Below are 288,358 nucleotides of genomic sequence, written 5' to 3'. Positions count from 1 at the left end.
GCCAGACCCAGGGTCCAAATTTATGTATAAAACAGCCCTTTTCATTTTACATTCAGCAGAACATTCCAATCTATTCTAGAGGCCACTAAGGGGCAGGGATTCTGGCGCTGCCCCTTCCCACCAGCTTGCCCCTCTTGGGGTTCTCTCACTAAAGAGGGGCTTCACAGTGACCCTTAGGCATCCAGGTGGCAGTTCCCTCCCTGTGGAAGAAGAGCCTTTTCCCCTGGACATCCTGCCCCCCGCCCCTTTCCCACACAGCCCTTCCTTTGGTCCCTTTCTTCTGCTGGGCTGTGCATTGTTCATTTCCACCTTGCTATTTAATGGCTTCAGGACCTGGGGAGTGGGAGATGGAAAAAGGGAGAAGCCTTCTGTCTTGTCTGCCCTCAGGATGTGTTGTGTATAAGGTAATCAGAACTTTCATACTGCTTGATTAACAATGCAGTGGCTGGACAATGCCGTGGCTGTGTCCTGTGATGTTATGCTAAAGGAGTCTTCCACTGTCCCAGGATATAGGACATGGTGGGGGGAGGGGCAGTCTTGCTGTTGCACAGTAATGGGTCAGTGTGCTGCTCAGCTTCCTGGTAATGCTGCCTTATGCCCCAAAGGGTAGGTTTAATGCTGGGAATCTCTGCTGTTAGTAGCTGAGATGATTTCAGACAGGGATTTTTGTTACCCTCAGACTGCACCAGGTAGGCAGCAATTACCCTTACCTATGCCTGGAGGTGGCACACACATGGGACATATTAACCCTGATTAATAAATTCCCTAGCAGTGGTTTCCCAACCTGGCTGTCATCAGAATCACCTGGGAGACTTTTTTTAAAATGTACAGTATTCTAAAAAAATATATACAACACAGAAAGCAAGAATGTACTTGTTTTCTTAATATATAAAGAGCTCTTACAAATCAATAAGAAAAATATTGATAACCCAATAGAAAAGAAAGGACAAAAGGTATGAATAGGCCATTTATACACATATAAAAGTTCTAAATACTTATCAACATATGAAAATACAATTGATATCACTCATAATTAAAGTCATGAACATTTAAACTTTGGATATCATTTTCAACTATCAGATTGGCAAATTTAATAGTATACTGTGTCAATAACGTGGAGAAAAGGCATTCTCACATGTTGTTGGCGGGACTGTATGTTGCAATAACCTTTTTTGAATTGCAGTTTGTCAGTATCTATCAAAATGTTACAGGCATATACCTTTGACGCATTGATTTCACTGCTATGAGTTTAGCATAGTGATGTCTTAAGATATGTATGAAAAAGTATGTACAGGAAGTTCATAGTAGCATTGCTTGTAATGGCGAAACTCAGAGACACCCTAAACGTTTATCAATAAACAGTGGGTAAATAAGTTATGTCGTGGCTATACACGGAAGCTCTCTGCCATTTCGAAAAGGATGATGTCAATCTGTGTTCATGTAACAATCTCCAAGATGTGTTGTTAAGTGAAAACAGCAAGGGGCAAGAGTGTTGTAGTGTACTATCATTTCTGTAAAAATATGAGTGATATATACATATGTACATATATGCATATTCAGAAATATGTATAGATTAGTTTTGAAAGGGTTTATAAGAAACTGGTAATAGGTTGCCTTTGGGCAGGAAGACTGAGAGACCCTCACTTTTAATATGTATATATATATCCCCTTTGCATTGTTTGAATTTGTTTTTACAATGAGTATGTTCTATTTCATTAATTTTTTTTTTTTTTTAACCATGCTGCAAGGCTTGCAGGATCTCAGTGTCCCTACCAGGGATTAAACCTGGGCCACAGCAGTGAAAGTGCTGGATCCTAGCCACTAGACCACTAGGGAGCTCCCAGTTTCATCTAATTAAAAAAAAAAAAACATTCTTGGGCTCCCTCTCTAGGCCAACTGGATTTACGTCTCCAAGGTTGGGAGGCAGAAATTCATGTTTTAGAAAGAGAACTCTACTGGGAGAAATGCCTGGTTCTAGTCTGGGATGGGGAATACACAAGATGGGCTTGGAGCATCTTGTAGTGTCTAAAGTAAAAAAGTAGGGCATGTCAAAGGGACCCAGGAGCCAATCTGAAAAAGCTTCCAATGGCCAAAGCTGGAAAACTCAAGCAATAAAATAAATAACATAGCATTGGATTATAACCCAGAGTGTACGTATCCATGAGCCCATATTGGTATACATAAATGATTAAATAAATAAATGGGCAAAAAGAAGCCCATCTCCCTTACAGAAGAATTCCAGGGATTCCAAATAATTTATGTAGATAGTCTCCACTACAGGAAGGGAAGCTTAATTTCCACCTCTTCCTTTGGGTTATGCTTTGGGGGACTCTCTTCCAAAGAGTATAGTGTTGGGGTAGGGGAGTAATTTACAGTGAAGAAAACTGGCAAACACTACCTCCAGGCCAACTAATCAAGATTAGCGTCAATAGTGATAAATCTTGCCGAGAGTATGTACCTTTGATAAGGTGCGATAAGAATGGTACTTCACCTCTGTAGTATTCTCCCCTAAAACCTGTAACCTTAGTCTAACCATGAGAAAACCATCAGACAAACTCAAATTGAGGAACATTCTACAGGATAACCCGGCCAGCGTTCTTCAAAGATATCAAGGTCATAAAAAAAAGGACATGCTAATAAACAGACACAGACCAGAGAAGACTAAAGAGACATGATGATTAGACGTAATGTGGTATCCTGGATAGGATCCTGGAACAGGAAAAGGATATTAGTGGAAAAACTAGTGAAATCCAAATAAGTATAGAGTTAATAATTAAAAACAAAAACAGAATTCTACATGGTTCTTATGTAGCCAGCTTGGCTCCAGGCTGCCATTATATACCTGAGAGTCACTTCAATCAGATGGAAGTTCTCAAACTTTAGAGTGCAGTAGAATTACCCAGGGAGTTTGTTAGCCCTGTAGATCCCACCAATTCTGATTCAGTAGGTCCATGGTGGGCTTGGGGATATGCATTTTTTAAAAACAAAAGCCAAGTTTTTTATTCATATTTTTGCATTTGAAGTACTCTCTGATGACGTCCTTGGGATTCTTTGCATAGTCCTTTACTAAAACCACCCATCTGCAACCAACCTTTCTACAGGGTTTCCCCCATCTGTCAGTATTCCAGAGGCCTACTCGTTCCGCTAGTTTCTAATTGTCATGAACCTCAATGAGGTTGAGTTTTGTCAGCACAAATGGCCTCCACCTACTTGACATACATAGGCTCATCACAGTTGGATGTGATGCACTCAAAGATGGGCTTGGCACTAAGACATTGGCACCTTCACAAATTGCATGTGCTAGGTCATCGTGGAAGAAGGCAGCCTTCAGTGCCTCTTGTAAAGCAGTGCTAACATCCATTACACCTCCAGCAGCAATACTATGGTGGTAGGTTATGGAGACAAATCTTGAATGCCCCTGAGGCCCTGCCTCTGCCCAGGGGATGGCAGGAAAATGGGATATGCATTTTAATTATTTTTTATTTTTTTATTGAACTATAGTTGATTTACAATATTGTGTTAGTTTCAGGTGTACAGCAAAGTGATTCAGTTTTACGTATATATATATATTTTCAGCTTCTTTTCCATTATAGGTTATTACAAGATATTGAATATAGTTCCCTGTGTTATACAGTAAATCCTTGTTGCTTTTCTATTTCATGTATAGTAGTTTGTTAATTTCATACTCCTAATTTATTCCTTTTCCCCTCCCTTTCCCCTTTGGTAAACATAAGTTTGTTTTCTATGTCAGTTAGTCTATTTCTGTTTTGTATATAGATTCATTTATATTATCTTTTAGATTCTACATATAAGTGATATCATATAACATTTGTCTTTCTCTGTCTGACTTATTTCACTTAGTATGATATTCTCTAGGTCCATCCATGTTGCTGCAAATGGCAATGTTTCATTCTTTTTTACTGCTGAGTAATATTCCTTTGTATATATATATACCACATCTTGTTAAACCAGTTATCTGTTGATGGGCACTTGGGTTGTTTCCATGTCTTAGTTATTGTAAATAGTGCTGCTCTGAACATTGGGGTGCATGAATCTTTTCAAATTAGAGTTTTCATCTTTTCCAGATAAATACCCCAGAGTGGGATTACTAGATCATATGGTAGATCTATTTTCAGTTTTTAAAGGAACCCCCATACTGTTCTCCATAGTGGCTGCACAAATTTACATTCCCACCAGCAGTGTAGGAGGGTTCCCTTTTCTCCACACCCTCTCCAGCATTTATTATTCATAGATTTTTTGATGATAGCCATTCTGACCAGTATGAGGTAATACCTCATTGTGGTTTTGATTTGCATTTCTCTAATAATTAGTGATGTTGAGCATCTTTTCATGTGTTTCTTGGCCATCTGTATGTCTTCTTTGTAGAAATGTCTATTTAGGTTTTCTGCCCATTTTATGATTGGGTTGTTTGATTTTTTTTTGATATTGACTTGTATGAGCTGTTTGTGTATTTTGGATATTAACCCCTTGTCAGTTGCATTGTTTGCAAATATCTTCTCCCAGTCTGTAGATTGCCTTTTCATTTTGTGGATGGTTTTCTTTGCTGTGCAAAAACTTTTAAGTTTGATTAGGTCCCATTTGTTTATTTTTGCTTTTATTTCTTTTGCCTTGGGAGACTGATCTAAGAAAATATTGCTTAGATTATGTCCGAGAATGTTTTGCCTTGTTTTCTTCTAGGATTTATGGTGTTATGTCTTATATTTAGGTCTTTAAACCATTTTGAGTTTATTTTTATATATGGTATGAGGGGTATGAGGGGGTGTTCTAATTTTATTGATTTACATGTAGCTGTCCAGCTTTCCCAACACCACCTGTTGAAGAGACTATCTTTTCTCCATTGTATATTCTTGCCTCCTTTGTTGTAGATTAATTGACCATAGATGTATGGGTTTATTTCTGGGCTAGGGATATGCATTTTAATAAGTGCTGCAAGGGCTTCTCAAATGCCCCATTTTGGACACACTGTACTGGAAACCAAAAATCTGATATTCTATTCATAATTGCTATGTCTATCAAAAAGTTGTGAGTTCAGTTGGAACAAAACTCTGAAGATAGAAAGATCACGAACTTCCATTCATTATGTAACATCTCAGTCTATTTGGGGCACTCAATGAGTTTCCTAATAGAATTCTTACTGCCATTTGACATGTGATAAGTGTTAAATGAACAAATAATGAAAATAAGGAATTAATAGGAAACCTCCTGACACATCATCCCTTCTGGTCATCCTGACCTATTATAACCAGAAGAGTCTATTTCCTATGGCACTTAAGTCACATTTAAGGCATATTCTTTTCATTTTTGTTGCAGGCACAATGTCAACCATGAATTTGTTTGCAGAATTAGAGCTTGATGAATATCTTATACTTCTTCCAAAGGCATCCTGTGCACTCTTTCTTCAGGTTCTCCCTGCCCATAGTTTCCTCTCCTTGAGACTGTTCCTTGTTCCAAACCAATCCACAGCTCTCTCCAACCTCCCCGTCCCCTGCCAACACATTCCTAGTTAATTCCTGCTCAAGTCTTAGCTTAAAGATCATTTCCTCATCCAGCCTCCTGCACTGGTAAGGACCCCTCCAACGTGCTCCCAGAGCACATAGTCTTTCCAGCAGTACCACCGTTACTTAAAAGGAAAGTAAGCCTAGAATTCCTTTCTTAGTGCTTTGTTATTCTTTTTTAATCTATTGCTTGAGTTTTCGTGAGTTAGTGCCAATGCTGTCCAATAGAACTTTCTGTGATAGTGGAAATGTTCTTTATTTGTGCTCGTGCTTCAATCCAAGAAATCTGTGCCTCTTGACACCGAATAATTCATTGCTTCATTATAACTTACCTTTTCTGTTAGGTTGTGTATTTCCTCATATTTCCATCCATCTGGCTAAGGGAGCAGGAAAGGCTAGAGGAAACACACAGGAGGTGATATTGGAGAAAGTCGAGAGCAGTGAAGAAGGGTTTCCCTGCAGAACAACAGAGACAGGTCCCGCAGGCAGATGGAACACCATGGACAAAAGTTCAGAAGCATGAAACAGCAGGGCAAAGTCTAGGAGGTCTCACAGTCAAAGACAGTTAATGTCTAAGGAGGACATAAAGGGAACCCAACACAAACATTTCATATAAGATATGGAAAAAATTGATTAGAATTTGATCTTGGAAAGTGAAAAGAAAAATTATAAAATTAATCTATATTGTTATTTATATGTAACAAAAGTTAGGTAATAATTGTAAGTCTTCCCTAATTTTTGGAATAGAAAACAAAGTTAGTGTTGATTTAGGGTTTGGGAATCTACTTTTAAAAAAATGTGTCTGGTAGCACATTTGACAAATAGGTTGAAGTCCTTCATTCTTCTCAGCCGCCCCCCTTAATCTATAATTTTCAAATATTCTTCTTTTGAAGATCCTATTAATGTCCATTTTTCCCTCTTTAATTGTTAACTTGTCTAATTTTGCAAGACTTTATCAGTGTTTGCCTGTGATTCTAACATTTCTTCAACATCATCTCCATCAGTTACATGAAACCCTGCATTAGTTAGGGTTATTCATATTATGATGATTTTTGTGTCCCAAACTAACCAGACACATTTGGATAATGATTACCAGGTTAAGAAGAACCTCCTATAGTTCAGTATGGCTGGAGTGTTGGGTATGGGTCAGGGAGCAGTGGGAAAACCCTGACATTTACCAGCTTCAGCAAGTAAGTCTGACTTTCTGACCTTCAGATTTCTTACTTACCTTGAGGCAGCTGTTGCAAGAGTTCAGTAAGACAGCACAAATGGAAACACCAAACACTGTGCCAGGAGCATGACTGTCCCTCAGCAAATACTCATGGTCTTCCTCTGCAATGCTTTGGATATCCCATATTACATTTGATTGATTGATTGATTGATTTGTGCACGGATCAGATTTCTGTCTTGTCACTCTGTCAGATGAGCACAAAACCTGATAGATGAACTTGTGTGCTGCAGAGGGGCAAGAAAACGTTTGTCAATTTTTAAGACAGGGCTTCCCTAAAAGCTAGTTTTCCACTGAATAGAAAGATAAAGCAGAACAGGAATGTGAGATATTACATATGCTGAGGATGATATCTCTGAGACTATACAGAGCTCACATTTGCAAGACATGCAAAGATTTTTTATTCTAGGGCCGAGGGATTCTGGAATCCAGCCCTTCCTACTTGTCATTCATTCTAGAGAAATAAATAAATTAGGCAGTGAAACAGGAGAATCAGCGTGCCTCAGTGCAATCTTAAAATTGAATTTATAAGTAAAAATTAGAAGATGGAGCACATCCTGGGCTCTTCTGAGGAATTATTGACAAATGTGGGACTCTCCTGACAGCTAATCTGAAATGCAGTTTTTCTGTCTATTCTTAAAATAATTTTTTTGTTTTTTATGGTACGCGGGCCTTTCACTGTTGTGGCCTCTCCCTTTGCGGAGCACAGGCTCCGGACGCGCAGGCTCAGCGGCCATGGCTCACGGGCGCAGCCGCTCTGCGGCATGTGGGATCTTCCCGGACTGGGGCATGAACCCGTGTCCCCTGCATCGGCAGGCGGACTCTCAACCACTGCGCCACCAGGGAAGCCCTTAAAATAATTTTTGAATTCATATTTTAATGTATTTGTTTTAGAATGTTTTATTTCCCTCAAGAACAAAGGGATTCTTTGGAAAGAATTATATGCAAAAATTAGCCGAGTGGTTTGCAACCATTTACAGTGGAAATTTATATGCAGTGGTGGTGGTCTAAACTGTAATCTTTACTTTATCATACGATTCCCATTACTTTGGAGATACCTCAGAGGCTAAATCTCATGGGACAGTTAAAGAGCAAGGCTCTGATTTTCTAATGAGAAACTGAAAACAATAATGAGATTTGTTATCAGATTAGAATTGTAAACTCACCAACAGAGAAAGAAACAAATTTGAGATTTTAATCTTTGTGTTCCACGTTCCAACCACATTATAATAGTATCTCAAGGGAAATTTCTTCTCATTCCTTAGAGGTAATATTTGCAGCTATTTTCCTGGTGTGGGTTAATTTCATGGAAACAGATCTCAAGGATGAATGATCATGTCTAAAGGAAAAAAATGCTGATAGGCTGTGTCTTAATCATACACATCTTTCTTGGGAAATGTTTAACCAAGAATTGAACATGTAAGCATTAAAGGAAATTTAAGGGAACTATTGATTTAAGAAAATTTGTTTTGGAAGGGCAAGGCTAGATACAGGGCACAGAGAAAATCTAAGCTTCCCAACACAAATGTCAGAAAAGATCTACTTATCCTCTGTTGCTAGCCATTTCTAATTTCCCCTACGGAAGAGTGTTCTTTTAGGTTAATTTTCTTAATATATAAATAAACTTGAATAAATCAGTAGGAGAAAGCTCAACCACCCAACAGAGGACATGAATAGGCAGTTCATAACGAAAGAAACATAAATGGCTTTTAAACATGAAAAATGCTTTAGGCAATTGTTAAGTCAAATTAAAAATAGAAAGTTATATAAAAAATGCAGTCTTAGTTCACAACTTGGCTCAGCAACAAATAACATTTACGTAGAAATAATAACCTAAATGTTGAACTTAATATACCTGTAAGTAGCTTATTGAACAAGAGGAACTTGGAAGGTTCCAGCTGCAAAACTCTGTTATCTCACTTTTTCAACCCCATGGCTGAACTATCAGACAATTTCTATCATGTTTCTAAGTACTTTTAGGTTATTAATGAATAGTCTCCATTTTTTTTCAGGTTATCCAAAGCTCTTATATCAGAACACCAAGCTCGTATCCCACAGCTCTCCCACAGCTTGGGCCTGACACAGGCTTAAAGTTTTCAGTGGGCAAGAAGTATGGGCAGGGTTGCCAAACAAAATACAGAACGCCCAGCTAAATGTCAGTTCCAGAAAGCAACAAATGCTTTTCGTAGAATTTCGTCCCAAATAGTGCATAGGAGGTACTTACACTAAAGAAAAGCATTTTTATCTAAAATTCAAACTTAACTGGGCTTCCTGTACTTTTATTTGCTAAATCTGGCAACCCTAAGTAGAAGGTCAATGTCACTTTATTTCTTCTTGCTCACTATGCTGCCTCTGGCTCCCCTAGGGTCAGATGAAGACACAGAAAAGGTAGAATGAAGAGGAAGAAAAGCTCTTGGCCTGCAGAGTTGTCATCTGCCATGAGTGCCCTCTTTGTATGTATCAGTAATATGTCCAAGGTTGATTCATGAGAGACCCTTCATCACTGGGATGTTTTTGCTGTACTTTCCTTGACCTAGAAGATGCCTCATTTGGCTGGCCACTGACAGCTGTCCACTCAGCACCTGGCTCCTGCCTGTCCAGTCGTTACTGGGGTCATTTTTCATCCTTCCAGATGATACTGTTGTGTTGGGAACTTTTGAAAGCAACCTATTGGCACCTCTCTTCCACAGAATCCAGCCTGGCCCACAGAAAACCAGATCTTTGCCCCACCAATCCCTGGAAATGCTGGCCAACCTTGACTTTTTGTCCTGCTAGCAGGCAGGCTGCTCCAGCCAGCTTCTGGCTTCAGACTTTTTTTCCAGGTGTTAGTCAGTCACCAAGTATGTGACTGTCCCTGCAAACTATCAGTCTCTCTGAGGATCCCCTTGAAGTCCCCCTCACTCAATTCAGGATGAGTGTAAGGCGTCTTCCTCCCCTCTAGCACTAGGGATGGGGTGGGAAACACAACACTCTGCTAACTCTCTCCAAAGCAATGCCCAATACAGGCCCCTTCAGCTCCCTGGCTAATTCTGGAGACTGGAGGTAGTTAGTAGCGAAGGCTGGAAGAATCACTTTGGGGCCACCTGATTCGCAAGCCCTGCATGGATTTCTAGAATCTCTATTTACAATGTGGGGTTGCTTTGTACCTATTGTTCTTAGCTTTGGAGACTCAATTGGATTTCAGAGACTTAAGACATCTATTTTAACAATCTATTATACAACTAAAAATGGTTATATAATTAAATTGTGAAGATGAGAGGGAAAGTCTGTGTGTGTATGTGTGTGTGTGTGTGTGTGTGTGTGTGTGTGTGTGTGTGTAGTGGGCAAGGGGTTGTCATAAACCAAAATCCTCATTGATTATAACAGGAAGGCAGACAAATGTGTCTAAAACTGATAGACCAAAAAGTAACAGTATAAGCACACTGCTTAGAAATATGGAGATAAATACCAGAGAGAAGATCCAAGTAATTGAAAATGCTTGCCTTTGCGGAGGGGGACTGGGGGTTTGAAAATAAGTGGAGACAAAATACTGCTATTTTTCATTATATGCCTTTTAGTACTATTTTTTTTTAATTTTAAAGAAAAATTTATTTATTTATTTTTTGTCTGCATTGGGTCTTCGTTGCTGTGCGCGGGCTTTCTCTAGTTGCAGAGAGCGGGGGCTACTCTTCGTTGCAGTGTGCGGTCTTCTCATTGTGGTGGCTTCTCTCGTTGTGGAGCACGGGCTCTAGGCACATGGGCTTCAGTAGTTGTGGCACATGGGCTCAGTAGTTGTGGCTCGCGGGCTGTAGAGCGCAGGCTTGGTAGTTGTGGCACACGGGCTTAGTTGTTCCGTGCCATGTGAGATCTTCCCGGACCAGGGCTCGAACCCGTGTCCTCTGCATTGGCAGGTGGATTCTTAACCACTGCGCCACGAGGGAAGTCCCAGTACTCTTTTTTTAAACAAATGTATTACTTTGATAATAAGAAGAAATATTGAAAAAATAATTTTGCATAAACCACAAAAATTACACAGTCATCAAAAAGAATGAGGCAGACCTACATGATAATGCTAGCTAACACTTATATAGTATTTGAGGAGTATTGGACATAGTCTAAATTCTGGGTGTATGTGTATTTGTTTGCTAGAGCTGCTGTAACAAAGTACCACAAACTAGGTAGCTTAGAACAACAGATATTGTCTGCAGGTCAGTCAGAAGTCAGAAGTCAAGGTGTTGGCAGGTCCATGTTCCCACTGAAACCTGTAGAGAAGGATGCCTCCTTGCCTCTTCCAGCTTTTGGTAGTCCCAGATGTTCCTTGGCTTCTGGCAGTATAACTTCCTTCTTCACATGGTATTCTCCCTATGTGCATGTCTGTGTCTGTGTCCAAATTTCCCCTTTTTATAAAAACACTAGTCAGATTAGGGTCCATCCTAATGACCTCAATTTAATTTGATTACCTCTGTAAATACCCTATTTCCAAGTAAGGTCACTGGATACTGGGGGGTAGGACTTCAACTATCTTTTGGGGGGAACACAATTCAACCCATAACACCATGTAAGGACCCGGTGAGGTGGGGACCATTATTAGTACCACTTTGCAGATGAGGAAACCAGAGCACAGAGAGATTAGGTAATTTGGTCAAGAATACATGGCTAATTAATGGTGGTACTGGAATTTAAACCCAGGAGACCTGGCATCCAAATCCTGTGCCTTTAGCCACTAGACCACACTCTCTCTCTTACACTAGGTGTACAAAGCAAGGTGAGAGTAAAGCATAGAGTATGCTGTCATTTGTGTGACACACTTGTGTGAAAAAAAATTGGAGATGACTATTACATACATGCTTACAAATACACAGTACACTTTTGAAAGAATGCCCAGGAAACTGACAATAGTGTCACCTCTGGGGAGGAGAATTTGGGGACAGGGAAGTGAATCTTTAATATGTGTTCTTTTAAAACTTTGAAGTTTTCTGGGACTTATTTGTTTGTTTACCATATGTAGGAATTAATTTAAAATATTTCAATTAATGCACCCAATATGGGAACACCCAAATACATAAAACAAATACTAACGGACATAAAGGGAGAAATTGATTGGAATACAATAATAGTAGGAGACTTTAACACCCCACTCACAGTAGTGGACAGATTTTCCAGACATAAAATCAATAAGGCAACAGAGATCCTAAATGATACATAGAGCAGTTAGACTTAATTGATATTTTTAGGATGTTACATCCAAAAAAACAGAATACACATTCTTTTTAAGCAGACATGGAGCATTCTCTAGGATTGACCACATACTGGGACACAAAACAAGCCCCAACAAATTTAAGAGGATAGAAATTATTTCAAATATCTTTTCTGACCACAGTGGCATGAAACTAGAAATCAACCACAGAAAGAGAAATGAGAAAAAAAAATTACATGGAGACTAAAAAACATGCTACTAAAAAACCAATAGGTCAATGACAAAATCAAAGAGGAAATTTAAAAATACCTTGAGAAAAATGACAATGAAAACACAAACAAAAATCTATGGGATGCAGCAAAAGCGGTCTTTAAAGGGATGTTTTTAGTGATAAAATATTTTAATTAAAAATGAAAACGGGCTTCCCTGGTGGTGCAGTGGTTGAGAGTCAGCCTGCCAATGCAGGGGACACGGGTTCGTGCCCTGGTCTGGGAAGATCCCACATGCTGCAGAGCGGCTGGGCCCATGAGCCATGGCTGCTGAGCCTGTGCGTCCAGAGCCTGTGCTCTGCAACAGGAGAGGCCACAACAGTGAAAGGCCCGCGTACCACAAAAAAAAAAGAAAAGAAAAAGAAAAAAGAAAGCAAGAGGAATGTCCTTTCACTAATGCCATCCCCCCAGGTTACAGGAGCTCCTTGGATAATATGCTATGGAAATGTGTAAGGGATCTTTTTTGGGGAAAATGTTCTAAGCGTTGGTTCCCAGACAGCTTCTTTAAGAAAGACAATTGCTTTGAAAGACTTTTTTGGTGGCTATATAACTTTGGGTAGAACTTTAGATAGTGGAATATTATGTAGCCATAACACTTTACATTTTCATGTAGAATTTAATGATCATGGGAAATATAGTTATAAAATATTAAGTGAACTTGTGTAGATAGATATTTGTCTCTCTTTAAAAGCAATGCTGAATAGAAAAAGCTAGAAGGAAATAGACCTAAATATTAACAATGATTATTTTGTGTGAGAGTGAAAGAATTATGGGTGATGTTTATTTTCTTTTTTGCACTTTTTCTTATTTCATTTATGTTCTAAGATAGAATTTAAAACATTTCTTAAAATGTGCTAGAAGTGTTTCCAATAAGCTAGATCCATTCCCACATGGACTGACACTGCTTCCCCTGAAGAGATTCCAATGACAAGATGAGTGTGTGTGCCCTAGAGGTTTCTCTCCTTCACAGTCAGCCTGGGAATCCATTTTCACATGTAAGCACTCCTACCCTTAAACTACCACTTTCCTAACTTGATTCCCCAGCAAGATTTTTTTAAAGGAGAATGAGAGGTATGCGGGTGGTCTGCAAGGTATCAGCTGTCATCCTTGGAACTCTATTAGGATTGTTCCCTTTCAACTGCCTGCAGGATGTAACTTTGTCCTGCCGGCCCAGCCTCCTGCAGGCCCAGCTGACCAACAGCAGCTGTCACTTAAGGCTATTCGCGTTGTACACTGTACAACTCAAGGGTGTCATTCACATGGATTGATGTGAGTAGTGTCTCCTAGTGAGGTGTGTGGGAACAGCCCTCATCATAAGACTTATCTGGTTTCCTGGAGAGGTTTGGACTTCTTCCCTCCCTAGCCCATCACTTATCAGCAGACTGCTATAATAACAACCCAGTGACAGCTCTCAGCTCAGCTTCCCCACTGAGGTTCTGTGTCTGCACGTTGGGCTTTCCTCGTGCCAGCTGGCACATGACTCAGACATCATTAAACCATCCTCAGCCCAGAGTCCAGCTAATTCTCTGGAGAGCTGGGGGTCAGGCCTTCAGGTCCAAGTCAGTGGCCAGCAGTACTTTTTGGCTTGTGTACTAGAAAGGACTTTTGTGGCATTCTCAAGGATGACTACGTTAAACATCAGACGAAAATAAAACCTGCTATGAAGTAAGGCAAGAGTCCTTCAGGGACTGGAAACTCTCTGATCTCAAGTGCTTTCTTCTGATTGGGCTGGGAGGCTCCCCTCAGCCCTGATCATTCTAATAACCAGAGAGATTTACGTAGCACTTAGACGTCTACAAAGGGCTGCTGACGTCTAGGTCACATAATGGAGTGGAAAAAGTGAATTACAGAAAAGTATTGTGTGCTTGATCCCATTTATGTTATGATAATCATAAATCAATATGATCCTAACTAGATAAAGAGATATTTAGAGGAAGTTCACTTAAAAATGGTCAGTGGTCATCTCTAGGTAGCAGAATTTGGTGTCGTTTTTTACTTTTTAAATTGTAATTCTCAGTCTTATAAGAACTTTTTTTTTTTAAACCGTAAGCATACATCATTTTTATAGACTAAAACCAGAAAAATCATTTTTCTAAAGAGCAGTTACACACATCTCTTTCGACATGAGTATAACCTTAGGCAAATTAGCTAGCTTCTCTGTGCCGCAGTTTCCTTCATTATAAAATGGAGATAATGATAGTTCTTACCTCATGAGACTGTGAAGATGGAGTGTGTTAATATATGAAAGTACTTAGAAAACTGCTCAAAACATTGAAATGCTCAGTGTTATTATTTTGGTGATAGGGGTGGTTGGTGTTCATTTTATTATTATTACTCCACATTATGCAATGACATCAGCAGGATGGGAATTACCCAGAACAAAAAGCCAAATTATTTTTACAAGGCTATGAGACAGATTAGTGATAGTTGAAAAGAAAGACATCATTGTACTGACACATTTCCACTGAGAGCCGAATGGTTTGTACAACTGACAATTAGTTTGCTAGTAAAACTGTCAGGGAGTAAAAAGGCTTCAGTCAGGTAACCTTCTAGGAGACAACTTTCCAGGAAAAAATGTAGTGATTTTTAGGCTGATGAACTTCAAAGAAATGTATGAAGGTCATAATGAGACAGGAACTTCTGTATGAAATGCCTTTACAACATAGGCTACCTGCAGCTACTCAATCTGTTTCATCAACACAGAACCTTCAGTAAGAATCTGGGAAGGATGGTGAAGTGATGCTGTGTATAGTAACCCCTTGGGTTTTTATTTGCAGTGGTGGGGGGGCTGTCTCTGCCTGGCATGTGTATGTTATGAAAGGCCCAGGAAGTTATGGTTTGTAAATGTGCACAGGTCAGGGCACCAGGTTCTCTACGTGGTTGAATGCCTGGAGCCTAACCCTGAAATACTTGCTGTGAAGCTCTCCCTAAGTCAGTTCCTGGCTCAGATGCCTCTGGCTTTAGCCTTCTGGTGATGGGGACACCCAGACTTGAATCCCTTATCCAGGCTCTTTCATCTGATGACAACTGATAGAGGATGTGGCAGCAAAGGTATGTCATCATTCAAGCTCATCTGAACCAGGAACCCAGGTGAAGAAACCAGTGTGTGTCCTAATCATCGCCAATAATAAACCAAACAAAGCTGCCTGCCAATTAAGGATATACCACAACAGAAATCCATTATCATTCCACTTAGAGGAATCCTGTGCTTAAAATTCCACAGTAAATGTAAGCACTTTTTACTAGCCGTGTCACAGCTGAAAAGAGGAATTCTTGTGAGGAGCATAAATAGATAATGTTTATGAACCCAGCCACAGAAGGGCGTTCATACATCTTTCTGGTAGATGAATTGCTTTGTCACCCAATGTCACCCCATGACAAAAGTAAGACATCAGAACCACCGGTAGAAAACAGACAAATACAGACTCTTCAAAAGGGGGGATACAAAATTATCTTTGTATGCATATGTTAGTTCTTATAAAACAGAAACTAAATACAAATATTTTGAAGTAGCACTTAGCTTAGTGACCTGCATGTGTGTTAGTTTGTTTATTTACAACATACTGAGGATAGAAGTGATTACTTAGAAAATAATTTGGAGCCTGGTCTAATAGAGACCATGGCAAAAAGCCCCAAGCCTCCACCCCCATAGCAGTACAGAAATTATTTTGACCTTGAAGGGTTTTAGAGCAGTTATACCAATGACCACCTGGGTCAATAAAAGAAAAACCTTTATTGATTTGAGCCATACAGCTTCTTGGAGTGGATTCCAAGATGAACAATTTGCAAATATTTGCTTGTCAGTAGTTGTAGGCTACTGAGCTGAATCCCAAGGGTTTGGAATAAGATGGTCCTCTGAGAGCTAAACTATAATATCAAAGCATAATGGGTTGAAGTAGAAATATTCAAAATCACCTTAAAGAAAGAGAATGCTACCCAGGCCGGGCTTTGCTACCATAGAAAAAGCATAGAGGGAAATGCAAACAGTGTCCAGCCAAAGGGTACTGCCTAGGGGTACAGAAATCTTAGCCAACAGGTTTTGAATCATGACTTTTTTTTTTTTTTTGCCTGGAAAGGACATTCCCCTGTAGGGATAGAAGCAGAAGATTATCACCGAGTATAAATGTTCAGATTCCTAGATCAAAACCTCCCTAATGTGAGCAGGATGTATTATGCTACGTGTGCCTAATAGCATGAAACATTCTTTTTTTAAATTAATTAATTAATTAATTTTTGGCTGCATTGGGTCTTTGTTGCTGCACACAGGCTTCCTCTAGTTGCGGCGAGTGGGAACTGCTCTTCATTGCGGTGCGCGGGCTTCTCATTGGGGTGGCTTCTCTTGCGGAGCATGGGCTTCAGGCGCGTGGGCCTTAGTAGTTGTGGCTTGCAGGGTCTAGAGCGAAGGCTCAGCAGCTGTGGCTCATGGGCTCGGCTGCTCCGCGGCATGTGGAATCTTCCCGGGCCAGGGCTCGAACCCGGGTCCCCTGCACTGGCAGGCGGATTCTCAACCACTGCGCCACCAGGGAAGCCCCTCCTCTTGTTCTTATTGCATGTTTATAATCAATCTCTTGCTTACTCTGGCTTCCGAGGTCAGTGTCTCTACGAAGAAATTTTGTATGGAGAATGTGGATGTCATGTATTCCCATGATGACAATTATTTTTGATATTGTGAGTGAATTTACTTGCTATTCAGTTTATGATTTGGCTTCCCGCACAAGTTGACTACAGGGAGAAAATGGGCTGCCCATGCCCACTTAAGTGTTCCAGTCTACAGTCTCCACCATGTTTTGATTTTGTAGCTTAAGTCACACTGGGCACCTTCATTTCCTGGTTCTTAGAGAATAGCATCTTCGTAGCCTCGAAACATTGATGAAAGCACGTTTGGAACATGCTTTTTAGTTAATCAGCACATTGGTGTTTTGGTTTTATATCTAATCTCATATACCTGGTTAAGGTGAGTGTAACTGACAAACCTAGGTTTCCAAGCCCGTAAGACCAAGGACCACCCAGCAGACCATGGAAAATTGCCAAAGGTAACAGGTGTCACTTGAGGCCTCCTGAGAAAGAGTCTGATTGCCTTCCCTGGAAGGGCACACCTACTTGTTTCTGGTGGGGGGAGGGAGGAGGGCAGATCATGCCTGTCATTTTTTTCCTGTGTAATCTTGGTCCTTATATAAATGAGCTTACTGGTCTTATGGGATTACTTGAGACAAACTAGTAAAGAGTTGAGAGATATCTACTCAAAACAGTGAATTTGGCTTTGAATAATTGATCTGAAACTGTTCTTTTTGGCAGTAATTAGCCATTAGGACTAAATGCCTGTTAAGGCCACTCTTGGATCATGATAAGTCCACATGTGTAGTCTGCATATAAGAGAATGTGTGTTTTTCTTTCTGCATAACAGGAAGTTATGCATCCAGCTGACCCAAAAGGAGTAAACATATTATTATCTAAGTCTAAAGGAGGAGAGGCCAAAACAAATCTCAGTTTTATCCTATCAGAGATTATTAACTGATCTTTCAACTTAGTCTGGACACAACTGAGGTCCATAAAGTCACAGCCCAAGGAAAAGCCTATAACCACCATTTATATTGTTATGGACAGATTTCTCTTCAAGGTAGCAAAGAATCTAATAGTGGCTTATAGTGGAATAGTTACACCTAAACCCATGGCACCTCACGTAATGTACTGGCCTGAAAAACCCAGACTTACATTTTATAAAGTAAAAACTGGTCACCTTTTGCCTGGAACATCTAACAAATTAATAGATCTGTAATCAAGCAAAGAAAAGAATTTTCCATTAAAAAAATTTATTTATTTATTTATTTTATTTTATTTTTTTGGCTGCATCGGGTCTTAGTTGCCACACACGAGATCTTTGTTGCAGCATGCGGGATCTTTCATTGCGGCACGCAGGCTCTTCATTGCGGTGTGCAGTCTTCTCTAGTTGTGGTTGTTTGGGCTCTTGCTGTGAGAGAGCCAGAGAGTGCGGGATCAGTAGTTTGCACGCGCCATCTTAGTTGCCCCACGGCATGTGAGATCTTAGTTCCCTGACTAGGGATCGAACCCGCGTACCCTGCATTGAAAGGCCGATTCTTAACCACTGGACCACCAGGGAAGTCTTGAGTTTTCCATTTAAAAAAAAATTAAACTATTTGTTTTGAGCCAGCTGTAGATTTATATGCAGTTTTAAGAAATAATATAGAGAGATCCTGTGTCCCTTTCCCCAGTTTCTTCCAACAGTAATGTGTTGTAAAAGTATAGTGAAAGATCACAACCTGGATATTGACATTGATAAGTCAAGAAGCCCTTTCATAGCCACACCCACTTCCCTCCCACTCCCATCACTCCTTAATTCCTGGCAATCAGTAATCTGTTCTTCATTTCTGTAATTTTGTTATTTCAGAAATGTTATGTAAATGGAGTCATACAGTATGTAACCTTTGGGGACTGGCTTTTTTCACTCAACGTAATCCTCTGGAGAGTCATCCAAGTTGTTGCATCTATCAATTGTTGGTTCCTTTTTATTGCTGAGTAGTACTCCATGGTATGGATATATGGATGTATCGCACTTTGCTGAACTATTTACCCGTTCAAGAGCAAATGGGTTGGGACTTCCCTGGTGGCGCAGTGGTTAAGAATCCACCTGCTAATGCAGGGGACATGGGTTTGATCCCTGCTCCGGGAAGATCCCACATGCCGTGGAGCAACTAAGCCCGTGTGCCATAACTGAGCCTGTGTTCTAGAGCCCTCATGCCACACAACTGAGCCCGCATGCCACAATTACTGAAGTCCTCACGCCTAGAGCCCGTGCTCTACAACAAAGAGAAAGAGAAGCCACCACAATGAGAAGCCCGCACACCACAACGAAGAGTAGCCCCCGCTCGCTGCAACTAGAGAAAGCCCACATGCAGCAACAAGGACCCAACACAGCCAAAAATAAATAAAATAAAATAAATAAATTTATTAAGAGAAAGGAAAAAGGACAAATGGGCTGTTTCCAATTTTGTACTGTTACGAATAAAGCTGGTAAAAATATTTGTTTGTAGGGTTTTGTATGAACATAAGTTTTCATTTCTCTTGGGTAGATGCCCAGGAGTGCAATTGCTGGGTCATATGGTAGTTGCATGTTTAGTTTTGTAATAAACTGCCAAACCGTTTTGTAGAGTGGCTGTACCATTTTGCATTCCCAACAGCAATGACCTAGTTTCTTCACATCTTTGCCAACATTTGGTATAGTCACTATTTCTTATTAGACATTTTGATAGGTATTAGTGATATGTCTTTGTGGTTTTAATTTGCATTTCCCTGATGGATAATGATGTTGAACATCTTTTCAGATAATTTTTTGCCATTTGTATATCCTTGTGAATGAAATGTCTCTTCATATCTTTAGCCCTTTTGGTTTGTTCGGTTTTCTTTACTATTGTGTTTTGAGAATTCTTTATATGTTCTACATCCTGGTCCTTTGTCAGATATGTGGTTTGCAAATATTTTACCCTAGTCTGTAGCTTATCTTTTCATCCTCTTATTATTTCACAGAGCAAAATGTTTAATTTTTATAAAATCCAATTATTAATTTTCCCTTGTATGGATCTTGGTTTTGGTGTCAAGACTGAATACTCTTATCTAGTTTTAGATTCTGAAGATTATCTCATATTTTCATTCTAAAAGTTTTATAGTTTTACATTTTATGTTTAAGTCTGTGATCCATTTTGAGTAATTTTCTTGTATAAGGTGTGACATTTAAGTTGAGGCCTATTTTTTGGCCTATGATGTCCAGTCAGTCTAGTACCATTTGCTTAAAATCTTTCTTCCATCGAATTCCTTTTCCATCTTTGTCAAAATCAGTTGGGCATATTTGAGTGGTACTATTTGTTGGTTCTCTAGACTGTCCCATTGATCTAAATCCATTCCTCCACAGGCCACACAGTTTTGATTACTGTTGTTATACAGTAAGTCTTAAAGTTGGGTAGACTGATTTTCCCACTTGATGCTTCTTTATCAAAATTACTTTAGCTATTTTAGTTCCTCTGTCTTTCTACATAAGTTTTATAATAATGTAATAAAATCTATAAAATCTATCTGGGATTTTTATTGGAATTGCATTAAACCTATATGTCAATTTGCTGGGAATTGATATCTTTAATAAATTGAGTCTTCTAATCCATGAACACAGAATGTCTCCATTTATTAGATCTTCTTTGATTTCTTTCATTAGCATTTTTAGTTTTCAAATCCTGTACATGTTTTATCTGATTTATACCTAAGAATTTCATGTTTTGAGTGATTTTAAATGGTATTATATTTTTAAATTTTGGTGTTCACAAGTTCATTGCTGGTATATAGAAATACAGTTGTTTTTAAATATTTATTTATTTTATTTTTGGCTGTGTTGGGTCTTTGTTGCTGCAGGCGGGCTTTTTCTAGTTGCGGCGAGCAGGGGCAACTCTTTGTTGCAGTGTGTGGGCTTCTCATTGTGGGGGCTTCTCTTGTTGTGGAGCACGGGCTCTAGGCACGCGGGCTTCAGTAGTTGTGGCTTGTGGGCTCAGTAGTTGTGACTCATGGGCTCTAGAGTGCAGGCTCAGTAGTTGTGGCACACGGGCTTAGTTGCTCCATGGCACGTGGGATCTTCCCGGACCAGGGCTTGAACCTGTGTCCCCTGCATTGGCAGGCGGACTCCTAACCACTGTGCCACCAGGGAAGCCCACAGTTGATTTTTATATGTTTATTTTGTGTCTGGCAATCTTGATGCACTCATTATTTCTAGGAGTTTTTTTGGGGTGCAGGGATGAATCCCTCAGGATTTTCTGTGTAGATGATTATGTTATCTCCAGATAGTTTTGTTTCTTCCTTTCAATCTGTATGCCTTTTATTTCCTTTGCATTATCACACTGGCTAGAACTTCCAGCATTATGTTAAATAAAAGTGGTGAAATTAGGTATCTTTGCCTTGTTCCTTATCTTAAGGCGAAAGCATTCAGTCTTTTACCATTAAGTATGTTAGCTGTAGGTATTTTGTTGATGCTTTTGTAAGTTTGAGAAAGTTCCCCTCTATTCCTACTTTTCGTTTTTTCTGAGAGCTTTCACTATAAAGGATATTGAATTTTGTCAGATGCTTTTTTTGCATGAGTTTGTATGATCATGTGATTTTTCCTCTTTAGCCCATTGACTTGGTGGATTACATTGACTGATTTTTGAATATTGAAACAGCCCTGCTTTCCTTGTATAACCCCATTTGATCATGGTATATAAATATTTTTATACATAGCTGGATTCTCTTTGCTAATATTTTGTTAAGGACTTTTGTGTCTATATTCATGACGAATACTAAATTGTAGTTTTCTCCCTTTTTTGTACTGTCTTTGTCTAGTTTTGTACTGTTATATAAATGAGTCAGATGGCCTCTGTGTATTGGCCTCCTAGGTTGTTTTTTTCTTTACAGCAGGCTGAGACCCATTAGCTCAAAAGCCCACTGGCACCAAACTCAAATTTTTACACATCCAACATCCAGTTATCTTAAAATTAGTCCCAACAAGCAAATATTTAGCCATTTAGGACTCCCTGCTTTGCACATCCCATGAAACCTCATCTAGTATTTGCTGACTCTTGATAAGATATAAGACCCCAAGCTGCTGCCGTTCAGACTTCTCTGACCCAGAGGCTCCCCACCATGCTGCTGAGTGACATCACGTAGACATGTAAGCCCCTCTCTGATCACCCTTTCTTCTGGGGGTTCCCTTGCTCCCCTCCTCTTCTGGATGGTGGCCCTCTTGCCATAAGCCTCTGGTTAGTCACGTACTGAGAGGAACTTTCCCTCACATGCAACCCTGTCCAAGCACAGCCCAATAAAGCTTGCATGTTACTTCCTTTGTGGTTATATCTTTTTTTTTGATCATCCCCCAAATCCCTCAAATCCCCTACAGACATCAGGGTAATACTAGCTTCATAAACTGAATTGGGAAGTGTTCTGTATTCTGGAAGAGATCATGTAGAATTGATGCGAATTTTTCCTTCAGTGTTTGGTAGAATTCTCCAGTGAAACTCTATCTGTGCCTGGAGATTTCTTTGGGGGATCTTTTAATTAAAAATTCAATTTCATTGATGGTTATAAGGTTATTCAGATGATCTGTTTCATACTGGGTATGGTAAGGTTGCTTTTGTTTATCAAAAAATCCAGTACTTTTTCAGTGCTGTCCTCTTTTTCCTTTCCTTCTAGGAATCTGACAGTACAAATGTTAGATCCTTTGTTATAGTCCCATAGGTCCCTGAGGCTTAGTTCCTTTTTTTTCCTCCAGCCTATTTTCTCCCTGTAGTTCAAATTGGGTCATTCCTGTTTTTCTATCTTCAAGTTCGCAGATTTGTTCCTTTGTCCCCCATCCACTGAGTTTTTAATTTCTGTTTTTGTATTTTTCAATTCTAAAGTTTCTGTTTGGTTCTTCTGTATATCTTCAATTTTTTTGAAAAGACTTTTTCTTTGCTGAGTCTATTTTGTTTTGTTTTATTTCAAGACTGTTCTTCATTGCTTACTGAAGCATTTTTATATGGCTGCTGTAACATCCTTGTCAGATCATTCTGACATCTCTGTCACCTGGATGTTCGTATCTATTGATTGTCCTTTTCCATTCAATTTCTGATCTTCATGTGTTTTGGTATGATGAGTGATTTTTTTAAATTTAAACCTGGTATGTTTGGGTATTATGAGACTTTGGATCTTATGAAAACCTTCTGTTTTAGCTGGCTTTCTCTGACATTGTTCTGTCAGGGGCAGTGAGGGTGCTGCCTCATTACAGCCAAGTAGGGGTAGAAATCCAGATTTCTCACTCAGCTCTGTTGACACCCGATGCGGGGAGGTGTTCCTCATTTCTGCTGGGTAGGGGTAGGAGTTCCAGCTTTCCACCAGGCCTGCACTGGTACCTCTCTTGCTTGGAGAGGTAGGGGTACCTCAGTACTGCCCCACATGTGGCCCCCACTGACACCACAGGGTGGCAAGTGGCCGTGTTACAGCTGGGCAGTAATGAAAGTCCTGACTCTCCTCCAGGCCTTTCCTTCCTGGGAAGGAAAGGGGTGCTGCATTACTGTGGGTAAGGGTGTAAGTCCAGGCTCCCCACATGGTCTCCACTGATCACATGAAGGGATCTGCCCCCTATTCTGCCCTCTCTCACATCACCTTAGCAGTGACTTTTAAATTTTACATTCACAGTTTACATTACAGCCTCATGAGGGTGGACATCTAGTCTCCCTGTTTAACCTTTGTTACCATTGGTAAGGGTGGGGACATAGTTCTTTCTATGATGTTTGGCCACAGTACAGCAGTTTTCAACTAAAAGTTTTCTCTTCTTGCCAGGCTGCCTCTTTTCTGGTTCTTTGGCTGAAGAGAGCAGGCTTTTTTTTTTTTTTTCCTCAGCTTGTTGGCATTTCTATGTTGCTGGCTTCTTTAGCTCCAAGTCTGAGATATACGAGGCTAAGAGAAGCTCAGGGAACTCACCACTGTGCTGCTCTTTGGGGCTCAGTGTCCCTAACTGGTCTGTCTTCTACTCTCCATCTCTCAGTCTTCTTATGATTGTTTTGCATATAATGTTCAGAGTTTTTCCTTGTACTTAGTGGGAAGAATAGGAAAAAGTACATCTATTCCATTTTCCCAGCAGCTGAAGTCCCTCATTCGCCATTTTGAAAAATGGACAAAACCCACACTCTGGGTCAAGCCAGACAGCATTATTCCCATGGAATTCATAAAGGTGACTAGGTTGATAATCATCTGAGTCAGCTGTTCTAGGTGGTCCTCCAAGTAACTCTGGAGGCTGGGAATCTCCTCTAAGCATTTATTCAGCTTGAAAATTTTGACCAACTATTTAAAATGAGCCACAAATACCAGGTTGCAGTCAGAGAAGGATCTGAGCAGTTGACCTTGTTTTGTAAATCGGTAGGAGTCACCCACGTCTCAAGTGGGAGCTTTGCCTTCACCACCTCAGTCACCAAGTTTATGTCTTTGCTAACTGTCCCCAGAATCTACCCTCATCACTGTCTCTGACAGCTAGATTCACAACCTCCCACTGGGATTTATAATTCCTACTTTTTTTAGGTGTTGAGAAATTTATAATAAGCTTCAAATCTGATGATATTTTAATCATGTCTATATCCTCAGCCTTTGTCATTGTAAGTATTTGGAGAGTGTCTGCCATCTTTACCAGAACACTCTGCCAGTAGAACTGGTTTTGGCTATCAGCAATTCGTTGATAATTGGTAAGAGAAGAAATTTCACCTTCAAAGGCAGAATTTTAAGTAGATCTCAGCCATAGGTCACCAATGGTGTTGAAAGTCCTTGGGTCTACCCTCCCCATTCCAAATTCACATGCATCCAGACTCTGCATTAGAAAGAGAGAAAAGATCCCTTTCCGCTTGATCCGGAATATTCATTCTAAAGATGGAGACTTTATCAGGATTAGACTCAGCTGCGAGTGACAGAAAAATCACAGTGACAGTAGCTTAAACAAGATAGTAATTTATTTCTCTCTTACATGAAAGCCTGGAAGGGCAGTCCAGCACAGGCATGGTGGCTCTGCACTGAGCAGGGACCTGCGTTCCTTTCATCTTCTTGCTTTTCCATTCTCAACATACGGCTTTCACGTTATGGTTCGGAGAGAAGTAGGACGTATCCTTTCCCTATAATGGGACTTTCTTGAAATCGTGACTACCCTTTCTCACTGGTCAGATCTAAGTCACAGGGCTACTGTTAGTTGCAAGAAAGGCTCGGTAAGGTAGTGCTTATTCTGAGTGGCCAAGTGCCCATCTGTTCTGTTAACATTACTAAGAAAGAAAGGGAAAATGAAAAAAATCTATAATGATCTATAGATCGAAAAATCTATAATCTGTCACGGACCCATAATTAGCATTATAGATTCTTTTCACTGTTAGCCCCAGTGACAGAAATTGTTATTGGCCCCGAATATTCATTTTCCCTTTCTTTCTCAGTAATATTAACAGAACAGATGGGCACTTGGCCACTCAGAATAAGCACTACCTTATCCACAAACCTTCAATTTGCCAGAGAGCCAGGCCAAAACTGTAGGAGGTTCCAGTCTCTCTGAAGCCAGCAGAGATTCAAGGGCCCAAGCCACCCTGCTCTTAATTTCCCCCCAAAACATGGAGAGATAAATCCATGAATATGATGAGATTCATTCTGAAATCTGACTCAGTTGTAAGCATATAGGGTGAAAACCCACCTGCAAAGCCAGTGTTACAGGTTTTATAATTTTAGAGTACCCACTTGCTGTGGCCCCAAGGACTCAGAACTAAGTGACAATATCTGAAATTTACCAAAATCAAAAATCATCTGCTGATCTTGGGACTTCCCTGGTGGCGCAGTGGTTAAGAATCTGCCTGCCAATGCAGGGGACATGGGTTCTCCATGGGAAGATCCCACATGCCACAGAGCAACTAAGCCTGCGCGCCACAACTACTGAAGCCCGCGCGCCTAGAGCCCGTGCTCTGCAACAAGAGAAGCCACCGCAATGAGAAGCCTGTGCACCAGAAGGAAGAGTAGCCCCCGCTCACCGTAACTATAGAAAGCCTGCGCGCAGCAATGAAGACCCAACGCAGCCAAAAATAAATAAATATATATTTTTAAAGTATAAAAAAAAATTCTCAACAAAATCTTAGCAAATCGGGCTTCCCTGGTAGCGCAGTGGTTGAGAGTCCGCCTGCTGATGCAGGGGACACGGGTTCGTGCCCCGGTTCGGGAAGATCCCACATGCCGTGGAGCGGCTGGGCCCGTGAGCCATGGCCGCTGAGCCTGCACGTCCGGAGCCTGTGCTCCGCCAACGGGAAAGGCCACAACAGTGAGAGGCCCGCGTACTGCAAAAAACAAACAACAACAAAAAAAACCCCACAATACCACTTGCATTAGCACCCTGCAAATTAAATACTTAAGTATAAATCTAACAAAATATGTACAGGATCTGTATGAGGAAAACTACAAAGCTCTGATGAAGAAATTCAAAGAGAACTAAATAAATGGAGAGATATTCCATGTTTATGCATAGGAAGATTCAATATTGTCAAGATGTGAGTTCTTCCCAACTTGATCTGTAGATTCAATGCAATCCTAGCAAGTTATTCTATGGATATCAACAAACTGATTCTAAAGTTCATATGGAGAGGCAAAAGACCCAGAATAACCAACACAATATTGAAGAAGAACAAAGTTGAAGGACTTAACGCTACCAGACTTCAAGACTCACTATAAAGCTACAGTCATCAAGACAGTGTACTGTTGGCAGGGGGTGGGAGGAGGAGGGATTTGGATGAAGACAGTCAAAAGATACAAACTTCCAGTTATAAAATAAATACTAGGGATGTAATGTACATGATAAATGTAATTAACACTGCTGTGTGTTACATATGAAAGTTGAGTAAATCCTGAGTTCTCATCACAAGGAAAAAATATTTTTTCTATTTCTTTTGTATCTATGTGAGATGTTGGATGTTTCACTAAATTTATTGTGATAATCATTTCATGATGTATGTAAGTCAAATCATTATACTGTACACCTTAAGCTTATACCGGGATGAATGTCAATTATATCTTAATAAAACTGGAAGAAAAAAAAGCATACTGTTGGTGAAAGAATAGACAGATAGATCAATAGAAGAGTAGAGGCACAGAAATAAACCCCCATAAATATAGACAACTGATTTTTGACAAAGGAGCAAAGATAGTCTCTTCAACAAGTGGTGCTGGAACAACTGGACATCCACATGCAAAAACTTAATCTAGACAGAGACCTTACACCCTTCACAAATATTAACTGAAAATGGATCTTAGACCTAACTGTAAAATGCAAAACCATAAAATTTCTAGAAGGTAACATAGGAGAAATCTAGATGGCCTGGGATATGGCAATGGCTTTTTAGATATAACACCAAAGGCACCATCCATGAAAGAAATAATTGATAAGCTATACTTCATTAAAATTAAAACTTCTGATCTGTGAAAGACACTGTCAAGAGAATAAAAAGACCAGCCACAGACTTGTAAGAAAATATTTGCAAAAGATATATCTGATAAAAGGACTGTTATCCAAAATATAAAAAGAATTCTTAAAACTCAAAAATAAGAAAACAAACAACCGAATTTAAAAATTACCTGATCAGACAAATCAAGATATAAAGTTGGCAAATAAGCCTGTGAAAAGATGTTCCACATCATGTCACCAGGGAAGTGCAAATTGAAACAACAAGATGACACTACACACCTATTAAAATGGGTAAAATCTGGAAGACTGACAACACTAAATGCTGGTGAGGATGTGAAGCAACAAGAACGATCATACACTGCTGGTGGGGATGCAAAATGGTACAGCCACTTTGGAAGATAGTTTTGTGGTTTGGTAGTTTCTTACAAAACTAAACTTGCTCTTACCATACAACCCAGCAATCACACTCCTTGGTATTTACCCAAAAGAGTTGAAGACTTATATATACACAAAAGCCTGCACACAGTTGTTTATAACAGCTTTATTCATAATTGCCAAAACTTGGAAGCAACCAAGATATCCTTCAGTAGGTAAGCGGATAAACTGTAGTACATCCAAACAATGGAATATTATTTAGTACTAAAAAGAAATCAGCTATCAAGCCAGGAAAAGATGTGGAGAAACCTTAAACATATATTACTAAGTGAAAGAAGCCAATCTGGAAAGGCTACATACTGTGTGATTCCAACTGTATGACATTCTAGGAAAGGCAAAACTATGGAGACAGGGGCTAGAGAGGAGGGAGGCATGATTAGATGGAGCACAGAGGATTTTTAGGACAATGAAATATCCTGTATGGCATTATAATAATGGCTATACGTCATTATGCCTTTCTCCAAACCCATAGGCTGTACAACACCAAGAGAAAGCCCTAATGTAAACTGTGGACTTTGATGGTGATTTGTCCATGTAACTTCATCCTTGGTAACAAATGTACACACTGGTGAGTGATATTGATAATGGGGGAGGCCATGCATGTGTATGGAAGATGGTATTTGAAAAATCTCTTTACCTTCCTCTTAACTTTGTTGTGAACCCATAAACTGCTCTAAAAAATAAAGTCTTTAAAAAAAATCTACATTGTTGAGAGTGATACATCTGTGAAATGCAACATTGTTAAAAGTGTTGTCTGGGACAGTTGGCTAAGGAAACTAAGAGGAGGGGGTATATGTATACATATGGCTGATTCACTTCATTGTACAGCAGAAACTAACACAACATTGTAAAGCAACTATACCCCAATAAAACAATTTTTTAAAGAAAATTTTAAAAAAGGAGAATTAAGAAAATTTAAATCTTGTTATTGTCACAAATAGTAGTTTCAAATTTGTTGTCTCAGTTGAGCAGGGCTATGAAATTGAGGCTGTGATCATGGAAGAATCTTCTTGTGGGCCAGTTGGTTTTCCTGTTCCAAGCATAGATAAATCTTGCCTGTACAGACCATGGACTGATAGCTGTTGATTGATCAACATTAAATGGTCTCTCTTCTATTAAAATAATACCTCAAAGCACATCTACTGTTGATGGTTTGTGGTAGTGGTGCCCTCATATATAAAAGACTGTTTTACAGAATAAAATTTTTTCAGTGAACAGTAGATAAATCACAGAAGTAATTTTTTATTGAACTTGCTTCAATAATATCTAAGTGGGAAGTTCTTGGTTATTGTATAAGAAATGTACCTTACAAATACTTCTTTGGAAGTCTTTATCTCCATCTCTCTCATTAAAATTATATCAGAAAATGAATAGAGCTGGATATCTTACATGTCTTTTGTTTTCATTTAAAAATTATCCTTAATACTACTCACTCCTTTAAATAACAAAAGATGAAAGAAACCTAAGATCATCTAAACAAAATTGGCCTACATTCCCCAACCACTGATGAAAACTAAAACCAAACATTAAAATCCAGTTGCTAGGAGGGGAAACGGAGTATGGTTTGGAGTTGGGAAAAGTAGGTGTGTATGGGTGCAAATGTGTTCCCACTCAAAGGATCCAAGGAAATCAATCTTGATTCTTACTTAGATTTTGAAAACTGGGATGTGATTTTTAGTTATGTCTATGGTTTGAAACATTTTTTGAGTCATGGACCACTCTGAGAATCTAATGAGAGTGACGGACTTCACTCCCAGAAAAATGCATGTAAACAAATACATAAGGCTTTGCGTATAATTAACCTTATTGCCTTGAAAATGCTTTTCTTTCCCTTAGAGAATTACAAAAAAAAGTTAAGTTTTTTTCTTTATTTTTGAATTTTATTTTATTTTTTTATACAGCAGGTCCTTATTAGTCATAAATTTTATACACATCAGTGTATACATGTCAATCCCAATCGCCCAATTCATCACACCACCACCACCCCACCCCTCCACCACTTTCCCCCCTTGGTGTCCATATGTTTGTTCTCTACATCTGTGTCTCAATTTCTGTCCTGCAAACCGGTTCACCTGTACCATTTTTCTAGGTTCCACATATATGCGCTAACATATGATATTTGTTTTTCTCTTTCTAACTTGCTTCACTCTGTATGACAGTATCTAGATCCATCCATGTCTCTACAAATGACCCAATTTCATTCTTTTTTATGGCTGAGTAATATTCCATTATATATATGTACCACATCTTCTTTATCCATTCGTCTGTCGATGGGCATTTAGGTTGCTTCCATGACCTAGCTATTGTAAATAGTGCTTCGGTGAACATTGGTGAGCATGTGTCTTTTTGAATTATGGTTTTCTCTGAGTATATGCCCAGTAGTGGGATTGCTGTATCATATAGTAATTCAATTTTTTGTTTTTTAAGAAACCTACATGCTGTTCTCCATAGTGGCTGTATCAATTTACATTCCCACCAACAGTGCAAGAGGGTTCCCTTTTCTCCACACCCTCTCCAGTATTTGTTTTTTGTAGATTTTCTGATGATGCCCATTCTAACTGGTGTGAGGTGATACCTCATTGTAGTTTTGATTTGCATTTCTCTAATAATTAGTGATGTTGAGCAGCTTTTCATGTGCTTCTTGGCCATCTCTATGTCTTCGTTGGAGAAATGTCTATTTAGGTCTTCTGCCCATTTTTGGATTGGCTTGTTTGTTTTTTTAATATTGAGCTGCATGAGCTGTTTATATATTTTGGAGATTAATCCTTTGTCTGTTGCTTCATTTGCAAATATTTTCTCCCATTCTGAGGATTGTCTTTTCATCTTGTTTCTGGTTTCCTTTACTGTGCAAAAGCTTTGAAGTTTCATTAGGCCCCATGTGTTTATTTTTGTTTGTATTTCCATTACTCTAGGAGGTGGATCAAAAAAGATCTTGCTGTGATTTATATCAAAGAGTGTTCTTCCTATGTTTTCCTCCAAGAGTTTTATAGTGTCCCATCTTACATTTAGGTCTCTAATCCATTTTGAGTTTATTTTTGTGTATGGTGTTAGGGAGTGTTCTAATTTCATTCTTTTACATGTAGCTGTCCAGTTTTCCCAGCACCACTTACTGAAGAGACTTTCTTTTCTCCATTGCACATCCTTGCCTCCTTCGTCATAGATTAGTTGACCATAGGTGCGTGGGTTTATCTCTGGGCTTTCTATCTTGTTCAGTTGATCTAGGTTTCTCTTTTTGTGCCACTACCATATTGTCTTGATTACTGTAGCCTTGTAGTATAGTCTGAAGTCAGGGAGTCTGATTCCTCCAGCTCCGTTTTTTTCCCTCAAGACTGCTTTGGCTATTCGGGGTCTTTTGTGTCTCCAAACAAATTTTAAGATTTTTTGTTCTAGTTCCGTTAAAAAATGCCATTGGTAATTTGATAGGGATTGCATTGAATCTGTAGATTGCTTTGGGTAGTATAGTCATTTTCACAATATTGATTCTTCCAATCCAAGAACATGGTATATCTCTCCATCTGTTTGTATCATCTTTAATTTCTTTCATCAGTGTCTTATAGTTTCCTGCATACAGGTCTTTTGTCTCCCTAGGTAGGTTTATTCCTAGGTATTTTATTATTTTTGTTGCAATGGTAAATGGGAGTGTTTCCTTAATTTCTCTTTCAGATTTTTCATCATTAGTGTATAGGAATGCAAGAGATTTCTGTGCATTAATTTTGTATCCTGCAACTTTACCAAATTCATTGATTAGCTCTAGTAGTTTTCTGGTGGCATCTTTAGGATTCTCTATGTATAGTATGATGTCATCTGCAGTGACAGTTTTACTTCTTCTTTAACAATTTGTATTCCTTTTATTTCTTTTTCTTCTCTGATTGCCGTGGCTAGGACTTCCAAAACTATGTTGAATTGATAGTGGTGAGAGTGGACATCCTTGTCTTGTTCCTGATCTTAGAGGAAATGCTTTCAGTTTTTCACCATTGAGAATGATGTTTGCTGTGGGTTTGTCGTATATGGCCTTTATTATGTTAAGGTAGGTTCCCTCTATGCCCACTTTCTGGAGAGTTTTTATCATAAATGGGTATTGAATTTTGTCAAAAGCTTTTTCTGCATCTATTGGGATGATCATATGGTTTTTATTCTTCAGTTTGTTAATATGGTGTATCACATTGATTGATTTATGTATATTAAAGAATCCTTGCATCCCTGGGATAAATCCCACTTGATCGTGGTGTATGATCCTTTTAATGTGTTATTGGATTCTGTTTGCTAGTATTTTGTTGAGGATTTTTGCATCTATATTCATCAGTGATATTGGTCTGTAATTTTCTTTTTTTGTAGTATCTTTGTCTGGTTTTGGTATCAGGGTGATGGTGGCCTCATAGAATGAGTTTGGAAGTGTTCCTTCCTCCGCAATTTTTTGGAAGAGTTTGAGAAGGATGGGTGTTAGCTCTTCTCTAAATGTTTGAGAGAATTCACCTGTGAAGCCATCTGGTCCTGGACTTTTGTTTGTTGGAAGATTTTTAATCACAGTTTCAATTTCATTACTTGTGATTGGTCTGTTCATATTTTCTGTTTCTTCCTGGTTCAGTCTTGGAAGGTTATACCTTTCTAGGAATTTTTCTATTTCTTCCAGGTTGTCCATTTTATTGGCATAGAGTTGCTTGTAGTAGTCTCTTAGGATGCTTTGTATTTCTGCGGTATCTGTTGTAACTTCTCCTTTTTCATTTCTAATTTTATTGATTTGAGTCCTCTCCCTCTTTTTCTTGATGAGTCTGGCTAATGGTTTATCGATTTTGTTTATCTTCTCAAAGAACCAGCTTTTAGTTTTATTGATCCTTGCTATTGTTTTCTTTGTTTTCTATTTCATTTATTTCTGCTCTGATCTTTATGATTTCTTTCCTTCTGCTAACTTTGGGTTTTGTTTGTTCTTCTTTCTCTAGTTCCTTTAGGTGTAAGGTTAGATTGTTTATTTGAGATTTTTCTTGTTTCTTGAGGTAGGCTTGTATAGCTATAAACTTCCCTCTTAGAACTGCTTTTGCTGCATCCCATAGGTTTTGGATTGTCGTGTTTTCATTGTCATTTGTCTCCAGGTATTTTTTTATTTCCTCTTTGATTTCTTCAGTGATCTCTTGGTTATTTAGTAACTTATTGTTTAGCCTCCATGTGTTTGTGTTTTTTACATTTTTTCCCTGTAATTGATTTCTAATCTCATAGCGTTGTGGTCAGAAAAGATGCTTGATATGATTCCAATTTTCTTAAATTTACTGTACCTTGATTTGTGACCCAAGATGTGATCTATCCTGGAGAATGTTCCGTGTGCACTTGAGAAGAAAGTGTAATCTGCTGTTTCTGGATGGAATGTCCTATAAATATCAATTAAATCTATCTGGTCTGTTGTATCATTTAAAGCTTCTGTTTCCTTATTTATTTTCATTTTGGATGATCTGTCCATTGGTGTAAGTGAGGTGTTAAAGTCCCCCAGTATTATTGTGTTACTGTCGACTTCCTCTTTTATAGCTGTTAGCAGTTGCCTTATGTATTGAGGTGCTCCTATGTTGGGTGCATATATATTTATAATTGTTACATCTTCTTCTTGGATTGATCCCTTGATCATTATATAGTGTCCTTCCTGTCTCTTGTAACATTCTTTATTTTAAAGTCTATTTTATCTGATATGAGTATTGCTACTCCAGGTTTCTTTTATTTCCATTGGCATGGAATATCTTTTTCCATCTCCTCACTTTCAGTCTGTATTTGTCCCTAGGTCTGAAGTGGATCTCTTGTAAACAGCATATAGATGGGTCTCGTTTTTGTATCCATTCAGCAAGTCTGTGTCCTCTGGTTGGAACATTTAATCCATTCCCGTTTAAGGTAATTATCAATATGTATGTTCCTATGACCATTTTCTTAATTGTTTTGGATTTGATTTTGTAGGTCATTTTCTTCTCTTGTGTTTCCCACTTAGAGAAGTTCGTTTAGCATTTATTGTAGAGCTGGTTTGGTGGTGCTGAATTCTCTTAGCTTTTACTTGTCTTATAAAGCTTTTGATTTCTCCATCGAATCTGAATGAGATCCTTGCTGGGTAGAGTAATCTTGGTTGTAGGTTCTTCCCTTCCATCACTTTAAGTATATCATGCCACTCCTTTCTGGCTTGTAGAGTTTCTGCTGAGAAATCAGATGTTAACCTTATGGGAGTTCCCTTGTATGCTGTCATTTTTCCCTTGCTGCTTTCAATAATTTTTCTTTGTCTTTAATTTTTGCCAGTTTGATTACTATGTGTCTTGGCATGTTTCTCCTTGGGTTTATCCTGTATGGGACTCTCTGCGCTTCCTGGACTTGGGTGGCTATTTCCTTTCCTGTGTAAGGGCAGTTTTCCACTATAATCTCTTCAGGTATTTTCTTGGGTCCTTTGTCTCTCTCTTCTCCTTCTGGGACCCCTATAATGTGAATGTTGTTGCATTTAATGTTGTCTCAGAGGTCTCTTAGACTGTCTTCGTTTCTTTTCATTCTTTTTTCTTTATTCTGTTCCGCAGCAGTGAATTCCACCATTCTGTCTTCCAGGTCACTTATTCGTTCTTCTGCCTCAGGTATTCTGCTATTGATTCCTTCTAGTGTAGTTTTCATTTCAGTTATTGTATTGCTCATCTCTGTTTGTTCTTTAATTTTTCGAGGTCTTTGTTAAACATTTCTCGCATCTTCTCGATCTTTGCCTTCATTCTTTTTCTGAGGTCCTGGATCATCTTCACTATCATTATTCTGAATTCTTTTTCTGGAAGGTTGCCTATCTCCACTTCATTTAGTTGTTTTTCTGGGGTTTTATCTTGTTCCTTCATCTGGTACCTAGCCCTCTGCCTTTTCATCTTGTCTATCTTTCTGTGAATGTGGTTTTTGTTCCACAGGCTGCAGGATTGTAGTTCTTCTTGCTTCTGCTGTCTGCCCTCTGGTCTCTTTTTTGTTTTTACATTACAATTGTCTGATAGGTCTCTGAAGTCTTCTTTTTAATGTATTAATTTAATTTATTTTATTTATTTATTAATTTTGCTGCACCTGGTCTTAGTTGCGGCATGTAGGTTCTTTGCTGTGGCAGACGAACTTCTCTTTAATTGTGGCATGCATGCTCCAGGGCCCATGGGCTCCAGAGTGCATGGACTCTGTAGTTTGCGGCACGCGGGCTTAGTTGCCCTGCAGCATGTAGGATCTTAGTTCCCCGACCAGGGATCGAACCCGCATCCCCTGCACTGGAAGGTGGATTCTTTACCACTGGACCAGTAGGGAAGTCCCAAGCTTTTCTAATTTGGGTTTTCAAGTAAACTTAATGCCCTCTTCTTGAAAAAAATTACAATAAATAAAAGTTGTGCACATATAGAATAAAAAATAAGTTTATTCTGTTTGAAAGTAATTGTAATAAGATGCTGCTCCTTTGGTTTATTTTGTTCTTTGTTTTTCCAAAAAAACAGCCCCCATTTATTATTTCAAGGTTTCTGTCGGTCAGCAGTCTGGGCACAGTAAAGCTGAGAATGCTGCAGTTGTCATCTAAGGCTTGGGGTACCCTTCAAGGCCCATTCACATTGTTGACAGAATTCCATTATAGGATTGAGGTCGCTGTTTTCTGGATAACTGTTGACCAGAGACCATTCTCAGCTCCTGGGTGCTGCCTGCAGTTCCTTGCTACATGGTCTTTATAGGCAGTTCTTGGCACAGTTGTTTGCTTGCTTCCAGATTAGCAGGAGCATGTGTCTCTGACATTCTAAAGGGCTCAGTCATTTTTAAAGACTCACCTGATAAGGTCTGACCCAGCTGGATCATCTCCCTTTGGATTAACTCAAAAACAACTGATAAGAAACCTAGTCATGGGAATGATATCCCATCACAGTCACTCCCCTGCACTCAAGGGGAGGAGATTATACAAACTGTGTACACACCAGGGGCTGGAATACTTGGGGGTCATCTTAGAATTCTGCCTACCACAGCTACTTTCCCACCACTGCTTCTAGGGAGGCTTCTTTGGTTTAATAAGAAGTTGTGTGGTTTTTAAAAAGATGAGACAAACAGTATCATACAGTTGACATTAACTTTTGCTTTGATAGACAGGAAGGTTGAAACCCTGATTCACTCAAGTCTATGGTAGCAAATAGAATCGTGGCCAGTTAAGGATGAGCTGGGATCTCGAACACCAGATTTTCTACCACTCTTCATGTTGAATTCATGTTACTTCATTTCCTTTGTTCCCAAGTCATTGAAGTCATCTTTGGCAAAGCATACTTCCCTACTGCCATCTGTCAACAAGGAAAGGATTACAGATTTACTTTCCACTTGAAGATAATTTGAGCAGAAGTAACATTCAAAAGTATTCTGAGGGCTTTCAGGTCACTACAGTTTTCTGACTGAAGCTTTCGAAAAAGCTTCTCCTTTGTCACTCTCAATGCCAGCCTGTAGAAGCATTTGCTTCAGTTTTATATTATATATATATAACTGAAAGTCTGAAGCTTCATCCCTCCAAGTTATTCTTCTAAGTGTATAGGCTTGGCCAAAAGACCTTGTAGTTTTTGTTTTGTTTTTCAGAAGAATGAGGTTGGTGACTCCAGGACCTTGAACGGAAGGATCTACATCATTCACTGTATTTACCAAAACTATCTGCCTAATGAACCAAATTGTGAGCAAACTCCTCCCAGTAGAATTGCTTGGAGAACTTGCTTTCCTTTTATCTTTCTCTTAAGTGCACACACAACTTCTGCTTCAAGTTCAATAAGCACTTCATGACCTGTCTTATTCTATATGGTCGATAATATTCTATTATTATTTGACAAAATCTCTTGAAAAGATGGTGATTCAAGGCCCTGGTTTGGAGGAAGATGAAGCTATTCAGAGCTTAGGCAAGGCTGTTTGCAGGGTCTTTGGCATTGATGCCAAACTACTGGCCAACATGCAGAGCTGCTTTCTTCTAAAAGGCAGTGTGACCAAATGGGCAGCTGAGCTTCCCGAGGTACTTCCTAGAACCTGAGATGGGAGTCTTCTTTTCATCCAAGTTTGCTTGGCAAAGTCTTTTCACAGTTTAAAAGGAGTTAGTGGTAACTATATTTTCAAACATGAGCTCAGAAAACATGTTTTTTTCCTCTGAAGGCACTGGTCAGTAATAATGAACAAAACCCAGAAGGTCACAGAGAAATGTTTGTGGTTCATTCTTTTCCATGCCAAAGAGAAATGTTATTACTTTCAATTATTCAAAGATCTGCTTCAAAATACAAAAAAGGAATATTACACATTTTGGAGTGTGGTCATCAACTGACATATTCCACCTCAGCTTCAAGCCCCCTGATGACCAATTTCAGGGCATGTGGCTTTACCAAGGTCTCTCCAGTCCCACAGGGATTCTTTGGTTTGGCATGAGCAATAGCTTTGGATGAGCGATCTTGCAGGATACTTGAAAATAAGGCTCCTGATTTGAGATGAATCCATTTGATAAGATTCTGGTATTTCCAAAACAGGATTCTTCTCATGAATCCACACTATCTGAGATATATTTTAGGATGTAGAAGTGTCAGGTGCTCCGTCAGCTTCGCTGGCCTAAGGTTTACATTGGCAGAATCCTGCCTCATCCAGAGCACCAAGACTTGATATCTGATTGCATTCAGCAATAAAGTAAACCCAAAAAGCACAAATATTTGTTCGTACTGTGATTTATTTCTTTCAACATTTCCAATTTAAGCTAGGCATAACAAAAGCAAAGGCCGATATTTTTATTCAAAATGATAGATTATGTTTTATTTAATTCTCATCAGTGGTAAACAATTTTAGAAATCCTAGAATGGCAACAGTGACAATGGTATGTTACCCAACCACACACTCACTTAGCGTGCGATAAGACAGTTTAATAAGCAAGCGGAAGGAAAAATTTGGAAATTTATACCAGCAAACTGCTCCATTCGCTAATTACTTGTGTAATCAAAGAGGCAATTGCAAAAGCTTTTTGCATCTTCCAGAAATCTCCGGAAATTCCTCACTACTGATAATGAACGATGATATGCAGTTCTACAGGTTTAAAAAGAATCACATAGCTTCCTATGTGTTACACTTTCCGCTGCATATGTGTCTTTTTATATTGCCAGTATTTTCACAGATACATGAGTAGTAAAAAACAAAGAAGAATCAACAGGATTCAGAAAATTGTGACGTTCTTTCATTTCCCTCCAGACTCATATGAGTAATCTAGAGGATGAGCATGGCACAGGCACATGGGGAAGTGACCTTGGCTTTTCTTACTTACACTTCACTGCAATTCTCTGTTAACTTTCCATTCGGTTAAACTTCCATGTACAGTATCGTAGGCATACTCTTGCATTCTATTCATACTGACACTGATTTACTGCAAATAACTTGATAACCATGGAGCGCTAGTCTTGGCCATGTCTTTATCGTGAATGAAACTCTTTAAATGTAGATGTTTCCTGTGATCACCTTGCATAAATCAATAGCTGTTTTCTATTTCCACCATCAGTCTTCTTGTAAAATAGAATTGGAACAAGCTGAGTAAAATGATCTTTTTATCATGTCTTGCAACTATCCTATCTTTATCATTCCAATGATTGTGAATTTGTACACTTATAGAAATCAACTCATGAGTGCTAAAAAATTGCTTTTATATACAGACAAAATAAGCTCCTAAAAGTAAGTGCGATTTTCCAAGAAAAATAAAATATTTTTACTTGAGAGTGTCAGGTACATTACACTCTTTTCAACTTGTCTTGAATGAGTGAAGGTAATCTATTATCAATGGTTTTACCACAAAAATCAATATTCACTCTTGAGTTGCAATGTCTTCAAATTTTTTCAACTTTTTCATGCTTTCTGAAATTTTTCAGTGCATCCTAAAATTTTTCAAAGCTATTTTCCATCTGAAATTCTTTGTGACTGATTTTTTAAAGTGAGATCAATAACTATAAGTAACAGAATACTGCATTCTTTGTAACAGCATATTCCAACCATTGAACAATTTTCTTAAAGCTTTGCAGTTGACCTGGAATGTTTTGTAATCTTAAGGTAAATTTGTGTTGATACTGCCAATCATGTAATTTCATGAACTTCAAACTATATGCAGGGTCCCAAGTGGAAGCTGACTCATTCTCTGGCCAGTAGATGAACTCTGATTAATTATTGGTGACGATAAAGCCCTCTATTGCATGTTGCTGTCTTTGGTGTCGTTCTTCAATTTACAATGGAATATTAGCACATGTTGTAAATGAATATAACAGACTTTTGTTCTGACAATGTTTTAAAATAACCACAGTTCCAAAACAAACAAAACTCACACAGGCATACACACAACTGACCACAGATGAAACAATCACACTGCTAAAGAAGAATAACAACAACAAAATGTGTGTACCAAGCCTTGCAGAATGTACAGTGCTGACAGGAACAAATAAGTCCACATGAGGACACAGGCAAAACATCAACTGAGAATGATGCCAGGTCTCATCATCATTTGAGGTGAGATTCTCAATAGTGCCATCTGAGTCCATTCAGGCTACTATAACAAAAATAACATAGATGGCTATAAACAACAGAAATTTATTTATCACAATTCTGAAGGCTGAAAGTCCAAGATCAAGGTACCATTCGATTCAGTGTCTGGTGAGAACACACTTCTTGGTGCATTGATGGCCAATTTCTCATGGTATCCTCACTTGACAGAGAGCTGAGAGGGGAAGCAGACTCTCTTGTGACTTGTATAAGGGCACTAATGCCATTCATGAGGTCTTCACCCTTATGATCCCATCTAACCCGAATTACCTCCCAAAGGCCCGACCTCCTAATACTATCACATTGGGAGGTAGAGTTTCAACATGTTAATTTTGGGTGGACACAAACATTCAGTCCATAAGGTGTCCCTAGTTTTCCTTTGATTTTTTTTTTTCTGTCTACATGAAAAGTTGGATATTTTTACATTTTCACAAGACAAATAGGACCATGACTTACATTTTACAATTTACATAGCTGGTTTGAGAGGTATAATTATTGTTCCCTCTGGAATGCTGGGTAGGCCCATGCTCACTGCACCCCCATCTCTGCCACTGCCCCACCCTTGCCCTACATTATATTTACACAGTTCTTCCAGAAACCGAATGATACCCACTTAGGCATAAATCTGGGTTTTAGTGTATGAGTTTTTTATAAAAGCTTATGTATTTTATTATTCAGTAGTTAGAAGGGGAGTTCGTGGTTTTCTCCTTTGAGGAGACAGTAGATTTTAAAGTATGTTTTCAAATGCATTTGGCAATGATTTCAGAGAAGAAATGACAAGATTACAAAAGGAGCTAGAAAGAAAGAAAGTAAAACTTAGTAGCAAAATATCAAGTGTCCTTATTTGCCACAGATCCACAAATAAATGGCAGGGACATCACAGGGGTCCAGAGAATGGTTTCACAAGCAATTATAGAGTTAAGAACTTTCAGAGATGAGCTTGAGACAACATGAACTATTTCACGTGCAAATCAAAATCTCAAAGCCAATGAAATTGATAGTGTATTACCCTTACAGAAACACTGAGGAGGGATGGCAATGTAACCACCTTAAATGGCCACTGTTGTCTGCTAGTGACACCTCTTAGTGAGGACTGGGAACACAGCAATATCCACTAGGCTTATGGTGCCAGGTTCCAAGGAAGAGCTCCCTGACAGGTGTTATTCCTTGCTTCATAAAGTCTCAATGTCCTTTTGGGCCTGGACGCCCATTTCTTGCACAACAGTTGTACTCTGAGTCTAACCAATAGCTGATGTACATGGTAACCAAAGTGAAAAGCAGATATCTCAAATATAGACTAAGAATTCATGTTAGAACACAAAGATGAATAACACAAACTTTATTTTTTTATACTTCATGCTAATTTTATTTATTTTAATTTATTTTTTATTGAAGTATAGTTGATTTACAATGTTATGTTAATTTCTGCTGTACAACAAAGTGACTCAGTTATACACATATATACATTCTTTTTTATATTCTTTTTCATTATGGTTTATCCCAGGATATTGAATATAGTTCCCTGTGCTATACAGTAGGACCTTGTTGTTTATCGATTCTATATGTAATAGTTTGCATCTACTAACCCCAAACTCTCAGTCCATCCCTTCCCCACCCCCTGCCCCCTTGGCAACCACAAGTCTGTTCTCTATGTCTGTGAGTCTGTTTATGTTTCATAGATAGGTTCATTTGTGCCATACTTTAGATTCTACATATAAGTGATACCATATGGTATTTGTCTTTCTCTTTCTGACTTACTTCACTTAGTATGATCATCTCTAGTTCCATCCATGTTGCTGCAAATGGCATTAGTTCGTTCTTTTTTATGGATGAGTAATATTCCATTGTATATATGTACCGCATCTTCTTTGCCCATTTATCTGTTAATGGATATTTAGGTCGCTTCCATGTCTTGGCTATTGTGAATAGAGCTGCTATGAACATAGGGGTGCATGTATCTTTCTGAATTATAGTTTTGTCTGGATATATGCCCAGGAGTGGGATTGCTGGATGATATGGCAACTCTATTTTTAGTTTTCTGAGGAACCTCCATACTGTTTTCCATAGTGCCTACACCAACTTACATTCCCACCAACAATGTAGTAGGGTTCCCTTTTCTCTACACCCTCTTCCAGCATTTGCTATTTGTAGACTTTTTAATGATGGCCATTCTGACCAGTGTGAAGTGGTAGCTCATTTTTGTTTTGATTTGCATTTCTCTAATAATTAGCAATATTGAGCATTTTTTTACGTACCTATTGGCCATCTGTATGTCTTCTTTGGAGAAACGTCTATTTAGGTCTTCTGCCCTTTTTTGATTGGGTTGTATATAAAACAGACTTTTATTTATTTTTTATTTCTTTTGCGGTACGCAGGCCTCTCACTGTTGTGGCCTCTCCTGTTGTGGAGCACAGGCTCCAGATGCGCAGGCTCAGCGGCCATGGCTCACCGGCCTAGCTGCTCCGCGGCACGTGGGATCTTCCCGGACTGGGGCACGAACCCGTGTCACCTGCATCGGCAGGTGGACTCTCAACCACTGCGCCACCAGGGAAGCCCTAGAACAAACTTTTTATAAGATGCGAAATAGAAAAAGAAGCAAGGTATTCTGTGAAACATAATTAAAGGCAATAAAAAACAATTAAAATACAATTTTAAATGGATTTTAAATGTTCATCGATTGTTACGGTTGTTTTTTGTTTGTCGCTATAGCACTTAGAAACACTGAAAAATATTCAAATCGTTTTTAGAACTTACCCAAATAAAATTCTTTGCCTCAAAAGTACACCCTGTGAAGTCAGAATAGTGGTTATCCTTAAGGGTGGCAGTGCCCAGAAAGGGCAGGAGAGGCCTTTTGGGGTATTAGTAAGGTCTTTTGCCCCTGGGACTGGTTGTGTGGGTGTGTTCCAGCCATGTGCTGGAGTCTGTGCAAATCATCTCTGAAAGCCGAGTTCTTATTTCCAGGAATTTGTGAGCTAGTTGTTAAACACAGCCATCAATAAAAATTACATTATGGAAACTTAAGATTAAATAAATTATATAAAACTTCCTAATTATTTTACTATATTTAACTGTTATCCATGCTCTTGAGGTTATTTATGCACATTGTATCTGTGTGACGGAAATATATAACATATACAGATATATATGTGTATATATATATATATATATATTACTACATGTCTCTCCCCAACTCTGCATTCAGTGACATCATGTTGGTAGTTTGAAATGGGCCGTGGTGGCTGATTTCATTTGCATCACAGAAATGGACAAACGTTAGAAGTCAGGGCTTAAGTTTTATTGATTTTTCTAGACTTAGGAAAGTAATGGAGAAAACATTAATAATTCAGATTGAACTTAAAAGTACATCACGTCTGTAGCCATTACATTGTAAATAGAACAGAAAAATGAGGAAATAGTCTTTCAATATTTGAAAACTATTATCCAGTTCAGCGAAGTTGCTCACATCATTGACAAATAAGTTCAGACATACCTCTTCATTATTTCACTTTTATCTTACTCATTAATACAAAGAAAAATATTAACCAACATTCATGTTGAAATTACAGTCATTAGCTGCAAACTTAGATTGTCCACTGGTATAAGAAATAAGGAAAAATCAATTTTTTTCTCATAATTTCTTCATTTCTACTCCTTTGTTTCTGTTTTCTTTTTCTGTAATTCTAATTAATTATATTAATTTAATGCAAGGCCTCATTACTCTCGTATTTTCCACCTCTCTGTTTATTTGTTATACTTTCTGGGAGATTTCTTCAACTTTATCTTCCTTCTGTTGAATTTTTAAAATTTAACAATCATTTTAAATTTCCAAGACTTCTTTCTTATTCTCTAATTCTACCATATTTACAACAATCCTTTTCTTGTTTTAGAGGTGGAATTTTAATTTTTCAGATATTTCTGAATATACAAAAGGGTATTTTAAAAAATATTTATTTATTTATTTTGGGCTGTGTTGGGTCCCTGTTGCTGCACACGGGCTTTCTCTAGTTTCAGCAAGCGGGGGCTACTCTTCGTTGTGGTGAGAGGGCTTCTCATCGCAATGGCCCCTCCTGAAGTGGAGCATGGGCCCCAGGCCCGCGGGCTCCAGACCTCAGGCTCAGCAGCTGTGGCACACGGGCCTAGCTGCTCGGCGGCACGTGGGATCCTCCCAGACCAGGGCTCGAACCCACGTCCCCTGCATTGGCAAGTGGACTCCCAACTGCTGCCGCCACCAGGGAAGCCCAAAATGGTATTTTTTAAAGTTGTCCATGATCCTCTGAATTATTTGTCTCTTGTAGGATTGATTCCTCTGTTTAATTTGGTCCTTCTTTTTTCTTGTTACAGTCTTTTCTCCAATGTCTAGTGATTCTTGGTTGCTCATTTATATTTAAAAATGAGGCAATAGTAAAGCCTGTTCCTTGGAGCTTGACTGTATGTTTGGGCTTGTTGAATGACAGCCTTTGTCTTCAGGTGAGCAGTTGGAGATCAGCCAATTTGCTTGGGGACATTAAAATGCAGGGCTCCTGCATTGTTATCTTGTTGTCTCCTGGCAGGTTGGTCAATTTCCTCAGAGAAGTCCCTCCCTATTTACGTTAACCTTGGGAGTAAACAGTAGGCAGCCTGTGACCAAGGGCAGGTAAGGTGACTCTTCCATATACAGACTCCTGTTTTCTGCCACACTTCATTTCTGCCCTCTGTACTACCTGCTTTTGTTGAGACTTTGAGTCCTGAACCTCTCTGAGTTTCTATAGGCAAATCAGCTCCCTGCTCTTTGCAGGCCACTTCTTAGGAATGTCAAGAAACAGTTTCCTACACCCTGCTTCATCAGTTACCACCCCATTTCCTGGTTTTTGTCTTGAAAAAGTTTTAGAAATTCTCATCATTGTTCACTATTTTGAAACAGAAAGCTCAACTCATTTTTAACTGTTTGAGACTTCATATATAGGGCTGTTTCCTTTGGGTGGGGTAAGAAGAGTTATGGGTATGGGGGTGTTGTCATAATGTTTTAAAGACCTGAGCTAATATTTCTGTAATTATTGGTTCATGTAAGCCCTCTGTCTTGTTTTCTTAAATGTATTTATCCCCATTCCTCACTCCTCCCCCTCTCTTTCCACTGGGCAACCATTTTACTGTATGGGATGATGTATATATCCTTCTATTTGTATGTATCCCAGTAAAATAATGTATCATTATTCTCTGTGAACTTATTTTTTAATTTATACAAATGATATTGTGCTAAATATCTCATTCTACTTTTTTCGGTCAGCTCAAGCTTATTAATTATATTTTCAGAAATTCCCGCATCTCTCTTATTTGTTATCTGCTTGATCTGTCAGTTAAAATCTCCAACTATAATTAATGTATCTATTTCTGTCAGTTGTGATTTAATATATATTTGTTTTATTAAGTGCTTATGTGTACATGGTTATATCATTTTGTATTTCATTTTGTATTTTTGTATTTGTATATCATTTTGTATTTGTATATCATTTCTTATTATTAGTATATATTATCCCTTACTAACTTTAATTCTACTCTTTACTTGAATTTTAGTTTTTCAGGTATTAAGATTGCTACCTGAGCTTTCTTTTAATTCTCTATTTTTGCCTGGTATATCTTTTTCTATCCTTCTAACTTTTCTATGCCTTTCTGTTTTATTTATTTATATTATTTTTGGCTGCGTTGGGTCTTCGTTGCTGCTTGCGGGCTTTTTCTAGTTGCCGCTCTCCTGGGTCTCTAGATTGCTGACTGCAGATCTAGGGACTTGTCAGCCTCCATAATCACGTGAACCAAGTCCTTACAGTCAATCTATCTAGCATCTCTCTATGGTCTCTATACAGAGATAGTTTATCTATCTATCTATCTATCTATCTGTCCTTTTTGTTCTGTTTCTCTGCCGAACCCTAATACAGTAACTTCACCATTTACATATATTTTACTTAATATTATATTAGGATTTGTTCCTTACATGGCATTTCTACTTTCATTTTTTCTTTTCTCTTTTTTCCTGCTTTCCTTTGAGTGGAAGAAATTTTATTCTCATGAAGCAAGTATGTCCTACAGAATGCCTCTCTAGTCAATGTTTTATCAATAAAATGCTTCTTGATTTTTAATATCCAAGTGTCATAATCCATAAGTACATAACGATGAAAGACTTTTGGGGGCTGATGTTTATGTAGGAAAAAAATTGGTATTTACATTCCCCCAACTAAGTACAATTTTTTAAAAAAATATTATTTATTTTTGGCTGTGTTGGGTCTTCATTGCTATGAGCGGGCTTTCTCTAGCTGTGGCGAGTGAGGGCTATTCTTCGTTGTGGTGCGCGGGCTTCTCACTGCAGTGGCTTCTCTTGTTGCAGAGCGCGGGCTCTAGGGTGTGCAGGCTTCCGTAGTTGTGGCACCCAGGCTCAGTAGTTGTGGCTCGCAGGCTGTAGAGCGCAGGCTCAGTAGTTGTGGCGCACAGGCTTAGTTGCTCCACAGCATGTGGGATCTTCCCGGACCAGGGCTTGAACCCCTGTCCTCTGCATTGGCAGGTGGATTCTTAACCACTGCGCCACCAGGGAAGTCCCCAGTACAATAGTTTTAATAATATGATGTGAAGGAAGTGTTAAGTTACATTCCCGATAAAATTGGTAAAATGTCCAAATCACGTGTAGACATTTTGAAAAGTGCACTAAGTACCAAGTAAAGGGACGTATGTTCCAGATGTTGCAGAAACAGAGAGAAGAGAAAAGAAAAATTTCAAAGCTGTAAAGCATATGGTGGAGTGTAAGACCTAGCAGAGAGGAGAGAGGTACTTTCATGCAGGACACACAATATGAACCAGCAGAACTCAAGAAACTGGCATGAGGACACAGGATGAAGTACAGGCTGCAAACAGTGGCAGAAAAAATGTAAAAGTCTACATTCTGAACCACTGGCCCCATTCCCAAGCTTGGCTCTCATAGCACTGGATGTTGGGCTTTTTCCTATTACCAGCTCCACCTCAGACAGTTCTGGAAGATTACCCTCCAGAGAAAGTGATCAGCCACAAAGAAGAAATTTCAAACTTTAATCTGAGAGGGTTGCCAAAAAGAGGCTGGGACCCCATCCAATTACTCTTCAGAAAATGCCATCAGAACAATCCCCAACCATTCAGAGCTCCCAATCAGTGTCTATCAAAATGATCATATGGCTTTTCTCCTTTCATTTATTACAGTAGAACTCTTCTAACCAACTTACATTTAACTGACCAATTGCCTCACCATCTCTCAGGAAAACTTATTGACAAATGTTTATGATATACTGCACGCTCATGGCTAGTAGGCTACTCTCTGGTATAATCACATACTTCCATTCCCACAAATTGAGTTATTTCGTTGTTTTTTGTCCTCAAATTGCTTTTTGCCACTTGTGCTTGTTATTTTAAATATTTAATCAAATATTTCTTAATTTGGCAAAATATGAGTGTGAAGCAGAAGAGCTGTTGATTCTGTTTAGAATAGGCAGAATTCTAAAGATTTCCCCCAAGATTCTCATCCCCTGGTTATTCACACACTAATCTAGGTACTGTTTTATAGGGACTTCACAGATGGAATTAAAATGATTAATCAGCTGACCTTAAAATAAGGAGATTATCCTGGATTTTTCAGATAGGTCCAAAGTAATCACATGAACCCTTAAAAGCAGAAGAGATGAGGTATAAGGGATGAGCAGAAAGGTCAGAAGTGTAAGAACTCCCCCGCCATTGCTGGCTTTGAAGACTGAGAAAAGACGTCAAGAGCTGAGGAATGTGGGCAGCCTTTAGAAGATGAGAATGATCCTGGCCAAAAGACCACCAGGAAACAGGGATGTCAGTCCTACAACCTCACAGAAATAAATTCTGCCAATAACCCAAATGATTCTGGAAGTGATTCTCCCATAAGAGCCTCCAGTCAGGAACGAAGCTCTGGCCAACACCTCGATTTCAGCCTTGTGGGACTCTAAGCAGAGCTTACTGAACTCTGACCAAAGACCTCTGAGCTAGTAAATGGGTCTTGTGTTAAGCAACTCAGGTGGTGGTAATTTGCTACAGCAGCACTAGGAAACGAATACACTATTAAAAAGTAAATTTATTACTTTGAAAAATATTGGTAAGATGAGTTGCTGAAAAAAGCTGTTTTTGAATGTGATGTGACCACAACAATTGTAAAAGATTGGAAAGAAGATTGTAAAAATCTGCAGAAAAATACATTCCATCTGCTTCACAAATGCCCTAGAGGCTTCACTCCGCTTTAACAGCACCCAAACTAGAAATTTAGGGCAATACATGATGGGCATGGCTTACGTAGGAAAGACAACTCAGAAATCCATTGATCTATACTAAAAGAAAAGAACTTAGCTCTACATTTAAAGACTGATGTTAAGTGTATGTAGTTTTAAGTTAGCCATATAAATTTGCCCCTGCATTTGAAGACTGGTGTTTATATGTTTTAAGTTAAAACAAAATGGATAAGGTATCTATGTCAATTTTTAAAGATTCCATGCTCTAAGCAAATTTTTTATTAACAGACAAATTATCAATCCTGATTGCCTCTGTTAAGAGAGTTTCTCCTGTAAACCAGTGAATCATCAACTGCTTCCCTAAAGTTCTAGGCTCCTGTTGTTACTGGTTATACTAGGTGTGTGCAGTGCTGTCTTTCACTATAGCTCTCTGCAGAATAATGCCTGTTATCGTGGGGCGGGGGGTCTGGGGGGGCTTTCCTTTCCTGTGCTTCTCCATCTTCAGCTCCCTATGTTGTACATGTGAGACAGTTTCATTGGATGCTATGAATTTTCACCAGAATTTTCAGTTTCCAAGTTGGCTAGGACCTGAAGTAACTTCCCCGCTGCACAGTCCTTGAATTACATGCCTACCTTCAGCATTTCCGGTTTTTACTGTTTCTGAGGCTGCAAACTGAAATGCTTTCAGGGTGAGGCAGGTAACCTAAATAAGGAAATCCTGAGAAAGGGAGTGACATGGGCTGGTGTAAGTAACAGGGAGTGGTAAGTCCAGTGATAAACCAGAGTTAGTGCCAAAAGAAATAAAGTGCCTGTTAGTGATTGCTGATGCTAATTTCATGCCCACTACCAGCTGCCTTTTAGATCTCCTTTCTAATTTTCATTTTACCTGCCACTTTACAAACTGACAGAAATATATACAATTTTACGAATGACAAAAAGATGTATTAATTATAAGTAATTTCCCAAAGTAAAGTTGTATTTTGTAATATAGCAGAACATTTTCCGCAACATTTTGGTGAATAACTGATATGCTATTTTGTCATTGTATTGTACTCTTGTACAATGAGAAGGAACCGGAGGGTCTGAGAGGACCTACACATTTTTTAGAGAGAAAGTTGAGAAAAGAAAAGTTAAGGGGAAGTTGAAGAAGGTAGAAATAAAAACTGAGAGAGAAGAGCAAAGTAAGAATTTTGAGGCAATAGGAAGAGGCCTTTGAAATTTGTCATCACTAACTTGGAAATACAGTTTTCTAGATTGTAGGTAACAGCCTGCTCAAAAGTAAATTCCAATTATATTCAATGACTTTTTAAATACTGTTTTATACCCTGCAGAGGGTCATGAAAAATTTCCATGTGCTTTTGAGGAATTCTTCTTGAGAGATTCTTTTCTAATCATTGATGAGAAATCAATTTTAAATCACTCCCTTTGAGAAAAAGTTGCATATATTCTTTCCCACAGCTCAATTGCATTAGAACATTAGCACGGAGATATTTGGCAGAGCAAAAATCTAGTGTATTTTGACTATTTAGGTGTTAAAAGTTTTAGGGTGAGGTTTCATTTTGTTCTAAAAAGTCTGCCAAATTCTGACTAAAACAAATAGGCCAGCAGTATAAAACTAGATACTGGTTACATGTCTTTTTGCATGAAACCTTTTGTAAGTAGATAATTGTATAAGAAGATTACAGGGTTGTAGTGTTAAGAATTTTAAAACTAACTATGTAACTAACTAACTAACTTTCTGAAATGCATCAGAACCAAAAGCCCAGATAGAGCTCTGCTTCGTGGCTCAAAGCAAACTGACCAAAAGATATAAAAGTTAATTCCCTTATTACATTATATTCTGGAGAGTTATTGAAGTTGCTGAAGATTAAGGATATTGAAACAATTATAATTTCAGATGCTGTCTTGTGACATTATGTGGTTTGAGGCAGGACGTGGTTAGGAGGGATTTTTTTCAGTAATAGGAAACAGAGGCAGGAATAGCTAGAAAGAGATGTTAGGATAATTGCAAACTGACAACTTGTATAATTCCTGGATTGATTGTTAATATTGAGGATAAAAATATTTGATAGTGTAACCTTGGTAACTAGGTGAAAATGAAATGTTACCCATAGTAGAGGATTTTAGATTTTTGACATTTTATGACTTGCTTGGATTTAAATAAGACTTTTACCATAAGTATTGGGTTGTTGAGTTATTTTAGGCAGTTTAAGTCAGGACAGGAAATAAAAGATTAGAGTTGTGTTAATGTCAGAGGCCTACAGGGGCCAGGCAGAGGACACAGTAAATGAGGGTGGCCTGGTATAAGAACAAGGGGAAATGTGGAGAGGGACCACCTGGGAGTGTGTGTTCCATCTGCAGGCGGCAGCTGTTGACATCTGGGGATGTGGGGTATGGGATATTCAAACATTTTTAAGCGATTTGGGGTATCTGGGTTTTATGTAACATCTCTTGATGTTTAATTCAGCAAATAATGTCATTGATAATCACTCCCATGGGTAGCAAAATGTCCAATAGGAAAAATGAACAAATCAAGGGATAAATGGACCACAAATGACCTAGCATGTAACTGTTGTTCAACGGTAATAAGGGGGGAAAATCAAGCATGAAACTGGTATATTTAACAAAACACACACTTATAAAAGACTGTGTGAATAACATCATGTTTTTACTTAGCCTTGCTTGGGCAATTTGAACATGGAAAGGGCTCTCTGCATTTGTGGATTTGATTTCTTGTTCCAAATACTTGGGCTTTAGGAGATGGCTCCAGCCTCTTTTTCTGAGCTAATACCCTGTTTTTTTCTGCATTTCCACTCACAGTGAAGAGAGGGGAATGGATCTTCAGAAATACTGTGACTTACGGCAGGAATCTCCTCTCACAGCAATGCTGAATACAAAATTCCAAAAGGGGGAGGTTTTCAAGGACCTCTAGCTGAGTTGGTATTTATAGCACCTGAAATGTAGTAGGGATGCACTAACCATATAATTGCATTAAGAAGTTGAATTCTTTGCACTTTCTGCATTTTAAACATATATTGTGTTAAAATCAGAAATAAATGCTATTTTTTAAAGTTTAATCGATAGAAAACAGTATAGAGCACATACAATTCAAGCGTTAAGTGTGTAAACAGCTTAGAGAAACAGCTTTCCTGGACAACCTGCTCACTAAATATTCATTTATCCCACCCTTAACCCCTGAGCTTCTCAGATTTCCTGAATTCCACTGACCTTGGTCTCTTTGTAGACCCACTCTGGATACATTCTCATCGAAGAACAGGTTTTCTCTTGTCTTGGGCCTGGATTTCTCCACGAGTACTGGCCAATGTGGGTGGGAAATTCCTTCCATATCCGCTTTGGTGGAATTGCCTGTCTCCTCTCTGAGACCACCACCCATTTTCTTCTCTTCTGGTTTAAGAATCATTTGTTCAATTTCTATTATTTTCCTGGTTACTCTTAAATTTTCAATTAATCGTATGGAATTTGGCAAAGTCTAAGTCCATAAACACTGCCACATCTTTCTCCCTCTCCTAAAGCAGATAAGGACGGTAGAGCGACTTCACCCTGATCATTCTGCCCTCGGCTTACATATTGCCCAATGTTTTAGTCTCACTTTTTTATACTCCCCAAATAGTTGCTATTATTGTTCTTATTTTATATACTTATTTGGATTTTCCCCTATGTTTACTGATTTCTCTGTTCACCACTGCTTTTTTTTTTTTTTTTTAATTTATTTATTTTTGGCTGCGTTGGGTCTTCGTTGCTGCCTGTGGCCTTTCTCTAGTTGCAGCAAGCGGGGGCTACTCTTCATTGCAGTGCACGGGCTTTTCATTGTCGTGGCTTCTCTTGTTGCAGAGCACAGGGTCTAGGCACGCGGGCTTCAGTAGTTGTGGCACGTGGGTGCAGTGGTTGTGGCTTGCAGGCTCTAGAGCTCAGGCTCAGTAGTTGTGGCACACTGGCTTAGTTGCTCCACAGCATGTGGGATCTTCCCGGACCAGGGCTCGAACCCGTGTCCCCTGCATTGGCAGGCGGATTCTTAACCATTGCACCACCAGGGAAGTCCCACCATTGCTTTTTGAGTGCTACTCTCTCTTTCTGAGTTCAGTGTCCTTCTAATCATACTTTTTACTAGTCCTTTCAGTAAAGCTCCTTGGTGGGGGGCTCTCTCTTATGCCTGGAAATGTCTGTATTTCACTGTTTCTCTACCATGATAGGTAAACCAGGTTGGCAGTTATTTTTCTCTCTGCACTTTGAAAATATGATTCCATTAGTTTCTAGTTTCTATTGTTGCTTTTGCTACCAGCCTAAATGTTCTTTTGTAGGTAAACTGTTCTCTCTCTCTCAGACTCTTTGGTGTTTTGAAATTTCCTACAACATGTCAAGGTGTGGATTTAATTTTTATTTATTTCGCTTGGGACTTAGTGTGAATCTTGAATTTTCTATTGTAATTTCATCTTCAGCAGGCTTTTACCAAGAAAGCCCCTGTGCAACCTGAGTTGAAAGTGTATTTTTCAGAGATGTGTTTTTGGGAAGTGTGTGTGTGTGTGTGTGTGTGTGTGTGTGTGTGTGTGTGTGTTTGTATGACCTTCTGTGGGAGTCCTAGGTGTATCACTGACCTAGAACTACATTCTATGTTAATGTCTTAGCTTAAAGATTTGCAAATCACAGAAGTAGGATACACACACTGGAGCTCCGATCTCCCTGGTGAGATAAGCCTTGGTGAGAAATGATCAGTTCTGACTCTTTTTATCCCCACCCAGAGCCTGGACTGAAACCTACATGCTTCCTGTCATCTCCCTGTGCTGGTGGGTGGGTATTTTCTAGTTCTTTCCTTCCCCAAGGACATAACCCTTCAAGGTTATAGCTATAGACAGGGCTGTCAGTTCCAACTCTCTGCCTACTCTACTGTCCCCTTGTGGCCATAAGATCCCAAGTGCCCCGATTACCTGCATGGGGGCAGACACCCCCATCCAAGCTACTGCAGTGGCAGCCTTGGCCCTTTCTCTCTCATTTTCACTTCCATCTTTCCTCTGGGCCTTTGGAGATTTCTCTTGCTTTCTCAGGAGCTCCGCTACACATTTAAAAGGATGTTTGTTGCATTTTATCTAGCACTTAAAGGAGTTTGTAGCAGGAAGGTTTCTATGTTTTCTAACCTCCTCAATAGTTCTGGAAATGGAGTTTCTCTATTCTTCCTTCTTTTTCTCTTTCTCCATTGGATCTTTCAGACCAGACAAAGACTCCCATGTCTAGAATATGGACAGGAGTTCCAAACATGGTTTGGCATCTTTCTTACTCAATAAATCCACTGCAGATCTCCTGGATTCAATATTTTATGCTAGCTACAGTTAATTGTAGAGCACCAAAAGCCACCCCAGGGAATAGATTCCAGAGAAAATATCCCAAGACTTTTTTTATTCTAATTTTTACAGGTTCATTTAGAATTTATTTTTAAAAATCTTTTTAAAAAATTCATATGACCCTTATTAAGGTTAAATCTCATCCATATTTTAGAGATTCCCAGGAGGTGGGAAGGCATATTAAAATAAGTGGAAGGGCCTAGTTCACAAAGCTACCCTTTGACACACTCCTTTGATTTGCTTACATTTACCTAGGGTGAAATTCACTTTAAAAGAGAGCCTGACAATCCTGTTTGTTTGAGGGAATTTTGTTGTTGTTGTTGTTGTAGTTGTAATTGTAATTGTTAAGGTCAAGAAACATTGCCTTAGGGTGTGTTACTTTCACTTACATTAATTGGAATGACCCAGATGAACACTAAAGACAGGGAAAAAGATTGGGAGCTTTGAATCTGTAGAGTGAGGAACAGAGGAAAGGAGGAGGGAAATGAGTTAGGATTTCAGTGAAGGGGCTGGCAGGTGGATGGGCAGGCTGAAACCTTAGGAGCAGCAGGCTTTGGGATGTACAATGGTTAGGGGCCTGCCTGCAATCACATGGCGCTCCCAGAAGAGCAATTGAGTAACATTTAATGGCGGAACTATTTAGAAAAACCAACAAGACTTGGTGAAGCACTGGGGGTGAACAAGAACTAAAAGCTGTATCACCTGCAGCCTGGAGAGGAGAGGGGAGGAGAGGGGACAGTGACTGGAATCTGGGGAGAGCTGGAGCTATAGGAGACGGGCTTCTGCCGGGAATGCAAGCCCTGGGAGGGAGCTGGGGGCATAAACGCCTGAGCTCTCTCTCCTGCAACCCTTTGATCTCCTGCTAGTGCCAGCCATTGGCCTAACATCACTAGAGACCGAGGGCAAGGGAGTCCCATGGATGCAGTCAGGGGAGAGGGGTGCCTCCAAGGGCAAGAGCATTGCGGAGAAGGGTAGAGAGTGGATGCGGAGAGGAAGGGAGACTGTCCCGCACGGCTGGTTGGAGGACGTGTGGGTTAGCATGGGGGCAGGGCAAGCACATAGCGCATCAGGCACTCTTTGACTTCCTTCTTTTCATTTTTCACAGCCTTGCTTTCACACTGCTTCTGCTAATGCCTTTTCGTGTCAAAAGACTACCTTAATGACTGTTGAAAAGGCCCCAGTTTTGGAGCCTGTCTTCAGGAGGTGTAAATTCTTTCCCTATTCCTCGCGTGCCCCTCCCAGCTCCACTTCTCATGGAAAGATGACAGAAATCAAGCCTGTCCCTTGACAGGTTGTTCGGCACCTTGGTGACATCAGAGTGGCACTGAACAATAGGAACAGTAGTGAATTGCCCTCACGTGGGTTAAAACATCAAGGCAAATCTAGAACTCCACCAACCTGGCCATTTCCCCAGTGTCCAGGAGAATCAGGAGTGCAGAAACCATAGGCTCTGACCACAGAATCCAGTCTCCTCAGGCCACCCGTGTCTACTACACCCTCTCCAATTTAGTCTCTTGTGTCTCCATTTAATCGTTGACCTTTCCTTATCCAGTAGCTATAGAGAAAAGAGAGTGAAAAGGGGAGGAGGAAGAAGTGAAGAAAAGAGAGCGTATGCCCTTGTCCTCTTTCTCTCTTAATCATTGAAATAATGCGCTACTGATTGCCCTATGAACGGGACCATGAGTGCTGGGACTGGTCAACGGAGGGCTCCAGAGCCAACCTTTCATCATTTGTTGATTCAATAACCATGTCCTGTAATAGTATTCTCAGCATTTGACTATGACATTACTCATAATGATTGGTATCTTTGTGTGGGGCTGTGGCTTATAGACTAAGGCTAGCCTGGTGTTCCTTCTTAGGCTGCTCATATAAAATCTAATTTTTAGTCTGTGGAAACAGACACTAATTGAAGCACGTGGGGCAATTTGAGAGGCTGCCGTTTTTGCCCTGTGGTAGATCACTTCCCTTCACCCCATTTCTGGTTGATCTATCTGCCCCTGTCATGTCACAGCTAATCACAGCTATGATGTTCCAATTCTGGTAACTGTGTACCGGGAGAATCAGGAGTGCAGAAATCACAGGCTCTGACCACAGGAACCAGGGCAGGGTCTTTCTTACACACAGGGGATCAAAAACATCTGTTGAAGCATAAATGAATGTTTTTCAGGGTTGCATTTACTGCACCGAGGTGAAAGGGTATAATGATAATACGACTGAGAATTTAAAAGCAATATGGGGGTAATTAATAACAGTATCAACTTACAGGGGTTTTTGAAGATGAAATGAACTAATATTTGTGAAAATGCCTGGTAAAACCTTAAAGCCCTACACACGTGTTAATTATTATCATCATATATTGATATTGTGGCTAACTAGTTTTTCTGGAAAGAGCATAAGATTTGGAGTCAGAAGATACCTCCCCCTTGAGGATGCCCAACTGTGGGACCTTGAAAATTTGCTCAGAGTTGCTCTCTGAGCATTATCCCTCTCATCTTTAAAGGGGAGACATTAATAGTGTTATTTTCCTTCCATATACAGCTCAGATGGTTAGTTGCAAAATGCTTTGAAAATTGTAAAGCACAACTTAAATGTTGGGTTTTATTTGTTTGAGTGATTAGAACACTGTGACCCAGTGGACAGAACGTCAACAGGATACATACCATCACCCACAGGAGTGATACGAAATTTGAGAATATACCCTTCTCAGAAAGTGTATCCATTTGGGGCCAAGGCAGTGTGGTTGTTGGAGCTGCAGACCACTCAAGGGTGGATGCCACGGCCTTGCTGCCACCGTGGAAATTCCAGCCAGCGGAGCCAACGGAATTACATTTGCGGAAGACTTCTAATGGTGGTATCAGGAAACCACTCTCCCATTCAGCTCTTGCCATGACTTCTAATGGATAGCAAAGTGGAAAACTTGCATTCCCTGAAGGGTTGAAAAGTAACAACACCAGACAGAGAATCAGAAGCTGGGTTCAAAACCCAATTCTCGTACATTCTGGCTGTGTGATGGCGGACAAGTCATTTATCATTGCTTAGCTGCAAACAGAGAATAATGAAACCTATTCTGCAGGACTGTTAGGAGGCTAAAATAAGTTTATGTATGTAATGTCATTTTGTAGACCAGAAAGCACTAAACAGATGTGAGCATTAGTATTCTTCCCAGACACTGAGGGAGATGATACGGAGCAGTAAAATCTCCTCACATGTAAATAGCAGAAGCAGAAAGGAAAACAAGCAAAAGTCCTGGGTAATTCACAAACTGGAATAACCAGCCTCTGAATCACATAGACTTGGCCAGGCCAGGTCCAATATTGAGCCCTGGTGGCCACTTCAGTTGCTGGAAAAGGGGCCTATGAGGAAGCTGAAGGAGTTATTTCCTCTACAGAAAATATACACGGGAGGGAAGCTAATGATTTCCAAGTACACACAGGACGGCTGTGGGAAATGTGGCCAGCAGCTGTGTGCCATTTCCACAGAAAACAGGACTTGCAGGTGGCCAGGATGAGGCTCTGTCGGGGTCAGTAGGACGGGAGATTTCTGTACCTGGGGCGATGGGTCAGGCCAGAGCCAGAGCCAGAGTGGCTGTGACCTGGTTATGTATGCAGCCAGACGGCCCCGCCCATATGGGGACCAGACGCTGTCTTGGGGCTTAATCATATTGTGCAAACGTGCCCCCTAATATGGAAAGGTTTATCTTTGTGAGATGGAACTTAAAGGTCCCCATGGGACAGGGACCTTGCTCTGGTAAGTAGCTCACCCCAGACCTGAACTGCACTTTAATCCCTAAATTAGTTACCTGGGACAACTTACTGCAGCCTTACATAACCTTAAAGACAAACAAAATTTGGAGCTAGTTCTCATTCACTCATTCATCCGTCCATTCATTCATTTCTTCTCCATTGAGCTGGTCCTAATGACAGTCACGCATTGGCAGAAGAACCCAGGTGAATGTGACATAGTCCTTTCCCTAAACAAGCCCACTAAGTGGAAGGAAGTTAAGCCTGGAAATTACCATGTAGATGGAGATGACAGTAGATGGAGAGAGAGGTATGAAGAGTGAATGGTGAAGGTTTGAGGGAGGGAGCAATCTCCCCTGACTGTGGAGGTAATGGATAGTATCACAGAGGAAGTGGCATTTAGTAAGGGACTGAGGGCGGGCAGCTCTGGGCAGGATGTTTGCAGCAGTGGCTATAGCATGAATCTTTGTGTGGAAGTATTTGATTTTTTTATTATTCATGGTTTTTATTGATTGTGTCTGTAATCAACGTGTAAGTAACTTAAGAATAGTGATAAAAAAAAAAGAATAGTGATCATGCCTTGCACTTCTTTGGTGACTGTGCCATTTCTACACAGTGCCCTCCACAGCTATGGAACGAACGTCCCTTCTCTCCAGCCTCTCTTCCACAATTTCTCCTCAGAGACTTTGTTCTAAACAAAACCCTTCCTCTAGGCTTTTATCTGTCATTCTCATGTTCAAATCATATCCATCTTGAGACCTTCTTCCCTTTTTTTTTTTTTTTTCCTGGGGAGAGATGGCTCAACCTCTCTCTAACTCCTGTTTGTAAAGCTGAACCACATGAAATTGTTGTTTCTGTAGATCAAAAATGGTCAAATATTGACAATTTTACGCGGTTCAACCTAATGTATTCTCTTCCGCTGACTCGGTGCTGACTTGGCACTCCCTTGATCTCCCTTGTCATTATTAGAGTTTAAGTGACCTGGTTTCTTCCTTTCTTGGCTTTATTCCTGCCTCCCACCCCCACCCCGACAAATGTGAGCCCATTAGAGCAGGAACTGTACTGTCTTATCTCTGCTCTATCCCTAGCTCCTAGACTATTGCATGGTACATGGTAGGTGCTCAATATTTGCTTAAGAATGAATAAGTGCTTTGCCCCAGGGATGGGCATTAGACAGATTTTCTCTAGTTGTGGAATTGGATGAGTCTCTCCAGGTCTTGCTTATCTCAGCTCCAAAAGCCAAGTTGTGAGGTACACTAGGTCAGTGGTCCCAAAACCTGGCTGCTCACCAGAGTTGCCTTTGGAGAGAGTTAAAAATACAGATTTCAAGGCCCACTCCAGACCAATGGAATCACCAATGGAATCATAATCTGGCAAGGGCTCCAAAATCTCTAGGTATCTTTGCCTCCCGTGAAGACTTTCAGGCAGCCACTGAAACAACTGTCAACTTGCACTTGGGAACCTCCAGACTCCATGAAGCCACAGGGAAAGGACATCATCTGTCTTGTCCACTGCTAGGCTCCTGGTTCATGGCACAATGCCTAGCATGTGGCAGTCAGCAATGAACAGTTGTTGAATGCATGTGGGAGGCTTTCCCACTTTTGAGGGGCATCTTAAACTCCTGAGGCCCATTGGGTTAGCTGAAGAGTTTTCTAGGGTCCCCCTGGGCTCCCAAACTCGTGTCACTGTTTGGATGTGTCACTGGGCAATTTAACCTCTCTGAGCCTCAGATTCTTCTGTAAAATGAGGGCGTTGGATTAATGACCACTAAGGTCCTATCAGACTTGATCTTTCTTTCCATGATGACTCCACTAATTACTAACTGTATGACTTTGGGCAAGTGGCTTACCTTTTGTAAAAGTATCTGCAGCCCTATTCTCTCACCCCTTGCCACTGGATTGTAAGCTCCGTGAGAACAGAGACCTTGCCTGTCCCATTGCATCTATCTGTAATACTTAGTGCTTGGCAGACAGTAGTCACTCAATAAATCATTCTTTGAATGAATGGTAGAGACATTCTAAAATATGCAATGTGAGGGACTTCCCTGTGGCACAGCAGTTAAGACTCTGTGCTCCCAATGCAGGGGGCCTGGGTTTGATCCCTGGTCAGGGAAATAGATCCCACATTGCATGACATAACTTAGAGTTCTCATGCCACTACTAAGGAGTCCATGAACCACAACTAAGGAGCCCATGTGCCACAACTAAGAAGCCCGCCTCCTTAGTTGCGCCTGCTGCAACTAAGACCCTGTGCAACCACATAAATAAATAAGTAAATATTTTTTTAAAAATGCAATGTGGGAATTCCCTGGTTAGGACTCCGTGCTTTCACTGCCGAGGGCCCAGGTTCAATCCCTTGTTGGAGAACTAAGATCCCGCAAGCTGCGCAGCATGGCCAAAATAAATTAATAAAAATGTAAAAAGCACTGAGAAGGTAGAAGCTAGCTTAGCTAATCAAAAATTGCATAAATCAATCTGAACTGAATACACTGCTAGTGGGAGTATGAAGTCATACAACCACTCTTCTTTCCTTTTTTTTTGAGTAACAAATTTATTAAGATATAATTCGCATGGCATAAAATTAATCCTTTTAAAGTATATGATTGAGTGGTTTTTAGTATATTCACAGAATTGCACAGTCATCACCATTGTCTTAATTCCAGAACATTTCCTCATCCCCCCAAAACACCCCATGCCCATTAGCAATCACTTCTCATTCCCTCGTCCTTCCATCCTCTGGCAACTGCTAATCCATTTTCTGTCTCTATGGATTTGCCTATTCTGGACACATCATATAAATGGAAACATACAATATTTGGCCTTTTGTGTCTGGCTTCTTTCACCTATCATACTGTTTTTTATTTTATTTATCAGTTTATAGACCTTTGGGTTGTCTCCATTTTTTCCTCTATTGTGAATAATGTTACTTTGAACGTTTGTGTACCAGGTTTTTTTTTTTTTGTGGTACGCGGGCCTTTCACTGCTGTGGCCTCTCCCGCTGCGGAGCACAGGCTCCGGACGCGCAGGCTCAGTGGCCATGGCTCATGGGCCCAGCCGCTCCGCGGCATGTGGGATCCTCCGGGACCGGGGCACGAACCCTCATCCCCTGCATCGGCAGGCGGACTCCCAACCACCGTGCCACCAGGGAAGCCCTACCAGGTTTTTTTAGTTTAGTTTAGTTTAGTTTTTGTTTTGGCTGCACCGTGTGGCACGCAGGACCTTAGTTCGCTGACCAGGGATCGAACCCGGGGCACCTGCGGTGGAAGCACGGAGCCTTAACCACAGGACTGCCAGGGAAGAAGTCCCTGTGGACCAGTTTTTGTGTGGATATAAGTTTTCCATTCTCTTGGGTTTATACCTAGGCGTGGTCTTATGGTAGTTTGACATTTTGGGAACTGTCAAAACTGTCAAACTGTTTTCTGAAGTGGCTGTTTCATTTTCCAGTCCCATCAACAAGGTATGAAGGTTTCAATTTCTCTACATCCTTTCCAACATTTATTATTATCTGTTTTTTTTCATTTTAGTTATGCCAGTGGATGAGAAGTATTATCTCATTGTGGATTTCATTTGCATTTCCTTAATGATGTTGAGTATCTCTTCATGTGCTTATTGGCCATTTGTATATATTCTTTGTCGGAATGTCATTCAAATCCTTTGTCAATTTTTTTTTTCCCTAGGATTTTTTAAACTTTATATGGCACTATGGCATATAGTTTATCTGGGTATGGAGGCTTGACTTCACTGAAGACAACTCAGTGCTCTCTGATAGTCTTTTCTTATAACAGGAGCTTTAATTTTTCACCTTCACAATATTTATTTTCCTATATTTTCCATACTGTACTCTTTGATGCAGCAGTTAGGAGTAAAACATTTTGCCTTCTCTTTGCTACTCATTAGCATGTTACAGCTTTGCAAACCAAATGCTTTACTCTTTCTTATTCTTCTTTCATAAACTTTAGCTTATTTTCAGCCTCCTCTTTCTTCTTTGTTCAATTTTGAATTGAACTTTTGTCTTTTTATTGAGTTGTAAGAGTTCGTTACATATTCTGGACGCTAGTCCTATATCAGATATATGATTTGCAAATATTATTTCCCATTCTGTTACCAACACTATTGCCCCAGAATCATACCCCTGCCCCTCCCTCAAAAGGAAACCAATTGCTCTTAACTAATTTTCAGGTGGAAGCTGCAAAGAGAAAAACAAGAGCTGGTTAGAACCAACTAGACCCAAGGTGGCAGAAGATCTAACTTCCATTAGATCTAGAGCCACATTATACATTCATTTTAATACCTTAGCATGCTAAATGATACACCCACTTGTGCCATGACAGTTGACGGTTGTTGTGACAACAACCAGAAAAGCCCATACAAGGACTGAAAAGGAGAGTTGCATCAGTTCTGGGTCCAAACCACACTCCTGTTCTGGGATAATGAATATTCTTCCCACTCTTTCCAGTTCCCTCCCTTTTACCTATACATATGGTATAGGTCCTCCTATATATATGGTGTCTCTGCTGAATTGGGTTGAGAAGTTGATTTGCAATTTAAGTTCCTTCTTTGGCCATTGAATTAGTTTTGTTATTGGCTGTGTGAGTCCTAGTGGAAAAAGAACCTCCCTAGCCAAGACAAGGGGTCTTGGCACAGGCTAGGACCCTGGAGAGGGTCCAGCTGACCAATTCGGTAACAATTCCATGGGATGCCTTTCTACTTTCTTGATGGTGTCCTTTGAAGCACAGAAGTATTAAATTTTGATGAAGTCCAATTTATCTATTTTTTTCAGTTGTTTATGCTTTTGTCTCTAAGAAACAATGGCCTTATCTGAAGTTAGAAAAATTTACTCTTATGTTTTCTGCTAAGAATTTTAAAGCTTTAGCTTTCACATTTAGGTCTATAAGTCATTTTTACTTAATATTTTTATATGGTGTGAGGTCGAGCCACTTAAAAAAATATATTTCTATAGTGAAATACATATAGAAAAGCACACAAAATAAAAATGTATAGCTAGGGGCTTCCCTGGTGGTCCAGTGGTTAAGAATCCGCCTTCTAATGCAGGGGATTATGGGTTCGATCCCTGGTCGGCGAACTAAGATCCCACATGCCGCGGGGCAACTGAGCCCCTGCGCCGCAACTACTGAGCTCACATGCCACAACTAGAGAGAAGCCTGCATGCCGCAATGAAGATCCTGCATGCCACAACTAAGACCTGATGCAGCCAAATAAATAAATATTTTTTAAAAAGGTATAGCTAAGCTAAACAGATTATCATAAGGAAAACACCCTGTAACAACACCTATGTCAGAAAATAAAACTATTAGCATTCAGCAGGTCCCCTGGTTCCACTTCCCAATCAACACCTCTCCCTCCCCATGAAGTATCTGCTACCGTTTAAGGTAACCCCCTGGTTTGCTTTCCTTAGTTTTACCACCTAAACATGCATCCTCAACAATATAGTTTCACTTCACTGTTTTTTTTTTTTAATTAATTAATTAATTTAGTTTTGGCTGTGTTGGGTCTTTGTTGCTGCCCACGGACTTTCTCTAGTTGTGGAGAGCGGGGGCTACTCTTCGTTGCAGTGCGCAGACTTCTCATTGTGGTGGCTTCCCTTGTTGCGGAGCACCGTCTCTAGGCACACAGGCTTTGGTAGTTGTGGCTCACGGGCTCAGTAGTTGTGGCTCGTGGGCTCTAGCAGGCTCAGTAGTTGTGGCACACGGGCTTAGTTGCTCCGCGGCATGTGGGATCTTCCCAGACCAGGGCTCAAACCCATGTCCCCTGCATTGGCAGGCAGATTCTTAACCACTGCGCCACCAGGGAAGTCCACTTCACTGGTTTTTGAAGCTCATATCAATGGAATTGTACCATCTCTGACTCCTTTTATTCAACATTACTTTTTTGACATTCATTTAGGTTTTGCAAGTAGCTGTAGCTCATTAATATTTATTGTTGTACAGCATTACTTTGCATGAACTGACCATGATATTCTATTTTTGATGGTCATTTGAATTGTTTACAGTTTGGGGCTTTTATAAATAGTGCTTCTAGGGACATTCTTTTCCTTGTCTGTCGGTACGCTGTGCATGCACATCTATTTGGTGTATACTTTGGAGTAAAATTGTTGGGATTGTATATTTCACTTTAGGAGAAAATGACAAACTGTTTTCCAAAGTGATTATATTGGTTTATGCTCTCACCAGCTGTAAATAAGTTCTTGTTCCACACTCTCACCAACACTTTTTATCATCAGTCTGTTTGATTGTAGCCATCCTGGAGGGTATGTAGTGGTATCTCGTTGTGGTTTTAATTTGCTTTTCCCCGATGATGAATGAAGTTGATAAGTTTATCGATCATTTGTGTATTTCTTTTATGGAGTGCCTATTCTAGTCTTTTGCCCATTACAAAATTTTGGGTTTTCTTTTTCTTTGTAATTTCTAAATTCCTAGAAATGTAATTTTGGGTTTTCTTTTTCTTTGTAGTTTCTAAATTCCTAGAAATGTAATTTGCAGCAACATGGATGAACTTGGATGGTGTTATGTTAAGTGAAATAAGTCAAACAGAGAAAGACAAATACTGTCTATATCACTTATATGTGGAATCTAAAAAATACAGCAAACTAGTGAATATAATAAAAAAGAAGCAGACTCACAGATAGAACAAACCAGTGGTTGTCAGTGGGGAGAGGGGAGAGGGATTAAAAGGTACAAACTATCAGGTATAAAATAAGCTACAAAAATATATTGTATAACATGGGAAATATAGCCAACATTTTATAATAACTACAAATGGGTTATAACCTTTAAAAATTGTGAATCACTATATTGTACACCTGTAACTTATATAGTATTTTACATCAACTATACTTCAATTAAACAATGCAAAAAAATTAATTTTCTTTAATATCTAATTTCTAGGAATTTAAAAATATATTCTGAATGTGAGTCCTTTTTCAGTAATACATATCACAAATATCTTCTTGCATTCTGTGGCTTATTGTTTCAATCTCTTTTTTTGTTGTTGTTTGTTTTTATTTTTAACCATTTTTTAAAATTCAAGTATAGTTAATTTAAAATGTGTTAGTTTCAAGTGCATAGCAAAACAATTCAGTTTCAAATATATATATATATATATATATATCCTTTTTCAGATTCTTTCCATTATAGGTTATTACAAGATATTGATAGGTCCTTCAAGTAGGACCTTGTTATTTATCTATTTTATTTTATTTTAAATTAATTAATAATTAATATTTTATTTTTGGCTCTGTCGGGTCTTCATTGCTGCACTTGGGCTTTCTCTAGTTGCAGCGAGTGGGGGCCACTCTTCGTTGAGGTGTGCAGGCTTCTTACTGAGGTGGCTTCTCTTGTTGCAGAGCATGGGCACGTGGGCTTCAGTAGTTGTGGCTTGCAGGCTCTAGAGCACAGGCTCAGTAGTTGTGGCGCACAGGCTTAGTTGCTCTGCGGCATGTGGGATCTTCCTGGACCGGGGATCAAACCCATGTCCTCTGCGTTGACAGGTGGATTCTTGACCACTGCACCACAAGGGAAGTCCCTATCTATTTTATATATAATAGTGTGTATATGTTAATCCCAAACTTCTAATTTAGCTCCCCCCTACCCTTTGCCCTGCTATCCCCTTTGCTAACCATAGTTTTTTCCAATGTTTTAATGTTGTCGTTTTGATGAACAGAAAATTTTATTTATAATATAGTCTAACATATTATCCTTTTTCTTTATGATTAGAGCTTTTATGCCCAGTATAAGAAGTTTACCCCTGTCCTAAGGTCATATAGGTATCCTTTTATATATTATCTTCTTAGAGATTTTATTATTTGCCTTTTACATTTACATCTACAGTCCACCTGGATCTTTGTGTATGGTATGGGTAGGGGTTAAGTTTAATTTTCAAAAATAATGATATCCAATCATCCCAGCACAACTTACTGCAAACACCTTCCTTTCCACATTGCCCTTAGGTGCCTATGTTATCAAAGTCATGTGTTCATTAACCTTTGGTGTATGTCTGAGCTTTTTATTCTATTTCAACGATCTCTTTGTTTCTTCTTACATTTCCATATAAGTTTGACAAACAACTTGTGAAGTTCTACTGGGATGGAAGGATTTTGATTGAGATGGCACTAAATCTATAGATCAGTTTAGGGAGACTTTACAACTTCACAGTATTAGTTGTACCAGCCCATAAACATGGTATATTCCTCCATTTATTAAGATCACCTTTGATTTCTCTCAAAAATGTTTTAAAGTTCTCTGTGTAGAGAGTTTATACATCTTTCATTGAATTTGTTCTTAGATATTAGACATTTTATAGTTTTTATATTATTTTAAATGGTATTTTAAATTTCGTTTCTAATTCTTTGTTTTTTTGATATGTTAAAAACAATTGATTTTTTGTTGGACATTAACCTTATTTCCAGCTATTTTGCCAAAGTTGCTTATTAATTGTAATTTGTGTGTATTAAAACATGTCCTGTGAAAATAATGATGGTTTTATATCTTCCTTTCCAAAACATATATATATATATATATATATATATATATATATATATATATATATATATATGTATGTATATATTTGGGGGATAAACAGTTTTTACTGGACTCAGGTCAGGAGTCTATGAGTCTTGAGGATCTCTCTTTGTTGGTTTTGTTCCCCAAGTTCTTCTTGGCCCATTTGAGCTACTTCTTCTTCATGTAGTGAATCTTGGCCTCATCCTACCTCTTCTTTTCCAAATTCATAAGTCAGGTGCCCCAGGGATGCAAACCTATGTGTGGGCTTAAGACACACGCATTTGAACAGAAATGATCATATGCTTTTTTTGGTCAGACACCTTGAGGTGCTCTAGAGTAGCCTGGTCATACTCGATCTTGTGGGGCAGCAGGCCTTGCACAGTCTACCTGAAGATGTGCTTTGGCACCCAGAAGTGGAAAGGACCATTGCACGGGTTGGTGTCTATGTGCTTGTAGGTCAAGGCCTGCTACCTCCATGTAATTTTGTAGGAGTTTGCAAGAAATGTTGATGTCCTCATAATACATGACCACCACTTTCTGGCCGAGCAGTACTCGCCTGGCCACTCTGGCCTCCAGGTGGCCCTGGAGATGGTTTCAACCATTGATTAGCATGACCTGCCCCTCTGACAACTTTGGCAGCTGCCTCAGAAAATTAATCCCTATACTTTAAAATTATTTTTCTTGTCTTGTTGCACTGGCTGGAACCCTTGTGCAATGTTGAAGAGGAGTGGTGAGGACAGACATCCTTGTTTCCAATCTTAGGGTAAAAGCTTTCAACATTTCACCATTACAAAAGATGTTTCCTGTAGGATTTTTAGGAATATTCTTTATCAAATTAAAGAAGTCCCCTTCTATTTATAGTTTGTTAAGAAATTTTCTTCATGAATGCTTACAGAATTTTGTTCCATTCTTTCTCTTACTCAGAATGATTGAATGATTTTTCTCTTTTATTCTATTAATATGGTGAATTACATTTGTTGATTTTTATATGTCAAATCATCCAACTTGTTTGTGATCTACTCCTTGCTATATCCTGTTGAATTCGTTTTGCTAATATTTAAGATTTTTTTTAACAGACATTTATTTATTTATTTATTTATTTGTGGTATGCGGGCCTCTCACTGTTGTGGCCTCTCCCGTTGCGGAGCACAGGCTCCGGACGCGCAGGCTCAGCAGCCATGGCTCACGGGCCTAGCCGCTCCGCAGCATGTGGGATCCTCCCAGACCGGGGCACGAACCTGTGTTCCCTGCATCGGCAGGCAGACTCTCAACCACTGCGCCACCAGGGAAGCCCCCAACAGACTTTATTTTTTAGAGCAGTTTTAGGTTCATAGCAAAATTGAGAGGGAGGTACAGAGATTTCCCATAGACTCCCTGTCCCCACACGTGCATAGCTTTGCCCATTATCAACATCTCCCACCAGAGTGACCCAATTGTTAAAACTGGTGAACCTCCATTGACACATCATTATCATCCAGAACTCATAGCTTACATTAGGGTTCACTGTAGGTGCTGTACATTCTGTTGATTTGGACAAATTTATCATGACACGTTTTCGCCATTATAGATCATAGAGTAGTTTTACTGCCCTGAGAATCCTCTGCTCTGCCTATTTATCTTCCTGTCTCCACTAACCTCTGGCAACCACTGATCTTTTTACCATCCCCATTGTTTTGCCTTTTCCAGAATGTCGTATAGTTGGCATCATACAGTATCTAGCCTTTTTAGATTGGCTTCTTTCACTTAGTAATGTGCATTTAAGGTTCCTCCATGTTTTTTCATGCTTTATAGCTCATTTCCTTTTAGTGCTGAATAATATTCCATTGTGTGGATGTACCACAGTTTATTTACACATTCACCTACTGAAGGCATCTTGGTTGCTTCCAAGTTTTGGCAATTATGGATAAAGATGCTGTGAGCATCTATGTGCAGGTTTTTGTGTGGACATAAATTTTCAACTCCTTTGGGTAAATACCTAGGAGCTCGGTTGCTGAATCACTTGTTAAGAGTATGTTTAGTTTTGTAAGAAGCCATAAACTGTCTTCTAAGATAGCCGTACCATTTTGCATTCCCACCAGCAACAGATGAGAGTTCTTGTTGTTCTACGTCCTTGCCAGCATTTGGTATTGTCAGAGTTTGGATTTTTGAGTCGTCCTGTTTGTTTATTCAGTCAACATTCATATACCTACATATTTTTCCTTTTTATTCTTCATCCATTTATGCCTCTCTGAGCTTACACTGGGGAATCATTTTCCTTTTACTTGAATAACACCCTTTAATATGGGTTGACTGCTTAAAATTTCTCACATTTCTTTTTCTTTCTTTTTCTCCCCTTCCCCACCCCCCACTCCCCCACAGAGTATCTTTGTTTCTTTCATTCTTTTTTTTTTATTTTAATTTTTTGGCTGTGTTGGGTTTTCGTTGCTGCACGTGGGCTTTCTCTAGTTGTGGCAAGTGGGGGTTACTCTTCGTTGTGGTGCACGGGCTTCTCATTGCGGTGGCTTTTCTTGTTGCGGCACATGGGCTGTAGGGCGCATGGGCTTCAGTAGTAGTGGCTCGCAGGCTCTAGAGTGCAGGCTCAGTAGTTGTGGCGCACAGGCTTAGTTGCTCCGCGGCATATGGGATCTTCCCGGTCCAGGGCTTGAACCCTTGTCCCCTGCATTGGCAGGCGGATTCTTAACCACTGCGCAGCTAGCGAAGTCCTGTTTCTTTCATTCTTGACACTGTTTTTTGGCCTTAGGAGTGTGCTTTGCCCACAAGTGGGAAAAGCTTGAAGTGTTAGGGAGTTAACAACCCAGGAGCAATCCTCAACTATTGAGAGATGGAATTAATGGATAAATACCTCCAGTTTCCTCTCCACTCAGTGGGCTACTTCTAAGATATGTCCTACACAGTCTCTCAGATGATCCCCAGTGGGATTGAATTCCAGTTGTCCACACTGGTAAAACATTCATCAGCCCATCTTTTACAGGGGTTTCTCCATTTGCTGTCTCATTTCTCCATTTCCATACAGTGCTTCCTGTAATCACTTCCTAAATAAACTATTTATAGCCAAATCCTTGTCTCAGGGTATGTTTTGGCGGAAACCATATCTAAGACATGGCTTATTTCAGAGGTGCAGTCCTTTAGGGCTCCACACAAAGTAAGAGGAGCTCATTAGCACTCACCACTGCATTGGGGAACCTTGGACATTAATCCCTGTTGTCTTAGCTCTGAGTGTTTGTCAGAAGAACTGCTCAGCTTCTTGGCTTCTCACTCGGTCTTTCTGTAATTGGCATTCATCCCAGGGGGATAAGTGGCTCCAAACACAGGACTCACTTCCTTGGGTCTTATTCATCCCTTGGTTCCTAGTTTGGTAATTCATTATTATTTTGTTAACTCTCTTGTGCCTTTAAGCGGATTTAAAGAAATATTTTTGGTTAACTTTTCAGTTGTCCTCAAAGGGAGAATTAACCCCAATTGTTAGAAAAGAAGCCCACTCCAACCTCCTTTTCTAGATTTGTATTGCACTTTAACTCTTCAAAAAGGTTCTGCTTGAACCTTGCTTATTTCTATTCCCTATCTGTACTCCCTCCTCCCCCATCCATGTGATGGGCTTGCACAACTCTGTGCTTTTACTCTTGTTTTTCCCTGTTCAAAGTGTGACCCACCAAAGTGCGGGGAGATGAGAGTTCTCCTTAACATGCCAGCCTGGACGATGCCAAGATGGTTGTCAGTCAAAGACCAAGTGGGCAGTTTGAATGGGTTGCCTAGAGTGATGAGACCAGCCTTTGACCAGAACAGAAAGTCTCAGTGGGTAAATCAAGCTGGAAGCAGGGTGGAAGCACAATGAAAAGATGAAGAAAGACAGATGTGGAAGAAAGAGAAATGAAGCAAAGTATGGGCATGGAGGTTGGAGTTTGTCCAGGGGCGCATCTAAAATGACTGTGTTTAAGTTAGATGTTCTATTTCCCCAGGACATTCTTGAAAGTTCAGCTTAAATGACTTCTTAATTCTCTTGGTTGGAACCACTTCCTCCTTTAACTTTCATAGCACTCTTACTGTATTTATCATATCACATTTTCCCATTGGCTTTGAATAGTCTGTTCCTTCTAAATTATTAAGTAGATGGCAGCTGTGGTATAGTGGAAAGAGCAATGGAATCAGAGTTAGATGACCTGGTTTTAAGTCTCAGCTTCAGCACTTACCTAAGGTGTTTGAGCCTCAGTGTCCTTGTCTATATAATGGGGATAATATTATTTACTCCATAGTGTGATTTGAGTATTAAAAGACATAAGCGTATAAAGCGGTATGTAGTCAAATGGTACATTTGTCAAGTGGCACATAGTGAGCAACTTGACAAATAAAAGCCTCCCTTTGCTGAGACTACTAAGTGTTATGAAGTGCTCTCCATGCTTGACATACATTATCTTATTTAGGCCTCATCAAAACCCTATGTAGAGGGCTTCCCCGGTGGCGCAGTGGTTGAGACTCCGCCTGCCGATGCAGGGGACACGGGGGTTCGTGCCCTGGTCTGGGAGGATCCCACATGCTGCGGAACGACTGGGCCCGTGAGCCATGGCCGCTGGGCCTGTGCGTCTGGAGCCTGTGCTCCGCAACGGGAGAGACCACAGCAGTGAGAGGCCCGCGTACCGCAGGAAGAAAAAAAAACCCTATGTAGAGCTATTACTACGGAATAGTTCACAAATGAGAAAAAAAGATGCTATGATAGGTTAAATGATTTAATCAAGGCCACATAGTTAAGTAGCAGAAACAGGGCACAAATTCAGGTTTGTCTGGCTCTAAAACTAGCAGTATCCATTGGTCTACCCTGCTTCCCAGTGGCTCCCATGGATTTCTAATAAATAGTGGCCTTGAAATCATTTTTTAGTCTAAAGTAATCTGGGCCATTTTGGAGCTAGTGACCTACAAATGTGTTCCATTATCTGTCTCAAGGGGTACCTACTCTATCCTGATTTATAAATAAATTTTCATATATTTTGTTCAAAAGAACTTCCTGAGCAAAAGTGTGTGTGTAATGCATTAACGGAAGTGATACTGAAAGTTAAGAATGTTTCACAGGACCCCTGATTTAACTGAACATACTGGAGAAGAGGCTTCATGTTTTCACTTTTTTCTCTTGAAAGAGGTACGTGATTTTTTGAAGGTGCCATGGAAGCCTTTGAGAAGAAAGCTATGAACTGGTTCCCTAGAAAAAAGCAAATAGATCTATTCAAGAATTAGCCTTTATGATCCCACTGATCATAAGCTGAGGAACGAAACACCTTTGTAGAACAGATGTATCATCTTTCATTTAAAAGGAGTAAAAAATCATGAATCATTTAAATCAGGAAATTGGTGGAAATTTCCACTTTTTGTCTTTGTGTGGGTATGTAATAGTGGTGGTGTTGGGGAAATTGGGGAGATCAGGGTGATAAAAGAAGGTGCTGTAAAGTCAGCTCTACGATCCTACGATTGGACCTTCTGGAAAGGCCCTTACATAACTACCTTACTTTTCCAATAAAAGGCTGTGTATTTCTTCCCCTTAACTGATTTTACACTTCCACTTTAAATGTAACTGAGGATGAAGGACGAGAACCAAAAACAAAAAACCCCTAAGGGTCCGCAAAAAAAATTAGGGTTGCCCCAGGGGAAATCAGAGCGAGAGAATGAAGGACCCCTCTTCCTTCCCACCTCCCCGGGGACACACTTAGCCTCCCTCCCGGACTCCCCGCCCCTGCCGGCTCGCCCTCCCCCGCCCCCCCGCCTCCTCTTTCCCTAACACGTGCTCTCCGGAACACTCACTCGGGAGATATCCCACCCCCCCGGGGCGGGGGCTGGGCTCGGGAGCCGAACGGACCAATCCGCACGCGCCTTACAGCGTCGTGGCCCGACAACGTTGAGCTGCCCAATCGAAAGGGCCTTACCGCCCGTTTCCCGGAGCCCCGCCCCCTCGCAGCCGTGCCCCCGCCCGCCCGTCTCCTCCCTCCTCCTCCTCCTCCCGTTCGCCCCTCCCCCGCCGCTCGGGAGCGGAGCTTGCGAGACGGAGAAACTGGGGCAGAAGTGAAGATGGCGGCGGCGGTGCTGGCGGTGGCGGCGGCTTCTCGCCAGTGACGCGCGGTGCGGGCTCATCTGCCTCCCCACCTCCCTAGTCCGGACCCCGTCCGCCACCGGGACTACACCGGCCCCGCAGCCCGCAGCCCGTCCCGCTCGTACCTCCCTACTCGGTCCCTCTCCAGAGGCCCGGCTGCCGCTGGCGGCGGCGCGCCCCGGGTCCCGGCCGCCGGCCTCGCACTCCTGCGCGCTGTCGCCGGGGGAGCGGGCGGCGTGTTGATCCGCCCTCCTGCCCGCCCCGCCGGACCGCCGCGCCGCGGACACACGCCCGGCGGGGAGGCGGCGGCGGCGGCCCCTGCGCATTTGCTTCTCTCCATTTGGGGACTGGAGGGCGGCGGCGGCGGCGGCTGTGGGTTTTGGGGAGGGGAAGGGGTTGGGGCGGGGAGCAGAGCCGGGGGGGCCGTGCTCAGGAGGAGGACGAGAAGGAAGCACCATGACGTCCATCCATTTCGTGGTTCACCCGCTGCCGGGCACCGAGGACCAGCTCAATGACAGGTAATAGGGCCGGCGGGCGGGCGGGCCGGCGGGCTGGGGGAGGGGCGCCTCCCCGCCCTCCCCTCCCCCACGGGGCCGCGCCGGGGCGGGCGCCGGTGTTTACGCGCCGTCCGGCCGTGGCGGGGGAGGGTCCTCGCTGCACCAGGCTAGGCCCCTTCCGGGGCAAACTTCTGGTCCCGGGGGCCCGGGGCCGCGGGGGCGAGCGAGATGTGGACGGGAAAGCGCACTGCACCCTCCACTCCCTCGTCCACCCCCCTCCCCTCCACGAAGGAGCCGCGTTGAACTCGGTGGAGATGGGGGGGGGGGAATCCGGCTCCCGGTGGGGGGGAGCTGTAATTACCGCCCGGCCCAGGCTCGAGGAATCCATATTAGTCAAAGTTGAATTGAGACAGACAATGCGGATGGGGGATGGTGGAGGTAAAAAGAGAGGGAAGAGGAGAAGCCGTGCGAGGGGCCCCGGGTTAGGCTGGGCTCGCCCGGGGCCCTGGGAGCTGTGTCCGGTGTGGTGGTCGGACCTGCGGGGCCTGGAGATCTCGGGGGAGCGGGGAGGGTGGGGAGAAGCTGATTCCCGGCAGATCGCGGCTGCGGGGGAGGGAGGAAGCGCCATGATTATTGTTATTATTATTAAATTTGAGCCCCTGCAGTGAGGTTTGCCAGTCCGGGGAGGGGATGAATTTGGGCGCGGGTGGGGAAGTGGATTAGCTTTCCTTGGCTCTGCTACTCCCGGAATGGTGCACGCAGCTCCTGCCCCGGCCCCTGTGGTGCGAGCTTTTTTGTTTCCTTTTTTATTCTAATGATAGTGTTTTCCTGAGTTGTAATTTGACAGCTGAAAGCCGAGCGTGGAGTCAAAGGAAAACTCTTACGTTTGCAGTTCGCAGTGCTGCTTTTCTTAACACGCTGTAAAATTTCTGGGATGGGTTTTGCTATGGGCGGAGGAGGAATTATGATTTTTTTTTTTTGCCTTTCATAAGAAGGCAGTTTTGGCCCTGGATTCCTCTCCTTCCCTCCTCCACCGTCCCCTGCCAGGTTAGGATATTGAATTGCAGGGCCGCATGTTCCCAGGGAACTGAGATAAAGCAGGAAAAGTTCCTTCACTGTTGCAAAAGAGACTCCGAGGAGGTTGAGGGAAGCCTCCATTAAAGCAAGTCTTAGAATCTAGAACTCAGCTCTAATGATGGCCTAAATGTTTACAGGGTCAGAAAGGGGGACATTTTAAGTCTCTTTCTATCCCAACACTTTCGCTGCTCTCTATTCATTATAAATAGGGAAGGCCATCTGGGCCCAAGTTTAGAAGTTAGATATAATTTTTGCTAAGTGACCAGGTGACATAAATTGCATGATGCCCTTTTTGTCATGCGCTTCCCGTCGGGAGGAAGAGGCCTAACTTGCTGCTAAGATACTGGCCTCTGTCTCGGAGTATCTAACCGCCTCAGGTGGGGCGGACAGCCTTTCAATCCGGGAAGCTGGAGGCTTGGTTTCTGGCGTTAGATTTGGATTTGTCTAATCTTTGCTGTAACCATATAGCATTTAACATGTTTGTAAAACTTTTGGAATACTTTCTGAAAATACTAACCATTTGGAATTGTCACGTAGTTCCTTTAAATACTGAAATGTTTTAAGTCATTTATTTTAACATTTCGTAATGCAATCCTTACTCCGATTTTGTTTCATTACAGATCTTTTGTTAAGACTTTCACATAAGGTTTTTTGTAAATTTTAGAACCACGCTAGTAGTGTGGATAGCTGTACTGTCTGTCATTCACAGAACCGAATTGGTAGTGCTTGTAGTGCAACTTGTCTTGTAACTTAGAAAATTGCACCGGGAGAGAAGTAGGGTATGTTTTTTATATTAGTCCTAACTTTATATACCAAGAATCCTGACTAACTTACTCAATTTACTGTGCATGCCAAAACCTATTTTGCAGTTTTGTTGGGCACTTTGAATAATTTTTGAGCATTCCTTTTGTTTCAGCTAGTCTGGAAATTGACATGTATCTTTTTGAAAGCTACCTTTTCTTTTTCCATTCCTGGTGTAAACAATCAGCTTTATTTTTGATTTCTGTAATGTCGGTATACAATATTAAGAATAGTTGGATCATCTTCAGTTTTCATTTCATGAGAAATGAAAGAGGTGGATCTGATGAGATCATAAAATGTACATCAAGGTGGCAGATATTTGAACAGTCGGAGAGGGCTGTAGGTAAAATTTTAGGAACCTCTAGTTTTATCTAGTAGCAGTAAAAATGTCTGGTCTGTTGAGACTTACGAAGGCATCATTTGAGGTAGTCATGCTTTTTTAGTTTAGAAAAGTAGTTGACTTGTGGTGGAGCTGTTCTGTGTCTCCCCTTCAGAAGAAAGTTCATATTTGCATACCTAGTTGCAAAGTAATAGGATCAACCTATTGCTGCATTGCTTGAGGGAAATCTGTTTCCAAACGAGGTTGGTTTTCTGGAACCTTACAACTTACTAGAATAAGCCCAGAATATTTTTGTCTTCAGGTAAAAATCTACCAAGGTTTAAAGTAAGTTTTGGTAATAGAAAAGAGTGTGTTACAATGGGTTGATTTTCTATGTATGATAGTCACAAGTGAAATGGTAAATGGTAGTTCGGGATGAAAGATCTATAAATAGGTAGACTTTCGTCTTTACCCGGAAAGCAGTAAGACTGGACAGGCAGCATGGTACTACAAATAAATTGCTCAAAGAAAACTTAGGGGTCTCAAAACACCAATATTTTCTTCTACAAATAAGTTGTCTTTTTAAAATAACCACATCCTGTTAAAAGTCATATTTTATTTAGTGTAATAGTGTGATGGCTCAAACATTTAAAGTGTACTCAGCATTTAAAAAAAATACCCGTTTGTATCTGATTTTTTTTTTCTTTGTGTTTTCATACTTGCTATTTCTGATAGTCTTTGTATATTGGGTTAAAATCTTTAATTATTGGCTCTGGGAGACCAAATAATGCAGTAGATGAATATAGGTGGGGATGGCTAGGGCAGAGGAGAGGAATTCAGAGAGCTAGGATGTTGGTTGTAGCTTTCCAGAGTGATTACAAGGTCCCTGGTGCAGAGCGCTGGCCCTCAGCAAATACTCATTGTGTGCAATTGAAACCATTCAGTGCTCAGATACTTGTGTGACATTTTGATTTTCTTTCTAGTGAATTTCTAGAGTTAGTGCTATGTTCTTGCTTAAAACATTGTCTCGAGGAATAGCAAAAACCATAACAAGAACATGGTTCTAGGCATTGAGATTAAGGGGAGAGCTGGAAGTGCCAGCTCACCAAACCCTGGAAAGTGCCAAAGAAGTCATGTAGACCAGTTTTTTCACTGATGAGCTGGAGAATCAGGCCCTGAGCGTATCCAGGGTACTGACAGATGAGGTCCACATGATGGGTCTTCTGATGTTTAAAGTCCAGGGCTCTTTTCAGTGTTCCACATGGTGTGTACTCTGGGAAATCTCTGCTTTCTGAGGCATCCCAGTCTTTGAGCAGCCACCTACCTGTCTTAGAGTTTTGATTTCCCTTTCCTCTCAACTCGTCCCTCCTGGGCTCCAAATTGATTTAGGCCTTTTGTCTCGGGCTGGACCCTCTTAACCCTTTCCTAGTACTAGGTTAGGAGAGGTCTTTTAAGGTGATGGTGTCCCTGTGACTAGTCCCTGTCTTGAATTACTCCTTGGGATGCAGGTGGCTACATTGCAAACCCGTTCTCGTTTTTGGTCTGTATGTGGAATTTTCCTGTGAGCTTCGCTTTTAGGCATTATAATGTGCTGTGTGATCATAAACAGTCTTGGTTGAGATTGTTATAGCAAAGGGTTTTTCTCCAAGGAGCTCCCCCTTTAGATGCTGTAAGGCTGCACAGTAAGATAGTGTAGACAGGGGTTTGAAATTTGGAATTCCTAAATCTGGGTTTGTCTCAGCCCCACTACTTATTAACTGTGTTGTGGTAATCGAGTCATTTAACCACTTACAACCTCACTCCCTATCTCTCCTCCTCCCCACCCCCTCATACCTCAGTTTCTTTTCTTTTTTTAAAAATATTTATTTATTTATTTTGACTGCACCGTGTCTTAGCTGCGGCACACGGGATCTTTAGTTGTGGCATGCGAACTCTTAGTCACGGCACACGTGTGGGATCTAGTTCCCTGACCAGGGATCGACCCCAGGCCCCCTGCATTGGGAGCGTGGAGTCTTACCCATTGGACCACCAGGGAAGTCCCTCACACCTCAGTTTCTAAATCAGGTATAGTACACACCTCAAAGTTGGTGAAGAATAGTTGAGATAGTGGGTGGGAAAACACAATGTTATAATGTAGGTTCTGTGGAAAATATTATAAAGAGATGGTTAATTTTTACTGCTTTTACGTGTTGTCTGGTTTCCAAATAGAAAAGCAGGAACTCAAAGAAATTGCCCTGGAATATCCTTAGCATTGAATGCAGAATCCAGACAGTTGTTCTTAGATCAGTGATTCTCAACTAGGGGCAGTTTTTGCCCCCCAGGGGATATTTGGCTGTGTTTGGAGACATTTTTTTTTTTTTTTTCTGGGACGTGGGCCTCTCACTGTTGTAGCCTCTCCCGTTGTGGAGCACAGTCTCCGGATGTGCAGGCTCAGCGGCCATGGCTCACGGGCCCAGCAGCTTCGCGGCATGTGGGATCTTCCCGGACCGGGGCACGAACCCGCGTCCCCTGCATTGGCAGGTGGACTCTCAACCACTGCGCCACCAGGGAAGCCCCTGGAGACATTTTTTGATTGTCCCCGTTGGGGCATTGTTACTGGTTTCTAGAGGGTAGAGAGATGAGACCAGAGATGTTGCTAAACACCCTGCAATGCACAGGACAGCCCCACAATAAAGTATGGACCTGTCCAAAATGTCAGTTGTGCTGAGGTTGCGAAAGTCTGTCGTAGATTATCTTGAATGTACATAGATGTAAAACTAAATGGAATAAAGATGTGGCACATATATACAATGGAATATTACTCAGCCTTAAAAAGAAACGAAATTGAGCTATTTGTAATGAGATGGATAGACCTAGAGTCTGTCATACAGAGTGAAGTAAGTCAGAAAGAAAAAGACAAATACCGTATGCTAACACATATATATGGAATTTAAGAAAAAAAATGTCATGAAGAACCTAGGGGTAAGACAGGAATAAAGACGCAGACCTACTGGAGAACGGACTTGAGGATATGGGGGGGGGAAGGGTGAGCTTTGACAGGGCGAGAGAGAGTCATGGACATATACACACTAACAAACGTAGTAAGGTAGATAGCTAGTGGGAAGCAGCCGCATGGCACAGGGATATTAGCTCGGTGCTTTGTGACAGCCTGGAGGGGTGGGATAGGGAGAGTGGGAGGGAGGGAGACGCAAGAGGGAAGACATATGGGAACATATGTATATGTATAACTGATTCACTTTGTTATAAAGCAGAAACTAACACACCATTGTAAAGCAATTATACCCCAATAAAGATGTTAAAAAAAAAAAACGAAATGGAAATTCATGAGGAAAAATTCAAGCAATGTAAGTTAGTCTCAGAACATGACTTATTTAAATGGAAATTAATTAAAATGAAATAAAATTAACAAGTCAGTTCCATGGTAGCAGTGGCCACATTTCAAGTGCTCTGTACCCACATGTAGCTAGTGGCACCGATTGGACAGTGCAGATACAGAACAGTGCCACGATCACTGCAAATTCTTTTGGGCAGCGTTGACACAGAAAGTGCTTTTTTGCACAAGGCATGGCATTTAGTGAGTGCTCCTTTTTTTTTTCTTAATTAAGTAATTTATTTATGGCTGTGTTGGGTCTTTGTTGCTGCGCTTGGGCTTTCTCTAGTTGCGGTGAGCGCGGGCTACTCTTTGTTGCGGTGTGAGGGCTTCTTATTGCGGTGGCTTCTCGTTGTGGACTCTAAGCGCTTGAGCTTCAGTAGTTGTGGCACGTGGGCTCAGTATTTGAGGCTCGTGGGCTCTAGAGCGCAGGCTCAGTAGTTGTGGCACATGGGCTTAGTTGCTCCACGGCATGTGGGATCTTCCTAGACCAGAGCTCGAACCCAGGTCCCCTGCATTGGCAGGCGGATTCTTAACCACTGCGCCACCAGTGAAGTCCGATTGCTCCTTATTTTTATTAGGAACTGTTGGGTTTTAAAGACTCAAGTGTATCCTTGTCCACTCAGTAGGAGCCAGGAAATAGGCCAGGGATTACGTGGAGCCGAATGAACAAAAGTTGTGGTGGGTAGAGGTTATGATAGTTGAAAGCTGCCTAAAGTTTAATTGTGCTGCACCAAAAAACACAAGTATTAGGGTGGAATAGAGCATCACGTCACCAAACCAGTGGGAAATCTGACTATTTGATTGTTGAGATTGTTACCTAGAAACAACAATGCTAGAGTGACTTTATTGGGAAGGTACAGGCAAGCTTCACTAAAATGATTAAGTTGTTTAAGGAAAGTAAGATTAAAGACAGGGTATGAAATAGCCAAACCAAAAATTGAAAAAACAAACAAGGGAAGATCAGTTTTATAAATCAAGAAATCAGTGACTAAATTGTAGGTTTAGGAGTAAACACACTTGGGAAGGAAATTACATAGTACATAGGAGTATAACTGGGAATAATGGGATGAACTTTAGAAAGGTCAGGATTTTTCCCTTAACAATTAGGTTATTTAGGAAATAGTCTCTAAAGGAAAGTTTAATCACTGAAGACTGTGTCAAATTACGGTTAAGTAGATCTTGCAGGGTGTATTGAGGGGAGTAATTTTATGTTGCAGGAGGATGTACTCATGTCTTTTTGCCCCGTTTTTATCATACATACACTTGGCCCTTGGTATCCACGGGTTTCACATCCGCAGATACTGAGTGCAGACTATTCATTGTACTGGTTATTTTATAAAGGGACTTAAGCAACCGAGGATTTTGGTATCCGCGGGGGCTCCTGGAACCCATGCCCCTCGGAGACAGAGGGACGACTGTACTTCTAGTTAAGAAAACAAACTCCAATTATAGTCCGTGTTTCTCTCATTTTGACACCTTGGCATTCTGAGCAAATGACAACAGTCTGCCCTCCTGGGTCACTATAATTATGAAATGTTGATTTGTTTTTATAATTGATTTTTAAGTTTTACTGTGAAAATTATTTTAAAGCTTTTTATTATGGAAAATTTAAAGCATGTACAAAAGTAGAGGATGGTATAGTGTATTAACTCTATGTACAAGAGTTATTACCCAATTTCAACAGTTATCTACTCATGACCAGTCTGGTTTCAAGCTTCTTCCCTATTTATTCCTTTTCCTCAGATCATTTAATTGATGTACCTTCATTATGTATCTCAAAGATGAAAACTTAAAAAAAATTACCTTAATCTCAAAGTTAAGTCTGTTTAGATTTTCCTGTTGTCACATAAATGCTTATTTTTGATGACTGACAGTTTTGAAATTTTACATAATAAAACTGAGTTTTAACGTGTTAACAAAATTTAACATTCTTAAGAGTAAGAGAAAATTTGTTTGGATAATAGCCTTAGAAGGACAGGCAGCATCACACTGGAAATCTTAATGTTCCTTACAGGTTGACTGATGCTGTCATTTCTTAACTTCCAGTGTGATAGCATTTTATCAGCAAGTCGCTTGTAATAATGGTTATGTAATGATGGAAAGACAAGATTCTTGAAATTAAGTGATTTTCTGTGGGGCACATTGAGGAATAAGAATAAGTCGTGAAAAGTTTGCAGCATTCTTCTAAGTTAATATATAGAGGTAAGACTACTGGTAAATTGAACTTGGCTATTAGAAATTATTCTCTAGTGGGATCATGTTTTACATTATTTTCTTGATAGATCACTGTAGTGCTAATAAACCCCTTCAAAGTGAGAAATACGGTAAATTCTTAGATAACTGTGGTTTGTGACATTCTCATTTTTGTCAGGATATTGAATAAAGAGTTAAAAATTAATGTTATTTCACATGTAAATAAAAATACAATTTGTTTTACCCAAACAGCAAAAGTAATGTTATTTGTTCAGTTTCCAGTTGTATCATTCACCTTAATAAAATGTTTTCAACTTTCTCTCTCCTTATGTATTTTGTAACTCAGCTTTATTGAAGTATAGTTTACATACAGTAAAATTCACCCATTTTTAAGTGTACAGTTTGATGAGTTTTGACAAATGTATACAGTTGTGTAACTACTACCACAATCAAGATATAGAACATTTTCATGACCCTCAAAAACTCCCTTGTGCTCCTTTGTGCCCAAAAGTCCCTTCCCCCCATCATGCCCCTGAAAACAGTTATTATTCTTTCTCTCACTGTAATTTTGCCTTTTTTAGAATTTCATGCAAATGGAATCATGTGTTTGGTGTCTTTTCCTTAGCACGTGTAGCAGTTTTTCTTCTTTTGTATTTGTGGTAGTAGTATTTCATTGTTTGGATATAATACAGTTTTGTAATCTGTTTTCTAGCTGATGGGAATTTGGGTTGTTTTCAAGTTTCTGGCTATTTCTTAGTTTTTATTTTTTAAAAATTCCTTGCTATAAAAAACATTCTTATAGAAGATCTGGAAAACAAAGATCAAGTTATAAAGTCTAGCAAGGTTGCCATCACTGGTAATGTTTTGGTGACTTTCTGGTCGCTTTTTTCCTATACATGGATTTTTTTTTTTTTTAATATAGTTGTGATCATGCTGGATATAATTTTATATATTTTGAAATTTTTCTTGACTCTAAAATGTTACGTTATTTTTTATAGGAAAAAGCTACTCAAAATTTTAAAAAGTACATTTTTCTCGATAGCAGATTTTCATGTTAATTAAAGTACTGGTATATATATAAAGAGATTATGTTTTGAAATTTCAGTAGTAATAGTGGTAGTCTAGATTGCTAGTTATAAAGATTACGACAGTGTCCAGTCTAGGAAGCACTGTGAATTCTCTTGAATGAATCAATAGAATTTTATTTCCATTCTCATCAGTTCAGGCCCCATTTTTTGTAGTACAGAAAAAACAGTGTTGAGAACCTACCATTTCAAGAAATTGGCTCTGCTCCAGCATGAATCTGCTGTTCCTGAATTCAGACCATAAGGTGTTCTAGCTCTTTTCGTGAACTCAGATACCAGGTTTTCCTCACAGACTATCTGAAACTCCAGAGATGGGCTTTGCATGAGCGGCTCCAAGACCCTGTTAGAGGCCTGGTGGAGGTTCACCTGAGTGTTTTTTCCTGGGACAGCCTGCTCTGTGACCTGAAAAGTCAAGGAGGATGGGTTTTGTACGCTTTAAGAAAAAGCCAAATTTGAGATGTGGAAGTTAACTTGATGAAGAAAGTCAAAGAAGCAGAGACAATATAGGGTTATTTTGATGTCTAAATGATGAAAGCAGGGTTTTATATGAAAAGCTTTGAGGAGAGGGGTATGTAGGCTTGTGCAGTTCATCATCTCTTTTCTTAGGTTGTGGGAGTGACTTTGTTTCCTGTCCAAAGGGAATTTGAACTAGTCCAGTTGGTGCTGTGTGTCATCATCTGCGTATGGAAACTTTAAAGGAAGCACCAGACAGGTGATTTTTCTTGTGTGCAAATCTAGTTTAAAATTCTCTTAGTATGCTTCTGTTTCTAGTGATATTTAAACTTCATCTCCGACAAGTCCCTTGGTGTTTTCCGTAAGTGATTGCATTTTTCTGCTTATCAGGTGTTCTGATCATTATAGATAAAGAATAATGAGAAGGAGGGAGTCCTTGGATGCTGTGGACAGTGTACCTTTGCTTTCTCTGGTTGTTGTTTGGGGAAGTATAGGAACTGCTTTTTCTTTGCTTCCTGCAGTTGCCAGTAGGGATGAATACAAATTGGTGCCACATGTTCCGACTGATTCTCTGTTAGGTTTCTGCCACTGCTGGGGGGATGCAGAACCAGGAACGGGTGTCTTCTTTTGGGGAGGTTGGCAACCCATGGTCTGCAGGTCGGAGATGACGTGGGGGCTGATTTTGTTGGCAGTTGCTCATCTTTCTGCCACTTCTGAGAGCCGAAAGATACCAAAAAATAAGTACAACACTTGCATCCAGAGACAGGCGGCAGTATGCGGTTAGCAGCCACCCCATACCATCCAGAATGTTTCTGGTTTCAAAAAACTCTGTTGAGTGGCGGGGACTTTAGGCCAGTTGGTCTTTTGCTTTACTTCTCCAGGGCGCTTGACTGCTCAGAAGTCTCTTTGGAAATGTAAAAAGCTTCTTCAGTTGGCATGAAGATTCAGTCTTTTCTTTGGTGAATTCTAGGACATTCTTGAGGGGTTTTTGTTTTTGAGCATGATAGTTTAAAACCTTTTTTTTTTTTTGAAATGGAAAGTCTTTCTGGCAATAGTGTTGAAGTGTTAAAAGAGTAACATAACCTAACCAAATTGTAGTAAAAACATTTATTGTGGTAGCCTTTTCGGATTAAGAGGTTCTTGGATTTAAAGTAGTGCTTCTCATAGTGTCTAAACAGACCACTGTCATCAGGAACAAAAAAGCGTGAGGACCCCTGTATAAAAGGCTCTCACCCACATTTCTTTGTTTTAAAATTAAGTGATGACAGCAAATAGGGCCAAGCTTGCCAGTTCCTCACTGCCCCCAGCCATCTTTTTCCCCTCAGGCTATAGGTTCTGAGGCTGTCTGTTTGAGAATGGGGTATTTTCCTGCCCTTTGAGGCTAATTTATTTTTGTTTGCTTTTCTGTTTTTACAAATGAAATTTTAAAAATTCGAATTAATTTACATAAATACTAGGTCTGTCCCAGAACTATAAGACGCTGAGAGGATAGCTTTTTAAAAACAGATGTCAGTGCTCATAGGCTTACAGTCTTAGCTGGGGGAGTGATGCTGATCCACAGATCAGTAGCAAACTGTGAAAGACTGGTGAAAGAGTTAGTCGAGTTTGACCTGTGTAAATATTTGCCATGTGTTGCCTGCACAGAGTTTGAGCACAGTGTTAGGTTAGTTTCCTTTGTTCAGTAAATGTTTGTGTGCTTCTCAGACATCGTGCTAGGCCTGGGGTGGCTGCACCAACCCTTCCTGGAACTTGGGTTGAGAAGTAGTTGGAACTTTTTCTAGCTCATTGGGAAAGTTTGGAGAAGAGTGAGTTGACAGACTTAGTGGGCCCAGGGAGTGGTATCCGGTAGGTGGGCCATGTTTATTTATTTTTTAAACTTTTTACTTTGAAATAATTGCAGACTCACAAGTAGTTGCAAAAATGATGCAGAGAGGTCCCGTGTACTCATAACCCAGCTTTCCCCAGTGGTAATATCTTGATTGTGCCAAGTATTTTTCACATCCTTGTCAAAATACTAGAGATGGGAAGGTACATTTTCTCTATATGCGCTTTTGAAAATTGTTTTTTTTTCTGGTAAGATAACATAGATTAGAAGACACAAATTTAAAGAAAACTTGGTATTCTTAGATGATTTTGAATTGATGGGATATATAGTAGGCAGTCTGTCTGTCTTTGATATGATGGTAATGGGATATAAATTGGAGGAAATTTGGTTGGGGATTTGTTTTTTTCTGTGTGTGTCTGATACTAATTGGCCATGTGACCGTGAATAAATGATATAAATAAATGATATGACTCTCATTTGTAAAGTGAAAGAATTGGACCAGATTGTTTAGGATTTTTCTGCTCCAATTTCTGTGCTCTTAGAATTGTGGTAGGGAAGAGGGTTTTTGTATCGTAGAATGGCTCAGAGGGAGAAAGGACTGTGAGTCTACGGTTGCCCATGGTTTCTTTTACTTAAATTTTGTTTAAGTAAAAGAATCAATGGAAGAAATAAACAGGTAAAGTGGGAAATAAATTTTACTCTTTTACTCAATGAGTAGTTTGCTAACTAAGTTATATACATTGGGATGCAAAGATGATGGCTTCTCCCCTCACGGAGCTTTCAGTTTAATGGGGAGACACATGAAAATAAAGAATTAAGTGCTAATAGAGACTATAAGTCACAGGGAAGAAGGACCTGATGATTCAACCTGGTGCTTGTAAAGGGCTTTGAAGACAAGGTTTCAGGGTGTGGGGGCTGGTTCATCCTCTTACTTCCATTCTCTTGAGTCTAATGAATTTTCATTTATAGGCATTGAAGATGCTGGTAGCAACTAGAGGTTCATCATAGATATCTGTATCTGATATTGATAATCAGAGTTTTAATAATAGTCCAGAACTCTTGCATTGTTTAAGAACAGTTTACATATAGACAGTGGCGGGGTTTTTTCTGTTCCTTTGCTTTTTGTTTGCAAAAGATCTGTCTAGGGGTAAAAACACAAGAGGATAATGGCCTGTTGGGGTGTGAAAACAAGTTGCTTCATCCTAATGCTTTGACTTAGTTTTGGAAGAGACGATATTGGGAATTGGCAAGGAGGAGGGGATACTTGAAGAGCTTATGTGGGTAGTCTGTGCTCCTTTCTATTCATGCCTGCACAGGTTGGGATTGACCCTATGGCTGCCTCGAATGCTACCAGGAGAGTAGTGTTGGAGCACAGAGACACTTAAAAATGAGACCAAGTGTTCTCTGACTCTTTCATTGTTATTTTCGTTGTTTAAAATGAAAATTTCATGTAGTGCACTGCCGATAAATATTTTAAGATTATTTATGGTTCTAGACATTCATGTGATAGATCTGTTTTAATGGATATAGAATTTCATATCGGATTTAAGACCCCAAGGTGAGATGAAATACTCAAAAATGTGTTTTCTGAATTTAGATGTATCTGCTTAATCCTTTAAATTTTATAATATATTTTAATCTGTCTTCAGGTTTGTTTTGTGATATTGACATTCATTATCCAGTATTACAGATCTTACAGAGTTTAAGAGTGTTACTGCGTACCTGAAAGAATTTGTGTACCATAGGCAGGCCCTGATGGAGAAGGAGCGCTGAGAACTGGAAAAATACTAGATTTGGAGTCAGGAGACTTGGTCCTTCTACTAATCAGTCATGTAATCTTGGGCAAGTCATTTCCTTGCAGTGAGTCTTAGTTTTAGTTTACTCATTTGTAAGATGAGGGGGTATATGTGACGTCTGAAAGTTCATCTCAGCTCTGAATCTGTGTGACTGTAGGCCTATAGATACTGTTTTATGAGTTGTATTTAATATATGTTAGTCAGCTTTGCCATTCTAAGGTTTGATTTTTATTCCTGCCTCAGACCTGCTCTTCTATTCTTTTGTACTTGTTCTAATGGGTATCTAGAAGCAGTGGACATTCTAAACTCAGAATACCTTGTTTGTTTAACTGGAGGGGAGCTCTTCAAAACCAGCCTAACTCTTCTGTGTTTTGTTTTTGTTAATTTTTTAACTGGTAGGGCTCATGTATTTGATTTGGCACAAATGAATTTAGTATAATTATGTTATCTTTTCATTATGCTTTCCATATAAATTTAATGGGGGACGGTTCTGGGTAGCAAAAGCTTATTTGAAATAATGTGTGATAAAGCAAAAACACATTGACAGCTTATCACCTCACCTCCTGGGCTTGGGAGTGTTTGCTCACCTTTGGTTGGTAGTGGGTTGGGACTCTTCTCTTTCGGGAGGCTGTTTCGGCAGTCCTCCTACTGTCGAGTGCTCAGGATACCCATTATCATGCTATATGGTAGACTGTAATAATTGATGTTACCTTTCGGCTTGACTAGACTGGAAGTCTACTTGACTTTCCTGAGTAGAAAGTCATTTTTGAGATGTTCAAAATTTTACATCAAGGAGGATTTTAGGATTTTCATGTTTTACAGCTTAGGAAATTGAGGGCTGGAGTGCCCAGATGATTAGTGAAGTGGCAAAGACTAGACTCTGCATTAATTCAGCTTTATTGTTTTTCCTTTTCTTCTTGGAATGGGCATGGGAAGTAAATTGTTTTTCTGATACACACACACCTGTTAGTATATATATATCTACACACACACACACCTGTTAGTGTGTGTGTGTGTGTGTGTATATATACACACACACGCAATTAAATATGAATATGGGGGCTTCCCTGGCTATCCAGTGGTTAAGACTCTGCACTTCCACTGCAGGGGGCGCGGGTTCTATCCCTGGTTGGGGAACAGATCTTGCATGCCGCAAGTCGTGGCCAAATAAAAAAACAATCTATCATATAGAGCTATTTGTATGGGAAATTTTGATCAGTTTTTTTAAGAAATGTATCCTGTTTGCAAAGGCACAGTAAAGTTTCATCTTATAGACTATAGGCAATAAAGCTAACAATAAACCTTATTTGACACAAACCATATTCCCATTCTCTGTTCATTTGATCTTGAGAAAAGTCTAGTATGTCCAGTAGTTTCAAGGATATCATTTTAACTTAAAAGGTTCTGATATATCTAATTTATAAATCTCAGACTGATATAATAGAGTTTTGGAAAACTATAAGAAGTGCCTTGTTAATGTGTATATTCCTATGTAAAACACATTGCTTCTCCTGTGTATATTTTTTAAAATTAAAGAAACGCACATTTAAAAAAAAACAGTAATATGTACACACAGTGTGTATGCCATTAAATAGTATCTCATCCTTTAGTTAAGCACATTTTGTGGGGCTTCTGCTGCATGTTGGTTCTAGTCTTCGGTGTATGATGGTAGAGCTTAGTCTGTGGGAAAGACAGACCATTACAGAGCAGTGTGATAATGAGCATAGGGAAAGAGGAAGTAAAGGATTCTTCACCAGAGGCACATACCCCAGTCTTGCAAAGAAGGAACAGCTTATTGGAAGAAGTAATGTTTAAAAGGAGGACCAGGATTCTGAAATGTTTAAAAGGAGGACCAGGCCGAGGAGCTGGTGGGGAAGATGTGTGATGTAGGGCAGGGCCTGGAGGACTATAAGAGCTTTCTAGGCAGAAGGAACAGCATGCGAGAAGACCCTAAGGTGAGAGAATGCTCAGAGTAACTACATAGGGTCTCAAATCAGTTGAATAGTTCTCTTGTAAAAAAGAATACCCTCTTAACTATCTTCAGTAATGAGCTTGGTATTATGATAAAATAAATCTGTTGTGTTATGTCATATATTGGCTGTGACTAGTTAATTTAATGGATTAGACTTAGAGTAACTGAACCAGTGCAATAAAAGGTATGCATTCCATCCTAGTTTAGGCCAGTTGCTTGATCTCATGGCTACAAATAGCATCTTTAAACCTCTATTCAGCCAAGTTGTTGGTGTTTGTTAGTGTTAATGAAGACAAACAAGTTTGGATGGATGGTTCAGTTCAAAAATGCCTTATTGCTGTTGGGAAAACAGTGCAAATCCTGTAAACAGACCAATAATATCACTGAGATAAAAAGACTCCATTTTTCTGTGTAAAAAACAGTTCATGGTCTTAACCAGGTTAAAGATAAAAGTTTCATAAGAAGTGATGACAGTGTGCTTGTTTCTGGGTTGAGTGATTGCTTTTGATGTCTCTTAATATGTTTTAGTATTTTATATACTTTTATGTGAGTATATATTATTATTATTATTTTTTCAAGTTTAGGTTTGTTCACATTTTATTTTATTTTTATTTATTTATTTTTGGCTGCGTTGGGTCCTCATCGCTGTGCGCGGGGGGGCCCCCTCCAGCTGCAGCGAGCAGGGGCCACTCCTCACCACGGTGCACAGACCTCCCACTGCGGTGGCCTTTCCCGTTGCGGAGCATGGGCTCTAGACGCGCGGGCTTCAGTAGTTGTGGCTCGCGGGCTCCAGAGCGCAGGCTCAGCAGTTGTGGCACACGGGCCTAGTTGCTCCGAGGCATGCGGGATCCTCCCGGACCAGGGCTTGAACCTGTGTCCCCCGCACCGGCAGGCGGACCCCCAACGACTGCGCCACCAGGGAAGTCCCTATATTATTTTAATAATAGAAAAAGAGTAAATCCCTAAGAAAGTGTTTGAATTTAGTTAGCTATTCACCTAAAGCAGGAACATGAAAAGCATTGAATAAAGAATACTGATTTAATTTCACTAAAGTTTTTTTTCCCCCCTTTTTTCCCTCTAGAGACTTCTTACAGGGAGTGTAATTCTTTGTGTAAAACTAATTGAGGGACGATTCTACAAATAATTATTTTAAAAAGTTATTTTGAACTTTGATATTGAACAAAGCCATTAGGATCAAGTAGATATATGGGCATAATTTCCTCCTTGAGCTTACAGAATATTTGTTCACAGCCATGCCTCAAAGGAATGTTGTGTGATGAAAGCCTTTTGGGTTTTGGACAAAAATTTATCATTTCCGTTTCATATTCAGAGTTCACGCAGGGAGACGATAGCTTGTCAACAACATTGTGATAAAATTTAAACACTTCTTTTCCTCCTAGTAAATTGACCAGAATTTTCACCATAACTTGAATATAAATGGACATTAAAAGAAATTCCACTTCGTTTCATTCATTCATTATTAGTCAGCAGATATTTATTGAGGGCTTGTTTTGGGCAAGATACTTGGGCTGTATCAGTGAACTAAAGAGGCAAAAATTCCTGCCTTTGAGGAGCTTACATTCTAGTGACATGCTTTTTGTGTGTTCATAGTTATGAAACACTTCTTTTGAAATGTGTGGTATTTAATTTCCAAATGTTACATCTGTCTAAAATGTATTCCTATTAAAAATGTAATCAGTTAGAAATTATGGGAAAGCCCACTGAATTAACTGTTCTTTGTATTATCCCTAAATGGTTTCTTAAATATTCTCATTATCCTGCAGGGCCACTCCTGCAAGTCCTTCCTTCAGTTTGAGCCTGTGAGTGCCATTCGGGGGGAGCTGAGAGGTGACCTCTTTGAAGACAGGCTCATTGTGGTCTTTGCATTCCTAGTACTTGACATATGTTAGTACATATGTTTATTAAATTAATCTGAACTTCAAAAGTAAGCAAAATAAAGTACTATATTTTACTAAAAATTAGTTCTTAGAACTATATTCCAATCTCTGGAATAAGGAATGAATTAAGTGTATGGATTTTTTTTTTTTTTTTGGAATGTACTATTCCAATAACATTGAAAGATACCACAATATTTCACCTGACCTCCCCCCCCCCGCCATATTTCATGTAGGAGACCTTCCTTAAATGGTGATCCTTGACTCTGTATGTGTGTATGTAATTTTGGTGAGGTTGATATTCTTTTCCCATCCAACATTCTATTGTAAACATCTTCAGACATGCAGAAAAATTGAAAGAATGAACAGTGAGTTATTTGGTTATCCACCTTCTCCATTCAGTAATTGTTATTTTGGTAATTGTTTTTGCCAAATTTGCAAAATATGCATGTATATATAAATGACTTTGTCGAGCGGTTTAGAAGTTGCAGTCATCATGATGCTTTTTTCTTTTTTTTTTTGCGGTATGTGGGCCTCTCAGTGCTTGAGCTTACAGAATATAAGCTCAAGCTTATATGTGGGCCACTCAGTGCTGTGGCCTCTCCCGTCACGGAGCACAGGCTCCGGATGCGCAGGCCCAGTGGCCATGGCCCACGGGCCCAGCCGCTCCGCGGCATGTGGGATCCTCCCGGACCGGGTCACGAACCCGTGTCCCGTGCATCGGCAGGCGGACTCTCAATCACTGCGCCACCAGGGAAGCTCCATGATGCTTTTTTAATCTTTAAATACATGGGCTTGCATTGCCTAAGAATATGAACCTTCTTCTGTACAACCACCATTATCACTTCAGAAAATTAACAAGAGTTCCTTAATACCATTACTTTTCTCCACTTGTCTTTAAAATGTCTACACAATAGCTGGGTTTTTTCAAACCAGAATTCAGTCAAGGCCTACACATTGTATTCGGCTTCCTTTGAATTTAGTCATGGAGTCATTTTTACAAAAATATTTGTAGTTTTTCCAAGGACCACATTTAATTATTGAAATACTAAAGTCATTCTATTTCAAAGCACAGTTGTGTCATTGTTTTCAATTTTTATGAACTTTTAATTTTCGTTTGTCAGCATTGTGTGTTTTAATGAATTTCTCAGTGTTGCTTTTCCTAGACCTCAGGGAATCTTGGATTTTTGTGAGATTCGAAGTTTCAGTTTGCACATGTTTTGCATTGGATTACATTTTGTTGTCAGATAACATCCTGTGATTAGCACCAGCTTGACTTCAAAGGATGTGAAAGTGATAGGCCGGGTTGTGCACTTGTTAAACTTGCAAGGATTTTTGGAGACTTTTAATAAAAGATCAGTGGCTGATGAAGGTTTTGGCCTTGTCAGCTTTTGTTTCCTTATGTGGTCTCTCAACTGCGGGGATGAGGAAATGAGAACATTCTATCAGTATATGTTACCTGGGTGATTGACAGGCGAGTTGGCCTGTTAGTGTTGTATTAGTTACTAGACTATATAGAAGATAGGTTTTCTATTGATGCTACGTAAAGATTGGCTTTTATTTGAGCAAAGATTTACTATTCAGATGAGTCTAAGGTTAGGTAGATTTGTAAGTAAGATATGTGAAATAAACATTTAAGGAAATAAACATATTTAGGTGTGGGTAATATAGAGTTTTGGTTTTTAAACTTGGCCCAGTTAAAGGAAATGGGTAAGGAAGATATCAGAGATGAACCATAAATGAGGCTTTATTCATATATCAGTGGAAATAGGACCAAAGAAAATGCTGAGATTTCCTTTGATCATCATTCTGGTTTTTAATTGCTGTGTAATCAGTCATTCCAAACTTAATGGTGTAAAACAGTAATCATTTATTATTACTTCTGTCGATTGAAAGTACTCAGCTAGGTGGTTCTTATCTAGATTTATGCGGTTGCCGTGAGATGGTAGCTGGAGTCATCTAGGAGATTCAAACAGCTGGGATCTGGAACAGCTGAGGTTTCTCAGGCATCTCTACCTCTGTGTGGTCTCTGCAGAATGGAGTCTTCGAGGTAGCTAGACTACTTACCAGGTAGCTCAAAGTTTAAAGGTATGTGTCCCAAGAGGCAGAGAGCCAAGCTGGAATGCCTTTTCCTGACATAGCCTTAGAAGTCATGCAGTGTTTCTTCAGCCTTGATCTTTTCTCAAGAAGCAAATCATAAGGCCCATATTCAAGGGAGGATAATTATACTCCACCTCTTGATGGGAGGAGTGCCAAAGAATTTATGGAGGAACTTCCCTGGTGGTCCAGTGATTAAGACTCTGCGCTCCGAATGCAGGGGGCCCAGTTTCCATCCCTGGTCATCAGGAAACTAGATCCCGCATGCCTCAACTGAAAAAAAAAAAGAAAGATCCCTCGTGCTGCAACTAAGACCCGGCACAGCCAAATAAATAAATATTAAAAAAAAAAAGAATTTATGGATTTCTTTTTTTAACTGTCACGACCATTAAAAAAGATGATAAACTAACAGTAAAGTATAATAGTTCAGAAGGAGATTTGGGTACCATGAAAGTTTTAGAAAAGATTGATACTGTGTATTTGAAGATAGAAACAGTGAAGACGATATTTATGGCACTGGACATAATGCATTTTGTGGCAGTAGTAACTATTAATGGACATAATATTTCCAGACAGAAGTATTGTACTGGGCAGTTCAACAGCTTAATATCACAGAGCCCCCTCCAGACGCATCCAGGTCAGAATCATAAGGGGAGCCAATGTAAATGTGTTTCTTTGACATCACTAGTATTACTCATACAGTCAGGTGGTTGTTTGGGTGCATTATTTAGGAAATGTGAAACATTTGCTATGTTCTGAGACTTAAAAGATTGAAATGTGGGCCAGTGATTAGTTCTTCACTATGTCTCTGCTCAGACACAGGGTGTATTCCCTGCGAAACAGAATTTTCTTTGGACAGGAGGTACTTGGCTTCATCATCCATTTGATTAGTCAGCTTTAGGACTGAATGTTTTCTATTTCCAGAGACACATCTGTCTTGAAATGACTAGGTTTTGCTGCAGAATCTATATATTTTAATAATCATTTGCATACCTACTATGTGCGAGGCATTGTACTAGCTACTGGCTAGATATTGGCATTTAAAAGAAACCTTACAGGGCTTCCCTGGTGGCGCAGTGGTTGAGAGTCCGCCTGCCGATACAGGGGACACGGGTTCGTGCCCCGGTCCGGGAGGATCCCACATGCCGCCAAGCGGCTGGGCCCGTGAGGCGTGGCCACTGAGCCTGTGCGTCTGGAGCCTGTGCTCCGCAACGGGAGAGGCCACAACAGTGAGAGGCCTGCGTACCGCCAAAAAAAAAAAATAAATAAAAGAAACCTTACAGACAGTTCCAAAGGAGAGTTCTAAAAATCTTTTGGGCAGGTCATTATTGTTGACATAAATGTGTAGCTTACCAGTATGGTTAATATGAAGATGATATGTATTTGCATGTAAAGTTTGTTAGAAATAGGCCTTATTATTTCATAGCTTTGCCTAAGGTGGTGTATTGTTTGTGGTCAGTTTTAAAGTGATATTAGTCATGTGTCATTTTTCTTAGTGTTTTGCAGTTTTTATTAAATGGAATATGTGACGAAATTGCAGCATCTTTTGTGTGAATGTGAAAAAGACCCTGTATTTATTTTGTACATGCAATACCTTTTGTTGTTTTGTCTGTTTCTAGTAAAAAGAGGCTTTGTTGTCATTATAAAATGAAGATTGGGATTGGACAGTGTCTGAGGGCCTTCCTAGGACTAATACTCAAAGCAAGGAAGAGAGTGGATTTCTAGATGGTAAGAGAGGAATTTCTAGACGGTAAAGATGGTAGGAAGTGTCAGTGAAGTGTCAGTTTAAGTTGAATCATATTTTGGACTTTCTGCAAGCCAAGACAAAAAGCAATGGCTGAAAAATTAACTGCTTATCATGTTATATCAGAGAGAAACTTTTTCTTAATCATGCTCTGAGATACATTTTTAGTGAATCTTTTTTATATTTAGGGCTACTAAGAAAGCCCAACGGACGGTGAGCTTTATAGTCAATACCGAAGTTTTCTTTATGTGACTGTACAGAGCACTGATAAAAGCTGAAGTCCTTGTTTTGTGGAGACCCCTCTATGGGAATTGAGGAGTGTAACTTTCTGGATTAGGATTATATAATGTTTAGAGGCTGATCTGGAAAATTATGCGGTTTGCTCATTTTAAACATTTTTAGCATTGTTACTCCTTACTATATATGAAGCACTACGTTTTCCAAACATCATCTCATTTAGCAGCCTGGCAGCACTGTTGCAGAGGCAATTTGAGGTGAAGGCAATTGAGCGTGGCTCCCAGGCTACACAGCTGTGGAGTGGTAGGTCTCTAAGCACGGGGTCCTTAGTTATTAAGGCCCGTTAACAGGGTCTGCTGCTGAGGCTCATGGGTTACTGTTATGTGAACTGAAGTTTTAAACATTTGTAGATGAAAACAAAATGTCGCAGTAAAGGACTGTGCTCCAGCCTTTAAAAGCAGTACATTAACTGTTACCTTGTGCCTACATGAATAAATTTTTTTTAAAATTGCTTTAAAATTTGATCTGTTTGCAGAGGACAGGCCCATCATCATGTGTCTTTTCTTCCTCTTGCCTGGGGTTTGGTGGAGGAATGAGGACCGTAAAGTGACAGTCTCCACGCTCAGTTGAGTGTTGAAACTAGGACTGTTCATTTCTGAAGCCAGTATGCTGGTTCCTATTGATAAGCCTTTGTTGCAGTCTCCATCTGGACATGCTAGGGTGTGAGATGGTGGACTGGGGACCCATTAGAATCATTACCATAGTGACACTAAATTGTTTCCATCCTTTGTGTGTCATTTGGCTGAGAAAGGTTGTGAACAGTTAGTCTCTTCTTTGTATGATATTCTAGTATCTTTAGTCAATCTGTGCAGTACCTGTAATGTACTAATACCCGGATGTGCAAAAAGTTAAGTCATGGTTACATCCTTAAGGAGCTTACTGTGTAGTTAGGAAAATAAAATAGAAATGTTAAAAAGTAGGATAGCAGTATAGAGACGAAGCAGTAAATGATAAATTGCTAAATTGAGTAGAATTGATGAGAAGTTCTGGAGGAAGTCAAAAGAGAAAGTGTCCACTGGGCCATAGTATCTTTATTACACTTTCTGTAGATATTTGATATATAACTGGGAAGGATAGAGGTAATTCTAAATGTAATTTGGAAAGGTTTAGATAACCAGGATTTTTTTTTTTTTTTTTTTTTTGCGGTACGCGGGCCTCTCGCTGTTGTGGCCTCTCCCGTTGTGGAGCACAGGCTCCGGACGCGCAGGCTCAGCAGCCATGGCTCACGGGCCCAGCCGCTCCGCGGCATGTGGGATCTTCCCGGACCGGGGCACGAACCCGTGTCCCCTGCATTGGCAGGCGGACTCTCAACCACTGCGCCACCAGGGAAGCCCCAGGATTTTAATAGATGCTATGAATTCACATTATTTTTGCAGTACACGTGAGCTAAGAAGTACAGTTTTATCCATGAACTTCAGTTACGTCTGGTTGGTCTTATGTGTTAGTTATGAGGTCTGTTTCAGACGTCTCTCAGTGGTTTTTAATGGGGTATAACGGTAGATATTTGGAGTCACTCTTTGCTGTCTTCATCCAAAGTGGTACTGCCCACCCATAATAGCTCTGGTTCCCCAAATTCCTTTTTCACCAGTTCCTACTTAGCACTCAGCACCTCCTTTTCTTTTATTCAGTCAGAAATGGTAACGCCAGTAATAGCAGGAGCCACTAATGTTTTGTACCAGGCTTTGTACTAAGCATATTGTATGCTACAGTACCCTGTTGGTTCAATGTGTAAGTAAACTTTGTCGTTACAGAAGTGAATTTATGGTCTAAATTATTTATTGGATGTGTTGAGGGACTCAATCCTTTCTTGGTATTTCAGATCAAAAATCTTGATTTAGTTTAAAGGTCAGGCTTTTAAGTTCTGATTGCTGTGGTTAGAGTTTTTCCGGCTTGTCTACGTTATAGACTATGGCCAAGCCAGTAACTTGAGACACTACTAAGAGAGCTTGAAGAAGGAGGGTCAAGGCCCTTTAGACTTGCTGGTTTCAGGGAGAGTGTGCAAGTAATTCCTTCACAAGCCCAATAGAGCTTACCTTAGTTTTTTAAAAGAAATTTTTCTCCCTAGGGGTTTTTTGTTTCCTTTTCTTTGTTTGCTTTTGGTCTTTGCTCTGGTACTTGCTCTTCTCCCTCATCCCAAGCTCTGTCTTTGTGGACATTCAGTAATCTAGAATATTTAAAGATGTTTAAAGTTGCACGTATACGTTTTAAACACAAATGGTATGTTTACTTTTCTATCAGTTTTGTAGATGAAATGACAGTCACTGCTGTGAGGTCTGTTGGACAAGTGAGTCCTACATACTTTCTGTATCCCAAAAGGCAGGAGAGTGGAAGTTTTTTTGTTTTTGTTTCTAACTTAGTTAACTGTTTTGGTGACGTTTTAAGGAATTTCGGATCCAGTTTTGATAGTTTTAAAAGTTCTTTTAAAAGCTTATCCCTTTTCTGTCTTTAGTGTGTCATTTTTAAAATTTAGTTGAAAGCAAATTTAGTTTTTGTCCTTATTGTTATTTGCTAGGTATAAAATTTCTGGTTGGGAATAATTTTTCTTCAAACTTTTGAAGGCATTACATCGTCACATAGCTTCCAGTATTTCTTTTAAGGAGTTCAGTGCCATTTTGACTCCTGATCCTTTTAGCTTGACCTCCCTTCCCCCCTCCACCTCCCCCCCACCCCCCCAAAGAAAAAGTGCTTTGAGAGTCTTTCCTCAGTTCATGGTGCTGAGAAATTTCATGTTGATGTGCCTTTATGTAGTAGGTCATTTTCTTATTCATTGTATTTTGGGCCCCAAACACTTGGTAGGTGCCTTTATTCTGGAAGCTCCTGTCATTCCAGGAAATATTGTTGGAACAGTTGGTCTGTTCCTCTTTGCCCACCCTGTAGACTTTAGGTTTCAATTTTCTCTTGTCTGCTAAGTCATTTGCCACTTGCTCTATATGTTTCCAGCTTCCAAAAATTTTGTTGGCATCTCTTGCTTGAGTGCTCTAGCCTTCTCTCTTTTTCTTTGTCCTTGTAACTTTAAAATTCACTTGTCGTTTTAGGGGGGTTGTAGGAGGTGGTGGAGATGACTTATGTTTAACTAGAAGTCCTACACAAGAAAATTATTTCTGTTTATTCTGGATACACTGGTTCTCCATACCTGTTGTCTTAGTCTGCTTGGGTTGCTGTAACAAAATACCATAAACTGGTACATTTACTTTTCACAATTCTGGAGGCTGGAAGTCTGAGATTAGGGTGCCATAATGGTCGGTTTCTGGTGAAAGCCTGCTTCTTGGCTTGTAGATGACAGCCTTGCTGTTGTATTCTCTTGTCCTGTCTCTTCTCTTTTTTCATTTTTAAAATTTAATTTAACTTAATTTAATTTTTTACTGAAGTATGATTTACAATGTTGTGTTAGTTTTTGGTGTACAGCAGAGTGATTCAGTTACATACGTTATGTTCTTTTTCAAATGCTTTTCCATTATGGTTTATTACAGGATATTGAATATAGTTGATCACAGGAAGGCAGTATATAGTTTATTTTTGCAGTTGTATTTTGACTAGCAGACTGCTCTAGCACTATTGACTGTGTAGATGATACGTAAGAAAAATAATTTAAAATCTTAGAATCTTCTTGGCTTCTCGAGGTGTTCTGGAGAACTGTAGCTCTTTTAGTTGTGTAAGAGCCATTTTTTTTGTTTACTAGATAAATATTTATAAATGTTTTCACCGGGATGATGCCACCTTTTTTGAGATGATGAGTCTCAACACCCTTCAAGGCCCATTTCAAAATCCTGACTCCCCTGAAGCCCTGGCCCTCACTGACTCTTCCAATGCAAAATGAATTCTGCCTTCTCTTAGTAATTTTTGGTTATAGGACTCATCTTGGCAGCTAGTTTAGTGTTTTATTTTTTATTTGTTTTCCTGTGTATATCCTTTTTTTTTTTTTTGCGGTACGCAGGCCTCTCACTGTTGTGGCCTCTCCCGTTGCGAAGCACAGGCTCTGGGTGCGCAGGCTCAGCGGCCACGGCTCACGGGCCCAGCCGCTCGGTGGCATGTGGGATCCTCCCAGACCGGGGCACAAACCCGTGTCCCCTGTATCGGCAGGCAGACTCTCAACCACTGCGCCACCAGGGAAGCCCTATCCTTTGTTTTTACAAGTAGATTGTACACTACTTGAGATGTGTGCATTGTATCAGCTTTTCTTTCTTCCTCAGGCTTCCTAAGGGGTAGATGGCACAGTTTTCTGTAGCTGTGGCTCATGATTAGGGGCAGCATTTCCAAGTATGTAGAAACCCCCTCAGGTGGTGCCACCATTCGTCTACCCTCCCTCCCCAGTGTATTTTATAGTGCAGCTTATTTCCTGTAATACTTAACTCTGGGCATTCAGGAAGTATTTGTTGATTGAATTGGACCCATGGCAAGTGTGATATGATGATAAGAATAGAGGCTTGGAGAGGTTTTGTCTCCCTCTCTCTCTCTGTCACCTCTTAATTTAGTAATTACAGTTAAATCAACCTCTTGTAGTTTTTTGTTTTCTCATGGAAAACAAAGAGACTGTTATATCAAGAACTTGATATTAAATGAAAAAACTGTATGATTGTTTTTCTGAGATCAAATAAAAGTTAAGAAATATCAAACTGAGTACTGTGTTGGTGCCAGTTTCTAAGAAACTTTTCACAGTCTGGGTTAGGGAGAAAATTTTTTTATTTAGATTTGTCTTTTCTACTTTATAAATTTGAAATTTATATTTTAATGAAATATTGGTAGTTCTAGTTTGTTGCTTTTTCTAAATCTAGGCAAGATGAAAAGTTGGCAACCTTATGTTTATTCTTATAATTTGAAGGAAATTTATTTATCTGTTAAGTCTAGGAGTCAGAATGTGCTTTATGCCTTAAAACCTGTGACACCCCAGTTGGGGGACAGGTTTCTATATATTTATTTGTTAGACTAAGCTTGTTAATGTTCCTTTTCAAAGTTTCTATCTTTACTGATACTTTGTCTGCTTGAACTATCAGTTTCTGATAGAAGTGTATTAAATTTCTCATTGGAGTTGACATTTTCTCAAAGGGTCAGTTTTTACTAGATATATTTTTGAGGTTATGGTATTAGGAACATTCAAATTCTTGCATGTTAAATGTTCTTGGTGGATTATTCCTTTTAATGTTATGTGGTGTCTCTCTTATCCCTATAATACTTCCTTTTCCTTCACTCTGTTAATATTTGACTTTTAATATGTGCGATGAACCATTTGAATAAGTAGATTTATTTCTACTGTCTGAATTTCATATTTTCTGAATCTTTTATTTTGCTGCCTTTTTCCCCTTCTGTTAAGATTCCTAGTTTTCTGCATTTCCTTCCTTTTTTCCTCCTCTTTTGATTGGAAGCCATAGATTGTATTTCTGTTCTTTTAGTGGTTACTATTAAGCTTTTCAGCCACAGTGTTCTAACAAAACCATGAGCCTAACTCCAACTTACAGGATGAACCCAGTCTTCCACTAGGGAGCACTTTGAGCATCATTTCCCTTCTGTGGAGATGTTTATCTTTTATTTGATCTCAGCTTTGTCTTTTGGATTTCTCTTTTACGGTTGTCTTTCATGGCTGTATATATAGAGTGGAAGAGGTTTTCCAGAGTGAGCACAGTATACCAACTCTACTCCAGCCATTCTTCCATCCCGCCATCCCACTGATTTGCATACCTGCACGTAATACGCAGTCAATATTTGTTAATTGATACATATCTTATGTCGATGCATCTTGTTCCTTCTGTTTGTTTTAGTTTTACTCACTTTACTTTTTTCAGCTTTAGATGGAAAGGAAAGTGGAGGGAACAGTCCCACCCAAATCTATGGAAGACCTTTTCACTAACTACCCACATCGAACTTGATGGAGTGCTCAGTGCTAAGAGAAGAAAGGAGGTGTAGAGAATTTAGTCGGGGACAAAGCAACTTTAGAGTCCTACTGTGAATTGATAATATTTATTGATAGTAATCTCATTGTAGACTGGTTCCATTTTGTTAGGTTTGTTAACTGTTTTGCTCTGTAAACACTACAGATGCCAATTTTTTTTTTTGAGGGAACCAGGAGAGCTACACTGTACGTAGCTATGTTGTAGCTATGATGATGGTGGCTGAGTTTTGCAAGCATTGCTGTTCTGACCTAATGTTTGCTAGGACAATCTGAGATGGTGGTGATTACAGGAGTGCCGCTCTACCATGTTCCTTTTTCAGGAGGTTGAAGTTAGTTATGAAGAGAGGATTAAACCAATAAACTTGTTAGTGCCTGATGCTGAAATATTGTATCTATGACTAGGAAGTGATTTTCAGGTTAAAAAAAAAAACCCCAAAACCACCCCGAACCAGGGGAAAATACCAGCAGCCTGGGGATGATAATTAGGGATTGGCAGATAGATGGGCTAATGTCCTTTATATTCATTCCCAGGCTTAGCTCTCTAATATCATTATCCACACGCTACCTAAAAGCACCATGTTTTTTTTGTGTGTGTTTGTTTTTTGTTTAAGTGGTTGGCCGATACAGAGTGGGGATTGAGATGGGATGAGAGCCCTCTTTATCAGTAATGTCAATCTGTAAATCAGAGACTGCCTGTTGAATCTAATTCTATTGGGTTGAGTACTTACTGTAAGGTGAAGAATTGGAAACATTTACTGGTGGATCCCATTTATTGGTAGTGGGGGAAGCCAGCCCTTTGCTATGGTTGCTGTGTTGCCAGAGGGGAGACATTTGTGTTTTTTTGTGTGCCATAATGATAAAAGGGATCTGGTAAGCCCTTAAATTTGACTGTGGTGGTTTGTATGTTTGACTTTTTTTGATGACTTCGATTTGGATCTCTGAATTAGATACCCAGTGTTAAGAACCCCAGTAGGTGCAGATTTCAGAGAAGCCATTTATTTGATACAGCTTTCAGACCCGCTCTGGGTACACTGATGATCATGCGCCAGGTAATAAGCAAGGTTGTTGGACAATTTGATTGTAAAGCCCACTGGGTTAGTCTGGCTTTGTGGGAATAAAGATGCCCAGGAAGGTCTGCTTATACTGTAGAAGGGAAATATTGAAATCTATTGCTGTCTCCTAAAAGTAGATGATTTTGAATCATAGTTAAAGATCTTTAATTTTTCTACTTAAAGGAATAAAAATGCTATTGCCATGTTATTTGGATTAAAAAAATTGCTATAGATAAATGTTAACAATATAATTTTAGGCACAGTAAGATTGTTTGTTTATACGGTTTATCTTTTTAATCCCAGTAAGAAAATAGGGAAATCAGTTTTGTTTAGTTAAAGAAAAAAGAGAGGACGGGTAGTTTGTCACTACTGAGCTCTACCTTTTGGAAGGGGAGGGCTTCTCTGTGCTAGGTCCCCTCCACGGTTCGGGGCTATTACTTCTGGGAGCTTAGATTTCAGATCAGTGTCCTCTGGTTCCCTAAGACCTTACTAGAAAGAATGGCCTGTTTGTGTTCCATGTTTAGTGTTTCCCAAACAGTGTTCACTTCAGTTTGAAAAACACAGGATTAAGCGTAAACATGTTTATTTTAGGACTTATCAGAATCTAATAGAGGTATTTGGATTGTGAATTTCTAAGAGGGGGCTAGGGGCTATCCTAAGCAACATTTCCAGAACTTGAAATAGTAGGGTTATTAATGTCTCCCTAAATGGACTATTAATCTTGTGACTGTTTTAAGCAGTCCTTGCATGTATTCGTGGTATTTTAGAGTAGTGATTTCCAAACTTAGTTGATCATCACTTTGGGTTGCTTAGAAATTTTTTTTTTTTAATTTTGAGTTGATAATATGTGATTTAAATTCAAAAAGTGTACATTGGCACTCAGTGAAAAGCTTCCCTCCCTGCTCTGTTTCCTAGCTGCCTACTTCCTTTCGTCATAGGTGACTAAATGTTATTCCTTCCAGAGACGTTTTATGAATGTGCCATAATTTATTTAGCCAGAATATAAATTACTGAGTCTTGTATTTGGAGATTTATGATTTAGTAGGTTTGGGTGGGGTCTGGTAATATGTCTTTTAAAATATTCCTTAGGCAGTGGATGATTAGCCAGGTTTAGACACTGTTATTTCAGATGGTACACATTACTTTTGCATGTGACATATTATCCAGTTCTTAAAACAACTCTGAAGCAGATATGGTAAGCACCATTTTTGGCAGAGGTGGAAACATGAGAGCAGGAGATGTTAAATGACCTATTCAAGGTCACGCTCCTTTTTTAATGGTGGAGCTGAGACTCAAAAAAAACCCAGGGTTCTTTTGGGTATCTAGGTAGAACTTGGTTGGCACTAACTTTGACTTTTCGTGGCTACAATGCTGATGATTGGCTAAACAACCGAAAAAAAAAAAAAGAAACCCCAAACAAATTAAAAATTAATTATGGGTATTTATATCCAATTCTTCCTATTTTGGCACAGCATTAAATGTTGGAATATTTTATTGCATTACTTGCCAATAGATGTCCAGTAATTAGACTTTCTCTAGTTTGCATTTTAAGGTGCTTAGCCAGTTAGACTCATGTTATCAGTTTCAGGCACTTATACAGGCGAGTTGCACACAGACTTTTATCTGTACTTTTGCTTCCTGATGAGCTTGCTTTCTCTCTTCCCTTTGCTTCCAGCTTCCTTTTAGCCCCTTCAGTACATTTCCTTAACATCAACCCAGATTAAGCCACGGAGGAGGGGGAGGAGGGAGGGATGGGGGGAGGAACAAGACTGTCCTCTAAGTGGAGGGACTGGGAGAGTATCCCCAGCTGTGAAGTACGGAGTGATTTCCTTGTCTGTCTGGTAAACTCTTTCTGGGGATGATTCTCAAAGAAAGTTAAAAAAAGTTAAAGTAAAAAACTCTTCTTAATATTGTAGGACCGTTTGATTTGGGGTAGAACCTCCGTGGGGTTATTTTGTAGGACAATATTCCTTTGGTGTGTTTTAAAAAACCTAGTCTCATAATATTGGCCTCATAGCAGAACAGCTAAAAATCTTTAGAATGACTATGAAAAGAATAAAAAAGCTGCAAATCCACTATTTTGAAGCAGTGTAGGACTTAGAGCAGGGACATGAATGCCCATTCATTTGTTCAGCCACCCATCCATCGGCTGTCAGGTGCTGGGGATTTAGAAATTAGTAAAACCCGGTTCTTGCCTTCATAGAGTTTGTCAAGCCGTGAAAGAGACAAATATTTCATCAAACAAGTAGTTACAGCATAAGTACTGTGGAAGGAAGTATGCCCCAGGGGACTCAGAGAAATGCCTAGTTTAGCCTGGAGTGAAAGGTAAGTTAACGTTTCCAACAGGTTCTTTCAGCCTACCCTCCAGGGACTAGTAGCTATAGAGGTGTAGAAGGCAGTGGGGTATAGTTTATTCTAGGCTGAAGGAATAGGTGTGTACAAAAAAAACAAAATAAGGCGCTCCCTGGTGGTCTAGTGGTTGGGATTCGGTGCTTTTGCTGCTATGGACTGGGTTCAGTCCCTTGTTTGGGGAACTAAGATCCAGCAAGCTGCGAGGCGTGCCCTCCCCTTCCCCCCTCCAAAAAAAGAGTACTTTGTGAGTATAATCTAGTGAAGGACTTGGGAGAGTATAGTGATATTTGGGGTATAGAGTGCCCAGGAAGAGTGAGGAGATGAGATTGGAGGTAGTAGGGGCCGGAAGAGAAGGAATCTCTCACTCTTGTGAAATAACGACCCATGCGCAAAATACACAGAGTTAGAGTGCGTCTACGGATTTCTGGTTCCAAGAATTCTCAGACTTAGCTGTCATTCTCTGGTTCCTCGGGTTCCTACAAGATCTCCAGATTCAAATTGGGCCCTATTTAGTTTGGCAACCGGTTCAAGCTAGAACTTGGCAGATTTGAAGCAGCAATATATAGAGCAAGCTATCCAAAGATGAAAAATATAGTTCAGTAATAATGCTAATGGCTGCCATTTATTGAATGTTTAAGTGCTTGGCTCTTTCCAAGGTACATTACAAAATTACCTTTAATCGTTATAGCAGTCCTACCAGACAAGTGGTTTTATCTCCATTTAACAGACCAAGATACCTTCCAAGCTCTGGGAGGTTAAAGTAAGCTTGCCCAAGGTTACAGAGCCAATTAATGGAAGGGATGGAATTGAACCCAGGTTTGTTAGTCCGACACCACAGCCCATTCTTTTCCCACTCCACCATGCTGCCCCTTGTTCCCAGGGCAGATGGAATGGCAGCTCAGGAATGTAAAATGACCGTTTCAGAGGCAGTTTCATCTTCGATGTTAAAAGGGCAACAAGAAGCCATCACAGTATCTGTCATTTAAAGAAGCTTTCCTGAATTTAATGGCATCAAGATCCTTGGTCAGGAACCTAACCTCCTAATTGTCTTGTTTTATGGAAAAATCAGATTTCATCACAGGTATTTTCAGTTTAGAGTTCTATCTCAAGGACTGAATACCTTGCCAAATGGTAGTATTTATATTACGAAGTGTGTCAGTTGTCTCATGAGACCTTTGATTTGTATGTAGAGTTAAAATTGGGTTTGATGTTGCAGATATTCAGAATGTGGCTATGGCCTAAGGGTGAAGAAAAACCAAGACTTTTCTCTTGAAATTTTGGCTGGATGCTACACTTTTTGGACAGGAGCACTAAAGGAAGTCTTCTCACCCTGTTAGCACACAAGTTAACCAAGTTTGAGTCTTGTACATATGTATAGTCTTACTGTTAAGCAATTGAAATTAGATGAGACAGAAATACTTAGGAAATTATCAAGAAGAATTAATGTATAAAGGCCATATCTTTTATCTTTTCCTACCGAATTTCTTGTCCATTTGGCATGTGTATTTTCCTTTTCCTGTTTTGAATGGAGCTGAAAATAACACAGTTGGTTTTGCTTTAAAGGAAAATGACTCATTTTCTTGTGTTCAGCATTTAGTTTCTCAGAGATGTGTTTATCTTTCAAATGGCACAGTAGTTTGGGATTTTGGTCTCTTTTTCATTTTATTATGAAAGATGTTATTTATGGCACTATATAGGAATTTCTAACCAGAATATTTTCTGTGTTAAGGGAAGAAATTATTTGTAAGTATAATGTCTTTTCTCTATGATAGTTGCAGAGTGTTTCTATAACATGAATTTTCTCATCTTAGTTTTATAGAAATCTTTGAGCAGTTTCAACTGAAAACCATTTTAGGAGGAAGAATTAAAAGAATTTCTCATTTAAAATTTGTATCATTTTCTCAGTTTACAGTATTTATTTAGAAACTTCTGTTTTTTGGTCTTGAATGTATCTTGAAGCTGAATGTCCTGTATTATTTATTTAGGGTAAAAGGAACACATTTTATAAACTGGTATTTGTTCTCTCCATAGCACAAAGTATGTATAAGTCCTGCCTATACCTGATTATTCAGGAAGCTGACAGATGGGTTTTTTCCTCTACAAAAGCCATCATTGTGTGACTTGGGGTCTTTTAAAAGTAAAGTCAGATGTTTGCTACCTGGCACCATTTTTCCTTGGGTGGGCAAAAAAGTGAGAAATTGTCAAGTCAAATTTAAAGAAATAAAATGTGGTTAAGACTTACGTGTAAGCTAAGATATATTAGAGATCAACTTACAAGCTGGGATTTGCATTATAAAACTGAACAGATTACTCTTCACCAAGGAAATGTCCTTTTTTAGAGTGTGGGAGGAATAATCTTCTATATCAGTGGTCTCAAACTCAAATGCCTACAGGTGCTGGGCAGGTAAGGGCACCTCTAGTCACCACTAGGCAATATAAGCTTGGTTGCTAGATCTCATTTTTCAAGAGAAGCTAGAAATCTGAAAATCTGTCTGAGATTTTCCAGTTTTACATGTTGGCCAAGAATCTTTAACAGTCCTTTAACAATTTAAAATGCCATGTGATTCAGTATCATGTGTACATCTGTAGGGCGGCAGTTTGTGACTTCTCTTTCAGGTTCCCCCCTCACTCCTTTTAGTAATTGACTATAGCTTTTGCATATAAATCTTAAAGAGGTTCTTTCTGATCCTTGCCTCTACTGCCTCCCCCTCCCCTATTGAAATGATAAACATTTAGTTCCTCATGGGTACTAATACTATCAGGAGGGCAGGATTAAATTTTTCTTATGCTTTATGCTATGTTATGCTACATTGCTGTACCATTTTACATCTAAAGAGAATCATGCATGGGGGTAAATTTATTCAGAGTGCAAGACAGACCAGGGGGTTTTAGTATTAGCAGTATTAAGAGTTCATTAATAGGGTTTCAGATTCTCCATTCTAACCAACCTTTTAGAAACCATCACTTGTTGAGTTTTGGTGTAGTGATTTTTTTCTTCTCTGTGTGTGTTGTCTAAACAACTATATTGTTTCTCTCATTAGCCACCCTCCCCCCATCCCCGATTCCTGAGAAATCCTGAAGTTGGGAACCCATGATCAGGAAATTCACATAGAAGCAGCACAAAATGGATTTTTAAAAATGTATCTGAAAATTGAATGTCTTGAAGTTAAATTTCAGACCTACAATGAGTCTTTCGTAATCACACAGATGAAGGGAATCACCCCTAATCTGCTGGTGCTTCTTGTTTCGGCCAAGGCAACCCTAATCCCTCCAGGCTCTTCCCAGCCATCCTCAGACCCATGGGTCAAGGTAGCTGCTAATATTTTAAGTCACAACGCAGAGTGGGTAGGTGGGCTGAAAGCCTTTATCTTGTCCACGCATAAACAAATCCACAGTGCAGCATGAGGAGGAGGCTCAGTTGACTTTCTTCCATTTTACACCCAAGACGCCCTCAAGGGCCTCTCCTTTGAGCATATCTTAGGTGGCTTGCTCCAGGATTGTGTGAAAAGGGATTTGGGGTTGGGATGCCCACTGTAGTGGATTGAATAAGCTAGCTCCAGGCTTTCAGTTTGCTGGTGGGGGTGGGAATGTGCCTGGCACAAGTAAATGACCATCTCAAAATGCCCTCTGCAGCTGTGCCCAAAGTACATCCTTTTCTCACATTACAGTGGCTGTCAGGCAGGACCATCATGCGATAGCTTGAATTTATTGTTATTGTTGATGATGTGGATAGTTGGCATGCTAGGAATGATTTCAGAGGGGCAGTATATATAGTGTGGTGCAGTAGTTTGTATAAAAGAACAGTGTTGTGGACGGACTCCCTATACTCAGGAAAGTGCATGAAGATATAGTGGAAAGACCATGTTCTGTGGTTGGAGGTGGGTTTGGCGCCTCTCTCTGCCATCTATCTAGTAACATAGTCTTTGCTCCAAGAGGGGAAAAAAAAAGTGCCCTTTGATTGCTTCTTCAGTTTTAAACTTTAGATAGTTTGCTTTTGGAGAAATGCCAGAAATATTCCTACAGTATTTCTTCTTCTGCAAGAAGGTAGTCTGGGTACATTTGCATTTTGGCAATACCTGCCTTCTCTGACGTGGATGACAAGAGGTGATCTTTAAGACGTTTTCTGCAGGAGTCTATGATTTAGTGTTGTAGGTAACCTTTCACTGACTGGCTGTTGTTTCTTTGTATGGATTATTAAACCCTGTACTCCAAAATGGATCTGTAAAAGCTTTATTCCGTGGATGGTTATCTAGAGAGTAGAGTGAGGTCACTTTAAAGGTAGTTTGCTAATATTATTGGTGAGTGGTGATTTATTAAATGTTTTCGCTGTGTTAACTAGTCTGCTTACAAGATTTATATGGGCGACTATCCTAAAAGAAATCTGTATATTCACACTTTTCTTGCTTGTTCTAAACTTCAGTTTGAGGTGGAAGACCTAAGGAGTAGTGTTGTTGAGTTGAAGATCAGGAATCTTTTCTGCCTCTGAAATGTATTGTAACAAGTATTATTGTACATTTTTCACTGTTGGAACTGTTATCTAAGTTCCAACTGTTACCAAGTATCTAACTGTTACCAAGAAAACTTGGTAAGTTTTCTCTCTTCTTTGCTTAAAGTCTGAAGGTAGCTCAGATTGAAACACAAATGACCGTAGAATGTCAAGTAGACAGTAAAGGTCCTTTGTGAGGGAGAAGCTGTAGATTTATGTAGGAAGAAAATCAGAGCTACCAGAAAAGTACATGGAGGAGGTAGCATTTGAGCTGGGCCTGAAATAATAATAATGTTCCTGGAGGAAATGTACTGGGGGCAGATTATGCCACTTTCTACCATTAAAGTGAGTACTGATACACGTGAAACGTGGGTGAGTATGCCTGATCTTACAGTTCCAGGGATAGCAAAAGGATCATCTTGTAGAAGGTGGGCTGTCAGGAATATCCTTGTGTCCTGGAGAATTGGAGCCTTTTAGGAATCCAGATATACCTAAACTTTTTACCTTTAGAAATTTAGCTGGGAATTTAACAGGTTTCATTTTAGGGGTGTGTGTGTCTGAACAGATGGCAGGGGATTTAGGATTAGGGCAGGGAATTGTAAAACCGAAGAACCTGTGTTAAGTGCTACTGTCAATTGAGGGTCATCAAAAGATGACTAATCTTTGAAATTATAAGGTTAAATTTGGGGGAAATGAGACTGAAATTGTAGGGAATTTCAAGGGCAGCTATGAGATACGTTACCCTCTAGCAAGTACTGTTATACTGATTTCTCTATTAACATCAGTTTGCTGTTACCTTACCTTGGTGGTCAAAAAAAATTCCAGCCTCTCAATCTGTAAAATGTCTATAAATTTGAAGGAATGCAATAGGTTATTGAATCAGAATATAGAATAAGTCTTTGGTGTAGGAGTACTAAGGATTGTCAGAAGCTCACTGCTTACCTATCCATTGTGTTACAGCCACCTCACAAAGGCTTTCCTGCCTGTCTCTGAAGTGAGATTAAACGCTGAGTTAGGTTATTTTGTAATGTTATGCTGTGTTCTTAAAATTGTTTTCCTTCACAATCACATGTAAAGATTTATTCTGAAATGGAATTTGGTGAGCTGTAGGGTGGTTTAGATTTTACTTCAAAAACAGGGAAAACTTTTGTTAATATTGCTGTGAGAGGAAATATAGTTAATAACTTGAAGCATTGTAAGCTTTTGGAAGAAGATCCTTTAAATTAGATGAGTGCCTAATACTTTTGTAGAGACATTTAGTAACTCAGTAAATTTAAATGAATATGATCAGTGGCCTGTGGTTCTGGGATTTACATGTCTGCTGAAGACTCTATAATGTAAAGGGGAACAAAGTACTCCTTATTTTATAGTTAGTACCTTTTTTTTTCCCCCTTTGCTTGAAGGTTTCTTTGTTACTGTTATCTGGGATCTGTGTAAACTAATGTGTATGGGGCCAATTTAGTCAGGATAACTATCTTGAGATTTGGAAAAATACATTTTCTGTAAATTTTTTGCGGATTGAATTTAAGAAATTAAACAAATTTGATATTTGGGGAAATATTCTAAGTGTCCATGTAAAATTAATTTGTGTGTGAAAGTTTCAGATGGGTAAGATGAAATTGAATATGACAGTTAGTAAGTGCTATTTCCATATAAACATTACATAAATATCTTCCATTGATATATTTGCTTTTCATACATTCATAACAATTTCAGGACTGAAAAGAACCAGAGAGGACTATTAGTCTTTCTTCATGTAGATGTGACCAGAAACTTAGTGGGCTTAAATGAATCCAGTTGGTAGTAGATGAACTGGGAATAAACCCCAGATTTCTTGCTATCCAGTGGGTATTATTTCCAGTACAAATGGGTGTACATTTCAGATGGAGTCCACCATGATTTTTTTCTTTCCTTTTTTTTTTTTTTTTTGCGGTACGCAGGCCTCTCCCCGCTGTGGCCTGTCCCGTTGCGGAGCACAGGCTCCGGACGCGCAGGCTCAGCGGCCATGGCTCACGGGCCTAGCCGCTCCGCGGCACGTGGGATCCTCCCGGACCGGGGCACGAACCCGTGTTCCCGGCATCGGCAGGCGGACTCTCAACCACTGTGCCACCAGGGAAGCCCCCACCATGATTTTTAATATTAGAAAATTTGATGTCAGTAAACATTTCTTCTGTCCCCTTCCTAACCTGAAATTTGCTTTTGAGTTCTTGACTTGTTATTTTCTAGCATCTTGATATCCTCAAACCTTACTTTAGTTTTATAGATATTATTTGCCTGGAATGATATTTGGAGCCATGAAAGCATCATTGAATTCTTAATCTCAGTTATTGTCCAGCTTTGAAAAAGCTTTGACAAGTTTTGCACCCCAACCCCCCCCCCCCCTCCCCCCCCCGCCTTATTCTTTGTGAAAATGCTAGAGACAGTGTTGGGCTAAGAAAAAAGGAATGGAAATGAATGGGTTTAGTTGTATGCTGGTGAACAAGTTATCTTTCGAAAGTGTCACTACTATGGCTTTTGGGAAATAAAACCTTTCTTAGTCTTTTCTCACAGTCTGGCTCTAGTCTGTAGTCTGGTGAGGAGTTTTATAAATTACTCATAGTCAGTGTGGGCTGAGGAGAATGAGAACTCCTGCCTCTGCTCCGGGTCTTCTCAGGGCTGTTGTTATTGCCCAGAATGGAGCCTCTCAGTTTGGAGCCTCCTAGTCTATTTTCTTCTCCCCATTTTCTAGTCAGCCTTCTCTCAGAGCTCATGAGTTCCACAGTGCATTATTCTTATGGTGTTTTATCTTGCCTTGAAACACAGATATGTGCCTTATAAATGAGCAAACTGGGATTTGGTCAAAAAGCTTGACTTTACAGGACTGAAGAAGACACATTTTTGTTAATGAAAGGCTAGAAAAATGAAAATGTATTATTGAGGGCCAAGTCACACATGATCTGATGTTATTCTTTGGGAGTGAGAATAAAATCACTAGTGAGTATTTACTTCTTGGTAGACAAATTAAATATGGCATCATTTGAAAGTTATTTTTGCTTAGAAATACGATTTAGTGTTGGACATTTGCTTATGCATATTTTAGTGTTTGAAAGATACTACTCATCGTTGAACAGTGGTTAGAACTTTACTGGATAAAGTAAAATTGAAGGACAACTGGCTCCTATTAGAATCTCTTTATCAAAATAATTAGATTATTTGGCCATATGTTATATGATTGGTGGTAGCTTTTAAATCCTAAGCTGGCTTTAAGGCATGATTAATTTTGAGTATGTATACCACTTTTGTCTGTTAGGACGAATGATTGAAATTTGATTTCATGTATTTTTGTCACTCTCTAGAAAGCAAAACTTACGGAATTTCCTGTTGATTTACTGTTCTAATTTTTTTCCCTGTTGTTCCTAAAATGCTCAGTTTATTTTTAAGAGAATAATTTCTGGAAAAGTTTTCAAAGGCATATGTTTTGGGAATTTAATAGAATTGAACTCTTAAAATCTCTACATTTGAATACATCTTTGTATTATAAAATGGCTTCCTTAGGTTGACAAAAGTGCCCAATTTAAATGAGTATTACAATATTTTATATTAATTCAAGACTGTTTCTTTGAGAGAAACAGCAAAATCATAATAGATAACATGAGTAAATATCTTTCTGTTACACAGCCCTTTGAGATTTTTTTCTAAGCATATTCAATACTCTTAGAAATGTGAGGTGTTATCCTTATTTTATAGATATGGGTTTTAATTTGTACAATTATGTGTCACAAGGTCATTCGAGAACTTTTGAGACTATTCTCACCTTAAGTCAATTTGGCTTTTGCATTGTTTCTGCCTCTTTATATTAAATTCTTAATATATATGTGCTTCCCAGATATTTTCATTTCATCATGTACGTGTACATTCAAGAGTCTCTTGGCATATGTAGTATGGTGTTTAAAAACTGGCTTTCCTTTGGGCATTGGTTCAAGTACCAGTTCTACTGCTGGTTTTCTAAATAAACTCTAGAAGCTTCAGTTTCCTCATCTGTAAAATACTAAGATGATGATGACTGAAGTTGCAAATGAGGTGGTGAGGGAAGGCAACTGCAGGGTTGACTGTGATCTTTTCTGGGACAGAAATCAAAGATAATATAAAAAACATTCTTGCTTAGTAAAATTTTTGTATGCTACTGTTAGAGATCACCAAATCAGAACTGTTTTGCTTACAAAGGCTTTGTACATGTGGTTTATTCATGTTTTGTTTTGTTTTTAAAGGTTACGGGAAGTTTCAGAGAAACTGAACAAATATAATTTAAACAGGTAAGAGATTTAAGATATTTTACATTTCCTGAAAAGAATGATTTTGTTTTAATTAGGAAAAAGTACTCATATTTAGGCAGCAGCTATTAAGAAAATTTTAATCTATCAAATTTTTATGGGTTGCGTTCATTTGAATTATAGTTGGTATTCATACTGATTTTTAAAAACTCTGCCATACCAAAGAGCTATAATGACTATGTAGATATAATAATTTTTTCAATTATTCCTTCAAAATATGTCAATATTAGTTTTTTAAAACAGGGTTTACTAGCAATTTTTTTCTTTTGTTAATTGGATTTTCTAAAAAACCCTAGGATGCATTTGCCATTTAAAAAATAATTTTGTTTGCATACTTTTCTTTATTTCCCAGCCATCCCCCTTTGAATGTGCTGGAACAGGCTACCATTAAACAGTGTGTGGTGGGCCCAAATCATGCTGCCTTTCTTCTTGAGGTAAACCGTTTACTCTACGGTAGAGAAATGAAAATGGATGTTAAAATACAGCTGTGCATCATCATGTGTCTTCCTTTTCAACCGTGGAAACAGCAGTTTCTTGCAGTAGTTCTTCCAGAGACCACCCAGTTCCATTTCCTTATTGTATAAATCCTCTGGCCCGGAGAAGGCTTAAATGATTTACTAGAGGTTGAAACTAGTTAGTAAGAGAATGGAGAAGTTCCTGATATCTAGTCATTTCCTTACTCTGAATTCTGTTAGATGGAGATATTTTAAATTATTTTTACTGGTTTTATGATAATGTATACAAACCATACTTCCCCAGCTCAGGTGTGAGTGCCTTCTAGAAGGGAGCTTATTTGTTGCCTTCTGAATTGACAGTGATAGGTACATAATTTGTTTGTTGAATAAATTCAAGTTTTAATACACATTTTTACTTTGGAAGTTTCTTCTATTTTCTTTGCTTCTAGGATGGTAGAGTTTGCAGGATCGGTTTTTCAGTACAGCCAGACCGATTGGAATTGGGTAAACCTGACAATAATGATGGGTAAGACATTATGTCCTTTCCATTTAATAAATATTTAGCTCTTAAAGGTATTATATTACACCTGTGTTTTGATTTTTGGGAACCCTCAAATTAAAAAAAAAAAGCATTGTAGAAAAGGAGATGCTTAAAATAGAGTGAAATGGTTACTTTGTAGTTTGATTTTAATTTTTATGCAAGCAGTGATTTATAGCTAAAATATTTGCATTAAAAGTAGCAGAGGAGTCAGTGATCACTTAACAGAAAGAGATTACCAGAAGAATGATGTGTATGTGGTAGAGCCCAATATCTGCTCTTTGAGTGAACTGACTTTTCGGATCTTATTTTTTCCCTTTTAATATTCCCAAGTCAAGTAGCTCAATTTGAAAATGACGGAGTCTTTAAAATTTTGGCCTTTATAAGTGGCGTCATATAAAAAAGGTTGCTAGATAATGTATGATGACTTTCAGTTGACTGCTTCTAAGGAAAATATGATTACTTTAAAAAATCTAAGGAACAATTCATTTGCAGTTAAACCGTGAAAACAGTTTCAAACAGGAACTGGATTGTTATGAGGCTAGAAATTGTTAGGTTTGCTCTTTGATCTGAAGTATCCATTTCAGTAACAGTAATCAGAGAATTGTTAGGCTGATATTGTACCACAGTAAGTCTCAGAGTAGTGAGGCCTGGCTTGTTCCTAGGGATTTTGGGACTGTTCTGTGATTTTTCTACCTTTTGTTTTTTTCCCAGGTCAAAGTTGAATAGCAATTCGGGGGCAGGGAGGACATCGAGGCCTGGTAGGACAAGCGACTCCCCGTGGTTTCTCTCAGGTTCCGAGACTCTGGGCAGGCTGGCAGGCAACACCCTGGGGTAAGTTGTGGTCAGAAGATGGCATCCGTGGGTCTGGGTTATTGCTCTGTGAGTGCTCATTTCAGAGTTATCCAGCGATGGAGTGAGGGAACTCCTGCTCTCTGAGCAGGGGCTCCTGTCGCTCATGGTGAGCCACCATGATAAAAAAAACCCACATAGGCTAATCACAGCTAACCTAGGTTTTTATCCTTCTAAAAATGTATAATGGCTGCATGCATTTATCGTGTCATTTATGTTATTTAAAAATTTTCAGTGATACTATCTTTGGTCTCATTTGTGACTAATTCTTGGGTAAAAAAAAAATCCAACATTTCTTTCTAGTGTTCGAATACAGTAGTTCTTTCTGAATTAATTTAGTGAGGCTTGAAACGATTATGTAACTGAACTTTACAGCCTTAATGAAGTTTTTACTTAAAAAACATTATAGTGGTATACTTGACACTATATAGTGGTATATTTGTTTCAAGTGTACAACATAACGATTTCAGTATTTCAGATTTCAAGTGTACGACATAACGAAACATAACGATTCAGTATTTGTATATATGTGTGACCCTTGAGCAATCTAGGGGTTAGGGGCACTGACCCTCTGCACAGTCAAAAACCCACTTGTAACTTTTGACTCCCTCAAAACTTAACTACTAATAGCCTCGGGTTGACTGGAAGCCTTACCATTAACGTAAACAGGTGATTAATACATATTTTGTATGTTATATGTATTATGTACTGTATTCTTATAATAAAGTAAGCTAGAGAAAACAAAATGTTATTAAGAAAATCCTGAAGAGAAAATATATTAACAGTACTGTACTTATTGATACCGTAAGTTTACATCATCTGTTTATAAGATGAATTGTCTGTCATTACCTATGACAGTATTGTCCTATATGATACAAAACTCTAGATGTTATATGTATTACTAACACTAGACATCAAAAAGGAAGAGATAATGTGAAAAATTCGTATTTATTTACAGGTATAGTGATTCATGAATTGATAGCAAAGCAGCAGCAGTATGATTACCTCATGGTAGCCTAACCTATACACTAATGAATGAATTGGTATAAAAATTTTATGGCATAAGTATCACATGATATATATAGTCATATTCATCGTATAGTATTAGAAACATTGTTACACTAAAAAAAAACACGCTGGGCTTCTCTGGTGGCGCAGTGGTTGAGAGTCCGCCTGCTGATGCAGGGGACACGGGTTTGTGCCCCGGTCCGGGAAGATCCCACAGGCCGCGGAGCCGCTGGGCCTGTGAGCCATGGCCACTGAGCCTGCACGTCCGGATCCTGTGCTCCGCAACGAGAGAGGCCACAACAGTGAGAGGCCCGCGTACTGCAAAAAAAACAAAAAAAACCCACGCTTACCTGTGATGATAGGCTGATATGCAGTTTCTCCAACCAAGAGAGAGAGAAGCATTATGTATGGTAATATAATTCTATGAAAGCAAAGGGGTAAAACAGTAAGAAAACTAACACATTATTAATTTTATATTAAATATCACCTTATGCCTATGTAAGCATAAACTAGTGTCTATAAATATTTTATGCATTCATGACCTACCTTTTTCTTAATTTTTTTTGATATTTCCAGGCTACATGATTCATCTGTGAGCTTTTTCAAATCACTGCAAATCTCCAAAAATTTTTCCAATATATTTATTGAAACAAATTCACATATAAGTGGATCCACACAGTTCAGTCTGTGTTGTTCAAGGGTCAAATGTATTGTGAAATGATCCCCACAAGAAAGTTAGTTAACATCCACCACCATATATAGTTACAAATTGTTTTTCTTGTGATGAGGACTTTTAAGATCTGCTCTCTTATCAACTTTCAAATATACAGTACAGTGTTGCTAACTATAGTCACCATGCTGTACATTATATCTCCATGACTTTATTTTATAACTGGAACTTTGCACCTTGTTTTTACTTTCAAAATTATTTGTAGAGTTTTTACTTTTTAAACTAGATACTCAACTCTTCTTCCATTTTATCTAAAGTTGATATGCTGTCAACTAAAGGAATCATATACAGATTCCAAGCCAGATGATTTTATTCATTTTATACCTTGATTTTTGAATAGCCAATTTTTCTGAAATTACTCATTTAATGGTTAGATAAATGCCAAGTCAGTCAAGTCAGCATATGTGTTCAGAGGCTGATCAGAGAAATATAACTAGAAGCAAATTAAATTGTTTGAAAATATAATTAAGGAGAAGATGTTTTTTAAACATTTTATTTTGACTCTGAATTTCTAGGTAAAGTTACATTTAAAAATTGAGGTCCCAAGGTACTTATTTTCTCTTTTTTGTTTTTATGCCGAACTAAATTTAATTTGAGGTCAGAGGGAGGTCATTTAGTTGAGTGCATCCTTTAGCTCATTCTGTGCTAGAACTGTTCATAGGAAACATAGCTCTGGTTTTTATTAAAATGTTAGATAGCTCCTTTTAATGGTTCTGTGCACACACATAACATAACAACAGTGTATGATAAAGAATTCTGAAAATAATATATAATAACAAATGGAATTTTTATTTGATAAATCTGCAAAAAGTTTGTTTATATTTAAGAAAGAATAAGTTATGTATGATACTATGTGAAACTTTACCTGTTTAGAGATTAAAATTTAGTTCTTTTTTTAGTTGAGGGGTTGTCAAATTACAGGCTAAATCCGGGGCCTCCTATTTTTACTGAGATACGGCCATGCTTGATGTTTTATTTACTGTCTGTGGTTGCTTTTGTGCTAAGATGGTAGAAATGAGTTATCATGACTAAGACTGATTAGCCTACAAAGCCTAATAAATAAATGATTTACCATTCTGCTCTTTACAGGAAAAGTTTGTTGATCCCTTATTTAGTTTATACATTTATGTAGTGGCATTTGTTCCTAATCCTGTATTCTTTATTTATTTTTAAATTTAACATTTCATTTTGAAATAATCTGACTTTAAAAAGTTGCAGAATGTCACCCAACTTCCCCAAATCTTAACATTTTACATAACCATAGTCCAGTTATCAAAACCAGGAAATTAACACTTATCAGTGCTTAATCTACACAGTTAATAAAGATTTCACTGCCTGTCCCATGCGTACCATTTCTCTGCTCCAGAATTCAATCCAGGATCCCATATTGCATTTATTGTCATGCTTCTGTAGTTTCCTCCAGTCTGGGACAGTTTCTCAATCTTTATCTTTCTAGACCCTGATGAGTTTGAAAACTGGCTGGTTATTTTGTGGAATGTTTGAATTTGTCTATTATTTCCTCACGATTAAACCCAGGTGATGCATTTTTTAAAAGTCTTTATTTTTTAAGAGCAGTTTTCAGGTTCACAGCAAAAATGAGAAGGTGGTTCAGGGGTTTTACATATGCTCCCTGTCCCCACACATGTACAGCCTCCCTTGTTATCAGTACCCCGCCCCCCCCCCACCCCGAGTGGTCCATTTGTTACAATTGATGAACCTACATTGACACATCATCACCCACAGTCCATAGTTTACATTAGAGTTCACTCTAGGTGTTGTATGTTCTGTGGGTTTGCATAAGTTTATAATGACATGCATCTTCCATTATAGTATCATATCAAGTAGTTTCACTGTCCTAAAAATCCATTGATCTTTTTACCATCTTCTTAGTTTTGTCTTTTCCAGAATGTCATATAGTTGGATTCATACAGTACGTAGCCTTTCCAGCTTGACTTCTTTCACTTAGTACAATAGTATGCATTTAAGGTTCCTCCATGTCTTTTCATGGCTTAATAACTCATTTCTTTTTAGTGCTGAATAATATTTCATTGTGTAGATGTACCACAGTTTATTTACACATTCACCTGCTGAAAGACATCTTAGTTGCTTCCAAGTTTTGGCATTATGAATAAAGCTGTGTCCTGGTTTTTGTGTGGACGTAAGTTATCAGCTCCTTTGGGTTAAATACCAAGGAACATGATTGCTGGATCATATGGTAAGAATATGTTTAGTTTTGTAAGAAACTGCTGAACTGTTTTCTAAAGTGGCTGTACCGTTTTGCATTCCCACCAGAAATGAGTGAGAGTTGTTGTTGCCCCATATCCTTACCACCCTTTGGTGTTGTCATTGTTCTGGATTTTGGTCATTCTAATAGGTGTGTAGTGGTATCTTGTTTTTTAAATTTGCATTTGCCTGATGACATATGATGTGAAGTATCTTTTTATATGCTTATTTACTAGCTGTTGATCTTTTCTGGTGAGGTGTCTTTTAAGGTCTTTGGCCCATTTTTCCATGAGGTTGTTTGTATATTTTGGATAAACCTTCTTTATCAGATGTGTCTCCCGCAGATATTTTCTCCCAGTCTGTGGCTTTTCTTTTCATTATCTTGACAGTGTCTTTTACAGAGCCAAAGTTTTTCATTTTAATGAAGTCCAGCTTATCAGTTATTTCTTTCATTGTGCCTTTGGTATCATATCTAAAAAGTCATTGCCAAACCCAAGGTCGTCCAGATTTTCTTCTGTGTTATCTTCTAGGAGTTTCATAGTTTTGCATTTTACATTTAGGTCGGTGATCAGTTTTCAGTTAATTTTTGTGAAGGTCTGTGTCTTTTTACAATGTGGATGTCCAGTTGTTCCAGCACCATTTGTTGAATCAGCCGTCTTTGCTTCTTTGTATTGCCTTTGCTTCTTTGTCAAAGATCAGTTGACTCTATGGGGGTCTATTTCTGGACTCTTTTTACTACTCCGCTGATATATTTGTCCATTTTTTTTTCTCCAATAGCACGCTGTCTTGATTACTGTCGCTTTACAGTAAGTCTTGAAGTTGGGTAGTGTCAGTTAGTCAAAAGAACTTTGTTCTTCTTCAGTATTGTGTTGGCTATTCTAGGTCTTTTGCCTCTCCCTGTAAATTTTAGAATCAGTTTATTGATACCCACAAAAAAACTTGCTGGGATTTTTATTGGTATTGCAGGTGATGCATTTCTGGCAGGAATACCACAGAAGTGATGATGTGCCCTTCTCAGTGCATCGTATCAGGAGGCACATGGTACTGATATGTCTCATCACTGGTGATGGTTATACCTCTGATCACTTAGTTAAGGTGGTGTTTGCCAGACTTCTCAACTATAAAGTTACTGTTTTCCCCTTTGTAATTCGTATGTATTTTGTGGAGAGATACTTCATGACTATGTAAATATCCTATTTTCCATCATACTTTTGCTCATTAATTTTACCATCCATTGGTGATTTTTTGCTTTAGTTGTTACTGTGGTTTTGGCCAAGTAGTGATTTTTTTGTTTTGTTTTTGGCCATGCTGCGTGGCTTGTGGGATCTCAGTTCCCTGACCAGGGATTGAACCCAGGCCATGGCAGTGAAAGCACTGAATCCTAACTGCTGGACCACCAGGGAACTCCCCAAGTAGTGATTTTTAAAAACTTTTTTCATTATTTCTTTTGTACTCATTAACTGAAATTTGACTGTAAAGAAGAACTTTCCCTCCTTGCCCACTTATGTCTGTTTCTATTGAGTTATTTATATCATTATGGTCTCGTATATTTGTTTTATTTTATGGTTTGTAATCCATTGCTGTTTATGTCGCTCAAATTGTCCTAGATTTAAATCCTCTTCTCTTTATAAATAAAACTTGGATACAACCAATTATAATACACTGCATGACAGAATGACTGAGAGTAGTGGAATTTTATGACTTTGCTAATAACATATGCAACAAATATAATAATAAAGTAGTACATTTGAGCTTGAATAAAGCCTCAATAGACCTACTCCAAAGAAGGTTGGGGCTAATTTTAAGACTTTAAAATGTGGAGAGAATCATTAAAATTTGAGTCCCCCTTACTCACCCTGGCTTGCACTCCTGTTTGACTCATGTATTTCTGTCTCCCTCCCCCTCCCCCTCCCCCCTACAGTGGACTCTGTGTAAGCTTTCTTTAGCATTGGGTTTCTGAATTGCAATTTTGAAAAATGTCACAGTGTCCCACTGGCTAAGCCATATGTTTACCTTTATTTGGTCTTGCAGATGTCCACAAAATGTAAGCACTTATTAAAGGCTGATTGTTTCTCTTGGCCTCTCTGAAATTTTTCTCAGTTTGTTGATGGTGAAATTGTGATCCGTTATTCTGTAAATTAAGAAACTTTAGAGTCAAAAATACTATCCTTCATAAAAAATTTTTTTTCTTGAGTTGTATAGTTTTTTTTCCCCCATTTGTATTGATTACAATAAACTTTTAAAGAAGCTTGCAATTTACTATATGTGATAGAGAATCTAGAACAGACAGATCTTGAATCCCCAGAGGGGATTTTTATCTGAAAATTTACCAAATGCAGTCATATGTGAAAGGGACTGTGCCCACAGACCTTGGTCCCCAACCCCTTACCTTTGGAGTCCTGGCTTGCTCCCTATGGGTTCAGAGAAGTGTTGTGAATTAGGGAGCAAGTGGTCTCTGAGAGATGCATTTGAAAGATTTTGGGATGACTGGTACTGTTTTTCTTTTCCATCAGCATGGATAATTGAGAATTGATCATTTATTATAGCTAATCATTCTTAGGAATACATAGCAGTCAAAATTCCTGGGACTTTGAATATTTTTCCCTTTGGTGTTTTCACTAAATTGGCAGGTTTACGTGCTAAGTATTTCTAGCTGCTGTCTTTCCCCCATTCATAATTACTGAAATTTATCCTGGGAGATATTTTTGTTAAACTTATTTCAGACCAGGTTAAGGGCAAGAACACCAACTTTATTTGGAGAAAAAAAGACAGTTTGTGTTGGACTTCCCTGATGGTGCAGTGGTTAAGAATCCGCCTACCAGTGCAGGGGACCATGGGTTCGATCCCTGGTCTGGGAAGATCCCACATGCCGTGTAGCAACTAAGCCGGACTACTGAAGTGAGTGATTTAATGATTCAGTGCCACAACTACTGAAGCCCACGCACCTGGAGCCCATGCTCCGCAACAAGAGAAACCACTGCAATGAGAAGCCCGCGCACCACAATGAAGAGTAGCCCCCCGCTCACCGCAACTAGAAAAAGCCCGCGTGTAGCAACGAAGACCCAACATAGCCAAAAATAGATAAATATTTTTTGAAAAAGAGTTTATGTTTAATAGGATGTTTAAAATGGAAATATTAGTATCAAAAGTCTCTTTATTCCGTTGTTTGTTATCACTGGCTATAATAGATGATAGATAAGCTGCTTTTCATTGGTTTGAGCTACCATATTTCCTTTGGAGTTTAATTTGAGCTAATAGTACAGGATTTGAAAGGAAAAAGCCAAGCAGGCCATTGTAATTGTAAACAGCTGAAGCTGGCCCCAGTCTAAAAAGGTGGTAAGATAGTAGGTTGTAGGGCTTGGACAAAGTAAGTGGACGCCCCGTCTTTATTTAATTTAATTAAATTAATTAATTTTGGTACGCGGGCCTCTCACTGTTGTGGCGTCTCCCGTTGCGGAGCACAGGCTCCGGACGCGCAGGCTCAGCGGCCATGGCTCACAGGCCCAGCCGCTCCGCGGCATGTGGGATCTTCCCGGACCGGGGCACGAACCCGTGTCCCCTGCATCGGCAGGCGAACTCTCAACCACTGCGCCACCAGGGAAGCCCTTTTCCATTATTTTTGAGTTTAGTATTGAAAATTATATAACACTGTAATTATAGATAAAAAGGGGATTCCAGTACTGTCTTTTGTGACCACTAATAAACCTCTATTAACGTATACTTAGTCTAACACATTGCTCTTTCTCTGGATAGCAAGCTGGTTAGAGGAATGTTCAGGAGCAGTTGAGGCTGGTCAGCTGGTAGATTGTTTGGATTCTGATAGAAGAAATCCTGCACTGCGGGTGCAAGTGGGAAAACGTGGTATTCTCCATGGTAACAGTCAGGTTAATGAATGGGCAAGCCAGAGATATTTTGACCTTTGTCTTTCAACTAACCTCAGGTGAGGGTTTGTGTAGCAGAGATTGCAAATTGGCTTAAAGGCAAGAATTTGAATGTTCTGGATACACAGGTATTCTCCACTCTTCCCTGTCGTCTTGACTTTACTTAGAAATTAGTAACCTATCTACCTCTCGTGGAGATTTGAGTTTGTGATACCTGTAAGGTCTGCCAGGAATAGTTGTGTACTTGGATAGTATATCTGATCAGGTTTCCAGTATTATTTGCTTAGGGGGAAAATCATGCATTTTTCGGTAGAAATATTGAGTCATTACTTATATTTATTTTGGCCATATAATGTCTAAACAGGGGCGTTTTGGAGTGAAATGAATAATAGGCTCAGACAGTAGGCTTACTCTGGCATTATCTCAGGCAAACTGGGACATATAGTTACCCTAATTATATCTTTTTAAGACTCTTTAGTGTGGTTCCTCCTGTTTTCAAGTTGAAATAATATATGTAGCTTTTGACTGTTAAACGCTTCCAAAAGAGTGGTTCCACCTGACTTAATTTTGACAACTTACAGGAAACCATGAAGTAGAAGTGCTGATTTAATGTTTGATTTGAATATCTGTTTGTATGTTTCATTGATCCTATATTATTTTCTGTTGCGTAATTGTCACAAAGCATATACGTTGAAAAGAAAACTTGTCTGTTTTTGAGAGTACTGCTTTCTTTGATAACACATGACTATATTTTTAAAATCATGTTTAAAAACATAACACAAAATTTACTATCTTTACGGTTATAACTGCACATCTCAATAATATTAAGTATATTTATATTGTTGTGAAAGAAATCTCTATTATAACTTTTTCATCTTGTAAAACCGAAACTTTATATCCAATAAACAACTCCCTTTACCCCTCTCCCCACCGTCTGACAGCCACCATTCTACTTTCTGTTTCTATGAATTTGACTACGTTAAGTACCTTTTATATTTGTAATCATACAGTATTTGTCTTCTTGTGATTGGCGTATTTCACTTAGCATAATATCTTCAAGGTTTATCTGTGTTGTATTGGGTTGGCCAAAAGGTTTGTTCGGTTTTCCCATAAGATGACTCTAGTGGTGCTTAGTTGTCTTTAACTTCATTTGAAACAATTTTGTTAGATTGTATTGTGACAGCTGTCATATCAGCGTGCATGTAAAAAAACTTACCAAAATTGGTGAATTTTTGTGTAGCCATTTTAATATTGAAGATGGAAGAAAAACAACACTTTCGGCATATTATGCTTTATTATTTCAAGAAAGGTAAAAACACAGCTGAAACGCCAAAAAAAATTGTGCAGTGTATGGGGAAGGTACTGTGACTGATCAAACGTGTCAGAAGTGGTTTGCGAAGTTCCTTGCTGGAGATTTCTCTCTGGATGATGATGCTCCACAGTGGAGTAGACCAGTTGAAGTTGATAGCGATCAAATCGAGACATTAATTGAGAGCAATCAACGTTATACCACGCAGCTCTTACACATAGTGCTGCTATGAACATGGGTATGCAAATATCTCTTCTAGACTCTGTTTTCAATTTTTTTGGATATATACATAGAATTATAACTGCTGAGTCATATAGTGGTTCTATTTTTAATTTTTTAGGAAACTTCATAGTGTTTTTCATAGCACTGCACTATTTTACAGTCCTGCCTACAGTGCACTAGGGTTACAGTTTCTATACATCCTTGCCAACACTTGTAATTTTCTTTTCTTTTTTTTTCATGGTAGCCATTCTGATGGGTGTGAGGTGATAGGTGATTGTTGTTTTGATTTGCATTTCTCATGATTAGTGATGTTGACCATCTGTTCATATGCTTACTTGGCCATTTGTGTATTATCTTTGGAGAAATGTCTGTTCGAATTCTTTCCCGTATTTTAATCAGGTTATTTGATTTTTTTTGTTGTTGAGTGTTGGAGCTCTTTATATATTCTGGATACTAACCTCTCATTAGATAAACGATTTGTAAATATTTTCTTCCATTCTATAGGTTGCTTCCTTACTCTGTTGATTATGTCCTTTGAGGGACAAAATCCATTGGGATATTCATAGGGATTTTGATGAATCTGTAGATTGCTTTGAGCAGTATGGACATCTTAACAATATTAAATTTTCCATCCCACGGGCATGGGTGTCTTTCCGTTTAGTTGTGTCTTTAAACTCTGAATTTTACTTTTTATGCTGCAGACTGTTAGTAGTTATGTCTCATAGGTCTTTCACGCAAAGGTGAGATGTATTCTATAACTCACTTTAGAGCTGTGACTAGAAATGCTTGGTATGTGGTTCTTTTAAAAATTGTTTTAAAAGATGGAAAAGGGTGGTATATATCTTTCTAAAAAGTGAGTTTATACTTCAGCATTTAAAAAAATTGGAACAGTGTTTTTTTTTTTTTTGCGGTATGCAGGCCTCTCACTGCTGTGGCCTCTCCCGTTGGCGGAGCACAGGCTCCGGACGCGCAGGCTCAGCGGCCATGGCTCACGGGCCCAGCCACTCCGTGGCATGTGGGATCCTCCCGGACCGGGGCACGAACCCGTGTCCCCTGCATCGGCAGGTGGACCCCCAACCACTGCGCCACCAGGGAAGCCCGGAACAGTGTTATTTTAAAGTTCAGTTCTATTGTTCTGTCAAAATACTACTATAGCATATTATGTCAATTAGAAAAATAGCTTTATCATATTCTAAGATAATGAACATGAGACCCAAAGCGATCTTTCTGAATGATTGTTTAAAATGCTGTTTCTTTAAATTCTCCAATATTTAGAAGTCGTTGGAGTTCTGGAGTGGGTGGAAGTGGAGGAGGATCCTCTGGTAGGTCGTCAGCTGGAGCTCGAGATTCTCGCCGACAGACTCGAGTAATTCGGACGGGACGGGATCGAGGATCTGGGCTTTTGGGCAGTCAACCCCAGCCAGTTATTCCAGCATCTGTGATTCCAGAGGAGCTGATTTCACAGGTATGGATCTTGTAGAACAATTAACGTAAGATAGCAGGACAAGGTGAGGTTTAACTAAATATAGCAGGCTGTAGTCATGATTTATATCATGAATTGTGAAATACTCGTTTTCTGTATTGATCCTAGGAAGCTGATTTTAATAAAGAAGTTATGAAAAAGATAATTAGCATAGTACTCTATTTTTTATTTCAGGCCCAAGTCGTTTTACAAGGCAAATCCAGAAGTGTCATTATTCGAGAACTTCAGCGAACAAATCTTGATGTAAACCTTGCTGTAAATAATTTACTTAGCCGGGATGATGAAGATGGAGATGATGGGGATGATACAGCCAGTGAATCTTATTTGCCTGGAGGTTGGTTGATCACCATCATGGTTTTCTCATCTCTGAAGGGAGAGATTTTTTTTTTGACTGGGGAATGGAATTTTAAAGTGCAATAGATTTACTGACCTTTCCAAGGTGGTAGATATTTCTCACTGTAGTGTTTGATTTGATGGTAAAATTCTCTTTAAGGGAAAATGTTTTTGCTCAGTGGACTTGTGTTTGGTCCTATAAAGACATGGATGTATGTGCATGTCTTTATCACTGGCTGACAGATGACTGGAATGTTGTATTTTGATGCCCTTATTACTGAATATGGAATAACTGAACTGCATTTAGATTTTGACTTTCTGTGATGTCACAAAAATCTTCAATAGTGATCTTTTTTTCTTGTGGTAATTTAGTAGTTAGCCCAAGCAACAATCATGCAATTGATGTTCCTTAAAATCTGTGTTAATAACGTTAACTTTATTTCCTAGGTAGTTACTGCTTTTCTTCTCAGGTTATGTCAGTAGTCAGTCCCTGATTTTAATGTTTTAATTTTCAGGGATTTTTCAATGGTCTGCAGATTTTTTTCTCTATATCTGCTTCATTTATATTTGTTTCTGTTTATAGAGGATCTTATGTCTCTTCTTGATGCTGACATTCATTCTGCCCACCCAAGTGTCATTATTGATGCAGATGCCATGTTTTCTGAAGACATTAGCTATTTTGGTTACCCTTCTTTTCGTCGTTCGTCACTTTCCAGGCTAGGCTCATCTCGAGGTAATTTTGCATTTATTTCTTTGTGATTGTTGGCTGACTCTACGGAGAGATAGTGGTAGAATTCATTGTATTTGAACTTTTAATATTACAGTAGACGAAATCATTGCTTGTTAGTGTTTTTGGATGCTTTGGCATTAAAATAGTTACTTTTGAGTTTGAAGAGCCACACTAGAACTTTAGAGATGATCTTATCAACATAGTAGCATATATGTAAAGGGTTACAACTTACCTAACTGTATTTTTAATTAGGAATATGGATTCTGAAGTAAAAGCAGAATTCTGCTTTACAGTGACATGCAGCATTCAGATAACAAGTCTCTTTAGTTTATTTGATTAAAATAAAGTGATTATTTTGTTCATTTTAAACCCTGGTTAGATGGAAGAGTGAAATATGAAAAAACTTATTAGAATGAGATTGATCAATAGTAAATATATAGAAATGCTTATCATACTAAAATGATATTTTCAGAAGTTTGAAATCTTGGAAAGGTATAGTACACAGTAGAGTTTAGAAAGAAGATTTTGAAATCATACAAATATAAACCTTTCACTGTGTATGTTGATATGGATTTAGCTTGCATTTTAACTTTTGTAAGTCAGTATTTTTACTTTCCAGAATGTAAAACTGCTTGATTGAAGTAGCAGGCAAGAATCAGATATATTATTTACTTATCATTAGTAAACTGGAAAGGATGCTGTTTTATATTAAGACCTTACTGCAAATACCTAGTACTTGAAAGCAGTTTTAAAATAACAGACTTACGATGATCTTTTAGTGTACTGAACCTATTATGTAACAGCTTAAAAATTTTTAAAAAATAAGTGCATATTTTACTGCCTAAAATGCATCAAGTATTGCATTTAAGATATTCAATATCTAACACAAAACTCCTTCTAAATTTCTCCCTTTTGCTTTTCCTTAGGTCATTCTATGTGGGCATCTGTTTTACTTTGAACCATATGAAATTGGTGGTACTTGACCATGTTAGATCTGCATGGATGGCAGTTTTATATGGTTCAACTTAATATTGTTTTTAATCCTTACTATCCAAGTCTTGGAAAGTTTATTTTGGTTGCCTATTTAAAAAATAATATGTGAGCAAGCTAAAAAAACTGGTTTTAAAAAGTTTGTAGGCCAGTTTCAGGGGAAGCATTTTTGTAAAGTAATCTTTCTATAAAGATTCTCAAAAGAAAAATTCTGTCTAGTTTCTCAGAAATTTTAAGACTTTTCCATAAAAATCCAGCCTATAAAATTACTCTAAACAAGGGCTTGGATTATCAAAATTTCTATAGTTAATGGATTTTTATTTTACCCTTTTCAAGATTTGGTTGTTTTTTTTTTTAAATCTGTATGTGTAGACTCTCTAACAAATACTCTTTTTTGGTTTATGTATCTAACGTGTTAAAATTTTAATTTATGAATATTTTCTAATAAATTTAAGTTACGGTAAACATTTTTAATGAAAGCCAAATATTTAAAACTCCATTTAAAAAATCCAAATTCCAGTTTAAAATAAAGCAGTTCTGCTCTAAAAGCATATAGTTGGAATTCAGAAAAGTCTGCCTCTACATAGTGCTTAAAAATACTAGTTTATAATTTTCATACATTCACTTGAAAGAGTTAATGTTTTGAATGTTGCATGTCAAACTTATTAGATATACATTTACATTAAGTTCTTGTGAGTGGATAAACTGCTGTTAGTTGCATCCTGAAGGGTCTTTACTAGAGAGTGGCTTACTTTTATCCCACTGGTGTGACCCAATTGCATACCAGTTCTCCTTCTTCCCTTAGAGAGAGACTCTGAGCTGTTGCGTGAACGTGAATCCGTTTTACGTTTACGTGAACGAAGGTGGCTTGATGGAGCCTCATTTGATAATGAAAGGGGCTCTACCAGCAAGGAAGGAGAGCCAAACTTGGATAAGAAGAATACACCTGTTCAAAGTCCAGTGTCTCTAGGAGAAGATTTGCAGTGGTGGCCTGATAAGGTATTTGAAAAGAAACCCCACCCATCCTTTCCATTTTAACTGAATTCCTGGCACTCCCCTCCACCCCCCCAAAAAAGCTTCTGTTTTATTTCAGATTTTCGTACTGTCATTTAAAATGCAGACATAAATTCCCTGGCCGTCCAGCGGTTAGGACTCTATGCTTCCACTGCAGGGGTCATGGGTTCGATCCGTGGTCAGGGAACTAAGATCCTGCATGCTGCATGGCGCGGTCAGAAAATAAAAAATAAAAATAAAATGCAGACATAAAGTGATATTTTTGTTTTGTTTTAAATATAAGTAGATCATCTTTATTTGACAGTACAGGAGTCGTTTTAAGGAGATGTGTTCAGTGGTGCTATTTCTTTTTCTACTTGATGAAGTAAATCAGAGAAATAAGGATGGTAGTTCCAGATAATATATCAGCATTCTGTTTCAGGATTTCTTTTCTGGTGGTAATTATACCAGTAACAAATGGTATATTTCTTGGTAGGAATTTGTTTTGTACTGTCAAGAGTACCCCATTTTCTGCAGGGCAGGTTTCTGGTCATTGTTACAAGCATGCATGTCAGGGCAAGATTAGGGATCTGTGTTTCTTTGATTTTAGCTTTCCCGTTTGATGGCAGTGAATTCTGACAGGCCCTTTGCTCTAAAAGCTGTGGGAGACAAAGCAGGCTGAACAGGAATGGACTGGGGGAATTATGCTCTGCATCCTGAGTGGTAGTACAATGACTAGCTTCTAGAAAGCATGCAGGATTTAAGTTCACTTGAATCTGTAAAAATCCATCACTGCTACAAGTGAAACAGAGTTGACACATTCTTTTATTTTACTTTTATTTTTATTGGGGTGTAATTGCTTTACAGTATTGTGTTAGTTTCAGGTGTACAGCAAAGTGAATCTGTTATACAAATACATATATCCACTCTTTTTTAGATTCTTTTCCCATATAGACATAGTCTATTGATGGTGTGTAGGTTTCACTGTCTTAAGTGATTGGTAATTTATCTTCAAAGGCTCCTGTAGGAAGCCATGGGTTTTTCACCTGTTTTTTGGAGTGCCTGTTTCTTATTTCCAGAGCCAGTTGGATAGGAACTTTTCTAAAGTAGAAGTAAAAGAAGATAAGAACTTGAAGGTTATCTCTAGCAGATAAGGAGATTCTGATGTAGATTTCTTTTCTTTCTTTGAAGTTGAATTTGGGATATTAAAGGAAAAATATTATTTAGTGTTCTGAATTTGTTTATTTTTCATAGTTATTGTGACTCTTGATGTAGTTCATTTATTTTCCTCTGTATTCAGCTCATGTGGAAAGCTTGAATGCAAGAAGGAACATGAATTTCAATCAGCCTCTTTGTAAGCAAAAGGTTATTCTGTTTTCTTTGGCAGCTGACAGACTTTCCCTGAATTGCATTCTCTTACTTATTTCCATAAAACTAGAAATGTTCCAGTTTCTACTTTTACTTCATATGATAGGTGATTTAAACCATTGGGCTTTTTCTTTTTCATCTCTTTTTTTTCCCCTACATTGTTCTTTGTTTCCTGTTTCTCTTGCCTTGATCATGCTAGAACTGTGTCATATTGGCAGGAAGTAATAGAGGACTCATTAATCTTGTTTTAATAGTGCCATTGCATACATATTAGTGTAGGCTTCTTTGTCACACATCTGAAAGTGTTTTGAACAGTATGAGTTTAGCAAGCTTTTTCCCTGGCCAGTGTACCCTCTGTTAGAGTTAGCCGGTCTTTGTTGGCCTTTACTGATAGGCATGGTTTTGGGTATAGCTTGTTTTCAGAGACAGTTACTAAATGCATCGTAAAATCTTGACACTGTACAGGCCTTACTTACTTAGTGTGTTATTTCCTTCGTTTGTTTAGACATTGAATGAAGGAGAAATAGCAGTGTGTGCAACAAAGTATATCCTACCTATACCTTTTTTTTCCTATTAAAGAAAAATCTAATTTAAAATGTCACTGAAGAACTACTTTTTATTAGCTTGTGATTGAAATTTAGACATCAAAAATTTCAGTTCAAGGAAAGAAAACAGCATAAACCTAATTAAGCTATTAAGCATTATCCCAGTTATCAACAAACCACTAGATGATTGTTTTGCAAGGCTGAATGCTGCAGTCAGAAAGAGAATGCAGAGAGTTGTTAAAGGGAAAAAAGACCTTGCTTTTAGAACAGTGTGCAAAATGATCATACAGGGGCATAGAATACATTCCACATGAAGAAACAGGCACTATGTGGGGCCTTATTAGTCCTCCAGAATTGGGGGTAGTGATCCCTGAGGAGGAGAAAAGGGTTTTGGGGCAAACTTGATAGGAGATGGAGAGGTAGGTGGAGAGAGCAGAGAGGTATAGGGCGTCAGCACGCACTGTTTGGAGGTAGTTTCTCTGTCTCTTTTGCTTTCTCTCTCTCTCCCTTTTTTTTTTTTGTTTTTTGTTTTTTTGGGGGGTGGGGGGGGGTGGGAAGAGGGTGTCCCAGCTTAATTACAGAAATGACCTAAATTGTAAGATTGGTTAGTATCCATGGTATTTTTCATTCTTCCTTTTGTTAGAGTGCCTGAGAAATTCCACTGTTAAATTATCTGGAATAATTTTGACTTTCCCACCACCTATTTAGAGGAACGGCTACTTCTTCAAAATTTCACCATTTTCTAGGCTAATAAAGCTCCCTTAATGGTGGAATGAATGTTCTCTTTAAGCCTTTACAGTATAATCTTAAATTGAAAATATTTGAGGTAACCTTAAACTTTATTTCCATAAATTATTTTGATTTAAATGTCAAAACTAGTATAAAAGCATAATTGGTAACCCTTGTGCACTGTTGGTGGGAATGTACATTGGTTCAGCCACTATGGAAAACAGTAGGGAGGGTCTTTAAAAAATTAAAAACAGAGCTACTGTATGGTTTAGCAATTCCACTTCTGGGTATTTATCTGAAGAAAATGAAAACACTAACTCAAAATACATTTACCCCCTTGTCCATTGCAGCATTGTTTACAATAGCCAAGATATGGAAGCAACCTAAGCATCCATCAATGGATGGGGACACACACGCACACGTGATTGAGTAGCCTTGATTAAATGCATATTGTGTGTTAGGCCTTTTGTTCAGGTGTTAGGGTGAGAGTTTTGTAGAAAGGCAGAACAATGATGTTAATACTTTGGTGTAACTACCATAATGGAATTAGGTATAAGAGGCTTTGGGGAATCACAGGAGGCCAGAGTGATTACTAAGAGTTACTTTGATGGGAAGGTGCAGTCTTTCAATTAGGCAGTTATCTAACATGGCTCCATTTTCACTTCTCATTTTTGGAATTTACTTTTCTCAGATTAGAAATTTAGTTCTGTGTTGCTGAATGTCTACATTTACATTGTAACTATATATTATATATATATATACCAACCTACTTCCAACAAGAATCTAAAGTGACTGATAAGAGAATAAAAAATGCAGCCACAATAGTAGCAAAGACTGTTAAAAGTAAGAGTGCAAAGGTAAGAGCTAAGTAGTAAATGCTAAAGGGAAAGGGCAGACAAAACTTACACGGAAATCCATACTAAGTAAATCTGAAGTTGAACATAAAAACTTCTGCTTTGTGCCCTGTAACAAAACAAACCCTTTCAGATTAGAAAATGCACACATCCTTTATTTCCAGTAAGCTCCCAGAGAAGAATTTGACAGAAGTTGTTTGGTGGGTGATGAAGAAACAAAACTGATTCAGCAAGTCAGTATTGTTAATTTACAGTCGTATCGCTTACTGTTCTGGATCTATTTTCATATAGTTTAGGGAAAATAAGAAAATTTATTCTCCACCAGCCTTTTGAATTGTAGAGTTGTGTGTTATTCTCAAGTTTCTTTGAATGGTGTTGAGAGGAAATAGTCCCATGACATTTGGCTCCTTAAATTATTTGAAGCAGCCATCACTGTTGGGACCAATTGATCCAATTTGTTGGTCATTCTGCTTCGCCTTCAAGGTTCTAGAAGTGGAAATGGGTGAGGAAGATCTTTTTTTTTTTTTTTTAAATCGACATATGGAAGCTTCCAGGAAGTATCTGTTAAAAAAGTTGGCTAGGTGTGTCACAAATGTACTTTAATAATGAAGTAAGAGCAAAAGGAGAAGAGGTCATAAAGAGGAAGAGAAGCCAGGCATAAGGAGAAAATGGAAACCTAGATAGGTAAGGAGAAGTGAAGTGTGAATAAGGACAGTTAACAAATTGTGCCATGTAACCTGTAGTTGTATAACATCCATTTCAGCCATAATACACAGCACATTGCAGTTAGAATTGGTACCTAATGGGAAAACTAGTGTTTGCTGATAGTAGGAAAATTAAAAAAAAGAAAACCAAGGTTTGTAGGGAGAAATTTAGGAATAGTAAGACCAGTTTTTTAAAAATGTAAGTAACTAGGTGAAGTTAATAGGAGTTCATGTCGCTATGCTGAATGACCTTTTTCTTTTCTTTTTCTTTTCAAGCTTTGGCTTTTTAAGGTAATTATCATATTTCTGACATTTTCCATCTGTCTTTAGGGAGGGATTCCTCATTTGGTTGATCTTTAATGTTCAGACAGTTGCAAATTTATTGATTAGATTCAGCTTCTAAAGGATTCGTTTTGTTAAAAAAAAAAAAAATAGAGCTACAAACTACTGATCTTTATGGAAATGTGCATATCCACCTTTTCCAGTTGGGTTGAAGCAGGGCCCAACTTGCTCAGAAGCAGCCATTAGTATTTCATCAAAACGATAAAAGCCTTGTCTTCTATGATATTATGAAGTGTGTGAGCTAAAATACTGTTGCTTTGTGTGTATTTGATTGCTTTGTATTTCTCCACCTACTGATCTAAATCAGGCAAAAGACAATAGGTGATTTTTCCATCATCCTTTGGTTGGTGGTTTTGCCATCTCTCCACATTTGTCCATAATGGATTTTCAGGGCCTTCAGGGTTCACTCAGCTCATTCAGGACTAATGAGCTGGGGGACATTGGTCCATCCTTGAAGGATATAGGCAAGTCAGTTCTGAGAGTGCCTCACACACCATGCTGTGGCTATAGGGATGAATTGTTTAGGATTGTACTGCTCTGGCAGAGTTTTTACTCAAAAAGTTTGAGTTGAGATGAATTTGTTCCTTCAGTTGTCAGTGTGCTCCTACTGTGTGCCAAGCACCAAGCTGGCCTGTGGGAATGTAGAGGTGAATTCGTTATGGACCTTCCCATAGGCAACTCATTGGGGAAGAGAGACATTCACATACAATGAAATGTGTTCACAGTATGACCAGTGCTAGACTGAAGGTGTGAATACAGTATTTATAGGGGCTCAGAGTGGGGAATGACTAACACCACCTGAGAGATGTGGCAAAGACTTCACAGAGGAGATGACATTTAAGCAGCATTTTTAAGGTTAAGTAGGCATTAATCAAGATGCAGAGGCATTCTAAACATGTCAAGTATGGGCCTAGAGTCAGGAAAGGTCAGGGTGTGTTTGCGGAACAGTGAGAAATTCAGAATTGCTGCTCTGTGGTGGGAGAAGGAGAAGAGCAGGGTGGAGAAGACCAGAGAGCCCTAGACAACTTGCCAAAGAGTTAGGATGTTGTTCTGCCAGCAAAGTTCTTAGAGAAATGACGTGATGAGATTGGTGGGGTTTGGTTTTGTATATTTTTAGGGAGACGAGCACTATTGGCACAGTGGGAGAAAGATAGGAATAGTAAAAATCTAGAGTCAGTTAAGAGACTGGTAGAATTGTTGTAGAAGGGAATTGTGAGGCTCTCAACCAAAGCAATGACAGGGAGGATGGATGAAGGGAAGAATGTTCGAGGAAGTTGAGACAAAGTATAGCATTGGTTTGCTAGTCACCATCTGGTTAAGAGAAGAGGAGAAGTTGAAGAGAGGGCCCAGGTTCCTTTGTTGCCCTCCTGTTACAGGGTGGGTGGTAGATGTCATTCATGGAGATAGGGACTACAGGGGACATACAGCTTTGGAGGCGACGATGAATTCATTTTGGAGATGGTAGGGTGCTTTTCAGACATCCAGGCAGTTAATCTGCAGGTTAGTCTGCAGATAGAAGATTTACATGTTGAAAAGCGTGGCACCCCAGTGGATACAGTCACTTAGGCTGAGGGTGGAACATCATTTGAATAAACGGACAAGGACAGAATCTGGGTCAGGGAGTACATGGTGGTACAAGGGAGGTGGAGAAAATACTGTAGTCATGAAGATAGGAGGAAGACCAGTAGAGAGTAGTGACCTGTGAACAAGGGAGAGGAGAGGTTCTAGAACTGGTGATGAACAGGGTCCAGCGGTTCAAAGAGTTTGAAGAGAAATTGGATTGGTTCAATGCACGGGGCATCGATAAGGCTGTTGCAAGAGCAGGCGTGGCTGTCAGTGCGAGCCGGTGAGGTGAGACGGACGCCGGGTGACAGTTCACTTCCCCGGGGCCTAAGGCTGAAGGGCAGGCGGGTTTGGACGGTTGTGGAGGTAATGAGAGAGGGTTGTATCCACTGTGTGTGGTGAGTTGTCCTTAGATAGTAGAAAGGAACACTTCTTTCTCTGAGAAGGGGAGGGGGAGGGGAGAATGGTGTTTTTTCATTAAGTTAGTCAGGATGGAGATGGAAATAGGAAGCTTGTGCCTTTTGGGTGAGTAGGAGATGAAGTCAGGGCAGCAGAGTAACCAGAGTTGAATTTGACCACTTATTTGTGCCAGGTACTTTAATATATGTTACTTTATTTGGTTTTTACCGCCCCCCTCCCCATCGTGTTATTATTATACCCATTTTAGAAGTGAAGAAATGGGTTCAGAGAAGTTACATAACTTATCTGAAGTTACCTACTTAATAAGTGTTGGATCCAGGTTTTGGACTCAACTTGGTCTGATTCTATCATCTCTTTAACCAAGGGGTCGAGAAGGAAGTGTGAGGTAGAAATGTTAAGATTTGATGCAGCAGCCCTGGAGAAAGTACACGGTGTTTTTCAGATACCCATGGTGAAGGGAAGAGTAGAATTGCTAAGTTGGAAAATTTCAAGTTTGATCTCTTTCCCATCCCTCCATAGATGTGACTTGAAAATAGAGCTGATTGGCACTGGTAAAATAGAAGATTAAAATTAGTGTTCTTCAGTATCTATAGTTACTGCAAGTTACTGTATAGTTTAGATTATAACAGAAAATGAACAGAGAAATACTGACTAAACCTATTGATCTGTCTGCTTATAAGTGAAAGATTGAAACTATCAATGACATGTTATAATAAATGAATATCTATAGCTTCCCACTGCATCAGAAACAAGTTAAATGAAGTCTTGTAAACTAATAATACATCAGCGCCATTTATTGGTTTGGGGACCATTTTAATTAATAATAAATGCCCAAAATGTAGAACTTTAACCAAAGACTTGTCCATTTTAAAGCAAAATGGGGATTGAAGGGGCTTAAAATTCCTGTTGTTTCTAATAGAAGTCCCTGAAGAACGTATACCAAAGTGTTTGAGAACTTCATCCAAACCTACTTTAAAGCATTATGTGCAGTTAAGTTGTTATGACATAATTACATTGCATAATTGTTGGGTCCGTTTTCTTGAGCTTATAATGTACCTGGAAAATAAACCTCTTGAGGGAAAAAACAGTTCATACTGATTATTGGAGAAAGACTATATATGCAAGCAAGATCTTATTTTAAAGAGGTAACTTGAAACTCCAAGAAAGCACTTGATGTTTTAATTGTAGTTTTATAGAAAGTATTAATGCTTTTATGTATTTCAGAAATTTCGTATGTTAAATGGAAATTGTTTTAAATGTGTAAATATTTGAGTTTATGTAAGCATGTATGTACTGTGCTAAAAGTCACTTGTGTTGGGCTTCCCTGGTGGCGCAGTGGTTGAGAGTCTGCGTGCTGATGCAGGGGACACAGGTTCATGCTCCGGGCCGGGAAGATCCCACATGCCGCGGAGGGGCTGGGCCCGTGAGCCATGGCCGCTGAGCCTGCGCGTCTGGAGCCTGTGCTCTGCAACGGGAGAGGCCATGACAGTGAGAGGCCTGTGTACCGCAAAAAAAAAAAAAAAAAAGTCACTTGTGTTTCGGTTCGTGTGTAATATTAATATGCAACTTTTGGTTTAAAATTTTTTCTTAAACAATTAGTGGCTTACATTTTAAAAAAGAAAAATCACCAGCATGAAACTGCAAAAAAAAAAAAATTAGTGTTCTTTCTATACAGCTCTGAGGCATAACCTGTAAGCCTTGACAGGCTTCACAGACTATAGCTGAGCACCATAACCCATCTGACCAAATAAGATTGGAACTTGACAGAAACCTAAAACGACGCCATTAGTTTAGCATACTCTGGAGCCAGAATATCAAACAGAGCAGAGAAGTTTTGCAGTGGCAAAAATACAACGTAAAATCTGTTATTGGCAAGCTTTGCTGTGAGATTTCTGGTCATTTTGGTCTTACGTTAAAAAAATTATCACTTTATCATTTATATTATTTATTTAATTTATTGTCTGCACTTTTTATAATTTAATTGCGTTCCGACTCATTGCATGTGCATTGCTTTAAAACTAAATGAACTTTTACCTTAAAAAACAACACAGACACTTGTTTCAGCAGCTTGGAATAGCCTACAGGGAAGGAATCTTGTGTTGATACTTGACTTTCCCCACTTCAACTCCTTAGTCTGTTTTTTCTTCATTTATTCAACACGTTTATTGAGCATCTACTCTGTTCACTGTTCTAAGAACAGGGGATACAGTGGTGAACAAGACAAAGCTTATATTTGAGTGAAGTAGACTATAAATGAGTAAATACAATATGTCAAGTTGTGAAGTGCTGTGAACTAAAGAAAGCAGAGTCAGGAGATGGAATATTAGAGTGCTGATTTTGTAGATAGTGCAGTCAGGGAAGGTCTCATTTGAGCAGACTTGATTGAGGAGAGGGAGTGAGTCACCTGAGAAACAAGGCAAGAGAATGACAAGGACATGGTGGGATACTGGCAGGAGCAGGAAAAAGGCCAATATGACTGGAGGAGAGTGAGTTCGGGGGCGCGGGGGGTGGGGCGCCCAGGCCACTTAAAGGAGGGCATTGCAGGCTGTGCTGGAGACTTTGCTAAAGCGGTTTGTGTGTTCACATAATTAATCGAAATTTGATGTAGTAATTAATGTGATGTATCCGAATCTTTAGGTTTGGCAGTTGTTATATTTATACCACTGTGTTATTTCCACTCTACAGGATGGAACAAAATTCATCTGTATTGGGGCTCTGTATTCTGAGCTTTTGGCTGTCAGCAGTAAAGGAGAACTTTATCAGTGGAAGTGGAGTGAATCTGAGCCTTACAGAAATGCACAGGTATTTCATTATATTAAATCTTGCTTTAAATAGCTCTTCAAATCAGCATACAAAATGGTAATCACTTTTCTTATGCTTTCAAAGAATCCTTCCTTACATCATCCACGAGCAACATATTTGGGGCTAACCAATGAAAAGATAGTTCTCCTGTCTGCAAATAGCATAAGAGCAACTGTAGCTACAGAAAATAACAAGGTATGACACACTGTGAAAAACATTTCTTAAATTCTTGATTTTCTTCCTCTCCCTGCCCCTTTTCCATCTTTTCATTTCTATCTGTCTATCTAACTAGATCTGCAAATAACAAAGTGTCTCAAGCCTTAGTACAGTAATCCAATGTATAATCTTTTTATTGCTGGTTTATCTCTGTATTATAATTCCTTTTCAGAGATAGCTTTCTACTTTAGGGGAAGGAAAAAATATTCACGCTAAGTCCTGGCAAAAGAGGAGATATTCAAGAACTACAATAGATAGATTGAGGAAGTATGGATATTATATCTGAGATTATCAGTGTGACTTTAGAGTCACTAAATTCGTTTAAAAATTGTTGGAGCAGATATGGACTTTCAATTAATGCCTTAGAGATGACTTTAGACATTTATTTCAATAACTACTATTTTGATTGACTTGCGTGAAGAAAGTATTTTAGTTTCTAGTCTTGTTAAGAACCTTTTCTGAATTACTTTTTTTTCTAGCCTTTAGAATTCCAGTCCAGAGTGTAGGTATTCCTTGCCCTCGTTTTGACCACAACCCTTTTGAAAAGATTACTTGTTTTAATTTAATCCTCTGATGTTTTATCTTTAGGTTGCTACATGGGTAGATGAAACTTTAAGTTCTGTGGCTTCTAAATTAGAGCACACTGCACAGACTTACTCAGAACTTCAAGGAGAACGGATTGTTTCTTTACATTGCTGTGCCCTTTATACCTGCGCACAGCTAGAGAACAATTTATATTGGTGGTGAGTATCACAGAGGGGGGTATTTCATATCAGTGGATGCTTTTAGTACGCAGATAGGTGCTTTGAGTAGTGGAATACCAATAGAGAAGGTCAGTTGAAAGATAATGCTTTAGACTCACAGAAAACAAACATATGGTTACCAAAGGGGAATGGGGTTAGGGGAGAGATAAACTAGGAGTCTGGGATTGGCAGATAGAAACTGCTCTATAGAAAATAGACACACAACAAGGTCCTACTGTATAGCACAGAGAACTATATACAATATCCTGTAGTAAACCATAATGGTAAAGAATATGAAAAAGAATATACATATGTATAGAATATGAAAAAGAATATATATATATTTTGACCACAATCCTTTTGAAAAGGTTACTTGTTTTTATTTATATTCTATATGTGTATATATATTCTTTTTCATATTCTATATATAGAATATGCATATAATATTCATATATATTTCACATTATATATATATATATATATATAAAATGTAATATAATAACTGAATCACTTTGGTGTACACCAGAAGCTAACACATCATTGTAAATCAACTATACTTCAATTTTAAAAAAAAAGCTAATGCTTTATAGAGAGGGAAATTTTCACTTTGGAGCAAAGTAACATTGGAAAAAACCCTTAAGATAAAGAAAAGCTTATAAAAATAATACATACTTAGTGACTATAATTATGAAATTTTTAAAAGGTATAAAGTAGAAACAAAACTCACCTATAATCCTACAACCGGAATGTAACTACTATTAACATTTTGGGAGTATTTTATTAATCTTTTTTTTTCCTATATATAAACGTGTACTTTGCTTTTACTTAATTAGAAACTTAGAGTGTTTTTCATACTTTTTTCATTTAACAGCGACATAAAATATAATTTTAAAGGTTATTAAAGTATGTCATTGTATGAATATTCTGTGCCTCATTTAATTATTCCTTTAATGTTCGAAAGGGGCTTCAAATGTATTTTCTGTTGTGTTTTAGGGAATTATCAGCAACTTTGCATTGGCAGAAGTAATGTATAGGGGAATTTACTAATGAAACAGAATTATTTGGAAGTAAATATCAAATGATGAATTTCCTGTGACTTTTAATCCTAAATGTTTAATGAAAGTGGACCCAGTTATGTATTATAAACCTGTGATCAAATTATGATTATTAATAAGTTATACATGCTAATATTATACTGAGGCAAAAATATTAGAGAAGGAATATACAAGTAATACTTAAATATAATGTGTGTAATTTCAGATTTATTTAATGGGCTTCTTCGCCGCTTATTTGTCCAATTTTTGCTTTTCCTTTTCAGGGGTGTAGTCCCTTTTAGTCAAAGGAAAAAAATGTTAGAGAAAGCTAGAGCAAAAAACAAAAAGCCCAAATCTAGTGCTGGTATTTCTTCAATGCCGAACATCACTGTTGGTACCCAGGTAAGTGGTTAGAATTAAGTCTGTCCTGAGACTTCTCTGGTGGTCTTCCTTGGGTAAGTCTCCACGCTCCCAATGCAGGGGTCCCCAGATTTGATCCCTGGTCGGGGAACTAGATCCCACATGCATGCCCGCCACTGAGAGTTCATACGCTGCAACTAAGAAGTCCGCGTACCTCAACTAAGAAGTCCGCATACTGCAGGCAAAATAAATAAATACATATTAAAAAAAAAAAAAAAACGAATTAAGTCTGTCCTAAGGGACATTGTTGCTCATCAAAATCATTTCTTCCCTTGTAATTAATTCCCCCGTAGGCAGTTTTGTAAATGAATGTCATTTGAAGGACCTGGTTCCAGTAGTATGTATGTGCCACATCACTTTTTACTCAATAGCTGAGTAACAGATTCTGCCCTGATGTCAGTTGGTTTTCTTGTGGGACAGGAATCTCAGATTAGCCTGGTTTTAAGAATCATTTGGTACTTAAATGTAGAGTTTAAAAATGTAGAGTCTGGAGCCCCTTGCCTGAATTATTCTTTCAGTTGGTTGGTGGTAGGACGCAGGCTTCCTTATGTGTCACAAACATCCCAGATGATTCTTATGACCAAGCAGTTTGAAAGATACTGCTCTCTGGCGATATTGTCAGCATTAGTCTTCGTCAAATCTTCGTGTTTCTACTAGTTTCTGAGATGGTTTTAGCCTCTTATATATATATCTTATGGAGTGTGATTTTCTAGTTCCCCATTGGTTCTCAAAGTGTGGTCCAAGGACTCCTGCTGGCTTCTCAGCCCTTTCAGGGGATCTGAGAGTCCTTCTTTTTCCAGTTACCTATCTGTGTAAGGCTGAGTTGTCGTCATATACTTTAGCTAAAGTAACATATTACAGCAAATTGAATGCAGGAGCATACATGGGACTCCAGCTGTCTTCCATTAAATTAGACATTAAGAGATTTGCAAAAATGTAAACAATGCCACTTTTCTTGCTGATTTTTAAAAAAATGTAGTTATTTTTATAAATTATATTAACATGGGGTTTATTAATATTAAATATTTAAAATTTTCAGTTTTAATTACTAATACATAAAATACCAACTGTATATGACCCACATAAAAGATTTGGGGATCCTTGGTAATATTTAACGGGGGGGGACGGTCCTGAGACCAAAAGAGTGTGAACACTACCGTTATACTTCTAATTCATTAGATTCTGTTAGAAATTTATCTTCGGGTTAAAAGTTGACATTTATATTCATTATAGCAAGTGCTGCAATGAGTGTTTAAGGACTTTATAATCCCTAACGCTTAGACAAGTGTTGGGTTTTGTGATGTAACATGGCACTAATTTCCTCATCTAGCACTTTTTTTTCAATTCAGCTTTTTCTCGTCACTATAAGGTGGTATCATGTTTACATTACCTGTGTCTTAAAAAGTAATCACTACTTTAGCTGTTACTTTTCTCCAAAACTCAGCTTATGTACTTCTTATTTTTGTTTGGGACTCCCATTTGCTTTGGTCCTATTCATGGTTGTCTTGTTCTGACTCCTTTGTTGGCCTTCCAAGTAGGAAGTTTTCAGCAATTACCCATTATTTTGAATATTGTTGTTTAGTCTTCATTATTTATATCAGTTGGTTTGGACAGATCTCTCTTTTCTAGGAGCTCCCTTTTTCTTATTCAGTTCACATACTGATTTCTCATGTTTTCAAAGTTCCTTATTTATTAGACTCACATATTAGCAGAATATCCTGGCAGATGCCTTATTAGCATGTAGGATGACATTACTATAGACAGGGAGGGTAGAAAAATCCTTTAAAGATGCACTGAAGAAAAGTTTTAAGCAATAGCTTGGCACTAAATTGGTGAAAAATAGCAGCATATTCCAATACTTTGGTATAGAATAAGATTTTGTTTTAAAGTGTAGAAAACTGGAGGTTTAAGACAGTCATGGCCACATAATGGGGAAATCGTTCATATGTTAACATCAGAAAGAATGGTCGATCAGTTAAGAGTTTGCAGCCGCACCTGCACTCACAGATCATAATTGTGGAGAGTAGTATGTTTAGCAGATATTCATTTCATGTCTTCTTATATGCTGGATATACACCTCCTTGTCTCTAAGGTGCATTTATTTTTATAAGAAGGTATTAATGGATAACTTCTAATATATCTTGCCACATTTCTTTGACAATTATAGCCTTCTTTCTTGTTGATCCTCTTTCAGTATTTAAGCTTTCACCAGTATTTTCCAAAAATTTATGGATGAAACCTCTCTTTAAGTCAACCTAAGCAGGACATACCCTTTTCAAGAAGTCGGCTCTTCTGAACTATTCATTTTATGCCACAGAGCTATATTTAGTGACACACAACTATTCTTTGACAGAACTCCTGCTCTGTGTCAGTATTTCCAGTTCCTGTACTTCTCAAATGTACCACCTTCTTAAGACTGTGTGACTTATATTTAATTATAAATTGACAAAAAACATGATTATCATATAGTCCACTGTCAAATATAACATAATCGTTAGTCACTGGATGACTGAACAGAAAGTAAGATTGGGCTACTTTAGAATCAAAAGAGATTTCCAGAAATAATGTTCATACCTCATTTAGAGTTACTGTTGGTGCATTTGGCAGTGTCACCTTAGAGGTTATTGGTTTTAGAGTATGACCTAGGGGTGCTCCATGGCAGTGAAGATTTATAGGTTATTCACTGCTGAACTCAGTTAACTTCTAACACTAATGTCTACATATTCTTTTTCTAATTTAAGAGAAAACTTATATTATTCAGTGAAAATTCTGGCTTGTAGGAAACAACAGTCTTCTGAGGGAAACAAGTATCAGTAGAGATGAAGTTATGGAGCCTATATATAGCATCATGAATTAAGGAAGAAAATAATTTCAAATTATAAGAAACAGATAAAAAAATGTAATTGTTCACATTTCACTTTTTAAATAATAACCTTTTTAGTTTCTTCTCTGCTATTTCTCTTCTGTGTCCTTGTGGCAGAACGGTCAGGTTATTTGCTGCATGAAATTTTAAAGTTCATTTTTAGCAAATGTGCCAATTATTCCTGCTCCATAATTTGGGAACATGTAACTCCTCTAGTTTGTTTTAAAATTGTCATCTTGATGGTGATTTTTTCTTTTGTTTGCTAGGTATGCCTAAGAAATAATCCTCTCTATCATGCTGGAGCAGTTGCATTTTCAATTAGTGCTGGGATTCCTAAAGTTGGTGTCTTAATGGAGTCAGTTTGGAATATGAATGATAGCTGTAGGTTTCAGCTTAGATCTCCTGAGAGCTTGAAAAGCATGGACAAAGCTAGCAAAACTACTGAAGCTAAGTAAGTACTATGTCCTAACTAATCTCGATTTAACATCAGTTTCTAGTTTGCTCTGTATGTGAAGGGGGGTAACCAAGGAGACTTAGAGGTGTACAGTGACTTAGACAAGTTAACGTGAGGGGGTCTTATTAAGATCCCCATGAATTTTCAAAGGAATTGGTAAAATTTACTGTTTGCAAATTGGTTAATATTTGTATATTATAGTTATTCTTAATGTTTGGTGGCCAGAATAGCAGTGTAGAGTTCTCTTTTGATGTCTTTGTTTTGTCATTAGAGTTCATCCTTGGAAGGTGTTGTATAGCAGTGATAACATGTTCAGCCATACTGTCTTAGGCAGACTTTTTCCTCCTCTCTCCATGTATAATCATCTTAATTTCTACCAAACATCTTGCCTGCATCTTGATCACTGAAAGGGTTTTACAGGTTAATGTGCTTGGGGAGGGAAATTCTATAAAGGATTTGTAAACTTTTGGGTTGGGGGGGATATGTGAACAGAAATACCACTGAATTGTGTATAACCCACATTCTGGGGCTGGCTTATTGTTTGGGAGCCAGGTACACAGATCTTAACAACTGTACTTTTAGAAGCATCTACTCATCTTTATGATTTGGTTGTTTGGTACATGATCTTAAACACTTTAGTAAAGTTTCAAAATTACTTTTTTTCTTAATGTTGTAAAAATACATGAGCATTGTAGAAACGTGGAAGAGTAATATAATATCACATTCCAGAAATAGCATTTTAAATATTTTGGTATACTATTTTCTTTTATTCTGAATTATACAAGCATTGAAGAGAAATGATTGGGACTGTACTATACATATAGATTTTTTAAAGTTTTGAAACTTTTTGCTCAAATTAATGTAATGATTGTACAAGGATTACTGTTAAGATAAGTTTAAAGATATTCTTTTATAAACCAAAGCTACTGTAATTTATGCCTAATTAAGATTTTTTGCTTATTTTGTGCTTTGTGCTCTCTGTCTTGTTTTTATTTTTTAAATTTATTTATTTTTTTGTTTTAGAATATGTTTATTCAATTAAATGGATTTATAATACTTTATATTAAAGTGCAAGACACGGTGTGGATATTTTCCAAGCACATGAATTTCAGCTGGCACTAGATTTATAAGGAACCCGTGTAAGAGAAAAAGGTTTTTTAGAATCCTCTTCCTTATCTAGCCTGTATTAGCTGAACGAATTGAGCATTCTTAATAACAGACTCTAGACACTTGCTTTTTAAAGGCTTACTTCATTGCAGGCAAAGGCATAAGTGAAAATACCACATTGCCATCTCCCCTAAACTCCCACGTGTTATCCCAGTGTAGGTCATGCTCTTGGTCTGGGTGTTCAGCACGATGGTGGAGATGCTTGTTGATGGCTAGTGATACGTGACTTCTCTTAGGTCATAAGTTGATCCTTGCTTGGCAGCTCTCTTCCTTTGCTTCTTCAAAGGGAGAAACCAAAGTGTTGAGTAGGATGTGACATGCCATCTTTTTTTTTAAACATCTTTATTGGAGTATAATTGCTTTACAGTGGTGTGTTAGTTTCTGCTGTATAACAAAGTGAATCAGCTATACATATACATATATCCCCATATCCCCTCCCTCTTGCGTCTCCCTCCCACCCTCCCTATCCCACCCCTCTAGGTGGTCACAAGGCACCAAGCTGATCTCCCTGTGCTATGCAGCTGCTTCCCACTAGCCATCTATTTTTACATTTGGTAGTGTATATGTGTCCATGCCACTCTCTCACTTTGTCACAGCTTACCCTTCCCCCTCCCCATATCCTCAAGTCCGATCTCTAGTAGGTCTGCGTCTTTATTCCCATCTTGCCCCTAGATTCTTCATGATCATTTTTTTTTCTTTTTTTAGATTCCATATATTGTCTTGTTTTTTCCCTCTACTTGCATTGATTGTTTTTATCCTAGAAATAAAAGTAGCAAAATACATTTTCATTGTTTATGAAACTTTGTAAAGAGCATTTGAAATCTTTTTGATGTGCACAAATAGAAAACGAGATTAAAATAGGATGTGGTATTTATATCCTGTGATTTAATAAGTTTTTCAGAACCTTCCTTGAAATTTGCCTTCTTTATTAATAAACTTAGTATAAAAGAGCTAAGTGAAATTAAATGTTAAGAAGATAATCATTTTCATGTCAGTAGACTCTTACAGTCATGGAAACGTGCTGACTTTAAGCGTGCTCATGATGAGTCAGTACTGGCTTGCTTCCACTGTCACAGGATTTGCAGAGCAGCCATGAGTGTTCATGTGTGCTTGTACTGAGAACTTTGCTAAGATGCTGGTAAAAATAACGCTGTTTTTCTATGGACTATTTCTAAACTCAGGTGAAATTCCTGGTGGGGTTAATAGCAGATGAGGGGGTTAAGATGATGGCCCTGATTATAATACATACCAGCATAATCTATATATAACAAATTTCTGAGTAATATATGACTTTTCTCTCTAAAAATTGACTTCTGCCTTTTAATGAATAAAAATATATTTTTACCATCTGTAGAATATTATGTAGTTGCTATAGTTATCTTCTCGAGTATAGCATTAATGAAATAACTCAAGGAAGAGGGATAGTTTATTAATACTATAATTTCTCATTTCAGTTATAGAGGGTGATTATTCTTGGACCATCTGGTGGTAAAGTTTTGTAAGCCATTGCAAGGAGAGTTCCTTCTTTGAACTCTAGGAAATTAATGATATAGTAGACTTTTTATTTATTTGCCTTTATCATCTTTTCAGTTAAATTGCAGTGTCCAAGTCAGGATTTACTGAAGTGTGAAACTTGTTTGCTCAAGAGGCTTTTGGTAAAGCTATATTGATAAATTGAGTGTAGCTTTTGTTGTTATTCCTAGATAAGGCTTATCTGAACCATTGTTCCATGTTGTTGATAGCTTCACATAGTATATTTCTTTCCTATTTTAAAACATTAAGAAAAATTTGAAGTATGCAATGTGTATCTTTTTCAGTTTGCATCCTAAAGAATAACAATTTTGTATAAGTTTTTACTATTTCATTCCCTAATGAGAATAAACTTGAGTCTTAAAAATAAGCCATTTGACAAGTTCCTAATGTCATTTTCCTAATTATAAGGAGAATCTTATTTCTAATTGCAGGCCTGAAAGTAAGCAGGAACCTGTGAAAACAGAAATGGGTCCTCCACCATCTCCAGCATCCACGTGTAGTGACGCATCCTCCATTGCCAGCAGTGCATCAATGCCGTATAGTAAGTTTTATGTGTAGTACACATTGGTCAAAGTAAGATCCCAGGCAGAGAGCTGTGTTCAGTTTGTTTCTGATTTGAGGCAACTCAGACCATTTTTAATATCTTTTAATATAAATTGTGTTCCTACTAGTTTAATTTTTTTCAATGTGCAACTTTATTTAAATAGAAAAACAGTATTTACAGTGTTGAGTATTCTTGTTGTTTTTGTGAGTTATAATTTGCTGCAATATGTAAAGTGCATTGCAGTAATAGAAGGAAATAATTGCCCCTCTAGAATATCTGCCTACCTTTGTTGGGACTGTTATTGTAGATTGGTTATGGCTTGGTCACAACTTTCGCTCAGAATTTGTAGAATTTAAAAACCTAGATTTACTACTGCACCTTGGATTTAGAGAGTTTTTTTTAAAAAAGCTTTCCAAAGTACATTTATTTTCTAGTTTTAATTGCTTTGTACTTGAGGAAATTGAAAGTTTTTAATAGTCATGTGCTAGTTTTAAGAACAGCCCAACAGATCCTCCTTTTTAAACATTGGTCCGATAGCCCTAATTTTGAGGGTCCAGAATAAGTTTAAAATTTTTAGATACTTCTTTGCAGTTGTTTATAGTAGTGTTAATATTGTTAGGCATTAATGAACATGGATATTTTTCACTATGAATTCATTTAAAGTGGAAGTTAGTTATGAAAGCTCAATTCATAAAACAGTAGTTCATGAAATTTATTTAGATATCTAAGTTATGTATCCCTTTACAAATGATCTTTTTTCATATATTTAGATGAAATCTATAAAGTCTCTTTCACATTTTCTTTTTGGTACTTACCATTTTGTTGTTGTCTAAGAACGACGACGGTCCACCCCTGCCCCAAAAGAGGAGGAAAAGGTGAACGAAGAGCAGTGGTCTCTTCGGGAAGTCGTTTTTGTGGAAGATGTTAAGAATGTTCCTGTTGGCAAGGTTTGTTCAGAATGTCTAAGAATTAGTTACTCACTGAACTATAATGGTATTGGTTATCGAAGAACTTACGGTTGGTGAGTGCTCATCAGCCCTTTCCTCAAGGCTGCTTTATCACCTCTAATGATCTCTTTAGTCCCATCCTTTAATCTGATGCACGTATCTCCTTTGTCCCTGACAGATGAACTGAAGATTATTATACCTCTCCTTGAGCATTTATGGTGATATTCTGCTTTTTTTAAAAAGTGTTATTTTGGAATAATTTTAGATTTACAGAAAAGTTGCTAAGAGATAACATTACTTTTTGATACAGTCCATTCTTTGGGACTTATACAGTTTTAATGGAGATGATCTTCCATAACATTTAAAAATCTTGCTACTGTCTTTAAGCTTCCACTTTCTCTTCCCTTCTTCCTGGAGAGGGTCTTGCCTCCTAAGAAACCAAGTGAGTAGAGTTCATCAGCTGGAATGCCATTAATCTCACCTTTGTCCTTTCACATTCTTAAAAACAAAATGGGACTATAGCTGTAGAATACCTGCAAAGTAACTTTTCCTGATTGCTCTTTAGTTTGTGAAATGGGATGGTCTTTCATTTGGACTTAAAGGGCAGAGTAGATACATCATGTCCTGCAATTTACAAAGGCCTTTTGATTTCAAATAGAACGGTAGTTTACGGGCAGCTGTGTTTTTCTAAGACGATCACATTGGCTTAAAATCAAAAGCAGTAAGTAGCAGAGGTATGACTCAAGTGTTCTGGTTTCAAGTCCTGTGCTTGGCTTTCTGTGCATTGCTCACTCTACCTATGTTGTCTGTGGATAATATGTCATGGAAGTAGATGTCAACAGTATATTTGGTGAGTGTGTTCAGGTTACTTTTACAACTTGACGATCATTGAAGAAACATACTCATAAGGAATTAAATGCCTTCAGTGTTAAATTGGTTCAATGACTCTAACTTGCATATTGATTTCATATGAGTTAGTGTTAACATTTATCGTATTTACCTGTATTCTAGGTGCTGAAAGTGGATGGAGCCTATGTTGCTGTAAAATTTCCAGGAACGTCCAGTAATACAAACTGTCAAAACAACTCTGGTTCAGATGCTGACCCTTCTTCTCTCCTCCAGGATTGTAGGTTACTTAGAATTGATGAACTGCAGGTAAGTGTAGAGGACTCACTCAGCAGGTGAATGTCGGGACCCTGAGTATGTTACAGATTTGAGAGCAAAATTCCTTTTGTCATGCAGGTTGTCAAAACTGGAGGAACACCAAAAGTTCCTGACTGTTTCCAAAGGACTCCTAAAAAGCTTTGTATACCTGAAAAAACAGAAATATTAGCAGTGAATGTGGATTCCAAAGGTAAAAGATTTTGTAACTTTGCTAACTGGCATACTCCATGTTCTATTAATACTTGTGCAGTAAATGGGAATGAGATAAAGTGGTTTGGCGCATTTGGCAGTTTTTGTCTCCTGTGTGTAACATTATGGAACGAAATGTATCTACATTTGAAATGTGGCTAGAGATGTAAAATTTGGTAGGTACTTACTAGAGTTCACTAAGGATGTGTAACTTTTTTTTTTTTTTTTTTTAACATTTATGTGTTTCTGAAGGTGTGCATGCTGTTTTGAAGACTGGAAATTGGGTACGGTACTGTATCTTTGATCTTGCTACAGGAAAAGCAGAACAGGAAAATAATTTCCCTACAAGCAGCATTGCTTTCCTTGGTCAGAATGAGAGGAATGTAGCCATCTTTACTGCTGGACAGGTATGGAGGCTTATTTTTGCTTTTGAAAATTTATATGACAACATTGGCATTTTTGTGATGCTTAGGGTTTGGCTCTAGTTTGCTTGTTATTAAACATTGAAGAATTTAGAATATTCAACATATTTTAATATTAAGTTTCTTATTTGGTCACTATTACAAACATAAAATCTAATTTGAAAATAAATACAACTATTTTAAAAATCAGACATAACATTTTTGATTGGGAGCCAAACTTTTTAATTTTCACCTCTATTATAGGAGTCTCCTATTATTCTTCGAGATGGAAATGGCACTATCTACCCCATGGCCAAAGATTGCATGGGAGGAATAAGGGATCCTGATTGGCTTGATCTTCCACCTATTAGTAGTCTTGGAATGGGTGTACATTCTTTAATAAATCTTCCTGCCAATTCAACAATCAAAAAGAAAGCTGCTATTATCATCATGGCTGTAGAGGTAATCTGACTTTTGAAACTACTTGGCATTTCAATTCAGAAGGCACTGCTGGAGTCTAGGGAAACAATCTTGAATAGATCATTCATTGCCAGTTCCCTATGGGAACTAATAGTCTATTAGGACAAGAGAGATGCATATACCATTGATTACAGTGTGATTTAAGCGTTTGAGTAAGGCATGCATAATGTTGTAGAAGTACAAAAGGGAGGGCTGTAAATCAAACTGTGACTGTAGAGGCTTCTCTGAGGAGGTGATACCTGGATATAGTTTTAAAGAATCAGATAGGGGTCTCCTAGACGCAGGATGAAGGTAGGAAGTGTTATCCCAGGCACAAAGAGCAGCCTTTGTGAATCTCAGAATGTACATGTTGGGAGAACATGTACATTCTTTTGATATAACTAGAAGGTAGGGCTTATACGGATCAATGAGTGGCAAGTGATAAGGTGGGAGAAAGGCACTGGGGTGCCCTGTGTGTTAACCTAAGGGGCCTGAGCATTCCCCTGAAAGCTAGGAGGAGAAGGATTTTAAGCTGGTTTTTTTGTGTGTTTTTAAAGAATATGAGCAGTGGATGGAGAACAGAAGTTTAGAGACCAGATAAAAAAGCTAATGTAATTATCCATGTTAGAAACAAAGTAAGCTTGAACTCTTTTTTTTTTTTTTTTTTTTGTGGTACGTGGGCCTCTCACTGCTGTGGCCTCTCCCGCTGCGGAGCACAGGCTCCGGACACGCAGGCTCAGTGGCCATGGCTCACGGGCCCAGCCGCTCCGCGGCATGTGGGATATTCCTGGACTGGGGCACGAACCCGTGTCCCCTGCATCGGCAGGCAGACTCTCAACCACTGCGCCACCAGGGAAGCCCTAAGCTTGAACTCCTGGAAATAAGGAAGAGGGGATGGATTTAAGAGATCTTAAGGAAGTAGAAGCTCTAAAGCTTGGTGACAGGATGTCAGCAGTAAATGAAAGGAAGGGGTTGTAAAGCTTCTGATTTAGGTGTGGCTGATAGGGAAATGAAAAATGGGAGAAACTGGAAATTCTCTGGTGGTCCAGTGGTTGTGGCTCTGCGCTTCCACTGCAGGGGGCACGGGTTCGTTCAATCCCTGGTCGGGGAACTAGAATCCCGCATGCCATGCGGTGCAGCCAAAAAACCCCAGAAAAATAGGAAAAACAAATGGGATAAGGGGAAAGGATGAGTTTAGTTTTGAACATATTGTGGTTGAGGTGTTTGTATTTGTTAGATGTGGAGGCAACACCATTGGAAGTTATTGGAGCAATTTGAGCAGAGATTGACCTGATTTGCTTTACATTTTTAAAAGGTCATTGCTGACACGCTGAGAATACAAGGGCGATGGGTTGGAAGTAGGGAGGCCAGTTAGGAGGCTATTAAAAGAATTCAGGTGGAAGGTGATGTTGGCTTGACCCAGGAGGTGGAATAATAAGTGATTAGACTCTAGATATACTAGATACGTTTTAAAGTAGAGCCAACAGGATTTGCTTATGGCTAAATATAGGGTGTCAAATAGAGGAAGCAGAGGGCAAAAGGTTTTGAAGAGTGAAGTTGCTGTTTATCGAGATGAAGACTGTAGGATTGAAGCAGGTTCTGGGGGGTGAGATCAGGAGTTTAAGATTCTTATCAGATATCCAAGAGGAGATGTGAATAGAGAGTTAGATGTGTAAGTTGGAAGACCAGGAGAGAGGGGACCAAGCTGGAGAAATGTACTTAGGAGTTGTCAGTATATCTGTGATATTTAAAGGACTTATACTGAATGAGATTACTAAAGTCTTGGAGGAGAAAAAAGATCTAAGGCCTGAGCCATGAAAATAGTCTCAGCATTTAAATACCAGGAGATAAAAAGAAACCTGCATGAGAGACGGAGAAGGAATTGGAGGGAAACGAATGAGTGTTGTCTTGGAAGCTAAGCAAAGAGCATGTGTCAAGCAGGATGTGTTGTTCAGGTGTATCAGATGATGCCGTAGGACAGTAGGGCGTGTACTGAATACTGACTTCTGCGTTTGGCTCCATCTAGGTCATGGTTGACAGTGGGGATGCAGGCCTGATTTAGAGTGAGCTAAGGAGAAAATGGGAGTTGAGGAACTTAGACAACTCTTTTGAGGAATTTTTCTGTAAAAGATAGAAATGGAGCTTAGAATGGGAGCTTATTTACTCTCCGTTAGGTTGGAGGTGATAAGCAAACTTACTAGAACTGCATCTAAAATAATCTGAATCTAGGTGCTCCTGAAAGATACCCATGAGCTTTTGTTTAGAGGCACAGTGCTCATATTCTTAGTTTAGCTTTAATTGTTAACCTACTAGACTAGTGGTTCCAAACTGGTAGGGGTATGGGGTTGAAGGAGGTGGCCGTGGCCCGAATGTGGCCCCTAGAAATAGCCTTCACATCATTTAAAAATTCTTGATTGGTTGCCAGCATTCAAAAATCACAGGATTTGGGCTTCCCTGGTGGTGCAGTGGTTGAGAGCCCGCCTGCCGATGCAGGGGACACGGGTTCGTGCCCCGGTCCGGGAAGATCCCACATGCTGCGGAGCGGCTGGGCCCGTGAGCCATGGCCGCTGAGCTTGCGCATCCGGAGCCTGTGCTCCGCAACGGGAGAGGCCACAACAGCGAGAGGCCCGCGTACCGCAAAAAAAAAAAAAGAAAAATCACAGGATTTGTATTTAAAACTCAGATTTTCAGGTGCTCCTAAAGAATTAGAAGATAATGGTGATATTGGGCCATTATAAAAAGCATTAAGTCCTCTTAGAGGCTATATATACGTGGTGTCTCCAGTTCATTGCAGTTCCCACTGTTTAAAATTTGTTGCTCTAAGTCCAAATGTTAGTCACCATTTATTTATTATACGGTTTGTGTTACCTTTCTTACAGCCAGCCTCCTCCACTCACTTACACTTTTGCATATGCTTCTGTAGGCATTTGATTCTATGACCCCTGCACTTTGTCAGCATCTCAAGGGTAAAGACAAAATGTGCCATCATCCCAAGGGTAGCGATAAAGTGTGCCATCATTTATCTTTCTAAATAGCCTTCGTTTACTAGGGCTTGGTGCACAGTAGACGTGCAAGAAATTTTTGCTGAACTCTCTGCTTTGTGTTATAAGAATAAGTGACAACATACAGTGATGCAGGATAAACATAGTAAGCGTGGTATTGATACTGTCAGTGTGAGAGCCCATGTACTGCCCAGCAGGTTGGAGATGAGAGCTCCCTGTAGAGGAGCTGCTTCAGCCAGATGACTGGCTGATTGCTTGAAAACATTCTATATATCACAGCAGTGTGCAGCAAACTATCTTAATTCCCGTTATTTTTCATGTACTGCACTTTTCATTCTTTGGAGAGACTTTGACAGATTCTCTCAACATACTGATTAGTGCATATTTGCCACTAGACTTTGGCACATTTAGTCTTATGTGGCCCACCTCATATTCTTGAACTGGAGCTTGCAATTTATGGGGTCACTTCAGGATCATCGTTCCACAGTCAGAATGGCTTATCTCACGTGTGTCAAGTACTGAAAACAATTTTTTCGCTGTATTTTCTTGTGCCCTTCTTCCCCCATTGTTACTTCCTCTCATCCTCATAAGGTTGGGGGAAGGGATGGGTTATCTAGGCAATTTGTGGAGAGCTGCCAAGTTCAAAAGCATCTCTCTTCTTTCCTTTGTATTCCCACGCATTCTTTTCCCACCTGCTTTCTTCCAGTTCTCAATTTTAGTTAAAATGAACAGATATGCTTGTTTTCCATAACTAATGCTTTACATTCAGTCGATTAAATATCCCATAACTATAGTTTACATTCTGAAAAAAGTACATTTGAACTCTTTGGTCTATTTATGCTGTGTCTTAAGTTTGTTTAGGCTGCTACAGACAGAGTGGCTTATAAACAACCGAAATTTACTTCTCATGATTAAGGAAGGTGGGAAGTTCAAGATCAAGGTGTGGGCAGATTCGGTGTCTGATGAGGGCCCTTTCACTGGTTCACAGATGACCATGTGTCCTCACACAGTGGAAAGGGAGAACTCTGGTCTCTTCAGCCCCCTTTAAGGGCAGTGATCACATTCATGAAGGCTCCACCCTCACCACCTAATGACTGTCCAGAGGCCCTACCTCCAAATACCATCCACATTGGGGATTAGGCTTCAACATGAATGGGGGGGGAATATTCCATCCACAGCATGCTATTTCTCAGGTAGAAGATGATATATAAATACTTGATCATTACTACCATGTCTTTGACAATGAAGTACATTAGTTGTCACCTTTGGGGATTGTGTCTGTCGTTATTTCTGGGGGGAGTTGAAGATTTTGTCTTTCATGTACCATAGTGTGATGTAAATGTAACCTTAAAGAGCACAAGAGGTGAGAATAAGCTTGGAATAAAATGTATACCCTATGCTTAATTGGTTAACAATATTAATAGAGTTCTAATTTGATAGTTATATATGATGTAAATAAGGGTGCTGTATAAACTATGATCTATAGGTCCAGTCCAGTCACTCCCATTTATGCATTGTATATCTGGCTGCTTTCCTGCCACAGTTAGAGTTGAGTTAGTTGCAGAAGCTGAAGATATTTATTGGTCCTTTACAGAAGGTTTACCCACTCTTCCATTCCTGTCAGTTGTATTCTGTGCTTAAGGATACCTTCAAGTTCAGCTTCTTTTGCCAGGCCACCTTAAATTGTCTCTGTGTATCTGCAGAGCTGATTATATTATTGTGTTGGCCATGTGAACTTTTTGACATGTGTAATGTGCTGTACAAATTCATTGAAGTTTTTTTCCTAATTTGTCTGAGCACAGAAACAAACGTTAATGCAGCACATCCTACGCTGTGACTATGAGGCCTGTCGACAATATCTTATGAATCTTGAGCAAGCGGTTGTTTTAGAGCAGAATCTACAGATGCTACAGACATTCATCAGCCACAGATGTGATGGAAATCGAAATATTTTGCATGCTTGTGTATCAGTTTGCTTTCCAACCAGCAATAAGGAAACTAAAGAAGAAGAGGGTGAGATTCAGAACTGTAACATGATCTTTAAGAGGAATTTTGGGCAATTTTGAAAATATAAAAATTATTAAAAGAAAATCACTGTAAAGAATTTGTATGTACTTTTATTTTGCTTTGTAAAATCTAGGAGTCTCAGAAGGTAAAAATGCCTGTTGGGATGAACATGTAACATGAATAAATAAAATTTTTATCACTGTGTTTCTGTTGCCTTAAATTCTAATTTCTCTGTTAAGTACAAACTGTATATATGATACTTAAGAGCTTTACTGATTTTATAATTGCAGGTGACTTTTATTACCGTGGGAATTATTTAGCAAGTTAAGTCAAATTATATTGAGGCAACTCGTATCCCAATTTTCAGAATGTAGAGGGAAAAATAACCTAGTGAGTTGTTAGATGTTTTTGGAAAAGTAAGCTTTTTGCCATAAAGTTTTTAATTGGCTAAGTGAAGGGGGAAACTGAAAACCTAAAGTGTAACTGTGTAATTCATAATGGTTTTCCTTATTTTGAATTCTGCAGATGATATTCTGGTAACTACGTTTTTGAACAGTGGTTTGCAAGTTTCTGACCTTTATCTTGTTATCGTTGACTGACTAAAGGATTATAAGTAGTGTATAAATTAAGATTGAGGTACCGATATGTAGGCCTTTTCTTCCTTGGTAGTGAAAGCTAAATTTCAGCCTACTTGTGAATAACCTTATTTTTTATCTTTGGGGGTTTAAAAGTAAGGCAGAATAAGGAAATAATTCACATTAAAGGTCATAGTTTAATCTAGCTTAAGTGTTGCTCTAAGGAGGGAAAATTAAGCTGTTATCACTAGTATGTGAATTAGAATACTAAAACACTTAGCAGTTAGCATTTAATGACCTGTACATACTTCATCTCTTAGTTATTTTTGAAGTTTAAATTGATCCTAATTTTTTTCTCTTATGTTTCAGAAGCAGAGCGCTCTGAAAGAAATACATTTGCAGAAAGGCTTTCTGCTGTTGAGGCCATCGCAAATGCAATATCAGTTGTTTCAAGTAATGGCCCAGGTAATCGGGCTGGATCATCAAGTAGCCGAAGGTAATGTGATTTTTACCAGGAAAGTTTAATTGGTGGAAACATAATCCAAGTACAGAAAGAAGTGTATCTCTTTCCTATCATATGCATGAATTGGTGGGTCCTTTTGTTTTGTTTTTGTTCCTCCCAATATCAGCCTGGGAAAAATACCTGACAATATCTAGTTAGAGTTTAGGTGTAAAACAGTAGGACCTAGGATCCTTCAAAAACTTGAGGTAATTTAGACAAGTAGTTCAAACTTGATTCTTTGAATGTGTTTTAAACTCATCATTCATGTTTCCTAGGAAGTTATTTTCTTTAGTTGGAGAACAAGTAATATAATAATTGAGAGAACCTCAATCTTTTATTTTCAGATTGTTTACTTAGCTCAGTTTCTCAGATGTCCTAAAGATCTGGGAAGAAATGAAAGGCTGATGTATATTGTGAATGTTTGGTATTTTAAATTTTCAGGCTTTCTGAGTTGTGAGATGGACACTTTATAACACATTAAAAATTACTAGATGTTCGAATAGATGAAGACTATAAAGAATTCAGGATACAGCTGTTTGTAGTTTTTTTTTTTTCCCCTGAAGGAAAACACATTTATATTAGACATGAGAGCCAAAATTCTTGGATACTTCACAAATCATTAATGGAAGCACTGCTCACTGTGCTAATGTGATAGGTTGTAAAGTCTACTTAAAACGAAGACACTCTTTTGCTTATTTTCTGTTCTATATTCAACTTTCCCTTTAAAAATGATTCTTCTAAAATTGGTTCCAACTTGATAGCTTCCCAGGTTCAAAAACATCCTGAAGTGAGGTTTATCAAAAACTAGTTATGGGTGACCAAATTATAATTTAAAATAGTACAGAAACATTATGTAGACTATGCAAAATGGAAATTATCATTTGTTTAGGACTACACTAGGCAAAATGTTTGGTCTAAACTGGAAAGCAACTTAAATTCTTCATGAAGAAATTAGTGTCTGAATTATTTCAGGTATTTCATTTCCTCAGGGAAAATACAGGTGCAAATCAAGTTGGACTCTGATATGGTTGGTCCAATGCCAGTGCTGCCATCTTTTTTTCATGTAAGGATTATTTTGAAGGCAAAGACTAAAAGGAGCTTCAAGAGTGGGTGATGTGTTGCTCACAGAAATAATTTGCAGAGTAAGCTCCTTTGAGGCATTTGCCGAAGATTTCACTGCAGTGCTCTTAACCAGTTCAAACTCAGGGCTGCCGGTTGAACAGATGAAAGCACAGGAGTCTTATTATCCACGCCGGGCAGTAGGAAGTCCACAGACTCTGCTTCATTGAAGTGAAACCCTCCTCTAGCCTACAATGGATTTTCTAGGCGATACCCCTTGATGAGTATGCAGGCTGGGATTCATGAGCTGTAAGCTCAAAACTGATGCAATTTCAATATTGAATGGAGTACTGTTAAATGCCTTCAGATGATGATTTGACTCAGAAGTTTTGTTATGTGACTCAATAGTGCCTGAGTACAAAGGGCAGATTTAGTGGAAAGCTTGATTGATGCATCTGATTGCAGGTGTATGTACTCTAGAGATTATTAATCTGGAAGACACATGACCTTCGCTTTTTTGTCACAGTGGTATGTTTGAACATGACTGGATTCTAAGGCTTCTGTAGCATGGATATAACGTGCTTACAAAGAGGAAATTACATCAACCTTGAATTCTTCCATATTGTCAGAAAATACGATGACTCCAGGCAAGCCTATACGAAGAAATGTCAAAACTCTGAATCTTAGCAGCCAAGGTGGTATCTCCTCAGTATTGTCCTCAGCCACTGAGGATACAGGTGAATCTTCATGAATTGTGTACAACATCTTGAAGAATAATTTTCTTTTTTTTGTTTTTTTTTGTTTTTTGTTTTGAAAGAATCTGTATGAGGAGCTGGGCATTGTACTTAAAAATGTTCCCAAGACCTAATGAAGAAAAGAGGTAGAGGACAATTTTTTTAAATGACAAGGAATGACCCCCTCATATAATATTGAATTGACTACATCACAACAACAAAGTTGGGAGTTTGCAAGTTCAAGATGAGACTATGGTCTCAATTTATCTTCATTTATTCTTAATGTGCTCTAGGCTAGAGGTCGGAGAATAGCCCATATATGTTTTGTTTGGCCTGTGCAATGTTAAAATTTTTTTTTCTTTAAAATTCGAATGCCTTTAGATGAGCATGTATGCCTCTAGTTTGCCATGACCCCCTACTTCTTACACCTGACTGCCCTTTCCTCAGTTTATTTTACTTTCCAGGCCCAGTAGGCATTGTGTTTGCGACCCTGGTGTAAGCATTCTTCTTGATAAGCCCAAAACATGCATTTATTTTCAGGTTATTTGCAGTGCCTCCCAATTACCGCTGATTTTTTTCTCTCTGTGTGTTTTGGGTAAGACACATGAGGATACCAAGTGTCTGTGTTGAGCTTATTTAAAATTGTGTAGGAGCATCACAGTGTGAAGTCACCCGGGTGTGTGCTGTTACTGGTAAGGAGCCTGCCATGCTCTTTGGGTGATATCTTGGACAGGGACGTGACCTTGACTGAAAGAATCATAATCACTGTTCCCTGCTCCCTTCCATATTATAAAAACTCTTGAACTCAGATTTCTAAATTGGGAGAGAGAAGACACCAGTACCATAAAAGAGTTAACTATAGGTATTTTTTAATAGTGCATACTATAATAGCTAGTATATTTTTTGAGACATTAAGATTTACTTTGCAGAATCTTCCAAAAAATGTTTCTCTTCCCCAAGGTACATCATCATACACAAGCCTTATAAAATAGATGGGTTCCTGAAAGTAGCTTCTAAATGCATTTTTAAAAAAGTTTACTCATAAAACTGAAAATGTATTGCTATGGAAAAACACACTTACCCTCGGATTAAATAGTAATTAGAGATTCAAACATTAATACAAATATTTCTGAATTACTTATTTGCAGACATATAATGCTCACCTGGTAAGGTGTTAGGTTTTTCACATCAGAAATGTCATGTCTTTGGGATTAAATCTGCCTGGGAGAAAGCAGTCCCTTATGTGTTGCCTGGCCCTTAAAATTGAATTCTTACTCTTTATTCATTTAGAAGCTCTAAAATTGTGGCCAAGTGAAAGGCTTTGCCTTATGTGCTCTCTCTTAATTGCTGCTAGTTTTTAATGTGTTAATTTTGTAGCCTTTGTAAGCTTTTATTCAGAGGTATAGATTTTTGTACAGGTAGTTTACTAGTTCCCCTAATGAGGTCTGTGTTTGTGATTATTTCTTTATCTTTTTAGCGATGTGCACACCTGTATAGCAGGAGAAAAAAAAAATCACGCCCAGATAATTAATCTAACAACACATTTTACAAGCTCCAGTTTCATTCATTAATTTCCTTGGGATGAAGTTGTACTGTTAAAAAGACTTTTTTGTATAAAAAATAAACCTAAATTGATCTTTGTTTGAAAACTACTTACTGTGTGGATATTAGTTCCATTGCTTTTGAGAGCACAGAAAAGGGGTTTAGTGGGCTAACAGTATTGGTTTTGTGCTAATCAGTATGTTTTGCTAATGTCTACTATTGAACTTAATTCTTACTGATGATAAACAAGGGACAGAATTTTTTTTTGTTTTAATGTTCAGCTGTTCATTTATCTTAACTGTATGAAAGATTACTTCCTAATCTTAACTTCACTGCAACTTTTGTTCCCGGTGCTTAAGTTTCTGTGGGAGCTTAATATAGTGGTTTTAGTGCTGAACTGGGTACTAGGGTCCCCCAGTTCCATTTCTATCCCTTGCTGACTTATTCTGTGATTCCAGAATTGGCATTTGTACTTCACTTTCCTGCCTGGAGTATTTGCTTGTAGAACAAACTTTCATCTCAGATGAGAAGTTCTGTGCACCTTATCCTTACACTTAGACGTGGTAGTGATTTTGTCCATGTTCTTCTAGTTTGAGATTACGGGAAATGATGAGACGTTCATTGAGAGCGGCTGGTTTGGGTAGACATGAAGCTGGAGCTTCATCCAGTGACCACCAAGATCCAGTTTCACCCCCCATAGCTCCCCCTAGTTGGGTTCCTGACCCTCCTGCAATGGATCCTGGTAAGATCTGTTATTTTATTCAGTGTTTAACAAAAAGACAGGGTCGTGAAAGAAAAGAAATAACATTTCAGTGGGATATTTAGAAATCTGAAATTGTTAAAATTAGCATAATGAGTATTATAACTAGCTTACATAGATTTGGTTTAAGATGTTTGTAACTTAAAAATTAAAATTCTAGAAAGTCTTGTTAGATATCCCTCTTCTACTGAAATACATATTTCTATACTGGTAAGAAGCTAGCTAATAATATATCAAGATAAGTTAATAGTTTGCCTAGTGGATTCCTTCTATTATAGTTTGGAAAAGAAGCATCCACTTAAGCCTCTGTCCGATTTGACCTTTGGCTTGCAGAGAAAAGCCTTAAGGCCAGTTAAAAGAACATGTTAGGGATATGTTGCCTATAATGATGTACATCCTGCTGTTCTGTTTACTGAAAGATGGTGACATTGATTTTATCCTGGCCCCTGCTGTGGGATCTCTTACCACAGCAGCGACTGGCACTGGTCAAGGACCAAGCACCTCCACCATTCCAGGTGAGAATCTCTACTATTTTATCTACCTAGGCATTTGGAAGATAAAACTAAACACTTTGTATATAGTGTTTATTTTACAGTTTATCTCAAGGAGACTTCTTGGCTTGAAAAATATCTAATTCTGTGACTTATCTTCTGTATATCAGTGAAGTTGTGGTGTGTATGTGCATATATTTCATCAGTTGAGATTTATAAAATGTGTTAATGTGTTTAAATTCTCTGTAATGAAGTTATTAATTTGTTACCAATACTCAAATATTTTTCTGGTGGTTTATTTGATAGATACTTGGTATATTATTCTAGAACAGTCTTTCACTCTGTTTTGAACATTTTTGTTACCAAGTGGATCTGCTTAATTACAGGTCCTTCCACAGAGCCATCTGTAGTAGAATCCAAGGATCGAAAGGCCAACGCTCATTTTATATTAAAATTGTTATGTGACAGTGTTGTTCTACAGCCCTATCTACGAGAACTTCTCTCTGCCAAGTAAGAAGTTTAATATACTTTTGATATGAAGATTTAGCTTTACTCCTTTTACTGTTAAGTTGATCTTGCAACATATGGAACAACAATTATCTTAATTGAATTTAAAATTTATCAGAATCTAGCATTGTATTTTCCGTGTTACTAAGTAAGCTCTCTCTAGTGAAAGAGGCCTTCTCGATATAATACAGGGTACACTAAATGAATAGTTTGATTTTATGTTAGCTTGATGAGGGTGTATATTTATATGTTAAAAAGATCACAGTATAGTTGCTCTCAAATGTTGAATCCATAAATTAGTTATATCACTGTCACCTGGAGAACTTTAACAATTATACACATTCTTCCCCAAGCTCTACACTAGAAGTATAACTCAGCAGGTCTGAAATGGGGCCTGGAATCTGTATTGTGAAAATCCAAGGATGATTCTTATGGTTTCTTTGGAAATCTTGGCTTACAGAATCATCATGAGATCATACAGAGCTTTTGATAAGTATTCTGTTGTAAGTGCTCATTAACCCTTAATAGGTTACATCTCTACCTGCAACTCGATTGTTTATCTTCCTTTACAAACTCATAATGATGAGTGTTTTTATAATAGTTATTAATCAGTGTCAAGCTCTACTTGCATTAACTCTTATTCTAGATATAACTGTCTGGAGTAGATAATATTATCTCCACTTTACATTTGCAGCAGTGGGCTTAGAGGTTAATTAACTTGCCCAGGCTCACAAAACTATTGAGTGGCATAGCTGGAATTCCAGCCCTGGTATGTGTCTTTATTACAGAACTGGGACTCCCAGCCTTGACCCTTATGTCACCTTCCCTATTTAGTACAAGAAGGTGTTATGAGTTTTTTTATCTTTGAGGGCGAGGGAGTTTTCATGTTTAAGTCTTACTGCCCTTTGGATGAAAATGACCAAATTTTTGAAATTATGATTTAATGAAGGCTGCCCCACACTAGTAAAATAAGTCATTGGATTATAAACAGAGTTATTATGACAGAAGCATCTTAATAATTTATTAGTGGTTTGAGGCATAGATAAAAATGGTTTATATATGGATACATACAGTATATCTTTCTGTTTGTATTTTCTCAGTTGTCATCTTTTTGCATTTATGGTGTTTTTAATCATATTACCTTTGTATAATTTCTTCGTGGTGGTGTCTAAAAAGTTATTTTATGTTCTTATTCCCTTTCTCTTTGTTGTTAATTCATTTTATATTTCTACAATTCATTTCTATTTCACTAGTGCTTTATTTTAGTACCCTCACAGTGGTTGACTTTTTCCTCCTTTATCTAAAAAACATATAAAATATCTGGAAAACACCCAGTATGCCACTGTATTCATAAGCTGATGTTACTAGGAGAGGCAGTGTTCTTTTGTTTTGCTCTACGCGGGCCTCTCACTGTTGTGGCCTCTCCCGTTGCGGAGCACAGGCTCAGCAGCCATGGCTCACGGGCCCAGCCACTCCACGGCATGTGGGATCTTCCCGGACCGGGGCACGAACCCGTGTCCCCTGCATCAGCAGGCAGACTCTAAACCACTGCGCCACCAGGGAAGCCCAGAGGCAGTGTTCTTTTGCCTGACTTTTAGGTGATAAGTATAGAGATGATCAAACTGGCCCTTTTTGCTTTTTTATACTACAGATACAGGAGAATTTCCTAGAGTTGCTAACACAGTTTCCTAAGTGATGTATCTGGGAATTATTTACCATGGAGATGACTCAGTAAGAAAAGGGTTTTTTCTTCTTTTTTTATTGAAGTATAATTGACTTATTATGTTAGTTTCAGGTGTACAACATACTGATTTGATATTTTTTTACATTACAAAATGACCACCACAATAAGTGTGGTTACCATCTGTCACCATACAAAGTTATTACAGTCTTATTGATTATATTCCCTATGCTGTCCTCATGACTTATTTTATAACTGGAAGTTTGTACCTCACCTATTTCACTCATTCTCCTAACCCCCTGCCCTCTGGCAACCACTAGTTTGTTCTCTGCATCTATGAGTCTGTTTCTGCAAGAGGCTTCCCTTTTCTCCACATCCTCGCCAACACTTGTTATTTGTTGTCTTTTTTGATAATAGCCATTCTGACAGATGTGAGGTAGTATCTTACTGTGGTTTTGATTTGCGTTTCTAGTGATGTTGAACTTATGATGACTAGTGATGTTGATGACTAGTGATGTTGAACTTATTCACGTGTGTGTTGGCCATCTGTCGTATGTCTTCTTTGGAAAAATGTCTGTTCAGGTCTCCGGCCCAGTTTTTAATCAGATTGGGTTTGTTTGATGTTGAATTGTATGAGTTCTTTGTATAGTTTGGATATCAGTCCCTTATTGGATATATCATGGGCAAATATCTTCTCCTGTTCAGTAGGTGGGCTTTTCATTTTGTTGGTGGTTTCCTCAAAAACTTTTTAGTTTGATGTAGTCCTGTTTGTTTGATTTTGCTTTTGTTTTCCTTGCCTGAAGAGGCAGATCCAAAAAAGATAAAACTAAGACCAGTGTCAAAGAGCATACTGCCTGTGTTTTCTTTTAGGAGTTTTATGGGTTCAGGTCGTAAATTTAAGTCCCTAATCCACTTCGAATTTATTTTTTTATATGGTGAGAGAAAGTAGTCCAGTTTGATGCTTTTGCAGTTAGCTGTCCAATTTTGTCAACACTATTTATTGAAGAGACTGTCTTTTTCCCCCATTATATATTCTTGCCTCCTTTGTCATGGGTTAATTAACTTGCCCAGGCTCACAAAACTAGTGAGTGGCATAGCTGGAATTCCAGCCCTGGTATGTGTCTTTATTACAGAATGGGGACTCCCAGCCTTGACCCTTATGTCACCTTCCCTATTTAGTACAAGAAGGTGTTTTGAGTTTTTTATTTTTGCAAGGCCCTCTCTTCTGTTCCATTGATCTCTGTGTCTTTTTTTTATGCTAGTACCATACCATTTGATTAATACAGGTTTGTAGTACTGTTTGAAATCAGGGAACATGATGCCTCCAGCTTTGGGTTTTTTTCCCTCAAGATTGCTTTGGCTGTTTTGGGGTCTTTCATGGTTCCATATAAATTTGATGATTATTTGTTCTAGTTCTTAGAAAAATGTCATGTGTATTTTGATAGGGATTGCATTAAATCTGTAGATTGCTTTAAGTAGTATGGTCATTTCAGTAATACTGATTCTTCCAATCCATGAGCAAGGTTTATTTTTCCATTTCTGGTCATCTTCAATTTCTTTCATCAGTGTCTTATAGTATTCCACATATTCCAAGTACAGGTCTGCTACCTCCTTGATTAGATGTATTCCTAGGTAGTTTGTTATTTTTGATGCAATTGTAAATGGGATTGTTTTCTTAATTTCTCTTTCTGATAGTTTGTTTTTAGTGTATACAAATGCAGTAGATTTCTGCATATTAATTTCGTTTCCTGCAACTTTACTCAATTCATTTATTTGTTCTAATTGCTTTTGGGTGGCATCTTTAGGGTTTTCTATATGTAGTATATGTCATCTACAAACAGTGATAATTTTACTTCCATCTTTCCAATTTGGATGCCTTTTTATTCTTTTTCTTATCTAATTGCTGTGGCTAGGCCTTAAAATACTTTGTTGAATGAAAGTGGTGAGAGTGGGCATCCTTTTCTTGTTCCTGATCTTAGAGGAAATGCTTTCAACTTTTCACCTTTTATTATGTTAACTGTGGGCCTGCCAATTTGTGGCATTTATTATGTTGAGGTATGTTCCCTCTGTACCCACTTTCTGGAGAGTTTCTATCATAAGTGGATGTTGAATTCTGTCAGAATCCTTCTCTGCTTCTACTGAGGTGATGATACAATTTTATTTTTCAGTTTGTTAATGTGTATCATGTTGATTGATTTGTGGATATTGAACCGTACTTGCATCCTGAGATAAATCCCCTGCTTCATCATGGTATATCATCCTTTCAATTATTGCTGAATTTGGTTTGCTGATATTTTGTTGAGGATTTTTGCATCTCTGTTCATCAGTGATACTGGCCTGTGATTGATTAATTAAAATGTTTTGTGATGTCTTGGGTTTTGGTATCAAGGCGATGCTGGCCTTGTAGGATGAGTGTGGAAGCATTTCTTCCTCTTACTTTTTTGGGGAATGGTTTGAGAAGGATAGGTGTTAACCCCTTAAATGTTTGGTAGAATTCACCTGTGAAGCTGTCTGGTCATGGACCTTTGTTTGTTGGGAGTTTTTAAATTACCGATTCAATTTTATTACTGGTAATCATTCTGCTCATATTTTCTATTTCTTTCTGATTCGGTCTTGGGAGATTGTATGTTTCTAGGAGTTTATCCATTTCTTCTAAGTTGTCCATTTTATTGGTGTGTAATCGTTCATAGTAAATCTCTTATGATCCTTTGTATTTGTTTGATTTTGGTTGTAACTTCTCTTTCAATTCTGATTTTATTTATTTGAGCTTTTTTCTTGGTTGAATCTGGCTAAAGGGACACATAAGTGTGTTTTGGAGTAAACAGAAGGGAGAAGTGTGTTTATTCTACAGTAAGCAGCTTCATGAAAGTGAAGTTTGAGTAGAACCATGAGAAATAGGGAGAAGAGGGAACAACAACATGGAGAAGTCTGAATATTATGAGGAACAGTAATTCATCCAATTCAGAGTGGAGGATTAGAAAGAAGAGAACAACAGCCAGTGGATCTGAAAAAAATAGGTTAAAATCACTACTTTGGTCTCTGTTCTTTGGGCTTGAATCCTCTCAATAATGGCCTTTGTTAGATTGTAATAGTATCAAAGTGGGATTATGAGAATAGTAATGAGATGGTGGTATAAAAGAGATGAAAATAGGCAAGAGTAGAAACCAGAGTCAAGGCTATGTTTATATGTCTGTCATAGCCTTTAATATGTGTGTTGTAATAAACTGAACTATTGAGTTGTTGAAAATGGAAAAGAAAGATGAGATGCAGAAGTTTAAAAATTGCTTTAGAAGGAATACTTTGTGAAGAACCAAAATTTTTGTCTGAAGTTACTTGGGACAGTGATACTGTTGGGTGACATAGATAAGTCAGGTGGAGAGCAGGTTTGCGGAGAAAGATGATTTGAGTTTTAGGCACGTTGAATGTAAGATACCACTGGGAAATCCCAAGTAGGCTTATCAAGTAAACAAGTGTAGGTGTTGGAACCGTATTATTGTGAGAGAAGTGGTAATTGCTATGGCAGAAGAGAGAGAGAGGCACAAACGGCTGAGGACTGACTTCTGGGAAATGCGAGAGGTCTAGGAGGAAATAGAAATTCAGTGAAGAATGTTTAAATACATTTTAAAGAGGAAACTCGTAATAATAATAGCTAACACTTAACTGAATACTTGTTTTTTGCTAGGCACTGTGCTGAAACCTTTTAAGTAATAATTCATATAATCCTCCTTACAATAGCTTGAGATAGAGCCTATTACTATGCTCACGTCTAGAAAGTATTAGTTTACTCCAGAGCCCTTGCTGGTCTATTCTTTAGTGTCACTAAAGCCAAGAAAGTAGACCATGGTTTAGAGAGACAGAGGTTCCACAAAGTGGCTTTAAGTGAGGTAATATGAGGCCAGAAAATACCACTGATGGTTTTCTTTGAAAAAACTATTATTTACTAAGACAAAAACTGTTTTTTTGTTTCATCATGAACATGTGTTACTTTCATAATCAGGAAGGACAATAATTGATAATATTTTTATATACAATTTTTCTCATTTTAGGGATGCAAGAGGTATGACCCCATTTATGTCAGCTGTAAGTGGCCGAGCTTATCCTGCTGCAATTACCATTTTAGAAACAGCCCAGAAAATTGCAAAAGGTAATTTATTTCAACTTCGAAAAGGGTTGCTTATTTTTTAATTTGAATAGATTCTCTTCTATAATTATTCAAACCTAATTTCTGTATATGGAAATGATACTGATTAGAAACTATCAAGGTAATTCTTTTGCTTATGTGTATGAAATGCATATGCTTATACTTTTTTCAAGCATATTGTACCTTCTAACTTTCCATCAAAAAGCAGCTGGTATAAATTTCCTTAAATTAAAAAAAAATTCCATAATGGATTGTGTAATGATTAATCTTTTGAAAGAAAAGATGGATTATTCTTAGAACCTGTCCACGTGTTAATTCGTGTTAGTGATAAAATTTTATGGAAAGAACAGGCCAGAAGTCTTACTGTTCTTACTGACTTGGATTTACTGCCTAACAGAAAGCATTAAGGAATATCAGTTCCTGCCAACCAGCCTTTAAAAGATTTAGTAGTTATCTTTTAAGAAATACTGGCTATGAATAAATTATGTGACTGCCTATAATTTGTTAAGTAGAGCTAGAACTTGAATCTTAACTGCATGAGGTAGAGCTAATGACTCAGAAGGCTGATGTTTGATGTATTTGTATTGTCCTCATATGTGGTTATGATATAATTATGCTTTGCTTTACTTTGTACCAGAATTGACTAGATTTCCTTGCATTGTTGACTTTGTATGTCAATTTATTTTATTAATATATAGTAGTTTCTTATTTATACTATGTAAATGTTAGAGCTTTTCCATTTGAGGAAAGGAGTAGATGGCTGTAAGTCTTTTCTTGATGTATGAACTATTATGTTTTTAATCTTTTTAGCTGAAGTGTCCTCAAGTGAAAAAGAGGAAGATGTATTTATGGGCATGGTTTGCCCATCAGGTACCAACCCTGATGACTCTCCTTTATATGTCTTATGTTGTAATGATACCTGCAGTTTTACATGGACTGGAGCAGAGCACATTAACCAGGTAAGTTATTTTATATTTCCCTATATTTATGCTATCTAGGTTTTCTTTTCTTCCCTTTGACCATGACTAGAGTTACAGTTCTTAGCTTTGGAATTGCAAGTCTGGTATTTCCTTTTACTCCTGAGTTATAAAATTCTCCAAAGAAAATTAATTTGTATTTAATTCCTAAATAAATGAGGCAAAGGAGTTGACTGTTAACACCAGTTACGGGCTGTCATAAAAATAAGAAATCTTCGCTGGGTAGTATAATCTGATTCACAGCTCTTGATTTAGACTTTATAACAGTTATGCCTTTTTTTGGATGATACAGATTATTTTTGCCCTTCTGGTAATATTTGATTCCCATTTGTGTACCCATCTGTGACTGTTTCCCAGAGCACATTAATTTTGCTCTGCTGTTGTTGTGATTGAATTGTTTTAGAAAATACCAGAAATAATTATTGTGATGAGACATACATACCATTTTTCTAAAAAGTATATCCTTTTCATTTTAGGATATTTTTGAGTGTCGTACATGTGGCTTGCTGGAGTCCCTCTGTTGTTGTACAGAATGTGCAAGGGTTTGTCATAAAGGTCATGATTGCAAGTGAGTGTGACTTTAGTTTTCTTTAATATTGTAAACTACTTAGATTCATATTCCCATATTAAAATAATCTGTACTGAGTCATGCTTTGTTTCATAATTCAGAAAGCATGAGGTTCTGTCAGGTTGCCCACGTTAAGCCACTGTGTGTATTAAAACGTAGTTTTTGATTTAAAGAGTACTTTGCAATGTTTGTTTGCTAGTTCTACTCTTTACATAAAACTAGCCTAATGTGCAAGAAATATGTGATCATACATTGTGACTAGAATCAGTCTTTTAAGAAATATATATACAGAATGTTTCTGTCTGTGTTCTCCAGCCAAAGTCTCAGGCCCCCCTGTAGTAGGGTGTATTAGCAGGAAATCACTGAAGGCATTAAGGGAATCATGATTTGGCATGTGCCTTGTTTTTTTTTGGTTTTTTTTTTTTTTTTGCGGTACGCGGGCCTCTCACTGTTGTGGCCTCTCCCATTGCGGAGCACAGGCTCCAGATGCGCAGGCTCAGCGGCCATGGCTCATGGGCCCAGCCGCTCCGCGGCATGTGGGATCTTCCCGAACCGGAGCATGAACCCGTGTCCCCTGCATCGGCAGGCGGACTTTCAACCACTGTGCCACCAGGGAAGCCCGTGCCTTGTTTACTTCTTAAACTAAATGTAATAACCTTCATCCAGCAATAGAGTTGCTATGGTTAGTTTCTTAGTTTTCACAGACCTAAGAAGCAATAAAATTATCCCAGCACTAACATTTGCAGTGCCTCAGAGTCCCAGTAGAGACATCAGCTATAGCTGTGCCACAGGTGTGTAGATGTAAAAATAGTTAATAGAGAATTGGTTTGTAAAAATCATCTATTGTGCTTTATTTATTTTCTTTTTAACATCTTTATTGGAGTATAATTGCTTTACAATGGTGTGTTAGTTTCTGCTTTATACAGAAGTGAATCACCTATACATATACATATACATATATATATATATATATATATACACACATATACATATACACATATATATACATATACATATATATCCCCATATCTCCTCCCTCTTGAGCCTCCCTCCCACCCTCCCTATCCCACCCCTCTAGGTGGTCACAGAGCACTGAGCTGATCTCACTGTGCTATGCGGCTGCTTCCCACTAGCTGTTTTACATTTGGTAGTGTATATGTGTCCATGCCACTCTCTCACTTTGTCCCAGCTTACTCTTCCCCCTCCCTGTGTCCTCAAGTCCGTTCTGTACGTCTGGGTCTTTATTCCTGTCCTGCCCCTAGGTTCTTCAGAACCTCTTTTTTTTCTTTAGATTCCATATATATGTGTTAGCATACGGTATTTGTTTTTCTCTTCCTGCCTTACTTCACTCTGTATGACAGACTCTAGGTCCATCCACCTCCCTACAAATAACTTCGTTTCTTTTTCTGGCTGAGTAGTATTCCATTGTATATATGTGCCACATCTTCTTTATCCATTCATCTGTTGATGGACACTTAGGTTGCTTCCATGTCTTGGCTATTGTAAATAGAGCAGCAGTGAACATTGTGGTACATGACTCGTTTTTTTTTGCGGTACCCGGGCCTCTCACGGCTGTGGCCTCTCCCGTTGCGGAGCACAGGCTCCAGACACGCAGGCCCAGCAGCCATGGCTCACGGGCCCAGCCGCTCCGCGGCATGTGGGATCTTCCCAGACCGGGGCACGAACCCGTGTCCCCTGCATCGGCAGGCGGACTCCCAACCACTGCGCCACCAGGGAAGCCCCCATGACTCGTTTTGAATTATGGTTTTCTCAGGGAATATGCCCAGTAGTGGGATTGCTGGGTCATATGGTAGTTCTATTTTTAGTTTTTTAAGGAACCTCCATACTGTTCTCCATAGTGGCTGAATCAGTTTACATTTCCACCAGCAGTGCAAGAGGGTTCCCTTTTCTCCACACCCTCTCCAGCATTTATTGTTTCTAGATTTTTTGATGATGGCCATTCTGACTGGTGTGAGGTGATACCTCATTGTAGTTTTGATTTGCATTTCTCTGATGATTAGTGATGTTGAGCAACCTTTCATGTGTTTGTTGGCAATCTGTATATCTTCTTTGGAGAAATGTCTGTTTAGGTCTTCTGCCCGTTTTTGGATTGGGTTGTTTGTTTTTTTGATATTGAGCTGCATGAGCTGCTTGTAAATTTTGGAGATTAATCCTTTATCAGTTGCTTCATTTACAAATATTTTGTCCCATTCTGAGGGTTGTCTTTTGGTCTTGTTTATGGTTTCCTTTGCTGTGCAAAAGCTTTGAAGTTTCATTAGGTCCCATTTGTTTATTTTTATTTCCATTTCTCCAGGAGGTGGGTCAGAAAGGATCTTGCTGTGATCTGTGTCATAGAGTGTTCTGCCTATGTTTTCCTCTAAGAGTTTGATGGTGTCTAGCCTTACATTTAGGTCTTTAATCCATTTTGAGTTTATTTTTGTGTATGGTGTTAGGGAGTGTTCTAATTTCATTCTTCTACAGGTAGCTATCCAGTTTTCCCAGCACCACCTATTGAAGAGGCTGTCTTTTCTACATTGTATATTCTTGTCTCCTTTATCAAAAATAAGGTGACCATATGTGCATGGGTTTATCTCTGGGCTTTCTATCCTGTTCCATTGATCTATATTTCAGTTTTTGTGCCGGTACCATACTCTCTTGTTTACTGTAGCTTTGTAGTATAGTCTGAAGTCTGGGAGCCTGATTCCTCCAGCTCCGTTTTTCTTTCTCAAGATTGCATTGGCTATATATGGGGTCTTTTGTGTTTCCATACAAATTATGAAATTTTCGTTCTAGTTCTGTGAAAAATGCCATTGGTAGTTTGATAGGGATTGCATTGAATCTGCAGATTGCTTTGGGTAGTATAGCCATTTTCACAGTGTTGATTCTTCCAATCCAAGAACATGGTATATCTCTCCATCTGTTTGTATTACCTTTCATTTCTTTCATCAGTGTCTTAGTCGTTTTCTGCATACAGGTCTTTTGTCTCCTTAGGTAGCTTTATTCCTAGGTATTTTATTCTTTCTGTTGCAGTGGTAAATGGGAGTGTTTCCTTAATTTCTCTTTCAGATTTTTCATCATTAGTGTATAGGAATGCAAGAGATTTCTGTGAATTAATTTTGTATCCTGCTACTTTACCAGATACATTGATTAGCTCTAGTAGTTTTCTGGTAGCATCTTTAGGATTCTCTATGTATAGTATCATGTCATCTGCAGTGGCAGTTTTACTTTTTCTTTTCCGATTTGGATTCCTTTATTTCTTTTTCTTTGATTGCTGTGGCTAAAACTTCCAGAACTATGTTGAATAATAGTGGTGAGAGTGGACAACCTTGTCTTGTTCATGATCTTAGAGGATACTGTTTCAGTTTTTCACCATTGAGAACAATGCTGGCTGTAGGTTTGTCATATATGGCCTGTAGGTTTGTCATATATGGCCTTTATTATGTTGAGGTAAGTTCCCTCTATGCCTACTTACTGGGTGGGTTTTATCATAAATGTTGAATTTTGTCAAAAGCTTTTTCTGCATCTGTTGAGATTATCATACGGTTTTTATTCTTCAATTTGTTAATATGTTTTGTCACATTGATTGGTTTGCATATAATGAAGAATCCTTGCATTTGTGGGATAAATCCCACTTGATCATGGTATATAATCCTTTTAGTGGATTCTGTTTGCTAGTATTTTGTTGAGGATTTTTGCATCTGTGTTCATCAGTGATACTGGCCTGTAGTTTTCCTTCTTTGTGACATCTTTGTCTGGTTTTGGTATCAGGGTGATGGTGGCCTCGTAGAATGAGTTGGGGAGTATTCCTCCCTCCGCTGTATCTTGGAAGATTTTGAGAAGGATTGGTGTCAGCTCTTCTCTAAATGTTTGGTAGAATTCGCCTGTGAAGCCATCTGGTACTGGACTTTTGTTTGTTGGAAGACTTTAAATCACAGTCTCAATTTCGGTGCTTGTGATTGGTCTGTTTATATTTTCTATTTCTTCCTGGTTCAGTCTTGGAAGGTTGTGCTTTTCTAAGAATATGTCGTTTTCTTCGAGGTTGTCCATTTTATTGGCATATAGTTGCTTGTAGTCATCTCTCATGATCCTTTGTATTGCTGCAGTGTCAGTTTTTACTTCTCCTTTTTCTTTTCTAATTCTATTGATTTGAGTCTTCTCCCGTTTTTTTGTGATGAGTCTGGCTAACGGTTTATCAATTTTATCTTCTCTAAGGACCAGCTTTTAGCTTTATTGATCTTTGCTATTGTTTCCTTGATTTCTTTTTCATTTATTTCTGATCTGATCTTTATGATTTCTTTCCTTCTGCTAACTTTGGGGTTTTTTGTTGTTGTTGTTCTTTCTCTAATTGCTTTAGGTGTAAGGTTAGGTTGTTTATTTGAGATGTTTCTTGTTTCTTGAGGTAGGATTGTATTGCTATAAATGTCCCTCTCAGAACTGCTTTTGCTGCATCCCATAGGTTTTGGGTCATTGTGTTTTCATTGTCAGTTTTTTCTAGGTATTTTTTGATTTCCTCTTTGATTTCTTCAGTGATCTCTTGGTTAGTAGTGTATTGTTTAGCCTCCATGTGTTTTTATTTTTTACAGATTTTTTCCTGTAATTGATACCTAGTCTCATAGCGTTGTGGTTGGAAAAGATACTTGATATGATTTCAATTTTCATAAATTTACCAAGGCTTGATTTGTGACCCAAGATATGATCTGTCCTGGAGAATGTTCCATGAGCACTTGAGAAAAATGTGTATTCTGTTGTTTTTGGATGAAATGTCCTATAAATATCAATGAAGTCCATGTAGTCTAATGTATCATTTAAAGCTTGTGTTTCCTTATTTATTTTCATTTTGGATGATCGGTCCATTGGTGAAAGTGGGGTGTTAAAGTCCCCTACTAGGATTGTGTTACTGTCGATTTCCCCTTTTATGGCTGTTAGCATTTGCCTTATGTATTGAGGTGCTCCTATGTTGGGTGCATAAATATTTACAATTGTTATATCTTCTTCTTGGATTGATCCCTTGATCATTATGTAGTGTCCTTCTTTGTCTCTTATAATAGTCTGTATTTTTTCAATTTTATTTTATTTTATTTTTTATTTTTTTAAATAAAAGCCTCTTTCTTTCTTTATTTTTGGCTGTGTTGGGTCTTCATTTCTGTGCAAGGGCTTTCCCTAGTTGCGGTGAGCGGGGGCCACTCTTCATCACAGTGCGCGGGCCTCTCACTGTCGAGGCCTCTCTTGTTGCGGAGCGTGAGCTCCAGACGTGCAGGCTCAGTAGTTGTGGCTCAGGGGCCTAGTTGCTCCGTGGCATGTGGGATCTTCCCAGACCAGGGCTCGAACCCATGTCGCCTGGATTGGCAGGCGGATTCTCAACCACTGCGCCACCAGGGAAGCCCAATAGTCTGTATTTTAAAGTCAGTTTTGTCTGATATGAGAATTGCTACTCCAGTTTTCTTTTGATTTCCATTTGCATGGAATATCTTTTTCCATCCCCTCACTTTCAGTCTGTATGTGTCACTAGGTCTGAAGTGGGTCTCTCATAGACATACACAGGTCTTGTTTTTGTATCCATTCATGCAGTCTATGTCTTTTCGTTGGAGCATTTTTAATCCATTTACATTTAAGGTAGTTATCAATATATCTGTTCCTATTACCATTTTCTTAATTGTTTTGGGTTCGTTATTGTAGGTCTTTTCCTTCTCTTGTGTTTCCTTCCTAGAGAAGTTCCTTTAGAATTTGTTGTAAAGCTGGTTTGGTGGTGCTGAGTTCTCTTAGCTTTTGCTTGTCTATAAAGGTTTTAAATTTCTCCATCAAATCTGAATGAGATCCTTGCTGGGTAGAGTAATCTTGGTTGTAGTTTTTTCCCTTTTGTCACTTTAAATATGTCCTGCCACTCCCTTCTGGCTTGCAGAGTTTCTGCTGAAAGATCAGCTGTTAACGTTATGGGATTTACCTTGTATGTTATTTGTTGCTTTTCCCTTGCTGCTTTTAACATTTTTTCCTTGTATTTAATTTTTGATGGCTTGATTAATATTTGTCTTGGCATGTTTCTCCTTGGATTTTTCATGTATGGGACTCTGCGCTTCCTGGACTTGATTGACTATTTCCTTTCCCATATTAGGGAGGTTTTCAACTGTAATCTCTTCAAATACTTTCTCAGTCCCTTTCTTTTCTTTTCTTCTTCTGGGACCCCTATAATTCGAATGTTGGTGTGTTTAATGTCCCAGGGATCTCTGAGACTGTCCTCAAATGTTTTCATTCTTTTTTCTTTATTCTGCTCTGCAGTAGTTATTTCCACTATTTTATCTTCCAGGTCACTTACCTGTTCTTCTACCTCAGTTATTCTGCTATTGATTACTTCTAGAGAATTTTTAATTTCATATTTTGTGGTGTTCATCATTGTTTGTTTGCTCTTAAGGTCTTCTAGGTTCTTGTTAAATGTTTCTTGTATTTTCTCCATTCTATTTCCAAGATTTCAGATCATCTTTACTATCATTATTCTGAATTCTTTTTCAGGTAGACTGCCTGTTTCGTCTTCATTTGTTTGGTCTGGTGGGTTTTTACGTTGCTCCTTCATCTGCTGTGTGTTTCTCTGTCTTCTCATTTTGCTTAACTTAATGTGTTTGGGGTCTCCTTTTCACAGGCTGCAGTTTCGTAGTTCCCGTTACTTTTGTTGTCGGCCCCTAGTGGCTAAGGTTGGTTCCGTGGGTTGTGTAGGCTTCCTGGTCAAGGGGACTGGTGCCTGTGTTCTGGAAGATGAGGCTGCATGTTATCTTTCTGGTGGGCAGGACCATGTCTGGTGGTGTGTTTTAGGGTGTCTGTGACCTTCTTATGATTTTAGGCAGCGTCTCTGCTAATGGGTGGGGGTGTGTTCCTGTCTTGCTAGTTGTTTGGCATAGGGTGTCCAGCACTGTGGCTTGCTGGTCGTTGAGTGGAGCTGGGTCTCAGTGTTGAGATGGCGTTCTGTGGGAGAGCTTTTGCTGTTAGATATTACGTGGAGCTGGGAGGTCTCTGGTGGAACTCGGCTCTCCCACCTCAGAGGCACAGGCCTGATACCTGGCTGGAGCACAAAGACCCTTTCAGCCCCATGGCTCAGAAGAAAAGGGAGAAAAAAAAAAAGAAAAAAAGAAAGTTATTAAAGTAATTTTAAAAATTAAAAAGAAAAAATTAAGAAGTACTTGAAAGAAAGAAGAGAGTAACCAAACCAAAAACCAAATCCACCAACGATAACAAGTGCTAAAAACTATACAAAAAAAACCCAAAAACGGACAGAACCCTAGGACAAATGGTAAAAGCAAAGCTATACAGACAAAATCACACAAAGGTGCATACACATACACACTCAAAAAAAGAGAAAAAGGGAAAAATACATGTATATCGTTGCTTCCAAAGTCCACCGCCTCAATTTGGGATGATTCGTTTTCTATTCAGGTATTCCAGAAATGCAGGGTACATCAAGTTGACTGTGGAGATTTAATCTGCTGCTCCTGAGGCTGCTGGGAGAGATTTCCCTTTCTCTTCTTTTTTTCACGCAGCTCCTGGGGTTCAGCTTTGGATTTGGCTCTGCCTCTGCCTGTAGGTCGCCTGAGGGCATCTGTTCCCCACCCAGACAGGACGGGGTAAAAGGAGCAGCTGATTGGGGGCTCTGGCTCACTCAGTCTGGGGGCAGGGAGGGGTACAGAATGCTGGGCGAGCCTGCGGCGGCAGAGGCCAGGGTGACGTTGTAACAGCCTGCGGTGTGCCGTGTGTTCTCCCAGGGAAGTTGTCCCTGGATCATGGGACCCTGGCAGTGGCGAGTTGCACAGGCTCCTGGGAGGGGAGGTGTGGACAGTGACCTGTGCTTGCACACAGGCTCCTTGGTGGCGGCAGCAGCAGCCTTAGCGTCCCATGCCCTTCTCTGGGGTCTGCAGTGATAGCTGCGGTTTGCGCCCTTCTCTGAAGCTTGTTTAGGCGGTGCTCTGAATCCCCTCTCCTTGCGCACCACGAAACAATGGTCTCTTGCCTCTTAGGCAGTTCCAGCCTTTTTCCCGGACTCCCTCCCGGCTAGCTGTGTCGCACTAGCCCCCTTCAGGCTGTGGTCACGCTGCCAACCCCAGTCCTCTCCCTGGGATCTGACCTCTGAAGCCTGAACCTCAGCTCCCAGCCCCCACCTGCCCCGGCGGCTTAGCACACAAGCCTCTCAGGCTGATGAGTGCTGGTCGGCACCAATCCTCTGTGAGGGAATCCCCTTTGCCCTCCCCATCCCTGTTGATGCGCTCTCCTCCATGGCTGTGAAGCTTCCCCCCACCCCCCGCCCCGTCTCTGCCCGTGAATTCCTAGTGTGTGGAAACCTTTCCTCCCTCACAGCTCCCTCCCACTGGTGCCGGTCCCGTCCCTATCCTTTTGTCTCTGTTTTTCCGTTTCTCTTTTGCCCTACCCAGGTACGTGGGGAGTTTCTTGCCTTTTAGGAGGTCTGAGGTCTTCTGCCAGCGTTCAGTAGGTGTTCTGTAGGCGTTGTTCCACATGTAGATGTATTTCTGACGTATTTGTGGGGAGGAAGGTGATCTCCACGTCATACTCCTCCGCCATCTTGAATTTTGGCTAATAAGTTTGTCTTCCTTGTTTTAAATATCTGAAAGTGAGAATCACCTTACTTACTGAATGCTTACTAGGTGTACTCACTGTGCTAGATGCTACAGTGGTGTTTGACAAGACAGTTAAGATACCTCTTCTCATGTGTTGCTTTACAGACTTTACACCACTAAAGTAATCCTATTTGTTGCGTGAACAGTTACACTTTGCATTTAAAAGTTAACAAGGGTTCTGTTGAGTTTTAATGAGTTACGCCTCTGTAATTTCAATATAGACCTTTGTATTTTTAAAAAAATTTCTGTTTTTGTACTTGTGTATGAATTCTTTCTAGACTCAAACGGACATCACCAACAGCCTATTGTGATTGCTGGGAGAAGTGTAAATGTAAAACTCTAATTGCTGGACAGAAATCTGCTCGGCTTGATCTACTTTATCGCCTGCTCACTGCTACTAATTTGGTCACTCTGCCAAATAGCAGGCAAGTAGTGGGATTTTTAGGACATAAATTGAGTTGTAAAAGCACAGCATAGGTAAGTAGCCTCTCCCCCTCCGCATAACAATGTGCTGTTTTGCAGGGGAGAGCACCTCTTACTCTTTTTAGTGCAGACAGTTGCGAGGCAGACAGTAGAGCATTGCCAGTACAGACCTCCTCGAATCAGGGAGGATCGTAACCGAAAAACAGCCAATCCTGAAGGTGAGTTAATTTGACAGTTATGACATATAGGAAAAGTGGTATGTTCATTTCTGCCTTACCCACTATTTCTTTTCTTTTTCTTTTTAGATTCAGATATGCCCGATCATGATTTAGAACCCCCCAGATTTGCCCAGCTTGCCTTGGAGCGTGTTCTACAGGACTGGAATGCTTTGAAATCTATGATTATGTTTGGGTCACAGGAGAATAAAGACCCGTATGTATTCATTAACATTTTTTTAGAGTTATTTATTTCCCACGTTAGTGTAGGCAATTACAGTGCATTCTTTCTTTCCCCTCAAGTCTCAGTGCCAGCAGCAGGATAGGCCATCTTTTGCCAGAAGAGCAAGTATACCTCAATCAGCAAAGTGGCACAATTCGGTTGGACTGTTTCACTCACTGCCTTATAGTCAAGTGTACAGCAGATATTTTGGTAAGTCATTTGAATAATTATTTACAAGCACATGAAAAGGATGTTATTTTACGTAGTTTCCCATAATTTTACTAATCAAGCTCCCAAGTACCAGTAAGCTCTAATTAAATAGTACATTAAGGGGAATGGAATTTTGGGGGTGATTTAAATTTCTCATTTTAGACCAATCAATGAAAGCTCCTTCTTTCATTCTAAATAAAAGTCCTAGAGTGTATTAAAAATACAACAGTATAGGGCTTCCCTGGTGGCGCAGTGATTGAGAGTCCGCCTGCCAATGTAGGGGACACGGGTTCGTGCCCCGGTCCGGGAAGATCCCACATGCCGCGGAGCAGCTGGGCCTGTGAGCCATGGCCGCTGAGCTTGCGCATCCGGAGCCTGTGCTCCGCAACGGGAGAGGCCACAACAGTGAGAAGCCCGTGTACCACACACACAAAAAAAAACAGTATAAAAATGTATGAAGCAGTGTTCAAGATTAATAGTAACTCAGTGTGAATTTTTTTTAAATATCTCTTTTTGCTGTGAAATTAGAAAAGAATATAAACTATAAAACCCAGTGCTGATGAGACTTGGACACTGATGAGGTGGCATTGCATTTGGTACTCCTTTGGAAAACAACTTGTCAGTGTCAAGAGCCATAAAACTAACATTGCCCTCAGAAGTTTTCATAAAGAAATAATCTACAATATGGGAAAGAAAAAGATTGTGTCACAGAATAATACAAAATTGAAAAACAAATACTTTTATGGATCCGATAGTAGAGGACTATTGACTCAAGTCAACCACTTACTGAAATGTAATGCAGTGATTTAAAAATAAAGGTTATTTTAAGTAACATTTAAAAAACAACAGGGAAAACAATGTGGAATTGGGTGTTCGCTGTAATTAATAACTTTATGATACACCATGTGTAGAAATGCGACTAGAAAGTAATAATGGTTAAGTGAGAGGGATGGGATTATGAATATATTAATATAACTATTTGAGTCTACTCTGATATTTTGGTAAGTACCCTGTACTGAGTGAAATATATTCTTTCTCTAATTTGATATATTAGGTTTTGTTCTGCTAAATAGTAATTGATATTCATAGGAGTTTGAGACGAAAAAACAAGAAATTAGACATTTGAGAACCACTGTAGGTCAAGCATAGTGGTCGTGGGCATGTGACATAAATTAATCACTGACATTGTAATTGTTTTGGTTAAATATATTGTGATGTTTTTATTATGAAATGTTAATAGCGAAAAAGTGTTAGAACTTTTTCCTTTATGAATGTCTAAACATCTTAGGAGATGTCTCAACATTAATAGAGTGGATTACTATTTTTAAAGCTTTTAGATACTCTACTAGGTACACTAGTGAAAGAACTCCAAAACAAATACACACCGGGACGTAGAGAAGAAGCTATTGCTGTGACAATGAGGTTTTTGCGGTCAGTTGCAAGAGTTTTTGTCATCCTTAGTGTGGAAATGGCTTCATCTAAAAAGAAAAAGTAAGGCATTCTTTTTTATTTTGGCTTCTATATAATTTTGCTCACATTTTTTTGTGATAGTGATAAAATTTTGTATATGAAAGGATTCAGAAGATTCCTGTATTTCCCTTTTTGCTCTAGCAACTTTATTCCACAACCAATTGGAAAATGTAAGCGTGTATTCCAAGCACTGTTACCTTACGCAGTAGAAGAATTGTGCAATGTAGCAGAGTCACTGATTGTTCCTGTCAGAATGGGTATTGCTCGTCCAACTGCACCTTTTACTCTGGCAAGTACCAGCATAGATGCCATGCAAGGCAGCGAGGAATTATTTTCAGTGGAACCACTGCCACCAAGACCATCATCTGATCAGTCTAGCAGGTAAATTTCTGTCTGCTAACAGATTCTGATTAATTCTTTCTCTGGAAATGTCACAAATGTTACTAAAACTCTTGCATAAGCACTCAGGTCCTGTACAGGATCATTTGTGTAACCAATGGTAAAGATTTTACTTAGTTTGGAACATGTGAAAAGCACTTTAAAAACTACATGTGTCTACATATCTAAAGTAATAGATCTGTAGTTGTGGGGTTTTTGTTTGTTTGTTTGGAAAAGCACTATTTTTATTATGCCAATAAAGTAATCTGGTAAGAAAGTTTACTTTAGACTTCTGTACTTCATTACTTTCTGGTTTTTCTTACCTTTAAATGTAGCCTGCTATAAGGCCAAGTTGAAGAATGAAAAGCCTTGTTAACTTTCTCTGTGTCCAAAGCCTTGGGTTAGGGGGCAGCTTGTTATTATATAATCTAAATAACAACCAGAATGGTGGCATTTAAAAATATTCTCTACAACCATATTATATAGGATAAGGCTAAAACAATTCAATAAAAATGTTTCTAGTTATAAGATTACTTATTCTTAAATCTCATTTTTCCGTTTGTTTGATAGTTTCCCTAACTAGGCTCTAAGTTTGCTGAGTCAGAATGTTTAGAAACTAAAATGTTCTGGTGTCTTTTATCACAGTGCTTCTCAAATTTTAATATGCCTGCAAATCACTTGGGTATCTTATTAAAATGCAGAGGCTGATTCTGGAGGTCTGTGTGGGGCCTGAGATTCTGTATTTCTTAGGAACTTCCAGGTAGGACAGTGCCAGTACTTCTGCTTTAGGGGCCACACTTCTGAGTTGCAAGGTTTTAGAGATCTTTTGCAAATATTTGTTTATTTTATTTGGTTTTCTCAAGTCTGATTTTGTTACTGTGTGCATGTGTTACTAGTGTTTTAATAAGGATCTTTTGGAGCTGAAGACCCTTATTCCTCTTTTCTGGAAAACAACTGTGTGTTAATAAAGCCCTTCTTTAGTATTTGGGCCATTTCCCAAGACTTGTTCTTTGGTTTTCATCTGTGTTGTTGTTGAGTGCTCTCTCTCATTATTCTCATTATTACTCCATATGCCAGTATGTATCCCAACTTTGCCTTTATTGTCTGGTCTCCTAGGACACCCTGGAATCTAAAGTCCAGGTTTGTCTATAAAAGTTCTCCAGTGGTAGCCTTGTCACTGATACACTTCCAGGATTTGCTGAAAACTGTAATAAATTGAGCTATATGTTTTCAGACTTGCCAAACCATATCTCATTATGCTAGCAGAACCTCTCTGTGTTCCGTGTGATGCTTCTGATCCTGATCCCCTGTGAGGAGCCCCCCAATTACTTATGTGGTATCACCTTGTGAATTCTTTGTACCCTTCCCTTGGTTTTGTTCTAGAACATAAAAATTTCTATCTGTTGAACAGATTTTGGGATCATCTCATCTATAAACAATGCCCATAGCCTGTTCCTACTGTTTTCAAGATTTTTTGTCAGCTTGCCCTGCTTCTTAGTCGTTTGATTAAAATACTGTGCACTCTTAAACTTTCCTCTTCATTCTTGGTTGGTTCTTTGGCCGATCTCTGGTGTCTTCCCAGAAGGTCTCATGATAATCAAGAGATAATAGTGCTAATGTTTTCTATAACTGTTGATATAATATAGAAAGTCCTTCATTGTAATAAAGTACAATCACTCCTCATAAGGGTGTATTTTGACCAGTGTTCCAAGAATGTATTTAAAAAGTACACACTTGACCAGTCTTTGGGATTTCCCATATCTTGGATGGTAGATGGTGTATATCAGCAGTCCCCAACCTTTCTGGCACCAGGTACCGGTTTCGTGGAAGACAGTTTTTCTACGGACCGGTAGTGGGGGTTGGGGGCGATGGTTCAGGCGGTAATTCGTGCAGTGGGGAGCCCCAGATGAAGCTTTGCTTACTCCCTGCCCCCCTCCTGCTGTTCGGGCCCGGTTCCTAAAAGGCCACGCGGACCAGGAGTGGTGCTCGGCCCAGGGGTTGGGGACTGCTGGTGTGTATCACTCCATTGAGTGTAAAGTCTTGAGTTGATAGCTTTGCTTTTTATGTTGCTTCCCTCCACCTCTTTAAAACTCTTCTGTCCTTATTAATTAATCTGTTTCTACTCTACCTGCCAAATGGTGTGTTATTGCAGAATGCGGAGAACTGAAGGGAGGGACTGATTGGGGAATATTTCCAAAGGATGGATCTGGTGACAGTCATCCAGACTTCCCCGAGGATGCAGACATAGATTTAAAAGATTTAGATAAAATTTTATTAATAATGGAAGACTTAAAAAAACATTGGAAATACTTTTTTTCAAATCCCAGAACTGGGAGATGGCCATTAAAAAATACACAAAAGTTTTAAGGTATGTTGAAGGCTCGAAGGCTGCTACTGACAACACAGGTACAGCAAAGCTGCAGCCTGTCGCTTGAGCTGTGTGCTGAATATCGGTGCTTGCAAACTGAAGATGTCCGATTGGCAGGGAGCAGTCGACAGTTGTTTGGAGGCCCTTGAAATAGATCCAGCAAATACCGAAACACTGTACTGTAGAGCCCAAGGATGGAAAGAACTAAAAGAAATATGATCAAGCATTGGCTGATCTTAAGAAAGCTCAGGAGATAGCACCAGAGGATAAAGCTATCCAGGCAGAATTGCTGAAAGTCAAGCAAAAGATCAAGGCACAGAAAGATAAAGAGAAGGCAGCTTATGCAAAAATATTTGCTTAATAAGGAATTCAGTTTTGCTTAAATATGCATTTATTGTATAAAGCAAATAAGACAATTTAAGGGTTTTGTCTATTAGGTATGATCCCTAATGTGTTCTACCATTGTTTACAGTCTAGGAATATGGGTAGGGATTCACTCTTAATAGACCAGTGTTACAAAATATGGTGAAGTTGATTTCGTTTTAAATGGCTCTCTGCATTACTCACAAAGGATAAGGTGTCCAGTGTATTTTAAACTCCTAGACACATCTTGTTTTAATAAATAGATGAAAACTTTAAAAAAAAAAAGAAAAAGAGAACCACGTCTCATAATAACAGCGGTTACTGAAATTTTAGTATGAACTTGAGGAACTTTCTTAAGCATCATATATGTATTTAATCTAAGTATTTAATCTAAAATCTGTTTTTAATTTTCCCAATAACTAATAGATACCCACTATCATCCTAATTTTAGAAGTGAGGAAACTGAGGCTCAGAGCAGTTAGATAATTTGTTCAACGTCACACAGCTATTAAAGTTTATAGATATTTGGAGGTAATTCTAGATAGATATTTTCCTTTTTCCTATATCCCTGTATATTAGATGGCAGAGTAGAGAGAGAAATTGCTGCTTTGTGCTTACTGATAGTGTTGATGCATTGGATTAACCAACACCGAAGCCCACCCTACTTCATAGCACAGATTGCAGTCCTAAACTCTCACGGGTGCCGTCTTGTAATCAGAAGTTCTCTGAAGAGACTTTCTCCTGTCCCCATCTAGCCATGGCTGATGTAGGTAAATCTCTTGAAACCTGTTGCTCTTTCTTGATTTATATTTGGCTTTATGTATGTGAGGGGGGGACAAAAGAGGGGATCTCTATGACATAACTTCTATTTTGCTTAGACCCCAGACCTTTACCTGTGAAATCTATGGCTCCTGAAACTCGAGCCTAAGAGACACCAGCAGATACCTCTGGTGCAAATGGTGGCACCGTTATCACTAGGATAGTTGTGCTTTGTTTTTGTTTAAATATTTTATTTAGTATTTTTAGGTGTTCCGTAGCAAGAGGCATTTCTCTGCACAGTCTGGCAAACTGCTGGAAATAGGAGTCCCCAAAACTTGAAAGTATTTTAACAACTTCTGTTAGACTGGATTTCAGGACTGTGGTGCTTCGTTGTGGCAGGAAGTGGGGAAGAAATTAAATCATGGTGTGAAGAAAACTGAAGCTCATTTCTAAATGGGGAGTTATAATATGTTCTGTGTATTGGCAGTATCCTACCTACTAAGTTCATAACTTCTTAAAGTAACTACTTTGAGAACACTATTGGACTTGTGGTTGTTTGTTCCAGGATGTTTTTTTAAAGAAGAAATACTCATTGACTGTGGCTTGACATAATGTTGACTTTTATTTTTTAATATTGAAAATGTTGAAATCCTAGTGCTTGGAAATATCCTTATCTATTCATATTTTCCCTTTTTCAAAAAATTAATGTATTAGTTTTGGGTATACAACACAGTGATTTGATATATTTATAAGGTGATCACCGAATTAAGACCAGTTACCATGTGTTACCTCTTCAGATTTTCTTTTAGCCTCTTCAGTCCACTGTCTCTGAATTACCAGTTACTTAAATTTCTAGTATTAAACAGCAAATTTCTGTTTATTTGAAAGCAGAGTGTCTAAGTTGACTTTTCACTTGTAACTGGTTTGATTCTCATTTCTCAGAGCCTCTGAGGTGAGGAAAGAACACTATCAGTGTAAACACTTAAAGGTCCTTTCATCTCTTTCAGACTGTGTTTCTTAATCTGTAAATAAAGTATAATAGTTAGGTCACAGGGTTATTAAACAACAATCTTCTGATCTCTGACCTGCATTTTAAACTGCATTCTCTGGTTCTCCTCTTTTATAACGGAGGCATCTGTCCATAGTTGGCTGTTTCCAAGTCACATTTTTAAGAAAGTGAAACTTTTGCCACCAATCATCTTTTGTTATGATTCTATTTTAAAATCATACTTTTGAACTTATTTTTTTTCCCAATACTCATCAGCAAGTCAGTGGTTAATAAGCTGATGCAAAGTAGGTCATGTCAGTCAAGTCTTTTAAAAAGAGTAGGTTACTTGTAATAAACACACTTTCGTTAGTGGATGAATGCTGCTGTCAGAGCCTTTGGAAGTTGAAAGGTTTAGCAGTGGAAAAGGAAAAATTTTCCCCGTAGAAATACTTCAGTGGGAAGGACTCATAAAAGTATGTGCATTAACACAGATTTGAAATGACTTACTAAAAAGTAAAAACAGTTCTGGGATTTATAAGTTAAATCTCTGGTAAAATGATTTCTTTGGGGTTCATATTATCTGATATACTATAGATTAATTATTGTCGGTTTCTAAGAAATTTTAGGTCAGATTTAAAACAGCATCCTAGCAAGTGAATCACGTTGGGTAACACTGAGAAGCATAAACATCTGAGCTGTGTATCAGAGGTGTGGCCGCAGTATGCTCATAACCTGGTTCCTTACAGCTCCAGTCAATCTCAGTCGTCCTACATCATCCGGAATCCACAGCAGAGGCGCATCAGCCAGTCACAGCCTGTTCGGGGCAGAGATGAAGAACAGGACGATATTGTTTCAGCAGATGTGGAAGAGGTGGTTTTGATTGTTTTAATTGTGGTAGATGAGAGGCTTTTATTTGGGGGGAAGGGGAAAGTAGTCACAAGTTTATTAATAGCTAATAAACTACTATTAGGAATAATAGCTTACGTGTATATGCTTCCACCTTTTAGACTTTTGTTATATGTTCTCATTTGTGGTTATACATCTTAAAATATGTTAGTATGTTGATTTACTGGATAATAAAAAATTAGAAACATAAACTTGTTCTACTTAAGGGTTCATAGAAAAGATATTCTCAATGTTAAAAGAGTTTTTAGTAGTTTTGTGCAATGTATTCGAAGGTAGACAGGGTACTGCATATTATATAAATTTTATAATTGCAGAAGTTTAAAAAAATATATACTCCCAATACAATTTTTATAATTTTAAGGTTCTGTGTATGGACAGTAATCATAAACTTTGGGATATGTGGGCATAATTTTTGATACCAAATTATCACTAGCAACTGAAAATTTTGAAAACTGCTTAGTGTTACAGTTCCCTATGGTTAGGGATCTTTGTGTTTTAGTTTACTAAATGCTGTGGAGGAGTACTGGTAGAGAAGTGGGTTTATTATGTACTTTGATTGTCTACAAATAAGATCTGGATTTAGGTTGAGGTGGTGGAGGGTGTGGCTGGAGAAGAGGATCATCATGATGAACAGGAAGAACATGGGGAAGAGAATGCAGAGGCAGAGGGACAACACGACGAGCATGATGAAGACGGTATGCAGGTTATTTGAGAAATGATTCAGTATGAGAAAGTCGGGTACTTTTAAGAGATACTAATAGAGAGATAAGTGTATTTGATGTGTAGTGAAATGTTCATATTTCTGCTAGGGGATTCTGTAGTATGTGTCAGAATTTGAGGAGGTAGCTATATACATATGTAAACATAAATATATATACTTTTATATATTTACATGTAGAAAATAATTTATCCTCTTTCCTTTTACCTTCTGGTTCACACTTCCTTCTTAAAAGGCTTTTAGAAATTAAAATAATCATAACCACATAACATTTGAAAATTAGAGAAAAGGAAAACAAATAACCCATAATCCCACCCAGATGCTAACAGTTTGTATTTTTACTTTCAGTCCTCCCCTGTACTGCCCCATTCCCGTGCATGTCTTTTAGATATTGTATGTGTACGTTTTTTTTACTTTGTTTTTTGACTTCGGCCTTTTTGCTACATAGTCATCATAACCATTCTTATTAGTAGCCATAGGATGGACTTCTGGGGATCAGCTTTATTGAGGTATAATTGACATACAATAAACTGCACATGTTGAAAATTTATAACTTACTATGTTTTGACGTGTATGTGAAGTACAAAGGATACGTTTAACCTTCCCCTCTTGGAATCCCAATATGTAAAACAGATGAAAATGGAGCAGTGGAGCTACCAGAGCTCTGCCCACTGGCTGGAGTCCTCCTGCCTAACATTTTTTACCTAAGGCTATGCAGGCCAGATTTTGAATCTGTGTCTACCGAGTACCATAATTTACCTAGTCATTCTTCTGCTAAGCAGGCAGTCGTGCATACTCTAGTAGTTATCACTTCTCTCTGCGAGGAGGGGGGGGGGGCGGACCAGACCCCTCCCAGTTCCCACCGTTATGATATTCTAGCTTATCAGCCTGACTTGATCCAGTGAGTTTGTACCTTTTCTTATTATTTAAATATATTTGCTAGGGAGTGACATGGAGCTGGACTTGTTAGCAGCAGCTGAAACAGAAAGTGACAGTGAAAGTAACCATAGCAACCAAGATAATGCTAGTGGGCGTAGAAGTGTTGTCACCGCAGCAACTGCTGGCTCAGAAGCAGGTATGTTACCTTCTCTTAGCAACTTTCTTGCTTATAACTAAGGCTATGTGTGTAGAATTGGTTAAACTGTGCTCAGTATAATATGCACAGGGGTAGCTAACCCTTTAATTAACTTCATTTCTCCATAGATATTAGTGAAGAAGATTATTATTTCAATGACTTTTTGCTTTTCTGGTTTTTATATAATGGATTATTTCTAAGGTTCATTTAAGAGTTCTAGTTAAACTATTTCAATGGTGGGTTTTTGGACTATTGGATACAGTCTGGCATTCTGTTTAATATGTATATTTTCCTGAATGAGGGGGTACACTGTAATTTTAGATATCAACAAACTCACAATGATTTTGGTTTTAAAAATTAAAAACTTAGGTGCGAGCAGTGTTCCTGCCTTCTTTTCTGAAGATGATTCGCAATCAAATGACTCAAGTGATTCTGATAGCAGCAGTAGTCAGAGTGACGACATAGAACAGGAGACCTTTATGCTTGATGAGCCATTAGAGAGAACCACGAATAGCTCCCATGCCAACGGTGCTGCCCAAGCTCCCCGTTCCATGCAGTGGGCTGTCCGCAACACCCAACATCAGCGGGCGGCTAGCACAGCCCCTTCTAGCACATCCACACCAGCAGGCAAGTCTGTAAACTTGGTGTTCCTAAGGTTTAAAAATTATGCATGTTCCTCTAGAGAACAAATTAAATAATTTCAGAATAGTTCTTCATTGTTTTGCTGAGTTCAAATACAAAATTCCCTTCCCTGAAATTAGTGTGGTTTAAGAAAATGCTCATTTACCACATTTACTAATGTAATTGATCTTTTAGCTTATTTAAATATATACAGTGTTAGTGAAACACAGTTAGCAACTAACAGCTTATTATGGTTGTCCTTTTTTTTTCCCTTATAGCAAGTTCAGCAGGTTTGATTTATATTGATCCTTCCAACTTACGCCGGAGTGGTACCATCAGCACGAGTGCTGCAGCTGCAGCAGCTGCTTTGGAAGCTAGCAATGCCAGCAGCTACTTAACATCTGCAAGCAGTTTAGCCAGGGCTTATAGCATTGTCATCAGACAAATCTCGGATTTGATGGGGCTTATTCCTAAGTATAATCACCTAGTATACTCTCAGATTCCAGCAGCTGTGAAATTGACTTACCAAGATGCAGTAAATTTACAGGTATGAAACCACTGCAAAGTTACTCATTCAAATATATTTTTTGGCTGTCTGTTATGAGAATTCCAGTATAATGGGAATTAATGTTACAAGTACTTAAATGTCTGTATCATACTACTCTATCGAACTTAACTTTATCTGGATAGTTTTAACTGTTTTAGTTTGGTCTTTGTAGAACTATGTAGAAGAAAAGCTTATTCCCACTTGGAACTGGATGGTCAGTATTATGGATTCTACTGAAGCTCAATTACGTTATGGTTCTGCATTAGCATCTGCTGGTGATCCGGGACATCCCAATCATCCTCTTCATGCTTCTCAGAACTCAGCTCGCAGAGAAAGGATGACTGCACGAGAAGAGGCTAGTTTACGAACGCTTGAAGGCAGACGGTATGAAATTCTTTGTTTATGCTTGTATGTTTAGACAGAACCGTTATAGCCTAAAAGTTTAGAGCTTTTTGATTGCTATTACATAGGACCTCACTCTGTTGTAAAGGAAAGGAGGAAATACGTGCCTTGCATTACTTCTTTTAAACCGTTGTGTAGTTGAAGCAAAATAAATTATAATCCAAGCTATTTTTTTTTTTTTTTTTTTTTTTTGCGGTACGCGGGCCTCTCACCGCTGCGGCCTCTCCCGTCGCGGAGCACAGGCTCCGGACACGCAGGCCCAGCGGCCACGGCTCACAGGCCCAGCCGCTCCGCGGCACGCGGGACCCTCCCAGACCGGGGCACGAACCCATGCCCCCTGCATCGGCAGGCGGACTCCCAACCACTGCGCCACCAGGGAAGCCCCCAAGCTATTTTTAAAAAATTTTTTAAAAATTCATTCATGTTGTAGTAATCTGATACTAAATTCTTCTCATTTTTGAAGTAGTTGGTCTATAGCCTTGTCTCATTCCCCAGGCCTCCCCCCTTGAAAGGCATATATTCATAGAAAGACTTATTTTGACCACGATTAAATATGAATATACTTTGTACTTGGGAAGGAGAAAGTCTGTGTAATTACCTAAGCTGCTCTTTGGTTTCTAAAATCAAATTTCTTTTTCTACCTCCTGTAGAATCATAATTAAAGTATATTTGTTTATGTATTTATTGTGTTCTTTCTAGTCAGTTATAAAATGACCTTTTTCAGGACTAGAAATTAGCCCACACATTGAAACTAGATTAGTGGCAGTGCTATATAGTGAAAATGTCCCATCCTTGAAGTCGAAGTCCTAGAATTTGGTTCTAGCTTTGGCTCAGGCTAAACAACCTTGCTACTTTGGGTGGACCATAAATGGAGGAAAGACAAGGGTCTAAGGAGACTGCTTAGGAAATTTAACAAGACTATGGTTGGAGTCTACAAGAGAAGTAATAGTCACCGAAGTAGGGCAGTGAAGGGCCAGTGAGGAGAGAGCGCTGAAATCATTACAAACAGAACTTAGGGCCGTGTTGGGGTATGGAGCGGGGAGGAGGCAGAATTTACATCTTCTGAATTTAGATTCTGAATAACTAATACAAAAATTAAAAGAAAAATCTAGAGGAGTAGAGTGGACATACCTGCTTTTGAACATGTAGAGAACTGGGAGAGGATTTAGTGGAAATGTTTAGTATGCAAAATTGAATGCTTGGCAAAAAGATCTGGATTAGAGATAAAGACTTGAGAGGCAGCAGCTTTCCTGTCCTAGGAAGCCTGCTCCACCAATAGACACAGGCCTTGTCTTCATTAGGCTAGTCACTACGCCAAAGAACACAGATTTCTGATAATAGATTTTCATTGGTGATAGGGTTCCCTTTTCTGTCTTGCTCCCACTCTCACTCTAATAGAATAGCTTTATTGAGATGTAGTTCACATACCATACAGTTCACCCATTTAAAGTATACCGTTCCATAGTTTTGAGTATGCTGTGCAACCATCATCACAATTAGTATTAGAATGTTTTATTCGTTTCCACAAGAAGCCCCGTACCTATTAGCAGTCACCTCCCGTTTTCCCCTACTTTCTAATCCTAAGCAACCACTGATTTACTCTCTGTCTCTATAGATTTGCCTATTCTGGACATTTCATGTAATGGAATCATTCAATATGTGGTTTCTTTTACCTAGCATAATGGTTTTAAGGTTCATCCATGTTTAGCATGTATCAATACATTATTTCCTAGTATTCCATGTCACATTTTGTTTTTCCACTCATAAGTTGATGGACAGTTGGGTTGTTTACACCTTTTGACTATTATGAATAATGCTGCTGTGAACAGATTGTGTACAGTTTTTTGTGTAGATAATGTGTTTTCAATTATCTTGGGTATATATCTAATTGTAGAATTGCTGGATCACATGGTAACTCTCTTTAACCTTTTGAGGAACTGCCAGACTGTTTTCCAGTGTGACTGCACCATTTTACATTCCCAATAGCAGAGTATAAAGTTTCTAATTTCTCCACATCCTTGCCAACACCTGTTATTATATGTCTTTTGGATTATAGCCATCCTAGTGGGTATGAAGTGGTTTCTCGTTGTGGTTTTGATTTACATTTCTGTGATGGCTGATGAGCATCTTTTCATGTGCTTATTGGCCATTTGTGTATCTTTGGAGAAATGTCTGCTTAGATGTTTTATACATTTTAACTGGCCTCTGTTTTTATTATTGAATTTTATGAGTTCTTTATATAGTCTGGATACAACTTCCTTTCAGATACAGGATTTGCAGAAATTGTGCCCCATTCTGTGGATTGTCTTTTCATTTTCTTGAAGGTGTTCTTTGAAGGACATAGGTTTTTTAATTTGGGTAAAGTCCAGTGCTCTTTATTTTCTTCTGTTGCTTGTGCCTTTGGTGTCATTTTAGGCACACTTTTAGGTTCTCAAAGTGTGGTTCCCAGAATAGCAGCATCAAGGTCACCTAAGAGCTTGTTAGAAATATAGATTTTGGGTCCTACCCTAACCCATTCTTACTGAACCCATAGGGGTGGGTCCAACAACCTGTTTTCACAAGCCCTCCAGGTGATTTTGGTGGACACTGAAGTTTGAGAACCATTGTCTCTGGGGAAGGAGTACCTGCTGCCAATCCAAAGGACGCTGGAATTTCTTTCCTTTATAAATGTATACAGTACTGTAAATAATATACAATGGTTATATTTCTAAGGCAGAGCCCAGGCGTAATGAGGTTTTATTTATGGATAGTCTCAGTTCCTAATTTTGCATATTTATAACAGTGGTACATTTCACATTTGTGTTCTTTTTGTAAACATCTTCATTTCTTTTTACTCCTATAGACGTGCCACATTGCTTAGTGCCCGTCAAGGAATGATGTCTGCTCGAGGCGACTTCCTAAATTATGCTCTGTCTTTAATGCGGTCTCATAATGACGAGCATTCTGATGTTCTTCCAGTTTTGGATGTTTGCTCATTGAAGCATGTGGCATATGTTTTTCAAGCCCTTATATATTGGATTAAAGCAATGAATCAGCAGACAACATTGGATACACCTCAGCTGGAACGCAAAAGGTAGCCATACTTGCCATGAGATTGTTTTAAGAAATACTTGCTGTGGTCTCCATTAGTACGTTGTCTGATTTTTGGAGTAAGGAGAACATTGCAAACAGGAACATTTCATGTGGGCAGGTGGGCTTGAGTCCATCCAGCCACTCTCCATAGCTACTCCTCACTTAAAACATGAAACCTAAGAATCCAGTTAAGCTTTATGCTGGAGGTAGTTTGTCCTGATTGTTTTATCATGTTTTCTATTAGAGTTTGTGTAAGCACTCACTATTTCTTGGTGTGATTAGCCTTTTGCTTCTGTTGAACCTATTTTGTAGTTGTAGTACATTTGGCTGATTAGTCTACCATTCCCAGAGTCTGAAACTTTATCCCAGTGTTTGAAATTGGTTAGATACTAAACTAACCTTTTCAGTATTTTTTGCATCACCTTTGCTCCTGTTCATACAGCACAAAATACTTCATGTAAAATGACTCACTTGTCTTTTTAAAGGACACGAGAACTCTTGGAACTGGGTATTGATAATGAAGATTCAGAACATGAAAATGATGATGACACCAATCAAAGTTAGTGTACAGAAAATCTGCTAATCTACTTCAAGAAATGGCTGCCTCAGTATTTCCCCTTCAAGCTTTTTAACTTCATTATTTTCTGTCTGGGTGGGAATTTCTCTTTTCTTCTCTATGTCCCGTTCCTTGCATTTTCTGTCCATTTTTCCTTATATATCCTTGCATTAATTACTTCATAAATAAGGATGAGTTAAAGAAATATTATAAACTTTTTCAACAGTTAATATTTTTTCTATTTTGACTTTGTATCTCTCCTTTGCATTTCTCTTAGTTTTATGTTTACCTTTATTCTTAAGTGTGTTGGTACTACGTACATTTGAATAAAGTCTTAGCAGAACTTTTGCTAATACTGATGCAAAATAGACTGAGTCAAGAAAATGGAAAATACCAGTTATAACTCCCTATTACATCAAAACTCAACAGTTAATGCAATAAAAAAGAGAAAATATTCCAAATTCAAGAAATTTGGGGATTTTCTACACTCTTTTATTTGTAGCTTTCAGGTATAATTTCAAGTAGAATTAAAATACTTTTCTAGTGGGGTCAGATAGTCTGCTTGCCTGTTTCTTATTATCATGTAGTACTTTATTCAGGCCTGGGAAAGACAACTTAACTTTAACTGCTATTTTTTGAGAACCTAGCCATAGCTCACTGCTATTTTCACAGCATACTGTAAGCACTGACAAAAGTTTTATTCCATTAATGGGAGTTGGTGCTGGTGTGCTGATTTCCTGTTGGGATGCATGAGTTGCCCAGACATTTCTCTGTTTATCTTCTTCTATAGAGGAATCAGAACTTAAAAGTAAGCAGATGCTCAAATTTTAGCCCCTTTTGTGGAGTCATCAGTGAGCCAGGTCCTGAACATGCTCAGGAAACTAGCTATATTCAGGTCTAAATCTCTAGAGAGAGAAGAGGTGGATGTGGGTAGTGTCTGTCCAATACAAAATAGAACAGTATTTGTTACTGCTAATATTTTTTGCAAGTTTTTATTGTGTTAAAATACACATAAATGAAATTTATCATTGTAACCATTTTAAACCAGTATTTTGAATTACCACTTTAAAATATTATCAAAATTTTGGACTATCAACTTGTTTTGAGTGGCATTAAAATTTTATAAAGAGATAACAAGAATTTTGGATTGAGCAGATGTAGATCCTTTTACCCTTCCCCAATAATTAATTTTTTAAAAAAACATTTTATCTCTTTATGTTTAGGTGCTACTTTGAATGATAAGGATGATGACTCTCTTCCCGCAGAAACTGGCCAAAACCATCCATTTTTCCGACGCTCCGACTCCATGACGTTCCTTGGGTGTATACCCCCAAACCCATTTGAAGTGCCTCTAGCTGAAGCCATCCCCTTGGCTGATCAGCCACATCTGTTGCAGGTGATTCACATAAACTAGGCTTAAGGTTTCTTTTTAGTTGAATTTACTTTTTTAAAGTGTTCAATGTAACTGTAATATTTTTATTAAAATTCCAGCCAAATGCTAGAAAGGAGGATCTTTTTGGCCGTCCAAGTCAGGGTCTTTATTCTTCATCTGCCAGCAGTGGAAAATGCTTAATGGAAGTTACAGTGGATAGAAACTGCCTTGAGGTAAGATAGTAAAAATCTTCGCAATATAATATTTGTGAGTTGAACACTTATCCCAGCGTCTAGTTTTTGGGAAATGCATTCAGAATATTGTATTTACCCAAATAACAGAAGTATCAGAAATTCTTGCCTTATGACATAATTAAAGGAATTCCAGTACTGTCAATAGTCTGCTTTGAGACTAACTTGCTGTGTTTGCCTGTTCCGGAGTTGATTGTTGTAATTCTGCTGAATATTTAAAATTTTTATACATATGAGCATATATAATATTGGCTTGTAACTTTTCTTTTTGAGTCTAGAATGGGAATAAAGTAATATTAATGATGATACCTAACATTTGTTGGATAATTCTATCTCCTGGGCACTGTCTCAATTAATCTTTACAACCATGTTGGGTAGAAATCATTATTATCCTGATTTTATGGGTAAGGCTTGGAGAGATTACATAAATTTCACGTGGGAATGTCTGTTGTTGTAATACAACTAGTGAAATGACAGATCTAGTTTTTAGATGAAAGTCCGATTTGAGAGCCTGAAATTATACTGTACTGTTTCTCCAGTGAAAAAGTAATAACACCATTTAAGAGTGGGCATATAGAAGACATGTACTTGAATAGAATTTTCTTTATTATCTAAGTGATAAAGGAGAATTTTATGCACATAAGACACTTAAGTAACCATAGATATTATAAAGATACCTTGAAAAGTTCTCTGAGGCTGCTCTGGTAAATGCACTGGAATTGGTGCTCATCCATGGGAATCAGATAGACAAGAAATAGATTGCATCTTTGTAGTTGAAGTGCCAGAAGGGAATTATTTAACTGCCATGTGATCTCTGTGGAGTATTAGTAAGTTGAAAAGGAAATCTAGTCAGTTTGTTTTTTAATATCTAACATTTAAATGTAAAAATTCATAGGTTCTTCCAACTAAAATGTCTTATGCTGCCAATTTGAAAAATGTAACAAACATGCAAAATCGGCAAAAAAAGGAAGGGGAAGAACAGAATGTAGTGCCAGAAGAAGCTGAGAGTTCAAAACCAGGGCCATCTGCTCACGATCTTGCTGCACAATTGAAAAGCAGTTTACTCGCAGAAATAGGACTGACTGAAAGTGAAGGGCCACCTCTTACATCTTTCAGGTACTTGCTAAGTGAAGATAGTTTTTCTATGCGATTACTTTATGGCTATTATAATTTTTGTAAGAGTTTTTAATTTAGAAAATTTATAATTTTCTTTGTATTTTATTTGTATGTAAATAATAGGATGAAATATTATTTGTGTTTTCCTAGTTTATAAATCAGAAATTTAGAGTTTTCTGGATTTTGTTTTTTTGTGACTGTTTTGTGATTGATTGGCATTCTGATTTTCTCCTCCTTTTACTGAAGAAATTCTGACTCTGTTTTTAACGTTCAGTACTGAGTTAAAGTATATATCCATGTCAAATTGTCAATTATACACTTGTTAGCAGGAGCTCAGCTATGGGAGGGGAACATGTGAAAAAAAGAGCTTTATAGATTTGTGACTTTCACATTTGTCTGGGCTCACTCCTTTGCCAGGTTCACATTTAGTAAACCTCTTGCAAGTGGTAGGTTCTTTGCTTTCCCAGTAAAAATTTGCCTAGTATATACTGTGACTCAGTATGGCTGATCACCTAATGATTTGTTGAGTGTCTGCTTTATGCTGTATGATGTTTGGTTATGTAATGTCAGATTTTTTTTTTCTTTTTGGTTTGCTTAGGAGGAGTTAAACTAGTTTAGGAAACTGTATACATCTTGTGTACACAGTCTAACAACCATAAAAGGCAAGGAAGAATTAGGGACTGGGATGGCCCAAGCTTCCTAGAGACAATATGATTTGAGCTGAGATGGTTCGAATGTGTAGAAGCAGATAGATTGAAGGAGAGAATAATTAGAGGTAGAGAGACAAGCTATTATTCCTTCTGGCTAGTTGTTAAAAAGGGGGCTGAAGTAGAATATTGCCTTTGGGGATGAAAAGGAAACCATGGTTAGGAAAAGAAAACTTATGAAGGACTTGATCACTCTGGAGGGACCAAGGGAAGAATAAATTAAAATCTGTTCAAGTCCGTGCAGTAGGAAAATAGGTGGTACTATTGAAAGAAATCAGGAGGCATTGTCACTGTGGTGAAGAGTCCATATTCAGTTTCACCATGTTGAGTATGATTGAAGTGGATATATTTCACACAATGAAATTCTGGTCCATTGTGAACTAAAGAGGGGTCTGGGAATCATCTAGTGGAGACAGACACTGGACTTTAAGGAGAGGAGGTAAAACTAAAGATGAAGATGGAAGCCAGCCTGGGGATGTATCCTTACGTAAAGGACAGAAGGAATAATGGAGTAAAATTAAGAAGTTCTCCAAGGAACGAGTAGCTATAGAAAAGTGGTTTTGAATTACTTAAGATCTCAGAATATTAAAAGACCAAGTAATTACTGTTATTGACCAAAAACCAGGAAGTTTTTAGAGTTGCCTAAACTGCTTCCCCCTCTCCCCTTAAACTTCTTACAGGCCACAATGTAGCTTCATGGGAATGGTCATTTCCCATGATATGCTGCTAGGACGTTGGCGCCTTTCTTTAGAACTGTTCGGCAGGGTATTCATGGAAGATGTTGGAGCAGAACCTGGATCAGTATGTATTTTGAGCACTTTACATTCTATTCTGCCTGATAGGAACATATTTCAGAGGATAATTCTGTCATGCATTTGTTTTGTTGTTGTTTTTTTTAAGATCCTAACTGAATTGGGTGGTTTTGAGGTAAAAGAATCAAAATTCCGGAGAGAAATGGAAAAACTGAGAAATCAGCAGTCAAGAGATTTATCACTAGAGGTAAAGGTATTTAGATTTTCTTATCCTATACATACAGTATGCTATTTATATAAAATTTAAAAACAAATAACAATTTTGTTTAGGGGATATATACTATGTAATTAAAAATTTAAAGAAAATAAATGGTAATCATCAAATTTAGAGTAATGGCTGTCTCTGGCAGTTGGTTTCCTAACATCCTGTAATGATGAGCAATGGGTTTGTTCGTTTAAGTATCATTATGAATACATGGATTAAAACTGTTTGGATGTGCTTCATTTCATTGATGCTCAAATTATCTTTTCTGTGGCTAGTGAGAGTCCAATCTTTGACAACTTCCTTACGTTTTGATATGTCTCATTTTCTGTTATTTTCTGTCACAGACCTTAAATCAGCCATTTCTTCAAGAAGCCCTGCTTCCTTTTAGCAGGAAATTGTATTTTGAGATTATAATCTGGGCTCTAGGTTGCTCACTGCCTGTTGGGTTTGTCATTGTTTCTAGGCCTTTTAGTAGGAAATGCTCCTTTAAAAAAGGAAGAAGAAAATTATTTCATGAGTTCATACTGATACTCCTAATTCAAATTCAAGATTTAGGACCACAAGTTTGTTTTATTTTCACCTTTTAGTCTTTACTTCCTTTCTTCTGAACTGAATAATATCCAGCTTCCCAGCAACACTGATAAAATTACTCATTTGCTTTTATCCAACAGCATGCATACAGTAGTCTTAGAATCATAACATCAACACCACTACCAACAAAATGATTATTGAAAATAGCCCAAGATTTATTTGCAGTTTTTGTTCTTAGAGCATATCCAGTTGGAGATGTACAGTCAAACTACATTGTTTAAAGTCACTTGAAATAATTCCTTTTGTGTGGTTTTGCTACCTACCATCTCATCTCCACACAATTAGGGCCTTTCAGTTCATTTTGCTTTCACTTTTTAGGGGTTGCTCTCTCCTTTTTTTGACTTTGTTATGTTTCATAGTTAATGTAAAATATCTACAGTTGCAAGGTCAACTCTATAGAAGAAGGTTGTATTCAGAGAAATCTAATTTCCATTCCTGTCTCTTTTACTTTGTATTCCCCCTGCCCCCTTTTGGGTTTTTGGGTTTTTTTTGTTCTTGTTTTTAGCTTACTTCCCTCCCACCTTTCAAAAAATATATAATCCTGTGTGTATTCATTACGCATCTCTCTCCCCCACTCCCACCCTGAACATGCTATTATACATTTTACTCTATCTTGCTTTCCCCAGTTAACAGTATATCCTAGAGAGAAAGCCATGGCTCTGTATATAGAGAGATGTTCTGCCTTCTTTTTTTCCAGCTACCTAGTGTTAGCACCACATTTTATGGCTGTATCAATTTTTTTCATCTGGTTTCCTATTGATAGACATTTGGGTTTGTTTCCAGTCTTTTGCTGTTACAAATAGAGATGTGATGAATAATAGCCTTATGTGTGTTTCTCTATTTGGCTAGCGTGTCTTTGAGATAGATAGACATGGGTCAAAGGGCATGTGTATATGTAATTTCGGCAAATATTGGCAAATACCTCTACATAATGTCTGTATATATTTGCACTTTCAACATGAACACAAGAAGGCCTGATTTTCCAAAGTCTTGCCAGCAGTTTGTTGTCAATTTTTTAGATTTTTGCCAGTCTGATAGGCAATATAGTTTAAATTTGTATTTCTCTTATTATGAGCAAAGTTAAACTTTGTTTCATATATTTCATATATTATGGCTGCTTCTTTTTCTGGGAACTGTTTGTTGATATTTCTTGCCCATTTTTCCTATTAAAGTGTTTTTTCCTCAATTTTTTTAGAAACGCTAGGTGTATATATACACTACGCATGAATCTTTGTCGGTAATAGAAGGTGCAAATGTTTTTTCCCGTTTGTCATTTTTCTTTTACTTTGCTATGGTATTCTGCCACCAAAGGAATATGCTATGTTTTTTTCCCTAGGATTCACTATTAAAAAAAAAAAAAATTTACACTTTGATCTACTTGCAGTTTATCCTGCTATAATTACCAAATTGGTAGACCTTTTAAGAAAATGTTATAATTGAGTTAAATTCCATTTTCCTGATTTAATGTAAGATATTCTTGTATGATTTAGAGTGTTATTTGGAATATAAGCTTTTGAGAACCCAAATACTTCGTAGCTATTTCAGCTGTCAAGGAAAAGCTAAAATTAGATTTTCAGATTTTACATAGAAAAATTTCAAGGTGGTTTCCAACACTGAATTTACTACTTTTTGTTGTGTTTTAATAGGTTGATCGGGATCGAGATCTTCTTATTCAGCAGACCATGAGGCAACTTAACAATCACTTTGGTCGAAGATGTGCTACTACACCTATGGCTGTACATAGGGTGAAAGTTACATTTAAGGATGAACCAGGAGAGGGCAGTGGTGTAGCACGAAGTTTTTATACAGCCATTGCACAAGCATTTTTGTCCAATGAAAAACTGCCAAATCTAGATTGTATCCAAAATGCCAACAAAGGCACTCATACAAGTAAGTACTCTACAGGTAACAAGCACATACAAATTCTTACCTTGTTTAATGGAAACAATGATAATCACGGTTATATATGTTTACAGTGGGAGAACGTTAATGTATATTTACTTTTATACCATTTTATTCTAGATTAATGATTTAATCATGTTTAAACTACTATAATTGACAATTTACCAGTTTGCTCTTTTACTGCCACACTTATTTCCATAAATGGTTGTGATTGTACTATTTTTTTCATCTCAAATTATAATGTCTGGGGAGTGGGAGGTTTAAGATCTATGGTAATATAAAAATTCAAAGAGCAAACTGCAGGATTCCCCCAATCCCTGTATTTAATAAGTAGAGATACTTAGAAGAAAATGCTATTGTCTAGAACAGTGCTTTTCAAAGTATAATTTGCAGAGTCGTTCCAGTCTCCAATGAGATGGAGCTTGCAACCAAATGTAAGTTGGCTGTGTCACCAACTTCACTGTTTAATTTAGCAAGACTTTGTTTTTTGGTAAGAAGGTTTTCTGTATTAACATCCTGGTGTAAGCTTTGCCTCCTTGAGGATCAGCACTTTGGGGTTAGGATTCTTACCTAATTTTCAGGATTACAATTAGCATATTAAAAATGTGTGAAAACTACAAAAGGTTGAAACTGGGGGTTCATGTAAGGTAGGGGCAGAAGATCGTCAGTCTTGTAGGTGGATGGATGTAGTAATTGAGGGAGAAGGAGTTACTAACAAAATCCTGTGTTTTACCTAGGCTGTAGCTGTATCTTACTGGGGTTCTGTAAACTGGCACCATAAAAGCTGACTGAGGTCTGGAAAAAAACTGAATGAGCTCTGGAAAGAATTGAGGATGAAAAGATGGGGAGAGTACCTCAGCCTTTCATCATTAGTTTCACCATTTGAATTTCTATAGTCCTATAATAAAAAATTGTCAAGTGTGAATGAGGAAACCCGGGAAGTCATGATGTTTCAGAAATAACTTTTCTGCTTACTCCTTAGGAAACCATACCCTGGTTTATGCTTAAGGTTTTAAGAATAATAATAGATGGGTGGCTATAATGCCTTTAATGCCAAAAACTAAGAATAGAGAAGATATTCAAATATGTAAGAAATCTCAGCATTATTTATGGTGGAACTAACATAGCCCCAGTTGCTACATATTATTTTACAGCTTTGACATGACAAGGGGATAAATTCATTAAACAAATACTGAGTGAACATTTATTACCTACCAGGTTCATTCTACAGAATCACCCCCAACCCTCAAAACCATACGGAGAGTGAGAGAAAGGCACTTACACAGATGATAAGGAAGATGATCTACAGTTGTCATGTTCTTATTATGTTTGTCTCATGTCCTCACATTGACTTTAACATTTAAAGTAGCTGCATTTACATTCATCTAAACAAAGTGTGTTTCATATTTTTTTCCAGGTTTAATGCAGAGATTAAGGAACAGAGGAGAGAGGGATCGGGAAAGAGAGAGAGAAAGGGAGATGAGGAGGAGTAGTGGCTTGCGAGCAGGTTCTCGGAGAGATCGGGATAGGTGAGATGATTTTGTGTCTTTTATTGAGTACCATCTTTCTGGATGAATTGGAGGTAGGCCTGTAAATAAGAGTCTCAATTATGGACTTTTAGAAAATGAAAGTTTTAATAATTGGATATATGTATTGTAACTAAAAAAGTCTAACCAACTGTTATTAAAATATTCTGCTTTAAAAACCCAGAGGCAGTTGAAATTATATTGGCTTTTTATTTATCCCACTCAAGTTCCTAATTTTTTGAAATTTTTATTAACTTCATATCATGCTTTCCTAAATTTGTTTTAAAATTTTAATTGTGGCAATTGTGTTATTTAAACCTGTAATTTTTCATGTGTTAGGATGGGTAGCATTTTACTTTTGACTAAAAATTCCAGTAAATATGGGTGGACTTTTGATTTTTGGTATTTTAAGGTCCTGTTCCCTTAGAATCAAATTAACCTATGCATTGCAGATTTATGGATTTTCGAGTGCCAAAATCTAGATAATCTTTATTTCCCCACCATCATTCTTTAGGCATTCTTCCACCCTAGTACCATAACTGGAGCTAACTGTATGCTCTGGTTTTCCAACTTTGTTACTAGTTGCACTGATATTTTCATTTTGCAGACAAGGGAATGAAGTCATAATAGCTTTGTTCATCTTTCAGGGATTTTAGAAGACAGCTTTCCATCGACACTAGGCCCTTCAGACCAGCCTCTGAAGGAAATCCTAGTGATGATCCTGATCCTCTGCCAGCACATCGTCAGGCGCTCGGAGAGAGACTTTATCCCCGTGTACAAGCAATGCAACCAGTATGTATGGTGTACTTAGCTACCTCTTAACTGGCTGTGCCCTTTTTGGTTTTCAGTTAAGAAAAGTTGCCAGCTACTGGAAAGCCATGTGGTTGAGGACTGCAATAAAAAGGAAGCTTTAGGGAGGGAAAGAAGCAGGACTTACTGGAGAGTAATTGTATATAGCTTGATGTTTTTACTACCTATGCCAGGTTGGCATTCTACCTAGTAATTTCCTTGTGTGCTAAGGAATTATCTGTTCATTGTATTTATTTGTACCCTTATTTGTACAAATTATTGTTACTTTGCAGCTAGAACACATTGCAAATAGTGTACTTTACTCTTTTTTTTGGAGTAAAATTGCTTTATGGTGTTGTGTTAGTTTCTGCTGTACAATGAAGTGAATCCGCTATATGTACGTTACTCTGGATACGTATGACAGGAAGATTTTATTTTGAATATTCTGTCAGAGGTTTCTTTCATGGAATATGAAACATAACCTAGTTGTGTTTTTTTGTCTTTATACATAACTATATGTACATGTTATAGCAAAAGAATAGTAAAACAGAGTCAACCAATTATATTTCAGTGAATCCTTAGCCTTAAATATAGGCATCTTTTTCTTTCTCCTTCTCCCTCCTTCACGTCTTACCTCCTTTTTGCTACACTAAATGAAAAAACTGTTTCCAGGTCTCTGATGAGGAAGGGAAAAAAATGAAAATTGAGTATTTTTATGTTTACTCATGGGTATCAAAAACCTTTAAAAAAGGCTTGTCACCCAGTATTAAACTAGCTTTAATAAGACTGCTAGTGCATAGACTATTTAATTCCCTACCAAAGTTTTCTATAATTAAGCTTCCAATTTAATAAAATCTGTTACTGGTTCAGAATTTTTTTTTTCCTATTTGTTACCCAAGTTTCTTACATTTTCTTCTTCTTTTTCTTTTTTTCTGATAAAAGATTGCTGATTTAGACAAGAGGTTTCAGAGTAGAGGCAAATAACATTTGTTTGTCATTTACAGGCATTTGCAAGTAAAATCACTGGCATGCTGTTGGAATTATCCCCAGCTCAGCTTCTTCTTCTTCTAGCAAGTGAAGATTCTCTGAGAGCAAGAGTGGATGAAGCCATGGAACTCATTATTGCACATGGACGGTAATGTATACAATTGGGAAGACATTTTAGTTTAAACATCAGCTACTTTATTTTTAGGATGTGGCTGTCACCATATCTTAAAATTTATACTAAATAGTACAAGACTTTAAATGGCTTTTTAAGAGATGGCTTAAAATCCATGAGTGAGACAGCTGACTTCACATGTATTAGAAGGGCAGAATTTTAGCAGTCACTTTAGGTTCTGAAGATTTTTTACGAACCTTATTTAGAAACTAACTTATAAAGAAGTACATCTCATTCTCCACATGAATACCCCTAATGGCAGAGGCCAAATACCTCAAGGAATTGGGTGTAATCCCTGAGTCCTTGCAATAAACATGAAATTTCTTTTAGACCTCCTGATTTATCTTAAAAATTATGCAAGTTTTTGCTTTCTGTTGTGTAGTATATTTGTTTTAATATGAAACTTAAAAATATCTAACAGTTAAATTACTTATCCTTCCTTTCCCCAGGTGACAGGTAAAAGGGACAGGAAGATATGCCATACTTAATCTGTGCCCTACTGGGGCTACTCTGATATCCAGTTTAAGACTTTGAAGTGTTATTTTAGATGAAAATGTCTGTTTATTTTTCTCCTAGTCATGATATTGAATGAGGAACTTAGATTAGATATAGTCCTAGAGATGGTTAAGTGGGTAGGCTAAGCCCTGAAACTAAATAGCCACTTACTTCCAGCTATTTACCTGTCTCAGAGCCTTTGAATGGTCCAAGCCAAAGACTATTGCTAGAAGTTTATTTTCTTTGCTGTTACTACTATTTTTCTTCTCTTGACTTTCATATACTATGTCTTTATTCCTCTTCCCTGTTTCTGGAAGTATCAACACACACTGATATAGCTTAGCCCATTATAGAAAAAGTTGCAAATAATGTGTTTTTGATAAAAAAGATATTTGTAAATATATGTAAGGGTTGCTAATTTAGAAGTGTTTTCTATTGAATGCAAGAATATAATATTGACTGCTTTCACCTGGCTTTACAGATTGAACAGTGGATTTATTAGTATTCTAGAATAATTAAATACCCTAGAGCATTTGATTCCTATTGTGGTTGCTTTCTGAACATTTTTCTGTTCTTTTACAATGCTTCCCCTGAGCTCAAGTTTCAGTTCCCCTATGAAGACTGCATTTATTTTGTCTTAAATCAGGTAGCCTTTAGTTCATTGTCTTGCATCATACATGTAGCATCCTGTGTTTTTGTGTATATTATTAACATTTTTGTTCCTAGAACTGCATTAAGACTAGTAAGTGTCCTAGATATTGTTTTACTTCAAAACTTAAATGTATTTATATATTCTTATAAATTTAAATGCATATGGTTTTCTCTACACTAAATTCTAGAATTTCAGTTATCTGAAATGTGAAAGTTGTTTGTTTGTTTTTAGGGAAAATGGAGCTGATAGTATCCTGGATCTTGGGTTATTGGACTCCTCAGAAAAGGTACAGGTAAGGGATGTTTTGTACATGTGCTAATAATAAGCACTTGGAATTTAAATTACAGAAGGGAAAGGAAAGCATATTTACAAAGAAACTATGTCTTTGTCAGTAAAATGCTTGATTACAGTAGAGGAAAAAGCAAAGATTAGTATAAAGGTGTCATATACAGAATCAAGACTGGTTGAGTTAGGGTTCAGTGTAACCCCACTCACTGGCTGCCTCCACTTGAGCACAGGCTGAATTAAGCTTAAATTAGAGATGTCATTAATTAATATCAGAGAAGGAGAGCAGTCCTGTGGATTCCTAGGTCTCCTTCCTCCAGTAAGCAGCAGAGATCCAGAGAAAATGTGACATATGGTATAGCAGTAAGAAGGCTTTTTTAAAGTGCATGATGCATTTCAGTTTGTAAGCTACCTGAGAATTTCAGTGCCAGCCAAGATATAATCTTATCTCTTTCACTGACTACAACTAAAGACTCTGGACAAAATACAAAAAGGAACTGCTTGAGGATTCTGAAAAGTAAACAACAGCACACTGATAGGAGGGAAGTCAAAATTTGAAAAACTGTTATTTTGAAGCGTTGTTTCAGGCAGGAGAGTAAAACTGGTCCCCATTACTCCGTCTTAACTGGAAGGTAGTACATGCTTTAAGAAATAAACTATAGTATAAATCACTGTCCAAGTCCCAGACTACCCCATATGGTGCATATGCGGGGCAGACGCAATAGTATAATTAAAAGGCTTTGAAAACTTAATTGGTAATGGAACCACTGCACACAGAAGATGACACTTCCAAGCTGAACGTAACCAGGTTATTGCCTACCAAAGCCAAAAAACATCAACATTCTCCATGTCATTTTAACAAGACCCAGAGTTTTACAACTTAGTATTCAAAATGTCCAGGACACACTCCAGAATTATTCAACATACAAAGAACCAACAGAGGCTCACTAATTCTCCTGGCAAGAGAACCAATAGATACTAGCCTTGAGATGACCCACTTGTTTGAATTATCAAAGACATTATTTCATGTTCTGTGAGATAAAGGTAAATAAACACAAATGAATGGAAAGGTAGAGGTTCAGAAATAGAAACTAGAGAACCAAGGAAAAATTTTAGAAAGTACAATGTATGAAAGAAAAAATTCACTGAATAGGTCAATAGCAGAACAAAGATGACAGAGGAAAATTCATCAGTCAGTTTGAAGATAGATAGAAATTATCCCTTCTGAAGAATAGAAGGAGAAAAGATGTCAAACAAACAACAGTTTTCGGAGACCTGTTGGACCATATCAAACATGCATGTCACTGGAGTACCCAGGAGAACGAGATTGTTACAGGAAAATATTTGAAGAAATAATAGCTGAAAACTTCCCAAATTTGATGCAAGACATAGATTTATAGATTCAAGGAGGTCAGTGAACCCTAAAAAGGATAAACTGAAAGAAAACTGTGTCTAGATACATCATCAAGCTGCTGTAAAACTAATAAGGAAGCAAAGAATAGTGCCTTACATATAGATAAACAGTGATTTGAAAGGCAGTGGATTTCTTATCAGAAACTGTGAAGGCCAGAAGACAACAGAGAGCATCATCCTTAAAGTGCTTTTAGAATTGTCGATCCAGAATTCTATATCCAAGGAAAATATATTTAAGGAATCAAGGTGAAAGAAGCTACCAGATTTTCATTAAATAGTATTACTTAAATGGATAGAGAAGTTAACAGGCACAAGCTTTGTATATCACAATTCTGAAAGAATGAGTTAAAGTTTATTTACATTTAAATATGAATGTGGCTTTACCTATCAAACTTTACATTTAAGTACTTTAGCGAACCAGTTCGTATGTTTTGCTGTTAAAAATCAATCTTGGGTAATGTCAAAAATATTACTGTTATTTTTTTTGGAGGGGGTATCTGGATTATTATTATTGTTAATTTTAAAGAGAGTGAGTTATAATGGCATTTTTTAATAAAAAATAATCCTTTTCTTGTAGACACATATACTAAAATATAAACAAATAAAATCAATCTTGGGTCTTAATCTCTGATACTCTATTATTAGGAAAACAGAAAGCGTCATGGTTCTAGTCGAAGTGTAGTAGATATGGATTTAGATGACACAGATGATGGTGATGACAATGCCCCTTTGTTTTACCAACCTGGAAAAAGAGGATTTTATACTCCAAGGCCTGGCAAAAACACAGAAGCAAGGTTGAATTGTTTCAGAAACATTGGCAGGTAAAATAATCTTGTATTTGAATTTTTTTTTTAATTTCAGTTTATGAGACTTTCTAAAATATATTAGTTTGTAAAATGTGTATATGTTCTACTATAAAAATTTCTCAACATATTTTATGTATATTATATATGTGTGGGGCGTTATGTGTTCTGGAGTTATTTTTGAATTTAAATACTATTTGCTTGTTTTTTATTTTTAGGATTCTTGGACTGTGTCTGTTACAGAATGAACTATGTCCTATCACATTGAATAGACATGTGATTAAAGTGTTGCTTGGTAGGAAAGTAAGTGATTTTAATGAACCTAACTGCTTTTACATTGCAAAAAATTTGTTTCATAAAATAATTATATATATAGCATTAAATTAGTGTTAAATTTTAAAGCATTATAGCCATTATAAATCATTTTCAAACATTTAATGGCATGGGGAAAATCTGAATACATGGAGGAGAGAGCATAGAAGAATGGGTGACACACAGGTGGGTTTGGAGGGTTTGACAGACCTGGATCCTGTTGCAGACAAATCCCTTGACATTTATGGCATATTTCCCCATTTATAAAATGGTAAAGAAAACAGTATAGCGCCTGGCACATAGTGCTCAGTAAGTTCTAGCAAGTAGTGGCAATAGAAGTAGTATTGTATTGAAAAGAGCATTCCCAGTTTCAAAAATATACACAAGATGTAGGTGGCTAGAGGGACAAAAGGATGTAAGAAAATATAGCATAGTATGCTTGATAATTATCTCTGGGTGACAGAATTAGGTTATTTTCTTTATGTGTTTTGATAGTTTGACAGCTGGTACATTCCTTTACGACAGGGGGTTGGGGGAGAGAAACGACATCCTTTAAATTAATGCATAATACTAATTATAATCACAAAACAACAAAATACTTTACAGTCTCTTCTAGTGATGCACAACACACATTGGATATGATTAGCATTGTTAAAGCTGGGGTCTTAACTTTCTTTACTCAAACCCATTGGTGAATATTATTTTCTATTATTACAGCATATCATACTATGATACATATTTTTTCCTCTTCTTTTTTTTTCTTTTTAAACTCTGACTCTATTGACTTCTTAAAGTGTTTCAGCTAAAATGTTCTTGTGCAGAGAAAGAACTGGACTTAAAGCTCAGCAACATAGAAATGTTGAGCCTTTAACAGGGTTTATGGAAAAGATTAAGGAATCAAATAGACTCAAGTTTAACCCAATGATGTGACCTTCAGCAAGTTACTGGATTCCTCTGACATCAGATTTATCATCTGGAATTAATAATCTGTATTTTATGATTATTGTCAAGGCTAAACAGGATGTGTATTTAGCTTAGGACCAGTTGCTCGGCATAATCACTTTGCAATAATTAGTGCTGGTTTCTACAAATAAATTACTTCTTAAAAAAAAAACCAGTATACTCCTGGTTTTAAATTTTTTTAAAATGCATATTTTTCATGCTTTGAAAATTAAATGTATTTATCAGAGCCAAAGACTTATTAAAATTTTACCTCTTTAGATCAGTTATATTTAGTGGAAGATAAGCTGATAAAGAATAATCTTCAAATTAGATAAAATTCTTTATCATAGATTTCAGCTTACTAATGAATTCAGTTAAGATGTTTCTTGCATAATCGATTTTCATATGATTACTTTCTTAGGTCAATTGGCATGATTTTGCTTTTTTTGACCCTGTGATGTATGAGAGTTTGCGGCAACTAATACTTGCTTCTCAGAGTTCAGATGCTGATGCTGTTTTCTCAGCGATGGATTTGGCATTTGCAATTGACCTGTGTAAAGAAGAGGGTGGAGGACAGGTAAAGCACATGTGTGGTTTTCTGATTCTGGCAGGAGAATTTGGTTAGTCTGTTGTGCTTGACATATAGAAAAACAATTTAGATAAATAGGGACCAAGAAAGAGACACACACACACACACACAGAGAAAAGATACAGTAGGAGATGGAGAGAAAGAGATGAATGGATGGAGAGTTAGTGAGACAGACTGAGAGGTCTAAGAGTTTATAGTTACTTAGGCCTAGAATGTTTGCATCCCTTAGATACTTGTCAGATACAGAATTGTCTTTAGATTTAAAATTTTTAGGAAATTGTTTTATGAACTGTGAACTTATTACTGCTTTGACAAAATTGCTTTTAAACAGCACTGCTAAATTTTTCACAGGTGGAACTTATTCCTAATGGTGTAAATATACCAGTCACTCCTCAGAACGTGTATGAGTATGTGCGGAAGTATGCTGAACACAGAATGTTGGTAGTTGCGGAACAGCCATTACATGTAAGTGTTTTCTGGAAAATGTTACTTGATCTGATGAGGCTATGTGTGTCTTCTGTGTTTTAAACTAGCTTACAGTGTATTCAGCTTGCTTATAAAAGGTCAAAAATTTTAAACCAAAATGAATTTACAAAAAATGTAAATTACACATGAATCCAGACCTTTCTTTTGGGTAAAACTACTTGGAAAAACCATGTAATCATCCGAAAGTAGATTTGATAAGGATGCTTTGTGGGACTGAAGTGACTACTGTTTTGGGGGTCCTGCAACCACCCATACCTCTGGTGACTCACTAGAAGGACTCCTAGGACTTGGAGGCAGTTGTACTCATCGGTATGGTTTATTATAGCAAAAGGACTCTCACAAGGGGAAAAAAGTACATCAGACAGAGTCTGGAGGAATCCAGATACAGGCTCCAAAGTTCTCTCTCTGGGGGCATGAGTTGTCACAAAGAACATACGTCTTCCTCCAGCAGTGAATTACAGCAATGCATGTGCAGTGTTTGTGTTTAGGGAAGCCTGCTGAAGAGTCACAGTGCCCAGGGTTTTTATTGAAGGCCAGTCCTGTAAGCAGTTCAGACCCTCAGAGGAAAAACACATGTTCATCATAAATCACCTTCTTTGCACAAATAATCTAGGCAAGCTGGTACAGCAGGGTTTATTGTCCCAGGCATTCAAAATAGCCACATCAGTTAGTAATGTAAGGAAAATTCTAAAAACCAAGGACCATTCCTCCAATCAGGCTCTTCTAAAGAGCAACATCAGGCCTGCTCTTTCTCCTATTGAAGAATGTTTATGAAGTGTTTCTGATCCCTGTGCTGGGAATAATTGTGTGGGCTCTGGAATCATACTGTCAGGGTTCAAATCATGGCTGCAGCCCCCTCTAGCTGTATGACATTAGCAAACTACTTAACTATTTTGTGCCTTGGTTCCCTCCTCTGCAAAATGAGGATAGGATTAAATGAATATGTAAGGTGCTTAGAACAGTTCTTGGCACATGGTAACTTCTCAGTAAGCTTCTAGATTTTGGGTTTGTGTCAGGGATGTTTGTTTTTGTCATTATCATACTCTTCCTAGGATGTTGACAGGATAGCACATTTGACAGATTGAAGCTATTCTTAATGACTAGCCTGTTTGCTATTAACATAATTTAAAAAATTATTTTTGTTAACTCCTGATATGTATCACTTTTGAACCTGTAGCCCTTTTTTCCCTCTGCCACTCTTTTGAATCTGTTAATAAGAAACTCAGAACATAGAACTTAATTTTTTAGTATTATTTAGAATTATTTAATATTCTTAGGCTGCTAAAATTAGATGTTGGACTTTAACAATAATAAATGCTATGTAGAAAATAAAGTACTGATAGTAATAAACAGGTTATTTTTGAAATCCTCTAGGCAATGAGGAAAGGTCTGCTGGATGTGCTTCCAAAAAATTCATTAGAAGACTTGACAGCAGAAGATTTTAGGCTTTTGGTAAATGGCTGTGGTGAAGTTAATGTGCAAATGCTGATCAGTTTCACCTCTTTCAATGATGAATCAGGTATGAAATTTTTTTAATGTTTATTTAAGGAATAAACTACATAGATAATTTGGTCAGTTTTCTGAGTTTCTGGTTCTTACATATTTACAGGAGCTTAGGAAATGCTGTATTACTCAGGTGTTTTTATATATATATTTTAAGATATGTTTGAACTATGATAGTATTAGGTCATTCTTAATTCTTTTATTGTTTAATTTTTCTAGGTTTTAACAAATGCATGGTTTAGTATGATACAAGTAAAAATTCCTGGTGAGCAACTGTGTGAAAAGGACTTTTATATACTATTAATAATTAAGAAAAAATAATCCATGTGACAGTTCTGTTGGCCTTTCCCTATTCATGTTCCTTAAACTCTAATTAAAGAATTTGACTACATGATGTTTGCTTTGTAGAACCGGATCCAAAGCACACTTAGAAAGACATCAGAGCACACAAACACATGGAGAATCTAGAAAGAATAACAAGAGGTAGTGATAATCCTAGAGTAACATTCATCTTTAGTGCTTGATTTGTTGCAACCCTTCCTTTTCAAGTCCCGTATTCTAGGAATAGACTTTTTAGCTGTGACTACACAATAAAACACTGGAAGCTCCAAGAAATTCCTGAGAGGACCATTATAACTCTAGTACAAGATTATTGCATACATGAAGATACCAGTTTTTTCCCCTTTACTTTTCATACTTTGCAAACAGCTTCAGCCAAATTATAGTAAGTTAAATTTGGATAAATTTTCTTGTTTTTCCCTCATGCTTGGCAACGTATAGATAGATCATTGCGTAGTAGTTTTTGTGCCACTTATTAATATAATTTTCAATACTTGTGAGATAAGAACTTGGCTTATTTACAAACCAGAAACCTAGAAGCGGGAAAAAAATACCTAAAGACACTCCCAAGTATGATCCTCAGATCATCAGCATCAGCATCATCTGGAAGCTTTTTAGAAATGCAGAATCTCTGGTTCCTTTCCCCTTTCTTGCCCCATACCTAGTGAATGAGAGTCTGCATTTTAAAAAGATCTCTATCCAAGGCTTTACAACTGATATAGTATATTTATTGAATTTATATTCATTTGTAGGAGAAAATGCTGAGAAGCTCTTGCAGTTCAAGCGTTGGTTCTGGTCAATTGTAGAGAAGATGAGCATGACAGAACGACAAGATCTTGTAAGTTAAGTTTCACAAGATTTGTAGAAGAAAATGTAAAAACCTTAAATACTATGTATGACGGCATTTTGTTTTCAATTTGTAATGGTTGGTCATTTTAATTTGGCTAAGAAAATTATTGAAGGTCAGAAATAAAAGGCAGTTTTGTTTCTCTACTCTAGAACAGAAGTATGAGTAAAACTGTAAGCAGAGTGAAATACATCTTAGCTATTAAAATGCCATCCTTAGTCCCAGAAGATAATACCAGCTTATTGTTGAGACATGTTTTTTCCCCTGTAGTGCTTATATTGTACATCCTTAATCTTTTTGCCTTTTTTGTACATCCTTAATCTTTTTGCCTAGCAAATCTTTGCAAAATTTTTGAATAGTATCTTAATTGCTCTGTATACTATGAATAGAATAGCTTAATTATGAGTACTACATCTCTGATTTTAATCTTACTTCTTATTATTAACTTAGAATCATAAATTAGATGATATAAACTTTGATTATATTGAAAAGTCTGTCAAGTCTGTGGAACCTATGTCCAACCTTGAGTATATCCAAGTCAACCTGTCCATTAACCTTGAAAGGCAGTCTAGACTTTCCTGTAGAAATTTGAGGGACATTCCTTACCCAGAAAATCTCACGAGATCCTTTCTATTCATATTCCTCATAGTTCCCTGTGACATTTCCCCTGTTGATGCAGCCTTAGTTCTCAATATTCTAAACCAGACCTCTTATGGAATGTTTAAAAATGATCCAATTTCTAGATATATCCCCCAGTTTCATTTGAGAGGGAGAAATAAGTTACTTGTGCATGAAAGCACAAAACTTGCTGTTTCCAATTTACCTGTAATTCAGGCAGTAACTTATTTTTTTTTGTGGGGAAGGGGTCGTGCATTTAGCATTCCTTCATCTTGACATGGCCCCAAGAGCCTTCCAGTATTTCTCCACTATAGCAAGACAGGTTGTCCAGCAGTCCTAGCTGTCAGCTGGGTTTTGTTCTTGGCTTAGCCATATGGTAGTTTCCTAGGTTGCTCCCTAGGTTGATTCCATATAATTCCATGTACTTTGACTTTCCTGATCTTGTGGACCAACCCCAAAGTCCCTACTAATGCTAATACCGTATCTGTCCCTGTTGGCTTTAGGAGTACCTGATAACGTATTAGGGTTCTTGAGTCAATCTTTGGATTCAGAGCAAAACCAATACATCCTCAGTGCAGTCGGTCAAGTTAAGTCTCACTGCATTTCTGCCTTCTACTGGAAGAGAAAGCTGTTAACTATTCAGTCTTTTATGAGAGAGAATTTCCCTCTGTAGGGGCCTCAAAATGTCTTAGCAGTAGCTTTAATTTGTGAGCTTTACTCTTTAAACTCCTGTTATACCAAGGTGTCTTTTACCTCCTCCTCTTCCCCTTCCCCTTTTGGGAGGTTATCCTTCACATATTGTTGGGTTTTTCCTTATGTGTCTCAAGGACAGAATATAACAGCGTTTCCTAAACTGTTTTCCCTTGAATTATTAGTCCCAGGATTGTGGGGTAAGACTACATAGTTTATTTCCCTCTTGGAGAGTCACAGGTCACTAGTAAAAGTTCTGAGAAGTCCTCTGGTATTTATTTCTCTTCCTCTAACTAACTTCTTGGAGGTCCAGCGATGTAGTCATCTGTCTGGTTAATCATATTTATCCTTGGAGAAACACTTTAAGTTTGTTTTTTAAGATGAGTAGATTGGGCCAGCTTTACCTCTACAGTACCTTCCAGCTCTTTTATAGTTCTTTGAAGATTTTGGAGACCCTGACACAGAGGTTGTTTTTCCTGCCTCCTTCTATAGAATTCTAGATGAGATTTCTCACAAAACTATGCTTCAGGAAATAGTTTAGGTTTCCTAGTCATTCTGGGATAATGAATATATTTTGCCTGTTTAGTTGTACACTATAAATGCAAGATTTTAAAAGCTTTACCTTAAGAGATAGGCACTCTCTGTCAGTGAGGAATGGTACGTATTAATGAAAATATTTCAGGAAAGTATATCTTTGGTTATCATATTTAAAGAAAAAGTAATTTATGGTATATTACACAAATTAGATGCATTTTAAAACTCAATGTTGGGACTTCCCTGGCAGTCCAGTGGTTAAGATTTTGCCTTCCAGTGTGCGGGGTGCGGATTCGATCCCTGGTCGGGGAGCTAAGATCCCACATACCTCGGGGCCAAAAAACCAAAACATAAAGCAGAAGCAATAATGTAACAAATTCAATAAAGACTTTAAAAATGGTCCACATCCCCCACCACCACCAAAAAAAAGAAATCTAAAAAAAACCCCAGATATGTTAACATGGCTTATTGCATGGATTTTGATGTACAGTAGATGCTGTCGAACACTTAATTACTATCATAAAATTATGTATCACAATGGACCACTGAAAATACTGGGGTTTTTTTTTTTTGTTTTTTTTTTTTGCGGTATGTGGGCCTCTCACTGCTGTGGCCTCTCCCGTGGCGGAGCGCAGGCTCAGCGGCCGTGGCTCATGGGCCCAGCCGCTCCGCGGCATGTGGGATCTTCCTAGACCAGGGCACGAACCCATGTCCCCTGCATCGGCAGGCGGACTCTCAACCACTGTGCCACCAGGGAAGCCCCTGGGTTGTTTTGTTAGTAGATAAAATACAAAATAACTTAGATAACCTCTGTGAATCTTGAACCTTTTTTGGAGACCTTGTACCTTATTCTCACTAAGGGATACTCTGTGGAACTTAGCAACTGGAAAGGCCCTTAGAGAGCATTTAGTCCAATAGCCTCATGTTACAGATGAGAAACTGAGGCAATGAAACATAGTCACTTTTCTACATACCTGACATTTTTTTCTCTTCTGACCCTGAACCTTTCCTTTTTAATACAAGAAATAAATGTAAAACCCAGTTCAAAATAATAAAAGTAGGTTTTAACACAAGAATGGGGCTCTATGTATATATTGCCAGAGTTAAGGGTTGAATGTTAATCTTTTAAAAGCCAAACTTGTAATTATTATACTCCTGTTTAGGTTTACTTTTGGACATCAAGTCCATCATTACCAGCCAGTGAAGAAGGATTTCAGCCTATGCCCTCCATCACAATAAGACCACCAGATGACCAACATCTTCCTACTGCAAATACTTGCATTTCTCGACTTTACGTCCCACTCTATTCCTCTAAACAGATTCTCAAACAGAAATTGCTACTCGCCATTAAGACCAAGAATTTTGGTTTTGTGTAGAGTATAAAAAGTGTGTACTGCTGTGTAATATTACTAGCTTATTTTGTAGATTTTTTTCCATTTGTCTATAAAAGTTTATGAAAGTTAATGCTGTCACACCCTGTGGTGGTACCTTAAAGAGATTAAATGCAAACATTCCTTGCTGAGTTTGTAGCTTAAAGGCCTGAGGAGCACTAGCAACATTTCACTGTAATGGTTTGCTAGTCAGCAACTTCTGGGTCTAACCCCAGCCAAAGATGACAGCAGAACAACATAATTTACACTGTGATTTATCTTTTTGCTGAGGGGAAAAAATGTAAAATGTTCTGAAAATTCACTGCTGCCTTTGTGGAAAGTGTTTCAGCAAAGGTTCTTGTATAGAGGGAATAGGGAATTTCAAAATAAAAAATTAAGTATGTTCTGTGTTTTCATTTTAACTTTTTTTATGGTGTTTAATTTGTGGTTGGCTGCAATTGTGTATCATGTATATGGAACTTGTAAAAAAAAAAGTTCTGAACATTCAGATCTTAGAGATGAAATCACTTTTACCTATAAAAACCACTTTTATTGCGGTTTGACTGCATTGAGCTCTAGGATATTAAATGATATCACTAATATTTTGCATGTAATTTGTTCATTTGAGTGAGGGCACTTTTTTGTACATATGATGGGGGCCAATGCACAATACTTTATCACAATCAACTTTTTTCCTTTGTATCCCTATTTCAATGAGCAGTCAAGTCAGGTGTACTGCACTTCAGTTCTAACTAGACATTTGTACTAAGGCATTTCAGTTATGTAAACTCAGCCTGGGCACTTTCTGATAACTGTAAAATGTTTTATAAGATCATGATTATTGAAGATAAATTTTGGAAAATTTTAAATGTTCGTGAGCAGCTTAACTACTTTTGTATCTAGCCTTTTTTAAGTATCTTGTTACATTTACTTTTTTAAATAAAGAAATTACAGAAGAAATGTCAAGTAATACTGAAGAAACAGTTTTTATTTATGTAGTTGTACATTTTTAAACTAAGGACAATATACTGACACGGTTATGTGCATAAAAATTTTGATTTAAAGAACTGAATGTACACATGGACTATAAGAAACAGAAGAAAATCAGTCCACATTTTACAGTTAGCAGAGAATCCTGAATGGCACTGGCCAGGCCACTTTTTCTTTTTACAAATGGGGGGAAGTAAAGTGAGCCTTACTTGGCATAGGAAGTTACTTCACTTATATTTGATAACTAAGTGAGAGGTATTAATTATGTAGCTTAGGACCATTATCTCTGAATTCTTGTGGTTTTAGTAGCTTTATTCAATGGCATAATAAGGAACACTGTTTTCTTCACCATGTCTTCAGTAAAGTGACTTAAACCAGTCACTTTACATATTGAAAATGAGGAGAGAAATTCTCTGGAGTCTTTCCTACTTTTCATCTCCTTTATAGGACTCCTGGCCTTTGGGATGTTTTTCACGTTCAAAGGCACTATGCTTTATTTTATATATATATATATATATATATATATATATATATATATATATATGTTATATATATATATAACTTCCTTCAGAAGACTGAACCATGTGATATTTTCAGCCCTGCTGACACAATAAATATTAAAAACTAAAGTGACAGTAGTAAAATTCATTATATTACTTAAAACATACACAACGTAAGATGTATGAGATGTGTAAATTAACCAAAGGTTACTTTACAAAATGAGACATTGGTTTTTATGTCTAAATGCTATTTCTGAATAAATGAAATAGTAATTAGAGTAAGAGCTGATTTTCATCGATGTGTCTGAAAGAGAGAAAAACTGTATGCACATGACGGAATTGATACAATATTAAATGAAAACAAACTAGATATGATTAGGACATTTGAAACCCTAATTGTGAACTTATTTTTAATAGTTATTGAAAGAATGAAAGTATTTAAAATAATGCACAATGTCTTAAAGTCTTCCTAAATCAAAATTTTGGTTAAAATGCTTTTAGAAATATTAAAAGCAGAGGTTTTTTTTTTTAAAGTAAAGCATAAAATGGTTCTAAATGTAAAATAAAGTCATGTAAAATAAAGTTCTCTTTTGGTCTTGTTTAGTGATTAAATCTAATGGACTTGAAAACAAATTTAGGAATAGAAGACCAAGAATGAACTTTACTGAAGGTTTTCAAAGTTTTGCTACTTTTATTTCTTTCCCCTGAATTATCTGAATATCAAGACTACCCAGTATAAATGGCTTCCTGGGGCATACTTGAGAGGATTTTTAAATAGCATAATTTCACTATTTAGTACTTGCTCCTGAAGATACGATTTCTCTCTTAAATATATTATTTTTGTGTGTTTAGAGGTAGTCAGCAATATCTAGGTCTAAACTCAAGCTGAGATCTTCCCTAGAGGCAGTACTTATGCTTCTGAATGTGATTCTTTTGTGCTTGTTAATAGAGATTCCTAAGCTTTGCTCATCCTCTCAATCACATTCTGATTCAGTAACTCATAAGTAGAGAACAGAAATCTTTATTCTTAACAGCATCCCAGGTGATTTCTGAAACACTGCCCAAAGAGCATTCCTTTTTTTCATGAATATAAAGCCCCCTCTTGGTAAACGCCCCAGAGCCAAACCTTTCCTTCTTAAAACCTATGGGAAGGTAATTCTGTTAATCATCTGCTCCTGGATTAGGTTCTTCCTCCTGTGCCTGGGTAGTGATTGAAAATATTTTCAATGTTTACATTAACCTAAGTAGGTAGGTAAGAACATAGAGATTAATTCTTCTCTAAACATCATTTGATTAATGTAGAAATGTATTTTAAATGTGACGTGTTTACTTATTTCAAAATACCTTGGATTAAATATAAGCAAAGAATCTTCTGTTACCTCCTGAGATTCAAAAAAAATTACTGGATTGTTATCACTGCAAACATGAAGTTTCTCTTAATTTTATTATTTACTATGTGTTAGGCAGTTTGTTAAGTGCTTTACTGTATTTCATTTTATCCTGAGATAGGCACTATTACCATCCTCACAGATAGGAAACTCGACACATTAAAACTTTTGCTCAAGGTTACACAGCTGGTAAGTGCTGAAGTGAGATGTCTCCAGGCATCCTGGAGCTTGCATTCCTGAACATTGGGCTACACTATTTTGTGGAAGATACGATTATAATTGAGTTGGTTATTAAAGGTCCTGAGCACCCAATTCCAGTATGTAGGGGTGTGTGTATGGAGGGAGGTTCCCCCATACCACCAAGCAATGCACAGTTCAACTCAATTCTGACACTATCTACCTGGAGATAGCATCAGATTCCACAGGTAAAGGGCTCAGTCCCACAAGACCCGCCCTCCACTTAAGAAGCCAATTGCAAGCCCAAGTTGTTAACTATACTTCTGACTGGCTATATAAATCAGAGGTTCCCATGACTCTCCTTGGGTTTGATTAATTTGCTGAAGCGGCTCACAGAACTCGAACATTTTACTTATTAGGTCACTGGTTTATTATAAAAGGATGTAACTCAGGAACAGCCAGATGGAAGATAAACACTGGGCAAAGCATGGGGAAAGGGTGTGGAGCTTCCATGTCCTCTCCCCACATCTCCACGTGTTCACCAACGCTGAAGCTCTCTGAACCCTGCCTATCTGGGTTTTTATGGAGGCCTCATGTCACAGGTATGATTGATTAAATCATTGACCACTGGTGATTGATTCAACCTCCAGTCCCTCTCCCTGCATAGAGGTCGGGGGTGGGACTGAAAGTTCCAACCCAGTCAAGGTTGGTTCCCCTGGCAACCAGCCCCCATCCTTATGAGTGGTCCAAAAGTCACCTCATTAACATAACAAAAGCAACATTGTTCTCATCACTTAGAAAATTCTGAGGGTTTGGGGAGCTCTGCACCAGAAACAGGGATAAAGACCAAATATGTACTGCTTATTATAAATCACAGTATCAGTCATAGAATAATGAAATACTCCAATGAGAGTCTGGCTGATTTATGAAAAGGCAGAGTGATTCATATAGTTTTTGCTAAAGATTTCTAAGAAAAACTTTTGTCTTTTAGTAACTTCCCCTGAGGATAATAAGAACTCTGAAGATCTGTGAATTTTCTAAAATCAACCATGGTACCTACTTTTAAGTCTTAAAAAATGAAAAGCACCATACATAATGAAAAACTAATTTCTTGTTTGCAAGTTTTCTCATGAGTTGAAACGAGCTGCTTTCTCTAAAATAGTAAATGTCTTTCATGGGTAAAATAATTTTCTGAATCTTTTTCAGAATGTATTTTTGATTATTTCTAGTTGCTGAAGTGGATTCTTCGAATCAATAGTTTGTATTTTTACGTAGTGCATGTAGGTACATGCAGGAACTCTTCGGGAAAAAGAGCAGGCTGTGTATTTCTGTTTGAAATGCTTTCTTCAAGGGGAAGATGAAATTTGACTTTATGAAGATTAAATGCACTGTCTATTGCAAAATTATGGCATAGTTCTGATTACATTTGAGTATTACGAATTAGCCCTAGGAAAGTAACTTTGTAAACAAAGTGTCAAGCTCTCAGGTAAAAATTTTCAGATTGTGTAATGAAATCATAAGGTACTGTTTACTGCTTATAGAAATGGAAGGCTTATGTGATCATTTTTTACACATTTATTTAGTACCTTTAAATAACAAATACCTATATTTGTGTTATGTTTCATCAAGAACTCTGCCCACCTAAAAACCATAAGAATCCTCTCAATTACCAAGAAATGGATTGGGGTGGGGAAGAGTGAGTAAAAATAGTGATAACAGCTGTGTCAAAAAACAGGCACCAAAATCTAAGTACAATAATGAAAGCAGAGGCTTTGATTCCTAGAATGTTTGATCATTGGGTTTCTGCTTCAGGACAGATTAGAAATGGCAAATTAGGATCAAGGAAGCTAGCAAACATTCAAAAAGTAGAATGGAGCCATTTAATGTAGAAACATTTGGTAGTACCAGGTCTGAAAATCTGAATACTGCAAACAATGTATCTGCTACACAGATGACATGGCAGGAGACCCATCCAATTCAAAAACAGCACCCAAGACTAACATTTATCAATACTTCAGCTCAGGATAACTATTCATTTCACTAAAAATGTCTGTATACACTGGAAAAAGGCAGAGAAGCATGCATTTTGTTTTAAAAGATACAAAGTTGGTAAGGTTTAGGATGTCAAATGAAATTCTGTAACCTGAAATACAGGGCCTGGAACAAAGTAAGCACTCATATATGTGTTGAATGAAAGAAATAATTTATTCCTTAAAGGCTTCTAATAGATAAGGAACTACTGTATTATTTACAATTAGTGAGGTAGTAAAGCAAGATAGAGAAAAGCTTGTCTTGGATAGGTATGTAAGTTTTCTTGATCATATGAACTTTCTGGAAGCATCTTAAAGATTGTAAAACAGATTCTATTAATTTTTAAATAAAATTTTAGCAGAACTATCTTGGAACATTAAATAAGGGAGGCAAAAACTTACTGATATTATTTCAAGTTACAGCAGCTGAAGGTTTAAGTGATTTGGGAAAGTGAAGGAGGAGAACCAAGATTTTCATACAATTTTTGTCATTGTGCACTTTTCCGCTACCACAATGCCTTAGACTTCTGAAAGCTCATGAGAATAACAAAGAACTCCTAGCCATTGCTTTCCTACAGCTATGACTTTACCTTTAAAGCTTCAGAGGCACAGGTGCAATTCCCACCATTCTTGGTCCATGCATTATCTGAAACTAGTTCACTGGCTTGTTGTCTAACTTCTCCAGTGACCTCAAGAGCAGAGACCATCAGTAACTATCCTTGTTTACTTCTTTTAAACCCAGTGCTTAGAATGGTGCCTGGCTCAAATATAATTTATGAATCAATAAATTATCTAGGAGGAGAAGATGGCGGAAGAGTTAAGACGCGGAGATCACCTTCCTCCCCACAGATACACCAGAAATGCATCTACACGTAGAACAACTCCCACAGAACACCTACTGAATGCTGGCAGATGACCTCACACCTCCGGAAAAAAGGCAAGAAACTCCCCACATACCTGGGTAGGGCAAAAGGAAAAAAAAAAGAACAGAGACAAGGGAATAGGGATGGGACCGGCACCAGTGGGAGGGAGCTGTAAAGGAGGAAAGGTTTCCACACACTGGGAAGCCCCTTCGCGGGCGGAGACTGCGGGTGGCGGAGAGCGGAGCTTCGGGGCTGCGGAGGAGAGCACAGCAGCAGGGTGCAGAGGGCAAAGCGGGGAGACTGCCGCACAGAGGATCGGTGCCGACCGGCACTCACCAGCCCGAGAGGCTTGTCTGCTCACCCGCCGGGGTGGGCGGGGCTGAGAGCTGAGGCTTGGGCTTTGATCAGAGCGCAGGGAGAGAACTGGGATTGTCGGCGTAAACACAGCCTGAAGGGGTTAGTGCACCACGGCTAGCCGGGAGGGAGGCAGGGAAAAGGTCTGGAGGTGCCGAAGAGGCAAAAGACTTTTTCTTCCCTCTTTGTTTCCTGGTGTGCGAGGAGAGGGGATTAAGAGCTCTGCTTAAAGGAACTCCAGAGACGGGCGCGAGCCGCGGCGGACCCCAGAGATGGGTGGGAGACGCTAAGGCTGCTGCTGCCGCGACCAAGGGGCCTGTGTGTGAGCACAGGTCACTATCCACACCCCTCTTCCGGGAAGCCTGTGCAGCCCGCCACAGCCAGGTTCCCGGGATCCAGGGATAACTTCCCCGGGAGAACTCAAGGCGGGCCTCGGGCTGGTGCAACGTCATGCCGGCCTCTGCCGCCGCAGGCTCGCCCCGCACTCCGCGCCCCTCCCTCCCCCCGGCCTGAGTGAGCCAGAGCCCCCGAATCAGCGGCTCCTTTAACCCTGTCCTGTCTCGGTGAAAAACAGACGCCCTCCAGTGACCTACACGCAGAGGTGGGACCAAATCTAAAGCTGAGCCCCTGGGAGCTGTGAGAACAAAGAAGTGAAAGGGGAATCTCTCCCAGCAGCCTCAGAAGCAGTGGATTAAACCTCCACAATCAACTTGATGTACCCTGCATCTGTGGAACACCTGAATAGACAATGAATCACCCCAAATTGAGGAGGTGGACTTTGAGAGCAAGATTTATGATTTTTTCCCCCTTTTCGTCTTTTTGTGAGTGTGTATGTGTATGCTTCTGTGTGAGATTTTGTCTGTATAGCTTTGCTTCCACCATTTGTCCTAGGGTTCTATCCATCCGTTTTTTTAAACTTTTTTCTTAATAATTAATTTTAATAACTTTATATTACTTTATCTTTCTTTCTTTCCTTCCTTCCTTCCCTCCCTCAGACAACGAATCATCCCAAAATTGAGGAGGTGGAATTTGAGAGCAAGATTTATGATTTTTTAGAAAACTTTTCCTCTTTTTATGAGTGTGTATGTGTACACTTCTGTGTGAGATTTTGTCTATACAGCTTTGCTTCCACCATTTGTCCTAAGGTTCTATCCATTTTTGTTTTTAATTTTTTTCTTAATATTTTTTAATTTAATAACTTTATTATATTTTACTTTATCTTCTTTCCTTTTTCCTTCCTTCCCTCCGTCCTTCCTTCCTCCCACCGTCCCTCCTTCGCTCCCCCCTCCTTTCTTTCTTTCTTTCCTTCTTTCATTCTTCCTTCCTATCTTCCTTCCTTCCTTCTTCTACTAATTCCTTCTCTCTACTTTTTCTGCTTTTATTCTGAGCTGTGTGGATGAAAGGCTCTTGGTGCTGCAGCCAGGAGTCAGTGCTGTGCCTCTGAGATGGGAGACCCAACTTCAGGACACTGGTCAACAAGAGACCTCCCAGCTCCACATAATATCAAGAGGCGAAAATCTCCCAGAGATCTCCATCTCAACACGAGCATTAGCCACTGGGGACAGACATCAACAACAATGGGAACTACGAACCTGCAGCCTGCAAAAAGGAGACCCCAAACACAGATAAGCAAAATGAGAAGACAAAAAAACACACAGCAGATGAAGGAGCAAGATAAAAACCTACCAGACCTAACAAACGAAGAGGAAATAGGCAGTCTACCTGAAAAAGAATTCAGAATAATGATAGTAAAGATGATCCAAAATCTTGGAAATACATTAGACAAAATGCAAGAAACATTTAACAAGGACCTAGAAGAACTAAAGATGAAATAAACAACAATGAACAACACAATAAATGAAATGAAAAATACTCTAGATGGGATCAATAGCAGAATAACTGAGACAGAAGAACGGATAAGTGACCTGGAAGATAAAATAGTGGAAATAACTACTGCAGAGCAGAATAAAGAAAAAAGAATGAAAAGAACTGAGGACAGTCTCAGAGACCTCTGGGACAACATTAAACGCACCAACATTCGAATTATAGGGGTTGCAACAGAAGAAGAGAAAAAGAAAGGGACTGAGAAAATATTTGAAGAGATTATAGTTGAAAACTTCCCTAATATGGGGAAGGAAATAGTTAATCAAGTCCAGGAAGCACAGAAAGTCCCATAAAGAATAAATACAAGGAGAAATACGCCAAGACACATATTAATCAAACTGTCAAAAATTAAATACAAAGAAAGCATATTAAAAGCAGCAAGGGAAAAACAACAAATAACACACAAGGGAATCCCCATAAGGTTAACAGCTGATCTTTCAGCAGAAACTCTGCAAGCCAGAAGGGACTGGCAGGACATACTGAAAGTGATGAAAGAGAAAAACCTGCAACCAAGATTACTCTACCCAGCAAGGATCTCATTCAGATTTAATGGAGAAATTAAAACCTTTACAGACAAGCAAAAGCTGAGAGAGTTCAGCACCACAAAACCAGCATTACAACAAATGCTAAAGGAATTTCTCTAGGCAAGAAACCCAAGAGAAGGAAAAGACCTATATTAACAAACCCAAAACAATTTAGAAAATGGGAATAGGAACATACATATCGATAATTACCTTAAATGTAAATGGACTAAATGCTCCCACCAAAAGACACAGATTGGCTGAATGGATACAAACAAGACCCATATATATGCTGTCTACAAGAGACCCACTTCACACCTAGAGACACATACAGAGTGAAAGTAAGGGGATGGAAAAAGATACTTCATGCAAATGGAAATCAGAAGAAAGCTGGAGTAGCAATTCTCATATCAGACAAAATAGACTTTAAAATAAAGACTATTACAAGAGAAAAAGAAGGAAACTACATAATGATCAAGGAATCAATCCAAGAAGAAGATATAACAATTGTAAATATTTATGCACCCAACATAGGAGCACCTCAATACATAAGGCAAATACTAACAACCATAAAAGGGGAAATCGACAGTAACACATTCATAGTAGGGGACTTTAACACCCCACTTTCACCAATGGACAGATCATCCAAAATGAAAATAAATAAGGAAACACGAGGTTTAAATGATACATTAAACAAGATGGACTTAATTGATATTTATAGGACATTCCATCCAAAAACAACAGAATACACATTCTTCTCAAGTGCTCATGGAACATTCTCTAGGATAGATTGTATCTAGGGTCACTAATCAAGCCTTGGTAAATTTAAGAAAATTGAAATTCTATCAAGTATCTTTTCCGACCACAACGCCATAAGAATACATATCAATGACAGGAAAAGATCTGTATAAAATACAAACACATGGAGGCTAAACAATACATTACTTAATAACGAAGTGATCACTGAAGAAATCAAAGAGGAAATTAAAAAATACCTAGAAACAAATGACAATGGAGACACGACGACCCAAAACCTATGGGATGCAGCAAAAGCAGTTCTAAGAGGGAAGTTTATAGCAATACAAGCCCACCTTAAGAAACAGGAAACATCTCGAATAAACAACCTAACCTTGCACCTATAGCAATTAGAGAAAGAAGAACAAAAAAACCCCAAAGTTAGCAGAAAGAAAGAAATCATAAAAATCAGATTAAAAATAAATGAAAAAGAAATGAAGGAAACAATAGCAAAGATCAATAAAACTAAAAGCTGGTTCTTTGAGAAGATAAACAAAATAGATAAACCATTAGCCAGACTCATCAAGAAAAAAGGGAGAGGACTCAAATCAATAGAATTAGAAATGAAAAAGGAACAGTAACAACTGACACTGCAGAAATACAAAAGATCATGAGAGATTACTACAAGCAACTCTATGCCAATAAAATGGACAACCTGGAAAAAATGGACAAATTCTTAGAAATGCACAACCTGCCAAGACTGAATCAGGAAGAAATAGAAAATAGGAACAGACCAATCACAAGCACTGAAATTGAAACTGTGATTAAAAATCTTCCAGCAAACAAAAGCCCAGGACCAGATGGCTTCACAGGCGAATTCTATCAAACATTTAGAGAAGAGCTAACACCTATCCTTCTCAAACTCTTCCCAAATATAGCACAGGGAGGAAAACTCCCAAATTCATTCTATGAGGCCACCATCACCTTGATACCAAAACCAGACAAGGATGTCACAAAGAAAGAAAACTACAGGCCAATATCACTGATGAACATACATGCAAAAATCCTCAACAAAATACTAGCAAACAGAATCCAAAGGCACATTAGAAGGAGCATACACTATGATCAAGTGGGGTTTATTCCAGGAATGCAAGGATTCTTCAACATACGCAAATCAATCAATGTGATAAAGCATATTAACAAATTGAAGGAGAAAAACCATATGATCATCTCAATAGATGCAGAGAAAGCTTTCGAAAAAATTCAACACCCATTTATGATAAAAACCCTCCAGAAAGTAGGCACAGAGGGAACTTTCCTCAACATAATAAAGACCATATATGAAAAACCCACAGCCAACATCATCCTCAATGGTGAAAAACTGAAACCATTTCCACTAAGATCAGGAACAAGACAAGGTTGCCCAATCTCACCACTCTTACCACTCTTATTCAATATAGTTTTGGAAGTTTTAGCCACAGCAATCAGAGAAGAAAAGGAAATAAAAGGAATCCAAATCGGAAAAGCAGAAGTAAAGCTGTCACTGTTTGCAGATGACATGATACTATACAGAGAGAATCCTAAAGATGCTACCAGAAAACTACTAGAGCTAATCAATGAATTTGGTAAATGTGCAGGCTACAAAATTAATGCACAGAAATCTCTGGCATTCCTATACGCTAATGATGAAAAATCTGAAAGTGAAATCAAGAAAACACTCCCATTTACCATTGCAACAAAAAGAATAAAATATCTAGGAATAACCTACATAAGGAGACAAAAGACCTGTATGCAGAAAATTATAAGACACTGATGAAAGAAATTAATGATACAAATAGATGGAGAGATAAACCATATTCTTGGATCGGAAGAATCAACATTGTGAAAATGACTCTACTACCCAAAGCAATCTACAGATTCAATGCAATCCCTATCAAACTACCACTGGCATTTTTCACAGAACTAGAACAAAAATTTTCACAATTTGTATGGAAACACAAAAGACCCCGAATAGCCAAAGCAATCTTGAGAAACAAAAATGGAGCTGGAGGAATCAGGCTCCCTGACTTCAGACTATACTACAAAGCTACAGTAATCAAGACAGTATGGTACTGGCACAAAAACAGAAAGATAGATCAATGGAACAGGATAGAAAGCCCAGAGATAAACCCATGCACATATGGTCACCTTATCTTTGATAAAGGAGACAGGAATGTACAGTGGAGAAATGACAGCCTCTTCAATAAGTGGTGTTGGGAATACTGGACAGGTACATATAAAAGGATGAGATTAGAACACTCCCTAGCACCACACACAAAAATAAGCTCAAAATGGATTAAAGACCTAAACATAAGGCCAGAAACTATCAAACTCTTAGAGGAAAACATGGGCAGAACACTCTATGACATAAATCACAGCAAGATCCTTTTTGACCCACCTCCTAGAGAAATAGAAATAAAAACAAAAATAAACAAATGGGACCTAATGAAACTGAAAAGCTTTTGCACAGCAAAGGAAACCATAAACAAGACCAAAAGACAACCCTCAGAATGGGACAAAATATTTGCAAATGAAGCAACTGACAAAGATTAATCTCCAAAATTTATAAGCAGCTCATGCAGCTCAATAACAGAAAATCAAACAACCCAATCCAAAAATGGGCAGAAGACCTAAACAGACATTTCTCCAAAGAAGATATACAGACGGCCAACAAACACATGAAAGAATGCTCAACATCATTAATCATTAGAGAAATGCAAATCAAAACTACAATGCGATATCATCTCACACCAGTCAGAATGGCCATCATCAAAAAATCTAGAAACGATACATGCTGGAGAGGGTGTGGAGAAAAGGGAACCCTCTTGCCCTGTTAATGGGAATGTAAACTGATACAGCCACTATGGAGAACAGTATGGAGGTTCCTTTAAAAACTACAACTAGAACTACCATATGACCCAGCAATCCCCCTACTGGGCATATACCCTGAGAAAACCATAATTCAAAAAGAGTCATATACCAAAATGTTCATTGCAGCTCTATTTACGATAGCCCAGAGATGGAGACAACCTAAGTGCCCATCATCGGGTGAATGGATAAAGAAGATGTGGCACATATATACAATGGAATATTACTCAGCCATAAAAAGAAACGAAATTGAGCTATTTGTAATGAGGTGGATAGACCTAGAGTCTGTTATACAGAGTGAAGTCAGTCAGACAGAGAAAGGCAAATACAGTATGCTAACACATATATATGGAATTTAAGAAAAAAAAATGTCATGGAGAACCTAGGGGTAAAACAGGAATAAAGACACAGACCTACTGGAGAACGGAGTTGAGGATATGGGGAGGGGGAAGAGTGAGCTGTGACAAAGCGAGACAGAGGCATGGACATATATACACTACCAAACTAAGGTAGATAGCTAGTGGGAAGAAGCCGCATAGCACAGGGATATCAGCACGGTGCTTTGTGACCGCCTGGAGGGGTGGGATAGGGAGGGTGGGAGGGAGGGAGACGCAAGAGGGAAGAGATATGGGAACATATGTATGTGTATGACTGATTTATTTTGTTATAAAGCAGAAACTAACACTCCATTGTAAAGCAATTATACCCCTATAAAGATGTTAAATAAATAAAATAAATTATCTAGTTCCCAAGTTGGAAACATGGAATCATACTCAACTTCTTCTTCACCCCTACATTCAAGTTAGCCATAAAGTCCTCTAATTATTAAACCCTAATCTCTCGAATTCACCTATTTCTCTCCAGGTCCTTGTCTAACTAAGTCACCATCATCTTGCCTACATCAACAGCCTACTAGCTGGTTTCTCTGTTGTTTTGCTCCACTTTGATATGTAGATGGAACAATCTTTCTAAAATGCATATTAATCCTGTCACTCACTCACTTGTTTAAAATATATTGATTTCCCATGGCCCTTAAGGTAAAGTCCAGGACTCCTTAACACAACAGATAAGACCCTTCACAGCCTTATCTCTACTTGGTCCGTTGTTATACTGAAAGACTTGCAGTCCCCTATGGGTATGTCCTCTGTCACCTTGAGGCCTGTACAGATATGATTGACCTTACTGCCCTCTCTTCATGGCCCCATCTTGGAATGGTTTATTCCTACTCATACTTCAAAATTCAGTTTAGCCACCTCTCCAAGAAGCTCTCCCTCCATCCTGACAAAGCTGGTTTAGATGCTCCTCCTTTGTACTCCCAGAATAGCATATGCTTGCTTGATTTCCCCCTCTAGTCTGTAAGGTCCTTAAGAGTAAGAATCATGGCTCACTTACCTGTGCCTCTCTAGTACCCAGTATGTTTATATCTATTAAATGAATGAATAAATGAATTTCAGTGACCAACTTTAATCCAGTTTAGGAAAATACTGTTGTAACCTCACTGTTGATTTTTATCATCACCTGGAGCTCTGCACCTCTGAAATTTTAAGTCATACTATGCTACTCTGTGACCAAAAAACTACTACTGTCCTTCCAGTGCTCTCACACTTATTATAATGAGTAAAAGAAAGCAGCCTTGCTTCCATTATTCTGTATTTAGCTTAGATATGGCAGCAACTTACCCTAAAATAGTTAAGGGAAGAAAAAGTTGTTTTGTACTTTGAAACCTAAAAAAAAAACCTGCATTGCTTGCCAATTCTTTTGAGACAAATGCTTTATTTTGGTGGATGTGCAGTATAGCTCAGTATGGCTTTGAGGGTGGCAGAGCTAGATCAGATCTATGGCTGAGCCAGTCACTTCTGGCCACATTACTACACACCTCCGGCTGGGTTTGTCATAGGCAACATGATCTCAACATACCTAAACCTGACATGAAAAATTTCCAACTAAACCTTCACTGGTGAAAGGCATTGCTAACTGCCTAATCTCTCTCTCTACTAGAAACTTGTAGGCATCCTAGAATCATCCCTCTAACATACACTCCGTATCTAATCACTGATCAAGTCATCTTGAGTGTACTTACTTAACTCACATGCATGTCTCCTCCTTACATTCCCTACTGCCTTATTTCAAGCTTGTATTATCTTACACCTGGCCTATTTCAACTGGCTTTGAACTAATCTTGTCTCCAAATTTACCCTTTTCCCCCACATTGGAGGTCTTCCTGCGTGATAAATGAATGCCTCAAATATAGAAGAATCTACTCCAGTGCTTTTCAAAATAGGGTTTAGGATCTGCCAATTTTGTGCAAGGGTTTTTATTTTTATTTTAAATAAATATATATTGGATTATCAGGATGACCATTTATGATGGCACTGATGTCAAGTAATATTCCTGTAAACGACTGAAAGCTAAAGAGGAAAACTTAATATATAAATGATGCATTTGTTCCTCATGAAAGGCAAGTGATATACAGGAGAGCTGTTGTTGTGGGAAAATGGAGTCACCTATCCTATGGCTGGAATGCAGAAGGACACACTTCATTAATGGTCATTATAAAATTCCCACCTATGCAATATAGTTTTTGCAAAACATCATCCATTGCTTATTGTCGTAAATTTGAATTTTACCCTTTCTATAGTCTTCTTTGTGTCTATTTTTATTTTTTAGTTGTATAAAGCTCTAAGAATAAGGAGTTTATAACTGGTCTTATGTTTGTACATACTTATGTTACAATACATACAGTTTAAGTCGATACTAATTTTTTTTTTCTTTAAAACAGTTTGAGGGAGAGAGAGGGGGAAGATGGCAGAAGAGTAAGACGCGGAGATCACCTTCCTCCCCACAGATACATCAGAAATACATCTACACGTGGACAACTCCTACAGAACACCCACTGAGCGCTGGCAGAAGACAGACCTTCCAAAAGGCAAGAAACTCCCCACGTACCTGGGTAGGGCAAAAGAAAAAAGAATAAACAGAGACAAAAGAATAGGGACGGGACCTGCACCAGTGGGAGGGAGCTGTGAAGGAGGAAACCTTTCCACACATTAGGAAGCCCCTTCGCAGGTGGAGACTGCGGGTGGTGGAGGGGGTAAGCTTCGGAGCCGCGGAGGAGAGCGCAGCAACAGGGGTGTGGAGGGCAAAGCGGAGAGATACCCGCACAGATGATCGGTGCCAACCGGCACTCATCAGCCCGAGAGGCTTGTCTGCTCACCCGCTGGGTTGGGCGGGGCTGGGAGCTGAGGCTTCGGCTTCAGTCGGAGCGCAGGGAGAGGACTGGGGTTGGCGGCGTGAACACAGCCTGCAGGGGGTTACTGCGCCACGGCTAGCCGGGAGGGAGTCCAGGGAAAAGTCTGGACCCGCCGAAGAGGCAAGAGAATTTTTCTTCTCTCTTTGTTTCCTGGTGCGCGAGGAGAGGGGATTAAGAGCGCTGCTTAAAGGAGCTCCAGAGACGGGCGCGAGCCGCGGCTAACAGCAAGGACCCCAGAGACGGGCATGAGACGTTAAGGCTGCTGCTGCCGCCACCAAGAAGCCTGTGTGCAAGCACAGGTCACTATCCACACCCTCCTTCCGGGGAGCCTGTGCAGGGTCCCGGGATCTGTTGAGGTCACGCCATTGCCAGGTCCCGGGATCCAGGGACAACTTCCCCGGGAGAACACACGGCACGCCTCAGGCTGGTGCAACGTCACGCCGGCCTCTGCCGCCTCAGGCTCGCCCCGCACTCTGTGCCCCTCCCTCCCCCCGGCTTAAATGAGCCAGAGCACCCGAATCAGCGGCGCCTTTAACCCCGTCCTGTCTCAGAGAAGAACAGACGCCCTCCAGCTACCTACAAGCAGAGGCAGGGCCAAATCCAAAGCTGAGCCCTGGGAGCAGTGAGAACAAAGAAGAGAAAGGGAAATCTCTCCCAGCAGCCTCAGAAGCAGCGGATTAAAGCTCCACAATCAACTTAATGTACCCTGCATCTGTGGAATACATGAATAGACAATGAATCATCCCAAATTGAGGAGGTGGACTTTCAGAGCAAGATTTATGATTTTCTCCCCTTTTCCTCTTTTTGTGAGTGTGTATGTGTATGCTTCTGAGTAAGATTTTGTCTGTATAGCTTTGCTTTCACCGTTTGCCCTAGGGTTCTGTCCCTCCATTTTTCTTTTTACTTAAAATTTTTTTTTCTTAATAATTATTTTATATTTTAATTATTTTATTTTATCTTACTTTATTTTATTTTATCCTCTTTCTTTCTTTCTAATTTTTCTCCCTTTTATTCTGAGCCGTGTGGATGAAAGGCTCTTGGTGCTGCAGCCAGGAGTCAGTGCTGTGCCTCTGAGGTGGGAGAGCCAACTTCAGGACACTGGTCCACAAGAGACCTCCCAGCTCCACATAATATCAAATGGCGAAAATCTCCCAGAGATCTCCATGTCAACACCAGCACCCAGCTTCACTCAACGACCAGCAAGCTACAGTGCTGGACATCCTATGCTAAACAACTAGCAAGACAGGAACACAACCCCACCCATTAGCAGAGAGGCTGCCTAAAATCATAATAAGGCCACAGACACCCCAAAACACACCACCCGACGTGGACCTGCCCACCAGAAAGACAAGATACCTCTTCATACACCAGAACACAGGCACTAGTCCCCTCCACCAGTAAGCCTACACAACACAATGAACCAACCCTTAGCCACTGGGGACACACACCAAAAACAATGGAAACTATGAGCCTGCAGCCTGCAAAAAGGAGACCCCAAACACAGTCAGATAAGCAAAATAAGAAGACAAAAAAACACACAGCAGATGAAGGAGCAAGATAAAAACCCACCAGACCTAACAAATGAAGATGAAATAGGCAGTCTACCTGAAAAAGAATTCAGAATAATGATAGTAAAGATGATCCAAAATCTTAGAAATAGAATAGACAAAATGCAAGAAACATTTAACAAGGACCTGGAAGAACTAAAGATGAAACAAACAATGATGAACACAATAAATGAAATTAAAAATACTCTAGATGGGATCAATAGCAGAATAACTGAGGCAGAAGAACGGATAAGTGACCTGGAAGATAAAATAGTGGAAATAACTATTGCAGAGCAGAACGAAGAAAAAAGAATGAAAAGAACTGAGGACAGTCTCAGAGACCTCTGGGACAATATTAAACGCACCAACATTCGAATTACAGGGGTTCCAGAAGAAGAAGAGAAAAAGAAAGGGACGGAGAAAATATTTGAAGAGATTATAGTTGAAAACTTCCCTAATATGGGAAAGGAAATAGTTAATCAAGTCGAGGAAGAACAGAGAGTCCCATACAGGATAAATCCAAGGAGAAATACGCCAAGACACATTTTAATCAAACTGTCAAAAATTAAATACAAAGAAAGCATATTAAAAGCAGCAAGGGAAAAACAACAAATAACACATAAGGGAATCCCCATAAGGTTAACAGCTGATCTTTCAGCAGAAACTCTGCAAGCCAGAAGGGACTGGCAGGACATATTTAAACTGATGAAGGAAAAAAACCTTCAACTAAGATTACCCAGCAAGGAACTCATTCAGATTTGATGGAGAAATTAAAACCTTTACAGACAAGCAAAAGCTGGGAGAGTTCAGCACCACCAATCCAGCGTTACAACAAATGCTAAAGGAACTTCTCTAGGCAAGAAACACAGCAGAAGGAAAAGACCTACAATAACAAACCAAAAACAATTAAGACATTGGGAATAGGAACATACATATCGATAATTACCTTAAATGTAAATGGACTAAATGCTCCCACCAAAAGACACAGAATGGCTGAATGAATACAAAGACAAGATCCATATATTTGCTGTCTACAACAGACCCACTTCAGACCTAGAGACACATACAGACTGAAAGTAAAGGGATGGAAAAAGATACTTCATGCAAATGGAAACCAAAAGAAAGCTGGAGTAGCAATTTTCATATCGGACAAAATAGACTTTAAAATAAAGACTATTACAAGAGACAAAGAAGGACACTACATAATGATCAAGGGATCGATCCAAGAAGAAGATATAACAATTGTAAATATTTATGCACCCAATATAGGAGCACCTCAATACATATGGCAAATACTAACAGCCATAAAAGGGGAATTCGACAGTAACACATTCATAGTAGGGGACTTTAACACCTCACTTTCACCAATGGACAGATCATCCAAAATGAAAATAAATAAGGAAACACGAGGTTTAAATGATACATTAAACAAGATGGACTTAATTGATATTTATAGGACATTCCATCCAAAAACAACAGAATACACATTCTTCTCAAGTGCTCATGGAACACTCTCCAGGATAGATCATATCTTGGGTCACAAATCAAGCCTTGGTAAATTTAAGAAAATTGAAATTCTATCAAGTATCTTTACTGACCACAACGCTACGAGACTAGATATCAATTACAGGAAAAGATCTATAAAAAATACAAACACATGGAGGCTAACCAATACACTGCTTAATAACAAAGTGATCATTGAAGAAATCAAAGAGGAAATTTAAAAATACCTAGAAACAAATGACAATGGAGACACGACAACCCAAAATCTATAGGATGCAGCAAAAGCAGTTCTAAGAGGGAAGTTTATAGCAATACAAGCCCATCTTATCAAACAGGAAACATCTCGAATAAACAACCTAACCTTGCACCTAAAGCAATTAGGGAAAGAAGAACAAAAAAGCCCCAAAGTTAGCAGATGAAATCATAAATTCAGATCAAAATTAAATGAAAAAGAAATGAAGGAAACGATACCAAAGATCAATAAAACTAAAAGCTGGTTCTTTGAGAAGATAAACAAAATTGATAAACCATTAGCCAGGCTCATCAAGAAAAAAAGGGAGAAGACTCAAATCAATAGAATTAGAAATGAAAAAGGAACAGTAACAACTGACACTGCAGAAATACAAAAGATCATGAGAGATTACTACAAGCAACTCTATGCCAATAAAATGGACAACCTGGAAGAAACGGACAAATTCTTAGAAATGCACAACCTGCCAAGACTGAATCAGGAAGAAATAGAAAATATGAACAGACCAATCACAAGCACTGAATTTGTAATTGTGATTAAAAATCTTCCAACAAACAGAAACCCAGGACCAGATGGCTTCACAGGCGAATTCTATCAAACATTTAGAGAAGAGCTAACACCTATCCTTCCCAAACTCTTCCAAAATATAGCAGAGAGAGGAACTCTCCCAAACTCATTCTACAAGGCCACGATCACACTGATACCAAAACCAGACAAGAATGTCACAAAGAAAGAAAACTACATACAGGCCAATATCACTGATGAACATACATGCAAAAATCCTCAACAAAATACTAGCAAACAGAATCCAACAGCACATTAAAAGGATCATACACCATGATCAAGTGGGGTTTATTCCAGGAATGCAAGGATTCTTCAATATATGCAAATCAATCAACGTGATACACCATATTAACAAACTGAAGGAGAAAAACCATATGATCATCTCAATAGATGCAGAGAAAGCTTTCGACAAAATTCAACACCAATTTATGATAAAAACCCTGCAGAAAGTAGGCATACAGGGAACTTTCCTCAACATAATAAAGGCCATATATGACAAACCCACAGCCAACAGCATCCTCAATGGTGAAAAACTGAAAGCATTTCCACTAAGATCAGTAACAAGACAAGGTTGCCCACTCTCACCACTCTTATTCAACACAGTTTTGGAAGTTTTAGCCACAGCAATCAGAGAAGAAAAGGAAATAAAAGGAATCCAAATCGGAGAAGAAGTAAAGCTGTCACTGTTTGCAGATGACATGATACTATACAGAGAGAATCCTAAAGATGCTACCAGGAAACTACTAGAGCTAATCAGTGAATTTGGTAAAGTAGCAAGATACAAAATTAATGCACAGAAATCTCTGGCATTCCTATACACTAATGATGAAAAATCTGAAAGTGAAATCAAGAAAACACTCCCATTTACCATTGCAACAAAAAGAATAAAATATCTAGGAATAACCTATGTAAGGGAACAAAAGACGTGTATGCAGAAAATTATAAGACACTGATGAAAGAAATTAAAGATGATACAAATAGATGGAGAGATGTACCATGTTCTTGGATTGGAAGAATCAACATTGTGAAAATGACCCTACTACCCAAAGCAATCTACAGATTCAATGCAATCCCTATCAAACGACCACTGGCATTTTTCACAAAAGTAGAACAAAAAATTTCACAATTTGTATGGAAACACAAAGGACCCCGAATAGCCGAAGCACTCTTGAGAATGAAAAACGGAGCTGGAGGAATCAGGCTCCCTGACTTCAGACTATACTACAAAGCTACAGCAATCAAGACAGTATGGTACTGGCACAAAAACAGAAAGATAGATCAATGGAACAGGATAGAAAGCCCAGAGATAAACCCACGCACATATGGTCACCTTATCTTTTTTTTTTTTTTTTTTTGTGGTACGCGGGCCTCTCACCATTGCGGCCACTCCCACTGTGGAGCACAGGCTCTGGATGCGCAGGCCCAGCGGCCCTGGCTCACAGGCCTGGCCGCTCCGCAGCATGTGGGATCTTCCCGGACCAGGGCACGAACCCACGTCTCCTGCATCAGCAGGCGGACTCCCAACCACTGTGCCACCAGGGAAGCCCGGTCACCTTATCTTTGATAAAGGAGGCAGGAATGTACAGTGGATAAAGGTCAGCGTCTTCAAAAAGTGGTGCTGGGAAAACTGGACAAGTACATGTAAAAGTATGAGATTAGATCACTCCCTACCATACACAAAAATAAGCTCAAAATGGATTAAAGACCTAAATGTAAGGCCAGAAACTATCAAACTCTTAGAGGAAAACATAGGCAGAACACTCTATGACATAAATCACAGCAAGATCCTTTTTGACCCACCTCCTAGAGAAATGGAAATAAAAACAAAAATAAACAAATGGGACCTAATGAAACTTCAAAGCTTTTGCACAGCAAAGGAAACCATAAGCAAGGCCAATAGACAACCCTCAGAATGGGACAAAATATTTGCAAATGAAGCAACTGACAAAGGATTAATCTCCAAAATTTATAAGCAGCTCATGCAGCTTAATAACAAAAAAACAAAGAATCCAATCCAAAAATGGGCAGAAAACCTAAATAGACATGTCTCCAAAGAAGATATACAGACTCCCAACAAACACATGAAAGAATGCTCAATATCATTAATCATTAGAGAAATGCAAATCAAAACTACAATGAGATATCATCTCACACCAGTCAGAATGGCCATCATCAAAAAATCTAGAAACAATAAATGCTGGAGAGGGTGTGGAAAAGGGTACAGTCTTGCACTGCTGGTGGGAATGTGAATTGGTACAGCCACTGTGGAGAACAGTATGGAGGTTCCTTAAAAAACTACAAATAGAACTACCATATGACCCAGCAATCCCCCTACTGGGCATATACCCTGAGAAAACCATAATTCAAAAAGAGTCATGTACCAAAATGTTCATTGCAGCTCTATTTACAATAGCCAGGAGATGGAAGTAACCTAAGTGTCCATCATCGGATGAATGGATAAAGAAGATGTGGCTCATATATTCAATGGAATATTACTCAGCCATAAGAAGAAACGAAATTGAGTTATTTGTAGTGAGGTGGATGGACCTAGAGTCTTTCATACGGAGTGAAGTAAGTCAGAAAGAGAAAGACAAATACTGTATGCTAACACATATATATGGAATCTACAGAAGAAAAAAATGTCATGAAGAACCTAGGGGTAAGATGGGAATAAAGACACAGACCTACTAGAGAATGGACTTGAGGATATGGGAAGGGGGAAGGGTAAGCTGTGACAACGTGAGAGAGTGGCATGGACATATATACAACTACCAAACATAGAATAGATAGCTGGTGGGAAGCAGCCGTATAGCACAGGGAGATCAGCTCGGTGCTTTGTGACCACCTAGAGGGGTGAGATAGGGAGGATGGGAGGGAGGTAGACGCAAGAGGGAAGAGATATGGGAACATATGTATATGTATAACTGATTCACTTTGTTGTAAAGCGGAAACTAACACACCACTGTAAAGCAATTATACTCCAATAAAGATGTAAAAAAAAAAATGAGTTTGAGGGGCTTCCCTGGTAGCGCAGTGGTTGAGAATCCGCCTGCCAGTGCAGGGGACATGGGTTCAATCCCTGGTCCGGGAAGATCCCACATGCCGCGGAGCAACTAAGCCCGTGCACCACAACTACTGATCCTGTGCTCTAGAGCCCATGAGCCACAACTACTGAGCCTGAGCGCTGCAACTAATGAAGCCCGTGGGCCTAGAGCCCATACTCCACAACAAGAGAAGCCACCACAGAAAGAAGCCGTACACCGCAATTAGAGACAGCCCATGTGCAGCAATGAAGACCCAACACAGCCAAAAATAAATAAATAAATTCTTTTTAAAAAGTTTGAGACATCATTCAAGTTTGAGAAATGAGGATTTATCCATCTTATTGTCACACAATAAGCCACCAGTAGCTTGAAATTATAAGTTTTCTGTACCATAGGCTAATTTGCCTTCTTCAGTCATTACCACACAAATCTATGTAAGTGGAATGGAGGCTGTTGCAGTTACTACAGTTGCATAACAAATTATCTCCAAGCTTAGTGGTATAAAACAATCATTCATTATGCTCATAGATTCTGTGGATTAGGAATTTGGACATGACACAATCATGATGGCTTGTCTCTGCTCCATGATGTCTGGGGGTTTCAAGTGGAAGGAAGACTTGATGGCTGGTAGCTGGAATCCTCTGATGGTTTGTTCATTCACACATCAAGAAATTGATACTACCTGTTGATCGGGTGCCTCAGTTCCTTCCCACATAGGCTTCCCCATGTCATCTTTGTGGGCTAGTTTTTGGCTTCCTGTAGAATGGTACCTAAGTTCTAAGGGCAAACTTTCCAAAAGAGAGAAAGAAAACCAAGCAAAAGCTGTCTATATTGTCCTTTATGAACTAGACTTGAAAGCCATGGATTCTATTTGTCAAGTCAGTCACTCCAATGCAACAGAATTGAGAGCCCAGAAATAAATTCATGCATATACAGTCAACTAACATCTGACAAGGGAACCAAGAATACTGAATGGAGAAAAGACAGTCTCTTCAATAAATGGCGCTGGGAAAATTGGATATTCACATGTAAAAGAATGAAACTAGACCCCTATCTTACACCACTCACAAAAATTAACTCAAAATGGAGTAAAGACTTAAATATGAGATCTGAAACCATCAAACTTCTAGAAGAAAACATAGGGGAAAACCTCCTTAATATGGATCTTGGCAATGATTTTTCAGATATGACACCTAAAGCACAAGCAAAAAAATAAAAAATAAACCAGTGGGACTACATCAAACTAAAAAGCTCTGCATAGCAAAAGAAGTCATTAACAAAATGAAAATATAACCCACAGAATGTGAAAACAATATCTGTAAACCACCCCAAATATATTAAGTAATCATATAATAGCCAAAAAGCAAATAAACTGATTTTTAATTGGGCAAAGGACCGGAATAGATAGTTTTCCAACAGGTACATGAAAAGATGCTCAACGTCACTAATCATTAGGGAAATGCAAAGCAAAACCACAGTGAGGTATCAACTCACAACTGTTAAACTGGCTAGCATCAAAAAGACAAGAGATTACAAATGTTGGCAAGGATGTGGAGAAAAGAGGACCCTTGTGTGCTATTTTTGGTGGGACTGCAAATTGATACAGCCACTATGAAAAAACAGTATGGAGGTTCCTCAAAAAATTAAAAATAGGTCTACCATGTGATCCAGCAATTCTGAAACCAAGCAGGACCCTACAGGGTCTTCCCAGGGACAGAACCCCTGTGACCCCTGACTCTTGTTTGTAGAAAAGCTTTAGCCTCCTAAGCCTTCCCTGAGTTCCAAAGAGCAAATTTAATCAGAGATGTGAAAAAATGCAGAAAAAAAGGAAAGCAGTCAAGCAAGACAAAATAATAATAGTTTGGCTATAAAACAAAGTCAAGGACCTTTCATTCCTCTCAAGGGCTATAGATAATATCCTAAGCCATATCATTTAGTTATTCTGCAGATAGTAAAATCTCCATCAAGTGGAGGAAGTTAACTACATGCTGACCACCAGCACTAGACCCAAGACTGGCTGGAGCCAGAAAACTGATCATTGAGGTCCCTGAAATACCACCTTGTTACCTCACCCTCAACCAATCAGAGAACTGTGCACAAGCTGATCACACACCCCATGACCTTCTCCCTCACACTGCCTTTAAAACCCTTCCCTAAAATCCACTGAGGAGTTTGGGTCTTTTGAGCACAAGATGCCCATCCTCCTTGCTTGGTGCCCTGTAGTAAATGCTGTACTTTCCTTCACCACAACCTGGTGTCAGTAGATTGGCTTTGCTGCGCATCAAGTAAGTGGACCCAAGTCCGGTCAGTAACAATTTCACTCCTGGGAATATATATGAAGGAAATGAAAACATTTTGTTGAAGATATACCTGCACCCCATGTTCATAACAGCATTATTTACAATAACCAAGACATGTAAACAATCTAAGTATCCATTACCAGATGAATGGATAAAGAACTTGTGGCATATAATTATTCAGCTATAAAAAAAAGTTTGCTTAACACGTATGGATCTTGAAGGCATTATGCTAACTGAAATAAGTTAAGTCAGACAGAGTAAGACAAATACTGTATGATCTCACTTATATGTGGAATAAAAACAAACAAACAAAGCAACAAAAAACAAACCCCAAACCCAACACCACCAAACTCGTGGAAAAACAGATCAGATACGTGGTTACCCAAGGCAGGGGAGTGGGGGAAGAGGGAATTGAATGAAGGTACAAACTTCTAGTTATAAGATAAAATACTAGGGATGCAATGTACAACATGATGACTACAGTTAACACTACTGTGTGACATATAGGAAAGTTGAGAGTAACTCTTAAGAATTCTCATCACAAAGAAAAAAGTTTTTCTTTTTCTTTTCTTGGTATCTATGTGAGATAATAATGTTAACTAAACTTGAGGTAATCACTTCACAATTTATATAAGTCAAGTCATATATATGGTAATCACTTCACAATTTATATAAGTCAAGTCATATATAAGTCAAGTCATCTTAAACTTATACTGTGTTGTATGTCTATTATATCTCAATAAAACTGGGGGAAAAAAGTAAGTCATGGGGCTTCCCTGGTGGCACAGTGGTTAAGAATCCGTCTACCATTGCAGGGGACACGTGTTCGAGCCCTGGTCCAGGAAGATCCCACATGCTGTGGAGCAACTAAGCCTGTGTGCCACAACTACTGAGCCTGCGCTCTAGAGCCCTCGAGCCACAATTACTGAGTGCACGTGCCATAACTACTGAAGCCCACACGCCTAGAACCTGTGCTCCACAACAAGGGAAGCCACCGCAATGAGAAGCCTGTGCACCGCAACAAAGAGTAGCCCCTGCTTGCCACAACTAGAGATACTGCACATGGCAATGAAGACCCAAAGCAGCCAAAAATTAATTAATTAATTATTTTAAAAAAGTATGTCACTAAGGATAGCTCACATTCAAAGGAAGGTGTTTTTAAGATTTTTTTTTTTTGATGTGGACCATTTTTAAAGTCTTTATTGAATTTGTTACAATATTGCTTCTGTTTTATGTTTTTTGGTTTTTTTGGCTGCAAGGCATGTAGGATCTTAGTTTCCCAACCAGGGATCAAACCCACACCCCCTGCACTGGAAGGTGAAGTCTGCATTGGATCACCAGGGAAGTCCCCAAAGGGAGGTATTTTAGTCCATTGCAGTTGCTATAGCAAACTACCACAGACTGGGTGGCGTATGAAGAATAAATATTTATTTCTCACAGTTCTGGAGGCTGAAAATCTGGGATCTGGGTCTGAGCATGATCAAGTGAAGGCCCTCTTCTGGGTCACAGACTTCTTATTGTATCCTCACATGGCGGAAAGGGCGAGGAAGCTCTTTGGAGCCTTTTATGAGGGCACTAATATGCTATATTCTCTAATCAGAAGACACAGAATGGCTAAATAGATTAAAAAAAAAAAGACCCATCTATATGCAGCCTACAAAAGGATCACTTCAGATGTAAGGACACACACAGACTGAAAATGAAGGGATAGAAAAAGATATTCCAAGCAAATGGAAACCAAAAGAAAGCTGGGATAGCTCTAATTATACCAGACAAAATAGACTTTATTTAAAAAAATTTTTTTAACATCTTTATTGGAGCATAATTGCTATTTTTAACATCTTCAAAATAGACTTTAAGACAAAGACTGTAATAAGAGACAATGAAGGGCATTTCATAATGATAAAGGGGTCAATTCAACAACAAGATATAACATTTGTAAATTTTTATGCACTCCCACATAGGAGCACCTAAATGTATAAAGCAAATACTAACAGACCTAAAGGGAGAAATAGCAATAAAATAATGGTAGGGGGGACCTTCCCTGGTGGTACAGTGGTTAAGAATCCACCTGCCAATGGAGGGGACACAGGTTTGAGCCATGGTCCGGGAGGATCCCACATGCCACAGAGCAACTAAGCTCATACACCACAAACACTGAGCCTGCACTCTAGAGCCCGCGAGCTACAACTACTGAGCCCTCAAGCCACAACTACTGAAGCCCGTGCGCCTAGAGTCCGTGCTCTGCAATAAGAGAAGCCACCACAATGAGAAGCCCATGCACTGCAACGAAGAGTAGCCCCTGCTTGCCACAACTAGAGAAAGCCCGTGTGCAGCAACGAAGACCCAATGCAGCCAAAAATAAATAAATAAATTTATAATAAATAAATAATGGTAGAGAATGTTAATACCCTACTTATATCAATGGATAGATCATTGGGTCAGAAAAATCAATAAGGAAACATTGGCCTTAAATGGCATATTATATCATATGGATGAATATATATAAAATATATATAAATGATATATGATATATATAGATCTTTTATATATATATATATACATATATGTGTGTGTGTATATATATATATATATAAAAGATTCCATCCAAAAGCAACAGAATACACATTCTCCTCAAGTGCACATGGAACATTCTCCAGAACAGATCATATGTTAGGCCACAAAACAAGTTATAACAAATTTAAGAAGATTGAAATTATATTAAGCACCTTTTCTGACCACAATGGCATGAAACTAGAAATGAATTAAAAGTAGAAAACTGGAAAATTTCCGAATATGTAGAGATTAAACAACATGCTTTTGAACAACCAATGGGTCAAAGAAGAAATCAAAAAGGAAATTTAAAAAATATACCTTGAGACAAATGAAAATGGAAATACCAAAACTTATGGGATGCAACAAAAGCAGTTTTAAGAGGGAAGTTCATAGCAATAAATGCCTACATCAAGGCACAAGAAAAATCTCAAATAACCTAACTTTATACCTCAAGGAACTAGAAAAAGAGGAACAAATGATGCCCAAAATTAGTTGAAGGAAGGAAATAACAAAGATCAGAGAGAAAATAAATGAAACAGAGACTAAAAAGGCAAGAGAAAAGATCAATGGAACTAACAGCTGGTTCTCTTAAAAGATAAACAAAATTGACAAACTTTTAGCTAGGCTCACCAAGAAAAAAAAAGAGAGGATTCAAACTCAAATGAAAGAGGAGACATATAACTAATACTTGAGAAGTATAAAGGATCATAAGAGACTGCTATGAACAATTATATGCCAACAAATTTGACAATCTATAAGAAATGTATAAATGTAGAAACATACAACCTACCAAGACTGAATCATGAAGAAATAGAAAATCTATTTCCAATTACTAGTAAGGCAATTGAATCAGTAATCAAAAACCTCTCAACAAACAAAAGTCCAGTACCAGATGCCTTCACTGGTGAATTCTACCCAACATTCAAAGAAGAATTAATACCAACACTTCTCAAAGTCTTCCAAAAATAGAAGAGGAGGGAATGCTTCCAAAATCATTTAATGAGGCCAGCATTATCTTGATACCAAAACCAGGCAAGTATGCCACAAGAAAAGAAAACTACTGGCCAATATCACTGATAAACATAGATGCAAAAATCCACAACAAAATATAAGCAAACCAAATTCAACAATATATTAAAAGGATCACACACCATGATCAAGTGGGATCAATTCCAGGGACGCAAGAACAGCTCAACATCTGCAAATCAATGTGATTATATCACATTAACAAAATGAAGTATAAAAATCACATAATCATCTCAATAGATCCAGGAAAAGCATTCAACAAAATTCAACATCCATTTATGATAAAAACTCTCAACAAAATGGGTATAGAGGGAATGTACCTCAACATAACCAAGGCCATATATGACAAGCCCACAGCTAACATCATACTCAGCAGTGAAAAGCTGAAAGCTTTCTAAGATCAGGAACAAGACAAGGATACCCATTCTCACCACTCTTATTCAACATAATACTGAAATGCCTAGCAAGAGCAATTAGACAATAAAAAAGAAATAAAAGGCATTCAAATTGGAAAGGAAGAAGTAAAACTGTCACCATTTACAGATGATATTATATATAGAAAATCCAAAAGACTCCACCAAAAAACCTTAGAGTAAATGAGTTCAGTAAATTTGCAGGATACAAAGTTAGTATACAAAAATCTGTGTTTCTATACACTAACAATGAACTATCAGAAACAGAAATTAAGAAAACAATCTCATTTACAATTGCATCAAAAAGAAAAATATCTAGAAATAAATTTAACTAAGGAGGTAAAAACCTGAACACTAAAAACTGTAAGACATTAATGAAAGTAAGTGAAGAGAACACAAATAAATGGAAAGATATTTCATGCTCATGAACTGGAAAAATTAATATTGTTAAAATGTCCATACTACCCAAAGCAATCTACAGATTCAATGTAATTCCTATCAAAATTCCAATGGCATTTTTCAAAGAAATAAAATAAACAATCCTAAATTTATGTGAAACCACAAAACACCCCAAATAGCCAAAGCAATCTTGAGAAAGAACAACGAAGCTGGAGGTATCATGCTCCCTGATTTCAAACTACATTACAAAACTATTATAATCAGAACATTGTAGTATGGCATAAAAACAGACACACATATCAATGAAACAGAATAGAGAGCCCAGAGATAAACCCACACATATTTCATCAATTAATTTGACAAAGGAGCCAAGAATATTTAATGAAGAAACAACAGTCACTTCAATACACGGTGTTGGGAAAACTGGACAGCCACATGCAAAAGAATGAAACTGGACCACTATCTTACATCATATACAAAAATTAACTCAAAATATATTGAGTTTTGAAATATATTTCAAATCATAAAAAACAGAGGCAGTAAGCTCTTTAACATCGGTCTTGACAATAACTTTTTAGATTTCACACCAAGAGCAAAGACAAGAGCAAAAATAAACAAGTGGGACTATATCAAACTAAAAAATTTCTGCATAGCAAAGAAATCCATCAACAAAATGGAAAGGCAACTTACTGAACGGGAGAAAATATTTGCAAATCATATACCTGGTAAGGGGTTAATATCCAAAATACATATAAAGAACCCATACAAACTCAGTAGTGAAAAACAAACAATCCAATATAAGGGCACTAATCTCATTCATGAAGGCTCTACTCTCAATACCTAATCACCTTTCAAAGGTCTCACCTCCTAAATATCACCTTGGGCACTAGGTTTTCAACTTAAGAATTTTGGGGGACACAAATGTTCAGAACACAGCAGAAGGGGAATAAGACTCCACCTTTTGGGCTTCCCTGGCGGCACAGTGGTTAAGAATCTGCCTGCCAATGTAGGGGACACGGGTTCGAGCCCTGGTCTGGGAAGATCCCACATGCCGCGGAGCAACCACGCTCGTGAGGCACAACTACTGAGCCTGCGCGTCTAGAGCCTGTGCTCCGCAACAAGTGAAGCCACTACAATGAGAAGCCTGCGCACCGCGATGAAGAGTAGCCCCCGCTCGCCGCAACTAGAGAAAGCCTGCGCACAGAAACGAAAACCCAACACAGCCAAAAATAAATAAATAAATTTATTAAACAAAAAAAAAAGACTCTACCTTTTGATGGGAACAGTGTTTGGGATGAGAAATGTTTCAAATATATTAGGAAAATATAATATGCCACAGAATCTATGAAGATGTAGAATCCTCCTACTCCCAGAGATCTTTCAGTTGCACATATAATATTTTACATTTGCTCTTCCTGTTAACTTTAAACATCTTGAGGGAAACTAATACATACTGCCTACTACGCTTCAGGCAATATAATAAGCACTGAAATGTGTTTCTGCTGTATTAAGATTATTCAATTCTAATATAAAAATGGAAAGAAACTAAGTATGGGAGCAAATAGCTTGCAAGACATAAGGAGATTCATAAGACATGTTAAGTATAAATAGTAAACAAGTTATTAACCTGTGAGGCATGTTAAAGATAGAATAAACAGAACATAAATGTGTTGAACATAGACAAAAATAATGGAACAAATGAGAGTGTCACAGATAGAAAGGGCTGCAAGGACCAAGTAATTCTTAAACATTCATACTTTAAGGATCATGTCACTTCCAGATTGACAACTAACTATGTTACCGCTAAATCAACCACTAATTGGTGACATCTATTCTGGCCTCACATAAGCTTTTCCCAAGAAACACAGATAAAACTCATTGCTGCTCAGCAGGCTAATTTAGGCAAGTTACAGCTGTGACCAGGCCTACTTGCTCCTGCATCCCTCCGAAAGAGCAAGTGTATGTTGGCTCCACTGCTGAGAACCCCATGCTCATCCTCAACTCTGGCCTTTGTAACTATACCACCAGCCAGGAAGGCTGATGCAACAAAGACAGGATATATGAATACTGATTAACATTTGAATAGTATGGTCCTTCCACTCCCTCCCCTCCCCACATCCCATCTTAAATAGGTTAGCTACTCCATCTCTTTCCCCTTAATGTATGTTTTCAATTAATTTAATAAAACATGTGATTCGAGTGACTCAATTGAGCCTTCCTGTTCCATGACCTCTAGGATGGCCTGACTACTAGTGTACTTGAAAACTATCACTGTAATTTTCCACCCCAATAGGTGCTTTACAAGTAATATATTAGTAAATCCACACAACAATCTTATGAGGAAGGAATTGAGGAAACTGAGTCTCAGAGAAGCGAAGTAACTTGTCCAAAGTAGCACAGCTAATAAAAAAGGGAGCTAGAATTCAGGCCCAGGATGATACGGCTCCAGGATCCACGTTCTTTTCCACTAGTCTCATTCACTTTTGCATCTTCAATACGAATATGATGCCTGACATATAGCATACTGTTTGATGACTTTAAATGGTAGAATCCTTGCTCTTAGTTTATTTGCCACATGGCCTACGATGAATTATCTAACTTAAGACCCAGTTTCCTCACAGTACTTATTTAACTATTATTTAAAGTTACTATTTGTAAAAGTTTTTACTCAGCACTTGGCCCCTAGCAGTTGCCTAAGTAAGAAAGGCTATCTCTCATCCCCCAACTCTAGGACAGGTTTGAGAAGGAACTTTCATCGTTTTCAAAGCTTAATCTTCTACCCTGTTTTAACCACACTTCCCTCATCAGCTAATCACAGAACAGGTGCATGTTGTTCAAGGCATGACAAGGTTCCCTCAATATTCCAGCTTCAAAATACTTAAGGAAATCTCTCTTCCACTTCATTCCTAGTTTTTGGACCCAACTATATTTTCTTTCTGTGGGCAGTTATCTTTAGATAGCTCCTCTGAGAGGCGGGGCCATCGGCAGCCCCGGAGTCTGTACCCCCTCCACACTCTGACTTTCGGCCTTGAAAAGAGCGTTTCGCAGGGAGCCTGGAAGCCTACTGCCTTCGGGCTGGGTAACCTCAGGGGTTTATCCCAAGCCCGAGTTCCTGGTCCGTAAGCGGAGGGGCATCGCTGTCTACGGCACAGGGGCGTCGCGGGACCCCGCGGCTCGGTTCACAGGGCGGTACGGCGCCCGTCACTTGCTAAGCGCAAGTGTCACTACAAGCTTAGTTTGCTGAACCAGTTCCACAGAGCCTTCAAACCCCATCCCCGCCTTCCATCATTCGCCCCCCTCCTCACCCCGACGCCCCACCGACCCGTTCCCGCACACCTTCCGCCGACCTCTTCTCGGTCGCTTCAGGACAAAGCAGGACAGCCTTCTCTCTTCACCAGTGGTGTAACGGTGCGGTCCTCTTTTCTCACCGAGAGCATGGCTTCTCCTCACTACCGCTCCACACGCGAAGAGCGCTCTCTCCTCTTTAGCTCCTCCTGTGTGTGGTCCGACCGCTACCTGGCGGTCTCTCAGGCCGAGTTAGCGCGACACACCGTGTTCCTGAGGCAAGGCGAGAGCTAGCTGGAGAGTCTCGACCAAGAGAGATGACCTGGCAGGTCCGGGCACCTCCTGCACCGCGCGACTAGAGGACAGCCTCGCGGAAGGGGCCGAAAGCCGAACCCCTCAGGCCACAGACTGGGGGGCGTGCCGAGGGGGGTGCCTGTGGGAGAGTTCCTCAGGGAGCGAGCGGGGGGCGGGGCCGGCGTGGGGGCGTGGGCTGCCGGAGGAGGCAGGGCCTGGAGGCGTGGGAGGCGGGGCCAGCAGGCACAGAGAGAGACCTCGCTGGGCAGGCGGGAGATGGGGCCGGCGCAGCGGGGCGGGGCCCGGAGGCGGGAGAGGCGGGGCCGGCAGGCGCAGGGAGGGACCCTCATTAAACAGTGGGGAGGTGGGGCCGGCGCCGCGGAGTGGGGCGGGGCCGGCCGGAGCAGGCGGGTCCCTGAGGCCGGGGAGGCGGGGCCAGGCCGGAGCTGGGACGGTCCTTCAATGGGCAGGCGAGAAAGTGAGGTCGACAGAGTGGAGCGGGGCGGGGCCGGCAGGAGTAGGAGGGGTCGGGGCCGACTCAGAGGACCCGCCGGCTACTTGGTTCTGTCCCAGGTGGAGGTGGCCTGAGGCACTTGGTTCCCTCTGCTCTCTTAGCTCTGGCGGAGTCTGCGCGATGGGAGACGCGGAAAGGCCGGAAGCGTCCAGGCCCCAGCAGGAGGAGGTAAACATTGCTGCTGCTTCCTCTCCCGCCCCCAGTCACGACTGGCCTCTAGATTGCGGGTTGCGGCGGGGACCTGCAAGGTGCGGGAGCGCTGTGAGAAATTTTATTCATTGCCTTCTGAAACCTGGTGTAGGCCCGGCTTCGAGTCCTCGCTGCAGACGGGTTTCGTCTTTTCGAGCGCCCGGGAGGCAGTCCCCGGGGAGGGGTGAGGAGCGAGCCGGGTTTCTGCTCCACTGCTCTGTTCCGGGGCTACCCAAAGGCGATGCTCTGAGACTTCAGACCGGGGCAAAGCGCACCCCCCTCCCATCCTTCCCTGTTCTGGAGCCCTAGCCGGGGAAATTGAGGCAAGGGCCGAGGACTGGTGGCTCTGCTGGAGAAATGCATGCCATCTCTGGGATCCGTAAAAGGACTTGGAAGGATGCCTGTGGAAATTGACACAGCTGGATGGGGTGGAGATGATAGGTAGAATGGCGTCGGGAAATCCTCATAACAATGAAATGATCAGGTTAGGAGGCCAGTTTTCTCAGACCCGGCTAAACTAGCTGTGAATCTTTGGGTATCACTATCTTCGTTTATATGGTGGAAATGATACTTCACAGAGAATTAAGTAAAATGCTTTATGCAAAGTGCCACAGAAGTTGTGGGTGCTTAATAAAAACCTTAGTTAACGTGTTCATCTTCTCTGCTTCTATATTAGTAGAGGTACATAGCAACTGTAAATAAGCTGGGATTCATTAGATTGTAGGGTTGTAGGGTAGTTCAAATTGTTGCACTATAATTTTCATACCCTGTTATTCTGTAAATACTTCTAAACCTGTTGCTGTGTGTGGTATCTGATTATTTTAATAGAGTTTCAGTTCACAGAGACACTTGCTTGGCCCTACATTTCTTCAGAAAGTTGTAGATTCCAGATTTGGGATTTTATTTTATTTTATTTTATTTTGACTTTGTAAACATTTAATAGCTAGTTTACAAATTGTAAATAGCCCTCAAACTTTTTCTTCTCCTCTTGAAACAAATATATTTAGTACCAATTTCCCCACTGTAATGGGACAACTCAGATATTTTTGTTTGTGCTAGTAGTACCAACACTTATTGAGATTTAAGACCTGGAAGTTAATTTTTATTTATTATCCCTATCTTGACACAGACCCACAAAGACAGAGGCAGTACTTTAGATCTAGAAATAATTTTAGTGAGTACCTCTTCCACAGTTTTTAACTCGAAATGCAAGGGTGCCTTAAGTACTTTTTTTCTCTAGATATATTGGTGCAGCATGGGCCACCTGCAGCAGAATCACCTAGAAAACATTTGTAAAATGTAAATTACTGGGCCTATGCCCCAGATGTAGTGAATCAAAATCTCTTGGGATGGGTCTGGGAACTGCATTTTTAACAAGCACTTCAGGTGATCCTGGTACACATATTTTAAGAACACTGCCTTGAAGAGTTTATACCTTGAAGGGGGTTTATGACTCTCCTGAAGTTTGTAGATTTTGTATGTGCAGCTGTGAATCTCCTGAGAAAGGGGGTTCAAAGTTTTTATAGTTTCTCAAAATTAACTATCATTAATCTAATTGATAGTCCCTATTTTCAAGGTAAGAAAGTTTAGGCCAGAAAAGATGAAATGATATGCCCAGGACCACACAAATTAGTAGCAGAGCTAGGTTTAAAACCAAGTTCTCATTCCTAGGCCAGTATTCCATCTGTTTTATTAGATTTGGTGGGAATAGGAAAATGGAAACACCTACAAATAGTGTATGGCTCTGACAGCATCCAAATATTCTACCTCACCTGAAGAATAGGAGAGAGGTGAAGGCAAGCAAATGAAAGTGGTGAAATTGGAGGTGGATAGGAGGAAGGGGCTGTGTAGAATGCCAGCCTAGATCAGAGCAGGGTGAGTGCTAGCTGGGGAATCTTGATCTAGATGGGTGCCCTAGCATGTCCTAGTAACTCTTGGGACCAGGTGACCAGAAACAGGAAGCACCATTCTGAAAAAGACGGTGGAATGTTGCCAAGGAATGACGATGAGAAGCTATTTCACATTCTCACTTAACACTTATGCAGTTACAACAAATTTAGTTGTCTACTTCCGGTCTTACCTGCTGTCCAATCCTGTTTACCACTGCCAAATTAATCCATCATTAAACCTGTGCCTCCGCGTCACTCCCCTCAAATAAATACTCCCAAAAGGGTCTCAGTTCCCACCAAAACCTGCCCAGCTCCAGCAAAGTCCTGTTCAAGCAGCTTTTTCACGCTAACTGCCACATCTTAATTCAGGCTGTCATTTCTACCTCTGAAATCGACACTATAGTTGCTACCAAAATCTATGTTTTTTCTTTTCTAATTTAACCTACACAGGGATGTCCAATTTATCTTTCTCATGGCATCCTAATTCATGTTAATTCCTACCCAGAAACTCTCCATGACTCTCCATAGGAATGATTTTTTTTTTGGCCGTGCCGCGGGGCTTGTGGGATCTTAATTCCCCAACCAGGGATTGAACCCGAGCCCTCAGCAGTGAAAGTCTTAACCACTGACCGCCAGGGAATTCCCAGGAATGATTTTAAACTGTGCTCCACAATGAATGCCTGTGAGGAGAGTTGAAGTCTGAGCCTCCCAGCCCCCCAGATATTTGAAAATCTTTGGCGCAGAAAACTCCAAACATCTTAGCCCAATTGAAATCCACAGTGTAGATCCTTTCTGTCTCATCTGTTGATCCTTGCTTTAGCCAAGTCAGGTCACTTCTACCTTTGCTTTACATCCATTTCAGCCAATTTTAATCCCAGCTGGCTCTTCTTCCATCTGCCCTTTTTCTGTGAAGAGAGATAGTCTGCATTCTCAGCTGTGCTGCTGCTGCTCTATATGTTCTCCCTGAATAATCACATCCATCCTCTTGGCGACTACTCATAGGATCTCCACTCCATTAGGAAGGAGGGAGATAGTGCCTCTGCCTACTACCATAGTGTTATATTTTCAGCTGCCTTCTGGATATCTTGAAACTGAGCCTATTATCTTTTTTATTGACCAAAGTGATTTTTTTTTTTTTTTTTGCGGTACGCGGGCCTCTCACTGTTGTGGCCGCTCCCGTTGCGGAGCACAGGCTCCGGACGCGCAGGGCCAGCGGCCATGGCTCACGGGCCTAGCCGCTCCGCGGCATGTGGGATCTTCCTGGCCCGGGGCACGAACCCGTTTCCCCTGCATCGGCAGCGGACACGGCGCCACCAGGGAAGCCCGACCAAAGTGATTTTTAAAAGGCTTTTGTGTTTGTAACTTGTTATGGCTTGGGTTGGTGAGGGGAGTTAATTCAAATTAAGCTTTTGTTAAACATCTACTGTGAGAAGTAAGAGTTTTTGTCTGATTCAGTTATTCTCCAGGTGCTGAGCACTTTCTGAGTCTCTTATTTCTCATTTTGATCATCCAGTTGTTGGAGCTGGAAACCTCAAGGGCATCTTCAACTCTTCCTTATCCTGTTGTCCAGAATCCAAATTTTAGCAGGAATTATTAAATCTACTTTTGAATAGCCCTTAAATCAGTCTTTTGTGTTTCTGGAGCTGATATCCTCGTTCAGGCAAGAGATGGATAGTGCAATAATCTTTTCATTGTTATCTCCACCTCCAATTTCTCTTCTAATCTAGTCACATTTCTCCAAAAGTGATTATAAAACAAATCTGATTCTGTTCCTTACCTGATTAAAAACTTTCAATGGCTCCCAGTAGACTGCATGCTAAAGCCAGATGCCAAAGTGTTATATACCAAAGCAGACCACTTTGACCTGCTCCAACAGTTTCCAAAAAATCAACATCTTAATATCCATTTAAAATGCAAAAAATAGGCACATCCCCCTTAACCTCAGATAAAGCTTGGAGATGGAGTACATATTTTAACAGCTGAAAGTTAAAAAATGTTTTGTTTGCTTCTTTTTGTCAAAATGATGACACTGAGTAAAAAAGAAATTGTCAAAATAGTTGTATCAAATGGCGATAGGAAAATAGCTATGGCAAAATTCATATATATTTACATTCAAGGCCCTTGCATGGTTTAAAACCTGGGCCAATTTTCCAAAAAAAATCATAAGTACAACACTAATTGATAAAATTGACTTTTGTCTATTTTATTAGTATAATTTTTTAAGTTAATATACATAACATATATTATATATAATAAGTTAATTAAGTTAATATATATAACTTATATAATAAGTTAATATAATAAAACTTGTAAGTTATAATAATATATATTATTATATTATAATTATATTAATATATAATTAAATTAATTATTAATATATAATTAATTATATTAATTATTAATATAATATTACAATTAATATATTGATTATTAATTGTTATATATAATTAATGTAATTATATATTATATTATTATATATTAATATGTATAACTTATATATAACATATATAATATATAATAATAAGTATAAATAATAAGTATAAAATAAGTATAAAGTAATAATATAACATATATATTATTATATATAATAATAAGTTAAGTAATATATATAGCTTGTATAATATAATAATAAGTTAATTAAGTTAATATATATAACATATATATTACATATAATATATTTTATATATTATTTTATAATTACTTATAAAATCAATGGAATAGTAAGTCTGTTTTGATGAACCCATCACTTTAAGTTGGTGTATAGATGATAGTTGAAGATTTATATCAAACTTAGTAAAGAATTACCTCACGTATTTTTCAGAAGTTCTCTTAATTCACTACTGGCCAATTCTGTGGATTTATCAACCCTGTAAAATATGTGGATACCCGTAGCATTCAAAATGCATATGGCTAGTATGCTGCTGTCTGATGCACTCACGTACTTCTGTTGCCACCAGGATCAGCTGTCTCTATTTCCAGTGCTGTTTATACCAGTAGTACTTGTTTTGTAATGACTAATTAATTTATTCATTTTTGAATTTTTAAATTTATTTATTTATTTTATTTTTGGCTGCGTCTGATCTTAGTTGTGGAACACGGGATCTTTTGTTTTGGTGCGTGGGCTCTTCGTTGTGGCATGCAGGCTTCTCTCTAGTTGCAGTGCTTGGGCTCTGTAGTTTGCTGGATGCGGGCTCAGTAGTTGTGGTGCGTGGGCTTAGTTGCCCCGTAGCATGTGGGATCTTACTTCCCCGACCAGGTATCGAACCAGTGTCCCTTGCAGTGGAAGGTGGATTCTTAACCACTGGACCACCAGGCAAGTCCTGTAGTGACTGTAATTTAATTAAATATGTGGAAGCTAGTAATATGTGAGTATGAAAAGAAAGTTTTTTCTATGAAAACTTAAACTGAGAGCTTTGGAAAATTCAATAAACATGAATTGTTAACAAATTCTGTAGAATTAGATGTAAGCAAACAAGTATAAAAAGATTGGGGAGAATCATAAAAGAGATAAGGATTTTGCACTGAGATTGTGCTACCCTAAGTGTGTTAAAACTAGAAAGTATAGGTGTTGCATTGTGCTGTCTTAATGTCAGAAAGTCTTGGGACTCCAATCAGTGTGACAACGACAACGTTTTGGCCTTATAGCAGAAGATTAGCAAATAAATGTAAATGTTTTAAGTGAAATCAAATAGTTTAAGGCATATATACTTTTCTTGTGATTCCTTAATTTAACCAGTTTTCAATTAACAGTTCTTAACTTCGAACAAGAGAGCTACTATTATGTTATTGTTACTATTAGCATTATTGTTTTTTTCCTTTTTGGTTGGTTTTGAAAAAAAAATCTTGGGTCATGCCTGAAAAATAGAGACAAATGTTTACAGGGTTTTTGTTGTTGTTGTTTTTAACTGCCTGTCTTTAATCTCGTGTTATTCTTCAGTTAAGCAGAGATAGCTAGAGAAACTTTCATCTGAGTTCATCCAAAAAAAAAAAAAAAAAGGACAACCTGGAAACACAAGTCCATGCATTAGTGGCTACCTTTCTGTATGGTATAAAACATTTCTGTCAGTTACTTTCATTACTGTTTTAAATGATTAAAAACATTATTTTTTAATTGAAGTATAGTTAATTTACAACGTGTTAGTTTACAGTGTACAACAAAGTGATTCAGTTATACATGTATATGTATTCTTTTTCAGATTCTTTTCCATTATAGGTTATTACAAGAGATTGAGTATAGTTCCCTATGCTATACAGTAGGTCCTTGTAAAAACACATTTTAGAGTGAAATTTTAAATCTAATGTTTGTGACACTAGAGGGACCACATAGTTCTTAAGAGCACACTTGGAAAAGTCATTGTGAAGTGTTTTCTGCCTTTCTGGTTTATCTTCTTCTGTCGTCCTCCACATACCATAAAGTCCAGATATAGAAAGTTACTTCCAATTCTTAAAAATGTCATATGCCATCATGCCTTTTTTCATATTGTTTTTTCTTCTAAAATATGGGTTCTTAGCCCACATCCACAGAGCATACCCTGCAGAGCCTAGAACTTTGGGATATGTGGTTCTCCTGACATTGTTTTAAAATGTGTGTGGATTTTTCTTAGCTTCAGGAAAATAAGCAATATGTCATCTCTAACCCAGTTCAAAAGTCTATGTTCATGAAAGCCCCTCTCTTTACGTGGCAGTATCTCCTAATTCAGCTTCTTTTCTTAACAACCCTCCTAAACAAGTGATGATGATCAGATTAAATGACTTGCCTAAAGACATGAATAATACTTTGTGCTTATTGTAAGTGAACACAATTTTGTACTTTAATGAACAGTGTAGAGTGAAATATGGTCATTTGGTTCACTTCACATTCTGCCGTAGAGGCGGCAATTTCCAAAGTGTTGATTTTCAATCTTATCTTTACTGTCTTATCATTCACCTGTGAAATACATCCTCATCAACAGCACACTTCAATGATCTCATTATACGTAGTGATTTTAACCTGGTAAAGGAGAAGGCGAATGCATTTTGAGAAAGTTTTACTCTGAGATTATTGAAGCTTGCACCAGTTAAAAATCACTGCTTTAAGCCTTGTCAGTTTGGCTGGTAAGAACCAAAGGATCGCTTTGGTTCTTTCAACTTTATTTATAATGAAATCATTTTTATTTTCTTGCTTTTTCCTAAAATCAAATTTGGTGATTTCCTCCTCCTGTCATTTCACTGGTTACATCAGTACCATTTGTTAAATTAATTGTGCTTAGTAGGAGATATTACAGTTGGCCCTTGAATAACCTGGGGGTTAGGGGCACTGACCCTTGGTGCAGTTGAAAATCCACATATAACTTTTCAGTTGGCACTCTGTATCCATGGTTCTGCACCCACTGATTGTCAACCAACTGTGGATGGAATAGTATTGTAGTTTTTATGGGAAAATATTCACATGTAAGTGGACCTGTGCAATTCAAACCTGTGTTGTTCAAGGGTTAATTGTAGTGTTTACTCTTTTTAACTTTAGTTATCTCACTGTTTTGAATTCTGGTTTTTAGATGTAGGTGGCCCTACTAGCTGCCATCCATACATATGTATGGATGTAGTTTAAGGCAAGGTTTTGAGTTCAGACCTATCTCAGTTCTAATCTTATTTCTGCCACTTACCACTTGTGGGATCCTGGGTATGTTATTTATGTACTTCAAGACCTAGTTGTCCCATCTGTAAAATGGGAATACTGTTACTATTTGACTGACTTGTACAGATTAAGCAGAATAAGGTATATAAAGCATCTGTGTGGTGACAGTTCAAAAGCAGCCTTAATACCGGACCCAGAGGACATGGTCTTATGTGTATCTCCTGTTCTAGAGCCTGGAACTGCAGTGTCAGGATCTTACGGCTTTTTTGAGATTGCAGAGCCCTCAATGGCAACACAAACAAACAAAAAACTTGACCACTTCCGTTTTTAAAATTTGCTTAAATATTTGTGGAATGAATATTGAGTAAGTGCCAGGTACTATGCTAGGCTCTAGGGATTCCACAAGTGTAAAGTTGGTTTTTGCTGTTAAGAAGCATGGTCTAGAAGAGACTGTAGAGAAGTAACAGGGAATTAAATTGCAGTGAGCTACGTGCTATATTAGGCACCTAATCCAGGCCTTTGGTGTAGTGGGGGGAGGAGGAGATGTGAGGGCACTCAGAGGAGGCTTGCTTTGAGTGGTTATTAGGTTATTTCACTAATGTATTGTGGTCTTATGTTAAATTTTTAAAAATCTAAAGGTATCCAGTAATCTGAGCACAAGGTAAAGAGAAATTAACAGCCCATTCACTTACTTAGCTAATGTTTATTGATGTTACACTTGACACAGTACTCTGGGAACAACACAATATATAAAAACTGGTCTCTGCTCTCTTGCTGATTATTAAAAAAAAAAAAAAAATATATATATATATACACACACACACACACACACACATATATGGCACTGTCCCCTTTTAGAGTGCCATCCTCTTTCCAAGCAGTATGTATTTAGGTATGTGTTTCTTACTTTATCCCATAGAGCTTTCAGACAGCCCCAGTGAGACCATATGCAGTAAAGGAATGTTAACATGTAAATAGCAAAAACCAATTGGTACATGGGAAGGGTCAGACAAACAAGGGCTACTAAGTTTTTGGTAAGGAGTTTTCAGATAAGTATTATAATTTCAGTTAATATTAGAAAAGAAAACATTAAAATTTAAAAAGTAGCTCATAACAGTAGCCTATTCATGCCAGCATTCTGTCTCTGTGAGAGGCACTGAAGGGGCATTTTGTCTACAACTTTAGAAATTTGTCCACTGTGACATTTATGGGTCTAATTTTATACTTATCCTCAAAGTAACAATAATGACAATAATATTTTGAGAGATTACTATGCACCAGCCTCTGTTTAAAACACTTTTAATCATCACAATTAACCTCTAAGGTAGGTATTATTTTACTGATGAGGAAACCAAGGCTCAGAGAAGTTAAGGAATTTCCTATAGCCACACAACTAAGCAAACACCATTAACCAGCTACCACATAACAGTAAGGATTCAAGCTGGGGACACTGGCTCCCAAAACGATGCTGTATCCCGAACTTCCCCAGATGTGTGTTTAGATGTGAATAAAGAGGAAATCTCTCCATAAAATGGGTGCTTGTACTTTATTTTTCACAGAGGTTATCTTCAGATACCAATGAAAATGAAGAGCCACTCCTAAGAAAGAGTTCTCGCCGATTTGTCATCTTTCCAATCCAGTACCCTGACATTTGGAAAATGTATAAACAGGCACAGGCCTCCTTCTGGACAGCAGAAGAGGTAAGTAGCAGCACCGTCATCAGCAAACATGTTCTCTAGTGCAGTGTTCACATTTTCTGTTGCAGGACATTAAAAATGTTTAACTTACATTATAAGGTACATTGAATAAGATCAGTTGTATAAGATAATGTTTGAAATACAAATACTATTTGTACTAAATAGTACTAAGTACTAAATAGTACTAAATACTATTAGTACTAAATAGTACTAAATACTAAATACAGGGTTCTGCAATGTTTTGTGTTTAGATTACTGTCTATAAACATGTTTTCTGCTGCAAAAATGTCATCTCAGTCTGCCAGAATTTTACCTCCAATATATTTCAGAACATTTTCCATTTTTAAACAGAGTTTTGGTTTGCTGTGACCAAATAAGACTAGTCTTTACTTATGGTTAGTGGAATAAATAAAATTGCAGCCATAGCTAAAGCATGAAATAGTGAAAGCCTTAGAGACCCTCCTTTCAGATGAGAGGCTCATCTGATGGTGCAGAAGGAGCTGTCACATGGGGAGTTTGCCTGGGCAGGGCACTCGCTTCTGAGGTGCTGGCCTGAATTCACGGTGCTCCTCCCAGCCTGGCCCTGCCCTCAGCCACATCAAACCTGGCACAGCTGTGCCGACAGGACAGCTGTGGAATGTTTTCTTGTAGTGTGGCAATTTCCGCCTAGGAAATGAGTTGAACACAGCAAATCAGAAGATCCTCGCTGGTTTGGTAAAAGGGTAGTTGGTCATGCAAGCGGTTGCTCCATAGTCTGCAAATAATCATTGTCTTCATTTTTGAATACGATGGATGATACCTGTATAGCACTCTGTTCTCTGTGTGTGCATATTTATCTATATAGATAGATATATCTATTTGTTTAGATATATTTGGATCTATTTATCTGTTTTTTGAGAAATTGACTCTTTACATATGCTGTTGAGAATGCAGACTCTGGAACCAGGCTGCCTAGGTACAAATCCTGGCTCTACCACGTTCTAGCTGTGCCACTGGCAAAGTTGCTCTGTGAAACCTCTCTGTGTATCCTCATCAGTAAATTGGGCTAATAGTACCTAGTTCTGGTTGTTAGGATTAACTAGAAGTGTAGAATGTTACTTGGCATTTAGCAAGCACCAAATAAATGTAAGCTATTATTTTGCACAGAAGGGGGGAGATTTATACTAGAAATCAGAAGGCGCCAATTTTGAAGCTTCTGTTACATTGATTTTACCCACCTACCCATCTTTGTTATTTTATATTTGTTAACGTTATTAACATCTTTGTTATACTGTAGTTGGCATGTAGAGCAAAAAACCAACCCAAACCCAAACTCAGCATTTTCAAATTGGGCCATAGTGCTAGGCACACCTGACTGTCTCTAACTGTGGTTTTTAGAAAGTTTTTTGTGAGATGTGGTTAAGAGAACAAACGGAGTACATAGGTGGCTTTTTCATTCATCATGTTAAAAAAATACTTGTGATACCTGGGTTTTTTTAATTCATCAAAAAATTTCTTGCATCTTTTAGGAAATGTAATATGTGTAGTACTATGACTTAAAAAACACTAATTTTTAAAAAATTAAAATATAAAGTTGGTACATGTTTTATAGACAGCTGATAGAAAGATTCAAATACATAATTAATTGGGAAGTCAAACACATTTTTAGTTCCACATATTATTCATTTAAACAAATTATGTAAGTTACAGTTTAATCAACTCTAGATTTCATTGTTTTATCAGTGATTTAGCTTTATTCCTAAATATGCCTGATCATCGAAGCCTTGATTCAGAAGATAAAGTTCTGGTGTTTGGGTTTTTTTTTCAAAGCTACCCAGGCAGTTCTGTTAACCAGTAGTTTGTAATCAATCTTTAGATTGTAAAATTGAGAGTTTATTCAAATGAGATAAAGCTGGGGGAAAAGTTTTACCTTTTAGGAATGGAAAATGACTAATGTAGATAAGTTTAATATTTAAGAGAGAGCATATTGTAATATTAAAATTTAGTATCAGGAGTATAATACACAAAAACCAGGAAGATGTCAGTTAAACCCGAGTGAACTCTTAATAGAATAGGACATGATTTTTGGCTTACATATTTTAAAAGATGTATACAAATATTTCCTCTCTGCTCCATTGTATCCCCAACATTTAGCACAGTGTCTGGCATGTAGTTGGTGCTCAGTAAACATTTAAAAAATAAAGTAATGAGAAAAAGGACTTTGGAAAAGAACATAAATGATTGAAAGGATGAAACTTTAGTCTTTTTTTGAAATGGTGAAAGAGATTAGGGCTTTGTTAGAATAAATAAAAGAAGGACAAAAGACAATTACATATTTCAAATGTTTATGAGGTTATTATGAAACATACTTAAGAGATCTTCCTGAGACAAAATGATATCTACAAGGTACATTTAAAGACTATTTTACAATTGTAAATTTCACCAAACTCTAGAGTACATTTCTATTAATTCCAAGGACTAGTTCTAATAAACATTTTCCAAAATATTTCTATTTCCAGAGGAAGCCATATCTATAAATTGTTTTAAAACCCAGATTGTTATGTGCCTGACATTACTTCTGGGTATAAAAGTAGATTAGTCAGCAGTAAGGTAGCAGCTACAATTGCTTAGCAAGTGCCTAGTTATCTGTCTAACACAATGGTAAATATGTATAATATGTTAAAGAAATGGCTGCTGAAAGGCATTAGTTTATTCACCTCAGTTCCTTCTTGACTGTTTCTACTCTCTCCCCATTTTGCCCCTTCCTTCATTGCTTCCAGATTTTGGCTTTCCCCCAAGCTTTATTGATATAGTTGACATATAACATTGTGTAGGTATAAAGTGTACAACGTATTGCTTTGATACACTATGTATGGCAAAATGATTACCACCATAGTATAAGCTAACACCTGTATCCCATCACATAGTTACCATTTCTTTTTTGTGGTGAGAATAGGTTAATTTTAATATTTTGAAAGGACATCCTGGCCAGCTTCTCAATTAGCTAGAAGATAGATGTCTTCATAATGTTTTAATTTTGTTCTGTTCCTTTGTAACTTTCTTAGTTTGAGCTGCTATAATAATATCATAGAGTAGATAGCTTGCAAACAACAGAAATTTATTTCTCACAGTTTTGGAGGCTGGTGATTCTAAGATCAAGGTGCCTGCAGATTTGATATCTGGTGAAGGCTTGCTTCCTGTTGCATAGACAGCTGTCTTCTTGCTATGTCCTCACATGGCAGAAGGGGCAAAGGAGCTCTCTGAGGTCTCTTTATAAGGGCATTAATGCCATTCATGAGGGTGACCTAATCACTTCCTAAAGACTCCACCTCCAAATATCATCACATTGAGGATTAGATTTCAATATGGACTTTGCGGGGACACAAATACTCAGTCTATAGCAAGAATGATGAAATTTTTTTCTTTTTCACATTTTACTGCCAATGAGATGTCCTACCTTAACTTTGAAATGGAAGTCAGTTTTCCATACTTCGAGAAGAATTTAAGTTAAAACTTTCAAAAATCTTTTTACTTCAGGTTGATTTATCAAAGGATCTCCCTCACTGGAACAAGCTTAAATCAGAAGAGAAGTATTTTATCTCTCACATCTTAGCCTTTTTTGCAGCCAGTGACGGAATTGTGAATGAAAATTTGGTAAGATTTTTGTTTCCACTTTTGTTCTCATTCAGCAGTTAAATGATAGTAATGGTGGTAAGATAATCAGACTGAGTCTGAAAAATGATGTCTTAGAAATGAACTTAACTCTTGAAAAAATTTTTTCTGATGAAGTGTCAGAGGCAAGGATACATTTCTGTTATTTGACCCCCCAAAATATCATGAAATCAAGCATATTGTACCAATCAAAACTACTTACAAGGCATAAGCATGAGTTTGAATTTACCCTTAGATAGTAATCCTAATAGAGAACCTGCACCTTAATAATCTTTCCAGAGCTCTGCAATAGAGCACTGGGTCTGGCTTCCCATTTTTAAACTTCTATTATGGTTGGTTAGAAGACATGCTTTCTTATTAAAAAGAATGGGAAGATGCAAATTTTCATTATAAGCTTGTAGGGGCTTCAGTAGATCTACTTAAGGTCAATTCTACAAAGCAAAATAATTATTTTTGGTAGATGTTCTGAAATTTATTTGGCTTTATAGGCAGCATCTCCACCTAATAGGTCAGTTTATTTAATTGCTTAAGAATATAGTATGCAACTAATTGTGGAGGGTTGATGGATTAAGTAGTACTGCTTAAAATAATTCATAAGGTCTTTCTGACCTGTCTGTGGCATGACAGGTGATTTTTAAGTGGTAATTCTGATGTCCAGATTCTGATTTGCAGTGTTTAATGAGAGCCCATAGAATTGGATATATTTGTTTCCCTTATCTTCTTAGGTGGAGCGCTTTAGTCAGGAGGTGCAGGTTCCAGAGGCTCGCTGTTTCTATGGCTTTCAAATTCTCATCGAAAATGTTCACTCAGAGATGTACAGTTTGCTAATAGACACTTACATCAGAGATCCTAAGAAAAGGTATTACTGCTGGGATTTTATTTACAAAGGTTTATCCTATTGCTTGATTATGTTAATATTAAGGAACTAAATATTAGGGAACGATTATTCAAATATGGAAGTTTAGGAGTACAATATTTTCTATTGCTTAATAATGTGTTAGATTAAAAAAAACTTGTATAGGACCAGTAAATCTTTGGATAGTATATCTTAAAAAACTGTTCACACACTGTTCTGTTTAGAAATTAAATATTCTAATTTAGTCAATTTTGTATAAGACCAGATCCAAAGCACTAATTTGAGTTTTACTTTCACTTCTATATTTTATGGACATGCAAAAATACAGAAAAACTACAGGTCTGTTGCATACCATAGAATTGCATAGAATCAAATATAGTCTGATTAAAAACAAGTAAATTGGAGATTCCCTGGTGGTCCAGTGGTTAGGACTCGGCGCTTTCACTGCTGAGGGCCTGGGTTCAATCCCTGGTCGGGGAACTAAGATCCTGCAAGCCGTGTGGCGCAGCCAAAGATAAAAACAAAAAAAAAAACCCAAAAAAACCAAGTGAATAACTTTGCCATTAATCTTTTGTTTTTACAGGGAATTTTTATTTAATGCAATTGAAACAATGCCATATGTTAAGAAAAAAGCAGATTGGGCCTTGCGATGGATAGCAGATAGAAAATCTACTTTTGGTATGTAGCTTTAATTTATATATGATCAAATTAACCTTGGGTTATACAATGCTATTTTACATGGTGTAGTATCACTATTCCTAAGAATTAATTCGAAACTGGTGAAAAATAATCTAAATCTATTATCTATTCTGTTTATTAAATTGAAAGTTGAAAGGTTAAATGTCAGCGCATAATTACAGGTAAATAAGAATCAGTCACATAGACTCTGACAAGAATATTAGAGCAAGACTATATGCTTTCAGTAATGTTTATTTTCCCTAAAATAAAGCAAGTCAAAGTCTTAACACTTTTCAGGGAACAAATATGTAAATTAGTGCACTCAACTAAGGCAAGAAACAGTTTGCAATAACAGGCTTATTTTTCACAGATAAGTTAAACGCAAACACCCTTTTGGGTGAGTTGAGATCCAATAACATTTTTTTACGGAAGCGATTAACATTGTTTCTTATAATATAAATATTTATTACATTTAATTAAAATATTCAGATATTTAATTTAAATAGCTCTAAGTACCTTTCTTATTTATTTCACAATTGGTTGTCTTTACTTTCTGGTTTTATTCATCATGTGGGGAAAGAGGTCTCAAAATTTTTGGTCTAAGTACTCCTTTGCACTCTTAAAAATTATTGAGGACTGGTTATATCTATTGCTATTTTCATATTAGAAATTAAAGCCAAGAAACTTTCAAAATATTTAATTATTAATGCATATTAAATTAACAGTAATAACCCATTGCATTTTGAAATAAATAATGTATGTTTATGAAAAGAAACACTGTATTTTCCCAAAAAATTGGAATGGTCTAGTTTTGGCCATTCCATTCTCACTGGAATGAGGATGGCCTAGTTTTCTATTTTTGCAAATCTCTTTAATGTCTGATTTAATCGGAGGATAGCTGGATTATATCTACTTCTGCATTCAATTTGTTGCAGAATGTTGTTTTGGTTGAAGTATATAAAGAAAATCCAACCTCCTTCAGATATGTAGTTAGAAAAAGGAGAAGTATTTTACCAGACTTTTCAGATTGTTGTGAATATGTTGTGTAGCCTTTGGAAAACACCACTGTATATTCATGAGAGAATGATGGTAAAAAAGATAAATAGTGTCTTATTATTACTATGAAAATAGTTTTGACTTCACAGACCTCCTGGGTCTGTGGATCTCCAGGGATCCCTGGACCACACGTCGAGAACCAGTGATGTAGTGTAAGATATGGGCAAGATGTAGTGTATCAGGGAAGAAACATATATGTCTGCATTGCTTTCAGTTCATTTCAAGAATGAGAAAAGCAGTGATTCTCAGTGTGCATAAAATCATCTGGAGAATTTGTGGAAAAATCCTGCCGATTCCTGGTTCTCACCAGAGAGTGATCTGCATTTTATACCCAGCTGATTTTCTCACAAGTGGATTGAGAAGCACATTTTGAGAAACATTGGCTTTAGAGAAAAACAAAGGGAAATGTCAGGGTGTTCAATATGCACTGAAAAGATTAGTGTGGATAGAAAATGATGGACAGGCTCACAAAAAGCATGTCTTTCATGATACTACCAAAGAAGTAACCTAGAAATAGAGAAAATAGAGGAGGGTGGCAGTCATCCTGTGACAATCTGCTTAGTTTTTTTAAAAAGTGAGATATACTGCTTAGTTTTTTAAAATATCTTTAAAGAACTTTAAAACATTAAATATATAGATTCAACCTTAATATACGTAATGAAATTACATTTCAAACATCAAAATAAGTATGAGTTACACAATCTTATTGCATTGCATCATAGAGGTTAGCTGTATCTTAAAAATGCATCCTACTTTCCTATCTCTAAAATCATGAGGCCTTTACAATTCATTACAGCTTTTAGAAGAAATGTTTTGGAACATTTGTAGCTCACATCTATTCTTGAAAATTTGTAAAATTTACCCCTCATAATCCTTTAATCTTCTCCAAAAAGAATAGCCTTCTATAATTATTTCTGTTATGATTTTCATTCTGTAGCATTCATGTGAATGCGTAGAATAGTTAAAATGACAATGTTCCTCTTATTCAAAGTTTGTATAAAATTATAGTCTAGTTCCCTTATAGATGAACATTCACATGGCATCACATTTATGTCAATTAAAAATGAATCAATTATACCTATTACCTTATTAATAGCAAGATGAAAATATACTAATCTATGTTAAATTAATGATAAATCTCCATCCTAAAACAAATAAGTCACTAGTCTAAAGAGATATTTTTGTTTTCAAAAGGGTCAACAGAGCATAGTGTTCAAACATACATGTATGTACATATTGCATTCACAAACACGTACCTGCAAAAAAAAAAAAACAAAGAAAACAAACAAACAAACACGTACCTGCACTCACAGGCACGTGTGGTGCACAGATATATCACCTCTTTTTTTGCGTGTGGAAGGCTCTCCTTTGTCCACATTCCAAGACCTGCAGGAGTCCAGTGTTGGACCTAAGACCTGAAGTTGACATACCTTTCTGCTCTAGTAGGTAGAGGTGGCAAACTTCCTCCTCTGAAAACTTGGCCGCAGCACTAACTTGTTGATTGTATTTCTTGGCAAAACAGTTGTGATATTATTATTAAAAAATATATGTAAAAGTATATATTATACATATATAAGCTTGAAAATGTCTGCAGTATATGATATTTCAGAAAGTGAAACTATTTTTTGTCTCCCAGGGGAAAGGGTGGTGGCCTTTGCTGCTGTAGAAGGAATTTTCTTCTCGGGATCTTTTGCTGCTATATTCTGGCTAAAGAAAAGAGGACTTATGCCTGGACTTACTTTTTCCAATGAACTCATCAGCAGAGATGAAGTAAGGAATGAAGTATTCTTCTACTTATATTTGTAATCATAGCTGCTGTTCATTTATCTTTCCTTCTGCTGAAAATACTTATGGTGACACAAATATCCTGTTAATTAAAATAAAACAGGAAGTCATTTCTTCCTTGGATATTAAGACTCTGTGTTTTCTTCCTACCTCTCTTACTGTTCCTCCTCAATCTCTGCCCATCCTTATGTACCAATGTACTCCTGGGTTCCCACTTTGGTCGCTCTCCTTCCCTATACATGACCTCCTGGCTGATCTTATTTATTCCCATGGAATCAGCTGCCACCTAGATGCTCATAACAACTAAAACTTTATCTGTAGCCTGGTTATTCTTTCCTGAGCTCCAAACCCATAAATTCAAGTGCATGATAGACGTTTTCTCCTGGAAGGCTCCACAGATATCTCAAACCTAGTATCAAGCTCATCATCTTTCTCCTGAAATGTGTTCTTCCTGTTTTCTCTGTCTCATTGAGTGCCTCTACCTTCTACCCAGTCATACGAATTTGAAATTTGGGAGTCATTTTAAATTGCTTCTTTTTTTTTTTCTTTGCTATATCCAGTCAGTCACTAAATCTTGTTTCCCTCTGTCTGCAACACTCTTTCCACCTTTTTTACCATTTTTGTTTTCATCTGTTGATTACCTTCTCACAAGTTGCCACTTAAAACTTTCCTACCCCAATTAGGTAAAACTGACCACTCTTTGCTCTATGTATTCCTTTGAAACCTGAACTTGTCCCTACCTTAGAGTCCATAACATGTATTGCACTTCTTTTTTTTTTTTTTAACATCTTTATTGGAGTATAATTGCTTTACAATGGTGTGTTAGTTTCTGCTTTATAACAAAGTGAATCAGTTATACATATACCTATGTTCCCATATCTCTTCCGTCTTGCGTCTCCCTCCCTCCCTTCCTCCCTATCCCACCCCTCTAGGTGGTCACAAACCACCTAGCTGATCTCCCTGTGCTATGCGGCTGCTTCCCACTAGCTATCTATTTTACGTTTGGTAGTGTATATATGTCCATGCCACTCTCTCACTTTGTCACAGCTTACCCTTCCCCCTCCCCATATCCTCAAGTCCGTTTTCTGGTAGGTCTGTGTCTTTATTCCTGTCTTACCCCTAGATTCTTCATGACATTTTTTTTTCTTAGATTCCATATATATGTGCTAGCATACAGTATTTGTTTTTCTCCTTCTGACTTACTTTACTCTGTATGACAGACTCTGGGTCTATCCACCTCACTACAAATAACTCAATTTCGTTTCTTTTTATGGCTGAGTAATATTCCATTGTATATATGTGCCACATCTTCTTTATCCATTCATCTGTTGATGGGCACTTAGGTTGCTTCCATGTCCTGGCTATTGTAAATAGAGCTGCAATGAACATTTTGGTACATGACTCTTTTTGAATTATGGTTTTCTCAGGGTATATGCCCAGTAGTGGGATTGCTGGGTTATATGGTAATTCTATTTTTAGTTTTTTAAGGAACCTGCATACTGTTCTCCATAGTGGCTGTATCAATTTACATTCCCACCAGCAGTGCAAGAGTGTTCCCTTTTCTCCACACCCTCTCCAGCATTTATTGTTTCTAGATTTTTTGATGATGGCCATTCTGACCGGTGTGCGATGATATCTCATTGTGCTTTTGGTTTGCAATTCTCTAATGATTAATGATGTTGAGCATTCTTTCATGTGTTTGTTGGCAGTCTGTATATCTTCTTTGGAGAAATGTCTATTTAGGTCTTCTGCCCATTTTTGGATTGGGTTGTTTGATTTTTTGTTATTGAGCTGCATGAGCTGCTTGTAAATTTTGGAGATTAATCCTTTGTCAGTTGCTTCATTTACAAATATTTTCTCCCATCCTGAGGGTTGTCTTTTCATCTTGTTTATGGTTTCCTTTGCTGTGCAAAAGCTTTAAGTTTCATTAGGTCCCATTTGTTTATTTTTGTTTTTATTTCCATCCCTCTAGGAGGTGGGTCAAAAAGGATCTTGCTGTGATTTATGTCATATAGTGTTCTGCCTATGTTTTCCTCTAAGAGTTTTATAGTGTCTGGCCTTACATTTAGGTCTTTAATCCATTTTGAGTTTATTTTTGTGTGCGGTGTTAGGGAGTGTTCTAATTTCATACTTTTACATGTACCTGTCCAGTTTTCCCAGCACCACTTATCGAAGAGGCTGTCTTTTCTCCACTGTATATTCTTGCCTCCTTTATCAAAGATAAGGTGACCATATGTGTGTGGGTTTATCTCTGGGCTTTCTATCCAGTTCCATTGATTTATATTCCTGTTTTTGTGCCAGTACCATACTGTCTTGATTACTGTAGCTTTGTAGTATAGTCTGAAGTCTGGGAGCCTGATTCCTCCAGCTCTGTTTTTCTTTCTCAAGATTGCTTTGGCTGTTCGGGATCTTTTGTGTTTCCATACAAATTGTGAAATTTTTTGTTCTAATTCTGTGAAAAATGCCAGTGGTAGTTTGATAGGGATTGCATTGAATCTGTAGATTGCTTTGCGTAGTAGAGTCATTTTCAAAATGTTGATTCTTCCAATCCAAGAACATGGTATATCTCTCCATCTATTTGTATCATCTTTAATTTCTTTCATCAGTGTCTTATAATTTTCTGCATACAGGTCTTTTGTCTCCTTAGGTAGGTTTATTCCTAGATATTTTATTCTTTTTGTTGCAGTGGTAAATGGGAGTGTTTTCTTAATTTCACTTTCAGATTTTTCATCATTAGTGTATAAGAATGCCAGAGACTTCTGTGCATTAATTTTGTATCCTGCTACTTTATCAGATTCATTGATTAGCTCTAGTAGTTTTCTATTGCACTCTTGTCTCTCTCCTCTACTGGACTCAAGTTCCTTGAGTGCAGAAACCTTGTCATTTATCTTTGTGTTCTCAGTGTTAGACAGTTATAGCCATTTGGGTCACATTTATTGACTAATCCTGGCTCCTTAGCTTATTTCTAAAGTGAATTTGTCAAGTTACTTAACTTCTCTGAGCCTCAGTTTCTTCAGTTATACACCTTAACAGGCTTTTGTTAAAATGCAATGAAACAATATGTAAAAGTACTTTTTGGGAATCCCCTCATAGTCCAGTGGTTAGTACTCTGTGCTTTCACTGCTAAAGGGGAGCGAGTTCAATCCCTGGTTGGGGAACTAAGATCCTGCAAACCGCATGGCATGGCCAAAAGAAAAAAAATACTTTGTGTAATTACTTTGTGTTGTTTTGTGTCTTTAAATTTCTAATAATTTTTATTATTAATGTTATATATGATTATTATAGAGAATTAAGAGAATAAAATCATTCAGTCTCAACACGCAGAGATAGCCACCTTCCATATTTTGTATTTCCTTCTGGACAATTTCCTACATTTAAACCTATGTAAATATATACAAACATATTTTTATAATTTGAGATATTCTGCGTTTTTCGTATTTTTTTGAGCTAAGATCATCTTTTTTCACTAAGCAGAATATTATGAACATTATTCTATGACATTAAGCATTTTTCAGAAACAGTTTTGTTAGATTATATATTACATATCCTAATGAGTACATGTATCATTTATTTGACTATAATTAGAAATTTAAGTCGTTTCCTGGTTTTTTGTTTGTTTTGCTATAATGCAAAATGACTATCTTTGTATATAAGCTTTGTCTCAATTTCATACTATTTTCCTAAGGTAGATTCCCTAGAAATAAAACTACTAGAGTATAAGGCATGAACATTTTAAAGGCCATCATACTCACTTGCAGATTTCTTTTCAGAAATCAGATAACAATTTGTAGCCCTGCCTAACAATGTATGAACATGTCTTTTCTTACTATACCCTTACCAGATTTACTTGTTAAATATTGGATAAATTTGATAGGAGTAGTTAGTATCTCATTATTAGTTTTAGTTGCATTTATTTGATTACTGCTTAGATTGAACATTGTTTTCATAGTGATACTAGTCATTTGTCTTTTTTTCTGTAGTTACCTGTTCTGGTCTTTTGCTTTTATTACCGTCGGTATATATTCCCAATGCACAGTAACTGATTAGGCTCTTTCAATAAGTATTTGTTTATTGAGTTTGTTATATTTATCACATGAATATAATATAAAATATGAATTTTGTTATATTTACTGCAAATATTTTCCCAGTTTGTCATTTGCTTTTTAATTTTGTTTGTTCTATTTTTTTTTTTTTTTTTTTGGGTGAAGTAGATGAGGATAGCTTTATTTCTTTGCTAGGCAAAGGGGGACACAGTGGGCTCCTGACCTCGAAGAAAACTACATTTCTCTGTTCGAATCTGCCTTTGGAACTCAGGGAAGGTCATGGAGGCTGGAGTCTTGCCTACAAGAAATAGGGGACAAAAGGGCCTCCAAGCCTGGGAGCCCCACAGGGCCTCACTCAGTTTCACTCCACACTTTTCTTTGATATTCCTCAATCTTGAGGACAGATATTGGACAAGAAAGGGAACAATCATTTTGGATAGAGATGTTAATCATAAACAGAGGAACCCTGTTTTAGGGAGACTTGGTTTTAATCCTTACTTCGGTTTTTATCTTTCCCCAAATCTTTCAGGGAAGTGGGTGATGACTGTTCTGACTACTTCCTGCTCAGATGGGGCATAGTCCTGCCTAATTTTTGGGCAATAGATACCAAATTAAACATATTTGAGTTCCACATCCTGGATCCGAGTCTTATATGATTAAGATCTCAATTCCTTGGTCCGGTTAGAGGTAAGAGTGACAACTGGAACTTTAGTAGACAGAATGGATCTCATTCCCTTAGGAATTCAGGATAGGTCTGAAGGCCAGTTTGGAACTGGTACTTAGGAGAGACTTGTTGTAGCCAGTTGTTTCCAAACTATCCCTTGTATGGTGAAAACCCATCAAGGCAATCCTGAAGACCTGGAAATAGGAAGCTGACCACATATCTAGCAGTTAGAATTATCAAAAAGAATCAGCATATGAATCTATAGGTAGAAGGTATGAGAAAGGCTAAGAAAACAGAATTTTCATTCTGCTTGTCGGAACAAATACTTGTTTCCCAAAGGGTGAGATGTCCACTTCTCGGGAGTCTGCTCGCTGGCTGTAGGCAGGCTTGGCTGGTCAGTCTCTGGTAATCTTCTTACTCTGGTGTGATGTACCCATGGCTTTACTCCATCCCATTTTAGAGAGACGTGAGTAGTAAGAAGAATGTTATAGGATCCCTTCCTAGGATCCCTTCTGTTTCTCTTTAAGCTGCTGCTTAGGTCCTTGCTCTTTCCATACTTTCAGCAGCACCTTGTCTCCTGCTTTGAGGGGATGCAAGAGAGCTTCCAGGTGAGGGGGAGACCTGTGGAACATAAACTCATCCATGCATACAGTTAACAATTGACCAGTCTGTTGTACATAGTGTTTAATTTTTTTCTTCCTGTGTTAGATGTTTCTCTTTTTTACTGTTACTACTTTTTCCCTTCTGGCTGGAAAGGCTTCTACTCAACCTTGATCCGGATGTAATCCTCTTAAATCTTTAGCCAAAATCTCATTGAAGAGGGTGAGGGAATTTTTAAATCCTTGTGGCATCTTTGAGTTTGACATAGCTCAGAAAATTCCAAGTTTACAATAATACAGGAATGAATGTGTCTGAAATCACATCCACAATGGTCATGTAGTTTTATCATAATTACTCCATTTTGACTCTCAAATGCATTCCCCATGTCAATGTTAAGGCAGATGTACAATGCACCTCTGAAAGGCCACAAAACAGGCCGCTTTTTACCGCTTTTTAAAGTTAAACCATGTATAGGCCAGAGTGACTTCCTCATACCTCAATATGTGCAGATTTTTTTCTTTCATTTCCCCTTTTGATTGCAAATCTTTCAGTAGAAGACATTGATGATCAAAATATCTGTCCCTTGGTGCCAGGGTGATTCAGCTGTTTGCCCCAGGTGTAGATCATGTCCCTTGGTGCTAGGCCTCCTTTGTATTTACCTAGTCAATCCACATTGGGGGAAAACTGATCAAGTATAGTGAACAAGCACAGAGGTATGTTAATGAGGACATGCTTTATAGGCTATACATTTTATCATTTATACCCAATTGTCACACAAGCATTGTACATGTGCTTTCAGCAATAGACCTAAAACAAGCAGTGGTACATGATGAGTAATTACACTCTGATACCTTCACTGGGTAGTTTTCCTTTCCTCCTAAACATCAGGGCAAAAGTGTGACTAACACAATAACTTTCATAAATTCAAACTTCAATTAACAGAACTAGAATTTCATATCTATTGAAACATAATCCTTTTCTCTAAAATTACCCCCATTTTCATAACCCAAGAGTCTCCAATTTCTGGAGGGACTAGGCAGAGATAAAAGAATATTTCAGTTTTTCCTACAGAGGTGTAATTTACCCAATTGTTCTAAGTCATAAGTAGCTTGAGGGGAAGGGCTTCCCTATGTCTGGGAAAACCATAAACATTATTTACCAGCCCACTCAGTAACTAATCCTTTTGCTAACTTTTTATGAAGCCATCAGATTCTCCATTAAGATTTTAAAATTTCTTAACCAGCTCAGCTGTATGATATGAAATTTATCAGAGACCTGTATTTGTCAAAAGGGGTCCTTCACATAAGCCTTCTTGAAGATGAAGTACCTTTGCAAAAGCATCAGAGTACCGCAGCAGAAAGACTTAAAAGGGCTCAGTTAAGCATCTGACTGCAATGTAATTGGTAAAGAAACTTGGTTACAATAACCAGGATTACATTTAACTTGACTGGATTACATTTAATTTAACATACCAAATAATCCTAGTTAAATATTTCTCTCTGAGATGCCTCAGGGGCCCTCTGAAGAATCTCAAAGTTAGCTGGAGATCAAAAGAACCTTTAGAAACTGCCAAGCAATACTTACTCATTTTATACAAAGTGAAAAGATTTCAAGGGCAAATAGGAATCTGGTCTTGCCCTAGCCCACTCCCAGCAAAATCCATTTACCCAACTAGATTTAATCCAATCTTTGAAAATCCTGATCATGCACAACTTTAAAAACATGTGCTTTCTTATGGAGAATTATTCCTAAAGAGTTTACCCAAAAGCTCTTATCTCACTTGCATTACTTAACATTGATGACTCTAAAGACATGTCTATGTTAATCAAACCAACAAGCTTAAGCCACCTTCAATAGCAGATATTAATTCAGTACTGAATATTTCCCAGATCATGTGGTCCTAAAATTTATCTTGGCCATTTTTCTAGACATTTAGATATAATTTGTAAGTGTTTACTTTTAAGTCAATTAGATAGAGCTCATTTACAAGTTAACTTTTATGTAAAGACTGAACCAGAGATCTGAGTTTTTTTGCTTGAGTTTAAAAAGGCCTTCTTTCCCTGCCTTTTTCTTCAGTCTCAGGAACTAGAGATGGTCTAGATAAAATAAGTGTTCTGGCGGGCCCAGGCACAGGGGGAGAGAAATAACAATTCCTTTTCATGGGGGAATAGCTGAAGATCTTCCAATTTTGTAAAAATACCCTGGGTGGGGTGTTATAAGATGGAACAGAGCTCTGATCACCCATAACAAGGCTAGTCCAGAAGGGAAAATCCCAACCAACATTCTGCCACAGGCCAAACCAGACACAATAGGACGGATTCCCTGGTGTTGTCACACGTGAGCCCTGTTAGTGAGCCCTGTTATTCAAAGACGTCTCAACCAGTCAATGTACTGACATGCATACTTACAACAAACATGGTCCCACGAACAAAACATGTACAACTCTTTTCTCAGTCTTCCTTATTTTCCTTTCCCTTCAGAAACAACCAGCTCTAGGCAAAATGACTTTCCTTTCTCTTTGTACCATCAGCTTGTTACCTAGCTGCTCACTTTTATTATGTAACTGCATGAATGCTTGAAAATATGGAATTTCTCCTGTTTTTCTATTCCTGTGACAAAACAGCTCTAGCTGGAGAATAGTATAATAATTTAGGCTACCATTCAAAGACCATCTTTCCTCATTTGGGCTTCCCTGGTGGTGCAGTTGTTGGGAGTCCGCCCACGGATGCAGGGGACACGGGGTTCGTGCCCTGGTCCGGGAAGATCCCACATGCCGTGGAGCGGCTGGGCCCGTGAGCCATGGCCGCTGAGCCTGTGCGTCTGGAGCTTAAGCTCCGCAATGGGAGAGGCCACAACAGTGAGAGGCCCGCGTACCGCAAAAAACAACAACAACAACAAAAAAAACAAAGACCATCTTTCCTCATTTTCAAGAATGTACGTTGGCCAAACAGAATTACAATAGAATTTCATTTTTTTCCTAGTTATAGGTTTAGAACTATAGGTCGATGAGTCTGCCAAGATTTTTCCCAGGGGGCTATCAGATGGAGAAAGAGGAGGAGAAAGAGGGGAAGGGGAAGAGGAAGAAGGAGAAGGAGAAAAAAAGAAAACGGAGAAGAAGGAGAGGAGGAAGAAGGAGGAGAAGGAAAAGAAGAAGAAGGAGAAGAAAAAGGAGGACTTCCTATATTTGATTGATAGAACACTCACGAGCGGACTGAAAACAAAACAGAACCCTCGCCAGCAGACGGAAGCCTTATGCCAGAAAAAAACAGACAGCACAAAGCTCAGAGTGGTTGCTTCCAAGTCCTACTTATCCCATGACCTTAGTCTAAGCTGCGCCTTACAGATGGGATTTCTGAAAGAGAAAATCCCCAGATGGGAACCAAACGTTCCCCAGATGGAACCAAAAGTTCTTCAGAGGGACAAAATTGAAGGAGCCTGAGAGTGCACTCCAAGGGACTTACCCAGATTCTGGCAGAGGTGTTGCGACATCAGACGCTATCTTTTCTGCTTCCCCAAAACAATTCCTAGGAGTAGGACATCCAGGGCGGTCCAGGCAGGAGGAAGAGAGGAATGTCCTCAAGGCAAAAAGGGCCTCGGCAGTTGCTAGGGCGGTCCCTCTTCCTCTGTCTATTCCCACCTCAGAGTTCCAGCTGCCAGGATGGCAGACAGGGTTATGACTGGGGGCTCGGCCTCCAGGCAAGGGTCCCAGTTGATCTGGCTTCTAGGGACACCCTCCCCGGACCGTCCCCGAGGCAGTCCCTTGGTGATCACCAAAATTGTTACCGAAAGCTTGGCCTCTCTGTATACCGGTGCCAAATCGAATCTCGGGACAGAGTTTTGGGTGAAGTAGAAGAGGATAGCTCTGTTACTTTGCCAGGCAAAGGGGGACACAGTGGGCTCCTGCCCTCAAAAATTGTGTGTCCCTTGTTTGTTCTTTTAATGTACAAAACCCTGAAATTCGTGGGATCTACTTTCAGAGATGAGTTAAATAGTCACACATACTTTGGTTTTGGCTTTTGAACATTTAACTCTTTAATGCCATTGAAATTTCTTTAGTACAAGTATGGAATGTAATATAAATAAAGCATAGGATAAGTTAGAATGTAACTTAATTTTATTTCACACACTCTTCAGAAGTTTTTCCAATTCTCTTTAAGTAATCCTTCCTTCTCCATTGACTTGTGATGTCTTCTTTATTATATATTAAGACTTCAAGTATACTAAAATCTGTTTCAGGGCTTTTTCTTTTTCATTAACCTATATGTCAATATCATGCCATAATAAACTATTTTAATTATTGTAGTTTTTTATGTTTTGATAATTAGTAGGCTAAATCTCATAACTTTTATTTTTAAAGTGTTCTTAAAAGATTCTGCCCATTTAGTCTTCCAGATTAATTTTTTAACTTAAAAACAACCCCACTAGGATTTTGATTAGAGTCGCTTTAAACCTGAAAATTAATTTTATTCCCTTATTGATTTAACAATTACAAGTGCCTGCCTTTGACTTACTCATCTCTGTAATAGATAGCTAGCTGTCGGTTCTAATCAACACTACGTTGTCACCTTTCAGCAGTTCATTTGAAATGCAGCCTTTGGTAATTTGAAGTATCCTCTTGAGTCAAGTGGAGGGGGTATGTTTCGCTAGTAAATTTTCTAAGATTAGCTATTTAAAGAGGTTTTTTCCTAATGGTTTCTTCTGGGAATGACAATTTAACTAGGTAAATAATCCTTGGAAAACAACCCTTGATTTGAGTCTTATCTTTCAGTTGTCTGGGTTTTTGTTGTTTCATTTAGAAAAAGCTAAGCAACTCTGATTTGTAATCCTCTAAAGCGTGTATTCCTTCCACCTTCTCCTCCCTTGTTGGCTTACAGATTCATTTCTTTTTCTTTGTAGTTTAGAAATGTTAATTGACTCTGCCTTGTTGTCAGTCTCTAATTGTTAATTTTGTTTAGAACTCCATCATCTTTCTATGTCTCTGACCTTTCTCTTTTTGTTTTTTTTTGAAATTTTCGTCTGTTGTTTTCAGCTTTATACCATCTGTTCTGTGTTTTGAAATCCCGATTATTGTAGGTTGAATCTCCTTGCTCTGTTCTCCAATTATTTAATTTCTATGTCATTTCATATATTTGCATAACTATTCTGTTCTCCAATTATTTAATTTCTATATCATTTCATATATTTGCATAACTATTCTGTTCTCAAGGTATTTCACAATTTTGCTTTCTTTTGTCGTTGAGTTATCTGCAATGTCATTTCTGCTTTATACAGCTTCAGATGGTATCCTTAATTCTTCAGTTTCCATTTTCATTACACTGAATTTATTTTTATCTTGAGCCATTCTTGTTTAATATAACTTGTGTTTTTGAAATCTCTGAGTTTCACCTGTTCTTTAAATACTTAATTGTTTTTCAATCATTTCTTAATTTTTTAAAAAACACTAAAAATGAGTGAATTTGCATTTTGGTTCTTCTTTGTTTTCCTTTCCAAAATGCTTTTGGTTGCAGATTTGTTGTTGTTAATTAATTCTTCTTTCATGTTAATGAACTGAGATTTGCTGGCATTGAAAATTTTTCATTATAGGTTATTATAATTGGCATTTTAATAAGGCTTGAAGAAAAGAAGTTCCTGACCCTGTTAATCCTTCTTCTGTCTTCCAGAAGTTCAGTGTTGCATTCCTAACTACTTTATATAATGCCTGATACATCACTGTGTGAAAATAGCTGATTAAACGTCCTTTGACAGTGATATTTTTCTTCTATTTTAGGGGCTTCACTGTGACTTTGCTTGCCTGATGTTTCAATACTTAGTAAATAAGCCTTCAGAAGAAAGGGTTAGGGAGATCATTGTTAATGCTGTTGAAATTGAGCAGGTAAGCAGGAAAGCTTACATAATTAGCACGTCTCTCTTTCTTTGATGTTTGTACCATTATTTCATTAGGTTGACGCATGAAATTGCCATTTTGTAGGTCAAAATAGGTATCAGCAATATTATATGGTCAACCTGGCAGTACCAATAGATGTTGTATTGCAGTTATTATGTCAACTTATAATTTGGTTTATAAGTCAGTCTTTATTATATATTAAGATCTTATGTATACTATAATTTGTTTCAGGACTATTTTTTTGTCTCGTTGATCTGTCAAATTTCATGCCATAAAAAACTATTTTAATTATCTTAGCTGTCTAGGTTTTTAGCTGCTAGAGGGCAGTGATGGTTTCTTGTTTTGTATTCTTAAACTAGCAGGGTATCTAGTTCGAAGCATGCATCAAATGTTCACAGAATGAATAAATAAATGAATTAGTGAATAGTAAAGTATGATTTAGGGCATGTAAAGATCTCTAACTAGAAAGACCTGGATGCTTCACTTAGAGTACTTTTATCATTTTAAAGAACTAGTTGAAAAGTAAAATAAGTTTTTAAACTTCTTTTTAATAGTGCATACTTTAACAGCCATAGTTTTCATATTGAGAAGAGAGAAAAGGCATAAATCTTGAATCACTTTTAGAACTAAATCCAAATGGTTAATATGTTTTTATTTTTTCTTTATTAAAACTTTACCACTGTGTTTCAATATAATTGGCGTTCAGTTTATCTCCCAATTCCCAGATGCATTTCTATTTCTTTCTCATTTTCTCTATTAATTGAGCTTTCTCTCTTTCCCAGTTCCCTTTCATAGTCACGTTCCCCACAACAATCATCTTAGGTGAATCTTTTTCTGGGTATTTCAGAACAAAGTATCTCCTTTTTTTCTATTGAGAAAACATATAAATTCAGGTCCTGTAAGTGCTACTTTAAAAAATACCGGTAGTGTAATAGTTTCAGTTTACTTTGGCTATATGAGAATGTGAAATAATAATGTGAATAGTAACACCCCAAACATTTTTAAGCAAATGAGCGATGTTTGCCATGTTGAAAGAATTTATCCTAGTGTACTTTCCTTGAACAAGATCAGTGACTTAGAAGATTAATAAAATTAGAACCCTCTTTTTATTTGGAAAACACATACAATTTATTGTTCTTTCTTTCTACTTTATTCTGTTTTTCTTTATATCTCAGGAGTTTTTAACAGAAGCCTTGCCAGTTGGCCTCATCGGAATGAATTGTGTTTTGATGAAACAGTATATTGAATTTGTAGCTGACAGATTGCTTTCAGAACTTGGATTCTCAAAGGTAAGGTGTTTAAAACGTATCACTGCTAGCTAAAATGTTATAGTGAGGTAAGGCCTCTAAAATACGTACATATTTCACTGAAAGCTTTTGTAACATACTAGTCTATTTTTTTTAATTGTCCACAGCAGCCTTGTTTTACATCAACAAATTGATTTTACAAAATCCTTAAATGAAACTTAAATGAAATTCATAACAGAAGTACATGTTGATAAATCTTAGAACTAAGATTTATTTAGTTTAACAGGACTATCTTTAAGTAATTGGATTCAATATGCAAATATATGTTTACCCTCAGATAAATCCCCATGTGTCTATGTTATAATTTGTGGGTTAATGCTTTTAAATAGGAAATCATTATTAGGAAGACATTAACTGTCATAATTTGACTCTTTGAACTCAGTTGTCTTTAAGTTATTTCTGTCATTTTGTTTATCAGAGATAATGTACCTGAATTTTCATGTGTGCTTTTCACATGACTTAAGAGGTGGAGGCTGCAGCCAGACTACCTGGGTTTGAATCCTTTATTCCACCACTTTCTAGCAATGTGACCTTAGGCAAGTTGCTTAACAACTGTCTCAGTTTCCTCATCTGTAAAGTGAAGATAATAATAATCCTTACTACAAATTATTGTTGATGAGTTGGTATACTTAAAGCACTTAAAATAGTGTCAGACATACAGTAAATGAACACTAAATGGTCATGTTGTATTCATCATAAATGGAACATTCACAGAAATTTACTATGTACTATAATATGTTAATTAGAAATTATAGGTTTTGATTTCTCAGCATGGAAATGGAAGTTTAAATTAATGAGAAGAATTATGAAATCCATGATGCTGAGGTAATCATTACCTTTCTTGGTAATACATTTATTTTCTGGTAACTACAAAAATACTGTGATGAAAAAGTCAGATGGGGCAAAGATTTTTTGTAATTATAAACTGTAAAATATCACTATTTATATATTTTAGTTGCAAGATCCTCTCTTTTTACTGATCATTAGTGAGAGAAATAAAGATTATAATTACATTAATATGATCTCTGAAATTTATAAACTATGTATTAAAAGAAATTGTTTTTTTTCCTAAGTTATACAATATGTTTGTTATAGGAAAGTTAATTTGTTTACTTAAACCTTAAAGTGAACTCACTATCCTTTAACCCACCACCATATCCTCACACCCACACATCCACATTCTCCTGCTTGTTGGAAAACTACACACCCCTGAGTCTAGTTTTTCCTTTGGGAACTTGCTAACTCTAGATATATAAAACATGCCTCCTAAGAAGAAAATCTGGATGTAGTATAAAACATTATTTTTCCACAGGCCTTCAAAATATCTCAATAAATTTCAAAAAGCAGAAATTATACTGACCTCTTAGATTTAATGCAATAAAATTAGAAATTAACAATAAAAGATTACCAAAAAGTTCCATCTTCTTAGAAGTTGAGACTATATTCTTTAAAACGAGAGTAAAAATGAAAATATAAACTAATAGAAAATATAAACTAAATGGCATTAAGATTACTATATATCACAACTTGTAGAATGCAGCCAAACAGATCCTCAGAGGAAAATTTGTAGCCTTGAATGTCTATTAAGAAAGCAAGACAATTTAAAATACATGAACTAAACTTTGAACTCAAGGCACTACAAAAAAAATTATTCTTATAATGTTAGTTTTTGGTAAAATAAGAGATTATTTAAATTAGCAAATGGTTGTCATTTATACAGAATTCTAAATAGAAGCCACATTAATGTTGTTTTCAACTTTTCTTTTAGTTTTGGATTAGTCAGTAAATATTTGAGTACTTCTATGTGTCAAAACCAAGCTACTTAATTTAGGTTGGTCTTAGTTACTTTGTCCATGACATGAACGACTTGGATCAGATTTTTTGGAAGATACCCAGTTTTAAAATCCAGTGAATCTATGACTTGTTCTGTGCTCTTTCCACTGTATCCTGCTGTGAGTGATAACTTACCTTTTCACCGCCTCTTAGCAGTATTTCTGACAGGCAATTTCACAGAGTTCCACAGCTCAACCACACCCAGCATATGTATTTTTTTTGGAAAAAAAATACATATTGCCTTTTTAAGATATAAATCACAGAACATGCAGTTCACCTATTAATAAATGTACAATGCAATGGTTTTAGTATATTTGCAGAGTTGTGCAGCTATCACAACACTTTGAGAATATTTTTATCACCCCACAAAGAGACTCTATACCCATTAGCGATCAGTCATTTCCTTTTCTTTCCTCCATCCCCACCATAGCCCTAGGCATTATTAATTTTTTGTCTCTTTAGATCTGCCTGTTCTATAAATCCCATTTCATATAAATGGAATCATACAATATATGATACATACCATATACTGGTATATGGTATATACAAAGCCAGTATAATGTTTTCACATTTCATTCATGTTAACATGTATCAGTGCTTTATTCCTTATTATGGCCAAATAATATTCCATTGTATGATTATACCAAATTTTATTTATCCATTTATCTGTCGATGGAGATTTGGGTGGTTTGCTTTTTTGGCTATTATGAATAATGCTGCTATGAACATTCATATATAAGTTTTTGTGTGAACATATGTCTTCATTTACCTTGGATATATAACTAGAAGTGAAATTGCTGGGTCATATAGTAACTCTGTTTTTAATCATTAGAGGAACTACCATACTCTTTTCCAAAGCCACTGCATCATTTTACATTAACACCAGCAGTATATGAGGGTTCCAGTTTCTCCACATCCTCACTAACACTTATTATCTTTTTTCCTTCCAGTTTTATTGAGATATAATTGACATACAGCACTGTATAAGTTCAAGGTGTACAGCATAATGATTTGACTTACATACATCATGAAATGATGACCACAATAAGTTGTCTTTTTTATTACAGCCATCCTAGTAGGTGTGAAATGGTATCTCATTGTAGTCTTGGTTTGCATTTCCCTAATGGGTAATGATTTTGAGCATCTTTTCATGTGCTTATTGGCCTTTGTATATCTTTTTTTAGAGAAACGTTTGTCCATTCAGATCCTTTGCCCATTTTTAATTGGGTTATTTGAATATATTCTTATCTGTGGTATTCCTAATTCCTGCTGGAATATTCCTAATTTTAAAAAATCCTCTTTTATTGTTTTTCATGGATCACAGAAATATCTCCATTTCTATCAAGCTTTATCTCCAGGCCTGCCTCTTGAATTCAGAAGCAGTAAAAAAGTTTTGTCAACTTATGTGCCACTTTTTGTTTGGGGTTACTATGGACAGCATTTATTCTGTCTTCCCCAATCATGGTCCCTTAACATCAATTTGATGATTATATGTTCTCTTATGAACTAAGAAACATATTTATGTCCACAGTACATTGTTGGTAATTTAATATTTTATAGTATCATGTAGATGTGACTATCTAATGGTAATACCTGTGAAAAATGCCTATAATACCTATGGTGTTTTAGATTTCTCAAGCTGTGAAGACATTTTAGTCATTTTAGTTTGGCATTAAATCTTTCATTTTAAAATAGTCTTTTTTTTTCTTTCTGCTTCTTTGAATACCAGAGATGCTCGTATAGTTTCTTTAAGAGGTTAATAGGTGATCTTAGTCATCTTAAAATGTATCAGCCTTGAGTGCTTCCAGGACCCTAGGGAATAGTGTGATCTTAAGGTGACTAGACAAGTGTTGGGAGACCTGAGTTATCTATTGTTCTTCTTGTGGGATATAATTTAGCTTCTTCAGAATGTCTAACAATATTTCTTTTCTTTTCAGGTTTTTCAAGCAGAAAATCCCTTTGATTTTATGGAAAACATTTCTTTAGAGGGGAAAACAAATTTCTTTGAGAAACGAGTTTCAGAGTATCAACGTTTTGCAGTTATGGCGGAAACTACAGATAATGTCTTCACCTTAGATGCAGATTTTTAAAACCCTCCCCATACATATCTAAACTTATCATTGGTAAATAGCAGTCTATTTTTCTCTGCTTAAAAAAAAAAAACCTAAAACATCTTCTTTAGGGCACAGGAGTTTGCTCAAAAGGAAATCCAAATATCAATCAAGTTGGATTTATAGAAATATGCTTTAATCTTCCTGTTTAACAGTCAGAGTATGACCTCTGAATGCTTTTGTTCATCACTAAAATAAAAGATGGCATTATATTTGTTAAGATCATGGCGTGAGGGATCAGGTAAGAGTTTGAGATTCTGTCCTACTCTGTGTGACCCTTGGTAAATCAGTTAATCTCTCTAAACCTCAGTGTACTTATCTTTAAAAGGAATGTAATAGTAGGTCCTAAATTCATAAAGTGTGTATGAGGATTAAGATGCAAAATAAGTTCTTAGCCAATACTGCTATTGCAGCCTCCTCCTCCTTCCATTTCCCCCTCCTATTATTATTATTGTTGTTGTTAGTAATAGTATTAATTGCAGTGATGTGATTAAAATACTCCCATCTCCTCAAAGTAATTGTGATTCTAGGTCCTAAGATCTAGAATTAGATCTTTGTATTTTTAATGTTTTAGGAAGAACATAAAGATTTCCTTAAAAAGATTATAATTTTCATTAACATGAGAAAAACTTCTTTGAATTTCTCAGTGTGTAGTTAAGGAAATTTAGTTCTAAGTTGCTTTGGGCAGGTTACTTATGGAGTGGAATCTAGGAGGTTATCATGATAGTTGACCTTGTAAGCAAAATGATTCTGCTCCTTCAGAAATTAAAAGGGTAATTTTAGTCAGACGTAGCCCTGGAATGTTTAAAACCAGGGTGAATTAGCTAGAATAGCATTTCCCAAAGAGTATTGTAAAAGCTGTTAGCCCCTCTAGATATTTTGTGGGGTGGTGGGGAGAGATTCTGTGGTCAAATGAGTTTGGGAAATATTGTACACTCCATTCCTCTTTAGAATGTATAGTCAGTACATCAAAGACTGAGAAATTCTGCAGTACATAAACTGATTTCCCCCTGCATATTGCAAACCTACTTAACAAAGATCTGTTTTTCACCTGTTAACATCTCACCTAACTATTGTTCTTCAGAACATAGGTTGGAAAAAGCTGGCCTAGATAACCGTTCTATACATGGAGGAAGGGCCTGTGGACCAAGCAAGGGAGAACCTGGTAGGGATTATTGAACCATTTCAACTTTGTGCCAAGCTGAGGAATGTACCTGTGATTGACCTCAGCTATATTTCTTATACTCCCACAACTCTTATATGCTGTTATGAGATTTAATTCTTTTATGGAACGATGCCTGCTGCATGATAGCAGATGGGGAAAGGCCAGCATACTGAGGAAAGGCCAGCATCTGAGAAGTCTGCTCCCTCTATTGTAGGGAACTGTCAAGAGGTAGCCTGAACCCAAGCAAGCAGTGGGGTTCCCCACTCACAGCAAATTATTTTATACAATTCTGGTTAATAAGGTTTAGAAATTTTCTCTTTGCATAAATTTTTGCTCCATTCATTCCACAACTATCTAATGGATTAAAACTGGGAGTTTTCAAGCGGATGCAAAAGGAACAGGCCATAACTTTATATGTTAGAGGGGATATCAGAAACTTGAGCTATTTTGGCCTATAATAATACCATTTATCTGTTCAAGGCTTCATAGTTTGCCGAATGTTTTTGCATCACCTCATTTGATCTCACAACAGACTTATGAGCTTGACATAGCAGGTAGTATTGAAATTTTTTTTTTGCGGTTTGCGGGCCTCTCACTGTTGTGGCCTCTCCCGCTGCGGAGCACAGGCTCCGGACGCGCAGGCTCAGTGGCCATGGCTCACGGGCCCAGCCGCTCCGCGGCATGTGGGATCTTCCCGGACCGGGGCATGAACCCGCGTCCCCTGCATCGGCAGGCGGACTCTCAACCACTGCGCCACCAGGGAAGCCCAGGATTGAAATTTATAGATGGAGAGAATGAGGCTCAGCAAAGTTCAATGACTTGGCCAAGATCTGCTCATACTCACTGTCCCTACAATATATTTTTTTTTCTTAGAAGTTGTCATATTTCTGATATTTAGTCCTTTGCCATCCATCTTCACTTGGTTTTCCCTATTTTTCCATTAAACTATCACATACTTTAATTAAGGTACCATATACATTCATTAAAGTATCATAGTATCATAAACATTTTAACTATATTCAGGAAATATGTTCAAAGACATTCATCTACTGCCATACAAAAACTTACATTTAAAATTGATAAAATATCGGTAGTAACATCAGAATGCAAGAAAAAAAGTTTTATATTGCACATTCCCTTTGTTTTGAATCCAAATCTTTCTCAGAGGTGATTACAGGTGCCTTAATATGAAACTTATTTATCGTAGCAATAAACCTAACTGTATTGAGATGACATTTTAATACTGAAATACTGGATTTTTAATACACTGGTTTATTATATTCAGTATTCTATCCCCTTTTCCTGGCTTCCAGGTTTCATATTTATTTATTATGTTTAGTGTTTTGGTTCTTAGTTCTTAGGGAATCAAGAAGTTGTGGAATCTCTTTTTAATATCTGACAGGCAAAGAAAAAAATTCAGAGTATGTTTATAACTTTTGTTTTAACAGCACATGTATTTAAATCATTGCTATAGTAAAGTTGGTTATTTAAGAATGTAAAAACTAGTTGTTTGATGACAAATTGCATTTATTAAAAATATTTCCTTGTAGCCATGTAGAATCATGACTTGGAAGGACTCAGGAAGACTGATCCAGTGCTTTCAGGCAGGGCTGTTTTGCTGTTCAGTTACATACAATAATAAACAATTATTCTTACAGTTTAAGCTTACCTCAGTCATGTCTTTATATAGGAAATTTTCCCCATTCTCTCATTTTGGAACATTCAAAATTTTCAGCTCCTTTTGCCACTTTGGTTTTCATTTGTTAATGGAAAACGTAATTATAGAGAAAACACAACAACTTGTATATTTAAAAAATAAATTCTTTCATATTCAGAATTTTGCATTTTATATTTAAATATGCAAACGTCATACCACAGAATTCCCAGATTGCATTTGTGAAGATTAAGCTAAGGGCTGAATGTCACTAACTGATTTTCGGTGATAAAGAGGGCTGCTGCTGCTACAAGAATGCCAGTTTAATCCTGTAACCAGCTATTATGTTTTTGAACTAAGTTGAGTGAACTGGTAGCCAACTCAGGAACTCTTCCTCAGCAGAAATCTGCATGAGTAGCACAGAAGTGAGATCTGTATATCTTTGTTTTTCCCACCCTTCAAATGGTCTGCTCCTTTTTAGACAGCAACAGGTTTGAAGGAAAATCTGATATTTCTGAGGCATTAGGACAAAAGAATTTAAGCCTTTAAATTTGGGGCTTAATTCTGTTAAAGAAAATACAGGTGAAAATGAAAGGCTGAAGAATTTTTTTTGTACAGGTAAAAGCATAACAATTCAGTCTTTTTCTAAGTTTCCAGGAACCTTAACTTATGTATCTGTTTTACAACCGTGTTTTGATTTTTTCAAATGTCTGGTCATTTAGCAAAGCTAGTATCTACTGTTTACATAGAAAGGTTTATTAGGTGTGGTGTACTTAAATATTTTTAATGTATTTTACATTATGGTCAATCCAGCCAATCCTGCATATATAGAATTTGGTTTTTTCCCCAAAGAAATTAGTTGTTCTGTTATTTTATTAGTTTAGTACATTAGAATAAACTGTATCATAGCTACATCATTTTGTGTATGTCACTTTTGAGTAAGAATGTTTCTTTGTAAGTGCAGGGGCTATTCTAGTAAAGGAATGTATATATTTTCTATTTGAGTATACAGATAAATACATATTGGTATTACTATGTTTAACTATTCCTCCTACCACTCTTCTTTGACCTAAGAGGGAACCCCCACAGCTCTCTCTCATCTACTTTCTCCCAATCCATGAGCCTGCCTTTCTTTGTGTCTCTTTGTATCCAGCTGAGATTCTACAATCTATTCTATTACTAGTCGTAACATTCTCTATCAATACCCTGAACTGTGTTCTTCATCTGCATTTCTACCTTACACAGAAAATTCAAAGAAATTCCTCCACCCTGTTATGAAGCCACAATCCAGTTTTTCCATGTTTGCACCCCACCAGCCAAATACTGCTAGAGAAAAAGTCATGTAAGACAAATTGGATCTACTATACATTCATGATTACCTACTGTCTTAGTCCATTTGGGCTGCTATAAAAAACTACCGTAGAGAGGGTAGCTTAAACAAGACATTTATTTCTCACAGTTCTTAAGGCTAGGAAGTCTGAGGTCAAGGTGCTGACAGATTCAGTGTCTGGTGAACCTTGCTTCCTGGTTTATAGACAGCTGTCTACTACTGGCTGTGTCCTCACATGGAGGGAGTGGTAACGGAGCTCACTGAGGGCTCTTTTACAAGGGCACTAATCCCATTCATGAGGGCTCTGCCCTTATGACCCAATCACCTCCCAAAGGCCCCACCCCAAATATCACCATATTGGGGAATTAGGTTTCAACATGAATTTTGGTGGGACACAAACATTTAGGTTTATAGCACCTCCATCAGCATTGTCTGACAAGCATACTACAATTTCCTGGTAAACTTGTTCTCCATTCTCCTCAACTGCTTTTTCACGCTGTTTCCTCTGTCTGCTCCTACCCTCACTCCCCAAAGAGGAACCTATATCATCTCTTTTTTCTTTTTGGACTAGGGGCACACAAGAGAGATTCTCAGAGTCAGCAGAAAATTTTGACAATTTAGGAGTTCTAAATCTAGAACCTAAGAACTTGGCAGTAGAATCCAAGATACCAATTTCTATGCATGATTTCTGTTCTGTGCAGTCATTACCATCAGAGTGATTAAGGAGAATATCTGTTTTGCCCTCCCTTCTGGGAATAACAGCCGCTTGATTTTGGGAGCCGTTGCTCCCACTCCCACCATGTGGTTCTTGCAGGGCTGCCAGTGCTACTTCATCTGCACAATGTGTACTTCATATGTTTGGGCACAAGTGTGAGGCATGTGATCCAGGCGGGGCCGGGTCCTTACCTAAGGTTTTCTAATTGAAACAAAAGGAAAAGGATCACTTTTATTCTAACAACAAACTAGAGAAAGTGTCCTACCTCTAACTCCCCCTGAGGTCCAATCTTATCCCAATTCTTTGTAACCTTTCATTGTCAAGGTAATAAATGCCTACATTTTGCCTAAGATAGTTCAAGTTAAGTTTCTTGATTGGCAACCAAAAAGACCCTAAAAGCAGAAATTGGTTCCTGGAAACAAAACAAAAACAAAGTGATTGGCAAGAACCAGGGTGATCATGTGTGCATCGGTCCAGGAGCTGAGAGCCTGGAGTTTGCACCTTGAGCCCAGGGATTGCACCTTGGGTGGACCCTGAGAGCCGGGTGTTTGAGTCTTCAGTGAAAGTGAAGTACTGTCTGGAGGACAAGGTGAAGAGTAGGGGAGGGAGGTAGAACTGAGCTGTGAGTCTCAGAAGAGCAGGGTTTTTACAGAAGAATGTAGTGTCCGTGGTCTGCACACTCATCCTGCAATAAAAAAAACAGCTGTCCTTGTTTTACGTGGCCTTTTTAGGTGACTTGTGCATCTGGGCTTTCTGCAACCGTACGCCACCTCTCACAACCACATCTGCGCTCTGTTTGTTTCTCCAAGTTGGCGTGTTTACACATCATAGGGAAAGAGAGCATCGCCAGTTTGTGTGAGTAATGGTCAAAGAGAATGTTCTTGATATTGTCTCACCAGTAACAATAGTGTCCAAGTTCTAAGAGGAAAAATGTGTGCTTCACTGTATCTTGAACATTTAATTCTCAACAAAATAATATTTTGTACATACCTTAGCATTTATAAGGTGATTTTTGCAATCATATTATTCCAATCATTTCATTGGTTCCCTAATTTTATGAGGAACTACTGTGTCATAATAATAGTTTAATAAGGGATCTGAGGCTTAGACAAGTTAAGCTACTTGCCCAAGCCCATGCAACGAGTAAAAGTTAGAGGCAGGACTCCAACCCAGCTGTCATGGCTTTAAATCCCATCATTTTTTCACTGAGTGTACCCAAATTTCTATTCCTACTACTACTGGAAGCCTTTGGCTTCCTGCGGGTGGTACCTGCTCCGGAAGATCCTGGAAATGTTTTGCCTGAGGTCGCATTTTCTGACTTCCTCGTGGTGGAGCCCTTGAGCCACTGGTTTCTCAGCCCAGAGGCTGCTCCTTCGCTGCGGAGCTAAGGAGTTAGATTTTGAAGAAAGACGACTGTTTCCAGTCCAGCTTAGGCTGCTTGGTCAGAGCGAGGCCTCTGGAAACATAGAAGGAATTCACGCTCAGCACTGGCCCTTTAGAAGGGCAAACTCCCAGCAAAAGCCCACAGGGAACGTGCCCCCGGCTGGCTGTATAGAGATGAAAGTCTAGATGACAGTGCCACAAAGGAAGCCCTGCATTTTAGCACCAACTGAGGGAGGAAGATCCTCTTTCCATAAACGATGCCAAGCAGTTATGAAACAACTGACAAACCACACACCCTTGTGAGGCATCAGAGCCTCGGACTAGTCACAGAGTCCCTTTGGCTTCTCCATGAGTTGGAGGGAGGGTGTGGTAGAGAGGAGAGGGGATGGTGGAGAGGGGAGGGTCAGAAATGGCAGAAAGGTGGCGCTTACCCTCTAGTCCATTCTGGGAGGATCTGGGGATGGAGGGAACATACTAGCTCTTGTCTATTGTACCTGAATAGGTCATGTGAGTTCCTTGGGCCCTGGATACCTGCAGCTCTCCTCTGCCTTGGTCTGAGGAGGGTGATCTATGTGGTCGGGGCAGGATGGGGGTATTTTCACAATTCGGAAATGGGAAGCAGGTTTCCTGGGAGTTAGGGGCCATTAAAAGATGCCTCATCCTATGAAGTCTAAATCTTCTTTTTTCCTTAACAATTCCTTTATTTTTGAGGCTTTAGGTCTATTACTTGGGAGTGAATCTGTGTCCAATCCTGTATTATTATTCCCTGTGAAGAGCAGGGCCCCACTGGCAACACTTTACACCTGCCGCACAGCTACAGGCTTGTTAAAACACAGAGTGCCGGGCCTCACAGTGTTTGATTTGCTGGTGTGGATGAGCTCAAGAACTTGCATTTGGAAATTCCACTCCTGGGTATATATCTGCTGGTCTTGGAGAGTCTTGGGGAGAGGCAGGAGGCAAGTACAGCTCACCCTGGGGACATAGACACTGGAGGCAGCCACCCCTGGGAGCCCACCACTGGCAGGTACCATTGTGGAATCCTCCCTCTAGCCTCAATCTGTCTTGACCCAGTTAACTCACTTGCAACCCACAGAAAGTACCTCAAAATGTGGGACACTGCTATTGTGAGATGTGGCAGAGCACAGGCTTTAGAGCCAAACTACTTGATTCAAATCTTGGCACTACCAGTTCCTGGCTGGAGTTTGGCAAGTCATTATCTGTAAAAGTGGGAAGAAAAACAGTGTGGACTTCTTGTGTTGTTGTATAAACATGCAGGACACTTAAAAGAGCGCTCAGCACATAGTAAGCACTCAATAATTGACGCTATTGTCTTATAGCTTCTGTCTAGCACTAAAATTCTAACTCTATGCCTGGAACATTCCCATTAGTTTAGAGAGACCTTAAAATCAATAGTTCCTGTAAGGCTGAGCTATGGGCCTCTGGCTTTGTCACCTCTAACAATTTCATCATAGTATAGGTTTCATTTCCATCTTACAGACTGATTTTTCAATTTTTTAGTATAAATTTCTAAATGGTCTTAGTATCTGGCCTTTTAGTTGGCTGGGAAATATATTTGTGTGTTTCCTTAGCAAATAAGACAGCTTTACTCTGCCTACAACATTAGGAGCAAGTGAAATTCAGTTCACTGTAATTATCTATAAGGTTTAACATCGCTTTCTGCTGTTTTTACGAACATTCCCTTTTAAGGCTAATGCACAAATCACAAGCCTTCATAATGAATAATTCCCATTTGGTTCTATGGGTAGCAAAGTCAAGTAGCTGTAGTGCCACAATATATCACGGCTCTAAGAAGAAACTTCAATCCCAGTAGATATTATCCTGCTGTTCCTACAATGGATTGAGAGCTTGAGGGTCCAGGTTTGTGGCTCTTCTGCCTTGAAAGCCACTCATTGCACAAGGTGGGATTCAGACTGGCTTTCATTTGCAGTAGGGACCTCAGTTTGAGCCTAGGCACCACCACTGGGATTCAGGCATGGCTGGTATTTTGAGAGAACTGGTGTGGTGGCTCAACTGAAGTTTCTTTGCATGGGGTCTCCTGAGAGAGAATCAACTCTGGGGCAGGGAGGAGACAGATCTGATGGGTTTGACCCAAGCACTTGGATGGGGCAGAGATTCTGAATGTAGCACGGAGGCCGTTATGCAAACCCTCCCAGGTAGGACAAGGGTGAAGCTAGAGTTTGAAAGAGTGCTTTTATAGAACCTTGCCCATGTTGGGATACAAACCACACCAAGGATAATACAAAGAGGAGAGGTCCATTCCCCTTTGCAAGCCATCTTGTAATCAACTTTGGTGCCTGGCAGAGCAAGGGGGTGCCTGGTTGTTCCACCTTCTTGCTGTTGTAAATACACACACACACACACACACACACACACACACACACACGCATAGACATGTCCATATACAACTTTATACGTTTCCATGATTTTCC

The 288,358-nt window shown here is 38.3% G+C and overlaps 2 protein-coding genes and 1 pseudogene across 3 annotated transcripts; all 3 read left to right on the top strand.

Annotated features, from left to right (window-relative positions):
- Positions 1–71,490: 71,490 nt before the first annotated feature.
- Positions 71,491–212,913, top strand: UBR5 (ubiquitin protein ligase E3 component n-recognin 5). Of its 2 annotated transcripts, none has more exons than XM_065895605.1 (59): positions 71,491–71,552; positions 110,480–110,524; positions 110,895–110,976; positions 111,447–111,523; positions 112,250–112,369; positions 123,036–123,225; positions 123,418–123,577; positions 124,160–124,309; positions 126,102–126,295; positions 135,500–135,616; positions 135,701–135,811; positions 136,421–136,575; positions 137,894–138,011; positions 141,159–141,343; positions 144,478–144,587; positions 145,425–145,537; positions 146,549–146,692; positions 146,780–146,891; positions 147,143–147,297; positions 147,556–147,753; positions 152,555–152,765; positions 153,704–153,830; positions 157,762–157,913; positions 158,351–158,446; positions 158,809–158,932; positions 164,657–164,754; positions 165,562–165,710; positions 166,205–166,296; positions 175,187–175,333; positions 175,431–175,549; positions 175,637–175,763; positions 175,850–175,979; positions 177,310–177,470; positions 177,591–177,830; positions 183,052–183,175; positions 183,795–183,906; positions 184,873–185,004; positions 185,374–185,631; positions 185,904–186,172; positions 186,345–186,556; positions 189,417–189,647; positions 190,132–190,205; positions 191,426–191,598; positions 191,694–191,807; positions 192,721–192,941; positions 194,329–194,449; positions 194,549–194,647; positions 196,903–197,146; positions 198,576–198,687; positions 199,332–199,476; positions 200,478–200,608; positions 202,011–202,071; positions 204,123–204,298; positions 204,499–204,583; positions 205,956–206,111; positions 206,475–206,588; positions 207,984–208,128; positions 209,204–209,289; positions 212,304–212,913. In XM_065895605.1, the coding sequence occupies exons 1-59, from the start codon at positions 71,491–71,493 to the stop codon at positions 212,514–212,516; spliced, it is 8,379 nt and encodes a 2,792-aa protein (XP_065751677.1). In that variant the 3' UTR covers positions 212,517–212,913. The 2 variants fall into 2 exon arrangements, with proteins under 2 accessions (XP_065751677.1, XP_065751676.1); XM_065895604.1 differs by having other exon boundaries at positions 126,084–126,295.
- On the top strand, positions 179,952–180,556 carry LOC136137308 (peptidyl-prolyl cis-trans isomerase D pseudogene; annotated as a pseudogene).
- Positions 212,914–245,872: 32,959 nt separating the features above from the next.
- RRM2B (ribonucleotide reductase regulatory TP53 inducible subunit M2B) lies at positions 245,873–279,721 on the top strand. Its single transcript, XM_065895223.1, has 9 exons — positions 245,873–245,972; positions 255,056–255,196; positions 258,710–258,826; positions 259,570–259,703; positions 260,284–260,378; positions 263,071–263,204; positions 274,294–274,398; positions 275,586–275,699; positions 279,488–279,721. The coding sequence occupies exons 1-9, from the start codon at positions 245,925–245,927 to the stop codon at positions 279,638–279,640; spliced, it is 1,041 nt and encodes a 346-aa protein (XP_065751295.1). The 5' UTR covers positions 245,873–245,924; the 3' UTR covers positions 279,641–279,721.
- The last annotated feature ends 8,637 nt before the right edge of the window (positions 279,722–288,358 follow it).

The sequence above is a fragment of the Phocoena phocoena genome, chromosome 17 (assembly GCF_963924675.1).
Source record: "Phocoena phocoena chromosome 17, mPhoPho1.1, whole genome shotgun sequence".
Classification (NCBI taxonomy): Eukaryota; Metazoa; Chordata; class Mammalia; order Artiodactyla; family Phocoenidae; genus Phocoena; species Phocoena phocoena.
The sequence above is the reverse complement of the archived record's forward strand: the minus strand, read 5'-3'. Positions and strand labels throughout refer to the sequence as shown.

What these genes read in the sequence shown, in the direction of transcription:
- UBR5 (XM_065895604.1), top strand. Translation starts at nt 71,491, where the DNA reads ATGACGTCCATCCATTTCGTGGTTCACCCGCTGCCGGGCACCGAGGAC. An exon ending in GAGGACCAGCTCAATGACAG is followed by an intron (nt 71,553 to 110,479) that starts GTAATAGGGCCG and finishes TTGTTTTTAAAG; the next exon opens with GTTACGGGAAGTTTCAGAGA. An exon ending in AAGCACCTCCACCATTCCAG is followed by an intron (nt 158,447 to 158,808) that starts GTGAGAATCTCT and finishes GCTTAATTACAG; the next exon opens with GTCCTTCCACAGAGCCATCT.
- RRM2B (XM_065895223.1), top strand. Translation starts at nt 245,925, where the DNA reads ATGGGAGACGCGGAAAGGCCGGAAGCGTCCAGGCCCCAGCAGGAGGAG. An exon ending in AGATAGAAAATCTACTTTTG is followed by an intron (nt 260,379 to 263,070) that starts GTATGTAGCTTT and finishes TTTGTCTCCCAG; the next exon opens with GGGAAAGGGTGGTGGCCTTT. An exon ending in CAGAACTTGGATTCTCAAAG is followed by an intron (nt 275,700 to 279,487) that starts GTAAGGTGTTTA and finishes TTTTCTTTTCAG; the next exon opens with GTTTTTCAAGCAGAAAATCC.